The sequence below is a fragment of the Acomys russatus genome, chromosome 17, assembly GCF_903995435.1.
Source record: "Acomys russatus chromosome 17, mAcoRus1.1, whole genome shotgun sequence".
NCBI classification, from domain to species: domain Eukaryota; kingdom Metazoa; phylum Chordata; class Mammalia; order Rodentia; family Muridae; genus Acomys; species Acomys russatus.
In genome coordinates, this window is record NC_067153.1 from 25,856,931 (window position 1) to 26,145,288 (window position 288,358).

At 46.0% G+C, this 288,358-nt stretch overlaps 2 protein-coding genes and 1 long non-coding RNA gene across 3 annotated transcripts; 1 reads left to right on the plus strand and 2 right to left on the minus strand.

Moving 5' to 3' along the window:
• Positions 1-4,849: 4,849 nt before the first annotated feature.
• On the plus strand, positions 4,850-30,840 carry Derl1 (derlin 1). The gene is made up of 8 exons (XM_051159648.1): positions 4,850-5,179; positions 16,097-16,208; positions 20,936-21,000; positions 21,942-21,968; positions 22,459-22,554; positions 23,453-23,505; positions 25,839-25,949; positions 29,479-30,840. Exons 1-8 carry the CDS (start codon positions 5,027-5,029, stop codon positions 29,615-29,617), a joined length of 756 nt encoding a protein of 251 aa, XP_051015605.1. The 5' UTR covers positions 4,850-5,026; the 3' UTR covers positions 29,618-30,840.
• Positions 30,841-58,119: 27,279 nt separating this feature from the next.
• Zhx2 (zinc fingers and homeoboxes 2) lies at positions 58,120-73,952 on the minus strand. Its single transcript, XM_051159646.1, has 2 exons — positions 71,369-73,952; positions 58,120-59,516 (listed from the first exon to the last, which is right to left on the minus strand). Exon 1 carries the CDS (start codon positions 73,895-73,897, stop codon positions 71,372-71,374), a length of 2,526 nt encoding a protein of 841 aa, XP_051015603.1. The 5' UTR covers positions 73,898-73,952; the 3' UTR covers positions 58,120-59,516; positions 71,369-71,371.
• A 21-nt stretch (positions 73,953-73,973) lies between these two features.
• LOC127201238 (uncharacterized) lies at positions 73,974-207,040 on the minus strand. Its single transcript, XR_007832185.1, has 3 exons — positions 206,344-207,040; positions 132,700-132,774; positions 73,974-74,174 (listed from the first exon to the last, which is right to left on the minus strand). It is a non-coding gene; the product is annotated as an uncharacterized LOC127201238 (long non-coding RNA).
• Positions 207,041-288,358: the final 81,318 nt, after the last annotated feature.

Sequence of the window (288,358 nt, forward strand, 5' to 3'; positions counted from 1 at the left end):
CCTCCTCCTCCTCTTCTTTCTTCTTCTTCTTCTTTTTTCTTCTTTTTCCTTTTCTTCTTCTTCTTCTTCTTCTTCTTCTTCTTCTTCTTCTTCTTCTTCTTTTTCTCCTTCTCCTCCCTTCCCCCTTCACTTCCTCCCCCTTCCCCCTCCTCCTCCTCCCCCTTTTTAAGAATTTTGTCTGGATCTTAATTTTAATAGAATCTCCATAGCACAGTTGATGACTCAAACCCAAGGCCAATGGAAAAGAATCCTCTGCATTCAATTCCATCTCCCATTCCAAGTCTCACGGTGACTTAGTCTTTGATTCAGACAGAAGGCACTTCAGATACACACAGAACTTCTCCAAAGAGTATTGGTAACTGTTGTTTGGTTTATCAGTGAGCATTGATAATTATTGCTTGGGTTGGGGTTATTCTGGTTCTTTTGATTTGTAGGAACTGTTTAGAAGAAGTCGAATGTTAAGCAGCCCTAGCTGCTCTGGAACCTGATACATAGACTAGGCTGGCTTCGAACTCACAGAGAGCTCTCTGCCTCTGCCTTTTGAGTGCTGGGATTAAAAGCTCACACCAACATGCCTCTCTACTCTTTTCCTTTTCCTTTCCCCTTTGAAACAGAGTTTCGCTATATAATCTCACGTTTGTGATCCTCCTGCCTCAGCATCCTGAGTACTGGAATCACAGGTGTATACTGCCAAATTCAGTTTAGAAATGCAAGTTTTTAAAAATTGTTTTGCTTTTGTTTTGTTTTGAGACAGGGTTTCTCTGTGTAGCCTTGGCTGTCCTAGACTTGCTTTGTAGCCCAGGCTGGCCTCTAACTCACAGAGATCCACCTACCTCTGCCTCCCTGAGTATGCCACCATGCCTGGCTTCCCAATACTTTCTACATACACTCTTTGTTCAGTCTGGCCCATGTGTCTGATTAGGCCTGAATATCTCCTGTATCCAGGTCATTTGCCTGGCAGAACACAACTAGGACTGGCCAGGGGCTTTGGACTTTCTATTTATCATGCAAGCAATGCACAGCAGTGGAAGAATGGGCTCTTTAGTCAGACATCAGTGGATTTTTAAATTTCAAATTTAAGATTTAAAAAGTGTGTGTGTATGCATGTGTGAGTATGTGTGGGTGTGCATGAGTGTGTGTGTGCACACACATGTGAGTGTGTATCTGTGCATGCCTGAGTGTGTGTGTCTGTCACAATGCACATATGAAGTCAAAGGACAAGTGGTGGGTATTAGTTCTCTCCGGGTGTCCAGGTCAGGATGTCAAGCTTGGCATCAAGTGAATTTTGGAGTTTTGAGGAAAGGTTTCACTCTGTAGCCCAGGCTAGCCTTGAACTCACACAATCCTTCTCCCTCAGTCTCTCAATGGTTGAAATTATAAGGCAGAGTTGCTGTGCCTGACTCTATGGATTTGATGACAACCGAGTTGTAGGTGACTTTGAGACCTTTCACCTGCTCTTCAGTTTGCATAACTATAGCATTCATCTATGGTTATTAATATGTTAAGATGAAATAGGCAAAATGCAAGCACAGAACTTGGTGTACAGTAGGCTCTTAAAGGAAACAACCTCAGTGTGTAGGTGCCAGGTTATACAATTTTTCTATTAAGATGAGTTGTTTTAGTGAGTTGTCCACACCATACAGCCAACAACAGAAGAAAGGATGGAATTCAGGTTACTTCTCCGCCCCCAACAGATTTTTTTGTTTTGTGTGTGTGTGTGTGTGTGTGTGTGTGTGTGTGTGTGTGTGTAGCCTTGGCTGTCCTGTAACTCACTCTGTAGACCAGGCTGGCCTTGAACTCAAAGAGACCCCCTGCCTCTGCCTCCTGAGTGCTGAGATTAAAGGTGTGAGCCACCACTCCCCTTCAGGTTGCTTTTTAACAGACTGACTTTATAGTGCACATATGCATGCAAGCATATGTTAATGTGTGCACACATATACACACACATCAAGAATAATAAATAAATACTTTATATACTGCTCAGCAGCTCCTTTATCTCCCCCAGTCCAGGGTGTCAAAGTTTGGAAACTTTCCAGAGCTGTGACTAAAAGACAGGACTGGTTCGGCTGGGAACGGCAGTGATATGCCATGATTCTTGCCACAGCGTCTTCATTTGCAAGAAGGGGCTAGCCAACCTGTTACTTATCATAAGGATTAGTTATATATTGGCACTATTCTGTGAACTTCTTAAAATATGTCATTATGTGTCAGATGTCCTCCTAAGACAGTGCTCCCAGGACTGCTTTGAGTCACTAGCCCCCTGCCTGCCAGTATCAGGGAGCTGTGCAATATAGAACTTCAGCTCTAGCTAGCCTAGATTTTGACTGTTAGCCTCTCTCCAGTTTTTTCTAATTTCTGTTTTTTTTTTTTTTGAGAGAAACAATAAAAAATGGATATTAAAAAAAATCTTTTAAGCTGGATATGGTGGCACAGGCCTTTAATCCCAGCACTTGGGAGACAGAGGTAGGCAGATCTCTGTGAGTTTGAGGCCAGCCTGATATACAGAGCAAGTTTAAGAACAGCCAAGACTACACAAAGAATCCCTGTCTCAACAAAACAAAAACCAAAACAAAATAGCCAAAAAATCTTTTAAAAATTATTTTTATGTATGTTTTTCCTACACACACACACACACACACACACACACACACACACACACACACACACACGTATGTATGTGCCTAGTGCCTGCAGAAGTGAGAAGGTGGCAGCAGATCCCTTGGAACCAGAATTATGGATGGAGGCACCATATAGGAGCTGGGACTAGAACCCATGTCCTTTCTGGGGACGGCAAACGCTCTTAGTTGCTGAGCCATGTCTTCAGCCTCCTCTTTTTTTTAATCCTTTTGCTTTTTGAGACAGAATCTTGCTCTTTAGATCAGGGTGGCCTGGAACTCTTGCTCTCAAGCTTTGTGAGTGTCGGGATGGCAGGACTGTCCATCACACACCTACCTTAGACTCAGGTGCTTTTATGTGGATGCCACAGTCTAAGGAGAAGGAGCTTTTCCGACTGAGCCATCTCTGCAGCCCAATTACCAGCTCCATCTAAAGGCGAGGAAAGCAGAGTGGGGCTAAGTAGTTTTCACAACATGAGAGTGCTAGGAAGTGGTTTTGTCACAAGATAAACTTCGGTGTTTCTAAAGCCAGCAGTCAAGTCCCGACTACTCACTCGGTGAATCTGGGGACATTACTCAGATTTGTGCTACGTGATACTTTTGTCCTTTTCTCATGTATATGTATTGACAAGCTCATTAGCGGAACTTTCAATAGTCATGTTGGATAACTAGTTTCTCTTTTTCCTTATACTTTGGTTAAAATGACAGTGCCAGGGATAGGAAAAGGCAGGCACGATGACTTTCTTGCAAGGTTGTCCCATTTGAACACTCCTGGCTATGTATAAAGTTTTTTTTTTTAATAGACTTTCTATACTTGATATTCTTTAGGATCCCAAATTTTGTATCCTCTCACTAAACTGTGAAATATCTAGCACCTTTATATTTAGTAAAATGTGCTTTCCTTAACACTCAAAAGGGTAGTGACCAAAATTCTTTGAAATAATGAAACATTGGAAACTATGTGGAAATGCATGTGTACTCTACCTTTCCCTGAAGGATGTGAGCCATGTGGCCTACTTGTTCCTAAGATTTTTCAATTCATTTACAAAGTTAAAGAATAATTTTTTTTAGAGTCTGAATTCACTTTTGTTTTGTTTTAAGTTTGAGGACTTTTTTTCCCCCCTCTGAGAACACTGAATCTACTTTTTTTCTTAGGTCCAGGCCTGATGTCAACCATGTTACACACAGTTCTGCTGAGTCTACAAAGCACTGCCTCTTTTAATCTTGCCAACGCGCCCTCTTACTCTACCATCCAATAATGATGCTTTTGTTTACTGAGATGGGCCCCAGTCTCTTTGGTGAGCAGTCCCTCTTATTGCAGTAAGTTCAAACGGTTCGTTCTCTTCAGGTCATTTTACACCTGTCTTCTTTATGGGAGGTTTTACTGAGCCTAAACCACAGTTCCAAAACAACAGGAACAAAATAGAACAAAGTTCAAGTGAAATCACTATCGCTGCACTATTTTTTTTTTTTTTTTTTTTAAGCAATCATCTTCATCTGTTGCTAATTTAAAGCCGCAATGGACCAGCTTGAAAGTCAAAGCCACACCCCCTTCTGTTCCTTTTTTTTTTACTCCTCTTAGAAGCAGTCTTTTCTCTTATGAAAAATTCTTTCCCTAGAGTTTTGTCCAACCGCTCTGCTCAGCAGGCCACCTCTTGGATATGTCCATTATTGAGGTCTTAAAACGTCTCAAGATTTTCCAATCCTCTGCTGACGCTCTACGCCATCGTCCTATTTTTTCCCCAGTATCCTTCTCTGAAAAATGTCTTCATTACTCATTTGTTTTTCTGTCTACCCTGCGACTGCAAAAGGTACCACGACCATGCTGACAGCTGCAGTTGCATCCCCAGTGTCCAGAAACCTGCCTGAAAGTTGTAAACAAATTGCTGATGTTGAGATTAAATGAGTAACTATCCACTTTACCTCCTCCTTTCCCCTTTAAATAAATACCCTCCAATAGGCACCACTGGGATTACAGCGCCAGGACAGCGAGAACTAGGTGAAGGGCTTTCGGGCTCAGTACAGGCTTGTAGTACCTGCCGTTGCTCTGGGCAACCACTGTTTCCCACTAGACGTGTGTCGTCGCCCCGCCTGTCCTGCTTGGCCCCACCCCAGGACTTTGAGACTCGGTACTGTGCTTAAAAAAAAAAAAAAAAAAAAAAAAAAGGGCACAGTCCCTTTAAGCCGCGGGGAAGTACACTTCTGGTCACGTGGCCCACGGACACCGGAAGGGGAAGTTTCTCTTGTGAGCGCTGTCTCGCTTGTCCGAATTCGGTGGCGCCACGTCCGTCGGTCTCCGCCTCCTGCACAGCGACTGCGCCTCTAATTTCCCTGGCCAAGCCGGCCGCGGAGCGGGGGGTGGGCACGGGAGGACGCGCGGCGCTGCGCAGCCGGCCACCTGACGGACGACCATGTCGGACATCGGGGACTGGTTCAGGAGCATCCCGGCCATCACGCGCTACTGGTTTGCTGCCACCGTCGCGGTCCCCTTGATCGGCAAGCTCGGTATTATCAGCCCGGCCTACTTCTTCCTCTGGCCTGAAGCCTTCCTCTATCGCTTCCAGGTAGTAGCTGGCGTCGGGCAGTGGAGACTACAGCCCCCAGGTGTCCCCGCGGCGGCGGAACGGGCTCGCCGGGCTGCGGGGCGCGCTGGGGCTGGTGGGATCTGTAGTGCGTCCGGCTCCAGGGGTTTAAGGCAGGGTCCTTTGGGTCCTGGGAGGTCCTGCGGTCCCGAGTTTAAGGCTTGGATAATTTAGAATCGAGGATTAGCCTGCTGGGATGTGACACACAATACCCGTCTGGCAAGATTGTGTTTCCCGCCTTCCGCACTTTGAAGGAAATAGTGAGGAGGTAAGTTAGTGATAGTTGCTATTCTGTCGGCAGATTGGGCCCACCTGCCTTAATTGTTCTCTGCTCCCCCCCATCCCCATTGTGGGTGGTGGTTCCATCTTAATCAGTGGTGTCTACCTGACATACTTCTGGATGGGTTGTTTGCCCTAAAGGAGTGGCTTAAGGCCAGGGAAAAATAAGAATGAATTTATTTGTATTTCCTGCCGGTCCTGTCCCTTCACCTGACAGAGAGCAGTTAAATGAATCAGTGAATGAATAATCTACGCAGGAAACGGGTGATGTTAATTTTCTTAAGCATTCAGGAAAACAGTCAAGATTAGTCTAGGCCAAAAAAGGTTAATTTTCTAAAGGTTATTATTATTATTTTTTATCGATTCCGTGATAAAAGAATTTAATCAGGGGAAGCCCAGATTCCAGTCATAGATAGGAATGCCAACACGTTTCTTGGCCTTCTCCTTCTCTTCTTCACGGTGTGTTATTTTATAGCTCCCTTTTTCTGATTTTTCCTTTCCCCAACCTAAATGTTAGGATATGTTCCAGGACCCCATTCTAGGATCCCTCTGAAGTCGCCCCCTGGGTCTCAGATCTCCACCATTCGGGCTTAACTACTCGGATGGGAGACTTGTCAGATACACAAGTATCTTTAGTGGACATCTAATCAAATTTCCTTTTTGTCTTTGCCTTCGAAGTGAATAGCAACTGCATTTGCTAGAGGAGTTTAAGCTAACAGCCATAGAGACATCCCTGAGTTCCTTTTTTGGTTTTGCTTTCTAGTGCTGGGAATCAAACCCAGGTGTTGCATCTGCTAGGCAGGTGCTCTACCACTGAGGTACACACCTTGTATAGCGCCTTGATGTCTTTTTCCCACCCCAGAATTGGTCATCTATACCATTGATTGTCCCTCAGATGTATATCTGGAACATAGGTCTTTACTGCAAGCCGTTACCATGCAAGCTTTGCTTTTTTTTTTGTTCTCACTGGGCGGCCAGAGCGATCCTGTTGAAATGTAAATCATGTCCTGTCAGAAAATGTGATAGGTTAATTCCTTGCCAGGGCTTGCTGTTGCAGCACCTAAGTTGACCCCAGGGCCTTTGCACATGCTATTTCTCTACGGAAGAAGAGAATCATGGCTCACAGACCTCCGTGTATCTTTCAGGTCTCCGTCCAAAGGCCATCTTACTTTTAAGGCTTCTTCTGCTTTCCATCAGAGGATGTACCTCCTTCTCTTTTTCCCTTACCTTTACTTTTCCTGCTACATGTCATCTGCTGGAATTTGTTAGTCCACTTCCCATCAGCGAACAAGGTTTCATACGATCTTACCTCGGGCCTCTGTTACCTAGGCTAGTGCTAGGCACATAGCAAATGATTATATATTGCTTGAGTTCATGGAAATAATTGGGTGCTTGCTATATGCTGGGCACTTGTCTACAGTAGGTGAATAATACAGAGGTTCCTCTGGAGAAAGAGGGAGGCATAGTGTTAAGGATACTGACTTAAGGTACCAGTGTTTCTGAAAAGTCTAAGAGAAGACTTGAAGAATGTGTTTGATAGAATCTGGCTATTGGGCCCAACCTTTCAGAAAGAAGGAATAGTAGACTGGGAAACCTGGGAACAGAAAGAAGACTGGGTGTTATGTGGAGAGCAAATAAAGTGGTGACACCTGGTAGATGAATACAGAAGTTAACCAGGTGTTCGTACTGTAAAGCAAGGTGAGAATGTTGACCATCGCTGGGTCATAGTAGTTCATGGCCTTGTAGTTCATGGTAAGAGGCTTAGGTTTTAAGTTTTTACAGAGTTAAGGATTGGACCCAGGGCGTTGCACATACTAGGGAGGTACTCTACTTTTGAACTTTTATTTGAGAGCACCAGTGAAACCTGGGGGGGTTTGAACAAAATGCTGAAAACTGCCTGCATGCTCTGAGGAGTGGAGTTAGTGTGTTGGGAAGTACTGGTGATGGAATCAGATACAAATTAGGAGGCAAGAAAGAGAATGGTTTGGATCTGGATTGTTGTGGGTAGAGTTGGTGGCTAGTGTGGACAAAATTGCCCTTAATGGATACAGAAGATGAAGAGGGGAAGGAATGAGGACCCAAGGGCAGCACTGTTTTACAGGAGTGATTGGTACAGGCCTTTCCTGGGAGTGGGGATGCTGAGAGGGGCTAGAGTTTGCTTTGACATGTGGATTAATGCTGGGCTTTGGCCAGTGTTAAATCCTGAGGGGCTTCCCAGGCATCCTACTGGAGACAGCCTGCAGCAGGTGGCCGTAAGAACATGTTCTAGAGCACAGCCCACGTGTATACTGTTTTCAGGTATTTGCTTTAATAAATAGGTCTTGGCAGAGTGCTGTTGTGCACCTTGAGCCTAGTGGCATGTTGGGTAATGTGCGTGCATGGGGAGCGTTGGCTGTAAATCGTTTTATAAGAACGTGGTCAAAATGGACTGTTTGAGCCTTGTGAAATCTTGCTCACTTGTGTGGCCAGATTGCTAGAATAATCAACGTCAAAAGCCTAATAAGCTACAGATGCAATAATGTTAAGAACAGGAACCCATTAGGGACATCATTTGTGCCACACCTCATGTATAGCTACATCAGCCTCTCAGATGCAGAGTTGTAACAAACCTTGTAGAAACAATGCAAAAAAGACAGAGAGCACAGAAGGTGTGCTTTCACAGTTTCTGCAGGAGATGTCTCTCCTTAGACGCTCCATCTGTGTCAGCCTAAAGAAAGTGTGGGATAATTGATTTAGAATTGTGCATTCACAATTTGAAGTAACTAAAATATTTTCCTTATTCCTGTGTAATGTGATAGTTTAAAGCTATACAATTTAAAATGCTGTTTCTCTACTTTGGATAAGAAAACACAGGAACTGCGCTAAGCCCCACTACTTGGCTGTCCACAGCCTTTCCCTATCATGTACTTCCCAGTGATAGGGTGTGCAGCTAGCCCCTGATTAAAGAGAGGTGGCAGTTTCCCGATGCCTTAGTGTTTGCCGAGTCCCTTTTATCAGTATTGTGCTTTTCTATGTGTACGTTTCTCAGCTTCAAAGCAGTGTAGAGGTAAGTGCTGGCCTATTTAAGAACAGCCACAGCTGGTTTCTGTCTCAACTAGTTAAGAGCGGTCTAAGTTGTCTTGAATCCCTTGCTAAGTCCTTACTCCCAAAGTGTTTAGCAAAGTGTTTTGAAAAATGATTTCTTCCAAGTTAGAAAATGACGTTTCCTTTTCTCGTAGAGCTGTAAGATCACAGGGCTGCAAGTAGTTACACCATTTAGGGTAGGAAGATTGCCAGCTTTCAAGGATTTCAAGTAGTTGGGTCATAATATCAAGGTCCAGCTTAGACCTTTACAAGTTGTGGGCCATGAACCAAGTTATTTATATGTCTGGGCCTAAACTGTCTTTACCTAAAAGCAGAGATAATATAATGACATGCTAACTCATCAGTTATAGGACCCTTGACCATAGGGCTCATAAAAAAGGTTTAATGCTTTTTTTGGGAGAAGAAGAATAGAAGTTACATTAAATGAATATATTAATTATTCTCTAAGTCCTAATTTCATAAACATAAACAAAAATGCCTTCAAGTCAAGAAAATATATTAGCTACTTCATACCTCTCTCTTAAGTATAGCAGAAAAGTGTATACTAGTCAATAGTCTTAATAAACCATTGAAATAGTTTATCATTTTTAATTAGTAATATAAGATTTTAATATTAATTTTAGATTAAATTAGAAATATAATTCATGAATTATTGTTATTATTTAATCCTTGTCAAAGAACCTCAGCATACTGGGCATGGTGGTATACACTTATAATTTTAGTGTTGTGGAAGCAGAGGCCAGGCTGGATTGGATAGCAAATTTCAGCCTAGCTTTTCTGTGAGACCCTATCCCAAGACAGTAAAAAGTAAGCAACAACCACAACAAAGGCCACTGAGGGCTGGGGTGTGGCTTGGTGTAGTGCTTGCCTAGTATTCACAAAGCCTTGGGTTTGATTCCTAATGCCCCACATAAAACCAGGCACGGTGGCGTATGCCTGTAATCCCAGCACTTGAGCGGCAGAGGCAGGAGGGTCGGTAAGTCAAGGTCATTGTTGACTGTATAACTTCAGTCTCAAGAATAGAAAACAAGTAACAAACAACACAACAAAAAGGCCTCTAACTTAGAATGGGCAGATGTGAACTCTCATCTTCTCCAACTTGTTCTCCAGAATTAGACATTACCATATTTAACCTGATGACTACAACCGTAGCAGGTTGATTTAAGAGCAGTCGGGTTATGCTTTGTGTATAACTGGAAGGAGAGTAAACCTGAACTGTAGGCTGACATGGGAAGCTTCCATCATTTTGCTAGCAGAACCATGTTGTATGTGTGTGCGCGTGCATGTGTGTGCATGCACATGTGTATAAGTGTGAAGGCCAGAGATTAACCTTGGGTGGCTTTTCTCAGGAGCTGTACCCCTCGTTTGTGAGACAGGGTCTCTTAGTGGGACCTGGGGCTCACTGACGAGGTTAGGCTGGTTGGCCTGCGAGGCCCAGGTGCTTCCCGGTGTCCATCTTCCCACTGGAGTTACAGGTGTTTGCCACTGTGTGGCTTTTTACGTGAGTTCTAGGTATTGAGCTCACGCCCTCATCCCCTTTCCATGTCTCCTTCCCACATGTAGACATTCTTAACATCAAAACTAACCCTTTTTGTTTCAGACGAACCTGTTTTTCTCATTCTACTTCAATTTGATTCTGGAATGGCATTTGTAATGATCTCATTATTTGGAAAATTTTAGTTAAATGGTGAATGTAACCTCTAACACCTCTAACAAGTAAAGAATAATAGGTCCTGGGTTTTTTTGTCTGTTTTTTAAAAAACTTTTTATAGATTCTTTGTGAATTTCACATCATGTACCCCAATGCCTGTCCCTTTGTATTTGCCCTGTCCTTGCAACCTGCTCCCCAAAAGAAAATAAAAAATTAAAACAAAACCAAAAAACCTCCATCTCATCGTGGAAGCTATAGTATGCCGCAGTGTGTCCCATAGTATACCCTTTTGCCCACATCTCTTTGCTTGCAAATGCTCTTTGCAATGAGTCATTAGTATGGTTTGAGGCCTCTGGCTTCTGCTACACTATCCATACTAGCTCCTCCCTGGGACTCCTCTTGGATACCCTGTTGTTGTCCTGTGTTGTGGAGGTACTGTGGCTTTGGACCTGCAGGACTAGCCCCTTCATGTGCTCTGGTAGTTCATAGATTGGGTAGATGTTGGGATGGCCAACTCAAAGTCTGGCCCTAGATGGGAGCTGAATCGGGCAGCCTGCTACCTTTCTCACACCCACATGACCAGGGTGAGTTCTCCAGCATGACCCTGGCTCACCCAATGCTTCACCAGCGAGGGGCTGGGCCGACTCTCCTCCTTTTTCTGATCTCCCACTCTGGGGTAGGGGGCTCACCCGTACCTTTGCTACCGGGACAGCTGTACTGTGTTGCCCAGGTGAAGTGTGGGCTGCTCTCTCAAGTACTGGAGCTAGTGAGGGGCGGCATCAGCTCTATACAGCCCTTGGACAGCAAATGGTCCCAGGTGGCAGCCCAGACGAGGGACGTCAGAATGGCCTTTGTGATAATATGAGCCATGGACCTCAACACAGATCCCTGCTGCTGCATGGCCACTGACCCAGACATGGCCCTCAGAGGCAGCACAGGCTGGGACTTTACCATGGCCCTAGGTGACAGGGCAGGCTACTCACATCACCCCTCCACCTTCGTGTCTCTGGGTCTATCACTCTTCATAGTACCGAAACCTCTCCGCTTCTCTTTCTCTCCCATCTCTCTACCACATACTTGCACATTGTAGTGGCTCCCTCCTCAGGTGGGCCATGGGGCACGTGGCCTCTGTGCTGTGTGTCATTGGGCGGGCCTCTGAATACTAGGTTTTTTGAAGGGTTTATATAGCAGTGAACCTGTGGGCTAATGCCGTTCTTATGTGAGGAAGTGGGCAAATTCCCTAAATTCTGATTAGGGCCGGCCTTTTCTCCTGAAGACTTTTCCCTCCCCCTCTCACAAACGTGCATTTGTAGCTGGGCATGGTGGCACAGATCTGTAATTTGAACACCTGGGAGGTTGAGGCAGGAGGATTACCATTGTAGACTGTGATGTTAGTACCAGGCCAGTCAGGGTTACAGAGTGAGGGGGGGGGAGAAGCAACCCCCACAAAAGACCCCCTGCCCCAAAGCCAAGAAATACCCACTGTATATTAAGGTTCTGGCCTGGGGCTGCTGTGTGATGAAAGATTGTCTCCACCACGTCCTCTCAATGGGAGTGAGCCACACAGCTAGCTGTCTGTCAGTCTGGGTCCCCGTCTATGCCTTTCTATCCATGGCCCTGCAAATAAAGCCTGCTCCTGCATGCTCTTCACATGTCAGACAGAGGAAGGAAGGGGGCTGTTGGGAATCTCGGAAATAAGTGTGATATCCTTCTGAAAAACTCAGCGCCTAGTGATTCCAAATTATAATTTTAAAGTAATATAAAAATAATAAGTCTCTTAGATGAATGAAAGCAAGTAGAACTCAAGGGTAAGCTTAATGAACGGGAAGAGAAGTGAGGTATTTTGACAGACACTGATTTCTAAAGAACAGGTGCACACAGTGGCTAAAAATAGTGTTGTGTCATCAGTATTCGGGAAAATGTAGTCAGGGGAAAAGCCTGAGGTTTCTTTTCTAAAATCAGCCGTTGAGTAACTTAAAGAAATACAGAGTAGGTGAAATGTGAGTTTTAGAAACCAGGTCAGTGGGTGTTTCTGAAAGGTTGTAATAGCAGCACACTTCCATATGTGCTTTAAACATTTTAGACAGAGCACATTTTCAGTTCATCGTCGTGAGTCCAACTTTAAGCCCTGTAAGATAAAGGACTAGGGAAGGGGCCCTAGGACACATGTCACTGGGTAAGTGAAAAAAGCCACCTCAAAAGTCTAGACTTACAAAATTCCAAGGCTAGGGAGTTGCTCCTGCCCTGTATTGCAGGGCTTTTTGCAAACAGGGAGTAGGAATTGATAGGTTTATTCTCAGTTTGTTTCTGGGTCATACAATAGATAGCAGTATTGGAATTTTACTAATTGTAGTTGTAATACTGCTATCTCTGTTGACAGGCATTGTAAAGATGACAGTTTAGTCTTACAAGTTCTAGAGTCACGCCAGGACAGAATTCTGTCTCTGCCAGTTACTAGCTATTATCTAATCTTTTATCATGCTGTTTCCTCATCTAGAAAACCCATTTTCTGAATCACTGTGTGTAATAAACCGAGTAGCTTACGGACTCATTTATTATTTATTTTTTCAAAACCATTAATCAAAGTCTGGGGATGTATAAAGCTCAATTGTTAGAACATTTGCCCAGCGTATTCAAGGTTCTGGATTCCATCCCCAGGACTCGTAAACAAAACTAAATACCTAACACATTAACCAATGGGGGCTATGTATGATTCTCTCTTAAACTTTGAAATTGAGGCTGAGAAATGGTAACTTAACAGAAACTTACATCCAGGCTTCTTACGTCATCAGCAGTACCCTGTTCATGAGACAGTGCTGTTCCTGTGGTCAAGTTGTGAGTCAGATGATCTAACCTGTTGCTTTACTGCTTTAACGCAGGGCTCTTGGAAGGTCACATTTACTCTCTCAGAGCTAGCCTCTATCCATGGAGAAAGGATTAGCAGCTCAGGGTCTGGCAGGGTCTGTGACTGTGTTCTTCATTCTCCAAGCCCTGGATCCTTAGCAGCCCTCTTCTGTTTTCTGTGCTCTTGCAGTTCTTGGGGGCTTTGTGCCAAGAGTGTATTTCTCTTCCTTGTGCCAACTCTTGCTCATTTTGACAGTCTTCCCATGATTCATCCAGCTGTACTTTTCCTGCTTGGCACATGATAATATGCCATAGACACAGAGCTTTTAAGGCGAAGGTCAGCATTATGCTGTTTCCCCAAGTCTAGGAGGCCATCACTTTATTATTGTTCATAATGTTTTACAGGTATGAGCCAGTGAGTGGTAAGAGTGAAAGAAGATCCTTTCCTTTCCTTCTTTTTTTTTTTTTTTTTTTTTGGTTTTTCAAGACAGGGCCTCTCTGTGTAGCCCTGGCTGTTCTGGACTCGCTTGTAGACTAGGCTGGCCTTGAACTCACAGAGATCCTCCTGCCTCTGCCTCCTGAGTGCTGGGATTAAAGGTGTGCGCCACCATGCCCAGCCTTTTTTTTTTTTTCTTTCCTCCCCCCCCACCCACCCCCAATAGGCTTATGTGCTTGGAAAGGCCAAGAGGTTCAATTTTCAAATGTTACCTGCTTTGGTGGTTGATTATAAAAGGAAAAAGAGAAAATTCTGTAGAAAACTATGAAAGTTAGGCAAGAGTATATCAATGTCACATTGATAAAAAAATAAAGATGTTGGGCCTGATTTACTTTTGGAAAAAAAGGGGAAGATCATTATATTTCTTTAGATATGAAAAATACTTATTAGGGCTGGAGAAATAGCTCAGTGGTTGAATAGTATTTGCCCTTCCAGAGGTCCTGAGTTCAATTCCCAGCAACCACATGCTGACGCATAGCCATCTATAATGAAGTCTGGTGCCCTCTTCTGGTATGAGGGCATATATGCAAGCCGAACATTGTATGTGTAATAAATCTTTTTTTAAAAGAAAAATACTTACTAAATCATACATTAAAATAACATATAAGCATTCATTCTAAGTGATCTAATCTAAAAATAGGCCTTAAAATGAATTAATCTTTCACATAATTGGAAAAAGTACACTTTCTTTAATGGAGACCAGAAAGCTAAATTGCCATCTAGAAATAAAAGTTGGATTTTTTTTTTCTTTTCTTTATTCTGTATTAATTGGTAAAGGGTTGGCAGTAAAACTGAACAGTTTTCTATCCTTGGGGAAAAAAAATCTTAGAAAAGATTTTGTAAGTATAGTAGTGATGGGTATATTTGCCTATGTGTTAAACGTTTGTGTTGAATATACAGTAAAAATCCTATAGAAATCAGTGTGTATTAGAATAAATATACTATAAAATAGATATGGCTGTGTAAAATACAGAAAAAGTACTATAAAAGCATAAGTCTAATGACAACAGAAAATAATTTGCCACAAGAAAATTTTCATAATACATAAAGAAGTGCAGATCTATATCAGGATAATGGATTGCTAAAGTTTTTAAAATATAGAAAGATGCTTAGCTTTCTCAAAGCAAATAAAAGTTAATTTTTAGGTTAGTGGCTATAAAATATCTTCTGTGGTGAATATGTGTAGAAAGATGGCACTCATCTACATTTTAGGAGGAAGTATAAATTAATTAAACATTTCTGTAGACATTTGGCAATATGTACCAAAATAAGTGCATATGTCTGTTGATCTAACAGATTGATTCACAGCCATTTATTTTCTCTCTCTCTCTCACTGTGTGTGTGTGTGTGTGTGTTTGTAGAGGATATACAAGAATATTCATCATGACATCATAACAGTTTAAATGAAGTTTTGGGTATCCACATAAGAAACACTGTGAAGCCAATAGAAATATTTTGTCAAGGGACTGAAGCTATAAAACTGCACTTTGCAGTGTGGTGGGGAAGGAACAATAATGGTAGAGAATACAAGGAGATGGGCCATGTCTGCAGGAGTCTCGGCACTCAGGCAGGAGGCTGAGACCAGCAGGCGACTGAATGTTCCAGGAAAACCAGGGCTTTGAGACTCTGTTTCAAAAACAAAGCAAAGGCCAGGCATGGTGGCACGTGCCTTTAATCCCAGCATTTGGGAAACAGAGCCAGGCAGATCTCTGAGTTCGGGACTAGCCAGGCCTACATACTGAGTACATAACCCTGAGGACAGCCAGGGCTATGTAGAGAGACCTTGTCTCAAAAAATAAAAACCAAATAAAAAACAACAGCTGGGCCTTGTGGTGCAGGCAACCCCAGCAACTCTTAATGCTGAGGCAGGAGGATTGAAAGTTTAAGAACTATCTGTGCTGCAGAATAAGTTCAAGGCCACCTGGGCAATATAGTAAATTGCTCTCTCAAAATAAAATAAGAAAAGAGGGCTGGATATGTCAGTGGTAGAGTGCCTAACCTACCCTGGTTTAGTTCATAGTATTGCTCCCCCAAAGAAACCGCTTAGTTGTTGGTGAAAATAACACTTGGAGATTGGAGTTAGGACTTCCCCCCTCTTAGTGCTGATCTTGCATGCGGACAGGCGTGCGTCTGTTCCTGTGTGCTTGTGTTGGGGTATTGTTTACTGTTGTGCCCGTATTACCTATTTAGCACATTGATTTGATTCCTGCTAACCTCTAGCATTTGAGTCTAATGCTTTTACTTCAGGATTATCTGTAAGCCTGATCTCAGGCAAGACTAGCCATACATTTCCCTGGTATTGATTTAGTTAACTTGTTTAAAAATACTGATTATTTTTGATGTTCTTTTCCTTCATTGATCGGTGTGTGAGGTGATGTTATGTAAGTTGGTAGGAGCTACTGTTTTCTCACACTGTGTTAATGATTCACTTCAGCTCTCATTGAAAGAATGCTTTGCATAGTTTGATTTTTGTTTGGTTAAAAAGAAAAAAAAATGTTCAACCGAGCTCAGAGAAACTGACAGTTGTTTGTTTCGATCTGTTCAGATATGGAGGCCGTTCACTGCCACCTTTTATTTCCCCGTGGGTCCAGGAACTGGATTTCTTTATTTGGTCAATTTATATTTCTTATATCAGTATTCTACACGGCTTGAAGCAGGTAAGTTCCATCATTGTTTCAAGTACTGTTTCATTTTAACTTACTGGTTCCTTCTAATTTACATTTACTTGGCTTTTCAGGGCCGTTAACATTGTTTAAAGAAATGTACAATGATAGTTCTTGCCCGCTCATGGGCTCTTAGACTTTGCGGTTTTAGTTTTTTTGTTTGTTTTTCTTTTCTTTTCTTTTTTCTTTTTTTTAATACAGGGCCTCATTATCTATTTCTGGCTACACCTGCCTCTGCCTCCTGAGTGCTGGCATTAAAGGTGTGCACCTCCACACCCAGCCTGATTGAGTTTTTAATCACACGATGAGTTGTAATTTCTTATAGAAGGAAATAACAGATCAAAATTCTGCATGTCTTTCCCACCTCCTGAATGCCTGGGCTGTGTTCTCACACTTACTAATCCTGTCCTTGTTCTGCTAGAGTAAAGCTGGGCTAGACTGTATGTGTCTGTTAGAGGTTAAAATACCCAGCTTGAGGCTGAAGAGGATGCAAATGTGAGGTTCCTGTTCAGAGTCCTTCAGTTATGCAAATAACTGGGTGCAGCACTATGCACCTGCAGTCCAGTGCTGGGGGACAAGACCCAAGGATCCTGGGCCTCTCTCCACCTGGAGGAGTCACTTGGTAGGCTCTAGTTTTAGTCAGAGGCCTTTCTCAAAAAATAAGGTGGTGAACAATAGATGAATCTATGGACTGTTGACCTCTGACCTTTATACATGCACCATTGGGCACTTGCACACATGTATATAGTACACATACACATAGAAAACAACTTTAAGTCAGGATTTGGTACCATGCTAGTTTTTCACGTATACCTTCTTGTATTATGTAATGGAGAAGCAACACCATGTTTTAGAAGTGTCTTATTGAATTGTTATTTTCTACAGTTCCTTATATACTATTTTGAGTTGCTCATACAAGGAAGCAGTAAAATGATATTGTCAAAATACAGATATATTAGGGTTAGGGTTAGGGAAAAAGAAAATAAAAATACAGATATACTTTTGCTGAGTGTAAATATTTGCAAAGGTTGACTGACTTCAGATATTTTATAAAACTGCTGGCTCTTACTTAGGACAGGTTTCTGAATCATCTTTAAGTCTGCCCAAGTATTTGAAAACGATGACTCTGTCTTAAAGCTGCGGGAACAGGGTAGGATGGATACTTGCTGTGAAATACAACTTTTCCTTAAGTTGACATTGCTGTTTTGGAAAAAGAAGGAAACCACGTTTTAATACAAAGCATAGGGTAAGGTCCTGGATCATTTTTTGCAAAACCAGAAGATTTGGGGCCAGTAAAACAGGCCATCTGGTAAAGGTGCTTGCTGTCAAGGCTGACAATTTGGATTTAGTTCCCTGATGCCCATATGGTGGAGTGCAGAGCTGCCTCCCAGCAAGTCATCCTCCGACCTGTATTTACATGCATGCGTGCTGGTACACATGCCCCTACACACGCACACACGCGAACACAAATAAACGTGCTAGGCCTCACCACCATACCAGATCCTCCCGCACCACATCGGGTTCCCGCTCCCTTGTCCAGCTCTTGGTAGCAGTGCTGAGTAGAGCAGTGAGGAGCAGTAGTTTAGCATCCCACCCTTCTGCTGCATCTAGGGGACGGTTAAGCCAGTGTAGTAAATTCTAGGGGAGTGTGATGGTCTACAACAAGTTAGTGAAACTTTTACTGTGGAAAACTTTAAACATATACAAAGGTCAGTGAATTTTTTTTCTTACTGAGAAAAAATCATCTCACATCATATTCTTAACCCATTGTAAGCATGTGATTTGGCGTTTTTTAGTATATTTGTAACCACCACAACAGTTTAATTTCACAATGTTTTCATTACTACCCCTTCAGTAGACCCAAAGCAGCTTACCCCCTCACCCCCGCCCCCAGCTCCTGGCTATCAATAATCAATAATCTTTCTGTGTGGGTTTGCCTATGAGGGTCTTTTTCTTTCTTTCTTTTTTTTAAGACAGCATTTCTCTGTGTAGCCTTAGCTGTCTAGGAACTCACTCTGTAGACCAAACTGGCCCTGAACTCACAGAGATCTGCCTGTCTCTGCCTCCCTGAGGCTGGGATTACTTACAGGTGTGCGCCACCTTGCCTGGTTGTGGGCCATTTCTTTTGTCAGTTTGTGACCGGCTTCTTTCATGCCGTGTTAGCTTTGTTAGTACTTACTCAAGTTACAACTCACTCACGTAGTATGTATCAGTGTGAATCTCTCCGACTGTTGTCCACCCATCACAGGTTTCTCCCAGCAGGTCTTGTTTTGTCTGTTTCAGTGCTGTCCCTTAGTTATTTGAATGTCATATATAATTCTGTTTCACCCATCAGTCCCCAGCATCCCTCTGACGTCAGGTCTTAGGACTCATACCTGAACTGTGATAGTTATGTGGCCACCTTCTGCTCTTGCCCACTTTATCTTCTTGAATCCAATTTCCCCACATTTTAACTTGGTCAGATAATGCCAGCTGGTCTGTAATATTTTGAGTATGAGTGACAGGCAGGAGAAACCAGTGTTACCAGACTCCTGGTTGTTTTTGTTTGTTTTTATCCTTAGGAGTTGCTTCCATTTCTTTCCAGTCAGAACATTTTTGAAATGCTCAAGCTGAGAGGAACTTTTGAAACAGTTTCTTTGAGATAAAAAGTTGCTCTCTGGGTCTGTGGATTTTGTCCTGAATCAACTGCCTGAAAAATTGTAAATATCTGGAAAACGAGTTTTCCCCCTTGTCATTATTTCCTAAACAAGGCACTGTAGCAGCTGTTGGCATAAAATTTACATTGTAAACAGGACCATAAGTAATGTGGTCTATTTTACAGGGTGTGTCAGAGTGTGTAGGTTCTATGCAAATATTATACCATTTATTCCAAGGACTGTGAACATTTGTAAGTTTTAGTATGCCGGGAAGCTCTTAGATCCTGTCTTCCATGGGACCAGGAGACGCTGGTAATCCACAGCCCATCCAGCTTCCTCACTTGAGTTTAAACGGCACGATTCAGTGTGTATGTAGGGCTGTACAGCCATTGTCGTAGTCAGTTTATAACATTCCTTTGTCCCTAAAAATCTGTACATGTCAGTGTTGCCCATTTCCCTTAACCCCATCATCTGTGCAAGCCATAGGGAACTACTAGCTTCCTCCTGTTTTCTTTTTCTAAATGTCATGCTTTTAAGCTTCTTCTGTATAACATGTAGTCGTAGTTCATTCCTCACTGTTGTCAAATTATATAGATAGTGTTGCATTCCGTTTATTCATTAGGTTGATGGGCACTTGACTTTAATTCATTTTGTGGCTTCTATGACTAATACTGCTGTGGACATTACTGTGGAGAGGAATCTTTGAGACTATTCTATTTAACCCTCTATTTCACAGATAGGAAAACAGTTGTCCAGAGCAGTGGCCATACGTCCCAAAGGTCACAGCTATTGAGATAACACAGTTGGGAATGGGAGCTAGGTTGACTGGTTTTCATTTTCTCTCTACTCCACAGCCTTAAGTTATATGCCACCTGCATATTTTCCTACCTGGCTAAATTGTTAAGTATGAAGCACTGTTCACTTAAGAGGTTTCTGATCTGCACGGGAAGACCACAATTTAAGACCAGTTAATTGTAAATTCCTAGCTGCTAGCATGCCAAATAATATAGCACTACAGTTTATGTGCTCACAGTATCTTAAGTACATAGGTAAAGGATATCTAAAGAATCCTTAGAAATCACAGAGCCAGACCACACCAAAAAAGCACGGCTCTTCTTCAGATTCCGAAGGTTGTTGGAATCTCAGCTATAATTTGTGATGGTGAGCCTTAAGTGTAACAGCCCTTAACACTGGGGCTGAGGTGTTGGTAGTTGTCTCTAGACTTCTTCATACAAGCTGGCCTTTTTTTTTTTTTTTTTTAAAATCTCTAGTAATAAAACACTCTTATCAACGGCAGAGTGAGGGACAAGAGAACTAAACTAGTCCTCAGCCTCCACTGTGCTTCAGATGAGCATGGACTTTGGTCATGTGACTTTATTTTCTCACTTTTCTGTAATGGGTCATAGATCTGTCTCTTGCACCTCACAGACACCCTATGGAGAAAATCAGGCTGGAGAGCCTGGCCATTCTTTGGTCCATCCCTCTTCACTTTGTTTTCCCTTGTTCCAGGTCTAAGGTCCCGGAGTAGAGACTGAATCTGCTCTGTATGTCATCCCAGGGTTGGACAGGTGGCTGTGCATCCATCTAGTGTAATAGTGACAACAGCAGCAGCTAATAGCCCTGACGTGCTATAATAACAGGCTCTCAGTAGAGTCACACAGCAGGAACCACAGTGGTAGCTCAAATGGAAAAGCTTTATCTAGAAGTGAGAGATAGGAATTAACCAAGTATCAACCATATGCTCATTAGATTACACTAGGAACATGAAGGAAAAGCCAAAGGTCACGAGGGAATTGAAAGGGTATCACTGGCATCTGGAATGAAGCTGTATATTTCTGGAATTGACTGGCCTCCCTTTGGGTCGATTTTAGCACATGGCAGCCACAGTGTGTAGCTTCCTGGAAGTCAGTTAGAGCATAAATTGGCTGCAGGCAGGTGCCTTTGGTGTGGTTTTATTGGCACGGTATAGACTTGAGTAAAAGTTCACTTAAATTTTTTCACTATTACTTTTTGAAGTGCTTCTCTTCGTAGATGCTACTTTGTTCCCCAGTCTGAACCCCGATGTCTCCTTATGTTTGTCTCTAGGAGCTTTTGATGGGAGGCCAGCAGACTACCTATTCATGCTTCTCTTTAACTGGATTTGCATCGTCGTATCCTTCATTGCTGTATTGGACCACAAATGATCTCGTTATTCCCCCTTTTCAGGTTTTGGGAAATAGTATTCTATATCCTATAAAAATACTCAAATCGATTTTCATACCTTTTTAAAAACCATAGTTAATAATGAAAATAACTGAGATTTTAAATCTAGGGGAAATCCTAGGTCTTAGGCATGTCTCCTCTTACTATTTCCTCTGGGGTTTTTCTATATTCCATTGGAATATTATTGCTGTCTCCTTGAGCCCAGTTCTGGGTCCTCTGAGATGACAGTTTGTTGACTGAAGCGCAGAGACTCCATGCCACAAGACAACTTTTGAAATCTGTGGTTCTTACCAGAAAAGTAATTTATAAGCAGCAACTTTTCTGACTTCATTGCTGTTCATCTTTTGGTCCTAAACAATCATCTAGTCCATACGGTGCCCCACTCTGAGCGTAGTTTCTCTCTGTGAGGCACAATTGAGAAGTAAACAGTTGGACCTGACTGCTATTTAAAGTTGGCAAAGAACCAGAAAAATACATGATATGGGACACACACACTCTTTTAAAAGAATGGAATTTAAAAAAAAGAAAAAGGTTTTGTGCTATCCTTGAGTATGAGCAGGATCATCATTTGTTTCAAAGGCACAGACATCTCCATCCTGTACTTGAATGCTAACTGCTAAGACAGTAGCAGGGTACCAGAAGATGCCAGCTGACCAAGTCGTGCTGAGGTTGTTCATATCTATGTCTCCTGCTCTACTGACTGTCTGGGCAGGCTAATGGGGTATTTTTGCAGAGTTATCAGAACTTTTGTGTCTTAAGTAATCTGATTGATAGAAAAGTGTTCTGCTTTGGAGCAGTGTAAGGAAATTCCACTGGAGGGCAATAATCAGATCAGCCGTGGTGTCTATAGAATACTTTCTACATGTGATCTTTAACTTTACAAACCAAGGTTACTGGCTTAGTGATGGATATGCAGGTAAGTCAACTATTTGCTCTTCTGTATGTTTCAGAAGTTGGGATTACATTGAACATATAGAATGATACCTGCTATTTTTTGAATATGCTGTTAGCTAAGCCTTTGAGGCCTTTTTGGCATTATCTAAACCACTGGCTTTCTGTTCATTTCTGGCTTATGCTTGAGCACTCAGAGCAGTGGTTCTGTGGTATTCCCTGGGTATGTGTAAAGTTCTGTATTCTTTGAAAGCAGATCATATGGTTAAGGAAAAACTTTTCCCTCCCCAAATAACAGCTTGAACTGGTGTTTCTGACTTTGTGTAAAAACATAATTGTATTGATTGTAGATTTTTGTGGCATGTATTGTATTATAAATAATGCAGCTAGTTTGTAATTCTGATCATTAGTGTTTTCTTTGCAGAGTTTTAGAGGGTGGGCAGTGTAGACAGTTCTTACTACACTCTTGTTCAGTGCTCCTGGGGCCAAGGCTCATATCTTGTCTTCATTTGCAGTTGCTGATGATTCCTCTGATCATGTCAGTTCTTTACGTCTGGGCCCAGCTCAACAGAGACCTGATTGTGTCATTTTGGTTTGGAACACGATTTAAGGTACTTTTCCTCAGCGGAACAAAACTCGGTATTTTTTTGTTTTTGTTTTTCTTTCTTTGTGGTAGGTAATCTCTCTCCTAAGCGCAAATGTGCACCTTCTGGCACTTCCAGAAGGGGTCACTACAGAGTAGTACAGCGTAGGCAGGTGCCTTCCTCCCCCTCCTCAGTCCTCCTCCTAGCCATCCCAAGATCCCTTGCTGTTGTTATTTCCAGTCCCTCTATAAACCTCAGACTCCTCAAGCGTATGTACCTTAGTGATCGTGTGTGTGTGTGTGTGTGTGTGTGTGTGTGTGTGTGTGTGTGTGTGTGAGAGAGAGAGAGAGAGAGAGAGAGAGAGAGAGAGAGGGGAGAAATTTTGATGGCAAGAGAGACAATATGCAGGAATCCTGCCATTTCTAATTTTTTGTCACTCTGTACGCTCTCTTAGTTGCTGCCTACTTTATCCAGAATAATGCCTTTAAACGCTACCCGACCGTACCATCTTCTGCCTGTAATGACCTACTCATTACAGAACTGAACATTGCTGAGTCTCCTGCCTGGAGTTAGCTTGTCTAGGCTGCGGGCTTTTGTAGTACTTGCCTCAGTTAGACTTATAGCTACTTACGTACAAGCTTCTTTTTACTAGTTTCTGACATTTCCTTGAAGATCATTCAGCCTAAATGTGTTCTATGGTGTCAGATCTGGAAAACTCATGTCTTGTTGGGAGACTGTTAGTTCAAGAATCAGTGCAATATTAGATAAAATTTCAAGTTAATTATTTGTAACAGTTTGCTGGTTGGAGTCTTGGAGTCATTCTGTGGGGTGTTTATAGATACTTTGTTCTTTCTTTGTTAATATTAACTCAGCATTAGAAGGGATCCTTCCTTGTAACTGTTCACATTTGTGCTCTCTTTCCTAGGCCTGTTACTTACCATGGGTTATCCTCGGATTCAACTATATTATTGGAGGCTCGTAAGTAGTTAGATTTATCTTGAGACCAATCCTTGGGAAACTTAATTCGTCTTTATCTTCCTTTCCTAGTCTTTTAAAGACTTTAAAGACTGAGTATTGATAGTTAGAACCTTATAGAGTAAAGATGTTTAGATATAATTGGCTGTACTGCAGCTCCTTTGACCCTGGATGGCTGTCATTTTGTTAGCTTGTCACTAGATACATTGTGTTTCTACACCTATTTGTTTGAATACACATGCCTCTCTGGACTCAGTATCCATATTGAGCAAATACACAACTCATTTGCCTTGATTCCTTTTAGGAGCCCATCCATAAGATTACGGTATAGTGTGTTTCTAAGGCACTTCCAGCATGCCTTGTTAATGCCTTACTGACACAGACGTGGAGAGTCTCAGATGAGACGTACTCTGGTACATGTTTAGATGATATAGAACTTACGTCAGTCAGGGTCAGATTTCTACTCTCTTGGTCTGGAGTTAGTACTGAGATGTAGGAAAAGCTCTCATGTTTCCGGTTGATGTTGAGAGAGCGGCCCTGTGGAAGGAGCAGCCGTCCTCAGCTGCAGAGAGAGCGCAGTTGTTAACAGCATGGATTGCTCTTGCAGAGACCTAAGTTTGGTGCCCAAACCCATGTTGGGCAGCATACAACTACCTGTAACTTAAACTCCAGATGCATCTGATATCTCTGGCCCCTTTGGGGATTTGTGCCCATGTTGTACACACACATAGGTGTGCACACACAATTGCAAATACTTTTTAAAATCTTTTAAGAATGAGAACTTTGCTCTGCCTGGTGTGGTGGCACATACCTTTAATCCCAGCCTTTGAGAAATCACAGGTGGGTCTCTGTGAGTTTAAGGCCAGCCTGGTCTACATAGTGATTTCCAGGACAGCTGGGGTTACATAGTTAGACCCTGTCTTGAAAAAATGAGAACTTTTCTTCTTAAAAACAAAAAACAAACAACCCCCCCTCCCACAAAAACAAAACACAAGCTAGAGATATTATTTATTTATTTTATTTTTCTATTTTTGGTTTTTCGAGATAGTGTTTTTCTTTGGAACAGTCCTGGCTTTCCTGGACTCACTCTGTAGACCAGGCTGGTCTCGAACTCAGAAATCCACCTGCCTCTGCCTCCCGAATGCTGGTATTAAAGTTGTGCGCCACCAACTTTCTTTTCTTTTCTTTCTTTTTTTTTTTTTTTTTTTGGTTTTTCGAGACAGGGTTTCGTTATGTTATCTTAGCTGTCCTGGACTCACTTTGTAGACCAAGCTGGCCTTGAACTCAGCGATCTGCCTGCCTCTGCCTCCCAAGTGCTGGGATTAAAGGCGTGCGCCACCATACCTGGTGGAGCTTTCGTTTTTTACTTTAATATTTTCAAGAGTTAGTATATTTTAAAAGTACTACTCCTTCATATAGCTGATGTGTTTGAACTGTACGGTCCTTACTCCTCCTGTGTATTTACAGAGATAGGTGAGTGGACTGAACAAAAGGACTCTGCAGAGCATAGCTTAGTAAATCCTCTCTCCACTCCCCAGCCCACCAGGCTATATAGTGGGGGGAAGTCTCAAGTGTCGTCTGCTCAGGCAAGAATCACATTGTGGGTAAAGACAAAGAGGGATGCATACTAGCGGCTGTGGATCGTGAGGTGCCTGTGAGCCTTGGGAAACCTGAAGAAGTCAGAACTTGTTTTATTTTTAATTAAATATGTTTTAATTTTTTCATATACATTTATACTATTACACACATATATAATAAACTACCTATAACAAGAAGAAACACTAAACAATCAGGAATTATATAAATGTTCCATTCTTGTCAGAACATATTTTAAGATGCATGGCAAAGCCCAGCTGTCCTAAGTGATCTCTGTGTGTCTCATCTCACTGTCAGGGACGCAAGAGATGTGATTCACAGCTCTAGACATGGAGGAGCAGTCATTTGTTGTCCGGCTTTCCCCCCTCCCATGCCCTTCTTTTGGCAGTCTGCATATTTGTCTGTTTTACAAACATCGTGTGTGAAGGCAAGAGCTCAGCAACTAACTTGCTTTGCACCTTCCCCACCTCCAGAGACACCCTGGAACAAACTTTATGTTTTGAGGGTGGCCTGGGGCCTTGAAGAGTTGTGGGCTCCTTAGTTCTTCAGGCCCGATTGCCCTCTCCCTCAGAATACATTTGTCACTCACAGTGTAAAAGGGCCATTGTAGAGCTGTCGCCGAGTCCCAGGGACTGCAGTGCACTCCAGTGAAGGGCTCTCTTTCCCATGCTCTTGGTTACTGCCTGCTGCAGCTCACTGGGTTGCTGGATGTCGTTGCACTGACTTGACTCTCTCTGCAGGGTGATCAACGAACTCATCGGAAACCTTGTCGGGCATCTTTATTTCTTCCTGATGTTCAGATACCCAATGGACTTGGGAGGAAGGAATTTCTTGTCCACACCTCAGTTTTTGTAAGTTTTTCCTCCTCTCTTACTGAACCTTGTGCTGTCCTGTGTTTTCAAGCATCCTGATAGAAGTTTCATAAGATCTTTCCTGCTCTAAGGGAGAAATGAGAGCCAATAAAGTTCTCAGTGTGACCATGGTCAGAAAGCCAGGGATTGGTGCCACAGCTCAGTGTCTTTCATGACATCCTCTAGCTAAAGATCACTGACTAGATTAGGCCATCACAAAAAGATATCTATCACCTGTGCTGTGGGACATGATGCTGCTTTAGAGTGCCAAGCAGTAGGCTTCGGGACAGATGTCAGAAAGGACGACACTCCATTTTCCCTCAAAGCGTTGGTTTCACTCACAATGTTGGCTGAGTAAGTTAGCTCAGTGTTTGCAATTTTAAAAATGTGTAATTATTTGTTTTTGTTTTAGGGACAAGACCTCTGTTGTATAGCTCAAGCTAGCCTCAAATTATCCATCCTTCTGCCAAGTGCTAGAACCATAGGTGTGCTACCGCCTGCCTGGTTTAAACTTTCATATATTAAATATTATAGGCTAGAATTTTCTAGACTGTAAAGTTGAAATGAGAGCTGTGAGATTTGTGTAGTAGTCCCAGCTCCCTGAAATGGGTGCTTGCTTATTTTCCTCTTTTAGACTTCATTAAGTAGAAGAGGCCAAGGGCAAGGCATTTGGGGATTGGATGGCGTTCCCTTTGTGTACTGCTTTCGATACTGCTGCGGTTACTTACTAAAACCTCCAACCTTTTTTTCATAAGTCTGAATTGAAAGGCCTCACAGGCCTATTGTTGGAGGCATGGTGGTGGGTAGTGGGTTAATGGCGTAGAGCTGGGTTCTGGGCTGATGAAAGCCATGTGCCTAATGTCTTGGGGAGCGGGGTGGTGGCTGAGAAGAGATACTCAAACACTCAAGTGTGTAAGTAGCATAGCTATTCTGTCGTGAAGAAAGGGCTGTTAAAGAGGAGCCAGGTAAATCCCCACCTGGGTGTCACAGGCTGCCAGACGACAGTCACACCTGATAGCATGAGGGATAGAAAATAATTACTTGCATTTAACAGTTTAAGAAACTGAACCCCTTTAAATCAAGGTATTATGTTAATGTTTGCAGTTCTTTTTTTTCCCCAAGGAGTAGGTGAGGGCAATATACTTTAGTAGTCCTCCCCCCAACTCTGTCCAGTTTAGGGTGTTTGTGGAAGACATTTGAGTGTGAACTAGAATCAGAAAAATCTAGTGGCTTGTTTGTTTGTTTTTAAAAGAGAATAAAAAGAAATATATTTCTCCTGTGCCTGGGTTTGCCTTCAGGCTGAAAAAACAAATGACCGATCCGTTTTCTAATTGCCAAAGGGCACAATAGCAGCAAGATTGGATTTCTGATCTAGGTTTATCAAGTAGGTTGGCAGATGCATCAGCTTAAAAAAGCCTGTGCTCTGGGGAGCAGCCAACAGTTATTTTACCTTAAATGGCTATTTTCTGACTTAACAGCTTACAGATATTTTTGAGTTGTGGACAAAAGTGTAGAAAATTCTAATGGCAAAGTCGGCAGCACATTGGAGCTGCCTTCTACTTGAGCTTTCTCTGTTGGTGGACTCCCTTCTGTTAAATTTTGCATAAAGATCAGATGGCAAAATGTAGCTCCCTGCAAAAGCAGTAACTGCTTTAGAATTACCATAAATTTTTGTTGATTATGTATAATTGGGTGTCTTTTTATTCTCATTACTGGCATTTAATTTCACTCTCAGCTTAAGCAATAGAGCTGGCTTCTATATTGTCTTGAGTACACAGTAGAGTGAGACAGCCGTAGTGTCTTTTTTAAGTGCTGTGTTTTACTATATACTTTAGAGGAATATTATTGCATAAGATGTTATAGATATTGACAACTTGGCATCTGGAAATGATACTTTGATTTAATGGTAAAACTATTTTATTTTATTTTATAATTTTTTAGAGACAGTTTTGCTATGCAGCCCCTCATGGGTGGGGACTTTTCATCCAGCCTTAGCCTCCCAAGTGCTGGGATTATAGGCATGCGTTACCATGTCTGGCTGTGTGTTTATTTAAGAGAGAGGAGATGACTTATAGATGTCTAACATGATCCGTATTTCTGCACTCCATTTAAAGAGCTGCTGTATCTTCTGATTATTAATTTTCTGTTTTAAAAGGGGTCATGCTCTTTGGGAAGGAGGGTGAAGGTATTAAACTGTTACAAATTGATGCTGGCTACTAACTGTTGTTACCACAATAGTAGTGACTGTTGTGGCAGAAGCTTCGGCGCATATTAGAAGTGCAGGTACTAGCCAGGGCACCTGGGCTGGAATACTGACTGATTCCTAAAGAACTTCACTCAGTTTTGCTTCTGTTTTTTGTTGACTGAATAAGCTTGATAGCTGGAACAGTGGCTCACATCTCTAGTCTTAGGTGCTTGGGAGGGTGAGGCCCGAGCTTCTGCAGCTAGAGTGCAGCCTGCGTAACTCAGTGGGATCTTGTTACAAGACAGCTTACAGAAACAGGCTGGGAGCATAGCTCAGCACTAGAGTACTTGCCTTATACTGCAGAGGTTTTGGATTTCACCCCCAGAGCAGGAAAAAAAGGTTTTTGTGTGTGTGTGTGTGTGTGTGTAATATCCTTACAAAATGGCTGTAACAATCCAGTGAATTTCTTAGCATGGTATAGCACCATTGCTCCTTGAACAGCAAGTTGCTTTAGTTTTAGGTTGTGCTGTTGACTGTTGATGTGAGAAGTCAATTGTCATGACTCGGTCTGGGTGCACAGTGTTTAAAACCAGGCCTTCATTTTGTACTCCCTGCCTTCCAGCGAAAACTTAAACTTCAGAACCCTATAAATAAAATAGGTCCAAACACATTGTCAATTTACTAATAATGGAAAATGTTACGGAGAACAGAGACATGGGTTGAAGTTTGGTTACCTGTCCTATGATGCCTGTTTTATTAATCTGTACAGTGAGAGATCACATGACCTTTTTGGGCATCAGTGCTTGACTGTGATGGGAAGCAGGAATGAATAAACTAGAAATACACCCCTAGCTTCAAGGTGGAAAGCCTCGTGGCCCAGGCTTCTCAGCCCAGAGCTGTGGAGAGGTGGTATGGGCTCAGACTTGCTGCTTGTGGGTTTGTCCCCTGAAAGTGAGTTCAATTCTTTGATCCAGCCTGACACATATGCTGACACACCAAGAAGCCATTGGTGGTTTTTTCTGCTTATTGGGCTGTGGGTGTAGTCTTTTTGCTTCCATATTGCTCTGCATGAATTACTTTTATAATCGGTGGGGAAATATGTGGAGAGCGTGAATTTAACTGAAAGCTTGATAAAGTTAAGAAACATGAAAAGCAAGTGCCATCTGTGGTCAGGGCATTCATCGCACTAATTGCTGAAAAGGAAAGCTAAATAAGACTGTGTCCCTGGCCTCTTTCAATGTGACAAATGTCCTGGAACACCCAAGAGGGAGATGTTTTGAATGACTGGAGATGGTGTACAGTGACTTGGTTCTCATCTTTGTCTTTTCTTCTTGTCTGTTTCAGGTACCGCTGGCTACCCAGTAGGAGAGGAGGGGTGTCAGGGTTTGGTGTGCCCCCTGCTAGCATGAGGCGAGCTGCTGATCAGAATGGCGGAGGCGGGAGACACAACTGGGGCCAGGGCTTCCGACTAGGAGACCAGTGAGGAGCAGCCCCTGGCCTGCCCACCAGCCATGCTAAGCAGATGACAGTTCTCCCCAGTGCTGGGCACGCTAATGGCCGAGTTCTTGCTGCCGCTCCTGGACCTGACCCACACTGAATGTAGTCTTTCAGTACAAGGCACAGTTTTAAATCCTGAAGGAAAATACAAGTGTTCCTCAAGTTACATGATTCTCATTCAAGTCCTTACTGCTATGAAGAACAAATATCAGCTGTGCAGATTTCAAAACTGACTCATTTTCTGGTGTCTTCTCTTCCTCCCCTTCTGAATAATGGGCTGGGCAAGTGGGTGGTTAATCAAGTCATGTCAGAGGGTCTTTTCCCTTCTCACACCCACGTCCCCAGCGGTGTACCTAGAGTTGTCCATAAAGTGGTTTTGCCTTTCACAAACTTATTTATTGACTCTTGCCAAAGCTTGGTCACAAAGAGCTGTTCACAGGTGGTTCTCAGTTGTCACTGGCAGGACTGTAACAGTAGGGAGAAGACTGGAGCAGCGGGGAAAGAGCTCTCTCAGCTGTGGGCCTTGCAGCAGCCCCTCAGAAGTGCCACCATTTGCCGCCGCCACAGATATTTTTATACAAAAAGCACCACTGAGTCAGTGAGGGCCCAGACTGGGAATAATGGTGTTTAGGAGTTGTTGCAAGACAATTTTCTCTCCTAGGACAAGTGATCAAATCATAGTGGAGTTGCCTCTAACTCAGAGGACGGGTTTAAACACGATCCCTTTGTGTTTCTTCCATGGGGTGAACTGGCTTTGTGTATCCAGAGCAGTTGTTCCGTGCTGTGCTGTGTCAGGAGGTTCTAAATCACACTGAGCAGACAGATGTCCTTGGCAGCAAGCTTCGGGGCGTTGAGTCCCTTTCATCCTCCTGGATGTGTTCATTGAGGAGAGCGCGTCAGACTAAAAATTTTTTTTTTTCTTTTTCTTTTTTCTTTTTTTGTCTCATCTTTTTTAGTCAAGTGGTGAGGGTAGTACAGCTCTTCAGATGACGGGTTGGTCAGTTTTTAAGGCTAATACAGGCACATCTGAATAAGCAAGCCCCTCCAAGTTAGGGCCTCTAATAGCTTTAGAATCATTCGCGTCTAAAGGTCTTCATTATCTTGGGTCATGCATGTATACACTTTGTGGGTCAGGCCTACTCCCTTTTTATAGGTGGGCTTTTGCCAGCAGAGCTCGGCTTATCACTAAATAAAGTTTTCTGAAGGCTACAGTGTTTTATATAGTTACTTCATGTTTTTATTCTGAAGCCAGACTGCTGGGAGCAGTGGGGTGTGGCCGCTACACTCTGAATGCTGTCTGAAGGTCTCTGATACCTTGGTTTTTCCTTTCGGTAAATGTGCCCTAACAGTATGGCTTGTCTTTCTCTGCTCATTAAAACTGTCATGTATGTTATATTAGGAAGTGGGTGTTTGAAAAAGAGCTCCTCCCTTTTCATAATTTTGTGTACCCCTCAATATTTAATTTATGTGATAAACTATTGGGTGGAGAGGCTGAACCTAAACTGCCTGGTTCTACTGACCTGAGGCTGTGATTAAGATGTTTGCCGAGATTCCAGAAGCAGCTCTCCCTGTGGCGTTTCAGGTGCACTCCCTGTGTAAGGTGGAGGCTGCAGTTTGGAGAGGACTCCAGGAGAGAGTAAGAGATTCTTCTATGCTCCTGAGAGCACTGGCTTTTCTAAGGGACTGCAAGTATGGAGAACTCTTGTGTACAAGGCAAATGTTCATCAAACTCTTTCTCCCGAACATGATTAGGAAGCCGATAATTTAATTATCTTGCCTGGATTACTGGCCTTTCCGGGATAGTTTTACCAAAGTGAGCTGTTTGAGTATTGACTTCACAAGGTAAGACATCACAGTGGGTTCTCTTTATGAATGTGAAAAAAACTTATTTTGTACAGACAGCTTTCCTTTTTGTAACTAATCCTTTTTACTGGTGAATATTGTATATTAAAATGTGCAACCTGAAGGCTGTCTGTGTTAAGTTTCCGTACCTCTGCTGTGCTGTGTTATATGATGTAATTTATGTTATTGTCTTCACTGGATCAGTTTTGTGAGATCTCCAATAGTTTTTGATTAGCAGGACACAGCAAAGCCTTTTTGTATATGATTGTTGTTCATTTATTAGAGAATGTCTCAATTCCTGCAAGAATTAGCGCTGAGTTTTCCTTTGTGTGTGTGTGTGTGTGTGTGTGTGTGTGTGTGTGTGAGAGAGAGAGAGAGAGAGAGAGAGAGAGAGAGAGAGAGAGAGAGAGAGAGAGAGAGAGAGAGAGAGAGAAGGAGAGGGAGGGAGGGAGGGAGAGACTCTGTGTGTGTGTTTGTGTATTGGGTTTGGGTAGATAGCCCAGCCTGTCTGCAAACTTGGAACCTTCTGGCCTTAGCCTCCCAAGTTCTAGAATCACGCATAAACCATCACATTTAGCTTGGGTTTTTATTTAAAGAAACAGGGTGCTTGCAAGTTGTACGTTATGAGTCCCAGCTGATGCTGCTGTGCTTTATGGCATTTCTGTAGCTTTCACTGATGGTGTGAGTTTCAGAACTCTGAAAGTAGATAAACCCTTGCTTATCCAAGAGCCCCTGCCTAGAACACACATGCTGAGCGTTCATTTTAAAGGTGAGCAGTTTGAGTATGGCTTCTTGCTTGTAATGCATTTATCCCAAGATAGGTCAACACCAGGAAGCAGGGCTGTGCACCCTCTTTCTCTTAGTAGAGAAATAATGGACCAATAAGAGGGGAAGATCCTTTTTGTCTGGAAAGACAGGACATTGCCAGTCTCCTGATAGTCTGAGCTACCTTTTGACTAGCCCTAATAATAGACAGTGCTGCAGTTGCCAGAATCTTCATTGCCAGCTGTGTGTGAGGCCCCTTGCCACTTTACATGGTGGATAATGAAACTTGTTAACCCTTGGGAAAAGGTCCGTGCCTTTCTGCACTTTTCACGGATAGTGTCTTAGAAGCCTGGCTTGGGCAAGCATGTTTGCTTGCAGTTTATTTGTTTGCTTTCCAGAGTGGCTCTGGATTGGGACTGGGGAGACACCGTGTCCTGGGAGTCCTTGAGTGTGTGCACTTGCCCAGGCACTTTCCTTCTCCCAAGTCAGATGTTCTGTTCTCTCCTACCTGTCCTGACATGCTAATGCCTGTATTCAGCTATATTTCCTTATGAATACTTTAAGACTCTGTGGCTTCCTTTCTGACATGAGAATCATTTGGGATGCTGGGAGGTGGGGTGTTGGGAGTAATTAACTTGTGTCATGCCCTGTCTAAATGTTTTTAAGGTTCCTGGTGATTATTATATTCAGTTGGCTTTGGGAACATATTTGCTAAATATGTTCTTTAGATACTTTCACATATGTGTGTATACATATTACATTCTGATTACTATCACCCTCATCCTCTCTTATCTCCCACTGACATCTATTACCAGCCGCCTACAGGTCCATTTCACACATTCATGGAGTTTGGGTTTGTGGCCCAGAGTGTAACCAGGGCTGCTTGTGTGTTCGTAAGTTTGCTGCTCTTCACTGGAGCATGTTGAACTCAGCTGTGGGAACACAGCTGAAGACAATGTCTGCCCTCCCCCAGAATGTATCCGTAGCTCACTGGGGAAAGAAGGGTCACATGGACCCCTTCTTGATCTGTGCTTGACTCTTGACAAACCCAGCCTAGTGCAGGCCCATTGCTGGCAGCTGTGCCATACCCTGCAACGGCTGTGTCATGCCCACACCATCAATTTCACAGATCTCCCTGTCTTGCAGTTCTTACGTTCTTCTTCTTCCTTCTTATTTTTCCTGGAATTTTAGAGGGAGCTAAGCCCTCAGCTGTAACTTGGTATCTTGAGCAACTCTTTTCATTTGCTGCCCTTCCATTCTAAAGTTTTTAGAAAGCAGCTTGACACTGTGTCAGTTTAGCTAAACAACAGTGGTAAGTTTTCACTAGGGTGTAAGACTTCAGCCATGAATTTCAGTCTGTGTTATAGTTCCAGGCATGGATTGCTTCTTGTGGACTCCGTCTCAAAACCGTTCAGGGTGCTTGGTTGCCCCCATAACTGTTATACCATAATTGCACTAGTGGTCACACTTTACTTGGCAAATTGGTGGTATAGTTTGTAGGTTTTTAGCTGGGTAAGCTCCATGAGTTTACATTGCATTTTCTGATACCATGAAAACTAGCTATCAAGGAGGAAACCTCCAGTTCAGATCCAGTTTGATATCTCTGCATCTTATACCCAATGCATGTGGTGTTTTCAGCCATGGGGTCTTATCCATTAGTTCTGGATGGCAGCCAAGAGGAATGGCAAGAACCTAAATTGTGTTGGGAACTTCTGGAACCTCCCTGACCAACAACTCATGAGGTATCCCATACTTGGCATTAGGGTTTTGCTTTGTTAACTCCTGGCTGTTGGTTTCAGCCTTATTCAGCCATGCAGGCTTATTAACCCCCTAACTCTCATACTTTTTACTCAGCTAACAAAGTAGTAGGTTTCCATATGGCTTTTCCCTTCACCCTTCATTCTGTAAACCAAGTTTTGAAGTGTTCTTCCACATGAGGAAAGACACAAAGATTAAGTTGTACAGCTAAGTGCCAAACACAAGAACTTAACATTATGCTGCTCTTTATGACTGAAACCAAAGCCGATGCCAGCAGGACACAGTCTGCCTTCAGGATGTGTGCTTTCTACGGAGGCAATCCATTTAGCCCACTGTAGGTAATCCTAATGTGAGCAAGCAGAGTTCCAATTCATCAAGCTGCCAGAATGGAAGTTTTACGAAAGAGGAGCTTTGTGTTGAAGACTTAATCTGCAATTGTAGGCCAAGGTAGAGAGAAGCTGTTTCTTCTGCGTAGTGGCACTATCAAGAGTAGCAACAAAGGTAAGGTAATTCAGACGGTAGACTGCTATGTGTAGCCCTGTGAGCCTGGAATCCTGGCATTGGGCGCAGAAGCAGAAAGATAAGTGGGTCCTTGAAGCTCCTTGACCAGCCAACCTAGCCTGAGTGATGTGTTTCATGTTCAATGAGAACTCCTTTCCCCAAAAAATGGTGGAGTATAATGAAGGAAAAAAACAACTGGTGTCCACTTTTGGCCTCCACACTCATGCACACAACTGCATGCACAAGTGCACACACCCATATTAAACAAGTACAGTACAGCAATCCACACAAGAGATTTTATTGCTGAGGGGACATGTCGAAAACAGTCCTGGGGAAAGGCTGAGAGGGGAGATGGGGACCTAATCTCTAACCTTTCGTAGCACAATTTGAGTGGTGAGCTATTGAAAAACCAAACCCAGCAGAGGGACTTAGGAGGGATGGTTAGGGGAGGAAGCGAAGGACAAACTGGCCACATTCTGGCTTGGCTATTGTGCAGTCCTGACCTGACCTGGCTAAGGCTTGCCCTGATCTGAGGCACTGGGGCTGGGTGGGGGGTTCAGAGAGACTGAGTGCACAAGTGCTGGCCCTTAAATGAGGGAGAGGGTTGCTTAGCTAAATGCCTTCCATTGGCTGTCTGAGCTCAGGGTACTTTACAGTAGGAAGAAGCCTGGTAGACTTTGATGCTGCACATTGTAGATAACTAGGTGCTGGATGACCCGCTGCTACACTTGGCCATCATTTGTACACGTCTTCCTCTGTGGAAAAATGCTCTGCAAACTCCAAACCCATTAAATATAAAAACGAGCATTTGTACAACGTGATCTCTCGGTGGGAAGAGGGTGGCTCTGCAGGTCCAGGAGAGGGAGAGGCCGTTCTGAGTCTCTTCCATCCTGCAGGTCCTCGCTTAAGCAGTATTTCATCAAGGAGGCACAGACATCTGGAGGGAAAATTGACTACCATCCCATGTGTTCCTCTGTACTCTGGTCTGTGCTCTGTGACACCCATTTTGCCATTTGCTTATCTCTTCCATGGTTGGCTTGTCATTCCGTGTTCAAGATTATTCAAGAACAGCTAAGGTCCACCAAATAAAACGCAGGTAGTTTGGGAGATTTGGTTTTGTTCTCTATTTAGTTGGTTGGTTTTTAGACAAGAACTCATGCAGCCCATATTGTTCCAACTGTGTAGCTGAGGTAGTATAGTAGCCTTGAGCATCTGATCCTTCTCCATCTCCTAGATGTTGGGTCCCTGATTTACACAGTGCTACGGATCAAACTCAGGCTTTTATGCATACTAGGAAAGCACGTTACCCGCTGACCTGTATCTTCAGCCTTGTTATGCATGTTTTGAGTTGAGTTGAGTAGGGATTTTGGCCTGCTTTGCAAGAGCTCTACTGGTCTCCCAAGAGCATTAGAAGATTTTTGTTGTTCATGTAAAAAGTCATAGTCTTCTGATGTGGGTATTAAAAGAGGCTGGAGGTAATGGGGACAGTGCACTCAAACTGTTTCTTTTAAAAGCAACAAACCAGCCTGCCTAGAGTGTGTGGTTACATGGTAATGAGCGTCATACTTGGGGTGGTTGGGGTAAAAGGAGACGGTTCAAACTGAAGGCAAGCAAAAGCATGTGGGAACTAATTGAAGGTGTAAATTTAATTTGCTCTCCTGAGAAATTCCCCTGAGGCCAGTGCACTAGGGAGCACCCCCTCCCTCCGCCCCACCCACCCCCACCCACCCCGCCATGTCCTGGGACCACACAGACCTCACAGTGTACAGAACTGAATATAGGTCCAGGCCATGAGGATCACTTTGGCAGAGTAACAGGGCTCGTTGGAATCCTTCACCTGACCCAGATGAATCTGATCTCAGTGTGCTGGCCTTTTCCCAAGGGCTGGCATAGACACGGTGGGTGTCCTTGTTAATTAAGGACAGTCACTGCCATAAGGGGACCTTTGGCTTTGGACTGTACTTGTCTTCATAAAAAAGTAGTAAATCCAGCTCTAAAGATGTGCAATGCATCCCAGCCAGGACCTGGTTCTCTCATGGAGGGAGGAGCCTGGACCCACTGCTGGGTATTGAGATTTCATGGACTCCGAGACTTCACATAGACTTAGTCTTGAGACTTTGTATAGGCTCTCTCTTTAATAAGAACCCTGGCTAAGTCAAGCCGGGAGAGAATCTATTGGAGGGATATGGGAGAGCTCATGATTGGAGGACCTGCTGAGAATTCTCACCTTGGCAGCACACTCAGGGTCCCAGAGGCAAGTATTAGGCTCATCTCTTGCTGGGCTGCACTCATGTCGCCATTGATTCTGTTCTTGTGTTCCCTTTAGGATTCAACTCCTGAGTTCTTGTTGGCCCTGCTTAGACACTTTTCTCCTGGCTTTAAATTCAGGTGAAAACATGTGACTGGCAGGCCTATTACAGCCACCCACGGCAGGAGAGGTCATAGTCTAAAGGCACGTCAGAGTGCACTTGCCGGAAGAAAGAGGAAGTGGGTGCTGGCTAGGCTGCAAGCCCTCACTGAGTGTGTACCACACATCTGGCCTCCTGGGAGAAGCCTCTGGCTTTGTTTCAGTCTAGCGTGGAAATGAGATAGCATCCCCCCCACCCCCCCTTTGAGCTGAGCTACCAAGAGGTTAGCAGGAAGTGTACAGTTTGCTGATTAGGGGAGGGTGGAAATGGTGGGAGCTGCTATAAGATCAGGGGCTGAGTGGCTGCCTGCACTTGATGGTAGGTATTGCTTCTTGTTCTCCATTACATCCCTAATAGAGCCTTCCCTGTATAGGCTTTTTGAGAGAGTTATTGAAGGAATAAATATATTTCATAACCTGAATTATTCTTCGCTATCACAGGCTCTCCTTTTCTCTCTATCCTTGCTTCATATGTCGCACCTCTAATGTCCTGGCTAATTTAGCTCTGGTTTCAAGTCTCTACCCAGCAAAACAAAAGCTTTGTAGATCCATACATCTGAAAAACCACATAACAAAGCTGTCCACTGGGTACGAAGGTCAGGTGAGGAAGAAATTATGGTTATTCCCTGCAGATGTGTTCCTCAGGATTATTTTATGCCCCACATAGTAGGTTGAACAGGGTGCCAAAATATATGTACCCATATATATTAGATTTCCAAAAACTCGAGTGTGACCTTATTTGGAAAAGTAGGTCTTTGCAGATGTAATTAAATGCTGTTCAGATGAGGTCATCTTATATTATCAGGGTGGTTCTGAATCCAGTGGCAAGTGTCTTCAGAGACACATGGGGGTGGGGAAGCACAAAGGAGAAATATATGTATAAATATGTGTGTATGTATACATGCACACTGACACACAATGGATGTATATGAGGTAGAGATGGGGTGTTGTGGCCACAAACCAAGGAATGCCCTTTAGAAGCTGAAACTATATTCTTAGAACTAAGGAGGGAAAGTTGGGTCTGACAGCACCTTACTCTTCTGGCTTCGAGAATGGAGAAGAATCATTGTCTTATTATCTATCTTCAAGTCTGTGGTTATTTGTCACAGCAATTCTAGAAAGTTAACACGTTCCAAAGAACTTTAGTGTTTTTTGCCCCCCTTGGATGCAAGGAGCCTCCCTTTTCTTTCTTTTATCTCTGGACTTTCAGAAACATTGGTCATCTGATTTTTTTCCCCCTCTTCAACTGAGCCACATTCTAGCTCCGCCTAGCACACCAAATGGCTGCCACCATTGCCTAAGGTCTGCTTCTCTGTTCTCTCAAGAATTTTTTAACTAGCTTAGAAGCTCAGCACAGACTTCTTTCTGCATCCCAGTGTCAGTCTTGTGTCTCCTAGATCACTGACATGAGTAGAGGGTGCCTGAATCCGATTTGCATACTATTTTTATACATAGAATCTGTGCTCAGGTGAAATCTCAGCCCTTACTGTGTAAAAGACAAATGGAGCTGACCTAAACTGTGGTGCAGGTGGGCCATTAACTAGGATTACAGGAATGTGCCACTGCTCTCCTGGGGGAAGGGCTGGCTCATTCATATAAGTCGTGCTGTGAGTTCCTCTGAGTTCAGATTCCCAGCATCCTTGTTAAAAGGCAGATGTGGCAGTGTACGCTAACCTCAGCTCTAGAGGGGCAGAGATGACAAATCCAGGGCAGATACCTGGCCAGGCTGCCTAGCCATTTGGTAAAGTGCCAAGTTCAGTGAGAGAATTTTAGAGACAGTCAACCTTTAGCCTCCACATGTGCACACACAGGTTAGCACCTGCTAATGTACATGTGTACATGTGTGCGCACACAGATTTTTTTTTTTTTTCTAATTTGGCTTTAACTCTGAGCCACCACTGTAGAGGATATCTTTGTAACCTCAGGTTTTTTCAGGGAGCCAATAAATAGTTCATCTTGTCCTCTGGCAACTGGGGGATAAACACAACTATTCAATGAAAAGCAAATTTTAGCCTCACTGTAGAGAAGCTATCACTTAGGGGTGTGACTAGGTGGAGGCCCTAAAACAACCTCCAGCTTTGAAAGCCTTCATACCCACTGGTGCACTGGGTAAGTAGAGTCGATTGCTGCTGCTTACGTGGGGAAAACAGTGCAGCTTCGAGGGTCCAGTTGCTTCACAGAGCTGAGCTCAGTTCCTTACCGGTTATTGAATCTCTCTCGGGGAAGAAAAATGAGGGATTTCCTATTTACTTTTCCATTTTGGGAAATTGCTTCTCTTTCCTAGAAATTCAGAGGATGAATACTAAATAATTCCTAAGAGGATTCCTTTCTCTTCCCACTCACAAGACAGAGAAGGTGCCCCTTGGGAGACACGGGACCTATGTAAGGGTTATGTGTATTGATAGCTATGACAGCCCCCAAATCTCCATTTCTTATCAGACTAGAGATTTACTTCCTGTCAAAATTACAGTCCAGTATGTGTAGTAAGCAAGTAGGGTGGTGGTATGGGAGTAAAAAGACAGGAAGTGAGGATGGGGCTCCCTGGAGGAATTTGGAGACTAAGAGTCCTTTCATCTACTGTAGACATTTTAAGTATTGTCTTGTGCCATGCTAAGAACTGTAAGGCACTCCCATCTTCCAGGACCTGAGTCCACCATTGGGTCCTTTGAAGGTTGGAGTCAGGACTGAGGAAGAGAAAGCTGGTAGGGAAATGTGCAAGGATATCTCAGTGGCCAGGCTGAAAGTAGCACATACCACTGCCCATCATCTGTTGGCCAGAGCACCTCACATGGTCCCAGCAATTGTGCGGAAACTCAGAAATGTAATCCTTTGTACACAGGAGGGAACTCAAAGGTAGAGAAAACCAAGTGCTGCCTCAGTACAGTGTTACCCTCCCATGACTGTGCCAATACAATGGTGAGGCAGACAGGTATTCACATCCTTACCTGCACCTGCTCCAGAGTGACTTAACACATGCTGTTTATGTTTTAGGAAGTTTAAGTACTGTACATTAGGAAATAGCTTGATGGATCTTAAAAAGCAGGAAGTCTTAGTTGCTTATCTATGCTGTGGCCCAAAGCCTGGCAAGCACAGCCTATGGGAGTCAGGGCTTATTTAGGCTCACAGCTGGAGAGGGGTCCATCATGGCAGGAAGGCAAGGCAGGAGGGGTATGAGGCAGCTGACTGCCTTGTGTCTTCTCGGGAATCTGAGAGGTGGGAGCTGGCACTCAGCCGACTTACTCTGTATTCAGGACCCAAGCCCAGGGACTGGTGCACCTCACATTTCAGGTGGGTCTTTCCACCTCAGTGGGTGTGTGTAATCTAGAAACTCCTTCATAGACATGAACAAGAGCCTGCCTCTTCTCCATCCTGTCAGTCCACCAATCAGCACTCACATTGAGCCATTGTCCTGGCTTTCTACCTCATACCTCATAGATTGGTGTTTGTCCGGTTTTGAGTACTGTATTAATGGGATAAGGCCATGTGTTCTTATGGGTCTGGCTTCATTGATTTAGCAGTGTGTTTGTGAGAATCATCCACATTTCTGGGGCTTTCGGTTTTGTCACTATGTCATATTCCAGGGAATGAGTAATGCATGTTTTGTCCATTCCATTGTGGGTAGCTTCTGGGTAGATCTGTGATAGGACACATAGTGCCTCCATAAACAGTTTTTTATCTTTTGGTGAGCATATGGAAGATATCTCATTGGTTTGTACTATGTCTAGTTCCTAGAAGTGGGATTGCAGCATTTAAAGTATGAACATTTCAGCCATAGTCGCAACTATTGGAAACCAACAGGTTTTCCAGGTCCATGAGAAGTGCTTGTTCAAATCTGACAGCCTGAGTCCCAGATCCCACGGTGAAAAAGAACCAACTTCTGGAAGCTGTCCTCTGACCTCTACATATGCCCCATGACATGTGTCTGCATGTGCATATGTGCATATGAATACCTCCCCGACCCTAGAGAGGTGGCAGCGGGGGAAGAAGGGAGAGAGGGAGAGAGAGGGAGAGAGAGAGAGAGAGAGAGAGAGAGAGAGAGAGAGAGAGAGAGAGAGAGAGAGAGAGAGGGAGAAACAGAGACAGAGACAGAGACAGAGACAGAGAAATTATTTTAGGCCTGGAGAAGGGATTGCCAGTTAGACACTTAATGCTCTTGCAGAGGAACTGGATTCAATTCCCAGCACCCACATGGTGGCTCACAACCATTTGTAACTTCATTTCCAGTGGATCCAACATCCTCTTCTGACATCTGCAGGCACCAGGCATGCATGTGGTACATATACATACATGCATGTAGTGTACATACATACATGCTGGCAAAACATTCATGCACATATAAATCAACCTGAGAAAATAAAGAACCTAACAGGTTCCTAAGTGAAGAGGCTGGCCCTGGTGGTGTGACAATAGTGTGCCAGGTGGCTTTTGCCCTCTGCTGCTCCCTAAAGCCTCTATCCTGCTTTCTCACTTTGCCACCTGAGGCCCTGCTAGAAGCCTTGACTTATTCATCTCCAAAAAAAGTATTCTCAACCCATATTTTGGAACCCAACCCTTCTCCCCCCTTTCTTTGTTTTTCCTGTCTTCTAGACTGGTGACATTCCAGTATGCAGACTCCCTGCTGGAGAACAGGCGTGGTGTGGGGAAGAATACAGAGGCCATGGAGGTCTGAAAAGACAAAGATAAATTTCCTTTAGAGATAGTGGTGGTGAGGGAAGCTGAGATCACTCATGCACTGATAATCTTTGTATCTGCTGCACAGAGAAGGGGAATTACAGAAAAGCCCTTAAAGGCTATTAAGATGGAATACCTGAGGAGGATAGATTCTTATTAATATTCAGACCCTCAGGGCTATGATCAGAGGGAGGCAGGGCTGAAGTGAAGAGGCAGAGGGCTTGCAGTCCTATAAGGAAAGGCATTGAGGAAGAAGCCTGCTGCAGGGGTTGTTAGACCCTGCAGGGAAGCGAGCTGTGGCCCCTGGGCTGGCCCCTGGAGGTTCCTGTGGGTGGGTTCACGGTCAAGGTTCTAACTTCACCATAGCCTGGCCTTGATTAATGTGCACCCTGGGAGGTGCAGAGGCCTGAGCTTTCCCATCTCTCAGAAGAAATACATAATCATTAATCAACATTACTGGGTCCCACTCAGACTAAGTGGCCTCTTGTGGTTAGGAAGGGGCTCTTGAAAAAAAAAAAGCAGTCTTTAGCATTTTGATATATGCTTTTGACAATGGCTTTCTTGATGGGGCTGGTGGTGGGAGGAGCTGTTGTCCAGAGTGGGGGTGGGGGATTGGAGAGGTGGGAGGGTGGGGGTGGGGAAGGGGGTTCTCTCTCTCTCTCTCTCTCTCTCTCTCTCTCTCTCTGTCTGTCTCGTTTATATACACACCTGAAAAACAAAGACACGAGCAGTTGTGGCAGTGTGCTGAGGCAGCAGGCCATGCTCCCTTCTACTGTGCAGGCTGGATTCCTACTGGGTGTCTTTCTCTAGACAGGCACTGGAGCCCACAGGGGAGTGAGGGCCACTGAGGCCGGGGGTAGGGGTGGGGGCCCTTACTTCTTAGCTATGCATGCTCTAACCCCACGGGGCCAGAATTAGGAGACGCTCTAGCCTCCCTTCAGACTGGGAAGGGCATCTCTCCCCTCAGACAGACCTGGAAGGAAGGGCAGCTCTCCCCTCAGAGAGGCCGGGGCGAAGTGAGATTGGACACTGAACACTCCCTTCAACTACCCCGAGAAACTTCACTCCCTTGCTCTTCACCGTGAGTCCACTTCGTCCTTAGTAGTCACCCTGGAAGCGCCTGTTGTTGGCGATAAGCCCAAGCCCCTGCCTTCTGTGACTAGTCAGCATGGCTTGGGGTGCCTGGCAGGCTTGGATAAAGCTGGTGCTCCCCTTGGCCAGCTTGAGAATGTCTCTCTTCTCATCTTTGTAAAGAGAAGGATAAGGACCTCCCCTGCTTCAGGCCTGACATCAGTTTGGTCCTCAGAAGAACCTATCAGGGCCATATTGCTACAGGTAGGAAGACAGAGGGCTGGAGAAGCAGGGAGGCTGCTAATCCTGCCATGACCCTGCTCCAGTGAAATAGCAGTGGCTTCACTTAGCTCCAGACTCATGTTGATGTATCAATTAAAGAGGATGCTGTGTGCCCAGAGGGCCATCATCCACCATCAGAAATGATTCTGCTTGCTTTTGAAGACAGCTTGGTGAGATACAACCCAATGCCTTAACAATACCAGAGAGACTGAGTTCTTGCTTAGCATACAGTGAAATCCTGTACACACAGGAGCTTGGTCAGTGTAATGTCTTGGGAAGTAATACCGACAAGTCCGAGACAAGCGGAACAAGCTTTACAAAAACCAGTACATGTTGCGTGCGCCCATTGATGTGTTAGAAGTTAGGCTAGTGATTTACAGCAGAGCCATAAAACATGGCCGAGGGCCACAGCATTTAGGGAGGGGGCAGTTGCTGGGAGGGGCTGATGGATGGGAGTTCATCTAGGGGTACTGATCTACTTATTGGTATGGGTAGTGATGCACTTTATGGTACTTTACTGAGTTGTATATTCATAGTATGTTTTTCTGTGAGGACATACCGTTTTGTTTGTTAAAAAGACTGTTGGCAGCTAAGAGTCATTGGGAAAGCTGGAGAATCAGGCTGGAGGCTGTACTCCTGGGAATTAAGACCAACTGCACTATGGAACTGAGTGAAGGAGGACGCTGCCGTCACTCAAAACATACATGCTTTTTACTTCCCAGCCTTACCTGCCCAGGGATGGCGCCTGCCCGATGGGATCGGCCCTCCTACATCAATTGATGATCAAGAAAATGTTCCACAGACATGCTCACATGCCAGCCTGAGGGAGGCGATTCTTAAGCTGAGGTTCCTCTTTCCTAGGCGTGTCAAGATGACAGCCAAGATTAGCCATCGTGCCACCCCAGCATCGAGGCCTCCTTCAACAAGAGCTCAGCCAGTTCTGCCACCTTTTTAAAGCATGAATATTGACTGGTGCTTCTATCCCAGCAGTTCCTGCTTTGTGGAGTCAGTATTCATTCTGAGCCTCAAGAAAGATAGACAAGGCTAGCCCGTAGCTTCTGATGGGAGATAGAAGGCAGGCACTCCTCAAATGTAAGAGCGCTGTAAAAAGGTACAGCAGAGCCATAAAACATGGCCGAGGGCCATAGTATTGTATTTATTCTAAAAAGGACCTTTTGGGGGTGACCACCCTATCCTCTCATAGCCCTAATGGTGTGATAGATGTCTTTTGGCATCTAGCACCATACTTGCCTGAATGAGGGGGAAAAAAGGAAGGAAAGGACGTGACTTCCTAAGTATGATGGAGGAGAAAGTTTATTATAGATGAAAGGGCAGAAACAGGGACATCTGGGAGAGTCCAGAGTGGACATGACCAGACTGAGCTGGGCCCTGTGGGGAGAGGGGGAGACGGAGGGAGAGGGAAGAAAGAGCAATAAGGTGCAGGAGCCAGAAGGCCAATGGTACAAAAAGAGCAGATAACTGAAATGTCTGGATTATACAGGGAAGAGCCTCTGGGAGAGGGGCAGCCCAGCCCCTGGGCTGGAGAGTTCGGGGCAGGATATGCCATACCCTGCAACAGATAGGAGCTGAGGAATGCTGGGAGAACCTGGAGGCCATGCCTGCCTCCATATATCAAAATATATGACATAAGCGCTTCAGCCATTTGTTTGAAACTTACTTAGCACTACCCTTTCATACATTTTCCTCTATCGCAAAGACCGAGAAACTTTATTTCTTTGGATCTACTGTCAGCTGGATTTCTATAGTTTTTTTGGGTTGTTTTGTTGATAAACAAAAGGCACCAGTGTGAGATGAGATGCATAGGCAGAAGAAATTAGAAGTCATCTTCCTCTGGCAGTAGTGTCACTAGGGCTTAGATGCATGGGTTCTGGCTCCTAATTCCATGTGCATCTCTGGCTTTCCCGATATGAACGCTCTGTGATCACGCACTTTATTTTGCTGATGGACAGGTTTCGAACACGCGGGCATCTCGGAGAGATGGGGTGGAGCTTTACATAGGTATGTTTAATAGGGCTGGGAGCTTTGAGCTTTCCACTCTGTACAGAGAGGGAGGATCAGGCAGTCCCTAGGATCACTAGTAGCATGACTCAGCTGTCCCTGGAGGACTGTGAACAGTGATGGCTCCCTTAGATTGCAGGGTTGAAGGCTGGCGGACTGACCCCAAGCATGCTAGTGGCCTGGAGTATGTGGTGGAAAAGCAGAGCTGTCAGAAGGGCCGAGCTTAGAGGGAGGTAACTCTGGATTCCATTCTTTGCCATCTTCCAAGGCACATTCTGGAGTACTCACATGTCTTTTTGGGCCTTGCTTTCTTTGCCTCCGTGAGAGCCAGGAGGAAACTGAGCAGTTGGGTGTTTGTGCTCACCCTTTGGTTTTCCATGCTGAGGGTTTAGACCGCCACAGAGAAGCTTTGAAACCATCTCAGTGGCTCCCATGTGGGGGAACGCATGTTCATTTGACTGGCTATACCCCTTTAGGCCTGGTACTGTGCTAGGTACTGGGGAAGCTCTTACAATCCTTTATGACAGAGGCGTTTTGGGAGATGTAGAGGGGCCAATGGCTCCTCCAAGAGGAGAGCTTACTCAGACCTGGAGGTGGAACACTGGAATTTTCTAGGCTGAGATTTGAAAGGGGAGCTAAGAGTTTGCCAGGTTAAAAAAAAAAAAAAAAAGCAGGGGTGGAAGAGTATCTAAGGTAGTGTGTAAAGGTCAAGTAACAAGAATCATGGGGGATTTGTGGGTGGGTGGGCTATAGGTGAGTACAAAACAGAAGCGGGGGAGCTGGGTTGGTGGGTTGTGTTGCTGGGTAGTGGATTTGTCCCTATCAGTGTAGAGGGCACATTCTCTGCCCCAGGAGAGAGGTCTCTGGCCGGGAGCCCAGCTCCAGGCTGATTTACAGGCGCTTAGTGCCAAGAGTGGCCATGCCACCTGCTCTTAAATCCAAGGCACGTAAGGCTCTGTGCCTTTGTTCAATGTGAACAGGAGCTGGGAAGAGAAGCTTCCCCTGGGAGGAGTGCGCTCTGCCCCAGGCCTGCACTCCACAACAGCCGCAGAGAAGTTGCAGGCTGGAAGCTGCTCTTGACAGCACCTCTCCACCCTCTTCCTGCCTTCTGGGCCTGGCGCATGTCACAACCTGATGTGTCAGGCTAGCAGGTGCCTGGTCCAATTCTCCACTTGCTTTCAGATACGTGTCTGGTGTTGTTGTTGTTGTTGTTGTTGTTGTTGTTGTTGTTTTTTTTTTTAAGGAGACAAAAAGACAACCTATGGGATTACCCAGAAGATGTTTAAAACCCTTCCAACTGCCTAGGGAGGGGCAGGTTGAAGTTAAATAGCAGAGAAAGCCCGAAGAGAAAACACCAAGCTTCTGTCAGCTCACTGGCGTCAGGCTCTGTCCCCTCCCAGCTCTCCTTGGTCTTTGGCTCTGCCCTCTGTCTGTCTGGCATCCCCTCTCTAGGAAGGTACTTGTGAGCACCAGTTTCACGGTCAGTTCCCAGGTGCTTTTGCAGCTCTGTCTTGTGTCCGGCTTGTTGTTGAACATGTCTGCCTCCCCGTGTGGCACCGAGTTGAAGTTCAGCAGCAGCGAATGGTACTGATGTGCTGGTCCCTCCCGTGCCAGGTTTTGCATGGGCAGGGAGGGGCTGGCTAAAGTCCTAGGGTGGCCTACAATTCTCTGAGGTACAGACTAATAGGTTTCCCTCCCATTGGTGGTAGGCAAGGGCCCTGCATTTGTGTAGTTTAGTTTACTCAGAAATTACGGTGCTTGTCAAAAGTAGGTCCTGATAAGTAAATATTGACTGAATGGCTTTGCGCTGTGGTTGTATTCCTCTGGTTGCCAAAACAAAGACAACAAAGAGCACTTCAGAAGGAGACTCAGCAGCGAGGCCCTTCTGGGTGCCTTTCCTGGGACACTCCCATTTCCCACAGGCACAGGCACTGCAGAACAGGTCATGGAATTGAGTTGTAGGGAGGAGAAAGTGCCTTATGGGATAGGAGACTGCCTCTAGTCTAGGCGATCAGAGTTGCTGAAGGCAGAGTGCTGGGGTTTGGAGTGGTGAAGCCGGACCTGAGAGAGACAGTATGTTCTGACCTCGTGGACACTGAACAGATGACAACTACTTATGTTATCCTTCACTGTCGGTGACAAAGCACTGTTGTATAAATGGCACCTTATCCCAATGGCTAGCAGTTTGCAGAGCACTGGCTACTGAGCTTCTGTCTCTTAAAAGTACACAGAGTATGACCCACAGCATCTAGGGCTTTGTTCAAGCAATAGCCAACTACTAGGTGAAAAATGGGAGTGGAACATTGGCCTTGGATCCTATGTTGGCCAACTCCCCACACTATGCAGTCAGAATTGTAATCTCTTACCTAATGTGACATTATCGTAAAAGGTAGATAGGGCATGTTTTATATTGACTCTTCAAGAAAGGCAGCTATCTCTTAAATCATTTAGTATTATTTACTGTTCCTGTTATTGGCCAAGTAACCTGACAAGAAACAGCGTAAGAGAGGAAGGACTTATTTTGGCTTATGATTTGCAGGGGGGTGGGTGGGTGGGGTTTCAACCTATCCTGATGAGAAAGACATGGCAGTCGCTCTGCATCTATAGCCAGGAAACAAAGAATGGACCGGAAGTCCTGCCCTCAGTGACGTACTTCTTCCAGCAGGGCTCAAGCTTCTAAACATTCTAGAGCCTTTCCAAACAGCACCCCTGGCTGGGGACCAGGTTTTCACACACATGAGCCACACCTTTATTTTTCAATGACCTGTTGTCTACCTATCCTTCTAACCACCCAACCGTCTATTTATCCATTTACCCAGTAGCCACCTCACCACTCCCTCATACGCACAAATATCTATGCATCTTCTCACTTACCTAGTCATCATTTATTCCCTAATCCACTCATACATTACAATCTATTCATTCCGTCTGTCTGTCCATCATTCACTTAGTTTATGAACATATGTTGAATATCTACTACATGCCACACAGTGTATAAAGGGACAGGGGTCACAAAGCAGTCTGCACTGTCTCTTTCCCCCGAGGAGCTCTGTCTGGTGTAGCCATGGAAATCTGTATACAGGGCAATAGGTTGTCTCCCTTCCATGGCAAGAAAAGGACACACACTTGACTCTACAGGTGATAGCTGTAAAAATAGCTGGTCACATTCTGGGACTGAAGGGTGATTTTTGTCATCAGTTGCAAGATGAATGGACTTACTATGAAGGTGAACAGAGATGTCTTGGGGCGTTGGTTAAAGGCGAATGTAAGACGAATGCTCAAAAACAAGTTTGTATTGTTTTATTTGCCATTCATTCGTAGTGCTGAAGAAATGTTAAGAAATGTGGCTACAGTCTTCAGCAGGAGAAAATTCAATGAATAGATCAGTAATGACTTCAATAAATACCCCTCCTTTCCCACCTAACTCCCACTTGTGCTTAGACTTGTAATTTGGATGTGCTGGGAAATGGGACTCACGGCCTTTTAGTGGCCAGTATAAGTTCTACGACTGAGTTACACCCCCCCCCCAACCTTTCATTATTTTTTGAGTGCTGAAGACTGTTCCCTCTTCTTGCCTGACTTCATAAAATAAACTATCCTGGTTACTGGTAGCTTAGGGTTGGGCAGATTTTTTACAAGGAACAACTAGTTTTTTGTGGCTTAGCAACTTCAAGGGTCTTTGTGCCTACCAAGACAACTTGGATGAATAGCAGCAAAAATATATATATATATATATATATATATATATATTTAAGAATATTGTGGGGCCAGAGAGATGGCTCAGCAGTTAAGAGCACTGACTGCTCTTCCGGAGGTCCTGAGTTCAATTCCCAGCAACCACATGGTGCCTCATAACCATCTATAATTTGATTTGATGCCCTGTTCTGGTCTGTGGATGTATATGCAGGCAGAGCACTGTATACATAATAATAAATAAAGAAACCTTTAAAAAAAAAAGAATATTTTGTGTGGAGTAAGTGGGTGTGTTGGAGCGATGACACTTACTGTTCATGCAGAGAATCCAGTTCAGTTCCCAGCACCCACAGAACTTTAACTCCAGATCCTGGGGATCTGATGCCTTTTGACCACCCTAGGTACTAAGCATGTGCATAGTGCAAATACATGCATGTAGGCAAACAAACACATAAAATAAATCTGCTTTAAAAAAAAAAAAAAAAAAAGCTCTCAGGGCTACAGGAGTATGCTAGTTAGTTTTGGTCAACTTGACATAAACCTAGATATACCTGTCAAGAGGGACTCTCAGTTGAAAACTTGCCTTCATCAGATTGGCCTGTGGGTAGGTCTGTGGGGGCATATTCTTAAGTGCTAATTGATATAGGAGGGACTCGTCCACTATGGGTGGTCCCATCCCTAGACAGTTGAGCCTGGGTTGTACATGAAAGGCAGCTGAGCAAGCCATGGAGAGCAAACCAGCAAGTAGTTTTCCTCCATCCACTTTGGCATGTTTATCAGTGTCTTCCTTATTCAGCTCGTATTTTGGCAGCCACGTGGCTGAGCTTTTATGGGTATAGCTTCTGATATTAGTAGGAGGCACAATCTTACAGCAAGCTCCTGGACCCCCTGTCTCTTACTCTCTTTCCATCCCCTCTTCCACAGTGTTTCCTGAGGCTTTGGTGCAGGAGTGTTTTGTAGACGGATCTATTGGGACAGGGCCCCACAACTCTGCATTTTGATGCATTGTGGTTTTTCTGTAGTGGTCTCCATCTGTTGTGAAGAGACATTTCCTTGCTGAGGGGTGAAGACTCCACGTATCTTTGAGTATAAGGACAAATGCTTATAGAGTTTTGTTAGGGATCGTGCTGGTTTAGTAAATTAGTGGCTGTTGAGTCTCTTCCAATAACCATGACGTCACAAGGCTGAGTGATTAGCTTGGTTTCCAGTACCAGGTATGTTTTCCGTCTTGTTGAGTGGGTGTTAAGTCCAATTAGAGAGCTGATGGTTTGCATTCAAGGCACGTGTGTTAGTACTTCACCCAGAGGGTTATTCAAGGCCTTAAAACAAAAACAAAAACAAAAACCCAATTCATATTTTCAATTAGCTTGTAAAGTAGTAGGTTTTCTTATTGCTTCTTCATATGTGCCTAGTTTTGGTCAACACCCTCATCCTCTCCTATATCCCATCTTCCCCAGTTCTTGTCTGCTTTGTTGCTGGTGGTAGTTACAGCTGTGACCCCAGCTATGTCGCCTGGCCTTTCTCTGCGCTTCTCTCTTACTGGGTTCTGATAACACTGTTCCCTCTGTTTGTTCCTTTAGCTTTGATGGTGATAATGGCTCTCCTGTTGCTAATCTCTGTCTCCTGACACCCTTTGCATATTCTTTCAACTCTCCCTGTATCTGCCTGAGAAGTCCCTTCGATACAGCATAATCTATGATGAGGGTTCTTCTTGCGATTCTTTATTTAAAGATAGCATCTCATGTAGCCAGACTGGCTTTTAACTTGCTATCAAGGCTTGCCTTGAACTCTCTATGTTCCTGCCTCCACCTTCCAGGTGCTGGGACTACAGGCATGTACTACCACAGGTGGCTCTTGAGACTCTCAAAAACTCAGTACTACACCAGTGCCTCATATTGTCATCTATGTCACAAGTTCATGATGTGGACCTTCACTCCCTACTCCACACCTAAGGAAACCAAGGCCTGGAGAGGCTAAGTGTCTTGTCCCAATTACAGGCTGTGAACCAGCTGGCTTCTAGAAGCATACTAAGTAGATTGCTGATGATCCACTCTTCTGATTACTTGCAACACCTTTAGGCCCATGTGCTTCCCTTTCAAAAGGCAGAAGTGGCTTCTAAAGCTTTCCAGTTCTTGGACGGGATAGTAGTCTCCATAAGCTCCCATCTTATGTCTATAAGATGTTCTGTACCCGTGGTCTCAAATCACCTGTCTGGGTAATAATGGATATGTGGTTAGCAGAAGCACAACTTTCACACTTGGCAGGGTCAGCCAATCACGCAGGAAGCAGCTGCCTCAGGGGGCAGAGTGTGTTCTGGGGAAAGGGTGTGAGGAAGGAAGGACAGCAAGCTGAGAGACACAGTCTGTCAGTCTGTCACTCAGGAAGGCCTCAGGTCCTTCTGGTTGGCTCTGATTTCCAAAGCTGAAGCCTTATCCACATTCATGCTAAGGAAATAATCAGATGCACGAGAGATGGAGAACGAACAAAGATTATGGCAGCAAAGAAATGGGAAAAGCCATGTAGGCCTCTTAGTAAGGGATTGGTTGAGTAACTCAAGGCTTGTTGTATAGTGATGTCCCCCTGAAGGGAGGAAGGAGATTTGTTTACCATCCTGTGTTTTTGAAACACTTTAAGCATTTAAATTGTATGCATGTTGCATATGTTCTCATTTCATTCCTTCATTGTGCAGTGGTAAGCAAAGAGTGCATTTTCTTATGCATCTCCACCAGTAAATACTTGAGGAATGGTTAGTAGTAGTTTCCCAATAGCATCTCCATTCGGATTTCTCTATTTGCCTCCAAATGTCTTTCACAGTTAATCTGCTTAAGCCAGCCAAAACCGTGCATCCAGCCTTGTTGCTGCATAATAAACCTAACATTTATGCTCTATTCTTGGGGGGTTAATTTTATATGCATTGCACAGATCTTCACTTTATCTCCTTGTTAATCTCCCAGTCCTTTTCCCTTCCCTCCCTCACTCTCTCTCTTCTTCCTTTTCTTCCTTCTTCAGCATTTGCTAATAACTTTGTGATGTTTTGGGCTGAACATTGGGGGTGTAAAGGTGAGCAAAGTCAGAGCCTTGCCTCAGGGATTGCACAGACTAGTGAATGAAAGCAGTCCCTCAGATGAGTAATTATAAGGCAGTATGTGACTGTACTGCCAGCGAGGAAGGTGGGGCATCCCACAGCTAGGCAGCTTTCTACAAATAACGAGGAAAGAAAGAAAGAAAAGCCAGATTAGTGGTTTCACAGAGCAGAGTTTCGCTGGTGATGATGTAGATTTGAAATTCTTGTACTCTTCACATCTTTATAAATCAGCAGGAATTGATCCTTAAAAATCTTCATACTCTCGTTATTTAGAGTCTGTTTTCAGTCCTCTTCACAATTCTCTGAAAGGCTCTGTCCCAGCCATATCCCCCGACTCCTGTCAGCTTTCCATGTGGACAGATGTGATTGTCAGAGCCCTCTAAGGGAATTCCTGGCCTGGGGGAAACAGTATTCGGGACATACCCACCACGGGTCAGCCCATTTTGAATGTGCATGCGTCCATGTGCTGCCTTCAGTGTGGGAATCAGTTCCCAGCTGTGACAATCACTCCGTGAGAGACTGGACTGTTGTGGTTAAGAGCCTGGCCTTTGGTTTCAGAGAAATCTGGCTTGAGATCTTGGCTCTGACGTTCATTAAATGTGTGGCTTTGGGAAGATTCCTGACTCCAGTCTTGAAGAACTCTGAAGTCCGGGCTTTAGTCCTTGACTGCGGAAAATTACGCAATTTCCCAACGTGGAGGCTCAAAATTGTAATGTTCCATGGACACCGTTCTTTCCCAGAGCCCTAGCCATTCTTACACAATATGCAGCCGCTCTGCCACACCAGGGAGTTGGCGGAAGGAGGGGTAAGGGGGGTGCGCATGCAGAACACCCCTCCCCCCAGCACATGGGGATTAGGGAGAAAGTCATCCTATCCTGCTAAGGCCAGCTCAGCCATTAGCTTGGTTCTGGTGATGGAGTCTGGAACGTTCACCCACCTCTTCAGGGTAGAGATTGCATCCAGACATAGACCAGAAGCAGCTGTCTTTCTAGAGCAGCTGGTTAAATGACCTCAAACAAAGGTCCTCTGTTTTTCTTTTCTTTTTTCTTCTCTTTTTTTTTCTTTCTTTTTTTTTTTTTTTTTTTTTAACAGACACCTCTGTGGCTGTAGCTTATCAGAGGAGAGCTGCTTAATGACATGTTCTGAGTTAAGATAAATATTCCTCAATAGTCCACTCTTCACCCTTCCACACCGCTGTCTGGTCTTCTTTAAGTCTGCCTTGCTACACAGGCTTCTCCAGAGTCCTCCAGGGGCCCTGGCCGACACTCTTTGCTCCGGAGCTTAAGAGATATCTCCCAGAAGTACACTCGGTTCACTGTTGTCCTGTGAAACTTCTGCAAAGGCTTTGGTTGCAGTAGAGGTGGAGTTTGGGAATCCGGAGCCTCCTCTAGACATGATGATGGTGCAGGCCCCTGGAGCCATCAAATCCCACAGTAGGCATGGCAGCCAAAATGTCTAAATCTCTAGTTTTCAAAAGAGGAGACGAGAGGCTGAAGGAGAAAGGAACACTGACTTTTCCTGGGTCACAAACCTCATTCGTGGTGAATCCAGGGCCAGAATTCTGGGACTCCTGACTTCTCAGGGCTGTGTCACAGCTAGCCCTTGTGACGAACTCATCCTATTCCTTGCCTCAGTCATTTTTCTATCTCTTCTAGCCCTCATAAGGGTTCCTAGGAGGCGGAAGGAGTATGAGCAAATGTGGAGACACATAGGGCCCGTGGAAGTGGGTCACCAGGCATATGCCAGGAACAGAGGTATGACACCACTTGGTTTTCAGCTTCATTTCTCATTTGCTGGAACTTGCTCATGGAATTCTACTGAAGATGAAGTCATATGGCCCATCCTGGCACCATAGGCTAAACAAGCAAAACAAGACTAAAGAGGAATTTATTTTTTCTTATCTTCTTACAAGACAGTAAATAGGCTTCCAGGTTTACCCAAGGGCAACACGTCTTAAATACCTTTCGTGTGTGCTGTTTATTGCCCAGTTTCCTCATACCCTGTTCTCTGAAGCTGTTTCCCCTTCAGTGTCTATAAGCCTTAACAATGACTGACCCGGTCTGCATCACGTGTGTGTGTCTCACTGAGGAGAGAGGTGCTGTTATTGTCTAGGCCTGAGGCAAATGACCATCCATTGACAGAAGGGCCATGCTCTGTGTTGGTGCCACTCCAATATTATCTGTGATAGTTAGATCAGGGCTGCAGAAGACTTTCTGAATGGGCAGGGGTGTGTTATTAAGGGGGAAGCAGCGATGCTGGGGAGATATAAACCTGCAGGAGCCTCACGAGAGAAGAAGCAGCCAGCCAGTGGTCACGTGATTAGAAGTGAATGCTGGTGCTGGTGATTGCCCAGGAGTTCAAAATAATGAGGTGTCCTGAGAGCCAGTGTGAGTGTAGGTCATCCTTAAATCCGGTTTCTACATTATTTGGCCTGGTCGAATTTAAGTTGGGTTTCTAGGAATGGGTGAAATTTAGGCAAGAAATGGGGAAGGTGTGAGCATCCCAAGATGAAAAACCATATCCGCCTAGGTACCATTTACCCATCAGCCCCCAGCATTGTGCTCAGAGGAATAGACCATGTAAGGAGCCAGAGCATAGACTTGGAGAGAGTGGTCTAATCTAGGGCTTGTGACACAAATTCAGCTAAGGGAAGCAATTCCAAGGCAAAAGGCTTCACACATACCTCCTCTTCCTGTCCACTTGTTTCCTATTTACTATTTTACTTGCATTGGAAACTCCCAAACCACATTTGTTTCTCAGGTTCTTTTCAAATAATTGCTTGTGACTTTGTTCTCTGGAAACAGGGTCTCATGGAAATGACTCACACCCACATCCTGAGTTCCAGGATGACAAGTGTGCAGCCTGGTTGCCTGTGGTGCTAGGGAGCTAATCCGGGGCTTTGTGCATGCTAGATAAATGCTCTACCAACCCAGCTACTTTCCTAGCCCATAACTGGGCGTGAATTAAGGTGACTTGGTTGTCAAAACTGGTATTTATTTATTCCTCAATACCAGAAGAGGGCATCAGATCACATTATAGATGGTTGTGGTTTCTGAGAATTGAACTCAGGACTTGTGGAAGCGCAGACAGTGCTCTTAACCTCAGAGCCATCTTTCCAGTCTCAATTGTTGGTTTCTTCCTTGGTTATCATTTGCTGCTTGCTAGATTTTCTTTTCTTTCTTTCTTTTTTTACTCCCTAAAATCCTGATTACACACCTTCACTTCTGCTTCCTGGGTCTTCTTCTGTTCATCTGTTTATTTGGCAAATATGGACTAGTTCTTCAAACACAAGATCGAGTTTCCTTGAACAGGAAACAATGTCTAACTCATCTCCCACCTGGCAGGTAGCTCAGGGATGGATGGACAGGCACCCGAATGAAGAGACTTCTGTCGCAGAGGGATAGTGTTCAGGCTTTGTGCTCCTTATGAGTGTATTTTATTGCAAATACCAGAATACTCCAATACAGAGTAAACAAATCAAGGTTTACTTTTCCAACACATAAAGAAGTTTGAAAGCAGGCAACTGTGGCATGGCCTCAACCAGCTGACCAGGGCCCCTGCTCATGATCACCAGCTTGCAGGAGGCAGGAAGAGAGGAAGGAGAATGACAGCTCTACAGTCATCTTCTGCCCATGTCTTAGTAGCCACTTTCACTGCAAGGGAAGTTGGGAAGTGAACAGGCTACAGAGAAATACATTTGTTTGCTTGGCAAGAAGCGGGCCAGGCTAGGAATGCAGAAACAAGCAGCATCTGGGGCCTGCTAGGCAGCCAGCCCTGCTGAAATAGTGAGATCCAGGGGCCATGAGAGACACTGTCTCCAAAAACCCAACCCACAGGTTTGCTTGTTTAGTTCACGTCAAAAGGGGGGAATGAATGTGTTGGCTTGAATGAAAATGGAAGGACAGGGAGATGGTCTTAGGAATTGCAGACTTCAGGGACTCAAATGATGTCACTGCCACCATTTATCAGTACCTCGACCCCTTCCAGATGCAGCTCCCTTCGTGGCTTTTGGGCACATGTAGTTTTTAACTTGTATGTTGGCTTCCTCTCCTGGCAAGACCTCTGGTTTCGGAAGGCTTGCTGTGTGGCTGTCTCCTCTGGATTGGAGCGGTCTCTCCTAGAGAGAAGAGGGAGGAAGGCAGGGAGGATGGAAAGAGAGGAGGGAGGAAAAAGGCTTATGACCCTCCACTCTTGTGAGTCATTACTGTGCTAGAGGATAGATGTGCCTGAGTTACCTACTCCTTTAAGCAATCCCTAATAAACTTTCTGGTTCATCAAGCCAAACTCAGAGGACCATTTATTTGGGTATGTTGTTGGTGCCTGATCTTGAGTGCTTAGATATTTATTCATGTCTCCTAGAAAAAGTCACAGAATCTGGCTCCTGGCAATTGTCATCACACTCATCATCTACACTGGAAGAAAGCGGTCCTTTCTCCCAGAACCTGACTGGTCCAGAGTGGGGTCTGTGTGTGGCCCTGTACCTATCTAGGTACACTAGAGTGTGATGGCTCTCCCCTGGCTGGGTGGAGGTGGGCATTGTCTCCATGATGGGCAGCTCTCACTCTCAACAGAAGACCAAGTACAGAAGAGAAAAATGCCTTGAAGGAAGTGCTAGGAGTGCAAAGGGTGCACTGTAAATGGAAGCAGTAGCTAGCCACTGCTACCTGCTGCTCTCTTCCGCCCCTTCAAGAACCCGGCCTGTCCCACAGAATCTCTTTCCTAGGTCTGCCACTCTTCAATCATTCCCACTGGAGAAGCACAGCCTGATGTAGTTTGCTAGGTGGTTAAAAGGGCGAAACCATCTTCCCTGTGTTTTTCCCCTCCTGCCTATTACCAGGGCTTTTTCTTTGGTTTCTACAGACATTAGGCATTTGATGGTGGCTCCCACTGTCTTGCTTGAAGAATTCCATTTAAATTGCTTTTCCAGTGGCATGCCTAACTGCAAGGGTGGTAAGTAGAAGGAGGGAAGTGCAGCCACCTGTGGAGATGGGCTGGGACATTCATTAAAGGGAAGGGCTGGACAGCACGGGGCAGGGGTGGGGTGGGGCGATGAGGGTTGTGTGTGTGTGTGTGTGTGTGTGTGATGAGGAGCCAGGTGCTGGGAACACAGGGAGAAAGGCAATGCAGGGACCAGAATGAGTCAGCCTTGCCAGCCAGTACTAAAGCTCAATCTCTCTCTGGCCCCTTTCTCTGTCTATCTCATCCTCCCTCCCTCCTCCCTTCTCCTTCCTTCTTCCCTCTCTCCCTCCTCCCTTCTCCTTCCTCCTTCCTTCCCTACCTCCTTCCCTCCCTCTGTTTCTCTTCTCCTTCTCTCCTTGGAACTCAGGAGGAGGACAGATGCATGGAAGCCAGCCTCACTCATGGTTTAAGGAGGAAACTCATCTCTTCTCTTCCCCGTGGCTGGATGTGAGCCTATAGCTCCTGTTCTAGACTGCTTATCATCTTATCTGGCTGAGTGGACACTCAGAGGAATCTCTCCTTAGGTGTGACTCTCAGGGTCCTTTCCGGTTTCCTTTCTCAAGAGCCTTTCCTCTTAACAACCCCCCTAAGCCTCTGGCCTCACCAAGCTTGACTTCTCAGCGCACGCAGGAGCCATTCTGCAGGCATGGCCTGGCAGCCAGCCTACCTGGCACACCACGCTTCTGAACAAGCAGCACAGCACACCGTGCTCCTGAAGCCAAACAGTCAAGTGGCATGAGGAGCTGGTAGCTGCCTGCTGATGTGGCTGTGTTCTCCAAGTCTCCACATAGAGACCCTGGTAGTGTTAGCACTCACTGTTCAATCTGAGAGAATGAGCTAACCAACCGCAGTAGACAGAGCTCCCGGAAATCAAATCCAGAATGATTTGCCTCTGTGTGCCCTTTATCAACCTATGGGCATTGCTGTCTCGTCAGGAGATGCCACAGTAGTGATGGCAACCACAGGGGTGTGTAGGCATTTTACACCGGGTAAGAGTGGGCCCTGACCTTGGAAATAGATTCTAAGTTCAGGATGATGTTGGTCATGATTCTTAGGTTTAAGGTGCAGTGAAACGTAGCTCATGGGGGCTCATCCAACCAGGAAGGGAGGTGGACTTGAGGTCAGCTGTGTCTGGATGTGCTTGTGGCTGGTTCTCTGACCATGGTATCCACCCCCCTTTCCCCCTGGGGACAGGACTCTTGCTGGTTCTTGGCCACTTGGCCAGCTTTCCTCACAGCCAGATGTCACCATGACTTGGATTTTGGTCACAGGGATATGGACGAAAAAGTTTTTTCTTTGTTTTGTTTTGTTTTATTTTGTTTTCATGACTTAAGCACATGCACATGTGCCTGTGTGTCCCCCCCCCCACATTAAAAAAAAAACCTTAAAAAATATGGCCATAACGAATTGGCAGTGGGAGGTGGCCAAGTCAGGACTACAGGCTGAGGCCCCAGGATCCAGGATCCAGATAACAATGAAGAATGAGGAGCAGAGGAAAGGTTATAAAAATGTTTAGTCTTTGCTTTATTGAGATACAGCAAATGAGCAACAGGTTAGAAAAACCGCTTTTATTCAAACTCCCTAGCATTTTTATTTGTGCAGTGTACTCAAATGGGGTCAAGGGTCTGGGGAGTGGGAGAGGGGACAAGGACAGCAAACAGAACCCATGTTGCGACATTTACATGAGATATATCTCTTGGCTTTCCTTCTTTAAAAGTTAGGACTAACTAAAAAAAAAGTGCACTCAGGTATCTAAAATTGGCCCAACACACACACACACACACACACACACACACACACACACACACACACCGAACAACAAAAATCAACTCATAGTGAGGCTTCAAGCTGAAATCCTGTCAAATGCCACACCAAGAAAAGGCAGTGAGGAAGAGAAAAGACCACCAGAGATGTTTACCTTTGTACCATCCAGACAGGAAGACCATTCTCTCTTTTAATTTTCTAAGAGCCACGATGGCATCGTCAATCGTGGTGGGAGCCCTTTCTGCTGGTATTTTAAAAAGATTTGTAAAGAGGGCAGCCACCCATTCCCCAATTATCCAAAGCAGTTGAGAAGCCAGACCCACCTCTTGGCATGGGGCAGAGGCAGGGTCCCCAAAAGGCAGCTGGGGGAACCGTGAATGGGTTTGACGCAGAAGGCCCCGCTACTTGTGAACCCATTCCACTTTGAGCCAGAGGACCAACCTCAGCCCTTCCCACCAAGGCCATCTCTCAAATGGCAAACTACCTTAAAAAAGACATTCTTCCTACCTAAAAATCCAGTAGATACAGTGGCACTAATACTAAGGCTCCCTCCCCCTCATTAATAAAAGGATAAGAGAGAGAGAGAGAGAGAGAGAGAGAGAGAGAGAGAGAGAGAGAGAGAGAGAGAGAGAGAGAGAGAGAAGCAATGTGGTTAGCCCTCCTTCCTGGGAGGAAAAAAAAAAAAACAGAAAAAGAAAAAGAAAAAGCAAACACCTTACCATAGAAGTGCTGGAAAAGTAAGTTGCCCTCAATTAAAAAGGTAACAAAATCCCCACATTGTATAAATCAGTTCCAGTATAGCAAGAGGCGGGGCCAGGGCAAAGGCAGATACTATGTACAGGGACCCATTGAAAACGCAGTAGTAGGACTTTGGCACTATGAACCATTTCTGCCTGGCCTCTGGGAGGGACACAGAGCTCCGGAGTTCCTGTGTCCTCCAGGCACACACAGCTGAAGCACTTCTACTCAGAGTCGCTGGTGAGGTGGCCCACGGTGGGGGCGGGGCTTTCTTCTTTCTTCAAAGACAGAGCCTCCCCTTTGTCAGTGCAGAGGTTCAAGCCAAGTGCCCTAGAGAGATGACACAAACCAAAGGGATGTCAGAGAGAGAGAGGACTGTCATTGCTTGGGGTGGAAGACTTCCTGCTAGTCCTCCTGCAGGCTGGGGACTCCTTCCAAAGGTATGCTGGGGGTTGAAGGAGGGGCAGATGCCCTCCAAGTTGGGGCTTCGTTTGAATCTCAAATGCCCCCCACAGGCACACCTGTGTTTGAACACTTGGTCCCAGCTGGTGGGGTTATTTTGGGGATGCTGTGGATACTTTGGGAGGTGGGGCCCAATGGAAAGAAGTAGGGCACTAGGGGAGGTATATGATATTCAGCTGCTCTGCTGACGGTTCTCTGTGCTCTCTGTCAGTCACGTGTTACCACTGCCAGAATGTTCTGAAACATCCCATACCCAGAAACGCAGCCCCAACTCACCATGGCCTGAATTGCTCTGGACGGATCTAAAATTCCAATTAAGTCATTCTTGTCTTAATATTTTGCTATATTCATGAAAAGTCTGACCTGCATGGACGCAGTAAATACTGCCTTGCTTTTTGGGATTTAGGTGTAAATTTAGAGCAGTAGGTGTAAGCTGACAAAGTTTCGTGTGTGTGTGTGTGTAATGGTGCACATGTGAAGGTCATAGGACAACTTGTGGGAGTTGTTTCTCTTTTTCCATCCTGTGTCTGCTTCAGGGGTCAAATTCAGGCTTGCGATCACCTTTACTTACTGAATCATTTTACCAGCCTTCCTTATATGGTTTTAAAAAAATGGGTATTCACATGTATGGTCCTCCAACTATTTGTAATGATTAATGATGATGATGATGATGTGATGATGGTGACAATGATGACGATGATAAAATGTTGAGTAATTCCTTAGGACTGATTGACAGGCCAAAAGTCAGACCCAGAAAAAGGAAGACAAGGCCTTTTTCATGATTAATAATAAGAAAATAAGATTATAAGATACCAGGCCAACAGATTATTATATGAGGTTTATTAAATGAACATGGGGGGGGGGAGAAGAAAGAGGGAAGGGGTACCCCAGAGAGAAAGAGAGAGAGAGAGAGAGAGAGAGAGAGAGAGAGAGAGAGAGAGAGAGAGAGACGACAGAGGCAGAGACAGAGACAGAGGAAGAGAAAAGAGGTAATGGGAAAAGGAGTAAGAAAGTAAGAGAGGGAGGGGCGAGGTGGGTCTGCCCCATGACAGGTAGGCAATGACATCACAGGTAGGCAGACTGAAGCAGAACCCTAACACCTCTACCCTCCCCTTTCTTTTTTTTTCTTCCTTCTTCTTCTTCTGGTTTTTTTTTCTTTCCAGTTATCCCAATTACAGACCCTGGAAATATTCTTCAGATCACTTGAACTCTAATTCTCCTCCCATGTTTCCAGAGTATGTGGCCGTGGGCAGGCTTCAAGCTGTAGGAACTGACAGAACTATCAAAGTGAGGCTGGAAATGGGGCCCCTGTCCACAGGTGCCAGCCTTTCATAGCCCAAACCTAAAGGCCAGCTGGTCAGCCCTCGCCCCCCACAGGCTAATCTTATTTCCTCTCCAGTGCAAGGGTCCTGCTAGGTGTAGAGTAAGAGGCAGCAGTGCCTGGATAATGGCATCCTACTATGTTCACTTTGAAGAAAACAGGGCAGACAGAAGAAGCTCTGATGACCCTGAGTTCCCCTTTGCGGTCTACAACAGCCATTCGTCCCTCAGCACACTAGTGTCAGGCTGCTGACCAGAGGCTGTGGCACGTCAGGCATGGCCCTGCTCCTCTGTCACTGAGGGACATTTCTGAGTCACTCTGTTTATTCCTTTTACTACCTTCACTAGCTGGGACCAGGCCCAGGCTCCGTCAAGCCTCAGGCCTGCAGGAATGAACTCTGACTTCACTGTGGGGGATATTTTCTCTGCCTGTTCTCTTCCACTGCACCAGAATCACGTGACAGCCTTTCCCCACCCCAACCCCCCTTTTCTATTTCCTCCATAGGATTTCTTCTCAGAGATCCCTGAGGACTTACAAAAGAATAATTCTATACTATGTGAGAGATAGATGGTAAATATCTTCCCATAACATATTCTTATAGTCAGTCAGTCAGTCAGTCAGTCAGTCAGTCAGTCAGTCTCTCCCTCCCCCAAACTACCCCACTGCTCTACTTCAGTAATAACTGGCTGCTGGTGGCACTGTGAGGCTGAAAGCTAAGTTCTTTGTTCTGTGTGGCTGCTGCCTTGCAGATGTCCACTTATGGCTCATCTTTCCTGTCACATTCCAAGAAGGAGCCGAGGAGCTGTTGGAAGGTGGGACGAGAGCCTTCCTGGGTCCTCCTCACAAAAGTCCTCACCATCACTAGGTCCAGCTTCCTCTGAATAATGCTGAGCTCAGCGCAGATGCTCTGGGAGGTCCACGTGGCAGTCGTCATCCAAGCCAGCCACAACCCCCTCTCAATACATTTGCTAAGGCAAGATGCTTTCACTGTGGGGAGAGAGGGGACGTGTAGTCACTGTGCCCTTATCTGAATCTGAGAGTTACATCTCTTAGACTCCAAAGGACAAACATCTTAGGGCCATGCAGATATGCAGGGTGGAACTCGGTTTCACTAATGGGGGAGCAGAAAGGAGCCTGGACTCCAGCACACCAGAGTTCAAAATGTAGGAAGTGTGTTGGGTTTGCAGTGAGGTATGCGCAGATGTCCTGATTCTGGCAGCATGGGGCTCTGGAGCCTGGCTTTTGTGTCCGCCTGGAAATTTTGGGTGTGGATAGGCTGCTTACTCCCTGAGGGCTGGCACTCCCTACCATTTTACCCCATTGTTGTTGGGCCTCTGTTGCTGTTGGGAAGAAACATGCAGTGCCTCATTAGGTTTTGGGTGGGGATGGGTTCAAGAAGATACAGACATAGATTACCCGGGGATGGGGGTGGAAGTAAAGAGTGTTTCAGAAGAGTTTTTAATAGCCACAGGCAGACAACAGAACAGCAATAGGAAGGAGGGGACTCTAAGGATAGCTCAGGCCCCAGCAACAGGGGCAGACAGTATGACATGAGAGGCCATGTGGCAGCTGAGGGAGTCTCTTCTTTATAATTTTAAAGATGGGGATGGGTTTCATCGCAGGAGCCTGCAGCCATGCTCTCTGATTCCCAGGCAGAGTCATGGAAGGGTGCGGAGAGCAGGAGGTGTTGCTTTGATGTAATCTGACATCCTGGGCGAGAGATCCTGGCACTGGATTGTCTATTATTTAGGGGCTCACAGACCATGTCTCAGCAGGGTGCTGGCTGCTAGTCATGAAAGGGATAGAGAAGCCTCAATTCCACCGGTACATTCTTCCAGTGCTCCCCCTCCCCCCTTTACTACTATTCAAAATCTCACCCAATCTCATCCAACCCAATAGTAATAAACATATTTGGCTCCTTCCAAAAATGTTCTCTCCCTGCTTATTTTTCCCCCCTTGGTGACAAGAACATTTAATATGAAAACCTACCCTTTACAAACCTATGTATTTGTAGTGCATAATACTGGATTGTTCACTATAGGCCTATAGGCACTTGCACAGAACAGAAGATCAATAGAATATTCTGCATATTTCTATTCTCAGGGTGACCAACCGCCTCTCCCCAGGCTCCCCACCTCCACCCTTGCTCAACCCTCCTCCCCTCCTCCCCAGGCTCCCCACCTCCACTTCTGCTCAACCCCCCCCTTCCCAGGCTCCCCACCTCCACTCCTGCTCAACACCCCCTCCCCAGGTTCCCCACCTCCACCCCTGCTCAACCCTCCTCCCCAGGCTCCCCACCTCCACTCCTGCTCAACCCCTCCGTCTCCAGGCTCCCTACCTCCACTCCTGCTCAACCCCCCCTCCCCAGGCTCCTCACCTCCACCCCTGCTCAACCCCATTCTGTTGTCTATGTCTAAACCTCACCATAACATTTCTGAGTCATTTGCTTTATTGGGGGCAGAGGTCATGGTCCGACTCTAATTAGAATTAAGAAAGAGAATTTAAGCTGACATGGAGGGGGCATAAGCAACTGCCAAGGGGATTGGGAAACTATCACTGAAAATTGACCTCAGACTTGGGTCCAGTTGGCCTCAGCTGGCCAAAGCTCTCCATTTTCAGGAAGGCTTGAGAGGCTTCAGGGTAGGAGATCTTGCTGAGACCTCTAGGCCGGGTTAATCCCACTGTACTCCGATGGGGGTGGGTCAAGTGCAGTTGGCATCTGAGGGGCCTGGGGCCTCTGCTCCCATTGGCAGGCAGTATCTTGCGGGGGTCAAGAGAACCTAATTACAGCGGAATCATATCTCAGCCCTATGAGTGAGACTCTTTCAAGTTCTGGTTTCGTTCCTGTTGCTGTGCTAAAACCCCCTGACAGAAAGCAACTTAGGGGAGGAAGGGTTCTAAATCACAATCCATCATTGTGGGACGTCAAGGCAGGAGCTCAAGGCAGGAACTTGAAACAGCCTGCTTGCCAGTCCACACCACATTGCCTTTACCAAGGGACTCACTGTGTTCATAGCCAAGGAAGTACAAGCAGGGACCATGGAGGATGCTGGTTGCCGGTCCCTAGGCTGGCTTATAGTCACAGCTTTCTTACGGAGTTTGGATGCACAGCTCACAGTGGGCTGGGACCTCCTTCATCAGCTAACAACTAAGACACGCTCCTAGGCCAATTTGATGTACGTAGTTATTCAGTTCTGGTTCTCTTCTCGATGACTGACAGTAGGCTGTGCCAAGTCTTTAGTTACAGCTAGGACAAGGGTTACATATCTAAGGTTTGGGCTTGAATTCCAAACCGCTTTCTACCTGGATGACCCTGGGTCAGCCATCTTTCTTTGCTTCTTCTCTATGGGCCATACAGGAAGAAGCGCATGCTGACTGCAGAGTTACTGTGAGGATGAGTGAGCGCATGTAAGTACATGGTAAATACCAGCCCATGTTGGTGTTGCAGGCCTCTCATGCACACCCGGCTCCACACACATTGAACGAATGGCATGAGCTTGCACGGGTAGGGACCAACAGGAAATGTCAATTTGGAAAAGCAGGAAGTAATCAGCCATTCTTCCTGTTCACCATATGGAGAGGCTGAAAAAGGTTAGCAGGTGTCTCTACTGAACAGGTGCCAATCTTAATGCTAGCTCCGAGGGGCTCTCATTTATTATCTCATTTAAATAACAACAACAACAACAACAACAACAACAACAACAACAACAACAACAGACAGTTCTTTAAGTGTTCCAGACTGATTTGTATGTATATATCATAGCCCTGCAGTTGTAGATAAGACCTTTCAGTAGGTAATTAAGTGTAGAACAGTTAAGTCCTAATCTAACAGGACTGGAGAAGCAGAGAAAAGGATACTTGGGGTGTGAGTACACACAGCGGAGAGTCCGTGTGAGGACGCAGTGAGAAGGTAGCCAAAGAAGTGCAGCCTCACGGGATGTCAGTAGCTCTGACATCTTAACCTTGAACTTGCAGTCTTCAGAACTGTGAAGAAAAATCTTTTCCTGAAGCATGCTGGGATTCTGTTGTAAGAGCCTCACTGAGCCATACAGCAACTCAACAGTTAAAGCATGAACTACCATTCATGGGCATGTGGACACTCTAGCATTTCCCCGCATCTTCCTCCCTCTTGTGTAGCGCTCTTTCTTTTAAACTCTTCTTTATATGGGGTGTTTAGGCCTCAACCTTCCTTCCAACCTCCCCATCCTTTGTAGGAGAGAGGTTAGTGGGGAGAGGGGGCCCCCTTTTACTTCTCTTGGCAGTCTAGGGTCAATTGGGTTCTTTTGGGCTATATCCATCTCTGCCCACAGCAGACACAGCCAGCAGTCTCCTCCAAGCCGCTGCTCCTGGAAGCGTTTCTCTCCTCCTGTCTGCCCCAAACCTCAATACTGTCATCTCTGGTCTCTTCAAACTGCTATTCCCTAACTCCTTACAGGCCAACAGGGCATGCCACCCACCATGCTCCCTCTGGGCTCTTATTTATAGCCTCAGAGCCCTGGACCACACCCTTCTTTGTGCTGCATGAAGAAGGCTATTACAGGCTGACAAAAGCCACAACTCTCATGAGACAATTAACAGGTATGAACAAGCTAAGGCTCAAACTAAACTCCTACACTTGGGATTAGAACAAAAACATATTTACATAACATAACTGAGTTTACAAAGAACCCAAACCTTCCATGACACTCTTGGGCACAAATTCTGACCACGGGTTTTGGCAGTGGCTTTCCCTCTGCTCCCTGACTGCCTAGGAAGGAGACTCTGGCTTTCTCAGCAGGGTTACATATATTGAACATGGTGTCCTTTTCTGGGGAGCAAGAGGTGTTTCCTGAAAAATCGACCGTACAGCATCCCTTGACAAATCCCTTGGATTTGGTTTTAGACTACCTGGACAGAGCAAGTATACCAATAAAGCAAGCCGCATGAGAGCTTCTCTTTCTTGGGGCATTGAAAAGTTACACTTTTACCTACTGTTTTGTGCTAAATATGTGTTGTAGCTTGAATGTCAAAAGTCCTCTATAGGCTCATGTGCTTACCACTTGGTTCCCAGCTAGCAATGCTGTTTTGGAAGGCTGTGGAAGCTTTGCTATGTAGAGCTTTGTTTGAGGAAGTGAGTTGCTGGGGCTGGCCCTTAATGTTTTGTGTCAGGGTCTCATCCGTTCTCTCTGGGCTTCCTGACTGCTCATGCAATGTGCCCAGCTGGCCTCTTGCCACCGTGCCTTTCCCACCACGATAAGATGTAGCCCTTCCAACGAGCCCTTTCTCCAGTAAAATTGCTTCTAACCGAACTGTACGTGGTTACAACAAGAAAGGTATGTATCATAGTATGCTACAGTAGTATGTCTAAAGGATAGAAGTTCCTCACAAACAGACAAGAAACAAACAAGTAACAACAACAAAAAAATCCACCCCTCAACCAAAACATCAAACAAAACAAAATGCTAATAATAGAACTACCGTCTGATCTAGCTGTATAGCCAGAGGACCCAAAGGGAGCACATACTAGAGATGATGTCTGCATAGCCATGTTTACTGCAGCATGGTCCACAAGAGCCAAGATATGCAATAAGTCTAGATGCCTGCCAAAAGACAAACAGACAGAATATTGTGTGTACAACACAATAGAATATTTTATGATAAAGGAGAGTGAAATCTTGTCACAGATGGGCCTCATTGCGTTAAAAGAAATAAACCCGACACAGGAAGACACACATCACGTATGTTCTCTGTGTGTAGAAACAAAAGAAAACAGAACAAAGCAACACAACACTAGCTTTGGAAGCAGAAGATTAACTATTAGGGAGTCAGAGGGAGGCCTGGGAGAGAGTGAGGGTGGACATAGCACATCCAGAGGTGTCATAAAGAAACCATAAATTTGTACAAATAACATTTTTTTTTTTTTTTTGGTTTTGCGAGACAGGGTCTCTCTGTGTTAGGCTTGGCTGTCCTGGACCCGCTTTGTAGACCAGGCTGGCCTAGAACTCACAACGATCTGTCTGCCTCTGCCTCCCGAGTACTGGGATTAAAGGTGTGAGCCACCATGCCCGGCCAAATAACATGTTTTATTAATTATAATTAAATATAACATAGATATCATGAAACACACACATGCACACATTCCATGCTCCCTGTCTCTCTCTCAAACACAGATATATGTGCGTGTGCACACACACACACATACTCTCTCTCTGCTCCTTCTCTCTCATTCACACACCTGTCTTTGGAATTCTACCCACAAAAGGTCATACCCAGATGGCCACTCAACCATGCACCTCCAGAAGTATAGCCAAAACCCAACCTTTTTTCTTTCAAAGCCATCCAGCCTGTGTTACTAGCAATAGTAAATGAACTGAGACAACCATGACTGACCGTCTCCACCAACTGTGCACAAGGAACTAAAGACTGAGGTGGGGTCCCTGACTTCAAAGGTCTAGTGGGAAAGAAAGGCAGGAGAACTAATGATTAGAGTAATTCATTCATTCACTCATTTATCCTCATCCATCCATCCATCATCCATCATCCATTCACTCATTCATCCATTCACTCACTTATTTATACTCATTCATTCATTCACTCACTTATTTATACTCATTCATTCATTCATTCATTCATTCATTCATCTATATACAGACAGCTAACCTGATCAGTGTGTGAGGGTATACATACTCTGGACCTTAAGTTGTGGCCAGCATGCAACAATTAAGCAGTCTTAATTATTTTAAGCAAGCTGAGCCATGGCATTTTTTTTTTTTTTTTTGACATTTCACAGATTTCACACCTTCCCTGAGCCATCACTAGTCATCAAGAGTTGGAAACTGTCAGAAATCTGGAATCCGTGAAGAGAGTGGCTGGAGATCTTGAGCCAAATTTAGACACTGGCTGAGTGAATTCTGGCGACTTACTTCCGGTTTCTGTTTCCTTTGTTTGAATGGGAAGAAGGCTTGCACATGTGGGTTGGTAAGTGATTTTTTTTTTTTTTTAATTTTTTACCAGAAAAGCTACCTTTCTTCCTTAGAGCTCCTCCAATTTCTGTGTTCATAGCTCTTGTAAAACAGTACAGATGGTGGGGGCTGGAGACATGGCTGCTTGATTAAGAATACATAATGTTCTTACAAAGGACCCAAGTTTGGTTCCTAGAGTCCAAGATAGTGCCTCACAATTGCCTTTAACTCCAGCTCCAATGGATCTGACACCCTCTTCTGGCCACCGCACTTGTGTGCACAACCCTCCCTCCTCCATACACATAATTTAAGACAAATAATTTTTGAAAAGCCTTTAAAAAGAAAAATCCAGATGGACTTCTTAGGCTGTGTGTGTATTTCTTCTCTTCTTAGGCTGAGATCCAGGTAGGGGCTGTGCCTTTGCCCTGTTGGCAAAGTCATTCGTGCACCCTTTCATGGTTAGGACTTGGCCAGTTTTCAGATGCTCTGCCTGTGTGACCTGCATGCCCATCCTCTATACCATGGCTCCCTGAACCATCAGGAGGCCGTCATGAATATGTGATACCTCCAGGTGGTGAACAGCTCCAATATCTAGTTTAGGAATACCCTGCAGCTCACAACAGTGACACTTAGCATAAACAGAAAATGGGGATACAGGTGCTTCCTATATCTCTGAGGTAAGAACACGGGCATCCCGGAGCTAGGCTGATGCTCCGTGGGAGATCTTCATCTTCTCCTTCCCTAAAGCTTCTTCCTGAGAGCTTTGCATCCCCTCCCTCATGTCTGTTTCCTTCAGACCGCAGGGAATTAGGCGGTCAGAGCCTACCCAGGTGGTATGTACCTTTGGGAAAGGGATGCTAACAGGTGGCCTCATCTCTCTAGGGGACAACTGCCCCTAGGCTACCTCTCACACAGCTGTGGGGGATGAATAAGCACCACCTGAGATCACGCTGGGGGAACTTGTACCTGCGCTTCTGATTCAGCCAACACACCTGGTTCAGAGTAGTCGCAGCCTCTTAGAGAAGACAGTCAGCTTTGCTTCTGGTTTGCATCTTTTAGTCATCAGCAGAACCCACACCACTTACCGGCTGAGCCAATCCTCTTCTGGTCCTCACACGTCCTGTTGCTTTGCCCATCTCTGGACCTTGGCTGTTTCTTTATCTAATTTCTTGGCTTTCCTAGAAGGTACCCCAGAGGCAATACCCTTTCTTCCCTTAACTCCTTATGGTGCCCAGTCTGGGAATGCCTCCAATGAGTACCCATGCTACTGCACATGCCCCCATCATATCACATGCCATATTAGCTGGTAACAGAAAGTACTGCCTCTGCCCTCAGCCCAGGTGAGCCCTGTTGGGAATAGGAACCACGTCGTCTGTCTTCCTCCATTGTCTTTTGGCATCTGCCATGGCAGGCATGGGATGCTCAGAATACATTGTTGAGTGGAACTGAACCTATGCTCACTCTAGGGTGGGAAGAAAGAGCAAGCATGTCAATTCATATGATGGATCAAGATCAAGACGAGAAGCTCAGGGCAAGCTAAAGCATTCACATGGACGGAAAAACAGCAAAACAAGACAAGACAAAACAGAACAGAAACCACTCTGATTCAACAGAGAAGACAACTAGACTGGCAGGACTTCCTAAGAAGGTGGAGAAATGGCCACCTAGCACCAGAAACTCCTCTTTGGGCTGTATCCTTACTGAGACCTACCGGCAGTGCCTCAAGAAGATGTGATGGTACCCAGGGGTTGACAAGTCATTATTAAACGGTTGCTGGAATTGGCTAGAGAAGGCTTCCATAGGGTTTTCCTGATTTATATCATGCAGTAATTGAGTTAATAACGAGCAACATGGCTGTCTCAAGTTGTTTAAGTTCATCAACACTGGGTGTGTAATTCCTAGGGTTTTCCTTCAGGACCATACAGAGCATCCCAGAGACCCTTACCTTTGTCTAGAAGGATAGCTTGGGAGGCCCCTTCCGTCGCTTTTTACGTGCTCTCTAGAGCAGCTTACCTGGTCAAATCATGGCAGGCATGTCAGGCTGCTCCTGTGATCTCTCAGGAAAGCAGCCCTCCCTCCCCTTTCTCCACAGACAGCCAAGCAGGCGCTATGTGGGGTTCTGACTTGTAGTGACCTCTTGGGAAGCACACACACACACACACACACACACACACACACACACACACACCAAGGGCTTCAAGGCCTGTGCCATTATGTGGATGACACGGCCATTAGTAACCATGGTAACCTCCCTTCCTTGGCTTTTGTGGCTTCACAGGTCTAAATCTGCACAGTCTTGTCCAGATTTGAAGGAGTTACTGGGACGTAAGCAGAAAGGCACCTTTCCTGAGCCACATGAAGCAAATAGGGAGTCTTTTCAAAGCCTTTTGGGTGCAAAGACATAACCTTGAATCTCCAATTTAGTAAACTTAAAGATACACTCCCTTCTTTTGTGTGTGTGTGTGTGTGTGTGTGTGTGTGTGTGTGTTTTCCAGCTGTGAACATAATACACACAGAGAGTGTGTTGGTCTAATAGTTTGAGAGGGCTCAGGTATGACCAGGCCTGAAGGCTGTCCAAGCAGGCCCAGGCAGCATGACATGCCTGCTGAGACCAGCCTCACAAACAAGGGAACAGGACTAGCAGGGCCTTATTTCACCCATTTGTCAAAGAACCTTGAGAAAGGACTTATATTCCACAACTTCCCCAACAAACACCCCCCCAAAACCAAAACCAAACCAAACCAAACCAAATCAAAACAATCCCCCCACCACCAAAAAACCCAATCCAACCAACCAACCAATGAAGAAACCAACCCTGATAAGTGTATGTGAGGTAGTACCTATGCAAATGAGCTCCACAAAGCCATTCCATTATGTGCATGCATTTGAAAACATACTGTATGTGAGAAATTTAAGTAATAAACACAGGTTGAACATCTTGAATATGAAATCCTAGACTTCTAAATGCTTCAAAGTTGGGAACTTTCTAGTGCTTGCGTGACATGAAGTGGGACTACCACACCATGACGCGCACATAACTATTAAAAATATTGCTACAGAGTTTACCTTTGGGCTGTGTGTATAATGTAAATATGAAACATAAATGTTCTTAGATTCAGACTATAGTCCCAGCCCCAAGATACCCCTTTATATGTGCAAATATTCCAAATTCTGAAAAACAAAAAACAAAACAAAACAAAAAAACAACTGAAAAAATCCCAAACCTGACATCTGAAATGCTTTGTTCCCTGGTGGTTTTGATAAGGAATACTTGAATGTACCATGCCAAAAACCTAACTGATCGATATTGATGATTTGTGTCACTATATAGAGACAATTAATACATCAATTAAAAAAAAGGTGTATCATCTTTGCCAACATCTCAGAATCCACCATCTGTATTAACCCTGCCAATAAAATGGGAAATCTGTACGCGCCCAGGTCTGGAGTAGAATTACCTGTTAGGCTTGGCCGGCCTCCGCAGGGGTGCTGTCGGAGTCTGAGTCTGCGCGCTCCCGCTCAGCTGCTGTGGCTTCTGCTACTCTCTGACTCCAGCTACCCCACTTCTCCGAGATGGCATCCTCCTCTCCCACTGTCACCTCTACAAAGTCCACGATGCCCGACTCCTCGTTTTCCTCGATGCCCTGGCCATCTCGGCTGCTGCCCTCTGATCTGTCCGAGGTGGCCTCTGAGGGCTTGCCTGCCAAACAGTCCTTGGCTTGCTCACCAGCCACTTTCACCCTGGGGAGCAGCTTCTCGGAGTCCTCCCCGCAGAGTGCTTTGGGGTCCTTGGCATACTGTTGAGCCACCTCGCTTCCATTCTTTGGGCTCTCAGTAACTAGTTTTGCTGCTTTTCTCGAAACAGGGTCGTGGCCATGATCATCCGGCAGGTGATGCCGTTGGTACTGCTCCAGCCAACTCAGGGTTCCCGTTTTTAGTAAGCATCTGCTCTCCTTGAACCAGCGCACAATCTCAGTTCGGACCAGGCCAGTCTTGGCAGCTAACTGGTCGTACTCTTGAGGAGTGGGCCACTGGGTTCTCGCAAAAGTGCTCCTGAGCAGGTGGACCTGTTCTTGATTTTGTATAATTGCTGATGAAGGGCTGGGCAGAGAGCCGGCTAACTGGGCACCGGCGAGCTGGTCAAGTCGAGACAGAGCACCATTGGGGCCTACTACATCCGAGCCTTTTTTGCCAGGCCCCATGGAATCCAAGACAGCCTGCTCCATGCTGTCTCGAAGTTTGCGCCTCTCTGAGAACCAGGAGTCGATTTCCCTCCTGCTCAGCTTGGTCTCTACCCTCAGCCGCTCCACTTCCACCTGGGAGGGAAAAGAGCTTTTCAGAAAGCTGTCTTCGAGGGTTTTCAACTGTCCCTGGCTTTTCTCTTTGAACTTCTGGGGGGCAAAATCTGGATATATGTGATAGGTGCGGCCGTGTCGGGTGCCGGCGATGGCCATCTGGTCTTTGGCAAGGGATTCGCTGGTGATGTGGACAATGCCCCTCTGACACCGGTACCGATGGTCACTGAACCACTTCTTGATTTCGCTCCTGGCAAGGCCTGTCACCTCGATGAGCCGGTAGACCTCAGCATCGTCAGGGAACTGGCTCTGTAAGAAGCTTGCCTTGAGGTGCGCAATCTGCAACTTGGTCTTTTTGCGGTCGCTAGCTGGGGTGAGCGGGGTGTTGACCACCTTGGGTGGAGGTTCTTGCACCTGGGTGATGTGTGGACGCTTCGGCTCAGGGGCAGCTTGAGGAGTCACCAAAGGTCTCTTCTGGCCATGGTTGGTCACTCCGGCCACAGCAAGTGTGATGGGAGAGCAAGAGACAGTTGTTGACCCACTTGTCACTTGAGTCAGCACCAGGCTGGGCTGGCCAAGGATCTGACATGGTAGGGCTGTTTGGAGGATGGGCTGTGACATTTTTGTGGAGGCCAGCTGAGCAGGAACCACAGTGATAGTTGGGGGCACTGACTGAATGGTGCCATTAAACATCTTCTTTCGGGCCTCTTCCACCTCCTCTGGGGACCAGCTGATGCCGTGCTTTAAGCGCTGGGTGGCAAACCAGATTCTGATGTGCTCCTCGGGGTGTTTAGAGGCAGCTGTCAGCCAGGAGAGCTCAGCCTGGGTCGGGTAAGGGAACTTGTTGAAGGAGTTGATCATGGTGGCATTTGTGTCCAAGGCAGAGTTATATTTGGTAGTATTTAACGGGACGGGGACCTTAGGGACAAGGTTGATATTTGGTGGCAGCTGTACAGAAGGCATGACGTGTCCCAGTGAATCTTGAAGGAGCTCCACACCTCCAAGTCTGGACAGGATCTCAGCTGTGTCTGTCACTAGGCAGGCAGTCCCTTCCATGTGGTTTTCCGGAGCAACCTCATCAGGCTTCTTGGGCCCTTTCTTGGCATCTGCCTTTGCCTTTCCTGTTTTCATCATGGGGGTTTTACTCACTGAGGCCCCAGGGTCATTGTCACCACTTCCAGGAGCACTGGCTGCGATGGACACAACATGGTTGGTGGCTTCGATGGACTGTTCCAGAACGGTTTGATTGTTGCGCTTGATCAATTTTAGCTTGAAGCTGGTCTCCCCGGGATGGAACTTGGAGTTGTGGTCAGACAGCGAGTCATATTTTTTGGTTGTGAAGTTACATTCGGCACACACGTAGAGGGGGTTGAGGATCACATTGGGATGCTGCGTGTCCACGTGTTCCGTGAACTCATTCAGATTCTGTGTGGAATAAGGGCAGTATTTGCACTCGTAACCACCCTGGAGCTTTTTGGACTGGCTTTCCCCTGTTGGCTTCAGCTCTACCACCTCAGTTTCTTTGGACGAGTTCTCAGGTTCTGCTGCCCAGCTGTCCTTGGTCACATCGGACTGTGGCATGCCCATTGCTCCTTTGTCTTTGGCCCTGTCTGCTTCCTCCAGCACGCCTTGTTCGGGTACTTGTGATGTCCGAACCATGCACGGGGTCGTGGATTTCCGTTTGCTTGCCATGCTGCCTGCCTGTGAGCAATGGCTTCTTCTTCTTCTTCTTCTTCTTCTTCTTCTTCTTCTTCTTCTTCTTCTTCTTCTTCTTCTTCTTCTTCTTCTTCTTCTTTTTTTAGTGGGTAGGGACAGGGACAGTGAGATTCTTAGCTTTTGGCTTTATTCCCTCTCCAATGCCTTTGGCTTCCCTTGAATGCTGAGATCTTCTTCTGTGAGTGTGCAGAAGGATTTCAGCCCAGGAAATCGTAACTGTAGCAATCTCTGAGCACACCAGGCAGCTTCATATCTGTGGGGACAAGAACAAAGCCAGACTCAGTGACTCTTCACAATGCAAAAGAAACCAGCCTTTTTTTTTTTTTTTAAGACTCGTTCCCATGACCCGCTCCAACTGGCACCAAATCAAACACACGTGTAAGCACTGATGGTGGGAGGGTGGAGGGTTAGGAACATGAAAGGTGATGCTCTCTTCTTTTCTCAGGGAAGAAAGTGGAACCACAGCAAGCAAACAAGGCTGGGGTCTCCACGTTCAGAGACACAAAGTTGCAGAAAGAGAACAAAGATACTGGGATCTTCAGAAGTGCAGAACGGGGTGCACAGGACAGGCAAGGTGTTGCAAGTTGCTTTTTATTTATGGGACATCAGAAGCAAGACACCTACCTGGGGCCTGCAAATGGGTTTCCATGGCATTAGAAAGTAGGTGAGAGAGCCTGGTGTGTTGACACATGCCTGTAATCCATGCACTCAGATGGCTGAGGCATTAAGATCATGGGTTTGAGTTTAAGGCTAACCTGCATTATATAGTGAGATTGTGTTAAAAAAAATAAACACCACCACCACCACTACCACCAACAGTCAAAACCCAAACAGAAAACCAACAACAAAAATAGATCTGGACATGTCGCTTCTTGTCATAAAAACACAAATATGGAAAATGTGGGGAGTGTAAAGGAGAGTGACGTAAATAAACCACCAATGCAAAGCTGCTGTACTTTCCTTGTCTCCCCCAAACTGTGCTCCATTTCCTTTTCAAGGGGCAGCATAGTATCCCAGTACAGTGAAGTGACTGGTTTGTATGTCTGTGACAGGGTCCCTCATATAGTCGAGGCTGGCCTTGCTCTCTCTATGTAGCCTAGGATGGCCATGACGGCTTGATTCTCTTGCCTCCGCCTCCTGAATGCTGGGATTGCGGACATGTGCCATCACAGTTGGCTCATTTCGGGCGGTAATAAACTGCCTTTGGACACAGGCTTGGAAAAAGTTTTTTTTTTTTTAAACTCACGTGACCACATTTTCACCTCAGCTGGCCTTTCCTCTGGCAGTGCCTGAGAGGCTCCAACTCCCAACTCAGCTTACATGAAGCTCTAGTACCAAAGGGCCTTGCCAATTAGATAAGGATTGTGTGTATGTATGTGTGTGTGTATAGGTGTGCAATTGCCAGTGTATGTGTGCAGCGGAGGACAAACTCAGGAAGTCAGCCTTCTTTGCCTTCTGCTTGCTTGACACAAGGTCTTTAGTTGTTCACAGGCTAGCTGGCTGAGAGTTTCTGAGGATTCTCCTGTCTCTGCCTCCCACTGCCACCACAAGAGTGCTGAGATCATAGATGTGGGCTGTTGCATGTGGCCTTACGTGGGGTCTGGGGGAAATCTGAGCACAGCAGGTGGTTTACCCACCAAGCCACCCGTCTCCCTGACTTAGGTTCCTGGGTTGGACCGCTACCGAAGCTGGATTATCTCCAAGGGCTTCCTGGCCGCTCACATTCTCTCTTCTGTGAATTCTCTTTTTCTGTCACTTTCATATTGTGGTGCACAATGGTTGGTTTTATTACCAATCTGTAAAAGTGCTTTATGGGGCTGGAGAGATGGCTCAGTGGTTGAGAGCACGAGCTGCTCTTCCAGAGGTCCTGAGGTCAATTCCCAGCAACCACATGGTGGCTCACAACCATCTATAATGGGATCTGGTGCCTTCCTCTGGTGTGCAGGCACACATGAAGGCAGAATAATGTATATGTAATAAATACATAAAAAAATTTAAAAAATGCTTTATTACACCTGCTGCAAACTGTAAAGGTCTACCTTTTAGCTGTTTTCAAAGTATTTTTATATGTCTAACATGTAGAAACCTTAAATTTTAGATAGGAAATTTATCATTTTTTCTTCTTGTGGCTTTTTTTCATTATGATTTCATATTTGGAAATTCTATTGTCTTTTTTTTAAAAGCTGAGATATATTAATCCATGTTTTCTCTTTTTACATGTAGATCATTTACTTAAATCATATTGACTCCTAATAATGGCTCTATGTTTCCTTAGAGCCGTTTTGGCTTAATTTTGTTTGTTTGTTTGCTTTTCAGTCGCTCCTCAGGCCTGCCTCATGCTCCCAGTAGTCTCCCTGCCCTAGCTTCCTAAGTGCTGGCATCAGAGGTGTTGCACTACCATGTCCTGCTAACTTAATGACTTTTTGCTTTACATTTAAGTCACTGGTACTGAATTTATATTGAGTTACATATAACACTCTCAAGTTGAGTACATCCGTTTTTCCTTGAGCAGTCCCGTTAACTCAGCAGTGTGTGTTATATAACCCTTTCTCACTAGGGTGTAAGAAACCACCTTCACCATACACGACATTACGTTTACTACAGTTTGCTCCCAGTTGCCCTGTATGTACATCTGGTCTAGCTACTGGGTTTATTGTTAATTTATTTTTAAATATCTGGTGTACATGCTAATGTCTAGAAGAGCAAGTGGTTCTGCCTTGTTCCTCTTTTTCTTTCTTTTTTGTGCAGAACCCTTTCTTGGTTATTTTAATTATTCTCATAAATCAGAATTAACTGCAAAAATACAATCCTATTAGTTATTTTTAAAAGTGGAACTGCATTAAACATATTAATTTGGGCCACAGGCACAATTTGCTTATTGGAAGGTCTGGTCACTGGAACTCTAGCGAACTAACTGCTGGGCCTTGAATTTTTGACCTTCTCCACACAGCCATGTCACTAGCTGTCCTGTCAATGCTAGTGTTTAAAGGCACTGTTTAGCTGAGCCACCATTATCTCTAGCCTGGACTCCTACCATAGCCACCCATAATGCCCTGCTGCTTCTCCAGAGCAACAGAGGGATGCCTGAAGATCAGAGTTGCTCTTGGGTGCTCTTTGTAGCTTCTCTGGTTTCACATTAACAGTGGACACTGCTCTTTTGTAACAGCCTGCAAGCTTGGGCATGTTGTGACCCATGCCCTTTCTGCTTTGCAGGCACATTCCAGCTGTTCTACCGGGAGTGTCCCTTCCATCACAGGGCCTCTGTCAGAATAGTCCACGCCCAGAGAGGCATTCCTGACTGTCATTTCTTTGTAAGTTTTCATCTCCCCAAAGACTGTCTCTTCACTCTTCTTTGTTTTCTTCAATGCACTTTCCAATAACTCGCATTGTATCGGTCTTTTCTGTGGTTAAGGGCATAGCTACCCACTTGTTTATTGACTGTCTATTGCTCTGGGTCTGTGCTGTTCAACATGGGGGCCACCAGCCACATATGTCTCTTTTAACTTAATGGGAACGAGGGGGCTCAGGAGCCGCATGCGGAGTAGTTATCATGTTCAGCACAATGGCGCACTTCCACTACTGGAGACAGTCCAACAGGCAGCGCGAGAACCAGCTGTCCTGGAAGGGGCCAAGATGTTCTTAAGCGCTACCCTTAAGCGCTGTGTCTCTCTGCAGCAGGAGAGTGGGCATTGACACTGACATGAAAGAAACCAGTTGGCAGAAGACTGCAAACCTCTCCCTGTCAGCGCTACATGTAAAGGATACTGAAATTTGGGCAAAGGCAGGTGCTATGTGAACAGCTCACAGAGGCTCACCCCACTCTTGGGGTGGGGATTGAGCACCACTTTGAACTTGTAACCATCATCTCCAGCTCTCTGGCCCTGCTTCTAGGCCCAGGTGTGCTTTCTGTTCCTTAATAAACTGTCGCTGTTTCTATTATCCATGCGTCTCTGTTCTTATTCTTTGCTCGGACACATAAGACCCAACTCCAGTCACCTCTTTGGCTACCAGACTGTTGAGACAATGGATCTTAAGGAATTGGATTTTTCTTTTTCCCTTTTATTTCATTTTTTGTTTTTGTTTTGATTTAGGGTTTCTCTATGTAGCCCTAGCTGCCCTGGAACTCACTCTGTAGACCAGCGTGGCCTCGAACTCATAGAGATCCACTTGCCTCTGCCTCTTGAGTGCTAAGAGTTAAAGGCTTGGAACTTTCTTCTAGTACAATGTGAGGAAAGGGAAAGGCTGAGGCCTTGGCATCAGTACAAGGCGGGGCATGTCTTCTACGAAGAGCTCCCACAAAGTGTGACAACTTGAGGGATAGCCGGGAAGGCAGAAGCCAAATGGGACAATGGCAGGCAGGTGTGCAGGACCCATATCTTGACCAGGACTGATTAGCCGTGCATACCGTGGACCTTAGGGAATGGAGAAATGGCTCAGTGGTTAAGAGCATGGACTGTTCTTCCAAAGGACCAGGGTTCAATTCCCTAGCACCTCCAAGGCAGCTCACAACTGTCTGTAGCTCTAGTTCCAGGGTCTCTGACATCCTCTCACAGACATGCATGCACGCAAAATACTAGTGCACATAAAAGAAAAGAAACAAATTACTTAAAAAATACCCAGACCTCACGTTGATGCTCTCTGCAGGTAAATGGGCACAGTAGGGTGTTGTCACTTAGCCTTTCTATTTGTTTTTCTTTCCAGTGTGTTCACATGTAATAAATCCCCTTTCTCTGATTTTCACTATTGTCTCCTGAGTGGGCCTACTGAGGACAGATGGCTGGTCCAGGCTTGTTAGGGCTGGCAGGGTCAGGCTTTGACCTCAGTGACTCTGATAACCCAACGGGAAGAATGGCAAAAACCTTTTGTGGAGACTGTGGCTCATATAGAGTGGTGAGGTATGGTAAAAGCTTCCAGGAATGTTTCACAGTGTGTGTATGGATGTGCATGTGTCTGCCTGCATGCATGTAGTGTGTGGGTGTTGGGCTGTGTAAGTGGGAGAACATTGGAAGGAGAAGCCAACATTCTTCATGGGCACTGTTGACCAGTAGCATGTGGCTCACCAAGGGGCGTGGAGCGTCGGAATGCTAATTTTCCAAAGAGAGGGAGCAAAAGGAGAATTCATTTATGGACAACAGAGACATCAGTCAGAAGTGGGTGCGGCAGAGAAAGGACTTTTTCTACGGAAAGTGCCAGAGTGATTCCAGTCTGCTCAGTGGGCCTGAGAGATAAGGCAGATTGTAATGAAATAGGCATTAAGCTTCTTTGGGTTCCAAGACTGGCTCAGAACATGCACCAGCTTTCAGAACTTAGTCAGCAAGCAAGCATGGAAGCCAGAGTGGATCAGAAGGGAGGAAAAGAACGAGACCAGAGATGGGTCCTGATATGTGGAGCCTCCGGGGCATTCATCTCTGGGGTCTCACTGAAAGAGCTGGGAGAAACACTGCCTTTGGAAGCATCATTCTGGCACATTGGGTCTGAAGGTTTGTACAGTCAAGCGCTTGGGGGGTATCTGTCTGACCGTGTGAGCCGTGGCCCAGGTTGGGATTGGCATCATGACGCAGCCTGGCTAATCACGTCACAGGAGCTAAAGTGTTTGGAGCAGAGCCCAAGATGCACTGGTCAAAGCTGGCAAGAACTGAATAGAAGCCGGAGAATAGACAGAACAGGAAGCCGGAGGGGTGGCCCAGAAATTAAGAGTGCTGACTGCTGTTTCCAAGGACCCAGGTCCAGTTTCCAGCACCCTCATGGTGACTTGCAAACACCTATAAACTCCAGTTCCAGGGAATCCAACATCCTTTATGCCCTGTGGGCTCCAGGCATGCATGTGGTGCACATAGACTCACACAGGCTCACATGCATGTACAAAAATAAAAACATCGTATAAAAATAGAAATGAATGGGATAAAATACACGTTGAGACATAGAGTCCCATCTGGAATGGGTGGCAGGTATCCTGCTAGATCAGCTATGAGTTGTGGGTCTTGCTTCCCTGAGGGCCTGAACTGGGCACAGACATACCCCCAGCATAGTGATGAAACTTCATTTCCAAAGAGCAGTGATCTGTCCTTGCCTTGTGTGTGTGTGTGTGTGTGTGTGTGTGTGTGTGTGTGTGTGAGAGAGAGAGAGAGAGAGAGAGAGAGAGAGAGAGAGAGAGAGAGAGAGAGAGGGGCATGGGGTGGAGTAGGGGAAGGGAAGAGAGGTTTAGAGAGGAGAGGAGAGGAGAGACGTGTGTTGTTGACAGGGTAAACTACCCTTCATAGAAGGGTACCACCACACTGGGTTTTAGGGCACACCACCCTAATTACCTAACTTAACAGTAATCGCCTTTATTTTATCAGAAGTTTCTCCACACTCTCAGAAGCAGACTATTAGAACCTAGGGGTTCGATCACAGTTTATCCCATAACATTGGAGCCAGGCCCTGCCATCTGGTAGCCTTTCGATTGGCACAGAACTGACTTGTGAATGCTGGTGACAGACTGACCAAGCACCTGTCAGTGGCAGGCATGGTTTCAGGTACTGAGGTTCTCAGTGAGCAGAGCTGAGCATACGGAAGAAGAAGGGAGCAGGAAGGGGCGGGTACTGGATGGCTTGACGCAGACAGGGACTCCCTCCATGAGAAGATGACAAGCGAAGAAAGAATTTTGGGATCATGAAGCTTGTTCCTACTTCATTTTGTGAGGCAGGGTGGGATAAGTACAGACAAAGGCTTCACCAGAGCGACCTTATCCTTTTTAAGACATACAATGTTAACAATACTGCTAAACACAGTCTCCATACCTTCTGGATGATTCTTTATAAGGACGCTGCAAAGTAGCTACGATTAACTCCAACTGCCGATGAAAGACCAACTCCCAAGACCAGGGAATCTTGACTAGGAAAACATAGATGCTTCTTGGCAGAGCCATCCCTAGGGCTCTTGGCAGGGCACCACACAGCCTTCCCTAGTGAGCAGGGCCTCAAAGGTGGGAGGGTGCAGGAAAGGGAAGGGACAGCTCTTCCAAACTGAGAAGCACAATTCCCCCTGGCTGATAAGCAGAAGTAGAAAGGTAAAGGTGCATTTGGGGCATAGTAGGGACAAGCTGTGAGGGCGGAAGCAAGCTTGAGGGCTAGATAGCGACACTAAGGAGGGTGGATTCTGTAGGCAATGGAGGGTTCCAGCCTGTCAGGTAGGGCCCAGGAGGCAGAAGGTTCTCAGAGACAACCTTGCAGGCAGGAGTGGCAGGAAGAGAGGCATAATCAGTGACCTCTGAGATCGATCTGTCACCTTAACAAAGTCACATTAAACAGTCAGGGTCCAGGTGGCCGCGAGGCACTTTTCTCCACAGCTTCTATGCTTCTTTCAATAGTGCCTGAGAAGGCTTCATTTTTTCATCTAGAACTTTCTCTCGTTCAGTCTTGCTTTCCGACGCAGGCATGGCTGGGTTCTTCCATACTCATTTCCCCAGCAAGGTCAGTAGACATTTGTTACAGGACTAGTATATGCCAAAGACCGAGTTTCATTTCTCCAAAAACGTTACATGGGCTGGAAGGCTCAGAGAGATTGAAGAGCACAGCCGATGCTGCAGAGTGGGAAGCGAGGATACAGGCTTTATTTACAAACCATGTGGGCATCTTCCAACGGGCAGATTATGGTCAGTAAACCTGGAGCAGACCCACAATACTAGATTTATTATCGGTTTGCTGGTTCTGCTGCTGCTGCTGAGGTGAGCTTCACCATGCATCAAGGTGATGACATTTCCTGGTTTTTCTCTATTTGTGGTCTGAGGTTCCTAAAGAAGGAAAAAAAAAAATGTGGCCAAAGCCCCAGATCATCCCTGGAGACTGTGCTCTATGTGGCTGACATGAAGTCTGGATGTCAACTTGAGGGTCATGTCCAGGAAGATCCGCAAGGGAGTGAGAAATCCGTGCTGGAGGCTCCTCTTGGCAGTATGGGAGACTCAGCCAGGTTCTGTGCAAAAGCCAAGTGTGTCGGGTGTGGGTGCTGAGGACAGGGAAAGCTGAAGGAAATCATACCTGAGGGCCTTCATAGGAGCTTGCTTCAGGGCTTTGCATTGAGGCTGTCAAAGGAAGTAGCAGGGCTGTCTGGAAGTTTTGACAAGGGGCGTCTCCCTAAGACATCAGCCCCGAGAAGGATGCTTTTAGCTTTGCTGGGTTTTCAGACAGAGCTGTTAGCAGCTTGGGCTACAGACAGCTCATCAAGGCTACGTCATTCCCGAAGGAGCAGATGTTGCTCTTTTGTGTTTTAAGGTCACAACGTTACCATCTATCACAAGGGTTTCTGGCCAGTAGGTGTCTTGGGGGACACAGTGCTGGTGTGGGGTGGGTGGAATTTGGAGCAGACATCCGTGGCTCTAAGGTCCAGTTTCCAACTCATTCATCTGTCTGTTTGCTACCAGTTCTCTTTATTACTATGTCTCTCGTCTGCATGACAGGAATTGCTTTCAATAGGCCAAAGGTGACCCTGAGTTCATGCCTAAATTTTCTGACTTTCTTCCAGTCTTTCTTAAGTTTAAACTTGATTTTTATGGCTTGGTCAGTAAAAATGGCTGTTACACCATCACTTAGCACCTGGGGCTTTTTTGTTCTTGTTTTTGAAAAACCACCAGTTCTTGAGACCTAGCCCAAACGTCACAATCCTAAGCATTTGGGAGCATGGCCTAGGAACCTGCATTCCTAAGCAGCTGTCATGTTGAAGGCTATGGCAACAGGTCATCCCTCGGCATCTTCTGGTTGGACAAAGGCCAACTCTGTCCTGTGAAAGTGGGATGTACCTTAAGGCAGTGGAGCCTAGAAGCAGCCTGTCCTCCCTGAGATGACACTAGGGTGGAATGCAGTAGTCTTGAGGGGAATTATGGGCACCTGGGAGGACACAGGAAGAGGGAAACAATGCTATAACGACTTCACAAAAGAATAGAAGGCAGAATGCTGGGTGTTGGGTGACAGGGTGAAACGTCATGGCCGCAGCAAGGCCCATGGGAAGCGAGTTGGTTTGGTTGAGCTGGGCTCCTAAAACTCATCTTAAAGCAGTAACCTGGGACTACAGAGATGGCTTGGCCAGTAAAGTGCTTGCTATAAAACATGAAGGACCTGAGCTGGGATCCCCTGCACCCACATGGCAGGATATGCCTGTAATCCCAGCTCTGGGGAGGCAGGGACAACAGGTCTTTGGGGTTCACTGGTTATCCAACCTAGCCAATTAATGAGTCCCAGATTCTCAAAAAATAAGGTAGAGATAGACCAAGAGAGATACCAGGCATTGACCCTTGGTCTCTACAAGTGCATGTGTGTGGGACACACACACACACACACACACACACACACACACACACACACACACACACACACACTTTGGAAAAGAGCTCACAGCTCATTCACTCCTCTCAGTCTCATGTTCATTGTCACGTGCACCATGTCACAGTCTGTTTCAGACACTCAAGAATGAGACCCAACATTCCTGCCCTAAGGCGGGGGGTCGGCTACTACACGGAAGACGGAGACTCACAGTCCTGCATGTAAGCATCCGCATCAGAATGTTAGGTACTCAAGATGCTCTGCAGTTGGCAGTGATACCGGATGAAGCAAATGCAGTCTGTTATGTCTGATGGAAGGAATGACGAAGGCGACGTTAACCCGAACACCTAGGGAGAGGTCAAGGTGGCTTTTGATTCTGCACTCAAAGGAAACCATCTTGTTGTGTGTCTGCCACTGTTCTACAGTGGACAACTTTACTCTTCCTTTTTTTTTTTCTGAGCAATAATCTTATTTGGAAAATAAAACCCCGACAAAGATGAAGTCATATTTTGAAGCAGCTAATTCCTGATCGTTTCCCCCCCCAAGGCAAAGCGTTCTGTGCAGGAAGCATATCCTAACAGTCACCACTGTGTTCAAGACACCTCTACCCGCAGGGCCAGGAGAGGAGTGATGTGTTTCTAAAGCAGGAGAAAAAAAATCTCTCTGCGACTGAAAGAAGCGGGAATCAATTCTACTTTTATGTGTCACGTACATAAATAAATAAGGCACTATCAAATGTTTAAGATGGGCCTGCTCTGATTTACAGCTCATCAAATTCCGCTATCAAAACATTTAGAGAGGCCGAGATGCTCCTGGGATTTTGCTATATTGACAATCCTGGTGTAACCTTTTCATTTCCCTCCTTGTGGGGGATCTGCACACACTTCATCTTCCTGGAGCCGGAGAGCAGTGTGCGTTCTCTGCTCCCCAGGCACGTGTCAGGGTGAGACAGGGCTTTCAGCAGCTGTTAGACTCTGTCTGTCAGATCCCGCCCTCCCTCCCACCATTCCGCACCCCCTCCCCCAGCTCATCCTCAGCATTCCTAAGCCCACAGCTTTCTCCTGAACCCTTTCATCTCCTCCTTCATCTCAAAGACTCAGGATCAAGGCTGAGAGTTTACACTCATTCTTGAATCGAATGTCCTCCACAAAGCCATTCATTCAATAGCAACACATGTGCGTGCGCGCGCGCGCGCGCGCGCACACACACACACACACACAGACACACACACACACAGACACACACACGCACACACGCATACAAAACCGACGCAGATTTTAACTGTATCTACAAGCTGAGTTTTCATATTTCTTTACCAAGGACTCAGAGAAGTGAAAGGCTGAAAAATGCCCCCCAAAGATATCTAGGTTCTAAACCGTGGAACCTGGGAATCTTAACTTGTATGGAAAACGGGCTTTGACAATGTGACTAAGGCTCTTATGTTGGATGGGCCATTCTGGACTAACTAGGTGGGCTCCCATATGGGGTCACTAGAGACCTTCTGAGAAGGTCAGAGGGAGGTATAATAACAGTGAGTGAAGCAGAGTGAGGGATAAGGAAGGGTGAAAGTAAGGAGGAGTGACCATGGGAGCAAACTGACCCATGGTTTGAGATTGGTGTCACAAGCTAAGGAATGCAAGGTGGTCACTAATAGACAGAAGAGGCAGGAAGGATTTCCTCCTGGTCCTCAGAAGCCTCACCCTGATGTGAGTCTGGGGCTTGTAATCTTCCACTTCCAACCCCCAGAAGTGTTTTGAGCCACTTATGGGGATATTCTTCTGTGTCCACAGAAATGAACCTAACGGAATGCTGAACCCAAGGCCTGGCCAATACTGCCTGTGATGTTCCTGCAGCCCTGTGTGTGCACACCCGAGAAAGCACCTTCTCCAGTCTCTGGGCAGAGAAGAGCAGAGGCCAGGCTCCCATCAGCCGTGATGACACAGCCATCGCTTCAGAGAATTGAGCAAAGAGCTAGCATCCCCAACCTTGCTTGACCAGAGCCACAGGGCCAAGGCCTGTCGCTTTCAGCCTACACACACCACCTCAGTAAGGATAGTGGGTGCCTCTGCTCCTTACTTAGGAAGACCGTTTTCACGGAGATGTGCTCCAGTTTTGTCCTGTTCCCTCAGTGTCTACGCCAGCTTCATGATCCGTTCCCATCTCCTTCCCCATGCCTGCTGGTCTCCATGCTGCCATCACCTCTCCTCTGGATCTTCTGCCTTATCTATCGTGGGCTCTGACTTAGACCCAATCCTTCCCCATCCATTGTTTCTCCAGAAAGATCTTTGAGCGTTGGAAATGCCACCTGAGACACATTGGTGCTCAGAACACACCTCCAGACCAGTAACATCAGAATCTTGGAATTCAGGACTGGACTTCTGTCTTACTGAGGTTCCTCAGGAGCTGGGACAGGAACCCTGGGGCCTCCCAGGCTTTAACAAGAAATGGATGACTGGGTATATAGCTGGACCTCCCCTCCCCCAGGGCTGTAACCCTGTTTTAGATGGCTGCCCTGGGAAGTGAAGGGACTTGCCTGGAGGCTGTGAGAAACTGAACTGCATCTAAGCTCATCTGAAAAGTTTCTCTTATTTTTCAGGATGTTGGAGAGGAACAAATGAAATCCTGGGTACAAAGGTGCTGCCTCCTCCTGCCCACTCCTTCCCTCCCTTTATTCTGTCTTCAACTGCCATTTTTAAATGTAAAAACTTTTCTTTTTGTATGTGTGTGGAGGTCAGAGGTCAGCCTTACATGTCGTTCCTCAGGAGCCATTTACTTTTTTTTAAGCTGAAAAAATTTATTATTATTATTATTATTATTTTATTATTATTATTCAGGGTCTCTCTGTGTAACAGTCCTGGCTGTCCTGGAACTTACTCTGTAGACCAGGCTAGCCTCAAACTCACAAAGATCCACCTGCCTCTGCCTCCCAAGTCCTGGGATTAAAGGTGTACACCACCACATCCGTTTCCCACTTATTATTATTTTTTTTTATGAGTCAGGGTCTCTTACTTGATTCAGAGCTCATTTTGAATGAGGAGAACAGAGATTCTCAAGTGTTCCAGGCCACACAAAGGTACACAGGCCAAGAAGCTTTGGGTAGGTGGCCTCTGGCAGCTTACTGAAAGATTGACCTGGGCCAACCCAACCAAACCCAGCTACCGAGCTGGCAAGCAGGCGGGTGTCTGTGATTGCACCTGGGATGGAGAGCATGTGCTTGCTCTCCCATCTGAGCGTTCTGCATCCTCTCTATTCCCAAACTTACGAGAGCTTTCAGCAATGCTTGGGTTCAACAGAAAGTAGAAGGGGAAAGCCCTTTGTTCGGTCACCTTCATCAGAATTCTTCCCCTGCCTGGCCTGTGTGGAAGTGCTTGAGAAAGGCACGTTTTGCATTTAAGTTTGGAATTGTACACCCAGCAGCCCACTCTTGCATAGTTCTTTTTGTATCTCTGAGCAGTTTTTTTTTTGAGAGCCACTGCTCCCCTGTGGAAAATCTCTTGTTCCTTTGGACCTACGGCCCTCATCCCTCTGCACCACCAATAGTAATGATGCTGACAGAGAGTGTCCCTCAGGCCTCTCCAGCTTTATAGGTCACAGAGCATATTCACACATCTCCATTTGCATAAGGCCCAGGACCCTGTTGTGCATAGCAGAAAATCCTAGAACCTCTTCCCCCCTCCCCCACACAAGGCCCCAGAGGGAGTCTGAAGTGGACTTCTGCCATGATCCATCTCAGAGATTCTTCACACCCGTTCTCTGCTGGTAGCTTTTGGTTTGCACAAGCAGCAAGCAATCAGGAAGGCTGGTGCCTTCCACTTGCGCAGGAGACACAGTGCTGAGCCCGCCCCACAAGCCCGTCTGTTGAACTGGAGCAGGGATTGAAGCCAGGTCCTGCCTGAGAGAGAAGACAAGAACGACCAAGGGCACGGGGCTGAGGAGAGCACACACACACACAGGGGACAGACAGATCTTCTGTCACTGTGTCAGAGTCACCAGAGAGACGTCAGGAAAGCGTGACAGCGAGCTTGTAGAGCAAAAGAACAGTTCAGAGACAAAAGGGTAACCGGGTTTACTCATCTGCTTTGCTAGGGGGAACAAGAAATAAACACTCAGGAGATTGCTTTGGGAGGCAAATAATGTGCTTGGTTGAGACGACGCTTGGGACATAACCTGGCACATAGGAAACATGCCATCAACTTATTAGTGAGACAACCAGGAAGTGTGCTAGCCTTACGACAGCTCTATGCTTACCCTCAGTAAAACCATTGTCCCACTTCCTTGTTTTTCAGGGACCCCAAGATCTCTGTCACTAGGATGACAACACAAAGTCCCTTGGAATATTCCTTCCTGTGCTCTGTTATTTGTTCATAACCTTCCAGATGGTTCCATGCGAGGTCAAGCCATCTTCACATCTTGCTGGATTACAGGGAGAGAATATGCCATTGTTTCCTTTCATGATTTAAAAATTTTTTTTTTCAAAATTACTATTTCTAAAGAAAAGAGATTTTTGATGGCAGGCCAGTGGTGCAGAGAATTTGGGTCACAGTTCTCGGGATCCAAGGTGAAGAAGCCACATTTAACGATAGTATTTTTTCTCTATCCCTCCCTCTGTCCCTCCCTCCCTCCCTCTTTTCTTTCCCTTCTCTCTCTGTACTTTGAGACAGGGTCTCATATAGCTCAAGCGGCCTTTGAATTTATGTCACTATGTAGCTCACATCGGCCTTGAACTCCCGATCTTCTGGCCTCCACCTTCCACGTGCTAAGATTACAAGTATGCACCACAATGCCCAGCCACAGTGATGACCTTCCTGCTGGCCGCGCTCTGAAGTGACACAGAGTATCACATGACAAGAGACAGGGAGTGCATATATAGCTGTGTGCTTCTTCTCGTCTCTCACCCTTTTATAAACCCTCCAGGATCTAATCACGCACGAGGGCCTTACTCTAATGACCTTTCAAATTTAATCACTCCCCAAAGCCCACCTCTAAAGGCCACGGTCAGATTAAATTTCTACTCCCCCTAATAACACACAACGGGGATGTAATTCCAACTCATGACCTTGTATATAAATCATATAACATGCTTTCCCACTCTGGCTGTCTTGTGCACATCTTCTCCTGTCTCTTTTTTCAGTAGTATCTAACGGAGGCTCCTTATTATCCCCTGAATCCCACTCTAGTCCTTCTCTTGGACTCTTGAGCTCCCAAGACACAACCCCAGGGCTGTTACCTAACTACACACTATCTTCTCTTGTGCTCCCTCCTCACTGCCCGATGCATATGATGATGTAACAGCCAGGCCTATGGTCTAGATACCGCAGCCAAGGCAGAGAACAAAGCCAAATGCTTTTCTCTGGCAAGTCCAGATTCTCAGACACAGGACGGTCTGACTCCTAGCCACCATCGCTGAGGAGTCCTTAACATACACAGGAAAGGCCACTTAGTGTCAGCTTTCTCTGGGTGGATAGGGAGAAAGGAGGGGGCGACAGCCAGGCTTAGAGCTAGCTTGGCTCTTGGAGAAGTGAAGAAAAAGAAGCATTTTGGAGATGCTGACCATCCAAGGGCAGAGGTTACCTGAGAGCTGAGAGAGGACGGAGCTTCACTGGGCTTCATTTTGAGCACAAGAAAAGCCATTGGATAATGAGGGACAGAGGAGCGTATGTGCGTGTTGTGAGCGTTAAGTCTGAGTTTTTTAGAGTATGAGGCCGATGTGGCTGTGACACCTGTTATCTTATTAATTGCCAGGGTTTATTGGGCTGATCTGGTTGGCTTGGTGGGAGTTTCCGTCCCTCCTCATCACTCCACGCATGTTCTCCAGAGGCTGAGTGCCAAGGCATTAACCTTTCCTGATAAGGGAGAACCGATCTCCAGCCAAGAGTGTACAAGTAGCTGCCCTTCCTTGCTTGAACCCTCTAACAAGCTCTCAACATTGATTTCTGAGCCTGCTGTGCCCCACCCCCACCTTCAAGATTTCCTCTAGCTGCTGCCTGCCCAGAGTGGTCTGCCTTCAGAATCTTTCTAGCGACAGGCCAGTCTACCGGGCACTGCCTCGCTCACATCTTTCCTCCCACAACAACCTGCCTTCATTCTCTCTGCCAGACGCTTCCTTCCCTCCCTGACTCTAGAGGAATCGGACTCATCTTTTCAGAGACATATCACAGGCACCTGTAAGGGTGTTTCTTCCCCAGGGGGTACAGTCATTGCTTTTTCATCCCCTATCTTCCCCAGCCCTGAACATGGTAGCCTGCTTGGTAACACTCAACTAATCTTTACCCACACATCATCTGTACAGCCTCTGCCTAGCGTGTATCTCCTGGGTGTCTAACACAGTTTACAGAAGACAGGGCTGGTAAGAAGTTTGTTTGGCAATTCTCATATTTCATTGGGAATAAAAAGCAAGCACTTCATTCCGCAAGCACACACTAAGCTCCAGCCAGCTTAGTCCAACTTCCTCTAAAGTTTCCTTGCAGTAAATGCCTAAACATCCAGTGCTGAGAAGCCAGACAAACACAGACAGGCCTTTGCATGGCTACGGAGAAGGTTTCTGCTGGGGTCCCCTCTTCTTTCCCTAGCAGTTCTTGTTATGGATGGCAGCACAGTATATCACAGGGCCTCTTTCTCTATACTGTTCTCAGTAGCAGGAAGTTGTGGACTCCCTTTCAAAGGAGGAGGGGCAAAGGCCTGCTGATCTTCCTGTCCTGCCAACAACAGAATAAACACAGCGGTAACTGAAGAGACCACAACCCAGAGAGATGCCACTATATGGCTGTTCATGCCTGGCCAACTAGGCATGTGGTGGTGGTCTGAATGAAAGTGGCCCCCACAGACTCATAAGGAGTGGCCTTGTTGGAGTAGGTGTGGCCTTGTTGGAGTAGGTGTGGCCTTGTTGGAGTAGGTGTGGCCTTGCTGGAGTAGGTGTGGCCTTGTTGGAGTAGGTGTGGCCTTGTTGGAGTAGGTGTGGCCTTGTTGGAGTAGGTATGGCCTTGTTGGATGAAGCATGTCACTGAGGGGGTGGACTTTGAGGTTTCAGAAGCTCAAGGCAGGCCTACTGGATCACTGTCTCTTCCTACTGCCTGCGATCCAGATGTAAAACTTTTGATTACCTGTCTAGCTCTCTAGGTAAGCAGGCTGCCATGCTTACCACTGTGATGATAATGAGCTAAACCTCTGAACTATAAGCTAGCCCCAGTTAAATGCTTTCCTTTATAAGAGTTGCCATGGCCATAGAGTGTCTCTTCACAGCAATATAAACCCTAAGACCGGCTATGTTGGAGCACCATCTCTCTCTGGTCACTGGCTGTTCACTGATGGGTAACTGGTAGATTGATACAGTCAAGAAAATATGTACTAATATCTAGGGCCTAATCTATGTCTACACTGTCTTAGGCACTGAGGTATCCCCTGGGGCTTTGCTCTCACCTTGGCTTGGCAGGTGACACTAGATATGATGGCAGGAGATCAGCATTTGTTCATCACAGTTTATGGGTTGAACTGTGTCTTCTCAAAAAAAAATTTTTTTTAAAGCTGACAGATGGCCATAGTTAAACTAAATGGGTTTCAAAACAAAGTGAAAAGTCACGGATCTGGAAAACTGACTGGTACCGATGAGGGACAGGTTTGATAGTGATGAAGGGAAGAGAAGAGAGGGTGTGGGGACAGAATAGTCAGGATCCATTACACATATTCATGAAATAGTCAAAGCACAATATTGACAATAAAGGAATAAATAGTAAAGTTCTAACCCCTAGTCCTTCAGAATTTGGGTAAATTTGAAAAGAAGGTTTTCAGAATTGTTAAATATAGTTCATTAGGGTGTTCTCCATTCTTGTGACTGGCTTCCTTTTACAAAGAAGAATTTGAATAAAAAAAAAAAAAAAAAAAGACACACAGAGAACAAGGCTGTGAGGTGACCTGAGAAAGATGGCCATTGACAAGTCAAGGTGAACCAGGGCCACCAGAAGCTGGGATTTTTGTCATGGGACTGTCAGAGAGAGTTGAACCTGCAGACACTTCACGTACGGATTTCTTGCCTTCAGAACTGGAAAGCAATACATTTCTCCTGAGCCATCGATTTCGCAGCACTTTGTTTTGAAAACAGCCCTGGGGAAGTCACCTGCCTCACCGGCACCTCCTTGGGGGAAGTCAGAAGCCTGACCATCCAGTGTCCACTATGCTGCGAGGAAGACCAAGCAAGTTGTGAGGAGCAAGTGTTCTCCTAGCCCCTAGGGCATCCTCACCCCATTTCGGTGAAAGACTGTGGCCTTCTGGAGTGTACATGAGCCACGTCACCTTGAAGTTTCTCACAGAAGGACCTCGAGGCACAACAATATATTTCAATTTGCAACAGCCAACTTCTACTACTAGTTCTACTACTAAATGTATGTATCTGAATCTATGTGTGGGCATGTGTACACAAGCACAGGTGCCCATGGAATCCTGAAGAAGGCTTAGATAGTTTAGAACCGGAGGTGGAAGTGGCTGTGAGCATTCTGACATGGCTGCTGAGAGTGGAACTCAGGTCCTCTGCAAGAGCAGCATGTGTTTCTTAACTACTGAGCTGCCTCTCCAGCCCCGCAACGTTGGGTAATGTGAGCAGAGGCAGAGGCAGGAGATGGCCAGGGGCGTGGATGATGCCCTATATCTGGACATGGAGACTGTTGAGGTCTGAAGGATGCTGCATTAGCCATTGTTCTCACCACCACTGTGACAAAAAAAACTCGACAGAAACAACTAATGGAGAGAGGTTTATTTGGCTCTACAGTTTAAAGGGTATGGTCCGACATGGCGTGGGAGACATGGTGGCTAGGGCAGCTGTTTGTGGCTGTGGGAGCTTGTAGCATTGGTTTCATATAACCAGAAGGCAGAGATGGTAACTGAAAGGATGCACTAGACCTACCTTTAGTGTTCAACCTCTGTTAGACATGTCTCCCATCCTAAAGGATCCCCAAACACCAGGGACCAATTGTGTAAGCAAATGCCTCAGTGGAGGTATTTCTCACTCAACCCCTAACATGCTGATGGAAGGCTGAGACAGTCCAAATACGATGGGGCTACCGGGCTGGCTTTGTCTGTGTGATGAAAGACAGAGTGACCCTCACAGTTACTACGCACAGATCTGCCTAGTAGCAGGTGGTAAACAGGTCACATGTCACCCGTGAACTTCACAGTCGTTGAAAGTAGGTAATGCAAACTGAAGCTTAGAGATACCTACTAATTTGCACAGAAGACCAGAGCTGGGCAAGGCAAGGCTGAGCTAGGATTTGAACCCAGGCTCTAACCTGTATTTTCTGCAGCAACCCGTGGGTGTTGAAGTTGGGGAAACCAATGTAAGAAATGGGAGTGAGCAAGAGAGGAAGATGAATCTGGTTATTTAAAGAGATGTCCCCCTCCCCCAAGAGCTGGAGAAGGAGTTTTGTTGTGCAGAGTGCCCCCAGCATGCAGGAGTCATGGGGTTTGATCCCCAGCACTGCATAAGCCATGTGTGGAGGCATGTGATTGAAAACCCATTGCTCAGGAAGTGCAGAGGGATTATAAGTTCAAAGCCGTCCTAGGCTACATAGTAAGTTTGAGGGCAGCCTGGGCTACATGAGCCCTGTCTTAAACCTAACCTAACCAAACCAAATCAAACCAAACCAACCAACCAACCAACCAACCAACCAACCAACCAACAAAAGGACAAAGGGAACAGGAATCTATTTCTGAAAATGGCCACAGCATGATCCATTTAGCAAGCACAACCTGGAAATCTAACATCATCTTGGAATTGCTTGGGAACACTGGGTGCCAAACTGCTCCCTGAAGACTTTCCTGTGGGACAGAGACACCCCCTAACACCAGCTGACTTTAGATGTAGGTATATGTACCTACATATGTATATGTACGATGGGATAGTTTTCCATTTTTCTCCTACTTTGGTATCACTTAAAAGAAATCCTGCCTGTCTTTTCTTCCCCCTTCTTCTCCTTTTCCTTCGTCCTACCATGCCCCTCCTTGTTTTCACCAACTCCCAAGTGATGCTGTCATTCTTTCCATAGCAACACACTAGGATACCAGCTCTGATCTGCTAGAAGGATTCTGAGACCAGGGAGGACAGGGAAGACAATGCCCGGTGGCCATTAGGGGAAAGTTTCTACAACTTCAGTGCCTTCAATGAACGCAAAAGAGGCCTCAGACAATTTCAGGGGAAATAGCTGTTGTTACCCCAGCTCCCTGCTTCTATTATGCACTGAGCATATGGTTTTTTTTTATACCCATGGGGGAAAGTTCTAGATGCCCAACCTTATCATGGAGTTCTTTTTGTTGTTTTTTTTCTGAGCTTCTCCCTTCGTCCCACCCACTGTCTTCAAACCCTCTTGAGAGTTCAGGGAGACAGCTCAACTCATCTTTCTGCCCCACACCCCAGCTTTCTTGGGATGTAATTGACAAATAAATATCATATGTATTTGCATTGCTCACTGTGGTATTTTGACATAGACATGGAGCCAATCAGCATATCCAGCCCCTCCTATGGTTATTTTTTTTTCTCTTGTGGTGAAGGTAATTATAATCTGTAGCTCTAGATATCAGGAGAAGGTGGTGGCTTGGGGGTAGAGGGATAGGAGAAAAGAAACCAAATTTTGTGTGCTTGGTCCAGTGGTCAGCTTTCTCAGGCAGTTATCTTCTGTCATCCGCACAGGAGCCCGAAGGGAGGAAAAGCAATCCTCCTCTAACTCACTAACAAGAAACTGAACCCAACCCATGAGTCTGGAAGGTGCCATGTGTCAGCCAGGGCTCTAATAACATGATGCCTGGGCAGGTCAGTGTCACGCTGGGCTTGTTATTGTCCACTTGGCCTCCGTGTTGCTCATCTACCTTGGCTGAAGGTGGAGGAGGCAGCACCTTCCATCAAAGGTGATGAGCAGCGATCAGATCAAGCCTGCCCTTGTTCTTGCCAACATGACCTCCTGCCTCTCTCTCATTTCTATTCTCTGAGAGAGACTGCCGTGGGGAGCTGGAGGGCATGCAGTGTGGAGAGAGGCAGGCAGTCATTAAAAAGTAATACCTTTGAAGAATATGTAATGACACGGGGACATATGCACACAATGTCAGTCCAAACTGAAGCGACAGCACTCTGTGATCCCAGTTATGTGACTGAGAGAAGGGAACTGTGCAGAGACAGAAGTCAGTGGTTTCTGGAGGCCGAGGGTCAGAGCTGACTGCAAGACTGGACAGGGTATGTTACGGGTGGAGTGAGTGTCAGAGTGAAAGTAGCTTTACATCTTGATTTTGGTAGTCAGTCTTCAATAAGATGGATTTGTTAAATTTCACAGAATTGTGAATTAAAGCATACATTTTATTGCCTGCAACTTACATCTTAAAGAAAATGGCAAAAAAAAAAAAAAAAAAAAAAAACTGTAGCTATGTGCCATAGGTATATACATATATGTGCGTATATGTGTACACACACACACATATGATTTCATGTTTTATTGGAAGAGTTACTGAAAGATAATTGATAAAATTGGTGCAATTTGTGGGGCAATTGCCTCTGGCATCCGTGATGGATACCAGAAAGTGTCAATGCTTCTGTTCCTTATACGAAACTGTATAATGTTTGCATAGGAACCTACATGAACCCGCCTATCACTTTAAAATCATCTCTATGGTACTTATTAAACCCCACACTCTACATAGAAAGACGATGTAAATTGCTTTTGTAATGTGTGTTTGGGGAATGACAGAAAAATAGATCTGCATAATCTGCGTATAGTCAGTACGAAGGATGTTTTCTTTTGTGTAGTCTTGATCTGTGCTTAGTTGAACCCAGAGACATAGGACCCAAGGCTGTGAAGGGCTATGTGAGTAAACACAAGATACACAACCTGACATCTATGCCAGCAGGGTCCAATATTCCCTGAGAGACTGGGAGAGGCTGCCTTGGCAGGCACAGTGAGACTCAGGAAAACCTGGTGGCGAGGGCCCTTCCCGCCAGAACCTCTATGGTGGGGCGTGGGGTGCCCACAGCACAGGAGGCTTTTGACTCTCTCAACAGATTCTGATTCTGTTAGCTGAGCACAGGAGTGCTGGGGAGGGAGGAGGAAGGTCCCAGCAACATAGCCAGGGCCAGGAGTAAGAGACTACTTCCACCTCTGCTCCTCTGCTTTCACCCTTCCCTCCCTCCTCACCCTCCTCCCCCCCATGCCCCATCTCCGGTGTAACACCTCATTGTTCAGCTGGGCTCTGTTCTTTTATCTCTCCCTGAAAATAGCCCCCCTCAAAATAAATTCTCTTATGTTGGCCACCTCAAACACAGTGCTAGAATCTACTTTTGTCTCAGGGTCCACTGTAGCCATCAACAAACAGTTGGGGACAGGGCAGTTAATAAAAATGGTCCTCACATGACTGAAACAACAAAGGTAGGTAGGATATACTCTCTCACTCGAGAACAATGATTCCTATGAATTATTTTCCTCGTTTGTCACAGGAGGCCAATGATGGTATTGCTTTTACATGGCTGCGAGGATTAAACGGGTTTAAGAAGAGACACAGAGAACAGTTCCTGGGTCAAGTGAGGGCAAGAGCTTACATCTTGGTTATCAGATGAGCTGGATGAACTCAGACAGGAATAGCTGAGTTCCGAGGGCCATGGAATGAGGAAAGCCCAAAACACTAGAGTCATTTTTAATGAGGGCATATAAAAGGTCTCAGAGAGGAGTTAAAGTCTATGGTGTGTGGATTCCTTGGCTTTACTAGGCAGAACCTGTGCTGGGATTGATTATTGATGCCTAGGACAGTGGTGTGTGCACCTTCTCGGTCTGGGGACGCTTGTTTCAGGATTCGGACACGCCAGGAAGCATCGGGATTGTGGTAGGATGGCACAACTGCAATTTTGTGATGTCTCTGGCCCACAGGGTCATCTGGGGGAAGTGACATATCCTTAGGGGAGACAGTAACTGACCAGGAGAACACTGGGGTTTTAGTCATCGGATGGAAGTACAGGTCTGACAACGGCCTGTTGCCTGATCTTTATCAGATTAACTTTTGGCCCAGGTCCCAAGGATCCATATCTGACTGAGTTTGTAAGGAGGAGAGAAAGTAAAATAGACAAAGCCAGCTCAACAGAAACCTGCAGAACACAGCGTGGGGTCGAGATGGGATAAGACAAAGCGCCTCCATGGACAGCAGGACCTCCTGGCTGAAGTATGCTAAGTGCTGTGGGTTGTGTCAGAACATGGCGTCAATGTTGTGCGGCTTGTGAGGCAGGGACAGGAATCCAAGTGCCCTTATGCTGGGTGGATTAGGAGGTGGTTATTTGGTGGCTCCTTAGAATGAGGGACATCTGCAGAGTCCCCTGCGGACGAAAGCCCGGGGGCCTTTTACAGTGGATGAGGACAAGCTCCATGTACAGTGACCCAACTTGGAGCCTGAGGCTGGACATTCCTAGAAGCAGAGTTCCTAACTGTATGTGGCCAGAAGGTGCAGAGGCAGAGGCTGCAGAGCTAGAGGGTGAGCCACGGGATGTGGCAGATCTTAAAAAAGTAAGGCTGCTCCTGTTGAGGAAATGCTGTTGCTGTGGCCAAAGCACAGAGATGTGAAAGCAATTGCTGGACTGGAGTGCACAGGCTGGGAAGGGTGAGGCTTGGGGGGGAGGGCGGGGAGCCGGGGTGGAGACGGAGCTCAAGTGCGTGTATGTCCGAAAAGCGAAAAGCGTCAGGAAAAGGTACAGATGTCCAGGGATTCTGTTTTGTCGCGGTCCTGTTCTGTTCCTGGTTGTTGGTACTGCAAGCCAGCAGAGGGACGCTGCGCGGTAAAACCGCTAAAGGACAGGCCAGGCCGGTGGAAGGAGTGAATTGGGATGTCAGAGAAGGCAGGCGTCCCAGTGTTTCATTGAGGGGAGCATGGGAAGGAACCCCGTTTGTGCTTTTGAAGGCAAGCTAACTTGCAAAGCAAGATGATGAACAAACACGGCAAAGAACTAAGGAGGTGCGTGTTCATGTGCTCAGAAAGCAGGGACACAAGAGGCGTCTTGTGTTCTCAGCGTCAGCCTTCAAAGAGCCCTTCTAGGGAAAGAAGAAAAGGAGAAAGAAAAGGCCCCAAAGCCGCAACCCACTGGATTGAAGTGGAAGACACAAAGCAAAGGCATGATCAGAGCACTCCCAGGATGCAATGCAACTTCCTCCTGGTGCCTGGGGAAAGGCCCTTCTTAACCTTGTCCTCTGTGTGCCTTCCCAGCTTGCTCTGCTAAAAAGCACGTGTCTGGAAGATTCATAGGCCAGGTCACCATGCCCAGCGGGGACTCTGCCATGAATGAGCATCCTTTCCTTGTTCTTGTCTTTGGAGCCTCGCTAGGAAGGAGGAAAAACCGGGCCAAAGCCAAGATGAAAGGGCCTGTAATCTCATAAAAGAGTCAGGCAGTGCTCTGAAAGGCTGGGAGCTGGCACCTGCCTTTACACTTCAAGGCAGGCAGTGTGAAACTCATTGAGGCCAGAGGCCTGTCTGCCCTTCCCCAGGCGCCTGGGCCTGGTCAGTGATGCTCTGGGAGCCAGTACAAGTATAACTCACAGGCCAGAGGATGCTAGCAAGGAGAAGACCAACCATGAAATTCTCAGGATCTGGAACTTGCTTCAGGGAAGAGTCAGAGACTTCAGGCTCCATCACCCCCTTTCCTGGTCTGACATGGTAGTGTTTATCAACTTCTTTGGTCTTGAGATGACTGTGGTGGGGGAGACATAGTCAGTAGTGCATGCTAGCCTGTCCCACTGCCCTCAGAAAATGACACTCCATAAGAATCAACACGGATCCATTTCCAATAGAATGAATAAAGCCTGTTCAGCTTTCATTTGCCCACCTGAGGCATCGTAATATGCCACAGGACCGCAAGACTGGTCTGAGATGCTTAAGGCCATTTAGAGCAGTGGTTCTCAACCTTCCTAATGCTGTGACCTTTTAACATAGTTTCTCATGTTGTGGTGACTGCTGCCCCCCCCCCACCATAAAATCATTTCATGACTCCTTCATAACTGTAATTTTGCTACTGTTATGAATTGTAGTGTAAATATCAAAAATGCAGGCTATCAGATATGCAACCACTGTGAAAAGGTCATTTGACCCCCAGGAAGTTGTGACCCACGGGTTGAGGAGCACTGACTTAGAGAAAGGTGCACATGACTCAGAACCTCTCAGAGCCACCGAGAAGAGCAGAGGGTTCCAGGATGCCTCAACACGCCTGTAGAGAACCAGACCAGAAAGATCCAGTCAAAGTTCAGATTTGGAAAAAGCAAAGAAGGAAGGCAGGAGTCTCTCATTTGAGAGAACACGGAGCTACTTAATGTAGCTGTGAGTCTTACAGGGGGATGCACCGCCCCAGAGCAGTTTCTCCGGGAATGACTTAATCACAGAGATGAAAAGATCTAGGATGACAAAGCAACGGGAGGAAGCCTCTTTTGGTAGAAGTGTCTGAATTAGCTGTTATGTCTATTGCTGAGTAGAAACCCATGGTTTTGGGGGAAAGGAAAAGGCTGTGAGCTTTAATTAGCTGGAGTTTGGTTAAGTGTGAATCTTGGAGGTGACAAATGTGGGGTGAAGAGCTGGGGAGGGAGGAACCCAGTAGCCCAGGACACTCCTGTTTTGTTCCTGTCAATGGCAGCAGCTTGCCACCAGGCTGAAATGAGGCAGCAGCGAAGGCGAAGGCCTAGCAGGGCTGAAGGCGTGGCTGCGAAGTAAGTGGCAAGCCCCTGTGCTTTGTGCAGTTGAGGACAAATGCCATCTGCTCCAGCTGTCGCTGACTGTCAAGTTCTCTCCCCGATTCACCATTTGTCACAGTAACCTCGGCTGAGGGGGGGGGGGCACTCAAGTGCTTTTCTGTCCCCTCTGGCTTAGTGCACGCTGCCATCTCCACCCTGCCAGCCTGGCAGGGAATCCACTGCCAGCACCAGGCATCCAGGTGAAAACTGCTGCTCTCCTGTGCTGCTGGCTGCCTGCCTGCTTCTGGATGCCTCCTTCTCTGAACACCTTGGGGGTGTCAAGGACTTTGCTTGGAATGCACCAACAGGCAATCTTTTCTCCCAAATTCAAGCAGGAGGGTGATAAGAACATAGATGGGGGGTGGGGGGGGTGGGCGGGTGGGGAGAGAGGCATCAGTCTGAATTCTGTTAAAGAAGGCAGGGAAAAGTATTCTGCAACCAGGGGATGAGCACCCAGTGGGGCTTGTGGTCAGTCAGCTGATGTATTAAGGCTGTAGTTAAACGTGGAACCCTCAGTGGAACTGACAGGTCACTGGGCTGCCGGGCTTAGTGTCTGTGTCTATCTCTCTGCCAACAACTGGTGGTGTCATAACACATTTTTGGTTCTGAAAGACTAGGAAAGGAAGCAACTAGCTCAGGAAAGAGCCACAGTGACTTGCTGGACAAGCCCTGTGGTCAAGTCTAAGACTGAAGAATGGTATACTTAACCTCCCATTGAGAATACTGCCCAGACTTTTATATGCATCTCAGAATCTGCTGGGTTTGGTCTGCTGAAGTCTGAAGGCCTGGGCCTTCTCTCTCCTCATGCTCCTGTGTGGAGAACAGTACTGTGTGGAGATCAGCCTCTGTTTACCCAGGCCTCAGAGACAGCTAGAATTGCCAGAAGCCTGTGGAGCAGGATACACACAAGCTCAGGAGCTGTTTCCCTCTACGTCTGCCAGGCAGGCAGGCAGGCAGGCAGGCAGGCAAGCTGCCACAGGACCATTCTTTGTGTCATGGGAACTGCTAAGAAGTGCCTGAAGTCAGCTTTGGGAGAAATGGGTTCAAATCCAAGTTCCTGCTACACAAAGCTGTATATATTGTCCCTGGCTGATCGTTCTTAGTCAAAAAGTGTCTGTCAGTGTGTGGCCAAGTATGGTCTATGCATGTAGTGATGCCCTCTTTGGCAAAAGGAACAAAGCATCTACGCGTGTAACAATGCGTGCGGACCTTGAAAATGCTGTGGCAAGTGAAAGAAGCCATTCTTGCAAGATTCCGTATGGTCCGATTCCATTTCTGTGGCATTCAGAATGGGCAAGTCTAGAAAGGCAGAGAGATCATCAGCCTCAGGGAGCTGGTGGAGGCACTGGATTGAGGAACCAGGTAGCGATGATACCGAGGACAGAGTTTCCTTCTGCAATGTTAAAAATCTTCTAAAATTGGGACAATGGTCAGGCAAATCTGCACATATGAACAATTTGCTCACTAGTACATCTGCAGTGGATGGATTATACGGCCCGGCTGCTCCTCCAGGGGTCCTTGGTTTTGCTCACCACTGTGTTCTGAGGGTCTTGATAGGTAGCAGGTACCATCACATTTGCGAATAACTGAAAATTTCCACCTCTCACACATCCCAACAGCTCATGTATTCCAGGATGCCTTTACACTTGCTGTGTATCCAAGGATGGTGGCCTTCGGATCCTTGCCTTCACCTCCAGCATGCTACAGCTGCAGCCTCTCCCACCCTATTTGGTTTAGGCAGTGGTGGGAGTGGACTAGACTTTGTGAATTCTAGGCAAGCACTCCACCAAGTGAGTTACCCCCCCAAGACCCCACAATATGGCCACTTAAGGCCTCAGTTTCTGCTTCTCTAAAATGAGACCCTGTGCTGAGGGCTTATGTGGTCACCTGGCTCTTTTAAACTTTGGGGACCTTGGGGCTCTCTTTCCTTCTGGGAAAAGCTTGTCTCTGCTTTTTCCACACACCTAAAGCATCGGCTGAATTATTGGCTGAAGATCCTTTTATCCGCTCAAGTTGAGATGAAGGCCCCGCTGTATGGGCGCACAGCCACCTCTCTCCATAGTAATGGTATATTTATGACTTCTTGACAAATCACCATTTCTTCTTCCTGTTTACAGTTGTGTCCAGGGCTCAGCATGTCATCTGGCATTTGATTGACCTTTTTCATTTTGGTTTTGTTTTGTTTTTAGTTTTAGCTTTGTGTTTAGTTTGTTTTTTATTGTCCCACAAGAAGTGGGGTAATTCTCTCTTTTACTTTAAAAGATTTATTTAACTTTATTCTTTTTAATTATGTATAGTTGTATGCACGTGACTGCAGGTGCCCATAGAGGCCAGAGAGGTTGGATCTCCTAAGGGCTGGAGCTACAGACAGTTGTGAGCCGCCAGATGTGCTTGCTGAGAACTGAACTGAGGTCCTTTGGAAGGCTCTTAACCACTGATCTGTCTCTCCAGCCCCTAATCCAGGGTCCTGGGTCTGCTCTCAGAAAAGGTACCATGTGGGTTAGAAGCTCTGCGGTGACTGTGGGAGAAAGGAAGACATATCTTTGCTGCCTCTCATTCTGCTGTGGGTCCACACATCATGGATATGGCTTTATCTACTGGCAGATGCTATAGATCACTCATGGTTCTAATTGGCTTTAGAAAACACAGCATGAGGGGCCGAGGTGATGCTCAGTAAAACTGCTTCCTGAGCAACTGAAAACCTGAGTTCAGTCCCTGGAACCTATGTGGAAAGAAGGGCATGGTGGCACTGGCCAGTAATCCCAGTGCTGGGGACATAGAGACAGGAGCATGTCAGGCTTGTTGGCCAGGCAGTCTCGCTGACCTAGCGAGTTCCAGGCCAGAGAGAGAGACTGTCTTAAAATACAAGATGGTTGACTCCTGAGGGCTGACACCTGGGTTAACCTGTGGCCTCCACAGACATGATGTCCACACATGAAAGGCACCCATGGCACCAGTCAGCAGAATGCTGAGCCGACAAACACACAAACCATCCAGGAGGTTGAGGTGTCTACCTCAGTCCTACAATACATCCTATGTGCTTTGAGGCAACTCACTGAACTCCCAACCCCTGGGTCTTCATCTAGAAAAAACAGGATAAGACTAGGGCACCCTTTGGGAGTAGTGCTGGGGACTGGAGATCACATGGAATGCCCAGGACATAGCTCTGAATGGTGAGCTGGAACATTGTGGCTTTCTTTGGGAACCTGCTTCTCCCTTCTCCCCTCCTGTGTATGAGCGAGAACTGGGTTTTGAGGAGCCCAGAAGAGACAGACAAGGACAGAAGGTGTCATATAACTAAGGACAAGCTTTGGGTGGAGGGAGGGCACATGATTTTAGGGTGTGTAATTGTGTTACGAGGCGAGTTGCTCTCAGCGTATAAGAAGGATTTAGGCAAGACAGCGCCCATATCTTTAAAGATCTCCCTGGTCCCAGGAGGAAGATAGATATATGGGAGGAAGAAATGAAAACCTCCTAGCAGAGGCAAGAGATACATAATGGTTTATATTACAGAGTGATAGTGGAGGGGTGTGAGAGGAGAGAGTACATCCCATCTGGGTACCTCCCAGCCTTCTGCCTTGAGTAAGAGAGGAAAATCAGGTTGGGATGGGTGGAGCAAGAGGAAGAAGGGGACAGGCACAAAAGGAAACTCCTGGTGACTGAGTACGGTGAACATTAGAATTATTTTAGAAACCCCCAAGTATACAAATCTATAAACTGTAACGAGTATCCAGAAAGTTGCCCCTCCCGCCCGCCATGTTATTTGTTTTCAACTAAATTTGGTCTCTTTGGTTACTGAGCTCAAATCGGATAAGCTTTATTGAGGCTACCACGGAGGTAAATCCTAAGCCTGCCCCCGCCCCCCATCATTCAGAGCTCAGTGTCACAGATTTCTGGAACCCAAGGGAAGACGTTTTTAAATGACAGAACAAGTTAGAGCTAAGTGGGCTGTGGAAGGGAGGAGGCCGTACAGGAAACATGAGACTTCGTAATTCATCTTCCAGCCCGGCCAGGCAAGTTCCCAGCTGCCCACGGAGTTCAGGGAGGCCTTGGGAGGACACTTGGAGGAGAGCCAACGACACTTGGGAACAACACCAGGAACCACCTTCAGTTTTGGCAGGTGTGAGCCAGTTTTTCAGAGTTCTGGAGCCCCGGTCTCTGGTTCCTGGGTGCAGTGAGGGCATGGGAAATGTTCCTTACAGCTTCAGGCCAAACTCAAAGGAAGTCCGTGACAGCTAGGGTTTCCCCCGGTCTGGACCGTCTTCAGGACCACACGGAAGTGCTTCCCCAGGCTTACATGAGACTCTCCCAACCCCCGTGTGTGTGTTCGTAGCTGCTTACTCAGAAGTCATTTGTGCCATTGTGGCTGGGAAACGTCTCCCAAAGGCTGAGTGTAAAATTAGGCTTAGTGGCCAGTCTGTGGCGTTGTTGGGAGGTGGTACAGTCTTTAGGAGGTGAGTGCCTTGCTGGAGGAAGTTAAGTCATTGACCCACTTCTTCCTGTTCCCTCTGAGAGGTGCCCAGCTCTCCTCCACCACACTCCCCCAGCAGGGTGCTCAGCATCACCGTGGGCCACCAGTGACAGTGGCCTGAAACTTCAGAAGTCACAAGCCAATTATCTTTTCTCCTTTAAAATTGATTTTCTCTGGTATTTTGTCATAGCAACAGAAAGCTGACTAGCACACATACAGAACTTCTGGACCTATGAAGTGATTTACAATCACAGACCAGACAAGGATACAGGCATCTCTTGCATCTCTTGTCATCTGTCCTTCAGTCCTATTATGACATCCGAGGCAAACCCCTTAAACCATCCAGGGGCCATACAGGAATGCAGCACGGGGCATTACTATCAGTTTGGTTGAGATAAACAAGTAGAAATCATCTGCCCATGTTTGCAATGCTGACCCAGGCCTGGCGTGGGGCTCTACACTGCCCAGGTGGCCACCCCGAGCCCTTCTGATGCGGTGCTTATGACCCAGATTGTGGTAGCTCTTCAGGGTACACTACGGGGCACGCACTGATTTCCAGGTGAGAAGGCCTTACTCTGAGCTGAGCTCAGGGCATCTGAAAACAGCCGTGGGACACAGTGGGACATCCCTGATCTCATTCCTGGTTGGGCACCGTCCTTGGAGACTTGCTTGCCTAACTTTTTAAAGGGGTGCCTCACCATATCTGCTACCTGCTCTTGGTCATCATCTGAGATTTCAGACTGATGTCATGGTGTCGCGCTGATGGCATACACGGTTCAGAATTATCTATGATTTCAAGCTCACAGGCAATCTGGGAACTCATGCTGGAGGTGAAAGGGGACTACAGTAGTTCTCTGAGTCGATTTTCAGCTCTGTCATCTCTCATCTGGCTGGAATTATGGTGACAGGACTATCAAATCCTCTGTGCTAGCCCCACAGGTCCCCAAGGTTCTGCTTATCTTAGTCTCTCCAGTCATTTTCTCAAGTCCTCTCCTTCCTATGGCTCCACCTTTAAGCACAGGCTTGTCTCTGTCTCCTCTGCTTGGGTGATGACTTTATCTGGTGAAGTTCTCTTTCTCTCTCTTTTTAAAACTTACTTATTCAGGTCTAAAATGTCCACGGAGTTTTTTTCTATTATGCATTTGATGAGATTTCGCAGTTGTTCATTTGTGGGATGTGTGTGTTCACCGTTTTTCACCCAAGGGTTTTCATAACGGCCACTTCATACCCTTTGCCAGTTCTTCCTCCTCTGTTGTTCTAGTGCTGTCTCTAGTCGACTGTCTCTAACTCATTGTGGGATATTCCTTCCTCGTGAGTTGTGTTGAAATTAAAACCTTGTTCTGAAATATGGGATGTTACTTAAACCTTCAGTTCAGTTCACTTTCTTTGACACTCTTGTATCAGGAGAAGGTGGGATGGCCAACTCAGTACTCCCAAGTGAAGCTTGGAAGTCCTCTGTGGTTTTCATGGACTTCCAATGGGCAGCCTCCTTGTTACTTGGAAGGGCTGGGTGGTCCAGTGGTTTCCACCGATACACCCCTGTCTGGAGTGGTTGCACATGTCACACTTGTGTTCCCCTTCAGTCCTTATTCATATACCCACTGGATACAGCCTTCTGGGAGGCAGTGGAAGTTTCTGCTCTCTATCTGGCTTTGCTTTCCCTTACTCTCTGATACTACACTGGTAGAAGAAAGAAGGGGAAAGGGTAGGTTTTTTTTTTTTTTTTTTTTACAGTCCAGTGAAGGTGGAAGATTGGCCTCCTCCTTCATTCAGCTTTTGCTGGTGGAGGGGAAGTCTAGGTCGTTGTTTTCTCTGGGCATCTGGAACAAAATGGTAGTGTCTAAAAGTCTTCTGTGCTGGGCTCTTCAGTTGAACACACTGATGTTTCCCACATCTATTGCTTAAAAAGTTGTGAGTGTGTGTGTGTGTGTGTGTGTGTGTGTGTGAGAGAGAGAGAGAGAGAGAGAGAGAGAGAGAGAGAGAGAGAGAGAGAGAGAGAGAGAGAGAAGGGAGGTTAGGTGTGAACATGCATAGTGAGCATGTGACAACCCAAGGACAGCTCCAGGTTTATAGTTTGCCAGCCTTTGCCTTTCACCTTGTTTGAGACAGCCCCTTCTTGTTCTCTGCTATGTAGGCCAAGTGAGCTGGCCTGAGAGCCATGAATAATTTCTTGTGTAGCACACATTTTACCTCTGGCCTAAGTTTCCGGTCAGTTAGCATCAGCAGCGGTACAGGAACAAATCCCTTTTCATCACCAAGCATGACGGGAAAGCCTTATCAAAGGGGGGATAAGTCATCAGCCCAGAGGTTCTCAGCAGGGGGGTAGTTTTGTCCCTTTGGGGGACATGCCACAGCGTCTGGAGACATGCTTGGTTGTCACAAGGCAGGGATGAGTGTGTGCTTTTAGTATCTAGTCAGAAAAGGTCCGAGATGTTGCTGTGATTTTCACAATCAACGTAGTGATAATCTATGCAATGAAGTATCTGCTAGCCCTGAAAGTCAGCATCAGCAGTGCTGAAGGCAGAAGACCTCAGGTAGCCAGGTTGCCCCCACTGGGCATGGACCAGCGGTTTGAAACAGGAAGCACTGCTCAACAATTAAACTGGGTTGCATGAGATCTCATTCTCAGAGAGCAGCACAGGTCATAGGGGAGAGAAGAAAAGGAAGATTCATTGCCAGGCTAAGGCCTGCTAGTTTAGAAGCACGTTCAGCAACAGTGATTTGAGAAGGTCTAAGCCCCCTTTCCACACAGCCAGCTGGGAAGCTTGTTAAAATGACGATTCCCCAGACCTCTCCTCAAACCACAGAAGCAGACTTTCTCGGGCAGAGTAAGTGGGAATCTCCAGGTGATTGCCACAACACTGATGTTTTCCTCACCCAGAAGTAGGAAAGTAAAAGCTAGGAGATACAATGAGGCACCCAGGCCACTGGGCAGTGGTTTTTAAAATGCAAACTAAAGCTCTCCACATGGTTTATCCAACTTTGTTACAGATACCACCCTGGTCTACTCTTTTAAAATTTCTCTGCCTCCTTGTCTCTGACTCTATCTCTGTCTTTCTGTCTTTCTGTCTGTCTGTCTGTCTGTCTGTGTGTGTCATGTATATCTGTGTATGAGTGTGTACATGTGAGTATGTGTAAGTATGGGTGCACATGGGCCACAGTGAGCCCATGGAGGTCAGTGGACAACTTTGAGTTTTGCCCTTCACCCTCCATCTTGTTTGAGACAGGATTTCTCTTGTTTAGCTGCGTATGATAGACCACCTGGCCTGCGAGCTTTTGAGGACTCTGTTGTCTTAGCTCCTCATCCTACCACAGGAGTGCTGGGCTTGCAGGCTCACACTTTATGTGGGTCTGCGGATGCAAACTCAGGTCCTCACTGTTGCAAGGCAAGTGCTGTCCCCATTGAGCTATCTCTTAATCAGCAAAAGAAACCCACCAGATCTAAATGGATGGAACTAGAAAATAAATCATTCTGAGTATAGTATCCCAGACCCTGAAAGAAAAAAAAAACTGTATATATTCACTTATATGTGGAGAATTAGCTGTTAAGTCAACGATGACCAAGCTACAATTCATAGAACCACAGAGGCTAGGTATAGAGTAAGGGACTAGAGGATAGAAGTAGATCTCACTAGGAAAGAGAAATAGAACAGAGGATAATGGATGGGTGGTGGGGATAATGTGGGGATGGGGAGGGAAAAGGAATGAGGGAAGGAATAAGGAGAGAGACAGCTAAAATTAAGGGCCATTTGAGGGGTAGGTATGGAACCCTAATAAAGTAGAGGTTTCCTAAAATATATCCATCTATGAAGGCAATCTAACTGAAATTGCCAAATAATGGGGAGACAGAGCCCCAACTGGCCATCTCTTGTCACCAAATGAATTTTCCAGTTCCAGGTTTGGGTTACATCTAATTGAGTTATTGGCCAGAGGGGGTCCCATGGGAACCTCCAAACAACCCAAGCTGCTGCCAAGACTGTGGGTTGCTCTCTTTAAATTGACAGCAAGGCCCGATTGCTGAGGACAACAACACCTACACAGTGCACTGAACAGGGAGATCCCAAGCTGATACCCACAAAGAGGCTTTGCCCCTATGTTCTAATGTCTTTGGTACAGGAAGGTACTCTGCACCTTACTGACAGAAATGTAAACGTCAACCAGCCACAAACTCACAAATCGATGATGCTGTCTTGCCTGCAGGGTACTGTAGTGCAATGGTGGCACAAAGCTTGTGGGAGTAACCAACCAGTATCTGATCTGACTCAAGGCCTGTACTGTGGGATGGAACCCACACCCAACACTATTTGGGTGGCCAAGGACCTGAGACTAGATAGATAGCCTGGGGACCTAAGGTGAAAGCAAATGCTATTGCTACTTAAAAAAAAAACAAACAAACATAGTAATGAAATGACTCCTAATGACATTCTGTTATGCTTACAGATCAGTGCCTTACACATCCACCATCAGAGAGGCCTCCTCCTGCGGCAGATGGGAACAAATACAGAGACCCACACCCAGGCATTAAGTAGAGAGCGCGACACCTTAGAACAGTTAGCTCAAATAGGACATCTCCATCAAATCCCTCCCCTCAGAACTCAGAGAACCCTGTGGAAGAAGAAGTGGAGAGTTTAAGAGTCAGAGGGGATGGAGGGCACCAAGGAAACCAAGGCTTCTCAATCAATATGATCAAAGCTCATCTGAAGTCCCCAAGACTGAGACAGCATGCACAGGGCCTGCATGGATCTGCACTACGTCCTTTTTGTAGACACTTGAGCTTCCCTGATGGGCTGCTTGGTCCTCAAGCGGGTCCCCTGCCAACTGGAGCAGGGGCTGTGTCTGGCTTGGACTCTGTTGCCTCCCTCCAGATCCCATTTCCCTAGCAAGGCTGCCTTGTCTTGCCTCAGTGAAAGAGGAGGCACTTCTTCCTGATGCGACTTGATGTGCCAGGGTGGGTTGGTACCCGTGGGTGGGCATGGGGGAAGTGGGTGGGAGGCGGAACCAGGAGGAGAGAAGAGAGTGGGGTTGTGATTGGGACATAAAATGAACAAATAAATAAATTAATGGAAAAAAAAAAAAAAAGGTAACAGAGCTTCCAGTTTAGTGTTTTCATGGGTCACCTGAGTGTGTAAGTGAGTGGGTCTCAACTTCTTGTGCCTTCTCTTGAGTTCTTTTCCCCTTCTGTTTCTTTTGTCTATTCCAATGTGTTAGCTTTCGTTCTATCTTATTATATTTTATTTATTATTATCCCTTAGAAGCTTGTTTTTTTTTTTTTAAATGAGAGACAAAAAGGGAGTAGCTCCGGACTGATAGGGAGGACCTGGGAGGAGTAGAGGGAGGGGAAACTATAATCAGGATATATTACGCGAGGGGAAAAAAACCTATTTTCAGTAAAGGGGAAAAAGTAAACACCAAGTCACTTTGGAAATTCCAATGTCTTTCTAAGCAATACCCGGGAAGTCACAGGTTTGAGCGGCTAGCTATTATTCTTAATGGTTCTAAGGAATACACAGCTATGAAAATAAACAGCATGTGCCCATGCCTTCACGTCCATGTGCCGCTCCCACAGGGAAGCTGGATCATCCTGGTAAGAACAACTACTGTCTGCTGGAGAATGCCGGAGACACTCACTGCTCAGGCTACTGGGCGGTCGGTCAGTCCTGGCTCTTGCTTTGGAACCTCAGAGCCTCCCATTTAAGGATGGAGGATGAACTCCTGCTTCCTGGAAGAGGAAGAAGAAGAGCCAAGAAACTCACAAGTCTTTGTCACCACATCCAAAGGAAACTCCATTCTCCCCAAATCTGGGGCCTGTCCTCCTTACCAAAGGAGCCATTCCCCATCACTGCCGGAAGGGACAGAGGGCTAACAGTGGTGCCTATTAGCACACCAAAGCTCATGCTGTCCTCCAGGCTCCCCCAGTACCTGTAGCTCTTCTCAACCCGCCCCCTACCTTCAACTTCTCCAGCTCACGGGATTCCCTCCCGCAGTTTCCCATTGCCATATAAGCCTGCCATCTTGGCCATGTGCTCTCTTGGTTTTCTCTTTTGCATTTCTCTCTGGGTCCCCTCTCTCTGGCGCCTCTTTTTTGATCTCCTTTGCCAGATCTCTCTTTCTCTGCCTCTCTTGTTCTCCCTCTCCTTCTCCTCTCACTGCCAAGCCCAGTCTGCTGGCCTTCTTCAATCTGCTCCTTTCTCGCTCTTCCTGGGACTCTTCAGGTCCCTTTGGCTACACTCTCCCTCATATCTACAATGAACACCTTTCCCCTCAACCACTCCTTGGAGTGGTCATGTCTTCACTTTATAGGTCTTGAGATGACAATCCAAGATGTCTGTGGAGTCAGGATGTAGCTGGGATGGATTGGGTGGCTAGTGTGCCCCTCCGGGGAAATTTGTCTAAACATCTACAACGGCCTTCTTGTCTGGTGGAGAGGAAGAAGTGATTAGAATTGAGTCTTTTCTGTCTGGGGACTTAACATCTATTAGGAGGACTATAGGGAGTGCCTCAAAGAGACAACACGGCACGGTCAGCCTCAGGAGCTTAGTGTTAGCTTCCAGCTCCCAGCCTTCGAAAAGAACCTTCTAAAACCTGGCATTAGCTGAGTCCAGTGGCCCACTCCTGTAATCCTAGCACTTGGGAGGTTAAGGCAGGAGGACTGCTGTGACTAGGACCAATCTAAGGACCAATGCATTTTTGGATGTCACTGAAGATCAGAATTCAGAAACCAAGTTTGAGGAATGGATGTGACCTTACTTAGAAATTGGTTCCCTTCTCTTCCAGCTGCTCTTAGAGTCTTAGGTGAGGAAGGGGGAGGTGTGCACAGTGGAGCCCACAACTCACCCATTGTCTCTGTGTAGTTTGCTTTGTATTCCATCCTTTCTCATCAAAGTTAAATCTGACATTATATCAGGTTCACTGGGCCTACCTTGCTACAAACCCAGAAGCCTGGAGCCCGCTCAACACCCACTGCTCTATTGTCATCTTTTCTCTCTTGATTATGCTGCCTGCATAATTCCCACCTCAGGTGAAACCTGAGGTATTAGTTACTTCTATTTGACATTCATCGATTTGCCACACAAGTCAGGAGACTAGGAAGTGGGGTAGAAGGTGTGACTGTGGGGTCAGGTTAGGAGGAACTAAGACACTGGGTAGGACAAATGCAGAAAAACAAAAGCAACATCCCCCACCCCCACCCCTGCCCCCAACACACACACACACACACACACAAAACTCCAAAACCCTGGGACAGCATTTTTCTTTGGGACAGATTTGGAATTTAAGGAGAAACAAATGTTTCAGGCAGGACACTGTAAATGGACATACCTTTACCACGGTCTCAAAGACCTGGCTATTTCAGAAGTTTTTCTATGTGCAATTATTAACTAATCTTGTTTGGCTGGAACTGAAAAGACAATATGGGCCAGGCCATATGGTGGTGGCACACACCTTTAATCCCAGCACTTTGGGAGGTAGAGACAGATCTCTGAGTTCCATGCCAGCCTGGTCTACACAGTGAGTTCCAAGACAGCCATGTCTACACAGAAAAAACCCTGGCTCAGGGGGAAAAAAGACGATATGGAACATGAACTTTAACCAAGTATATATACACTGAACACATCAGAGCCAAGCAGGTCTGTGTGTTGGGGTCAGATGTGCTGGAGTCTCAGTGAGGAGGGATGGAGAAAGATTTTTCATTGGCTAGTTTTTAAGTCAGCTTGACACAAGCTGGGGTCATCTGAGAAGAAGCAATCTTAATTGAGAAAAGGTTTCCATAGGATTGCACTGTGGGGCATTTTTTTTTTTTTGACTGATGATTGATGTGAGCAGGCTCATCTCACAAGGGAATGGTACTACCCCTGGGCTGGTGGTCCTGGGTGCTGTAAGAATGCAGGCTGAGCAAGCCAGGAGCAGCAAGCCAGTAAGCAGCATCCCTCTAAGGCCTTGGCATGGAACCCTGTCTCCAGGTTCTTGCCTTGAGTTCCTGCCCATTTCCCTGGGTGATGGACTCCAAAGTGAGGGAATGAACCCTTTCCTCCCCAGCTTGATTTTGGTCATGGTGTTTCATCACAGCAATAGACACCCTAACTAAGACAGGCTGTTAAATGTATACCTGGGGGGAGAAAATGCTCAGGTACCCGTAAGAAAATAGAAGAGGGAAGGTCTAGGCAGGACTTCTGGGGGCCAGGGGAGGTGGGGGGTGGGAGGGAGGAAGCTCTGGGGAGAGGGATTTCAAAACAAATGCAGTGTTTAAGGCAAGATGCACTTGGGCAGCCTGGGAACTTGGAATTCTATGAATATTCAAATGAGGAGCCGGATCCAGGAAGGATCTAACAACCCTGAGCTCCATCCACAAGTGCAGCCGAGCTTGCAAGAACCTGAAGTGAGCAGGTGCTGGACAAGTCTGTGCAAAAAAAACGACAGCTGCCACCGGAAGAGCAAGGCTCAGATTAGGGGCTAGCTTGTTTGGGCTCTCTAGCTGAGTGACCCGGCCTCGTTGAGCCGCAGTGTCCTTACCTGTAAAATGGCATGGTAATGGTAGCTACCTCACAGGATCATTGTGAGGCATTAAGGATTGAATACAGGCAGGCGCTTAGAACACTGCCAGGCACAGTGCTCAATATGTGTTGGCTGCTGTCACCTTCCTGTGAATGGGACACATCAGGACCCTATGTATCGCTTGCTCTTATTTGACCTAAAGCTACGTAATAATTCTACAATGTGGAGCATGCGGTGGATGAGGATAGAAAAGAAAAACAAACAAGACAAACCACCAGGAGTATATATACTGAGCTTTGTTCTAGCCCCAGTGTTGGGAATTCATGGCTGCAAGCTTCATGCCTTTCCCCCATGTTTTAAAACAGAGAGATGTATTCATCTATGAAGTGGTTGCTGGAGGTCATCTGCTGCTCAGCAGTTGGTAGCATCACCATCCTCAGGATGAGCAATAACTTTTCTCTGATGGGTACCATCGGCTCCACCTCCATTCTACTACCACCACCACTTTCTCCAAGGTGTTTTTAAAATGTCTTATTCCTATTCTCCTAGTAGATGACTCCAATGACAAGGCCTCTGGAATAAAGAGGACTTCTTCATTAATGTCATACGTCACAGCTGTGTGGCTGTGAGCAAGTCCCTTCATTTCTATGAGATTAGGGTTCCTTATCTCAAAGATCAGCTTCTGGCCAAAACATGAAGGGAGCACTCAGGGAAGTGTGCCTTATGAATGGAGATCTCAGTGAGTGGCGGCTGGTCTACAGTGGGCTCTCTAGGCAACGCTCTATTATTTAAAGGTGAATGCCCACCATGCTTTCTTTCATAAATTTAAGTTTTCAGGTTGAGTGACTCTGTTCCAAAGGTTGAAGACAAAATAAGGCCATCCAGTGATGTGGGCTACCACATCTAGCAAGGGTAAAGCTCTCTGGACATAAAGTAGGGAATCTGTCCCTGTGTCTAGATAGGTCATCTTCTTGGCCCACTGCCAACCATTTGGTGACAATGAGTTGATCTGGTATGAGACTAGGGCTTTGCCACAGACCATCTTATGGAAAAACAAACTCCCTGTTCTTTGTGTGGGAAACAAAATCACATCATGTGTGAGGCAACATCCTGAGACCCAAACTTTGTCTTGCCTGCTCCTGGTCCTTTGACAATCCACTTCAGCAAATGGAAATTCAATTGCCCCATTAAATTTCCAAATGCCACATTTGCAAAACAAAAGAGACAGTCAAAACCAAAACTTCCTAGGATGAAAGGGATGAATCCAAAACCAAGGGGGTAGATTATGATGTTTTCCAGAAACAATTAGACTTGAGTTTACAGAACAAGAAATGCTATCATCGCAGATGTCTCAGAACAAAAAGACTTGCAGTTAAACTCCTCGGAAAAGAACAAAGCCACAGAGCTTGAGCCGTGGACACATGGTGGCTATCATTACCTCACAAGACTGCTTATGACAGAGGTGGGATGATTATTCTTTCTGCTTAACAGGTAAGGAAATGAAGACACAGCAAGATTGGTAATGTTACTGGTAAGAGGGGAGACATAGCTCTAACCACGTTTCTTAACTATCATCTACTCTGTCTCTAAGGATCTAGTTTCATCTCTGTTGCTGTCATAAAACAATGAACAAAGGCAGCTCAGGGGAAGGACTATAAACTCAGCTTATAGTCCATCACGGAAACAGGAACTCAATCAAGAACTTGAATCAGAAACCATGGAGGAATTCTGCTTGCTGGCTTGGCAACATTTGGCCAGGGAATATGCTGCCTACACTGGCTGGGTCCTCCTACATCAATTAACAACTAAGACAGCCCACCACAGACATGCCCACAGGTCAATCTGATCTGGGCAGTCCCTCGCTTGAGACTCCTTTTTCAGGTGACTATAGACTACGTCAAGTTGATAGTTAAGGAAAACTAGGATAAAGGCGTTCCACTGCCCAGGACTGGAAATAGTTCAGGGTGCTCTTCAAACAAGCTCCTGTGACATCCTAGCAGTTGGGAGCACTGACCTACATGCTCAAGCACACTCCCTTTAGCCTGGTCCTCTTGAAGTAGATCATAACGTTTTACTGTTTCATTCATACTCCATTTCATAACTATGGAAACTAAGACTCAGAGGGGTAAAACCTCCTCTTGGGTCACACACAACTAATGAGCCATAGAAATAGAGCCTGTATCCAAGAGTGCCTAATTCTTAAATGCAGTGTCTCTTGGAGGGCACATAACCATGTCTAAGTACTACCAAGATGGGGTCTTGTAGGCTCTAGACTTTAGCAAAACTCCCACCATATCTCTTTGGTGTTATGAACCAAAGAATCAGTGAGAACATCTGAGTAGAGACTAGTTTCAGAGTCAAAAGGGTGACCATGTGAGCCGTGACCAAGTGATGTACCATCTCTGAATTCTGACTGTAAAGCGGTATAACAACAGTTTCCAGGACATGAGTACCATGTCAGTGCACGACTTATTTGTTTTGTCCATGGGTAGAGCCTTAACATATTGTACAATATGTGGTACATAGTAGATGCTCAATAAATACTTTTGGTTTACTTATTTGTCTATTTCTTATTCTTGTGTTGATGTAAATGATGTGTGGGATGAGAGTATGGATGCCTATGCACCACAGTGTGGAGAAGTCAGAGGACAGGTTTCAGGAATGGGGTTTTTCCTTCTACCATGTAAGTTTCAGGGGCTTAACTCAAGTTGTCAAGATTGTATGGCAAGAGTTTTTACCCACTAAGCCATCTTATTGGCCTAATCAGTACATTATAGAGAAAATAGATGAACAATGATGGAAAAAGAATCACTTCTGGGGTGACTAAATTAGCTACTGTATACACAAGGTATAGCATAGATTCATGCCCCAAATGCCAATTATAGATAGCCTTCAGTGTCTGTAGGTCCTATAACCACAGAGCCAACTATTTATGGACCAAAAATAATTCAAAGAAATACTGTGCTTGGGGCTTGAGGAGACGGCTCAGCCAGTAAAGTGCTACTGAAAGTTTGAGGGCCTGAATCCAACCTCCAGAACTCATGTAGAAAACATGGTTCTGGTGGAAAATGTTGCGATCCCAACACAGAAGAAGTGGAGGTAGCTCATCTCTGCAGCTCACTGGCTGCCAGCTTAGCCTACTTGGTGAGCTCCACATGAGTGAGAGACCCTGATTCAAAAAAAACAAGGTTCTATGTGGCTGGAGGCATTTCACTTGAGGTTGCCTTCTGACCCCTGCATGCACGCTTACACACATGTACACTTATTTGCAAATACATGTGTGTTCATACACACTTGTACCCATAAAAGTATGCATGTGTAACTGCATACACACACATACAAAGAAGACACACTACACATGCTCTGAGTAGGCACAGGGATTTCTCATCATTTTTCTCCAGCCAGTATGCTGCAACTATTTACCTAGTATTTATTGCATGAGGTACTCTGAGTGATGTGAAGATGATGGAAAATGGGGAGTGTCAGCATCCAAGGGTTTGTTACCTGCTGGATCCTTGGAATCAATCCCTTGCAGATTCTGAGACAACTGGACCCTCATTATTGTGCTGTATATATGCATATATATATATATATATGTGTGTGTGTGTGTGTGTGTGTGTGTGTGTGTGTGTGTGTGTGTGTGTGTGCTGTATATCATTACACTAATTGTTCTGTTTACCTTTCCAGGAAACTCATGAAAAAGGTCTTATAATATCCATTTTTTTTTCTCCAAGAGGAAATAAAAAAGGAATAAAGTAATTCTGAGGAGAGTACGCCTTTTCATGAGTCAGGATCTTAAAAAAAAAAAAAGGGGGTCAAGAGGCTCATACTGCTCATCAGTTCTTGAAGAGAGCCCAAAACAAAACAGGCTAGTAACATTACTCTTGGTTACTTACTTAAACTTGATGGCAAGACCTTATTGCTAAAGATACGACACACTTTGCTCATAGAACATGGAAAATCACGTTGGTAATGACCAAGCATCTTTGCTGCTACCTTTTATACTGCTGGAAGATGTTATAGAAGCTGCTGGAGAAAAGAGCCATCAACATTCTTACTCAGCTGTGAACTTCATGACCTACAAGTCTATTGGTTCAATACTGGCACAAATGTTATAGGGGTAACCAAATGCTTTCTGATTGGACTTAAAACTCACTCCACAAGGGGGAACACATGACTAGTACTATAAATGTGGCCAAGAGCCCATGGTTGGGGAGCTGACAGAACCCAGCAGTGAATCTACTACCATTATTTTACTAAATGGAAAAACCAAACTGCCTTCCAAATTTGTATCTCTATGCCTATAGATTAGTGTAGACTTCTCAGAGATGTCTTTGTGCAGTGGATGGTTGTTAGTGCAGAAACTCACAAGTGGTCAAAGTGCAGAGGCTAAGCATCAGTGAAGTGCCCAGCCACAAATAAGATGTCTTTATCATCTCCCCAAACCCTGTCAGGCTCAGGGACCATCATAGAAGAAGGGACGGAAAGGTTGTAAGAGTCAGAGGCCGGGGAAGACCAGACCAAACAGGGTCTTCTGGCCATTACAGGACCACTGCGCCCATGAACTCACAGCAGTTGTGGTGCCTTGCACAAGATCTGCCTGAGACCAAGCCGGTCACCATTCTAGTATGAGCTGGGGAGGAGTTCAAGACTCCTCACTCAAAACTGAAAAGCCATTGATAGTTTATGGCTTCTTTGGGGAGGAAGAGTCCGTTTTCCTCAAAGGTGTGGCCCCTTGTAGGGCTAACAAGTTCCATTGGATGGTCCCATACCTGTGAGTATCTTGGCAGCAGAAAACTGCGATCTGTGGGCTACATCTATAAAAGAGAGAGTACACAAAGTTGTGGGCAGGTAGGGAGGGAGGGAGGGGATGGATCTGGGAGAAGTTGCGGGCGGGTAGATATCATCGAAATGCATTGGATAACATTTTCAAAAAATTAGTAGAAATATTCTGTTAAAATATTAAAGCAGAAAAATTATTATACCTTTTCTCTAATGAAAAATAAACAAATCATTTTTTAAAAGCCATAGGAAGGAGCCATGGAAACTTCTGGGGAAACCTGTAGGACTTAAGTTTCCCTCTGAGTTCCCCACCTCTGAGGAGCATCCCAGCACCAGCAAGGGAAATTCCCCACCTCTGACCCCACTATGGACCCTTGTCAGTGCAGAGGGTCTCTAGGAGACAGAGTGCCCAGCTGTGCTATTACCGACAATAACAGTAATCCTAATGAATTGCAGGCCGATGAATCACTGATTGCAGGGGAGGAAAAAAAAAAAAAAAAACCCCACGAGTAAGCTGATTGAAAGTTCACTCTCAGGGAAGGGTCTGGCTTGACTGGGGATGTCAGAATCCAAGGGGAGATTTTAAAGATGGTTCTTACAGTCAAATTACAGAACATCCCTCTTTTCTATTCTTATCTCAGCCAGGGCCTAATCACACAGTATCAGAACTGCTTGGTTCCTCCATTGCAGGTACCTTAAGGGCAGGGACAGCATCTCTCTGTCTCCTTGCTGTTGTGTCTTAAGGCAGCATCTGAACTGTCAGGTCTGCACATGCGACACGGGAGTCTAGGCATTAGTGAAAAGAACAAGAGGACAGAAAGCGAACAGGATGCTGCAGGGAAAGCGCACACAGATTTGTTTATGAATTCCAACTGTAAAAGAGCTTATAGAAATCGATCGCTCAAACTTGAGCTATATGGGAGCCAATTACATTGGAAGCGATCCCAGCAGTCAATGCTCTTCCTGTGCTCTGCTGGTCCCAGCTCCCACAGCCTTTCTGGACAGAAGCCAGCTCCCTGCAAGCGGGCATCACCCCGCTGGGGTCCCCCCTCCTCAGAGAGCCTTTCATCCCTGGTAAAAGTGTCACCTAATTTAATTGCAAATGCTCTTGATGAGCCCCCACTTCCTCTGAGACAGGATTAGGCCCTTCAGTTTGCTGCCACCTGTGTGTCTCCTTCAAAGAAAGGGAGCGAGTTGGAGGGAAAACCCACAGCAACATTAATTGCAATTTAATATAATTTACTGCAGGGGACCCTGGGGACAAGGGTGAGGGGAATCGATTCTGGTGGTGATTGAAAAACAATATGAGAATCGAAAGATGCCATTGCTGAAAAATTTTGAAATGGGCAGAAAAAAAAATATGTCTGTGTCAATTTCCTGTCCCCAGGTCAAGACTGTTTCTGATTCTATGCAGTGAGACTCAAGCTCTCTGAATTACATGCTCTGTGTCAGGAACTGTACCAGACACAGGGTAATAGAAGCTATTGTAGCAAGAGGCAGGACCTGGCCTGGGTATCTTTGTGGGTGGGTGGGTGGAGGGTGATGACCGAAAAGGTAAGTCAGGATTGGGAAAGTTGCTAGAGATGGGGGGTGGGGTGGGGTGAGGGTGGATGGCTGCCTCCTCTCTGCATGCAATCACTTTATTGACATTGTGAAAAGTAGGTGGGACCAGTGGGAGGCGAGTGTTTGGGCTTGGAGGTGGTTCGCAGTGATCTGTGAAAACACTGGTTCAGGGCAGTTTATTTTAGCATCTAAGGTACAAAAGATCTTTCTGGACCCACCATACATCAGGTTCTGTCTGCAAAACCAGAGGCTATTCTTCTCTCCTCACTTAAGGAGGGATGGTTCTGTCTGGTCATCAGAGCAAAGGATACTCTGGGGGAGGGAGTGGAGAGTGACTCCCCCATTGAGCGGCTCCCCATAGGGCTTAGAATCCTAGAATGATTTGGAGAAGGCAAGTTATGCAGGAGCACGTAAGGGAACAATATGCTTCAGATACAGAGCAGAGATCAAAGGCACACCGCTCACCTCAGGCCACCACTGAATACTGTCCCCTGATGAGCCCTGATGGCCATGCAAGGCAAGATGGCAACATCCACACGAAAAGGCTCAGACACCGCAGGATGGCAGGCCAGTTGGGAAGGGTCCCTCAGCCCAAGGCCCATCTAGTGCCTGTCTCCTACTTGTTAAACCTCCTTTTCTCTGTCTCTTTCATTCATCGGTCAACACACACACACACACACACACACACACACACACACTGTACTAGTATATAGCTCATTTGCATATTATTGGAAGACCTCTGCTGTTTTGAGGCTGCAGTCCTCCTCCCTGTCCATTCTGAGCTCAGGTGTTAGATGCAGGACGCCCTCTCCCCAGCAGGGCCCTCAGTCTCTGCCTGACTTCATCTGGATAGCGTCTTTAGACATTGATGCTCCTAACCACATTTGGCAAATGGCCTTTGACACAGCCTCCCTGCTAGCTCTCCCCTCCCTGTACTGATAGTATAATTAGCCAAATGCAAAGCAAGCATCCCGAAGGTGTCTGGTTTCAACCAATTATGTACACCCACTCTGCAAGGGCCTTTGTTCTCCCTGAGTAAAGTTGAACTAGCTTCCTAAAGTGGGTCCCAGAGTGTTCAATCTCCATCGTGCTTGAGGCCTTCCAAGCTCTACACCTTGCCTTCTGCTCCTCCTGCCTTTATGGGCTGGTGGCCAACAGTCCCCAAGGAAAGAAGAGAATCACAGCATATTTTTTTTTTTCAATTCTGCTTCATCTTTCTTTCTGCCCACCCACACCCACCAATCACCACTCTCTGTCATACAATCACTCATTCACACACTGACTTACATATTCTCTCTCTCTCTCTCTCTCACACACAAACACACACACACACACACACACACACACACACACACACACACACACACACACAGTGGCAGAGTATAGTGGTCAGTACCATGGCCCAACAATTGATGTGGCTTAAAATCCTTCCTGTGATGCTTTCTGATTCTGGTCATGTGACTTAATGTCTCTGACTCTCTCTTTCCTTATCTTATAATGGAGACTCTCTCCCAGAGCAGCAGTGGAGACTCGATGCATAAGTCTCTGAAATTTCTCTGGTTGGACCTGAGTACATGCTATATAGATGGGGCAGCTCCCTCCTCCTCTTTGGTATATTCTGCCCACTAACGAGGACAGAATCAACAGTGCACTATGTGTTTGTTCCTTCGGGAATTAGGTGACAACCTTCAATCTTATGAAGATCGTAGCAATGATCTCAACCCTATCATATCACTGAAACTTGTACTTTATTTCTAAGCAGGATCTCAGGCAGCCTCGGCTAGCCTCGAACTCCCTATGTAGCCGAGGCTGGCCTTGACCATGCTGCTTCCGGCTCTCAGACGCTGGGCTTGTCACGTGCGCCAGCATGCCAGGCCCTGAGCGGTTCCAGTAGGTGAATGTTAGAGTGGCTTCGGGTTTACAGTGAAGATGGACAGAAACCACAGAAGGAGCTCAGTGGCGCTTCCTGTTCCCCTCCCAGCGCGTCGCGTTAATTACAGCCGAGGAACTGGCAGTGCCACACTGCTACTAACCGACACCAGTAGATTATGCCAGAACTCCTCTTCTGCTGATTATTTTCTTGGGTTTGGGCAAATGGGCAGCCACTGTGCCCATTCTTGTGTCATACAGAGTAGTCTTTACTGCTCTAAAGCCCTGTTCTCTACCTGTTCATCTCTTCTCTAGGTTTCTGACTCTTTATCTCCAAGTTTTTGCTTGGGCCAGAATATTATGCTGCAGGAATTAACTAGCGTGAAGCTTCTTTTAGTTATTTTATTAAGTGCTTTACATTATTGTTTCTTTTGTTTTTGAGATTATAACGTCATTACACCATCACCCCCCCCAGGCTCCCCCCCCCCCCACATAGCCTAAGATTGGCTCCTCCTCCATTAAAGCTCTAGGCACCCAAGGCTACTCCACGCTGTCACGTGTGAGAGCCGTAGAGACTAATCTTTACTGTGGATGATGGAGCTTGTAGTCGCTAGGAAGCTGCACTGCTTGTGTATCTATGGGGGTTGACCCTATCCTGAGTGTGGACAGGACCATCACATAAGCTGGAGTGCCCAGGTTATGTGGTATACTTACTATGCTTCTAACCTTTCAACATACACGCATGCATGCATGCACGCACGCACGCACGCACACACACACTCTTCACTGAGGAAGGGCTGTGTGTGTCAGACAGGCTTTGTCCAGCTTGCTAATAGCACCTTGTGACAATCCAAAATGTCTCCCGCCGTTGACAGCTGGTTTCTGGGGAGGGGGCTGCTCCCTCGTCTCCTAGAGCCTGAGACTCGTGTTTCAATTTTATTTTTATTGTATGTGTCATGAGGGACTTCAGTGCTGCCCAAGTCCTCTTGTCTCTGTGGGACAGTCAGGAGGGTCTGGCAGTTCTCCACACCCCCTATGTTTAGTCCTTGCTGGGTGTGTTTGCTTTGATTCCAACCAAATGCTGTCACTATGCAGTCCGACCTCTGGCTGCTTCTAGAGATGACGAGTTTGACATGCTGTTGAGTTTTGGTTTTCAGTAGTTCGCCAAACGTCAATCTGAAAATAGGGTCAAGCCAATCTCCTGGCCATAGGCCAGGGACTTTCCCTGGAGCAAGAAAGGTCTCAGCAGTAGAGTCATGACAGGTTACTACCTGCTCTTACCCTCTCCCTCACATACCCATCAGTAGCGACTGGTGCCTCTAACTCTATAATGACTTTCTCTTCAATGTGTCTGACAAGCCCCACACTTTCGATCCTGGCCCAGTTACCACCACCTCTTCCCTGGGCTCCTGCTTTGACACAAGCTCACCAACAGCCCTGTTTTAGATTGTTCTGGGGGTGATATTAAAAAAGAAAGCCAGGCACTGGGATGATAGCTCAGTGCGTAAAGCATCTGCTGTGCACATATGTGAACCTAAGTTAAAATTCCCAGAACCTGTGTAAAGCCAGGCAAGGTAGCATGCATCTGTAACCTGAGTGTTATATAGAGGGAGGGGAGGCAAGCTAGAAGAGTCCTCAGAAGCTCTTGGACCATCTTGCCTGATGTATACAGACCCTGTCTCAAACACTGTGAAAAGTAAGATCATCCTCTGAAATCCATGTGTGGGCATGGCCTGTGTGCCCGTGCACTTACATGTATGCACATGAGTGCATCACACATACACAACAAAAATAAAATAAAATAAAAATATGCTATCAGATCACATCTCATTGGTGCCAATGGTTTCCCACGCATGTTGTATGCAGGTGAATTTTGCATGCCACTTCCGTTTTGTTCAGGGCACTTGGTTCTGCCTTGGGGTATCTCTAAGTGGGACCCTAAAGAACCAGAAGATGGACGTGCAAGGCTCAGGAAGGGTGGGTCAGGAACCAGTGAAGATGTCACCTGGATCCCCACGACCCTCTTCTACTCTTCAGACTCAATGTCACTAGTTTTCTGCATCCCTTTCACTCCCGTGAGGACCAGGCTACCATGAACAATACAACTCCTGCGATAAAAGATTTTCTTCTGCTTCTTTGCTTGGGTCCCACTGACCAGAGCCTGGGTGCCCGGCTTCTCTAGGGCTGCCATTGCAAAGGAGAGGTGCTGTTAGTAGGAGAACCCACAACCCATGCAAGAAAAGGAAGAGCTGATGGATTTCTCTCCACTCTTGAAGACAGTTTCTGAGATACTGCAAGTCAGTTCTGCTGTCATGCTTGAAGACAAAATGTGGTTTCAGTGTGAATGATAGTGGGCCATTATGCACCGTGTGAGTTTAGCTCTTGTTTGTGCCCAGTTTCAGCAGCAAGAAGCTGTAAGTGAACTGTCCAATTGAATGGAATCAGTTGCAGAGGAAATACACAAAATTGACCCCGAGTCCTTAAATGCTTCCTTCTCTTTTTAGTTCATAGGATACTATGATGTCACAACTTCATGAGATTAGTCACATGGGGGGAAGGTGCCTATCTCAGAGGCACATTAAGACAATAACAAAATACATGCACAGCTGTATTTTGCAAGCTCAGAAACATGAGAGCTGCCTCAGTTTACCTGATGGGTTAACAGCTACATAATTCACGCCGGACCAATTTCACTGTCTTTCTGCTGTGGCATAGTCATTTATAAGGTGGCACTTTGGCCACTGGTTGAAGCAAGTGGGCCTTTCTGCAAAGCAAAGTACCACGCTCCTTGCCCTACTTGTTTATTTCTAAACCACTGGGTACCTGTAAAACCATTCCACAGCTACAATTGCCTAGGCTTCCTGTCCATAGCACCATGTCCCTAACCACATTTTCCCTACAGCCCTGTGACTTTTCATGTGCAGTTTTGTGGAATGGTACCTTGCAGGGGACATATACCCTGCATTATTGTGTGACCAACTATGCTCCACGTAACCACTCTAGGGACTCTATGTGTTACGGTAACTCGGGGAGCTCCTCAGGGAGCGATGGGGCGCCTGAACACTGCATTCACGGAGCTACATTCTCTCTCTCACTTCCCTTTCTTTTCCCTTACTCTTGTTCATGCCTGGGACTATACAGTTTTCCTTCCAATCCGTGTCTCATCCATCATGCAAAGTTATAAGCTTTGTCTCAGCCTCTGTTTTTGAAGGGATCTAGGCTGGGACAGTGGGTCCACATGGAGACAGTGGTAAGTACATAATTCTGTCAAGGACCCAGGCTTGGAGCAGCTGAGCAAGAAGAAGAGGCAGGCTTGGTGTCTACACTGTGAGAAGGGATGTAGATGAATTAGGTTGGGTGAGAAAGGGGGTGGCAGGAGACTTTTCCGGGCTCAAGAAGAAGTCTAGAAGCCAAACTACGAGCCGTGCAAAGGTATAGGAGGCTACAGATTCTAGGAAGGATGTGACTTGACTATATTTGTTATTTGTGTACTGGTGTTTTGAGATAGAATTTTACTCTGTGGTTCAACTGGTCTAGAACTTTCCCAGGCTGCCTTCAAACTCATGGCAGTTCCCTTGCCTCACTCTTTTGAATACTGAGATGGCAGGTACAAGCCATCATATCTGGCTTTGGTTTATATTTTAAGAATTATCTGTTTGGTTGGGCCTTGAGTGGAGGGCAGGGGTGGCTTTCTAGTGGTCTGACAGAGAATGTCCTCTGTAGGTTCCTATGTTTGAACACCTGATCTCTAGTTAGTGGCACTGTTCAGAAGGGCCTAGAAGGTGTGGGTTTGGTATGTCACCGGAGATGGGCTTTGAGAGTTCAAGACACCATGCCACTTCTAGCTCGCTTTCTCTACTTCATGCTTGCAGTTGAGGGTGTGAGCTCTTGGCTTTATGCCTCAGCCACCATGTCTACGGCTTTCCGCCATGCTTTCCTGCCGTCATGGACTCTAACCCTCTGGAATCGTAAGTCCCAGTAAATTCTTTCTCCTAGAAATCGCCTTGGTAATGGTGTTTAATAACAGCAACAGAGGTCACAGATGCATCCCCAACTCATGTCCAGATAGGAGACGGAAGGCTCTGTACCTCGGACAGAACTAGTGATTAGAAAATGATAGCTGGGCACGGTGGTGCATGCCTTTAATCCCAGTATGCGGGAGGCAGAGGCAGGCAGATCTCTGTGAGTTCGAGGACAGCCTGGTCTATGAAGTGAATCTGGGACAGCCAGAACTACAAGAGAAACCCTGTCTTGAAAAAACAAAACAAAACAAAACAAAGGCATTCTAGGGACCTACTGGCAAATTCTGTGTGTTTAGTTAATGTTAATTTCTGCACAGGTCATTACTAATTCTAGAAGCAAAGAGAAAAAGTGTTAAAAAGGAATGGAAGATTCCTGTGAGGCAAAATACCATGGACATAATGGTCACAATTTTTGCAAAAGCATACAGCCTTTGCTCTGTGTGCGCATGTGTGCACCATACACCTGTAGAAAGATGTGAGGAAAGGCAATAGCCCACAACTTGAAAGAACACAGTGCAAAGCTTGTGTCTGAAACATGGCCAGAGAAAGATGAAATTAATCACATGGGAGAGGAGGCTACCTCACAGGCAGATTAAGACAGTGAGCTATTAGTGTAGAATCTGATTTGAGACCAGTAAAATCAGAACTTGTGGCTAAGAGTTAGGGACTATGCTTAAAACAGCTCTCTATTTTTGAGTGGGACATGGGAGCAGTGGAGGAGATTAATTTAAGTTAATTAAATCTAGGGCTTAATGAAGTGTTTGCTCTTGGATGCACACTGCATCCTTCTTGCATGGCTAATATAGGTCTGTACATAGCATAATTTCACTTAGGAGCTTAAAGTGGTAAGGAGGTGTGGGTGTCCACTGGACAAATGAACACAAAGACATTTTAATCAGGGAGAAGCATAGAGTGGCCTATGCTGGGACAGAGCCCCTTCTCAGGAGAGTCAGGGTTGGGAGAGCTGGTTTCTAGTCTCCTTACTGCCTCTTACTGACCTTAGACAAGTGACCGATCCCACAGGACTCCCCCCCTTCCTGTCACATGATACACCTTGAATGGATGGTTCTGCCCCATGCCACAGATGACGTCTATCGAACTGTTCCATTCCCATTTGTGCCTCAGCGTGCAACAGCAACGCCAGGCCGGTGCTGTGCCCCAGGTTCATCTAGGTGCTGTTGCCAGTGCTTGCTGTCGATTAATGCGTCAAAGTCTCACTGAGCTCTCAGATGTAAGTGGGGTCACCCACTCTACAGAGGAGCAAGTGGACACAGAGAAGTGACAGAGTTGCTTAGGCCTTATGGGTAGAAACTAGTGGGACACAGAAGGATGCCTGATTCTGATTAGTTGGGTGTCAGCCTTCACATTTGTCTCCTCTAGGGGTGGGCTACCAAAACCTAACTCCCCTGGCCTCGGTTTTCTTTCTGTACAACTGGAAATGCATCTCTGCCATGTTCTCCCTCCTCAAGAGAAGAGGTTGCAATGTCAAGGTGCTTAAAAGGCTCTGTGGACAGGGTCTGTGGACAGGCTCGCTGTGCTGAGAGTGGAGGCTGATCACTCCAGCCGGGCTCCTTTCACTCCTCCCCTCCTTTTTTTTTAACCCAGGCAAAAATGTTCTGTCAGCAACGTCATACCTGCATGGGAGGACCTCGGTCAAGTTGGTCACTAGGTGTCAATTCAAGTGTGATGACTTAGAGGATGCCACAGCTCTCTGACATCTCTCAGTGACGTAGCTCTGCTCAGAGTTTGAGGGGACAATGTCCATCATGGTGTGGGGCCTGCAGTGAGAATGTGCTACCCTCACGAGCAGTCTGCTTTCCAGCTAAAGGTGGGGAGGCATGGAGGCTGGTGCTTGGCTTGCTTTCTGCTTTCTCTCCAGTCTGGGACCCTAGCCCATGGAAGAATGGTGCTGTCTACACTCAGGATTGGCCTTTCCTTTGTGGATGAATCTTTCCAGGAAGATCCTCACAGTCACGCATGCACTGTATCTCTTAGGTGATGTTGACAATGAAGATGAACAATCACTCGGAGTCACTCAAGTTCATGGTACGGAAATTGTGCACGGGGCTGCCTCCCCTCTTGTCAGTTTCTTGGAGGTACAGGGGACTTCCTAGCTTGAATTTCCACAGCCTGAAGACCAGATGGCAGACAGCATTGGGTTTGCATGTGCCCAGGGCTATGGCATGGTTCCTTTTTTTTTTTTGAGACAGGGTTTCTCTTGTCCTGGACTTACTTTATAGACTAGACTGGCCTCAAACTCACAGAGATCCACCTGCCTCTGCCTTCTGAGTGCTGGGATCGTCTCGCGAGTGCTGGGATTAAAGGTGAGTGTCACCATACCCGGCTGTAGCATGGTTCCTATGGCCAGCCTTCTAAGAGTCATGCTCTTCCTTAGGGGCAGCTGGATCTCTAGTTTCAATGGGACAACCGCAATTATATTCTAGTTCCTTTTCTGGGAGTGTTCCTACTGAGCAGAAGTTGGAAAATGTACTAGCTTTGGACCAGCCAGCCAGCTTGCGTCCACATCCCAGCCCTACCACAGTGGGACCTCTGGGAGCCACACACTGACCTGAGCCTTGGGCTCTTCCTTCTGAAAGTAGAGTGACCACCCTAGAGCTGGGGTGATAGCTCAGCCATTACCCTTTCCTGTACTTATGCTCTGTGACATAGCTCAGTGGAGCTCTGTCACTGTGACTCTGCTTTGTGACTGGCTTTGGGAGGGTGGATGTTGGTTAGTGACATCAACCAAGGCTTCTACAAGCCCTGTCACCTTCTCTTTGTACCCCTACTCCACTGTCACTGCCATGAGGTCATGCCGTGGTAAGCCTGTGCAGGGTGAATGACTTATACAACTTTGTCATCTGTCATCCCAGTTGAGGTTACCTTAGGTCAAGTAGCACACAGTCAATGGAATGCCAAGTCTGCAAACCCCTAAGCTGACCTCAAATGTGGAAGCCATCTTGAGTGAAATACCACCAAGAATGTCTGTATGGGCAATGTGTGTGTGTGTGTATGTGTGTGTGTCCAGAGAGGCCATTGATTGTACCCTTCAGATCTGGGAAGTGACTAAACATGTCCTACTGTCCTCCAATGAGGTTTTGGGGTCTTGTTACAAAGCAGTACCATAGTAATAAATAATCGAAATAGCCAGAGGAGGGATATTGAAAATTGGAGCATGCTATACCTTTATGACTTTGCCTGTAATTTTGTTACACAATTTCACTGCTTTTGTCTTTGCTCAGGGATACAACTGGCAAGAGCTGTTCTCTACCCCCCCCCTCTCTCTCACACACACACACACACACACACACACACACACACACACACTGCTCATATAGAAATTCTTACGGTGTTTCACTTAATGAAATTCTGAGAGGAGGAAATAGAAAACTACAAGTTTATGCCTTCCCTTCTGTCTCCCGTTCCCTCTCCCAATCCATTTATTTTAATAAAAACCCAATGTATACTCCAAATAAACAGGTCATATTTGTTTAAGACAAGCTTCCTCCTAGTGCCAAGAATCTGCCTCTTCAACAGTTGAACCAGACCGTGCTTTCTCCTTCAGATGCAGCTCATGTCTGCCGCAGCCTCCTTCCTCCTTATGATCGCTCATCCGACGCTCCAGTCCCACCCTGTCCGTGGACAAGCATGGCTTCCGTGGCATCTATGGCCACTTACCTCGGCAGTTCTCAAGACCTCATCTAGAGGCCCTGTGTCTCTATGTCACCTCAGTTTCCTCATTTGCCGAGTGAGGACAATGATGATGATCTGGTCTTACAGGCTTGCCTGTGAACTTTCAATAAGATCGTCAGCCTTGGGGTTGGAGGAGAGTAAGTATTTGGTACATGTTAGTTCCTGTAATGGTACACTCGGTAATATGGAAAAATAAGTTCTCAGTGGGGGGGGGGGGTTGAAAAAAAAAAAGAAGTTCTAGCTACTGTAGATTTCATGCGTGGCATGTCCCACTGTTTTAAATACTCCCCTCCCCAACCTGGGTCTTCTCATGTATTTGTTGCATTTTGAACCTCATGGCAACTCTTAGTGAAGATAGTGCTATATTCCCAATTTATGGATGAGAAAACTGAGGTACAGAGACTTTAAACAAGTCACCCAAGAACATATAGCTATGAGACCACCATAATGTTCTCTCTACTTTACTTACTCATCCGTTTTTCTCATAGCTGATCATTAGAGGCTAATGAATTTTTGCCTGGCACTTAGATTAATGCAGTGACGGGGGTGTCCAGAGGGTGGTCTTTTTCTCTCTTGCCACGCCCCTTTGAGGCAGGGCCCGGATTGCTTAATTCCAGCACCTGCTGCTACTGAATCAACTGGGTTGGACAGATGGCGCTTTGACGAGGAGGCACAGGCTGCTTTCTCAGCCTGGCGTGCACACTCTGGGCTCGGCACATGCTTTCTTACAATTCAGCTTGACTCAAGACACAGGAAGCAGACAAGGCTCTCAGCAGCCTCAGATGAGCTGGGGCGAGGGGGGGGGTGGCACTGGGCATTGAGCAGCTTGGTGGAGAAAGCAGTATTTAATAATACTATCATGCTACCCTGTTCTCATAAAGATGTTGTGACATTCTGCATTTTAAAAGGAGACAACCTTCAATTGCCATGCACAACCCATGCCTGGCATCACAGTGACTCCTGGCCCCAGAGCACCCGCGTTTTCTGGTGACAAACAGCATTCAGGGATGAGGGGACTGATGGCTTTGTGCAAAGTTGTCCTCAAGGATCCCTCTAAGCCCTCTGTAGTGCAGTTGTTCTACTCGCCTGTCAGAGTGTAATTTTCATTAAATATTAAAGAGATGTTTGTTAAAATAATGTCGTCATGGTAACAGAATTGGTTGGGTGGGGGGAGTGTGCTGGAACAGCCTAGCACTGCCCAAATTGCAGCATATTAATCAAGTGCTTTACACTATGTAGTGAACAGCCCTTTGAGCTACCCCGTGACAATGACTCTGGAGGACCCAGGGACTTAGAGTTTGCAGCTGTCAGTGCCAAAGATGGAGACTCTCGTGAGGTCCTTGTGCCTGCTGGATGGACAGACGAACAAATGAATGAATGCAGGAATATAAATTCTCGCTGTTTATGGCAGAGCTGTTTCTGACAGATCTTCTGTTTTTCATTTGCCCTTTTCCAGTGGGAAAGAGTTTTGCCAGAAAGTCGGAAGGGGGAGGGGAAGAGGGGTGCGGAAGAGCCAGGAAAGTCAACCAGAGGGTGGGGTGCATGACTTCTTTTCCACACAGGGAGAGCTAGTGGCAGCAACAGAGGGAGCAAAGTAAAGAAGCTTAGAACTGGGCTGCCTGGGTCAGCTCCTGGCCCTGAGCACTGTGAGGAGTGACCTGCTCCCTCAAACCTGTACTTCCATTTACATCCGAGGACAGCTGTGCTGGACGTAGATGTAGGGACAAGTGAGAGATTACAGAAAATGTCCTTCAAATCCCAACCCTCCCAATTTCCTGCTGCTGGCCTGCTACTGCTATCGGCAGCACAGCCCTGGCTGCAAAGGTCATCGAAGACACCACAGAAGGATGATTTCAAGGTGTGCTCATAGTTGGAGGTGGCCAATTGGTCCTGACCACTGCTCAGCTTTTTTTCCCTGAGGATAGTATGTTCTTCTTGGAAGGGGCCACGTGGTGCTCATATACCATTCTCTGGTATGTGAGGGTGTCCATCAAATAGCCATGTGTTAGAAGGTTGCTCCCCAGGGTTGTGATGATGACAAGGCAGGACTTTTAAGAGGCGTGGCTTAGTGGAAGGTGATTAGGTCATTGGGAGTGCCACCCTCAGAAGAGATTAATGCAGTTCTTGTAGGGCCTCTAAAATCCTAGCAAGATAAGGTGACATAATAAGGCGACTCTCTCATCTCTGCCTTCCTGTCTTGCCATATGTCTTTTCCACATATGCTTTTGCCCTCAAGAGGCCAAATGAGTTAGGCGATCGATCTTGGACTTCTAGTCTCTCTAAAACTGTGTGCTCAATTAACCTCTTATCTTTATATGTTATTCAGACTCTGATTTTTTCCTCATAGCAACTGAAAATGTACTAATATATAAGTCCCATAGAATAACAATATTTCGGTTTTTGTTTTGCAATACTTTTTTATAAACACACACATACATTTTTAGCTCACATTCCACACATGAAGAGACATTATTGGCCCCTGCCATACCACCATAGGAGGAAATACAGGAAAAAAGAAAGCAAAATAAAAGGAGATATATTCACAAGGCTTTTCTTCTTCTACTCAGAAAAAGTGGGTTGAAGGTATCCAGAGACAGAGAAAGAGACGTAGAGAGACAGAGGAGGGAAGAAAAGAGGAGAGAGAGAGAGAGAGAGAGAGAGAGAGAGAGAGAGAGAGAGAGAGAGAAGAAGAAGAAGAAGGAGGAGGAGGAGGAGGAGGAGGAGGAGGAGGGGGGAGAAAAATCCTCCCCCCAAAGACTGTTAAAATGCCCAGCTCTTAAAGAGAGACTAATTTCTGGCTTCCGAGTCTAGTCTTTTCTCTGTGTGCTCCCCTCCCCCCCCCACCTCCCCGCTGTTAAACCTTCACTGGATGATTCTGCCTGTTGTCCTGTTGTGCCTGAGATTTCCTTTGCTGCTACCTGATGTGTTTAAGATTTCCCTCCCCGTCTCCCCCTGACTTTTAATTCTTTAACTGGCAGAGAACATGAACCCAATCAAGATGGTAAGAGGGAGGAGGGGGAATTGGGCAGCGAGCCTCACCATGCTTCCCTGGGGACTGCAGCTGGGAACTGACTTTGGAGCAGGATCAGAGAGACGGGAAGGACCACAGGAAGGAACCAGAAGGAAAGATGCACACCCAGTAGACCACTCCCAGCATCTCCATTTTGGAGAATGAGCATGAAGCCAGTAACTCTATCCTTGTTCCATAGTGCAGCTACGGCAGAGCTGCTGACCACAGACCCTGCTTTACCTCTGGCCCACAGGATACTCTGAATGAGGGTGACAGTGATGTCACAGCCCTGCTGTGGCCTGGCACAGGGACAGGCAGCTTTATACTGATCACTGACTCCTTGTGACCACACGGTAAGGTTTGTCCCTGCCCCCATTTATCAGACCGGGAGACTGAAGCTCAGAGAGACCAGCCACTTGCCCAAGGCCACAAAGCTAGTGGAGAGCCAGGGCTTGGCGCTAGCAGTCTAGGGTAGGGCCCCCACCCTTCAGCACAGACACTCTCTCCCTGAATTCCCTCTTTGCTACTTTACTTGGCCGCCATTTGCTGAGCACCTACTATGTGTCAGGGCCTATGCATGCAAGGACACAGTTACCCTCACAGCTCAGCTTCAGCTTTAAGACTCTTAAGGATGCTATAACGTCATGGCTCGCCTTTTTCCTTTGCCTTCCATTTTTGTCCTCTCCTGTTTCTGTCCAGGACTCAGCTGAACACACACTCTGTGTAAACCACTGTCAAGCTTGCTCTTCATCAAGGCCAGCAGTTTCCAAGGCAGGAAAAGAGCCATCCTTGGGCCTTGCCGCCGTTTGTGCCATAGGGCCTGGGAAATGCTACCCACGACTATCCTGAGGGCACAGCATCTGGTCACTCATGCTCTGCTCTGCACCCTGCCTAATGTCCTCATTTGGGTCCAGAGCCCAGTTTTTCTCCTGTCCAGCAGGTAGGGGTTTCGTCACTTGAGTACGCGGGGCCCCTGCCACAGGACCCAAGATTCTGGGTAAAACCTACTTCATATTCTATGCCATCTAACTACTTGGTCCTTACCCACTTATGCCTCCTGCTGAGATATCCCCTAGAAAACCTCCCGCCATGCTTTGTATACTCATCAGCTATCACATACACCAGGGGTTTGGGATTACAGATAGGCCTGTGGGCTACACGACATCAGCTGGTGACACTGGGGCACAGGAGAGGCCCAAGGTCTCGGCCGTGGCCACCCTAAGTTGGTGCATTGCTGCTGATGCCCTCCTCCAGTCTTCTCCTCAGCCCTCCCTGTCTTCTTACATCCTGCCCTTTAATGGTTCTAGGTTATCACAGAAGAGCGTGGAGAACACCGCTTTATCAACGTGTCTCACTTCAGTGTTTCCTATGGACATTTGTCTAGCCTCGCCTTGAATTCTGCCACGGACAGGGAACTCATTATTGACCCAGTGTTTTCCACTGCATTTGTGCATATCTATTGCCAGGGAGTTTTGCTTAGCTCAAAGCCATCAACAGCGTGCCTCCTCCGCCTCCCATCACCCCCTCATCCCTCTGACATGCTGGCTGTGCAAGAGCTTACTGGCTAAGCTAGGTGGTACACACTCTGAACAGAACTCTAGAAACATGATCTGGCAGCCCGAGTTGCTGTCCTCTGTGCAGAGAGGGGAGAGGCAGCCACCTGCAGGCTCATGGCTTCCAGGGAAGCTCTGGCAGGAAGCCAGCAGCTTCTGTGAGGCCTACACCTGGAAGCTTGGCTCTGCGCCTGTGTCCAGGTGCCCTTGGATGGAAATGCAGTCGCAGGGTTGCCTTGCCCAAGCAGCTCCTACCCTTTCTTGACATCAACCTGGGTCATGTGCGACCACAGTCAAACATGGTATCACTCACCAGTGTCTGCTGTACGTCCCTTACATCCTGGGAATCTTGCAGCAGGATTCCTAGAGCAGCCAAGTGCATGGAGACCTGAAAAGAAGAGAAACTCTGCATGAGAAGCAGGGTAGAGCAGCCGAGTATCACGCTCGCATTCCCAGCAGCTCTGAACTCCTAGGAAACTGGGATGGAGGGTAAAAATGAAGCCCTATCAGGACCCAGGTGCTCGTCAAAGCAGCGTCACAATCTCTAGGCTTTGTGACAATTCTGAGCCAGAGAAAGATAAGGGGGGAAAAAAGACCCTAACCCTGGATGAGTCAGCAGCTTATAGCAATGAAAAATTTTTCAGGAGGGTGAAACCAAAGGCAGATGGCTTGAATATGAAAGGGGGTTTGGTCTTCTCTTACTTCACCCAGTATCCCATCAAATCACCCCTGCCTGTCACCAGCTGTGGGCTGTGCAGGCCCCCCTTATGGTACCAGCAAAGGCGAAGCTCAGTGCTCAGGCCTCAAGCAGAAAAGATAAGGCAGTCCTTAAAGCAAAAGGCCCCAAAGTGAACAGAGAGACTCCTGCCAAACACACCCTTTGTGCTTTGAGAATCCCTCTGGAGAGCTGTAGCTGGCAGAAGATGGAATGTGCCCCGATCTGCCTGCCGGTGTGGTCCCAGCATGGTGAGCTGAGGCCTGGGCCCTAGGGTTCTGTAGCCAGCCACTGCGGCACCTTGTGAACACAGGAGGGGCTGCTTATGATGATGGAATTTTCTTCCTTTGCATCCCTATTGTCTACGACCCTCAAAACAAAACTTGCCTTTTATTTTCATTTATTTTATTTTATTATTTTTCCTTAGGTGAACTGAAGTTTCTCTGTTCTCACAGGGATAGCTTTTGATCCACGTAAAGACAATCATCAGCTTTGCAGTTAGTGTTATCTTCACCACATTCCCCACACTTGCTCTTGACACACCTGAACAGGATTCTCGCTGCTCAGAAGCATTCCTTTGAAGAGCAAAGAGCAAAAGCACACCATGTGAGCCTTGTTGGGAAGACAGGCTCAGAGCAGTGGATTCAGAACCTGCATTTTAACCAGAGTCACAGGTAACTCCTGGGCACAGGCTGTGAGCCGTGCTTTATTCGTCTCTCAGTCATGGGAAGAAGTCTGACCATATGTCCAGGTGAGGAAATGGGCTCGTGAAAGCGACAGTTGGCTGCCATGGCAATCGAGCCGCTAAGTGGTAGAGTGGATTCAAGCTATTTCCTTTTGCTTCTGGAAACGTGTTCCTTTCTACCACACGGTCTGGGGGTGGGGTGGAGGTGGGGAGTGAAATAAGACTGTGAGGGCCAGGTAGGCCATACTTAGCAAGAGTGGCCTAGGGAAGAGCAGTCTGCTGAAATGGGGGTGATCTCAGGCCAGGGATGGTATTGCAGAACTCCCTGAGACTGGGGGGGGAGGGCCTATCCCTTTCTCAGTTATGTTAAAATTCCCAGGTCCTCGACCAAACTTCTGCATGGAATGGCAGTGCCTAATTAATTCTGATTCCAACGAGATCAGACCTCTCACCCTAGGGTCACAGCATGACTTATCTGGGCAAAGAGGCCTTCCTCTCCCCCAAGGAGACCAGACAGTGACACTTGGGGGAAGGTGCTATGTCAGACAGGTGAGGGTTGCTATTCTCTGATTCCAAGTGTAGGTGTATGAGCAGAGGCTCGGGGAAGGGATGTCACATGTAGTTCATTTATTCTCTTTTCATACAGTAAGTCTATTTTGACTGAAAACTCTACTCCTTCCACTCCTCTCAGTTCTCTCCCCCACACCTGCCCTCTCCCCAAGATTCACAGCTCCTGCATTTCCCTTCAGAAAAGAGCAGGCCTCCTAGGGACAACAACCAAATAAGACACAACATGATACAATAAGACTAGATACAAACCCTCATATCAAGGGTGGACAAGGCAACCCAGTAGGAGGAAAAGGGTCCCAAGAGCAGGCAAAAGAGTCAGAGACAGTCGCACCCTGACTGTTAGGAGTCCCAAGAACACTGAGCTAACCAAGCACAACATATATGCAGAGGACCTGGCGCAGACCCATGTGGGCTCCATGATTGTCCCTTCATTCTCTGTGAGCCCTGCTTAGTCAATTCTGTCAGTTGTGTCCTTGTGGTGTCCTCAACCCCTCTAGTCCCTACAATCCTTCTTCTCCCTCTTCCTTGGGGTTCTGTGAGTGTAGGAATGGGGGAAGGAATGTCTCACATAGTTTTTTTTTTTTTGTGTGTGTGTGTGTGCTCTTGGTTAGTGATATCATACTCCATGTTTTTATTCCAAGCTCTCATTAAAGGTGGGTCCCCATGGGATCCATGGATGAAGGCAAAGATAGCCACAGTCCACATAGGCCTCACAGCTGTTACCTTTCTCAATCTCAAGTAGCCAGTTTGCATCCTTGATTTTTTAAATTTAAATTTTTATCATTTATTCAGATTACATCCAGAATGTTATATATATAGTATATATATATATATATATATATATATATATATATATATATCCTTGCTTGTATCTTCCCGTTTCTATCCTCCCTCCCTCTTCCACCCTATTCTCCTCCCCTAGACCTCTGACAGAAGGGGACCTCCTCTCTCACCATATGACGACAGCCTATCAGGTCTCATCTTGATAGCCTGTTTCCCCTTCCTCTGCGTGCTGCCGGGCATCCCTATCAAGGGGAAGTAATCAAACTGGGGGCACCAGAGTTCATGTAAGCCAGGCACAGCACCTGTGAGTGATTGGGTTCAGGACCCTCTCTGGGTATTAACATGCTCCTCCAGGGCACACAGGCAGCCATGCTGCACTGGCTGGTTTTGTGAGTCGCTTTGATACAAGCTGGATGCACATAGACTAGAACTAGGAGAGGGAGTTGAAGAAGATTAAAAGGTACGCGCTGCTTCTGTGGAGCATCAGCTTGGTTATATCACACCCCGAACTGCAAGCGTGGACTCAATTGCCTGTCCCAGGTTGATACCCCACCTCGGTCACTAACACCAGCCTTCAATTCCAGAGCTCCCCACTAGCGAGAGTGCCACCTGCCACGCCGGTGGCTACATACACCACATACATACACTATAGGAAAAAAGGGACATGGGAAGCCATGCATAACAGTGTGCATGTGTGCTTATGCTTTCTCTCTTCTCTACCACCCTAATGAAGAGTTATGCATGTACTCACCTTATGGATGGCAGGTTGAGTCTGAGAGAGATTAGCTAAACTACTTAGGTCTGACTGAATAATCCTCCCCTCTTCCCCTGTAACTGTCACTTCAACCTTGACTCTGCCTGAAGTTTCTGGAATACTACTGTGCTATTTCTCCCATCAAACCTAGGTGTCTTCCTCAACTAAGATCCCCTAGAGGAGGGCTGTGGCTAGGTGAAGACCCACCCTGGGATTCATGAGAGTGGCTTGGCATTCTGAACATTTATGAGAACCGTTCTACTCTAGAGCTGATTTGCATTTATTTGAAGCTATTTGCCTTGGAGCTGGGAGTGGGGTGGGGGGACAGATCTCTTGGTAAGATGCCTGCCATGCAAGCATGAGGCCATGAGTTCCAGCCCTTGCCCTTACGCAAAAAGCCACCAGCTGGGGAGATGATCACATTGATAAAGTGTTTCTCTAGGAAGCGAGAGGACCAGAGTTGAGATCCCTAGAATGCAAGCAGATGCTGGCTGCTCATGGAGGCTTGTCTGTGATTCCTGCCTTAGAAGGTGGAGACAGGGTCCCTAGGGTAAGTGGTATTGCAGCTCTGGATATGACCTGCCTCAGTGAGTAAGGTGGAAAGATTACTGATAATTAACCTGAGGCCTCCACATACAGACACACACCCGTATGCATGTGTACATGTGCACCTACAAACGTGGGACCCGACTACACACACCACATATGTATGCTATAGGAAAAAAAAGGGACGTGGGTAGCCATCATAACGGTGTGCATGCTTGTAATTCTAGCATTGGGGTGATGGCTACAGGAGGATTCTTGGGGCTCACCAGCCAGCTATCTTAGCTTACCCAGTGAGCACCCGTAAGAGACCTACCTGTCTTAGAAATAAAACAAAAACGAGACAGACACTGCTATTTGGCCTATACCAGAGGTTGACTTTTGGCCTCCATGGACATATGCATACACACATGCATATGTACACTTGCAGAAACATGAACACACACACACATCCTCAGTGAAAGAGAGAGGAAGTACTTCCCTTCAAAGTTGTCAAGCACAGTCCAGCACGTGCTGTTCTGAGCACCAGGGAGGGGCATAAACTGTTTTGTTCCAGGCTGTTTCTTTGTCCTTTTCACCACCTCTTTCCAGGGGCACAGATTACAGGCCAAGCTGTGGGTAAGGTGAACCCTGGCTTTACCAGAATGGGGACAAAGCCATCAAAGGCATCATTGTGCTAATCCTAGCATAGGACAGTGGTGCCAAGATTGCAAGGAGGGCACATGAGGCCACCACAGACTGAGGTGAGTCCCAAGAGGCGTGCAGCAGATGGGGGTGGCGGGGGATGGGGATGGAGAGGGAACATGCTGATTAAAGGAAGGAGTAGGTGCCTAGGGTGGGAGAGCCATGTCTGGAAGGTAACCAGAGTGGCTTGCGGTGGAGAGAGATGCAAAGGAGGGCAGGAGCTCTCTGGGACTTGAACGCCTTTCAGTAAGCCGAGTTTTCACCAGGGAGAGAAAAGAAGCCGCCAATGACTTGGATTCTGTATCTGGGTCCAGGCTCAGGGTCAGCCAGATGTGTCTGTTGGATGGAAAGCCACCTCTTCTATATCTAGGTGGTCCATCATTTGAGAAACTCTACCCAGAATTCGGAAATCTTCAGACAGGGAGCAACCCTAGAGCCCTTTGTTTCATTGCAGAGAAGAATTCTGCTTGCTGGAGCCTCCTTTTGTGTGGCCTGAGGGATCCTGGCTCCACTATGGCCATTGGCAGGTGTTCAGGGCATGTGGGCTGGGGGTGGGGGTGGGGGTGGGGTGGGGAGCAGTGGGTGAAAACACCTCTGATTACAGCTCCCGACACTGTGAGACTGGAAAGCCATAAGAACCTTGACAAAGGAGAGTTGGAAACCCAAGCTCCCAGGGCGGGTAGTGGTTTCTTTCTTTAAATAAACAACTCTGACAGAGAGAGCATCAACTGGGAACTTTTCCATAATCTCCAAGAAACAAACCCATCAAACATGGTTGCTGGAGGTGGCTGGAGTGCAGGTCTCCCAGGAAGCCATGGCAGGTTAGAACTTGCTGGCACCACCTCTGAGTGGGTGAACCGTCTCCCTCCTGGCTGTGGACCCTAATTTCTTTGGCCCACTGAGATGGTATGTTCCCAGCTAGAGACTGACAGATGGTGTCTTTATTTCAAGAGCTTTGTGGCTGGAGACAAGGTAGTTTATTTTTGTTATCTATTAAACTGACTAAGACAGAGATTAAGTAATATTGTAATTAGGTTTGTGATTATAATTGTTTGACCCCTCACCTCATCCTAGCTACCACTTGAACTTGGGGCACAACTATCTGGTATGTGACAACACCTAATAAATGCTGATTCTGCGTTTCTTCTCCTGTACACATCTTATTTTTTTTAACCATATTTATAAAAAAAAAATCTGGGTTTCCAGGAGGTGTAAGATAAACCCAAAGAAATTCTATTATCTAATGACATAGAGGGTAGGAATACAGGGAAAGCAACACTCTGAGTCTCTCCCTCCCCCCAACTGTACTTTGTTTCCAACCCTTAAGTATTACTTGCCTTTGGGGGCCAAAATAAAATTGCCAGACGTTTCACTTTGTACTCATAGATGGTTCTCACTAAACTCATTTTTAAAGAAAACGTGTGTGAGGGGAGCACAAACATGCTGACTCACAGCTGAAGAAGCGCTCTCTCCTTAACACAGTCCAAATTTGTCCGGGCACATGAATTGAGAGAAAAGTACCTAGTGTGGTAGCTAGCCCCAAACTGATGAGCAGTTAAATGGGAGATTTAAGACTTAACACCCTCACCCTCATTTCCCTGGCCTTGAACTGTCTGGACTGTCACTGGGGCCACACTCTACACTGGCGAGTACACACACGCGCGCACGCACACACACACACACACACACACACACACACACACACACACACACACACGCGCGCGCGCACATACACACATGCACAGTAACTGTAGGGAACTGAATGCAGGGACTGGGAAAGATTTGGCAGCAAACCAATGCCAAACTTGGACTTCAAGGCGATATAGTATATTTTTAAAAACTGAAATAAAATTCTGTATCAGGGACCACCCAAACTGAGCAACTTCACAGATGTTGTCAAGCATATGTTGGCCACGGAAGAAAGCACTCTGCCTACATGACTCATGAAGTTGCCACAGCCACTCAGGCAGGTGCTATGATTATCTCTAATTTACAAATGAGGACACTGAGGCAGCTAAGTGTTAATAACTGGCTCAGGTCCCACAGTGTACAAGGGGTGAAGCCAAGACCCACAGTCGCTTTTACACACCCCATTATTTCTTCTGAATGGACAGAATTCTTCTGCACAGAGGAAAAATTTACCCCATAAACACCTCACTAACACTTCAAATAGAAACTCTGCATCAGGTGTAGAAGAGGAGGCTGGTGGTGGATGTGTGTGGGGGGGATGGGGTGGGGATGGGGTGAAGATGGGGGAGGAGGAGGGGGCAGCTGGGTTATTGCTTTTATTATTTTTATTTTTTTATTTTTTGGTTATTGCTTTTAATGAGCTTTAAAGTACATAGAGAAACTAGAATCTATGCACAAATAAAGGAGGTGACAGTCTGCAAAGTGGGACCATGAATGGCACAGGAGGGAGGACCTGCCAAGGTGACAGTTCTGGCTAGGATGACCACAAGGGTTTGGTGGTAAGGGGTGCCATTTATTCTGGGGTAAGGGACTCACAGGACACAAACAGGAGGTGGCTAGAGGAGGCCTTGCTTCCTAATGGCACTGTCCATGGGGGTTTCCATCTTGGCTCTGGGTCAGGCTCCATTCTCCCTAGGTGGAAATACCATTCTGTGGTAACTCAACATCCATGTCTGGGGAGAAGTGCGGGCAGAGAGGAATGGGGAAGAGAGCATCTCAGGAGTAGAGGTGGGGAGAGGAGGGAAGAGATGCACAACTGGGTGTGGGTGTATGTCTGGGGGAGAGAGAGAGAGAGAGAGGGGAGAGGAGAGAGAATGCACTCCAGTCTTGTGTTTGATTGGCTCTGAGGAAGTCTCTGCACCTAGGAAGGCCATCGAAGTCCCAGGTGGGTGGAACTTTGGAGAGCATCCAAGTTGTCTCCTCTGTAGATGAAGGAATCAAGGACCACAGAGGAGTCATTCTGGGAAGTCCTTGAAATTAAATACAGTTGTGGTTTGAAGGCCCAGGTAGTCTCTCCCTTCTTTCTTCCCTCCCTCCCGCCCTGCCTCCTTCCCTCTCTCCCTCCCTCCTTCCTTCCCTCCCTCTTTCTTTATGTGCTCTGTGGACTTCTGAGAAGCTCAGGAGGCTATGGCCATGACATTAAGAGAGGAGGCAGACGTGCCTCAGCTGCTCCAATGATAGCAGCTCTCTCTCTGTTCCTTGGGGTCTTAGCAAGTGATGGATCTTGACAGTAGCAGATCAGATCATCAGCCTAGGATCCACCTCTTTCTGCACATCTTCCCCACAGGGACCCCTTGCCCCATACTCAGGGACTTTCTGGGAACCCATGGCTAGTTTCTCTGTGGCTACAGCTTTCCCTGACAAGAGGTACATCTGGTAGTGACTCACACACTGGATTGCTGCCCGAGGCCGTGCATCTTGAGGAGAGAGAACATTCTCTTGAACTGACAACCTGCCCACCCTGCAGTGACAATGGAGGCTGCCGTTGTCAGCCAACACTGATGTCATCCAAATGGTGCTTGGGCCTCCTTGCCTGGCTTTGTCCTAGGACTTCAGTGTCCCTCTGATACCAGATTCTTCTTTCTTCCCTTGCCTGGAGGGCTAGCCCCTCTCTTATCTTCTCCTGCCTCCCTTCATTATCACTCCTGTGACAACTGCCTCCCTAGTCCTCTCCAGCCCTTGTTCATCTGCTTTCTGCTTGCTTTTGAAATCTCATTCAGCCATGGCTTGCCTCTCAGTCCTGTTGTAGGCAGGAGAACTGTGCAGCAGTCCTTTCCACTGAAAGTGGCAGACTCAGAGGAGGAGGCCGTTTGTACTAACCATAGCAAATACAAGTCCCAGTGCCTCATACCAAGTGTGCCCACCACCAGGGCCTCACACTCCTTCCTTTCTTTGCCTGGAATTCTCTGCCCAAGGCTTGCGTCACCATTAACTTTTGGTCAAAGTCATCTCCCCAGCAAGGTTTTTCTGATCTCTTCTAACTTCCTCCCCGGGACCCTTGTCTTATAGCCATTTAATTTTCCTATATCATATAACATATTCTCAAATTTGTTCATTGCTCAGATAGCGGCTTGCTGCTTGTCTGTCACTCCAGTAGCAGTAGGTGTCTGAGAACATCAGCCCAGGAAAGGAAGAAATCAGAAGATTGGAGGGATAAGCTACATGGAGAATGGGGCATTAATATCTAGGATCTGTCTAGGGCATTATTATATCCAAAGATTAAACATCCAGAACAATCCAAATTATCCAGTCAGTAAGTGGGCTATTGAATTGAATAGGCAGTTTGTGAAAGAAAAAATACAAATGGCCAATAAATACTTAGGAAAACAAAAACCAAATACACACAACCTCCTTAACCATCAGAGAAATGTAAACTGCTTAGAAATTCTATCTCGCCCCAGTCATGTCTCACAAAACCCTTACATTCTGCTGATGAGAATGTAAACTAATGAGGCCACTATAAAAACCAGTATGGTGTCGCCTCAAAAAGCTAAAAACAGAACTAAATATGATCCAGCTATTCCACTCCTGCATATATCCCCCACCCAAAAAAATATAAAGCATATTTACACATTGGCTTTTAAGACTACATTATTCACACTTCAAAATTTGGAACCAGTCTAGATGCCCACAACAGCAGACTAGATATGTATACACAATGGAATTTTACCCAGTTACAAAGAATGTGGTTATGTCATTTGCAGGGAAACGAATTGTGCTGAAGGTCATCATGCTAAGTGAGATAAGGCAGGCTAAGAAAAGTTAATATTATATATGGGTTGTCTCATTTTGGGAATCCAGATTTAACTCCCTCCCTCCCTCCCCCCCTTTCTGTGTGTGTGATAAAAGTAGAGATTATGAGGGGCATATGAGGTCTTAAGGGAGAGAGGAGCAAGTGAAGAATACTAGAATACATGTGAAATGAAATCAGAGGGGAAGGTTATTAGGGGGAAGAACTGGATTAACTAAAAGAGAGCAAGAGCTGGGAGAGTGTACTGTGGTGTGAGAACAGGAACAAAGGACAATGACATATGTATGAAAATGCCTCAGTGAAATTCATAGCTTTGTATGCTGACTAAAAAGAGGGAAGAGGAGGAGGAAGAGGAAGGAAAAATGCTATAAACGATCACTACTGGATTTCCAGAATCTTCCAGAGGTCCAATTGGTGCATCTGGTGAAGGCTCCTTGGTGACACTAAATGGTGTTGCTTGGCATTGTGGGTGTGCACTAAACTGGCAAAGCACACAGACCTTGTATGGATGGTATCACTGTCCCCAGTTCAATGGGAAGCTCTGAAAACCCAGAACTCTGATCTTTTGGTAAGTAAGTGGGTGAGACCTATCAAACTTGAGTTTATCTGACAGGATAGCTCATGATTTGAAATTTTAAGGTTTTCTTCATAGACCCAATGACACAGAAGGCTACTTTCTTTTTTTTTTTTTAATTTTTATTTAAGTAATTTATTCAGATTACATCTCAATTGTTATCCCCTCACTTATATCTTCCTGTTTTCCTCTCCCTCCCTCTTTCATCCTATTCCCCTCCCCTAGGTCTGTGACAGAAGGGAACCTCATCCCTCACTATAAGATTATAGCCTATCAGGTCTCTTCCTAGTAGCCGGCTTACCCTTCCTCTGAGTGCCACTAGGCCTCCCCACCAAGGGGAAGTGGTCAAATAAGGGACACCAGAGGTCATGTCCGAGGCAGTCGCCTTTCTCCACACAACTGTGGAGAGTGTGCTGTAGAAGGCTACTTTCTATAAAGCTGAATCGCCAGTAAAGAGTTCTCTCTTTCCTCCATCTAAGCATTGACAAGGCAGAGGACCCTGTGAGGTTCCAGCGAACCCCCAGGAGTCCCAGACTAGCTACTCATGGTTCAAACTTCAGTGACAAACATGCTTTGTTGGTCTGACGCCATGTGTTAAAAAGCAAAAAGGACAGAGTGGTGGTGGTGCAAACCTTTAATCCCAGCACTCAGTGAGGCAGAGGCAGGCAGATTGCTGTGAGTTCGATCCCAGGCTGGTCTACAGAGTGAATTCCATGACAGCCAGGGTTACATAGAGAAACCCTATCTCAAAAAACCAAACACCAAAACCCCAACCAAGAATTAACAAACCAAACCAAACAAACAACACCCCCCCATAAAAAAAAACTGCCCTTGAGAAGGGCCATGTTCTGTCATTTTGCTTTTATCTGCCCTCCCCCCATACTGTCCTACAGTTCTCAGATGCATGGATGTCTTGAGGTGCTTGTGGCACTATTTGACAGCCACAGAGGACGCTCTTGGAAGAGTGAGAGGCCAAAATGAAGGTTACAGGAGAAGTTGGGTAGAGGAGGCTGTGTGGAGAGAGCAGGGTTTGCCTGGTACATGGAAGATGAGTAGAGCCAAGTGTCAGCGAAGCAAAGCTGGCCAGTAGTCCTAGAGAGCAGGGCCAGAGGGGGGATGTGGCTGGGCAGGCACAGGAAGGTTGATGGAGGGTGGGTAAGGAGGCGAGCAGGGCATCAAGTGGGAGCACACAGAAGCAGTGGGCACACAGAAGCAGTGGGCACACAGGGTATGAATGCCACACTGTGGAATCTGGACATCCTTCTATAGGACCAGGAATCCCAGAAGGCACCCATCAGGGGCTGGTCTGCCTACTTCTGAGCTGTGTGATTTTTGTATAAATGAGGCTTTGGGGCCTTAAGTATCTGCTGGATAAAATGAGTATCCCTGAATGCTGTGCATCCCAAAGGACAATAGGGAGGATAAGAAGGAAACCAAGAGGGACAATCCCCAGCAGAAGTCCTGGCACAAACGAGGGCTCTGTGACGTTTAGCTGTCATCATGGTGTCTTCATGCCCGTGGAGGTGTGGCAAGAGTGGGAGGTGGTGAGGAGAGTGGAAGGCTGGGATTATTACAGTGACACAAAGGAATGGATCCAGGAAGTGATCCTAACCCGTAGGAAGAGGTGTGACCTGCACACCACCTTTTCCAAGCCAGGTCTCTGGATGAATGAGAGGAAGATGGGAGGCTGCAGTCAAGAAAGGTCGGAACAGCGGGTTGCCTTTTCCTATACCAAGCAGTGTTCAGAGGGAAGCAGGCACTGAGGCTCTTATATTTACAAAGCAATAGAGAGATGGAGAGTAGCAAACTGTAGCACAGCAAGACCCAAGCAAGAACTTGATCAAAGGTCTGCAGCACCGACCTTTCTGCCTAGGATCCTCAGCGGTGCCTGGCTCATCCCGGGTCTATGTTCCTTCTCATTCATGCCAATGACTCAACTCTCCTACCACATTCTCAGTCTCAAAAAGCATAGGCGTTTCAGGCTAGGAGGTAAGATCAAGTACCCCCCCCCCCCCCCCCCCCCCCGCCACAAATGTAAAAAGCTGAGAGTCACAATATGAGCCAGTATGACTTGTCTTCAGGAGGAAGCCTGACTTCTTGCTCTGGCGCAATCTGATTGAGGCAGTGTGGCTTGGCAAAGTTATTCAGTGTCTCTGTGCCTACTATTAATTGGGGGTTAGTAACTGTACTTTTTCCCAGGGGTAGCTTGGGGAATCCTGTTTTAAGTAGAGAGCACTGGGAACATGCCCAGATGCCTGATAAGGCTAAGGAAATAAGAGTTACTGTTATTACACGTGCACCATTGCTGAGATGGCTGCCACAAAGCATTTTAGTGATCGAGTGGAAACAAAGTGACTCAGTCCAGTCCAGTGCTCTTTGCGTCACCTGATATCGAAATATTTGATTTCGACCAATCTGCCACAGCAGACACAAAGATGGACTGCTCTGTTCTGGGAAGAAAAGACACATTCTTGTAGCTCCCTGCTCCAATTTGGGTTAGCCTGGACCACCATAGTCTGTTGGTGACTGATCTATGAAGTGCTGCCTCACAGACAACTTTCTCACCACCTCAAGTTCCTTCCTCCAGGAAGCCAATGAAAATCCTTATTCTTAAGGTTTTTAACATCTAAGCAGGAAGGAGACAGAAATGAGCAACAGAGATTTGCTTAGAGCCCTGGGCACAGTTGCCTGGGACTTGCAAGCGGAATGTTTCCCTCTTCAAATCTCTGTCTCTGTCTCTGTCTCTGTCTGTCTCTCTCTCTCCCTTTGGTTTTGCCTCCTGTCAGTGGGTTAGAGCTGATCCTGGAAGAATACCACTAGTTGGTTCAGAACCTGCTGCTAACACTTACTAGTTGGTAGTCAGAGGAGATTTATTTGCTCTCTGAGCTCTTGACAGATGAGGACCTCATGGCACCAACATCATCGGAGTATTGGGAAATATGAGGTAATTCCTGCAAAGCCAGAGCCTGGCCCTTAATAATTCCTACAGCTATGAAATATTTACTGTGATCTCAATATGTGCCAGGGGCTCCAAAGCTATCATCACAAACTCCGTCGCCTGGTGGAGTCTTAGAGACATGGGGAAAAAACAGATAATTCAGCAAGCAAATAAGCATCACACGTCAGTTACGATGGGTGCTTGGAAGAGACGTGTGGGTGCTTCAGTAGCTCTGCCCCCCTAGTTGCCAGGAAGGGTGGCTTTGAGGATGTCCTTTCCATGACATAGTTTATTTTTATTAGCCCTATATTAACTACATATAATAATATATACTTTTAACATTTTAATACATGTATATAACGTACTTTGATTCTATTTGTCTTCTATTTTCTTTTTATTTCCCTCCTATCCCTAATGACCTCCTACTTCTTTCCAAATAGTCCCCTTTCTACTTTCATGCTTTTGTTTCTGTGACTCAGTGACATTCTTTAGAGTTGCTTGCAGAAGCACGGGTGAGGGGTTACCTAAGGGGACACAAGCACCTTGCCAGTGACTATACCACCGAAGAAAATGTCTCTCCATCCACAGCACCCCAGAGAATAATGAGGCCCTGTGAGGCCTTCTCCCTTAGCAACCAATGACTGCCTGTAAATCATGAAAGGCATCTTTTAAGCAGAACCTGAATTCACAGGGCAGAAGCCCATAGAGATAGCTGGGAGAAGAATGATTCAGGCTGGTAAGCAGCTACTGCAAAGGCAAAGGCAGGTCTCTGCACCACAGGACTAGCTACAGGCCAGGGCACTACAGCAGAGTGATGGTGGTGGTTGACTGTGGTATGGTAGCCTTGCATGGAGGAATAACAGAAGAACTTCAGCTTTTACCCTGAGTGACAGAAACAGACGGTTTAGGGCAAGGGGTGACTGAATTTGACTGATTCCCCTCCCCCCATAGACATATACACTATTTATTAAGACTCATTTTTTTCTTGGACACCCTCATGGTATGGCCAGGTGTCTTGGTGTGCTGACCGTGGGTGTGAGGTCCCAGAAGAGGCACAAGATTTTTGTGGGCTCTAATTTGCTTCACTCCTGGTCTTTAATTTACTCCATTTTAGTTTTGTTTTGAGACAGGGTCTCACTATGTAGCCTTGGTTAGTCTGGAACTTGTTATGTAGAACAAACTGACCTCAAATTTGCAAGAGATCCTCCTGCCTCTGCTTCCTTAGTGCTGGGATTAGAGGTGTGTGCCACCATGTCCAGCTCTCCCGACCCCTAGTCTTCACAGAGCTTGCTGTCTGGATTGCTGATCAGAAACTGGCTGCCTTTTCTACCCTTACATCTTTCTGTCTCTTCTAGAATCATTTTGGGATCTTGTCCTGGTGTGGGTGCTAAGTCATCTTCAGTGAGTTCTCCAGCTCTCCTGGTGAGGTCAGTGCTTGCACCTCAGCATCACACGAGCATATCTTCATCCCACACTTTCTACCGTCCATCCACACTGGCTTGGGCTACTTGCAAAAACCTCCTGTAACTTCTTAGCAACTACTAGAGGCATGATAGTGGCTGCACTAGTGGTGGCCTGTAGACTTCTGTAGAAGAGCTAATCTGTGTGTGTGCTGGAGCTGGAGAGGGAGAGTGAGGGAACAAGTGGTGAAGGTGAGAGGGCAGGATGGCTAATGGCTGCTACTGTGATCTATGTGACTATGGAAGAGGGTGGGGTTTGAGTAGGAGGTGCAACCGGAAATACTACCCTGCTGGCTGCTCAAGTTCATGCTATTTAATTCTAGAGGCACCACCCACACCTATCAGAACATGAAGGGGACCCCCACTAATGAGGCAATGGAGCATCCCCTGGAGGCTGTGGTCAGGGTAAAGCTGGTGGCAAACTGATGGTGGAACAGCCGGAGCCAAAGCTTATACATGCAATGGAGTATGCAAGATAATAAAAATATACAAATTATTGGCTGAACACATGTTAGCAGAGTTGCCATTTTTTTTAAAAGACATTGCATCATGGGAAAAAGACATTTTAGATATGTTAAGTTTGGGAAGTCTCAGTAAAAGATAGCAATAATGATGATAATAATGAACGAATGGTGGCCCGATGAGGATTATGGAACGAGCATATGGCTGCTTGCTGAACACAAGTCCTTACTCACTCATTTCATTTCTTAAGACATGCAGTTCATGACAGTTTGTTACAACAACTCTAGGAAAAATACAAGGAGAAAACCCAGGCATAGAAGTAAAGCAACTCACTAAATATCACACAAGAAGGGAACAGCATTGCTGAGAACATGCGGTATTCATTTGTGGCAGCTCCAGCCACAGACACATATGGTCAGCCCCATGCCTCCAGTGAGAAAGCAGATACCTGAGAGTGGCTGTCAGGCTCCCTAAAATCCTTCCGACTCTCCCTCCCCATCTCTCCACCTTGAAAATCCTAGAAAGGCCCTGCCTATATTGCCATTCTGCCTGTCTTGCCATCAAGTGTTCTCCAACTGCTACCACCTTGTGTAGGGTTTTTCTGAGTTTAGGTGGCTGCTGTTGTGACCAACACAGCCTGAGTAGACCCCAGTGTTCAGAGCACTTCTGGTAAACAGATTTTAGTGTTGCCGCAGGCCTCCTGACAACCGTTAAGGGACCGTGTGGGGTATGGATTTCAAAACCATCCCTTCTTCACGTGATACCTATCCATTGTGAACATCTCTTGGCCTCCTGTTTTCCCTGGACCTGAGGCTAAGAACAGAGCGCAGGAAGGGTGGGCTAGCCATAGTGGGCCAACTGTCAGACAGAGTGGTGGTCTCTGATTTCTTTCCCTCAGATGCTCACTAAAATATTTCACTGGCCTGAAACTCCAACATCAGGAATTCTTGGGAAAACAGGCCTTGCTTACCCTGCCTTGTCAAATCTCCATTATTTTGTTAGAGATGGGCAGTGGGACTGAAAACAAACCGTGCCTGAGAATGAGACCTAAGTGTCTTCCCACACACAGCCATGTCCTTAGAGCACTTAATGAGGACTGCTTAGTTAGCCTGGGGTTGAGGGTAGAAATATGGGATGGGGGCCGTGTTCCATTTATAAAGAATAAAACAATTAGATTCGGTTCAGTGGAAGGAGCTACTGAGCTGGAAGAAATCTGTAGACCCACGGGGAAGGCCAGAAGCTCAGTGAGAACTGAGGGGTATGGCTTTCTGCTGGAGGCCTTTTCTTAAGTGGGGATTATCTCTGCAAGGTAGGGCTAACTCAACAGACTGCTTCTATCTCACAGGGACGTACAAGCATGTACACACACACACACACACACACACACACACACACACACACACACACACACACACACACACAGTTCTCAAGCCCACACTGTAGCCACCGGATCCTGAGGTCTTACTGAGTTATTCACTCCTCAAAACATGCAGAGGACACATTTTAAGCGTGCTTACAGAGAAGCCTTGTCTCACAAGGCTGCCTGTGGCAGAGTGTTCACAGCTTCCCCAGTGGAGGTGACCATAGGAAGCTGGCCTTTAAAGCTGTCTTCAGGAGACAGCGTTGGAGTTAGGAGGCAAAGAGAAAAATCCAAGTTGAGTAATTTGTTCCCTGTTTTGACACCCACCCCACCCCCTCCATACATAACTACTTCTAGTGGGGACATCCCACTTCTTGTCCTTAGATGTGATGCGTGGGATCACCTTCACAGGGCAGAGACTGGCCAGTACCAGAGTGAATACAGTGTCAGGAACTGAGGGTCTTAGTATGCAAACGGTCTTAGTATGCAAACGTTCTGACGATGGTTCGACCTTTAAATGGAAGGCAGCTCCTCCAAGGACAAACATGGAGGGGGGGGGGGTCGTTGCTGAGGTGGGTACTAGTTCCTTTTATTCTTTTAGAAATCAGAGGCGTAGCATGCCCTGAGCCAGGCACATAGCCATGGGGAGTGAAGAACTAGAAGACAAGGCCTCTGACCCTATCAACCAACAGGGGAGCCAAGACCCCCATATGAGAGTAACCTGGGATCCATGACATTATGCGCCTGACTCCATGGCCTGGCTCTGAACTGCAGATACGCCCTGGAGGAAGGTAACAAAGGGTGGACTCAGAGAGGAAAGGATGGAATGGCGCCTGAACCCCACCTCAGAGGACAAAGAGGAGTGGAAGATGGTGGGTGGAGGGGATGGCTGGAGCAGGCTCAGAGATATCACAGGTGCTCTGAGTCCATCTTGGGGGCAGGCAGATACGTGAGGGAAAAGGACCTAGTCTTGTCTAATTGAGCATTATTTTGAACCATAGATTCCGTCGACAGGTGGCAGCCGAGGGTGCTGTGAAGTGTGCATGGCTGGGAAGAGACCCCCACTACTGCGTGTGCACAGCGTGTGCCTCAGCTCTTACACAGAAACGACTCACACTGTTGTAGCATCTGAGTTCACACTCTAGGCCCTGCTCCTGTGCCTATGTAGTGCAACTCTTCTCATTTACTATGCTTTTTAAAAATAAAAATAATAAACATACACATTCTTGGCTTCCACAGCCTTTGCCTTTCAAATGCCACTTACTGTCCCACAACTCTAAGGTTTTCTTAATGTGTTTGAGGAGGGCCTTTGAGTGGGGTGCTGCTCTGAACCCTTATGTTTGGAGTTGACATTTTGTTATTTTACTAGACTCCACGCAGTCAGAAGCCATCACAAGGCAAAGGTTATTTGAGGTCTAAATACAATATCAAAAAAAAAAAAAAAAAAAAAAAAAATCACTTTCAGGCATCAGCAGTGGAAAGATCTCTTGAGACTGGCACAAGAAAAAAGTTACCCAAAAGCCGCAACATTAGAAGGTAAGAGGACATCGGGGCTTTTGTTTGATTTTGGTTCTAGGCCCAGCGTTCTGAGAAGGGTTATTAATTACTCCCTGGCGACAGAAGGAACACAGGGCTTCTCAAAGCCAATGGAAGGAATCCTCACGGGCAGGGTGAAGGGGGCTGGGCTTGAGCTTCTCACAGAAGGCATTGATTCCTTGCCCGCCAGCAGGCCAGTGACCTGCATGCTCCAGAGAAGCCAGAGGGATGGAGAGCTCTTCCCTGAGGAAGCAAGTGCCCATGTGCACATAGCTTCATCCTACATAATCCCCAGCAATGCCTGACTCTCCTCTAAGGCTGTCAAGACTCCCATCACCTCCCCTCTTGGCACCCGGAAGTCACTGGGGCTTTTCTCTTGTCCAACCGCCAGAAGAGCTGCTTCTTGCCTTCTGCCCAGATCCACTCAGAGCCCAAATCCTTCAGCGTTTCTGTCATCTGTGACATGCGTGTGTGTCCACATCAGCCCCTTACAGTGTCCCTCCTGGTTCTACTTCTGCTGTCCTCTCAGACCAGACAATATTCTCCTGTTAAAACCCGCGAACCTCAGAACCATTCCACAGTCCTCTGTCCAGTCTCACAAGGTCCAGTACTGGCTCTTGTGTAGCTTTCTCTCTTAGAATCCGCCTCTTTTGAAAGTCAGACCCCACTCTCTACCGAACTGTGAAGAATGTCCTGTCAATTGGCTAGATCTGGGTAGGGGTTCAAAGTTTACTGCATGTATTGTCCTTGGCTGGTGCCATAGTTTGAGCAGAACCCCTGGGCCCAGATCTGCCCGCCATAATGTTCTTCTTGTAGGTTTCTAGGACCCCCTGGATCCTTCTATTTCCCCATTCTCCCATGCATCTCTCACCTAGAGTCCCTGTAGGATGTCCTCCTCTCTGTCCCACTTTCCTGACCACATCCCCTGGATGGGGAGGCCTGGTGGCACTTAGAGGAAGGCTAGCAGGCAACCAAGAAGAGACATGATACCGTGTGAGCATATACAGGGGGAGGAGGTCCCTCTCAGTCACAGTCATAGGGGAGGGGAGTAAGGGGAAAATGGGAGGGAGGGAGGAATGGGAGGATACAAGGGATGGGATAACAATTGAGCTGTAAATGAATAAATTAATAAAATATATTAAAAAAAAGAATCTTCCTCTTTCCTGGATGCACAGAATAACACCTCCCCTAGGCTGGCAGAAGAAGGCAGGAGTGAGTGAAATGTATAATCGGGCTTTGTTGTTGTTGCTGTTTGGTTGTTGAGTTCTGGGGACTGGGACCTGGGATAGTCAGACAAGTGCCCTACCATTTAATCTTTCTGCTCCCGCTGAAAATTGTGCTTTCGTATTTTACTCCTTTCAGCCCCTCCAGAGTTACAGCACTGTATTGCAATTTTCTCTGCCTCTCTACTAGCGGGATACTATTGATGATCTCTATGACGGCATCAACATTGTTGCAAACGGTCTGGCTTGAGTTGCTTGGGCCCCAGGCAGTGTTTGTTGAGCCCTAGAGCACCGTCCACTTAGATTAGTGGAGGCCTGATGAGATTTCTGTTAAATTCTTGGCCTGCTCATTTCCTTTGGGAAATTACAAAAGTATGCTCTTCGGTGTGCTCTTGAGCACTTTCAACAGCACCTGACATATTGCTGTCAATATTTTTACCAATCCCTGTATTTTACACTCTTTATGCTTTACCTTTCTTAGTTCTCACAGCACAGTACTGAGGTGTTATCGTGTGCACGAGAAAGCCAGGCTTGAAGTGACTCACTCAAGGTCACACTGCTAGTGAGAAACTGTATTCTAATTGCCTACTGCTTGTCTTGTATTTGTTTGTTGTTGTTGAGACAGGATCCTACTGTATAGCCCAGGCTAGCCTCAAACTCATTACGGGACACAGTTCTAGATGGTCTTACCTCAGCCTTCTGAGTGCTGAGATTACCAACATGTACCACCATGGCCGGCTACAGGAATGGCTTTTTTATGCTACCCTTTGCACCCAGAGCTTCTTACAGAAGGCGATACAGCCAAGACGCAGATCCTTGGTTAGAGTCCATGACTTTAAATGCCAATTTCAAGGCCAGCAATTCTAGGCCAGCCAAATTCAAGGCCATGGACGCAACACGTCTAGGACCTATGCATGCCTACGTTTAAAACTATGAAAGATAAGGAACACTTCGAAGCCACCGTGCAGAGGGCTCCAGCTGTCTCAGAAGCTCAGTTCTGGGGGCCCTGTTGTCTTTCTTTCCTGCCTGTTCCTTGCAGACAACAGAGCATGTGTAGACAGGGGGTGCTGTGGAAGGCATAGACACTTTGGGTCACTGCCTGAGGGTCTAATCAGATGTGAATTTAACTGAAGAAAACTGTAAGCTCTCTCTCTCTCTCTCTCTCTCTCTCTCTCTCTCTCTCTGTGTGTGTGTGTGTGTAAAGAGGATGTAGCAAAACCTCTCACAGCACCCCTATTTTTTCCTCTTGTTACTCTGAATCTTTTTTTTTTAAGTTTTTTTTAATTTAAATTTTTTATTATTAATTTATTCTTGTTACATCTCAATGGTTATCCCATCCCTTGTGTCCTCCCATTCTTCCCTTCCTTCCCTTTTCCCCTTATTTCCCTCCCCTATGACTGTTCCTGAGGGGGATTACCTCCCCCTGTATATGCTCATAGGGTGTCAAGTCTCTTCTCAGCAACCTGCTGTCCTTCCTCTGAGTGCCACCAGGTCTCCCCCTCCAGGGGACATGGTCAAATGTGAGGACAGAGGGGAGGACATCCTATTGAGACTCTAGATGAGAGAAGCATGGGAGAATGGCAAAGTAGAAGGATCCAGAGGGTCCTAGAAACCTACAAGTAGAACATTATGATAGGCAGATTTGGGCCCACGGGTCCTGCTCAAACTAAGGCACCAGCCAAGGACAATACAAGCGGTAAACTTTAAACCCCTACCCAGATCTAGCCAATGGTCAGAACATTCTCCACAGTTGAGTGGAGAGTGGGATATGACGTTACTCTGAATCTTATACTTTACACATCAGTGAGTTTCCTGTTAATGACATGAATCCTCACAGATCGGGGAGTGAGAAACTCCCCCGTAAGATGCATGGCACTAAATCATGACCCAAACTCTTCTACATCAATCGAGCAAGTGTTTCCAGGTGCCAAGAATCCTTTCCCAAGACCCTTATAGGGGAAACAGACCACCAGTCAGGCTGGACAGAACCTCACTAGGCCAGGGGTTTCCCTTGATCTGGCCATCATTGGCGTTTTTACCCAAGGAAGCATGCTGTGGCTGCATATCCGTCCTCCCAACCTTCCCTTGGACCATGGAACCAATAACAGTGTGTTACATAGTTACATATTGGTGCTCTCCTCCCATGTGGTCAAAGGCCACTGCCAGAGCATTCTGATTTGTAGAGCGCTAATGAAAGGCTCTTCCAATCAGAAGAATCACCCCACCCTGGACTCCTTTTTGAATCCACTTACAGTTTTCATGACACAATATTTCTAGCTGAGGCAGAGAGAGGTCTGGTAGAGTATGGAAAACAGCCCAGATTTTGTTCTAGTAGACTTTGTTCTAGGAGATTCTTATTGCACTTGTGATGTGTGTAATCTTGCATGACTACTTATTCTCATTGACCTTTGACCTGTGAATCTTCAAGTCCGAAGTAACAGTGGGAACTACTGATGATACACCTAGCAGGGTCTTGTAGATAAGGTCAAAGGTAAACAACAGTCATGTTTGTAATTATCTTAGGACTTTTGTTTTGTTTTTTTGTGTATATGTTTGTGTGTGTTGTACTATGTGTTCACATGTATGTGTGCACATGTGCTCATTCCATGTGTGTGCATATGGAGGATAGCATTCAACATTTAGTCTCTTCTACTGCTCTCTACCTTAGTGTGTATAGGTGTGTGTGTATTTCCACAGTGTCAGAATTTATTAAATAACAGCAAATTCATGATATTTAAAGGCATCAATGAAGGTAGTTATCATTAAATATGCCTATCTTGGTACCCTGACTAAGATAATGGAAATTCTTTATTTTAACATTAATTAAGAATATTAACTCTCTGGGCTGGAAAGATGGCTCAGTGATTAAGAGCACTGGATGCTCTTCCAAAGGACCCTGGTTCAATCCCCAGCACCCACATGGCACCTCAGATCTATCTGTAACAGTTCCAGAGGATCTGACATCCTCACGCAGACATACATGCAGGCAAAGCACCATTGCTCATAAAATTAAGATAAATTATTAAAATAATAGTAACTCTTATAATGCTTCACACAGTGCACAGTAAACATGCCTATATCTGTATCCATATCTATATTTATATTGGGTTATAGAAGTTAATGACTCTTATAATGCTTCACACAGTGCACAGTAAACATGCCTATATCTGTATCCATATCTATATTTATATTGGGTTATAGAAGTTAATGAGGCTACAGCAGAATTGAAGAGGACTGAGGAGTCTGTATTGATAAGAACCAGGCCCAGGAGGTGGCTGCTGCTGGAGATGCTGGAGTCAGTTTGAGAGTGAAGATGCAGAATTCAACTGTGAGGTGAAAGCTCAAGCAACTCCAGAGCAGGAAACCAGGACAGAACCCAGACAGGCTTTACCTATGAGACAGCCAGCCCCTCACTTTGTCTAATTTAATTTTGTTTTAAAATGATGGCAGATATTAATAAGATCCCGAGGTCAAAAATGTCCAAGAATCCACATGTGGAAAAGACCACTTTCCATCCCTTCCACTTTGTCTTAGCCCTCCATAGATATTGTATTTTAATTAAAAAGAAAAATAAGAAAACTAGGGAAAGATATAACCCGGTTGGTGGAATGCTCACGTGTATGCACAAAGATCCGGGTCTCATTCCTGGGGATGTATAATTTGACTTTCTACCGTAATTTTGGAGATAGGGTCTCAGCTAGACTGGCTGGCCCAGGGGGGTGGAGGGTGTCCCTGGGATCTGTGCCTAGGCCCCTCCTCCACTGTGGTTATGGGCATACGCCCTATGCCCAGACTTTATGTGAGTGCTGTGCATCTGAAGTCATGTTCTCATGTATGCACAGCAAATACTTTACCGGCTGAGCCATCTCCCCGGCCTTATCTCAATAGCTCAGGAGGGCCTCTGTTTAAACGTTCACGCATTAAGCTGGACAGTGGTGGCGCATGCCTTTAATCCCAGCACTTGGGAAGCAGAGGCAGGCAGATCTCTGTGAGTTCGAGGCCAGCCTGGTATACAGAGCCAGTTCCAGGACAGCCAGAGCTACACAAAGAAATCCTGTTTCGAAAAACTAACCAAACCAAACCAAATCAAACCAACCAACCAAGCAAGCGAACAAAAAATAATCCATGCGTTGACACTTGCCCGTGAGTCAACATTTAATTGCTGCCTTGCCACTTGGGTTTGCAGGGAATAAGTTGAGACTATGACTCTCAGAGTGACCCCTACTTTATGTGGGAACTTGGTAGAAATGTTAAGATCGGTAGACTCACCCTTGACCTACTGAAGCAGAAATTCTGAGGGGTCAGCTCTGCCTGGTGACAAGGCCCAGGGGGAGAGAGCTTCCCTCCAGGATCTGGGAACCATTTGGCTCTGATATCCATGTCCTCTGGTCATCAAGATTCCCTTGGTGGATGTGAAACAGAAGGCGAGGGACTGGCTTCCATTTTCCTGGTCAGCAGGTTCTGAGGGAGAGCCCAGGACTGAAGGTATTAACGTCCTCCCCAAGTGACTCTACTGAGCACACATTGAGCTTAAAGCGGAAGAGACGGGTGGGGCTGCAGGACAGGGCTGGAGACATAAGACACAAGTACTAAAGACAGATGTCCCAAGCCCAGTTCTATTTATTTGTGACATGGAATCTCCACCAGTGTTTTCATTTGCCAGCTAGGGGAACAGAGTCCTCAAGAAAAAAAAAAAAGTGGCTTTTCTAAGTCTATGTGGCATACACCTGGCAGAGCTAGGACCAGAGTCAGGAATGTTTGCCTTCTGCTTGGTGCCTCCAGGGTCTGTCTGGCTCTGCAGCCCAGCACTGTGTGAATGGGCATTTCCCCCAGACAGCTGGGTGGGCTGGGTACCAGCCCACACATCACAGTACAAGACTGGCTCACCCCTCAGGGCTTCAGCAAGTGTAAAATGGGTATAATGCCTGCCCTTACAAAGCCGTGTATACAACTATACACAAGAAGGTGCTTCCTGTGCGGTCTGTCAGCCCCCAGGAACGCAGAGAAGAGGAAGTAATAGGAGGCTGTGTGATGACACCTGCCAGAACCATTTGCAGTATAGCTGAGTGAAGAAGCACACTGAGAGCTGCTGGAACTTGGCCACACATCCATTGTGAGCTCTGACCTCTGAGACTCTGTTCCAGGATCCCTGGGCCTGAAGGGCTACTCTTATCCTAATAACCCAGGCTATGCAAGCATTCCTTTTACGTTTGCTTTATAGTCTGTGCTAGACTGTGAGCAGTTTATAGGCAGAAAGTGTGGTGGTTGCTTTTATATCTTCAGGAGGTCTAGTACTTGCAGGGAGTGCTCAGGAAATGGTGGTTTCAGACATGAAAGATCTGTGAGTGGCTCTCAGGGGGAGCAAATGCTTCAGGAAATCCTAAGGCAGCCCCCCTACCCCTGAGAAGCTGTCAAGTCTTCTGAAAAGTAGAAGCCTCCTCGCCATTCAGCATGGACCTAGTGTCATCCAGCCCACCTGGCTCATGGTTTCCTGCAGAGAACAGTCAGTGGAGACTGAAGGAGGAGCCATAGGAAGGCAGTGGGAGCCAGCAGCACTCTGTACAACCAGAACCCTACGCTGCTAAGTCAGACACTAACCAAGTACAGAGCGTACAGCACATACTTATGATTGAGGTAAGGGTCTCCTGGCGTTCTTCCTGTCTCTCCCTGTATCCTGGTGTGGAGGGTCAGAGGAGGCATCCAGAGGTACCAGGGCCTGAGAGAGTGAAGACTCCTGGGCAGGTAGACAGGAAATTGAGGCTTTTTTTTCACTCTGTCTTCATTCTAGTCTGCCCCTCTCACCAAAGTTCAGTATGCATCCACTGTACCACATGTCACAGGTCTTATCCTGGGGTTGTAAAGAGGTGCTGAGAACAGTTTAGAAGGAAGAGCTTATAGGGAGGATCTTATATCACTGATGTACCCTGGAAGAGGATTGGGTAGCCCCAAGTTCTTTCTCTTAACCTTCGCTTCCTGACCAGGAGGCATGTAGTTTGCCCTGACAGATTCTTCCCATCGTTGCCTCCTGGCATGCCAAAAAGCCACAGGGCCATTCAGTTCTTAGACTGGAAGCCCCCAAACTGTGAGCCACTTTTCACTTTGTAAGTTAATCATCTCCAGTGTTTTACTATTGTGACAGGGCCACCAGGGTGGCCCTGGTGGGCCCTGGTGTAGCTTTGGTTCTCAGTGCTTTACTTTTCTCCCTTTGAATGGTACTGAGAGAATGGGGGCGGCCAACTTTCTCTTCTTCACTACAGATCAAGCCAACAGCATAGGCAGGAGGAAGCCACCACTGGCCTAGCAAAACAAAATACATTCCGAGCTGATACTGTATCTTGGTCATTGACTTTCCATGAAAACTGTTAGCAGCATCAACGATGGTGAGGACCATCACTGTTGATGTTTATTATGCCCTTGACAAACACTTTCCACTCATGAAATTGGTTAATCATCACAAAGACCTGTTAAGGCAAATGCTGTCTGTCACTGTTGCTATTTGAGACTGGGAAAACTGATGGTCAGAGAGGTTAATCCTGGGATTGTGGACTGTTGGTTGGTTGGTGAGTGGGTCTGGATTTGAACCCAGGCCATCAGGTTCGAAGCCTACCTATTCACAATGCTATTTTATGAGCGTTACAGTTCTGTTTCCAGTTAGAGAAGATGGGAGGATGGAGGAAAGACAACTGAAGCCAGCTACCATTTGCCAGGCTGAAGACAGTTGGGAAAGAGAGACCACAGCTGTAGCAAGAAAGGATGCAATCATTAATAGATTATCCCAGTACAGGAAACATCCCAGTAAGCAAAGTCCAATAGACATTAGCCATCGGCACTGCACAACCTAGCTCTAGTCCAATGACCGCATGCAGCAGCCTCTTAAGAAGAAGCAGGCAGCTCATTGTTATCATCTATGTAGGCAGGTCTAGAACATTCTTGCCTTCTTCCCAACACAAGCACGACCAGACAAGCACAATCCCATCAACGTCCACCTTCTGTGCGATCTGCATTTTAAAAAGATCATGTCTCTCATAAGTTAATTAACTTCCCCATTGACAAAATAGCCAAACTCACGTATAGCAGGGGCAGGAGTTCAAGGACTGAACAAGCTAACTACTGTTATCTGATTCTAGCCCACGGCAAAACCAAAGCAGCCCTTCTGCCTGCCATGACCTCGTGACATTTTAAGTAGGCAGAGCCACATGAGTCTTGTGCAGTTGCCACTGGTTTCTGGAAAGTCTGCACACCATCATGTGGGCTTTTAGGAAAACACCAGTGTAAAGTCTCTTAGGTCTCTGACACCAAGTCCTACAATCCTACAAAAATCCGAGAGTGTGCATTGCTAATGGGCACAGGTCATTGCCAGACTTATTTTTGTCCCTCTGTGCAGTAAGCAGGGAGGACCCCTTGGAGGCCAAAGGAGGCCACATGAGGACATGAGCTAGGCTGGCCTCTGCCACTTTACACCGAGTGTGGAAAACACATGGAACTCATTGGGCCTGAGAGGCTAAAAATATAAACAGGCCCAAGAAAGTTTAAAAGGACTCATGGATGAGTGAGCAGCGGATGGAGGAATTACTGATATCCAGGCCACTGTAGCTTGCTCAGGTCCCCATTGGCAAGGCAACTCCTGAATGAGTGAGGCACCTATGCCGGCCCTGGATGTGCATGTGGCCAAACCAAAGCAAAGAAAAAGACAGAGAGAAAGCAGAAGTTATATGATGGTTTATTTTTTTTGTTTCAACATATATTTTTTTTTTATTTCAACACATACACACACATGCACACACACACATACACACCTTTCATAATAAATTTAGAATGAAAAGAATCATTTCGGATGTTATGTGCAAGGGCTTAAAGTATTTCCACGTTCTGCTGTGATTTTGTGCACACCTGTTTTTATAAGGTGGTACTCAGTATGTATTCTGCGTATTTTTTAAGCATGTAACTATTTTTTTTTCCTTCCTACTGAACAAGTTTTCTGGGTAACTTAAAGGTTTCTGCCATGTTCTTAATCATTAGCTTGTCATTGTCGCGTTATCTTACGAGTCCCCTCTTATTTGACATTGCTTTTCTTTTCCCGTTTTTTTTCTGCTGCATCAACGTCGCAGCTGGGCTAGGCTCCCTGGGTGCTGCTTCTGTGTTTTGAAGCAGAACCCCATGGGATCCAGGTCAGCCTTGAACTTGATAGGTAGCCGAAGAGGACCTTGAACTTCTGATCCTCCTGCCTCCACCTCTCTGATGCAGGCAGAAAGTTACTTCTTTTTGGAGAAATGATAATAAACTCCAGAATCACACAGTGGAGCATTAGGAAGTTTTCTCCTACATGAGAGGAGGCTACACTAGGCTGCCCTAACTTGCTGCATCTCTCTCTTAAAAGTTCCCTGGGCATCCGTCCCTGACATCTTCACCTTCTCTTCCCCCCAGCTATTTGTTTATGCAGCAGAGCACTTTCCTGGCTCCTTCAGTCTGGAGAGCTACAGCAGTGTGGTGCACTGCCAGGCAGCGGCTGAAGCTCACCCAGACCTGGTCCTTGGTAGGAACGCAAATCTGCCCACTCTCCCATTGTGCCCTAACTTTGATGGCCTATCTTCTGTTACCTGAATCAGCTGAACAGGGCTTGGTAGGGCTGTGGTTTAGAAATGTGAGAAGGACAGAACTCTCTCTTCTGTTTCTGTTTTGCCAGAGAGGAGTAAATCAGCTCCCTCCCAGGGCTCACTCTACTAAAAGCCATTTTGCACCACAGAGATGCAGAGGTTTATCTACAGGCAAGTGTGAGAACTGCACTCTTTACCTCCAGTATGGATGGAAATTAAGCTGTTTACTCAGTAGCCACCCCCAAGGGACTGAAATGAAGCTCTAACGCGCTAGCACTTCTGAGACGCATTGCTTGAACCCCCAGGTCTCACTTTCTACACCTCTGAAACCTGCCAGGAACCTGCAAAATTAACATGGTTGAATTCTACCCAGATGGGCACTGATAACCAAATGCAATTGGAGTAGTCAGGAAGGGACCACAGCAAATTGGCCCCTGCTTTGGAAATGAGGACTACTGTTTGAAAGGTCCTGGGATTTCACAGGCTAGCTTGCTACACAACCTTGCCATCACCAGGAATTTCTGGGGCTGGAGTGAAACATCAGAGGGGGCTTGCTGCAGGTGCTTAGATGTGGTCTCCTATGGATGCTCCATGAGGCAGAACCACTGAAGGCCTCACACGGCATGGTCAGTCAGACTCTCCCGTTATCACCAGGTAGATTCTTCTTTCTTGTCCCTGCTGTTCCTTCTGCCAATGTAGGGGCCATCACACTCCAGTGCTACAGTGAAGCATCAAACTTTCATGTCACCATGTCCACCAAGAAGAATTCCGCCTGGGGCCATCTGGCTCACATTCACATCTTGTTCACACTGGCATTCCGAAGAAGCTGTGCTCACTGTTTAACTCCGGCATGCACACTTAGGAGAGATGGCTGGAGCAGGAGCATTAGAGTTTGAGGTCACCCTAGCCCACACTGCCTGGCCCTTTCTCAAACAAACAGAATCCTGGTGTCCTCAGAGACCAGCCTCCTGCTTGGCAGCTTTGTCCCGGGGACCTGCGAGTGTACCTGGTCTCCACACCATAACATCACGAGCCCTCGATTGGGCAGCCAGGTCTTTACGCAGCCTGTGAACTTTCTTCCCCAGCTCCGCCCATGATGGTGGGGATGGTTTTTGTACTTCTCTTTTCCTCGCTGCTAATTAATACATATGTATACATGTATCTATTCCTAAAAAAGGAACATTAAGTGTGAAAAGCATAGGAAAAAATATGATCTGCCCCTCCCCCCTGCCCCTGCTTTAACCACTGTTGGAATTTCTTACATGTCTTGAAAGGTAAAAGGTGACAGGTTTTGGTTAAGTGAACACTGGTAGATATGAACACATTATTTTAGATTTGGGGGGCGATGCAGAGGGAAACTTACAGGGTACAGACAAGATAGACAAGCAAATTCCTGTGACACTATAGGAACTCCTGACTCGAGGAAACTCACTCTGTAGATTAGAATAGCCATCCTGAAAGGACCCCTCTGTGAGATGAAGCCTGGCTCTCAGCCTCTCAGCCTCTCGCTAGTGTCTGCTTTACTCCTCTGACTTTGGACATATTTAGATGATGGCTTAAAACAATGTTATGACATATACTTAGGTTATATTTCTCCCCTGTTTTGGGACTGGGTCTTGCACTATCCTTGAATCTAGGATCCTCACGCCTCAGTCTACATGCTGGGGTTATAGATCCCCCTGCCTCAGTCTACATGCTGGGGTTATAGATGCCCCTGCCTCAGTCTACATGCTAGGGTTATAGATGCCCCTGCCTCAGTCTACATGCTAGGGTTATAGATGCCCCTGCCTCAGTCTACATGCTGGGGTTATAGATGCCCCTGCCTCAGTCTACATGCTAGGGTTATAGATGCCCCTGCCTCAGTCTACATGCTGGGGTTATAGATGCCCCTGCCTCAGTCTACATGCTGGGGTTATAGATGCCCCTGCCTCAGTCTACATGCTAGGGTTATAGATGCCCCTGCCTCAGTCTACATGCTAGGGTTATAGATGCCCCTGCCTCAGTCTACATGCTAGGGTTATAGATGCCCCTGCCTCAGTCTACATGCACCACCCCACCCCACTAGGCTGTGTATACCTTGTTTTGCCTAAAACCCATGAGAGTGCCTATTCTTATATGCATTACTAATGGTTATATAAAATTGTATTCAACCTATATCTCAGAGTCAAGTAGGTGATTTCTTCAAATAATATTTTTGGTGAAATATGGTGTTTTAATGACTTTTTCAAAAAAAAAAAAAAAGATTCACACCCTCCATTTGAATCGTAGGTGATGAATTATAATCTGCCAGATCCTGGGCACTTTGCACAAAGTGATCACCAGCTCACAAGGCCCACCAGGTACAGCCCAGGCAGTGAATCATGGCTATTCTCTCAATAAGCTCAACCCTCACAGGCTCCATGCTCGGAGCAAAGCCCCTCGGGAGATTATGCATACAGCCACCCAGTATCAGTGTGTCGCCCAAAGCTTACATGTCCCGAAGCAAGCATCCTGAGACTCTCCAGGCAAAGAAGGCACACTAAACCTGCCATTCCTTTAGCTGTGGATGGAACCAGCTACCACGGATCACACATGGCTTCTGGTCTTGTCCCGATAGATTCCCTTTCTTTTCATCACGCCCCTTCCAGGGGGATGTGACACCTATTGCATGTGACACTGCCAAGATGAGAAGCTGTCACCTCCTTACCCTGACAGTGTTTCAGCAAACCCTTCTAGCAACTTACTTTTCTCACACACAAAGCCCCTTTGGCCAGAACAGAGCCACATTCTGTGAACAAGCATACAGCCCAGCACCTCTTCCTCACACACCACCTCAGTCAGCCATGCCAGTAGTCCAATCCTATCTACACTGCCTGGCACCTCAGCAGAATCTAGAAAGGGAGGTCAGTCTCTCTCCTAAGAAGGGGCTTTCACATTTTTCCATTCATTGTACAAAATAATGGGTTTCATGCATGAATATCAAGTACTTTGATCATACTCACTGCCTCTACTACCCTCTCTGGTCCCCTCTCCTACTTCTGCCAGTCCCCCACTGCTTCTCAAATAGTCCCTCAAGCAGAGGCTTTGATTGACATAAATCTCAGCTGTGTAAGGAAGAAGTACAAACTGCAAGCTTTGCTAAAAAAAAAAAAAAAAAAAAAAAAAAAAAAAAAAAAAAAAGCGGGCAAAGTTCTCTTTAGTGAGTCTCCAGGTACTGTGTAGGCAATTGCTGGGTATCAATGGGCCTGGAACTATGCCCCTGCCTGGTGCAGTGTCTCTTGATTAGGTTGGCTGGCCAGACATAGGGCATTTCAGTCAGGAGTGGTGAATTTGAAAGCCACACAATTACTAGTAGTTTGGAAAGTCCTTTTGAAATGCCACGCCAATCATGGGATTCATTTTTCAAGCCTCTTTTTAAATGCAAAAAATGCTAATATGCTGTTAGAGTGTCCAGCAGGGAAGCCTGCTAGAAACTGGGGCCTCTCTCCACTGGAGGTTAAATGCGAGGCTGCTGGGAATAGGCTACTGCAAGAATAATGGTCCATTTTCCCTCCAGGGAAGAAAACAGGGCTGATGCCACCAGGCTCAAGTGTTCCTTTGTACTCTTGTCAGCTGCAGAAGGTGCGAACCGCCCTCAGAAAGTTGCAGATTCAGATATACTGGGATTCCTGGCTACCCTGGCCCAAGTCGCCGCCTGGTAAGTGAGATACATCCTGGAGTCAGTGTTAACTCCTCCCTCCCAGCAAGGAAGACATGACGCAAGAGGGAACAGAGAGAATGGGCAGAAAAAAACTTATAGCGTGGAAGAGTAAATTAATTTAGGCTGAGGGGGCTGGTTTGGCACAGCTTTTGACAAACGGCACAGTCTTGTTCTTTGCAGAGTTCCATTTCTCTTACCTGTATTAAGATGAGGATAAATTACAGCGCCCCCGGCGGGGGGGGGGGGGGGGGGGGAGAGCTCTCGGAGATTTTGGGACATCAGTCCATTATCAAATATTACACGTATTTGCCCCCATACCCGGGTCTCTTATACTCACTTAATAATCAATTCCAAAATGTCATTAGAAGTTGCATCTCTGGGTTACATAATAAATACACAAAGCTGGGAACTTACGTTGTGTGTCCAGGACCAGCAGGACTAGGCCTGGGAGGGTGCAGTGAGGGTAACACAGAGGAGTGACGTTTAGATATGTGGGCGTAATCGTTTATAATCAAGTAACTACCATCTTTCAAAGACTCCTAAGAACTTAGCATTAAAACATGCCTAAGCAGCAGTGGGAGAGGCATGCAGTCTGGGCCTCCCAGTGGAGGAAGGCCCTAGGCATTCCATGCAGTCTTAGGCCCAGTGCCTGTAAACTGTTTGAGTTTGCGTTTGGCCTTCAGATGCATTTTCTTTCACCTGTCCTATGTTGTAAATATGCTGGCTATGTTTCTGAGAAATCAAGAACTTCTTGATTTCTTTTCCTTGAAAGACTAAGATGTTAGTTAGCATCTCCAAGCTCATATTTCTGCATGGAATGACCAGGATCGGCTAGGACCTGGTGTCAAGTGGACATTTAGAGGGGGATTCTCACTGCCACCTCCCTCTTTCTTTCTTAATCTCTGTCTCCTTTATTCCAGGCACCAGCCTAACCCTGGTCTGCAAGCCTGGCCTGGTGCCTCTTTCTTAGTAAATTAAAGGTGTGAGGCTGAGAGTTAGACTTTGATTGAGTTCATGCTTGAACTGGAGCTCTGACGGACACAGAGCCTGTGCTCCTGGTTACATCACACTGTGTGCTACCAAGGCAACACAGGGATACAGGGTACCAATGTAAGTCAATAGATGCACCAATGGTCCAGCCCTGGCTTCAGGTGTTGGAAGGTAAAGGTGAGCAAGAGATCTTAAAGGAAACAAGGGACAGACCAAGAGCAGCCTGGAAGAACCTAGGAACAGATGCTGGGCTCTTAGTGTAGGATGTGGTACTTTGCTTACTCAGTTTTGTTTGTGACTTTTAAAATTTATTTTTGTTTTTGTTTTTTCATTTTTTCGAGACAGGGTCTCTCAGTGTTAGCCTCGGTTGTCCTGGAGTAGCTTTGTAGACCAGGCTGACCTTGAACTCACAGCGATCCTCCTGCCTCTGCCTCCCAACTGCTGGGATTAAAGGCGTGTGCCACCACACCCGACTTAAAATTTATTTTTATTATAAAATAGAATGCATAATTACACATGACACTTCCTAGAGACTGTCTACAACTATTTATGTGTCTGGGTTTTGTTGTTGTGTTTGTTTGTTTGTTTCTATTTTCCTTCTCAAATCACCAGAGTTTTTTTGTATTTTTTTTTAAAGTAGGCACTCACTGTAGAGGAAGAAACCAAATTCCTGTGTGGTGCAGAATAATGGATATACTAGGGGCAGTTGGAAAACCTGTGGCCCAAGCTCCAATTTGACATGCAGGAAAGGCAGCTCGCCTTCTGTGGACCTCAGAGGAAGCAGTGGCTTTTGGGTTCTGTGAAGGATGGGGAGGAGGTGGGAGAAACCTGCCAGAGTGGCTGTCACCAGAGAGAGACACTGATGTAAGCAGGAGCTCAGGGTGGAAGTATAATGGTTGCCCTGGCTACAGAAGAGTGGTGCCTACCAGAAACCAGATGGCAGAACTGTCACAGATCTGTTTTGGGCCGATGCTTGTTCAAACTGTGAGGCTACCACTCCCTATGGAGAAGAAGGGAGGGTACTTTGGGACACTACTAGGTTTATACAAGGTCATGGGGGTGTAGCCGTCTTAATGGGATGCGAGCCCTGAGGAGAAAAAAGGGAGAGCAGACTCTGTCCCCCACCAATTGAAGACTCATGATGGTAGCCATCTGCAAGCCAAGAAGGGGGCCCTCTCCAGGACACGAATCTGCCAGCATCTTGAACTAGGACTTAATCCAGTTGTCAGGAGGGTGAGAGGGAAATGTCTACAGTATGTTTGGCAGCATCAGATAAGTCAAGCTGCTGGTGAAAGGTGAACTTAGGGGTTGAGGAGTCTAAGCCGGGCAGGTGAGTACATGGCTCAAGGTTGGAGTGTGAGAGCCCTCCCTCTCTTTCTCTCTGAGACAGGGCCTTGTTTCTTAGGGAAGCCTCCCAGTTCATTTACCATAAAGCCAAGGATGACTTTGACCTTCCGAATTCTCCCACCTCCACCTCCCAGGTGCCAGGATTACTGGCAAGTGCCATCATGTCGGGGTGTCTTCTGTAAATTTCTTCTTCAGCCTTTATTCCAAGCAGGGTCTCTCACAGGGACCAGGCCTGGGGCAGAGTGGAAGTAGTGGTTAGGGCAGATTCTTTTGCCAAACTTCCTATTCCTGAAAAAAAAAAATCTAAATTTAAACTCTTGATGTAGTCTGTGTATAGTTATATGTGACAGTTTAAAGATGGGACTCTACCGCCTATGCAGTACCCTGAATAGCAGATTTGAAATATCAACCTGTGATAGGCTAGCACATAGCACCAAGCTATTGCATAGCATTTAAAACATAGCACTATCAATTTGTTAGGTCCTGGGGTCCTGGCTCAGTTGGTACCATGCCTGTTTAGTTTGACTCCCAGCACTGTATAAACTGAACATGGTGGTGTTTGCCTGTTAATCCCAGGACTCAGGAAGTAGAAGCAGGGGCATCAGGAGTTCAAAGACACCCTCACTTATATAGTAAGTTTGAGGCCAACCTGGGGGGCGGGCGTACATGAGAGACTGTCTCAGAAAATAAAACTCAATAGTTCTATCACACAGATGGGCTTGGTTAAGCTAAATGGGATGGATAGACAGACAGACAGACAGACAGACAGGCAGGCAGGCAGACAGACAGACAGACAGACACACACCTGTCACGAATGTGGGAGTGGGAGGGTTGGTAGAGGTGGGAAGGAGATGAGTGAAGATGTGTCGGGGTGGGGAGTGAGTAATCAGAATACACTGTATACTTGTATGAAATTGCCAAATAAGAAAACTAATGAATAAAATGAAAACATTTGACTTATTGGCTTAAATATTTTATAGATCCACAGTTTTTATATTCCAGTTGTAAAATATTTAATCATAACCTGATATGCTAGCAGATGGAAATATGGTAGTGGTTGGGGTTTTTTCTTCCTTAAGGCCCAAGTAGTAAAGAGAACATTTCTGTCCCAGCATGCACAATGACCTGCAACTCACTAAATGTCTGCAATGTGCTGATGGGTGGACCAAAGATGGTCCATCTTGTTCAGGAGGAAATCGATGCTTACCTGGGCTAGATGCCAAATGGGCTGTTAAGTTATGCAATAAATACCACGGCACTAAGGTTAAATAGATGTTGAGTTACAGAGGATCTGCATGTTTGTCTGAAGATGTACCCCATGGCAGATGGTATGATGGGATGCGTGCCCTCTATCCCTCAAATATTCTATGCCTGACCCCTAGGATAAGTGGATATGATCTCTTATGGAGTAGAGAAAACTGTAGATGTGATAACTAAGAGATGTTGAGATGGGGAGTTGATGCTGACCTGTCTGGAAGGCTCCATGTAATCCCAAAGGCGCTACTTTGTGTGAGAAAGAAGTAAGAAAGTGGATTGGAACACCAATCAGGGTTTAAAAACAGGAAGAAGCTGTAGTCAAGGAAAATGACTGTAGAGAGACTATCTTATGCAGTGTGTGGATGCAACATCTGTCAACAAAAGCCTATAGGAAAGGGTAGAATAGAAGGTGAGACATCCAGTAGGCAGAAAGGAATCTGGGATAGAGCAGGCACAGAGATTCAGCCAGGAAGATATGAGGAGGACGGATGCATGGTACCTGACCAGAGGTGACCAGCCATGTGGCAGAATGGAGACTAGGATAAATGGGCTATTTTAAGTTATGAGCTAGTCAGAGAAGAGCATAGCTATATGGCCTAGGCATTTATAAGTATATTTTGAGTCTCATGAGTCATTATTCAGGGAGTTTGGGGTCATAAGGAAAAGCACTCACCCTATTACAGATGACTGGACTCTAGAAGTGGGAAATCACAAAGCAACCAACCTCTCCTTCAAGCTTCCAGAAGGAGCATTCCTGCCCACACTCTGGTTTGAGTTTATATTTCTAAACACACCAGGCTATGAGTTAAAGGAGCTGCGTTGGGTCACATCACCAGGTGTGTGGTGTTTTATTGCTGGAACCCTATGTAACTCATACAAGATAGTGAGGCAGACAGGAATGGGGAGAAGCAGTCCTGCTCTGGTGCCAATCACCTCCTCAGCCTCCCTGAAAAAAAACAAGAGCCTTGGGCTAGGTGGTCCCCACAGTCCCTTCTGGTTTGGATGGACAAAGACATGTCTGGTGGCATTGACATCCTCTGGGCTGTGATGACGGTTAGCTGAAAGAGCAGTCTGTGTGGCATGCTGTGAGAGCTCACACTTGAATGAGCAGGCCAGGCCACTGAGCTCATGGAGTTCAGATCTGGGAATCAAGCCTGACTACATGGGAATTAGTGTGATGGTGCCCTTCTGAAGTTGTGTGGTAGAAGTTACTATGTTAATAGTAACGGGGTCTTGGGAGGCAGTTACCATTAGATAAAACCAAATAATGGGACTTCATGGCAGTGTTAGTGGCCTAAAAGGAGCGCTAGAGCAGTGGTTCTCAACCTTCCTAACACTGTGACACAGTTCCTTGTGTTGTGGTGACCCCCAGAAAACTATTTTATTGCTACTTTATAATTGTAATTTTGCTACTGTTATGAATTGTAACATAAATATCAGATATGCAAATATCTGATACGCATTCCCTAAAAGGGTCATAACCCACAGGTTGAGAACCACTGAGGTAGACAGATACAAGCTTGTGGCAACACCATGTAATACCCTCTGCCAAGTTATGACTCACAAGAAGCCCTCACCAGATCTTTATCCTGCTCGTGAGCATCCTAGCCTCCAGAACCTCTACTCTTTGTGAATTACTCACTCTGAGGTATTCAGTCATAGTGTTGGAGAGTGGATTAAGACAGTAAACTGTCTAACTCTTCTGCACAGTAGTGTTAGAATGAACCCTGGTGATGAGAGAGAGAGAGAGAGAGACAGAGAGACAGAGACAAGAGAGAGAGAGAGAGAGAGAGAGAGAGAGAGAGAGAGAGACAGACAGACAGACAGACAGACAGAGAGACAGAGACAGACAGACAGACAGACAGACAGACAGACAGACAGACAGAACCAGAGAGACAGAGGGAGAGACAGACAGAGATTCAGAAAGATTTTTTAGGGTGTTTATGACAGTTTGAATAGGTATGGCCCCCCGATAGATTCATGTCTTTCAATGCTTGGCCCATGGGGAGTGGCACTATTAGTTGTGGCCTTAACAGAAGGGAAGAAGTATGTCACTGTGGAGGCGGGCTTTGAGGTCTCACATATATGCTCAAGCTGTGCCCAGTGTGGCACACAGTCTCCTTCTGCTGCCTGTGGATCAAGATGTAGATGCCTCAGCTCCTTCTCCAGCACCATGGCGGCCTGCATGCTGCCATGCTTTCTGCAAACCTCTGAAACTGTAAGCCAGCCCCAATGAAATGTTTTCCTTTTTAAAAGTGGCCTTGGTCATGGTGTCTCTTCACAGCAATGGAACCCCAATTAAGACAGTGGTCAAGGCTGGCATCCCTGTGTGAGCATGGGCCTAGGACCAGATAATAAGATGGATATGCAGGAAAAGAAAAAGAAACTGAAAAATAAATGCAGCTAAACAAAGTTAAAACAGCACGATAGATGGAGGAGTCCTGAGGGATCGTATCTACGAATTGATTCATGTGTTCATTGGACACAATGTTTTATTAAAGTGGACAGTTCTAGGCAGTAGAGCCATGGTACTGAACAAAAGAGACAAGGCCCCTGTGGTGGTGTAAAACATTGGTATTATGGGGTGGGAGGCAACACAAAAGGAAAGAACTAGACAGTATTATGATATAAAAACACTGAAGAGCTGGCTAAGGGGAGAGGGAGAGAGAGAGAGAGAGAGAGAGAGAGAGAGAGAGAGAGAGAGAGAGAGAGAGAGGAGAGAGATGATCCACCTCCCACAGCTGTTGACATTTGCACCCCAACATGTTTCATTTCTAAAACCAAAGGAATCATGAAACTCTCTTGTTATAGAGCTGTCAGGAGGGACCCCCCCCCCCGCCTTGTCACATCACAGAGCTCACAGGACTCTGCTCCTCGCTTCACTTAGAAAAGCGAGAGTGGAGAGGGTTGAAGGAAGTTGGTGTCTTTGTGACTGCCCCATGACCTGTGCTCTTGGGCTGGAATGGAAACTGTGACAGACCAATGCAAAGATCTTTCAAGCAAGGCCACTTCTCCAGGTACACATTAGAAAAGGGGGTGTTGGGGATGTCTTGGATCAACTCCAGGGTTGGTAAAGCACTGTGCATTCTCTCCTTGATAGTCCTGGATTGACTTAGGTTCTGTGGGGTTTGAGAAGCTGGAAAGGATGCCTTCTGGTTACATCAGGCAAGCCTCAGTAGACATTAGCTTTCATGTGTCTGACAGTGAAACCTAAGGCTAAGGATCTGGCCAGTATGATACACTGAAAAAAAATGCATACTTATTTCCCAAGTGTGTCTGAGACACGGAGATCAAAGCCTACATCTGTGGGAATCTTTATCCATCCATATCTTCCTCCAGTCTTGTGTAAGGAATACACACACTACATCCAAGGGCCAGGAAACAAAATGGGGGATCACAGCTGAGCACACCTGTATGCGTGGGAAGTATGTTTTAGAAGGTTGTTAATGTTCTTCCTAAGGAATACATGGAGGAGAAGGGGGAGTCCCCGCCATGTCCTTTCTTGTGTAGAGGAGGCTGCCTGGACTTCCTCACCACAGGCTCAGATTGGATGAGGTACATTATGCATTCAGGTCCTGCAGCAGGAACCTTCGGCAGCAGTCCTCCTGAGGGCTCTGCCCAGACACAAAGGAAACCCTTATGCAGAGCAGCCTCAAAGATGCAGGACTGTGCCTTGCAGGAAGACCACTCGAGAAGCCTGGGGCCTGGCTTCAGCTGGCGAGGCGGTGACACGCACTTGTATCACACATCCCTCCAGTGAGGAGCTATTGTGGAGCTAGGTAGCTTGGGCTGCCCCATGAGAGAGCCGCTGTCTTCCTCAGCTTCTCCTCTCAGGAGCGAGAGAGGAGTGTAGGTTTCCTCTGCTCCAAAAACTCTCCCTGCTCTTTGCAGCATCTCATCACCAGCTATTTTCTTAGCTCAGTTCATGCTCTCCCTCTGCCCCACAGCTCCATGGGATAAATCCTGCCATTTAGAGTCCTTATGGCACCTCACGGCTCTGGCTGAACACCTGCTGTGGCTTCCGGGGGGGGGGGGGTGTGTGGGGGGGGGGAGAGAGGACACAGTCTGGCAATGTCTAGTACTTGAGCAAGTCCCGTTGCTCCTCTGACCTCACTCACTGAAGGATGGGGATGGATAGGCTATCCCTAGGATTCTCCATGCCCCCTACCTTCCAGGACCATATTTTACCAAACAAAACACCCAGGCTTAGAGGTCTTGGCCTGGTAGAGGCTCCTCCTTCCCTGGGCTTTCACTGATAATAGCATGAACAGGTGAGCATTGACTACAATATTGGTTTTTTTATCCCCTTTTAAGGCATCCACTTTTAAATCCACTTTTCAACAAGTGTCATTTAATACTTAAGATAGATAAGAGCAAAGTTGCCTCTTTGGACATGGGGGCAAAGGTCTAGAAGGTCTCTTTCTGCTGTGGCCTCTCAGCCGCCCTCTTGTAGCACAGATCCTTGAGGCACATGGTTGTTGCCATAGATGGGTCCTTCTGAAAATGACCTTGAGTCTAGCTACACTGGCTACCTGTTCAAACCCCACCACTCCCCTCTGTACACGTCCATACTCTTCAAAAGGTGTCTACAAAAGATATGACGATCTACCTGCACTTCCCTGATGTTGTGGTATTTGTTTGCTTGACCAGTTTTCGCTATGTAGTCCTGGCTGGTCAGATCCTAGCTGTGGGGATCAGCTGGGCCTCAAATTCACAGAGATTTGCTTGCCTCTGCTTCACCAGAGACCCGAGATAAGAGCGGGGTACTACCATGTCTGCCTCTGGCCCCGCACCCCCAGTTTTTAAACATTTGCTCTCAAGGATGCAAGCAAACAGCACTGTGAAGACAAAGACGGAGGAATGAACACATTAACCCAGTCAAGAGCATGGCTACAAAGCTGAGCCTCATTGTTGAGACATGATCCACACTGGCCTGCACCCAGGGCAGGGACAGGTGACACACATAGCCTGGCCCTCAGCATCTCCAGACCAACATCTCCTTTCTCCTTCTCCTGGCCCCTTGTCCTGCTTAGTCCCCTTAAATGTAACCAGCAAGCCTCTAGTGTTAGACGCAGCAAGTTGGAAAGGGAGGGAGGCAGGTGCTATTTATAATTCGGCTGTGTTCACCCTCAGAACACGACCATTTATTCCAGGCCACCTGCCAGAGGCCCACATTGCCCTGGCTCTATATATGGGTCTTTCCATGGGCCTCTGTGCCACATCCTCGCCTCCGAGGGGCCCTAGGAAGCCTGGCAAACCAGGAGGCAAAGCTTCCAGACAGTCCCACTGGGATTTCTCAGCAGAGGACTCTGAGGCAGCAGGCTAGAGGACCCTGGGGGCATTGGCTTGGTGGGGCTCTGAGGGCAGTTGTTTTGTCGCTAGGGTTTGAATCAAAGTGGTGAGGGGGAAAATGCATTCTGCTCTAAAACATTAGGTCACCCCCTTCTTTTTGCCAAGTGGATCTCAATTGAGCTCTGTGGCAGCCTTGCCAACCCCCGAGGGCTGTGAAAGTGGGATTTACAGATGCCCTGGACAGGAGGGAGGGCGGGCCAGCCAATGCAGGGGTGTGTAGGGCCATGGAGAAGTAGCTGCTTTCTGCTGCCTCCCAGCTTGGATTAGCATGAATTAAGGACACTAGAAGAAAAGCTGGCTGGCCCGTTTGGAGGGTGGGATGCAGAGACCTCACTGACATCTGGAAGCCAAACCTGAAAGCCGACAAGGTTCTATCTAGTACAGTGTTCCCTCTACCAGCTGCTGTCTACACGCAGGTGTGTCCTAACCTGAAGGCTTGGGCGTTAACACTCTTTCGCAGGCCTCTGGTGATCTTTCTTCCTATTTCAACTCAAATCTGAGTCTGTTTTATTTTATTGACAGTCTTTAGTCCAGGCTGGTTGAACTCCCTATGTAGCCGCACCTAGCATTGTGAATACTAAGAACAAGCTTGGACCAATGTTGTGCTTACTCTGTGTCGACCACCTAACAGCATCTCATGCACTCCCTTCCCCCTTCTGCTGCAATATGGGTGTTAGCTTGTCAGGAAAAGAAAGGAAGCAAGGAGCAGGTCCCACCTGCGTCCAGCTCAGCCCAACCTTCCTGTGGAGCACAGGTCTGAGTCTTGCCATTCACACATGTTGTCTTGTCACTTGTATGTAGGTCATTGTGTCTTGGCAGGCCCTGCTACTTCGCCTGTCGCAAGGGCTCATAAGGTCCTTGCATGTAGACACCATGTTGTCAGTGTCCTGTCTAGTCCTCTTCCACATCCCCTCCTCCAGCACCTGGAACCAGTCAGACCAACAGAAGAAATCTTCTGTCATGCGCTGGCACTCTGGCTGGGCATACCTTCTATCTTTGAGCTCTCTTCACTTGTACACAGATGCCTACCTCTCTAGACTAGATGGCCCCCCAGAGACCCTTGAGTGGTGGCCATGTACATCAGCACCAGAGCGCTTTTGATGCCTGCAACAAATTTGAGAATGGTGTTTTAGATGCACAAAGCAGCAGCCAGCAGCAGCAGCAGCAGCAGCAGCGGCAGCAGCAGCAGCAGCAGCAACAGCAGCACCAACACGACCACCAAACCAGTAGTTGTCTGATTCCTAAGCAATGAGGATCCTGTCTTCATGCAAACGTCCTCATCATTAAAACAACCACCACCACAACAACAAAACCCTTAAAAGTCCACATAGGGCTAGTCCTAGATGCCAACGCTCTTCATGAGACACATTTTTAAAGCACAGTTTTGGACTTTCTTGAAGGACAAGCAGTGCCTGGAGGGGAGTTCCGCTTACCAAGTGAGTGCTCCTTACGTTGGAACCTTGTAGCCACTAGCCACCTTCACCTCCCTAGTTGACAGACAAGGTAACAGGCAGAGAGGAAAGGGGACCTGTCCAGCATCTATCACCAAGTCAATGACAATGCCATCGTGTGACAAGGCCCGATGGAAGTCAGGCTAATTTGGACTAGTATAGGGACTCTACAGAATACTTGGAGCTGGCTGTGGTGGCATGCGCCTTTAATTCCAGCACTTGGGAGGCAGGGGCAGGCAGATCTCTATGAGTTTGAGGCCAGCCAGGTCTACAAAGTGAGTCCAGGACAGCCAGGTCTACACAGAGAAAGCCTGTCTCGAAAAACAAAACGGGAATGCTTGAGAAAGCCACTGGCTTGTGTAGCTAAGCATGATCCTGGATTCATACCTCTAAGCCAAACAGCAAGTAAAAAGAGGACGATGAAATAGTACAAGATGAAGCAGGCTCTTTAGATGGGATGGCGACAAGTACTCTGAGCTCTGGAGAGGTGGGGAGCACTGAGGGCTGAGGACTCTGTGAAGGCTTCTTTGGGGAGGAGGGATACTCCTATTCATTTGAGGGTCTCTGATCTGGAGGAGTTAAGGGCCCTCAATACAAGGCTGTTGCTGAGGTCCCTGGGTCTGCCCAGTGGTTACAGGGAGGGTGCCTCCCTGTATCTAGCCTCCAGCTGGATGCAGCAGCTTTATCTTTCTGGATGGCAGGAGCTCAGTTGAAGCACTCGCTGCAGAGCAAGGAGTGAGTCACACAGTTCACTTCTGACAAATGGCTGGAATCCTATGGCTAGAGCGCTTTTGTGGTGAAGGACCGTCAGTCTCTCCTGCTTCCTGCTATGCCTATTGGTCCTCTAGGTCCAGCCAAGAGAACACCTCTAGGCCGAGTCTCTCAGTTCTCTGAAACCCTCTGCACAGTCAGTCATGTTTTCCATACTGAAGAGGCCACCACCATTTTCTGCATCCTTCCAGCAGTGCCATTGTGGACCTGGGATCCAAGGTCACAGAAAACACGACACGGGCCTAAGCCGCCTTGAGCTTTCAGAGAAACTCCCCAAATGCAGTTATCTTCCTATTGTCTTACATGGAAAAAACTATGCCACATGGGAGAAGTCTCGTGCTGAGAACAGTGAGTGAGGGCGCAAGACTGCGGGCAGATGGGAGCTAAGAGTAAGAACACCAGCTAAGGAGAGTGGAAAGAGCATGGATGCCTAGTCTGATGTCTAGCTGATATCACGGATTTGCTTATGGTATCTCTCAACTTCCTGACTACATTTCCCAGTCTTCCTTTCCGTTAGATGCCACTTTGTGACTGCTTTCTGGCCAGTGGTGCCCAAATTGAGTGATGTGGATCAATTCTAGGCTTGACTAATAGAAAAATCTCCCCCTTGTAGTTTGTATAGTTTTCCCATAGTTCTTAGAACCAGAGGGAGACAGAGCTACAAGAAGGATGACGCCTGGGTCCCTGAATGACTGTGCCAGGCACAGAATGGTGGTGTGGACAATAACCAAAGTCTTAAGGTGTTGAGTCACTTTGATTTTTGGGTTGTAATGCTTAGTAGCCCCAGTGCAATATAATCTCTAAGTCTCTGAGTAGCTTTGGATAAGTTTCAGAGCTCCCAGCTTTGGTTTTTCTCATGTGGAAAGTGAGAATCAGTAGACCTTCCTAAGAATGACTGCATCACAGCCAAGGCCTCATGGTGACTTTAGTGAGCCCTGGTCAGTTTTGCCTTTCATGGTCCTTCCACACATAAATAATATTAAATAAATTTTCATTGGTAAATAAAATAAGTAATGAACATAAATTAGGTTTTATGACAGCATGGTATATAGATAGATAGTCCACGTCGACTTAATTATGATGTCCACTCCTGTTTATTTCTTTTTTATATTCTATGTTTTCTTCCTGATTTTATAAGAAATAAAATTAAAAGTATCATGGACCAGAGGCCTGGTGTTACTGTACTGATCAGAGAAGCTGGTCGTCTTCTAGAATGCCCAGCCCAGAATGCATATAATATGTGCAACTAAAATGGGCATTTATAAATATAATAATAGGAGCTATGAGGCACGAAACAGCACTGGATGGCTGTGAAGCCTCTTTTGCATTCTACATTCCCTCCAACCTTCACCCATGACTGGAGATGGGTGTGCCTGCATTTTACTGTGAGAATGTGGAGGATGAAGGAAGTGACTGAGTCGTATGCAAAAAAAGGCCAGGAGGTCTGGACACTCTCCTTACCTACATACCTTAATTTCTCGGGCCTATGATGAGCTAGGGACTCCTTTCTTAAACATTTGTTTTAATGACTGAAAAAGGAAACTGTTGCTGAAGACAAGTGGCCAAGCCAAGAAGCAAAGCCACTTCTCCTGGTGCCCTAGATGCTTGCTTTGCCACCTGGCTTTTCCATCTATCAGGAGGCTGGGACACAAAATTTGTAGATGGCAGTCTCTAAGAGAGTGCCACACACACTAAACACCTCCTGTAACAGAGTAAAGAAGAACCTGCTTAAGGCTGAAGTAAAACACTTCACGCCAGGTTAAGCGCGAGTCTCAGTCTCTACCCAAATGTACTCTTCGGAAGGTCCTATTATAACAACCACATTTGTCATCGCTGATTTAACTGATCCAAGACTCCAAGCAGGCAATCTTGGCGGCCTGAGCCAATGTGTCAATTATGCCAGTGAGGCTGTGAGCAAAAGTTGCATGAAATGGAAGAGAAAGGGGGAAAAAATCAGTTACAGTCATATAGACGGTGGGGACCAATATGTGCGTTTTCACAGCCATAATATCAACACAAACTCCTAAACCTGGCCAACGCATGTCAATTCCTTGACAATCTGACTTAGTGCAACAGATGCAGCCAGCCAGTTCCCAGAAAATAAAAACAATCTTTTTAGTAGAGAGCCAGTCCTAAAGATTGGCTTTTTCGGTAGCTTTTTCTTCTAAGTAAACACTGCAAAGAACATGCTATGGCTCTTCATGACTCTTTTTAAGGAAGATGAGAGAGTTGAAGGGCTTTTGTGATTCACCATCTCTAGGGTCTTTGGGACAGTATTCAGTCAGAAGAGACTGGTGGCTATATGTGGACCGGCATCCACGATTTCTCTGGACCCAGCTCATCAGTATGCTGTTGTGGCTAAGCAAATCAGTTATCCTTCCTGAATCCACCTCAGCTTCTCATTTCTAGATGATGGTGAGAAGCCTACCTGCCAGAGTCTTTGGGGCTAAGGGATGCAAAGCCTAGACCTGACAGCCCGGTGGAGTCAGTAAGCCCTATAAACGCTATAGTTGTCATTAATGGGTTATCAAATGCTGAGTCTGTTGTCAGTCCCTGAGGATGGTTTCTTTGGACAGTCAGGTCCCTCAAAGGTATACATCAGAGAAGGGGAAGGACACGTACCCAGAGAACTCTCCTGGGGGGGGGCACCCAAAGTTGTATTGTTAGCCGACATTTAAAGGTCCTTAAATTGGATGGACAGCAGTAAGAGAAGCATCTTCCGGGAAAAAATACAAGAAAATAAAAGTGGCTGGTCCCCAGTGCAGGCCCCACAGAAAGTGGACACATGTTCCGGGTTACCTAAGCCTGGCTTTGGTACTAAGGAGGCACAGGCTTCCTTGGGTCTGGCCACTCTCCATGATCGGAAATGTCAGAAAGGCTGACCCTTTAAGCCAGCTTCCCAGGTTTTCAGTCTGGCTCAGCTACTTATTTGTGGTGTACTTTTGGACACGTTAAATCACCTTTCTCAGCCTGGTTCCCTCCTCTCTAAAATGAGGGAAATACCAGTTCTCACTTCTAAAAGGAGGTGGTCAGAATTACGTGATCGTCAGAAACCAGCATCTTACAACAGGGTCAGGTTCACAGGAAAGCAGTCAATACACAACAGGATGTGCTTGTACTGCTGTGGTCGGCAGACTGTAAGGCAGTAACCTTCCTCACCCTGTATTTGCTGCTTGCATATCCTTTAACATATTAACAGTGATTTTTTTGCAGCAAACCCCTCACTAGAACCAAGCTCCATTATTGCTAATGTAGAAGTCTGATAGGCCATAGAAGCAGGGTGCTAAGAGGCCCATGGTCTACCTCTGAAGCCTCCAGAGAGGCTCAGTCCCCTTCCTCAGAGGAAGGTCACATCCAGAGCAGAGGCATGGAAGATGAACAGGGGACCTATGCCCCAGCTCAGCACTATGATCCTAGTTTGTGGCCACTGACAGTTGCTTTTCTCTCTCTGGTATTAATAGTCTCGGTTGTAAAACAAAGTTGGTTTTTTTTTTTTTTTTTTTTTTTTTTTTTTTTTGCCACAAATCTCGGTTCCATTCATGTCTAAAAAGGTCAAATAGCCACAGTTACCTGGGCTGCTAGAGATGAGGTCTTTGGTTCCTGTGGCAACGCGGCACCCAGCTTTAGTGTCCTCAAAGCCATACTGCTGTGTCCACTGCTGTGCATGCTTTTCTTGTCTTCCCCCACCTTCTACTGTAGTATCTCATTCAGCACTTAGCATGATTATGGCTTTTCCTCTTGTCTCTCCCCAGGTCAAAAATGTAAGCTCCAAGAGAAGAAATCTCCATTTTCTTCCCCTTGGAAACCCAAGTACAGCACCTGGCACAGAGTAGGTAATGAACGAATATTTGAAGACTCACTGAATGAATCAACAATGAGTATCATGTACACAAAACACGTGGTTGCTAAATTCTCAGCCGCTGTCCTAAAGGGGAGAGGGGATTCTCTCTACACAGAAGCATCTTTATCTAACACCTAGCACCTGTCCTATTGCCGTGCAGGCTATATTTCCTCTAGGGGATGTGGCTGAGAGTGAGTGAGCTGATAACAACCCTCACTTAGGTCTATTGTCTCTGTGAGGTTGGTCTCCTGTAGACATTTCTTGGTCTGTCTTATGTCACCAGAGAGCAACAACGGCTTGCTCTGCCTTGAAGATGGAAAGTTCCTTTGCTGGGCTCTTGCACGGAGGTCACGAAGGCAGGGTGCATCAGAGTAGCCAGTTGGGTAGTGGACTTGGGCCATGTTCTCAAGTCTGCCTTGATCAGCAACACCATGTATATTTTGATTGCCAGCTGTCGGGCTCTCCTCTCAGTCAGCCTGGCTCTGAACTGTCTCAGAGTTGGACCATTTGCTGACCTCCCCCACACTCTGACACCAAACATTCCCTGATTTTTGTTTGTTTGTTTGTTTGTTTTACCAAGACAGGGTTTCTCTGTGTAGCCTTGGCTTTCCTGGAACTCACTCTGAAAACCAGGCTGGCCTCAAACTCAGAGATCCTCCTGTCTCTGCCTCCCGAGTGCTGGGATTAAAGGCATGCGCCACCATGCCTGGCCTGCTCCCAGCTCTAAAAAGTAAAACTTATGCTCCCTTGTATTCCAGACTGTCTGCAATCCTGGCCACCATCCTTTGACACAGTATTTCTGTGGGTGGTCCCCTTTACCCACAACAATCAAAACTGAGCCAAAGCCTGCACTGGGGTCTGTAATCCCAGGGGAGGGGAGTGGCCCCTGCTTCGCTCTGCTGTGCTTGGCTCATTTTCATGCTCAACTGGCCTGAGTTTCAATGCCCCAAGGAGACAGACCTCTGGGCACATCTGTGAGGGAAACTTCTATATTGTCTTAATTGAAGTCGGTTACTTTAATACCCTACACTACATGTGGAGGGCACGTTTCTCTGGATGGGGCTCCAGGCTGAGTAAAAAGGAGGAAGTGAGCTGAACACCGAGATTCATGTCTTTCTGCTTCCTGGCTGTGAACACAACGACCAGCTGCCGCCTCACTCTGCCATAACTTCTCTGCCCCCAAATAACCTCCATCCATGACCTTGCTTCCTCTGGGTGTTTTAGTAGGGCAACTAGTAAAGTAACTAATAGGATGTTATAACTAAAAGATTTCTTTTACGCCCCTCGCCCACCGGGACCCTTCCTGCACCTGTGTCCTCAGAGCCCGTACCACCATGTCTGCGCCTAGGAGATTTGACGCTATTCTCTGAGTAGCTAGATTTGGTCCACCCCTCCCATCTGCTGAGACCTTTAGACTCGTCTCCACCACCATCACTTCCAACTTCAGGTCATCTCTGGCCACAGGGAAATGACAGTGACCTCTTCCTGGATGCTTATAAGGATTTGGGCAATGGGCCAAGTATTTTCCGTGTTGTCACATTTAATCATCCAAAAAAGCCAGTGAGGCAGGGCTACCATTTCCTACGGTTTTTACAGCGAGGCCGTTAAGGGATTGCAAAGCGCCTCTGCTTGTCAGCATAGGTCATAAGTAGCGGTGAAAGTTCTGAGGCCTGCAAGCTGGACAGCTTCAGCAGATAGCACTTAGGGGGCCAGGATGGCAGTAAATCCATAGAAACCGGGTTCCCAAACAGGTAAGTCAGTTCAGCTGCTATCACTGGGATCTATCTGTAATCTCTCGTGTGACCATTTTGCCTGAGGGGCCGATGACTAGCCTCCTCACGTCCATCCCTTGATAAAAAGCAGGGATGCACCATTTGTTGCTACCCACCTCATTCAGCAGCTCGGAAAACATTTTAAAAAATGAAGTAAATCCGGCTCTGCCTGATTTTGGCAAGCCTGTGCTGGATTCTCACAACCTCTTCTCTGCTCCTTTATCTCCCCGATGACTAGGCCTTAGAATCAGTCTAGAGAGCCAGAGGACTGAGGTTCCAGAGGCCCGCAGCGGCAAAGGTTCCAACTAGGTCAGACCTATGGTACTCGCCCCCACCTACCTACTCTCTTTAGCAAGTGGGCTTGGGGTTGGGGAGGAGATGATCCTGGAGCAGGCTGGGAAGGAATCAGAGGGCCCTACTGGCAGGAGGGGCTTTGCTGAGGCCTGCGTGTTCCTCTCCCCATGCCCTGGTGCTTTAGAGTGAGCAGTTGAAATGGAGAATCCTAGTTCCTTTCTGAACCATTCAGAAAACAGTGAGTCACCCTGCCGCATGGAAATGAGTGGCCTCTGTTTAATGAGAGCTTTTCCACTTGCTAGGCGCTGGGCGTAGTATTGGACTTGCATAATCTCTCAAAATGCCTAAAAATACCTTTTAGCAAAGAAATACAAGCACAGGATCAAAAGATTTATAACAAAACCCACCAGTTTATAACCTACCCATCTCCATCATAGTCCTCACAAAGGTCACCTTTTCTAACCCCCTTTTAAAGTGTATGATCTCTTTAAGAACAGAATGGTGGTGCCATACTGCCCTGTCTAAACATTGGGTGGAGCGCAGGGAGTCTTGTGGAAGAATGGGGGGTGCGGTGGGGGAAATAGAGGACTCAGAGGGGACAGGAGCTCCACAAGAAGACCAACAGAGCCAACCAATCGGGGCCCGAGGGGTTTGCAGAGACTGAAGCACCAACCAAGGACCATGTGTGGACTGGACCTAGGCCCTCTATACAGATGTAGCATAAGGGTAGCCTGGTCTTCATGTGGGTCCCCTAGTAAGGGGAGAGAGGGCTATCTCTGACATGGACTCTTTCACCTTCTTTTCGACCACTTCCCCCTGGTGGGGCTGCCTCACCAGGCCACAGGGGAAGAGGATGTGCTAAGTCTGGATGTTCCTTGATGTGCTGGGGTGGGTTGGTGGGGGGCTCCCCTATTCTGAGGAATACGGGAGGGGGGATAGGGAGAAGAGGGAAGGAGGAGGGATTGGAAGGAGAGGAGGGAGGGAGCCTACGATCAGGATGTAAAGTGAATAAATAAGTAAGTGAGAAAAGGGGGAAAAAGAGAGCAGAATTGCTCTAATCTTCAAAAGCTGTAGGTAACAACCTTATGACCACAGCCCTCGCTTACAAATGATAAAGTGACCACACAGAGTGGCCAAGGCCACCCAGCTGGCGAGGGAGCAGGGGCAGGAATCAGACTTACATCTGCCTCTCTTCATAACTTGTTGGTCATATGCCTGCCAGAGGTACAGGGCTTGTGGATCATCTATTGTCTGAAATCAGTCAGGGTGGACATAACTAAATACGTTGAAGTGTATGCATTGCAAAGCGTTCGTTAGAAAAGTCAACCCAGGGAAGCCAGGTGCAGGTCTTTCTGAGGGCACTCACTCACTGGCTTGGTGACTGGCACACTATTTCCTTCTCTTTGACTCCTCAGCTCTCATCCTGAGTCATACAGTAGGAATTACATGAGTTAGCAGATATTTTGTGAACATTCCTGAATGGAGGCAGCACTCTCTAGAACCTCTCTGTTGGAGTAGTGACATAACTGATCAAAAAAAAAAAAAAAAAAAAAAGAATTGTCAACAGTAAAAGGTTTCTAAACATGTATGATGACCATAAATGAATTCAAAATCAGATGTGTACTAAATATGAAGTGTTTGTGGATATACTCCCCCATGTTGCTGTTATGCTGGTGTACAGGCAATCCAACTGGCCTACCCTTAGGGGCCTTTAGGGTCCTGACAACGTCCTATGTCATCACATGTACCAGAACCTGCCTGCCATGCCAGAGCTCTCTCTTCTGGTTCTCTCCCTCAGCCTGCCTGCCTGCCTGTCTGTCTGCCTGCCTGTCTGCCTGTCTTTCTCTGTTTCTCTCTGTCATGAATGCTCTCCCCTTTTCTCCTTTTCCCACAATAAACCTTTCATACCAGATATGTTGCTTGGCATCTTTATACATTATAACAGTCGTATCTTATGATGTCACTGAAACCTTGGTTCTGAACACACGACATCGCATACTGCACACTGCTTCAAACACCCAGACTTATTAGTGATTATTGTAAAATTACTCTGTGTTATGAATTCCAGTGTCTTTGATTGTCCGTGCAAATTTTCCGCTCTCACAAAAAACAAAACAGTTTAATTACAGAAAACAAAAGGTTTTTTTTTTTTTTTAAACATTTGCCTACCAACATTGCTCGGCATAGAAGTATAAAATTACTACATCTTTGAATCATGCTATGTTAGGATGCTTGACTTTAAAAATTGCTATTTGAGTGGGTGACTTGGGTTTCATAAAAAATTAACTGAATTTTCACTTGGGATTAAGACAGGATTCCCAACAGTGTTTGAAATGGCTCTGAACATCTGCCTGCCACTTAGCCTTGTGTATTTATGGTATCTGAAAAATGTCGATGATGTTGCATTGTCTTCCAAAACCAACCTTGTGGCCAAGGTTTCAATCGTTATGATTATGAAAGGATAAACCAGCATACTTGTCTCATTAGTATATGATTTGTTTTCATAAGATATATGAAATGTAAATAAATAAATATACTTATTAAAGAATTGTGGTAAGAGACATTTCTTCATGATTTATTCAGCAACTTCCATTTGGATATCTATTTTATGTACACCTATATCGGGCATTATATTAAAGAACTTGTGGTGAAAGGGGTTGTGGGTAGAAAAGTTTAAGAAGCCCAGGACAGAGTATTGTTATTGCTGTCAGTGCTGCTGTCTCTCACCTTGATGTTTCTTGACATCTTCAGACATAGCTGTGTGGCCCCCGCATGGGAGAGGAGCCAGGCAGAGAAGATCGCTAGTTTCTTGCAAGTATTTAGAAGTGGAATTATAAGCTCCATTATATGATGAGGAAATAAATGAAAAAAGGTAAGTGACTTCCCCAAAGGTCAGGATGGCTTGCATGGGAAACAGGTGGATGCTCCCATTTACCCTGGGCCCTAGGCATCATTAAAGCTGTGATCTTGCCCTTGACTGTGGTCATCACATGCAGTTTCCATGGATCCCTGTCTGTGTGGCCTTAAGCAAGAGCCTTAAGCTCTTCCACTTTAAGGGCAAGCTCACCACCAAATGCCTCCTCACACATCAGTCTGAATGCAAAACACTATTTTGCTATTTCTATCTATAACCCCTGATTGTAATGTTTTTCCTTTTCTTTGCATGCAGCCCGGAATTCTGAATGGATGTTTAAAAAAAAAAAAAAAAGATTCCCTGAATCAACAGATATATAACATTATGGAAGCTCTTAGGAACAAACCGTTTATTTTCTCCATTAGCAGAAGCTTAACGGGATAATACTTTCAATTATATTATTCAGTAACAACGCCGTTTAGGGCCTGAGTGATGGTCTGATTTGTAGTTAATAGGTCAGTGGCTCGCTCATTGGAAAATATCTGCTGCCTTCGAGGAGTCAGGCATTGTCCCAGCCTCGATGACCTAACAATGACAGCATCAGCCGCTCCCTTGCTGGCTGCTCTGGGTCAGCTGCACCCCTTCCCCTCAAGCCTGCCTGGTTTACCCTCTGTGCCATTGGTCAGAGCAGCCTCTCTCCACCTCCTGGCTGAGCTCTGCCAGAGGGAAGAAGTAAAGTGACGTGAGAGGGTCGAAGGTCCAAGACATCTGGGTACAGATCCCTGCTCTCTGCTCCCACTGTGAGACCACATAGAATGACTGTCCTTCCGAGCCTCAGGCTTCCGACCTGACAAATGGGACAAGTGTAACCCTCACCCTGAGTGTAGCCTGCCTGTCTCAACTTATCTAGCACAGTGCCTGGCCTCAGTAGGCATGGGTTGATATTGGCCCGTATTCCCACTCTCAAATGGGATGGCTACTCTCCTGAGTCCCAGGCCCATCGTCCTCTGGCCCCTTTAGGTAGAAACTTCCAGCCTCGTAGCCTAGTTCTTCTTTGCTGCCTATAGATCCTGCTCACCCTTGTCTGTTAAGCAGCTTATATAACTCTCTTCACATTTTGTTTGTGTACAGTTTTTCTTTCTTGCTGGGTACCTAACTCAGCTGCCTTGATACTCCATGGTTCAGGTGGCGAGAGGACAGGACACTGCTAAAAGGCTCATGGCTAGAGCTACTGTGAGCGTCCACAGCCACTGGCCAATCTCAGTTAACGTCCCATAGCCACAAACAGGATTCCCCTAGAAGCGTTTGAAAGAGCCCGCGGGGTCCTCCTCCTTGGGGTCACTGACATTTTGTATGGGTGATTGACTCCTGCATACAGTCTGTTTCTGCAGAATAAACAAACACTCTTTTTACACACTGTCTGAGTCTGGGGGTCTTCCTTCAGGGATTTTCAGACCCTTACAGTAGTGTTTATGAGTTTTCTGTAATGCATGCTGGTTTTGAAGCCTGATTGTGCCCATTTCCACAGACGGGAAGACTGAGGCACAGAGGCCAGTGGAAGCTACATGATTGAGTATCACAACTGTCCTAATAGTTCATAAGACAGTGCTGAGGACTGTGGTCATCCGTGGGGCTCAGTGCTACAGTAGGATTTAGCTCTAGCTGCTCAGCATAGTGAGCTGCTTGCTTATAGTGCCCCACATTTGGGCTACCTTCACTTATCTGACTCCCTCCGTGCTCCCTACCAGTGTTCCCTCCATTCCCAAAGAACTGTTTTAGAGTGTGCTGCTAAGAAGCCCAAATTTAGGTAGAAGAGCTTGGGGGATAGCCTCCTCTAATGAAGGGCAGGGCTTATTTCTTTGAGCATCCTCCCTCCACATGGAAGGACCCACGAGCCTCCAGTCCAGCCTCACCCTTGTGCATGGCACTGAGGGCTGCAAAGAGTGAATGTTTTTCCTAGAGCCGGATCTGGTTTTGCATGGGGGCAGGCTGCAGATGTTCAGGTGACTCTGTGGGCATTAGGTAACTCCCTAGGGCCCTGTTTCCTCCCCTGGGAAATGGCAGCCACACCTACCGTGAAGAGCTGTGTGGATTTGTAAGTGTGAAAATGCGAGTAGAACACCTCACACAGGGGTGTGGGGCATCTAGTGCCTGTTGGGGACCAGCTTGTTCTGCATTCTCGCTGCCAGCTGCATCTGGCACCTAGACACTGGAGGCTCCTAGAAGGGGGTCACACTTTCCAAGTCTTTGCACTCCAGCATTTGTTACCACTCCTGGAGCAGCAGAAAATACTTAATGTCTGTTGGATGGGTAACAAAAATGAAAGAATCCCTAAGGAGAACCCACCCACGAGGGATGACGGAGTTTCTGGAGCATTCCTTCATTCTCTTGGTTTTTAGTCTAGGGTCCATTCAAGACACTAAGCATGATTCTACCACAGTGGTGACCAAAGTCCACCATGTGTCCTTCTCTGGGGGTGACTTAGCATCCAGGGGAGATCGGGGAGCCTACAAGGGCCTCCAGACTGATTTGGGACACTTCTGAAAGAGTTCCCACATCCAAGAGAGTCAGGTTTAATTATTAGGGTGGGGCCAGGCACGTATGGGGTTTCTAGAAACTTCCCAGGTGAGTGTAATGTGTTGCCAAGTGGAGCACTACTGGGCTCACCGGAGGGGGAAGAGGGCAGGGAAGAAAGAGGAGTTTTAGTGGGGCATTTTCAGTTACAGGGGACTTTTGGCATAATCTTGAGGGTTTTTTTTTTTTGGTTGTCATAATTGGGGGAAAGGTGGTTCTGGCACCCAGAGTGCAGACACTAGGGCACCACCCCTAAGCACTGGGTGCTGCTTAGGACAACTTCAGAACAAAGACCCATCTGAACCAGGCAGTCCTGGGCTTGGATGCGGGTTATGAGATAGACGCGCGCACATGGGATAGGGACCCTTTAGAGAACACCCTGTTTTGCAGGAGAGCTGAGACCTAAATGTCATGTAAAGAAAGCTTCAGCAAAAGCCTCTGAAGGAAGAAGGAACATCCCTGACTCTCAAGTGGGAACCTTCAGCAAAAAGATGCCGGCCGAATACAGGGCCGAGGGTGGCCCCTGACCTGCCAGCCTAGGAGAGGGTCGGCACTTCTGCTGAAGGTGGTCCTCTGGGACTGTCTGGGGGGGGCAGGGAAGAGAGAGGGTAGCAGTTACTGAGCTGCTTTCAGTTTGCTATCCTCACTTCCTTGAGAGTCTCACAGCAGGAGAGGAGGCGAGGGTGAGGTCCGTCCACGGGGGGGGGAGCGGGGGGCGGGCGAGGCAGGGGGGTAGGAGGAATAACTTATATATCCTCCATAAGGTCTTCTGGCTCAGCCTCCCTGCTTTTTCAGAGGCCTCTTTAGCCACTTCCCCTTGATCCTCTAGCCCTGGAAAAAAAAGAAGGCTTCCTGAGAGAAACCGGGATCCACGGGGCAGTAAATACACTTTGCATTCCAGAAGAAGAGGGAGGGAGGGCCGACCGAGTGGCCAGCTCCCCAGCACGCATGCACCGTCGCCTTACCATGACCTATTCACTTTTCCATCCAGGCCCTGAGACTGAGAACCTGCCAACCCTTTCCTGCCCCACCCCCCAGCCATCCTTCTTTTTCCCTCTCCAGCACCTTCTCCTTAAATCACTTGCAGACACAGCTTTGGACCGGACCTGCAGAAGCTATGCAAGACAGCTGGCTTGCTCGGCACTATGCAGGCTGTTTCCAAAGAAACATCAGGGCAGTTTCAGCTCCATGGGGGCAATTTAGGTGGAAAGTCAAGTCCTACAAGAATTCCAAAAAGGCTTAAGTCAAACGGCTGCTCCCCCAGGAACGGGAGCCAACGGGGCTTCTGATAGGCTAGTCCCACCTCTCCGGGGCTTCTGATAGGCTAGTCCCACCTCTCTGGGGCGTCTGATAGGCTAGTCCCACTACTCTGGGGCTTCTGATAGGTTAGTCCCACCTGCGGATAGATGCCTCCCAGCCCAGAAGAAGCAGAGCCAGCTCAGTGGGTAGCCGGCTGAGGAACTCGCAACCCAGCGCCTAGAAGGCAGGTGGGGAAACTGAGGCCACAGAAAGGTGAGCGACGAGCTCAAAGTGAGCAGCAGGATGGCTTAGTTAGGTAACTTCAGCTCTCCCAATGTCTGCCAGTGCACGAACTTCTCTCAGGCTTTCCGGCTAAGAGTAAAGTAAGAAGTTCCAAGCCAGCACATCCAAACAGAGAAAGGCTGGGGCCTAAACTACGGCCCACTTCAAAGATGCATTTTGGGGGTGGTGAGGGGGATACAGCGAGTATTTGTGTGTCCTCAGTTTCTGATTTTGCTTTCAGAAATAAAAACACCCATCGTGTCCCCTGACTCCCCAAAATATTATGAACCCCCTATCAAAATCTTGCTCAATAGGAAAGCTATCAATACCCGTGTATAGAACTCGTTTCATCTCACAGGAGGAGTCATCCTGGGAGAGGAGCAGTAATACCTTTACTTAAGTCATTATTCTATTAAAAATGCTAATTTGCCCAACATGTCCTGAGACTTAAACTACAGATATCCAGAATGACATAAATAATCAGCAATAAAGGACCCCTGGCCGAAACCCTAGCATTAGGGATGTTTCTCCCGTCGCTATTAAGCAAAGCCTCCAAATGTCACACAAACGTATGGCTACACAAACGGCATGACCGGCGGAGTGGGGTGTCTGCAAAAGGTAACTCAGACAGACAGACCATCATCAGCCTCCATGTGTCTGCCGATGTCAAAAATTGTGCGGAGATTCCCCCAAGCAGTGCCCTAGCACTGTGTGCACCTGTCTGCACATGGGGCAGTAACTCCAGATTTCACCTGGGTTTTGTCTGCCCAACTTTCAGGCAGGCCCTCAGCATGCATGGGAAATGAGGAGAACACACTCCGCACGCCTACCTCCTCTCCTCGTCCCCTTTCCTCCACTCCCCCTCCCGGCTCTGTCTTCCCTTGTGAAAAGGCTTGGCTTCTAAATGACTGTGATTAACTCCAGCATTGCCTTTGGGGGCTACTAACAGCACGTGGTACAGGGTCGTCTCATCTGTTGCCAGGACAAATCACCAGTGTGCCAAGTCTCCAACCGCCTGTATTCCGAATAAGGGTCAGTGTGGGTCCATCAGCACTGAGAAATTCCACAAATATGCCTTGAGCACCCTCCCTGCAAACAGGGTGGCTGCTGCAGCCTGGGAGCTTCACTGTGCTGCCTGGGACTTAAGACTCTCCTTCTAGTCTTTGAAAAGGTCAAGGATCACCAGCTGCCTTAGGGATGACTAACAGAGCAGAAAAGCTACGTGCTATCAGGATTCTACGGCTGCAGTGTAGACCCAGGACAGGGGAAGAAAGCAGGATGGGACAGGGCCTGAGAGAGAGAAGGGATATAATGGTGACCAGTTTCTTTGGTTCTCAAGGACATAAGTGGCAGGACAGACTGTTTCCAGCTCTACCACTTGGGCTAGGAGGAAGCAAAAGCATTCTCTGTTCTCCAAAGTTGCTTCAGGCACTTGTTTCTCCTTCAGAGTAAAGGTATTGGGAGACAGGTGAACAGGACTCTCACAGAATCCCAGGAATAAGAGCTTCCCACACCTGAGAATGTAACCAAACCGTGTAAGCTTGCCAGCTAGAGAGCCTCAGACCAGAGGTCTCTTTCCTTGTCACCCATGGGACCAGTGACCAATCACCCAAGTCCTGTGTTTTGCTGGGTAATTAAACCAGTCCCACTAGTTGGGAAGCAACTTATAAAACTGAAACCACATGATTTAAAAAGATGGGTTTTCAGCTAGGGAGATGGCTCTGTTGGCAGAGTGTGTGCTGGGCAAGTGCAAGGGCCTGAGTTTGGAAAGCCAACGTTGGTAGAAAATTCCTATAACCCAGCAATGGGTGTGGCAGAGCACTGGCTAGCCAGCTTAGGCAAATTGAGGAGCTCTAGGATACACTGAGAATTTCTTGTCTCCCATCCTCCTGAAAGAAAGGGGGTGATCAAGAAAAGACTCCTGATTTTGACCTCAGGTCTCCATAGTGTGTGTGCGTGTGGGCGCGCGCGCACCTCCCCCCCCCCCACACACACACATTCTGTAGCCTATGTCAGCCTAGAACTCATTATGTAGCCCAGGCTAACCCAAATAGTATTCAATAGCACATTTCTTTTAGATTTTTTTCTTCCCTAGACTCATTCCCATCCATCGTTTTAAATGACTGTCTGTTTTTTTCCTTTTTTTCTGAGAGTGTTTCTCTGTGTAGCCCTGGCTATCCTGGAACTTGCTCTGTGTACCAGGATGGGCTCAAACTCACAAAATTCTGCCTTCTGAGTCTGGGATTAAAGGCGTGTGCCACCACCACCACCAGGCTGAATGTCTGGCTTTAGCAGAGAACTGAGCCTGAAATTCTCATGCTAAAAAACAAACAAGAAAACAAATCACAAGGTTCTAGCCCAGGTTTCATGGGTGAACATTTAAGGCTGTGCATAGTCTGCTCCTCTGGGACAGATGTTACAGCTGTGTTCCTTAACTTGGTCCCTTGAGTCTTACCACCCGATGGCGAGACAGTCCTGGGTCACTCTCAGACTTGGATATGATAGGTAGTTATGTGAAGGAAAAGAAAAGTGCCTAAAGTGTCATAGAGGGTTAAGAGTGATTTAGTAGGCATAAAAAAAGCAAACATCATTGTGTCATCTACACAATCTACTTTGAAGCCAGCCTGAGCCCGGAAACACTTCACACTAGCAGTGAAACCCTGGGCAATTCAGAGGCTAGGGAGAGTCTACATTTCTGCTCTGGTTAAACTGGATGGACTTGAAGGAGGTCAGCTGACACTTGAAGGGAGTCAGCTGACTGGTCACCACAGAAACAAGCGCAAAGTCGGTCACAAACAAACGCCTGCTGGGCAGTCCCAAGATTGGCTGGCCGAAGAAGGCTTGCCGCCCACGTGGAGCCCATCTGCCAGGCAACGTTTCAGAGCCAAAATTTGAACAGACAGCCATTCCTGACTGGGGTGCTCAAGTAATCCTCTGAAGAAACTCCAAACTCGGATGGAAAGAAGCAACTCCTTTGCTAGTGCAATAGGCCTGGCGTTTCGGGTGGCACCTGTCACAGAGCAAACGTGTTCTCGTTTCCTGTAGGAATACACAGAAATAAGCCAGGCACCCAGAATCCCAACCACCTCCGAATAGCTGGGCGGCATGGAATGTGCCACAAGCTTGTGAGTACTGAGGGTTTAGCCCTGGCCTTTTCTGTAATGCCTAACAGACTCGGGGTGTTGGGTACTGGTTCAGCCAGTCCTCCCCACAGCAAGATCCAGCTGGGCCCCTTCCTAGCTATACTTAAAAAAAATACTGTTCTCAGTCTCAGTTTTCTCAATTGTTCCATGTAGATTCTCCAGGCCTCTTTCAGGAGGAGAGAAACAGAAATGACCTCACACGGGTGGAGTGTACAAGTTAGAGCAGCAATGCTGTGTGTGTGTGTGTGTGTGTGTGTGTGTGTGTGTGTGAGTGAGTGCTGCGCACTGAGGGCTGGGGTGAGCCAAGGCCATTAGCGTTACTATTGTGATGCTCAGCATCCTTGGTACTTGCAGTACCACACTGACTGTAAACCTAAACTGTAACGCTATGCTCCAAAGTATACGTGAAAGACAAATAGGTAACACATTAAAACAAAAACAAAACAAAACAAAATGCTTGGTAGCTTTTCACTTTGCTAGGGTGGCTCCTCTACATGTCACTGGGAGGGAAACCGGGTACTGTCCTTAGAGCTAAGGATGGCCCTGGACTAAATGTCTGGAAGCTTCTGCTGCTAATGGTCGCTGTGGTCCCAACTCCCAATGCAAGGACCATGTCTTAATTCTAGAAGAGCAGGACATACCAGAGAACAAAGCAAAGGAAACGAAGGTGATACCCACTGGAGCAATACAGCCAGCCCAGGGCTCTGATGCACAGAGACCCCCTTCCTACACAGCAAGTAGTCCGGTGCACCAAACATTGCCCAGGCTCCCTGTGTGAGCAATTCTGAGAGCAGCTATATGTCCCTTCTTTTCTTTTCCTCTGCCACAGCAGCCAGAATGCCACTACTGGCTTCAAATGTCACAACCATAAAACCTAGGCAGCCTGGACACCCCCAGTTGCAGCTTGAAATCAAGCTATCTGGAAAGCTGTGGTTGCTCAGGGACTAACTTCCTGAGAGGAAGACCCTGGTTTGTTAAGCCCTTGGGATAGTGTGGCTCCTCTGTCCCTGCACCACATGTTTTAGGCATCGACTAGTCTAGGGGTCTGCTTGAGTTTTATTTCTGTTGGTGCGATAAGTACCCTGACAGAAAGCAACTCAGGAAACAAGACGGTTTGATTTGGCTTACAATTCCAGGTCAAAGTCTGTGAGAGTGGGGATGTCAAGGTAGGAGGAACTGGAGACAGCTGGCCGCACCACATTCAGTCAAGAACAGAGAGAAACCAAGGTGTGCATACTAACTGCTTAGCTCGCTTTATCCTGCTCTTATACAATTCAGGGCTCAGCTCAGATGCTGGGTTAACCCTCACGGTGGAGGACCCCAGGCTAATACGATGTAGATAATCCCTCCTTGAGACTCTTCTCCCAGGTGGATCCATAGTGTGCTAAGTTAAGGAAAATAATCATCATTGGGTTTCATGTACTGTCCTTGAAGAGTGGTCTGGTAGTCATTATTACACACACACACACACACACACACACACACACACACACACACACACACGGCAAATATCAGGTTGAAATCCTCACAAGTGATGTTCTTACTGCTCAGGCTGGTCCAGTAAGATTATTAGTCCTCTGGGAGACCTGGTGGCACTCAGAGGAAGGATAGCAGGCTACCAAGAAGAGACTTGATACCCTATGAGCATATACAGGGGGAGGAGGTCCCCCTCAGTCACAGTTATAGGGGAGGGGAGTAATGGGAAAATGGGAGGGAGGGAGGAATGGGAGGATACAAGGGAGGGGATAACCATTGAAATGTAATATGAATAAATTAATAAAAAAAGAAACAGCAAAAAAAAAAAAAAAAAAGATTATTAGTCCTCTAGGTTTTTTTTTGTTGTTGTTTTGTTTTTTTGTTTTGACAGGTGATAAAACCACAAGAGTATCCTTTGCCAGGAAAGAAAAGATGCTCCTGTGGACTCCAGTCTTGTTGCTCATGAACAAAGTCTGCCACACGAGAGGGAGGCAGGGCCGGTCTCCATATCCTATTGCTAAGGGTGTGACACTGAATCTTAACAGTCTTTATAGAGTGACAGGAAAGAACTTTGGCTCTGTAGTCACTCAGATCTGGCTTTAAACTACAGCTCTGCCATTTCCAGTGTAATTCATCAGGTTCGTGCCCTGTAGCCTCAGTTTTTCCCTATGCAAAGTGGGTATAAATTTTTCTTCCAAGTTGTGTAGTATTAAGTTACATTAAATAAAGTATAACACACACCATGGTTGGTTCAGTGGCTGGTATTCGGCAAGCTCAATCCCCCTTTTTAACACTTGTAGAATTTATTTTGTCTTGGGTTGTTTGTGGACAGGGTGGCCTCCGTTGGACTCACGATCCTCCTGCCTCGGTCTCGTGTCTGCTGGGATTACCTCCTTTCTGTACCACTGCCTACTGGTCTATACTCTATCCCGTTTATCCACTGCCTAATTTAAAGTTAGCTTTCAAGTCCAGTCTGTATAAGCTTAATATTGGAAGCAGCAGAAAGACCTCGCAGGAACAGTGCTAATTCCCTCTGTTTGCTACTCAGGAGGGTGTTTTTGAGGAAAGAACAGATAACACCCAGCCAAAAGCAGGAAGCTAGGTGTTCAGATGAGGCAGCATGCTGGGGCCAGGCAGGCAGGCAGGCAGGCAGGCAGGCAGGCAGGCAGAGGTTGCCAAAAGCCTCTGAATTTAGGACAAAGCTCTTCTGGGGCAAAGCTGCCTTGACTGCCTCCTGTTAGAAAACTGTCCAGTTAGTCCTTGAAGCCTTTGGCAAAGGCCTGCCACCAGGGGCAGCAGGGAACAGTAACTCATGAACCACTTGTGTCAAGCTGGCCGAATAACCTATCTTGTGGAAGTGTCTCTCTCTCTGGAAACAGAGACTTTTGCTTACTCATACAGCCATCCGGGCACTTCATGGACACTCATTCTCAACCCCTAGAGAGGGCCAGCCCTGAGCTGGAGCTGGGAACAGGAACATGCAGACAAACAGGAAACTCTCCCTCCCCCTACCCTCATCCCTTCAACCCCCCCTAATCACCCCCCCCTCCAGGAGACAGTTACACGAACAGATCAAAATCTATAAAGTGACAATTCTGTTCAGGGTACACTGGCCTCTCAGGGGGAGGAGCAAGAATCAGTACAGAAGGAAAAGTCGGTATTGCTGAATTTAGCGGATCAGGGCAGGAGTCCTACGTGCAGAAAGGGAGAGGGGTGGTGCACTTGGGGCTCGGGGGTTAATCTGGTGCAACTGAAATGGAGCATGCACAACCAGAGGTAAAGCAATTAGAGAAAACTATGCCTGCTAGGAAGAAATTGGCTCCAAGACAGCCAGTGTACCAGGGTCAGGAATTTGGACTTGACCCCGTGGGTCAGAAGTTACTTTCGTTTGCAGAAGGACTGCAGAGTTCAGTTGAAGAACTATGTTTATGCTAAGGGCTGAGGCATATGTTTTTTCCCCTCCAGCTCTCTGCACCATATTTTACCACTCTATACTTTACCCCGCCATGCTTTCACACTACTTGCAAAGCCCACAGGAGCATTTGGGTTTTGACTTCTGGGTAACCAGCGACCAGAGGAGGTTTAAGAATATTAGTGAAAGACAATGGGTTTGGGGTTTTCAAATCACACCTCAGGGGAGCAAAGGAAGGGAGAGATTGGTGACAGATGGTACATTGATAATCCTTCCATCAGGACTTGCTTTTTTCTTCTTATTTAAATGCAAGAAGAAAGAAGAAGAAAGAAGAAGAAGAAGAAGAAGAAGAAGAAGAAGAAGAAGAAGAAGAAGAAGAAGAAGACAATACTGAAAGTTTCTATTCATTTTTTGCACAGTTAGAACCAGAGTTATGTTACTCCTCTGTTTCAACACACATGGCACACACAGAGAGCCCTCTTGTATTCAATTCCACGTATCAGTTTAATAACTGTTTATTGAGCAATCATCTAGTCAAGATTATGTTTGCTGGTGGCAGGGGGAGGGGAGAGAACCAGAGGAGAATGACCTAGACTTCTTCTAGCTTGTAGGGGCGACTCTCCATATAGATGGTCCCTGGTCACCAGTGGCTAGGGGCTAGGTTTGCTATGTGCTCAAGGCTAGGAGGGCTGAGCAGGACCCCTGAGCTTCTGTTATTAAGAATGAGTCTAAGCCACACACAGGACCTATGTGGCATTGGGCTAAACTGAGCAATAAGACTTCCATCATTCTAAGTGTTTGCATACCTGGTACATCTCTTCTTTATCTAGACATCTTAAAGTAGATGCCCCAAGTCTTTCCTATAGATTACATACCTGGTCCATACTCCAACTATGAAAAACCAGGAACCTGAGAAGGTGACAAAGAAGGTCACCAACAGGACCCATTCCATAAGAAGAATTTATAGCATCCCATGTCTGGCTTACCTTGACCCCATGGGTACTGCCTGACAGTGTTTTCTTCGTTTGGGAGACACAAGAGCCTTGTTCCAGTTTTGGAGATAGCAGAGCCAGTCACAGAATGTACACAGCCCAGTAAGGAAAGGTGTGAGATAAAGCAGAGCCAGAGCTGGTACTGTAGCTAGCGCATACACCTTCTGGGGTAGTCCTAACATATCAGAAGAGAATCTGGATTTGCCCATCCAGAAAACTGCTTGATCACTGGGAGGTGGCTCATCCTTTCATGCAGTGGGTGTAGCTTCAGGTCACAGAAGAAAGATATCAGGATGTCCCTTAAGCTTCAGTGACTCTTAGGCAGCTTCACAGTACACGAGGTCAGGGATATGTCAGCTACCACCACAGGGCCAGCTAGTATCTCCAGGGCACTGCCTAGGAGCCAGGTACTGAGCTGTGCTTTCAAGGTAAAAGTGTTTTAATTCTCACAGCCACTTGGGAGCAGTGATAAGGCCTCTGCAAGTTCAGTGTGGCAGGAACAATAAGGATGTGGCCATTTTTGTTGTTGTTGTTGTTGTTTCCCCAGCTTCCCCAGCACCAAGAACATTACTCTGTAAAAAGAGGTAGAACTAGGCCTGGAGAGGTGGCTCAGAGGTTAAGAGCACCATCTGCTTTTCCAAAGGTCCTGAGTTCAATTCCCGGCAACCACATGGTGGCTCATAACCATCTATAATAAGATCTGGTGTCCTCTTCTGGAGTGCAGGTGTACATGCAGGCAGGACATTGTGTAAATAATAAATAAATAAATCTTAAAAAAAAAAAAAGAGGCAGAACTAGAACCAAGATAAGGCAAATGGCAAAGTAGGAACCTAGGAGGCACAATTTAGACTTTCTAGTGCTAATCCTATGCTTCTTGGGGCCAAGAGTGGGTGTGTCCTTAACCGTTTCACACAGGATGCCTTATTGACTCTGCTATAGTCCTGGCCCTGGGTAGTCACTGGGCAGAGTGAAGGTTGAATCTTGCTCCTCTACATTTCAGCAATGTGACCCTCCCTTCCCTAAGCCTTTATTTCCTCACTTGTAAAGTGGGCCAAATGACAATATCACCGGTTGGCAAATACGTAGTGATCTCTCCTCTAAGTATCCCTGTACTTAAGCAACCAAAAGAAATAAAAACATTGACAGGCAAGAGGCATAGTGGAGCATGTCTATAATCCCAGCACTAGGCAGGCAGAGGCAGGAGGATCAAGGGTTTAAGTCCAGCAAGCCTGAGCTACAACTGCAAGTTCAATGCCAGCCTGGGCTACCTCATTTCAAAATAAAACAAATACAAGTGAAAAGGCATGTACATATGAAAATACTTGTGCACAAATATTTACAGCCTTCTCAAATTTCCTGCAAGAAAAACTAACACAAGTGCTCATCTACCCACAAATGGATGACGAAACATGGTATGTCTACCCAGTGTGGTACTGTTCGGTGATACAAAAGGATGAACCACTGATACAACTGCATGGTGGATGCCTCTCAAGCTCTTTAAGCCACATGAAAGAAGCTAGACATGAAAGATTGCAGATTATATGATTGCAAGGGCAGAGGTCAGAAGTCCAGGGTGGTGGCTCAGAGTTGGGGTAAAGGGCTGGAGGTGAGATGGAGAGCAACTGCTAATGGGTGTGTGAGGTCCCTTTTTTGGGGGGTGGAGGAGTGGGGGAGGTAATGGGACTGTCTTAAAGTTACATACTGGTGCTGGCTACATAAATGATGTAAATATACAGAAAAGTAGTATCATATATTTTAAACAAGTGAATTTAATACGTTATCCTCAACATTTAGGAGACTGCATGTTCTATAAACCCAGCAGAAGGATTGTGGATTCAAAGGACAGCCTGGGTTACACAGTGAGACTCTGTTTCAGAAAAAGAAATGAAGGAAGGGATGGTGTGAAGGAAAGAGGAAGGAAGGAAGAAAAAGAAGAAAGAAAGGCCATACTTATGGCTCCAAGCTGCACAATAGTTTTTAATCCATGACACTTCATGGGTTTTGTGACAATGCATACCCGTTACCCAATTACCTCACTCAGCTTACTAAATGTTCCTTCAGTTTTGGGAGACTCTGAGGGACTAACCTGGAAGTTCCCTGTGACTCTGGACCTCTGAGGGATGTGCTCATCCTAGTTTCTTAGCAAGAACCCCTGAATGCATCGTGTCTGAGGTGGAGAAAACTCTTCAGGTCCTGTGTCCTCAAGGGCTGCACTCAGGTCCTGGCTCTACCATTTGGGTTAACCACTTAGTAAGACCACAGGTGCTGTCACAGACCAGCTCAGTTGGGGATGGGTCCCTGGGTATACGGTTTTTGAAGCAACCAGTGGACAGAAGATAAGGCGGTGACAACTCACGAGAAAGTTTTGTATCTGAGTGTCACTGCCCTATCTTCTGTCCACCGTCACTTCGAAAACCCCATATCCAGGGACGTATCTCTGACTGAGCTGGCCCGTGACAAGGTGCAAAGGGTAGGAGAGGCAGTGAGTGCCTGGATCCTTGTAACTCCCAGGAACAGTTGGTGTTGGACTGCCTGCACGGCTTCTGAAGCCCTGGGACAAATATCTTCCCATTCGGTGTTCCCTGCTTGTCAAATGCAGAAAACAGAATCCTAATTTCTCTTAGGGATGCAAGGCATTTACAACTGTACTCATGGTGTCGGCAGGGTTAGCTATGTGGCCTGGAGCAGTGGCTGTGGTTCAGCACCACGAAGTGTGGACTCCCTGAGAGGAGGGACATGGATGTGTCCCTCTTGCAGGTGCTCAGCAAGTTCCAGGGCAGAGGACCGGAAGTGGGGAGGAAAGGGACTGAGATGAGCTGGCTGGTTAAGAAAGTAAAAGGGCCTGAAGTGACTTCGCCAGAGAACAAAGCACACTGCCAAAGGACTGTGGGATCCCAGGCTAATTTTCACAACCTCCTACGCCTCAGTTTCCCCAAGCTGGGCCCTCCATAGTTTCCTTCCTTCCTCCCTCCCAGCCCCGCCCCCCAACCCCTGTCTCCTTTCCAGAGACAGGGCCTTATTATGTCACTATTTTGTCCTGGCTGGCTTGGAACTCCCTTTTCAACTAAGGCTGGCCTCGAACATGCATACAGTCTCCTGTGTCTGTCTCCCAGTATTGGATTGCAGGCATGTACCACTGCATTAGGTTTGGCTTCTAAAGTTTCTCTTAGCTAGAACGTTCCTGGGTCCTACTAATAAACTCATTTCCTTAAACGACCTTTTGATTGACTGTAGAGTATGCACACGAGACCCAGTGCTCCCCTTCCTAAAAGGGCCAAGGCTAGACGCTGTCCAACTGCACACTGACCTTGGGGCGTCCACCGTTCCCCCTCGAAGTGATAGGGTCCATTCTACTTTGCAGCACCCTCGCTCCTGTTTAAAGCAGCAGCACCCTGCCTGCCCAGAATCAATTTTGTGATACAAACTTCCCCCAGAAGGCAGTAGATGGCAGTTCCAGGAGAAGCAGAGGTCTCAGCTGAAGAGATTAGAGCAGAACCCATTGTTGTCTGGAACTCACCCCTTCTCTGAAATGTCTTGGCCAGAGGATAGCTTCCTTTCCCAGCTTTCAGTGCTCCGTCTCTGTTTCCCCAGGGTCTACTCGAATATCACCACCACAAGGATTAATTAAAAAAAAAAAAGTCAAGGCGCACCCCATCCTAACAAGTGGTGCCAGTGTGTGTTGTTTCTCCCAACAGGCCATCATCCTCTGTCATCCATAACTTGACCATCACATCATGCTCTGGCCAGGCAGTGTGAAGATATTTTGAATCTGTTTCTAGGAAGACAGAGGAGAAACTTAAATGAAAATAATTTCAACATGTCATCCTCCACAGGGCACGGAGATCCCTCAGGGATTCTGGGTAGGCCCAGGGGCTCGTGTGTGTGTGTGTGTGTGTGTGTGTGTGTGTGTGTGTGTGTGTGTGTGTGTGTCTGAGATGGCTTTGCCGTTGGAGCAATTCAGCCTTGTCTTGTATTTTAAGGACAGCGGGAATGTAATATCAGCTGAAAGGAGTTTTCTGTGTGCTATTTAACTAAATGGCTCTGCAGCTGGAGAGAGCCATGGGCAGACGTGTTATGATTCAAAGGGTCCCAATTACAATGATCCTCTTTTATTGTATAAAAACAGCAACACAGCTATTCTCCACCCCCATCCCCACCCCATGCTTGCTCCCTCCACCCCTTGCTCCTCATTGGCCAGCAAGGCTGTGACGTTTATCCTGGAGGCCCCAGTTCCTCTTCAGGTCCCAACTCTGCAGCTTTTGGCTCACTGGGATTCATTCTGTCTAGGTCAAGGAGAGAGTAGAGTGCCCCTGGAGAGTATCTGTCACAAACACTAGCAGAGGTAGAGAGGCAGGGCTCTAGAGATAAGAGGTGAAAATTTAGAATCCCAGTTCTGCCCATATTCTTATGTGTATCCACATAGGTACACATGCTGGCCCATTCCCTAAACCCCTATAGTGGCAAAACAACCAGACGGACAGTCGCAAAGTGTGTCTAGACCAACCCTTTGCTCCATGCTTCCTTACGGGCTGCCTTGCAATGTTTCTGTCCACATGTTCCAAAGCCCTGGGAACAAACTGACCCGAGTAAGCCACCTGACTCTCCTACCTTCCCTCTGTGTCCCCGAGCCAGGGCTGCAGCTCTTTGAGTTTCGTTTCCCTATCTTTGTGGTAGGACTATCCGTAGCTCTCCATTCACCCCTCCTACTTGGATTGAGTGGCAGGGTAAAAGGTAAGTGCCCAGCCCAGTGTCTGGCACACAGTAGCCACTGCCACTCTTCAGATGAATTGATTTGTGGGCTAGTGGTGGGTGAGCAAGAACCTCTGCATTTGTTCAGTTTCGCTAGCCAGAGCTGGGAAGGCCATGGGGGTACAGCTGGCCCACTGAGGAGTGTTTTTGTTTTTTAAAAAATCATTCTGCAGGGGCTGGAGAGATGGCTCAGTGGTTAAGAGCACCACCTGCTCTTCCAGAGGTCCTGAGTTCAATTCCCAGCAACCACATGGTGGCTCACAACCATCTATAATGTGACCTGATACCCTCTTCTGCAGATAAAGCATTCATATGCAGTAAATAAAATAAATAAATATTTTAAAAAATCATTCTGCAATACCGTCTTGAAATTATCACCTGTATGCGGCTCATGCATGCATGCATGCATGCATGCTGCCTGCTCTTTAACTTAGATGTTTTAATCCCTCCTCCACTTTCTGCAGAGGTTTTAGAGCACAGAAGCCACAGTTGCAGGCATCCAAGCAGACCAAAGAGAACCGGTGCTCAGGGTCTTCTGCTCATAACTCAGCAGCCAGGCCAGGCCATGCTGTCCACAGCCTCTCTCCTTCACAAGTAGGCCCTGAGGCCCCAACAGGAGGGATCCCGATCCAAAGAGGAGCTAACTCTATTTGGCCACACTGATGTCCCAGGGATACAAAGGTCAATTCTCCATGTCGAATGGCAAATGGTTTCCCCAGAAGTTTTACTGGTTCCCTCTATAAGTGTAACATAGTGCAACGTAAGATAAGTGTAACTCTTCCTTGCCACACTAAGCCTGTGCGCCCCAAAGGCGGCCGACACACCTCTTGCTTTGAAGCCAACACTCGGGCCACACTCCTTACAATCGAACTTACAGTCAATACTACCCAGGTTTCATTCACTGCAGATTGCATTCTGTGTAAAGGCCATTGCTATGAAACACTGTGTGACTAGACTTAATCTCCAGGAACATTCTTATATTAGGAAGTGGAGTGCGGGGTGTGGGGGTGTGGCGGGGGGAGGAGAAAGAAGAGTTATAAGTTGAGGGTTTTAGTAGGTAAACTATCCACCCAGGGGCACAGAAAGCCTGACTCTGGCCCTGTCCTCTATTTCTTGGGGGGAAATTTGGGATAATACCAATGCAGTAGATGTAGTATTGTTAAGATTGCTTTGCTCCTTGGGGGGGGGGTGCGTCTTTCTCTCTCTCTCTCTCTCTCTCTCACACACACACACACACACACACACACATCATTGCCAATAAACCGCTCTTAAATCCATGACTACAAGCACAGAACAGGAAACAGCTTGTAGGAGGATGTTCTTAATATCACAACCTGTTCAACGTAGGGTGAGGGCTTTTTTTACAGAAAGGCTGGGGAGGGGAAAACAGGACCACATTTCCTTATCTTACTTTTTTTTTTTTTCTCTTTTGGCTCAGAAGAAAACGACTTTTCCAGTTACACACAATGCCCACTGAGGTGTCTACCAAAGGGGTGTGTTAATAGCAATGTGGCCCTCATCGCTGCTCTGCTGGGGTGTGGCAGCAGGCTCTCATCAGGACTTCCATTGCTGTGGCCACTCAGATTTGCCACAGAATGAATGCCCCATGCTCTGGGACAAGGAGAGCCCAATGTGAACTGGGGACAAGCAGGGTTCCTGGCAGACGATTAACAATGAGTGTGTTAATTATAAGAACGCAAGCCATTCCCTGGAGGTGGCTGTAGTGACCATGACGGTGGTGGGGCTGGATTGCTGAGTCCAATAATGTGTCAGGTGCAATGTATAAACTTCTTAAGCTTTGCAGGAAAATCCATACGGTGGCTACAACTGGTTCTGATTTAAACAAAACCAAGTGAAACAAACCCCTGGGTTCAGAGAAGCAGGTGACTGCTCAAGCCATAGAGTTAGAGCAAAAGGAGTGAAGAGAGCACAGTTCTTGCTGGAGGAGTCCTGGGTGCTGAAGGTGGTACATCTTTGAGGCCCACCCCGCCATCTTCTTGATTTAAAGCAGTTCTGGCGAGGGCCAAGGCCAAGGCGATTCTACTGGTGAGAGGCAGAGCTGAGGCTAGGACTCAGGAATCCCAGAGGCCAGGAAGAAGACAATGTATGACGTGCTTAACTGTTAAAGTCTCCTGTCCCATGAACTGAAACACTGTGCAAAGAGAGCGACTTACCTCTGGGGACAGCTGAAGTGCCTCAACATAATTTTGGATTCCTGGTTTTGGGGAGTGATGTGTGTGTGTGTGTGTGTGTGTGTGTGTGTGTGTGTGTGTGTGTGTCAGCCAAAGAGCAATGTCAGGCATTGACCTCAGTCACTATCCTTTTTGTTTTTTTGAGGCACAGTCTCTCACTGAACCCGGGGCTCACTGACTCAGGTAGACTGCCTGGCCAGGGAGTTCTACTCACTCTCCTATCTGTGTCTTCAGTCCGGGGTTTAATTATAGGTTCTTATTGGCAGGATCTAAAGACTATCTAAATCTCTCCTTCCTCCTTACTGCTTTGTTATACTCTGTCATCTTTGTTCCCTGCGACAACACTCGCGCCCATCTGAAAAGTTCCTTGGTCTCATTTTCTCTCAAGTGAGAAGCAAGGGGATTTGTAGGTACCCGGTGCATTGCTGCAGTCTTTGTCTTACGTTCCTTAAATACACCACAGACCCCACTGAGAAGCCTGCCACAGCTCCTGGCACCTACATAGTACAGGCTACCCACATCTCCAGTGAGTGAAGTCTGACTTCATCTCCAGTACAACTTTCCCTGGACTTCTTTCTCCACTTCTTAGGATGCAGATGGCTTCCAGGACACCTGCCCCCCAATACCTTTCGACCGCTTCCCATCTGAGAATCCAGGCACTGCACACGCTATAATTCAGCGGCTATTTACCCCTTCTGCCTTGTAAGCAGAACCCCATCACGTTCACGGCAGTAATGTGTCTGAGTCAAAACACTTGATCCCCTCACCACACAGCATTGCTCTGGTTGAGGCTTGGAGACACCACACTCCCCTTCTTAAACCTCACACCTAAGACCCACAGGCTAAGGGTGGCAGAACGAAAAGGCACAGTTTGGGTTCCTAATGATACAGTTGAGGCAGCATCCCATCCCCACAAAAATTGTCCCAGCTGTATAAGTCACGTGGCCTTCAGAATGTCTGTTTCTCGCAGCTGAATCAATGCCATCCTATGCAATCTCACATTGTTCTTTAGCTTAGATGCCATCCCCTCCAGGAGATTCCCCATGAGCCCCTCAGAGCAGCACAATCCCACCCTCCCTGTGCGTTAACAATGGTTGCTCTCCTTATAGCACTTACTTAATTCTGCTTGGTTGGGCCTAATGAGCACTCCTACTGTCTGTTCAAACTCCTAGAGGGTAGGGGGTCTTTATCCCACCAGCATCTCCATTAGCGTGGAATAAAGCTTTGTTCTGAGCGGAGGGGGATCTGGCCCCCCAGCATCCCCACAATGGCTGCTGCAGTGCAGTGCAGCAGTGGGAGTAAGCATGCTGTGGGCACTGCCACCTGCCTCATGAGCTGTTTGGTTTAGGACAAGTGCATTGACCTCTCTGGGCCAGAGTGTCTTCATCTTTAGAGAATGAGAGCCTCGATATCTCCTGGTTCTCACAAAGACAAAATAGTCTAATCATAAGTTCTTAGGGTAGTGCCTGGCTTATAAAGGTGTATAATGATGGTGGGCTCTTGGTAGTATCTGGAATGTTATCGTTGTTGAATGATTAAATACATCAAGACCGAGTTGCCAAACAAAGGAATAAACCAATGAAATCCAGATGAATCCCAGGGCAGTAGCTATAGCTCTCAGTCCTGCCCACACTTGACTCTTTGGTTTGTTGCTGTAATGACCTCCTTGCATCAGAGATGAATGCTATAAACTGGCCTCCGACACAGACTCTCTAACATATTGCATCCTGTGGGTTGGCCAAGCTTTCTTCACCTCTTGGGGCCTCAGTTTCCTCAACCAGAATCTGAAGACAGTGATAATAGTTGGCTTGTGGGGTAGTGGTAAGGTTCGCAGGATAAAGCATGCTTACCATTCAGCAGGCCTAGATACTGTAACAGCAAGTGCCAGCAACACTTAACCAAACACCAACATGACTCCCCACCACCACCCCCAACCCCCAGTCTTGTTAAAGGCACAGTGTCCTCATAACCACCAAGGCCTGATGCCTTGGGATGTGGTCATGATTGGGCAAGTCAAGATCCTCAGTTTTCAACTTGGGAATCCAATGTTGTCAGTGTTTCCCTCCGCCCCCTCTCCCGCCCCTCTGATGAGTCACTGATTTATCCTAAACCTTTGACCTCCTGAATTTTCCTCATAAGTACATTATCTGCTAAGGTAGATCCGTAGCTGACATCAAACCCTGCTAGAAAGTAAAGTGCAAGCTCATAGACCAATGATAGTGCCGAGTATTTTAACAGTAACAATTATTTCCACAGTATTTAAACCGTAACAATATTTCCACACCACAACAGGCCTGACTATGGTCAGGGACACATTTTAATCTTATTCTTAGATTTTTTTTCCCCCCTGGTCTTAAAAGAACATGTGTAAACAGCTTTGTGTAACTTTCACTTTAAACTTAAACCTTTATGTTGGTCCCACTGAACCACTTGACGGCCCCATTAGTCTACTTTTACTATCAAACAGGCCATTTAACAAGATATTTATTCCACTTGGCCGTCATCCAAATGCTTTTTGACATTACTGCCCTGGGCCTGAACTGCTGAAACGGGAGGGCCTCAGAAACAGAAAATCACCTTTTGACTTAAGATTCCATGAGTGTTCAGACTCTCACCCTCTTCACTTCCATGGCATTAATTTCTGACTCTACAGCAGCCAGCACGAGAGAGCAGAGCGAGTGTGTGTTTTAAGAGGCTTGTTGAGGGAAGCCCAAGCCGCTTAGGGGTCACGGGGCGCGGGGGGGGGGCGGGGAATTTCTGTCTCCCAAGTGCTGGTTCAATACAGGGCTGGCCTCAGATCTGAGGAGCTGCTCACTTCCAGAAAGGGATTTTCAGAGAGCAGCAAACGGAGAACTCTGGGCTCTAAAGGACAGAGATGCCTTGGGGCCCCAGCTGAGCGGTGACTCTGAAGAGGGGAGGGGTGCTCCCTCCTCCTCCCCGCCCCCAACAAAAGGCCGTCACTGAACAGTGGAGCGCAGAGACCCCACTGGCTTTGAAGCCAATCAATCAGGTGGAAGCCGGGGCAAATCACGACTTGGCTACCGCGACCGGTCTCCCCCCACCCATCCTGTTTGATAAGCCCTCCTCATCCTCCACCGCCACCACTGGAGCTCAACACAGCTAGCAGGCCAAAAGGAACGTTCCTGTGATGCTCCTGCTTTCCAACTTTCCGAGCTTCTCGGTCTTCGCAGCCTCCTGCAAAGCTGGTAGGGAAAGGGCAAGTTTGCAAAGCCCAGGATCCCAAGTCCTGGGAGAAGCCACAAAGACGCTCCAACGCCAGCAATGATTAACCTCTTGTGGAGCAGACTGGAAAAAACGCCAAGGCCACTCAGGCGGGAGACCCGGGCTCGGGCTAGTGTCCGGGCGGGCCAGGGACTGCAGGGTCCCCCGGGGCCGCGCGCCCCCCGCATCCCCCTCCCCGCGCACCTGAGCGGGGCGTGGGCACAGCGCCGCGCTCAGGCCCTGCCCGCAGGTCGCTCCTCCGCCGCCGGCAGCGCTCGCCGGCCGCCTGCAGCCACCGGGAGCGACGCGAGGAGAGGCAGCCTCAACACGGCGTCATGCTTCCTGCCACCACATTACGGCGAATCGTCACCGGGAGAGGAGAGCCGAGGGGAGAGCGGGGGAGGGAGGGGAGCAGCCACACGCAGCCCCCCAGGCTGCCAAAAAGCGCGGAGACGGGGCCACGTCCCGGTGGAGTCCCCGCGGGACCTGCCCCGCTCGCACAAAGCGCCGCAGTTTGGCCAAGAAGGCAGGGAGCCGGCCACAAAATAAATAAATAAAAAACAGAGTCGGGTCTACGTAACGCCCTGTCGAAAGCGGACGCCATATTTTTTTGTGGCTTATGTCGACATAGGGAAACGTAGACATGTTTTTCCTCCTCCTCCTCGGTCTGGCTTCCAGTTATCCAAACTTGTAATCAAAACTATTTCATAAAAAAAAAAAATCTCCGTCTCCTCCCGTTCCCGTAACTGCTGATTTCCTCCCACTCGCAAAAAATAAAAAATAAAAAGCCTGCACACCCCCTCCTGCGCACCCCCATCCCTAACCCGACCAAGTCCCATTAACAACACATTTTCGGGAGCCGCGGCGGCGGTGGGAAAGTTGGGCTGGAGTGGCGGGTGCCCAACGTGTCGGGCTCCGGGCTGGCTGTGCCCGCTCGGGTGCTCCGCGCCAGGGCGAAGTTTCTTACCTGCGCCGGGGCTGGGAACGCGGGGACCCGGGCTGGGAACGCGGAGACGAGGCACGGGCGTTCCAAAATGGAACTCTGCTGGCTCCCCCCCACCCACTCCCCACTCCCCACCCGGCGCCCGATTCGGGCTCCGTGGGAAAGAGGTGGTGGTGGGGAAAGCCAGCCTGGCAGACAGACAGACAGGCAGAAAAAGCCCCCGTACGGAGAACGGCTGGCTGAAAATTTTAAAAGAAAAAAAGAAAAGAAAAAAAAAAAAAAAAAAAAAAAAAAAAAAAAAAAGGAAAAAGAAAAAAAAAAGGGGGAAAATGCCTCGATCAGTGGGGAATCTACGCCAAAACCCACATGATCTGTAACGTCAGCATGCGTATTTGCATACGATACCACCACCGGAGCTGCCACCCGGCTCGGGTTCCGCAGAAAGTTACAAAGTGAAATTCAGGCCCCTCCACAGACCCAGGCAAAATGTCATTTTAGGAGGGAGCTGCTGGTGGGGGGAGGCCGCCCCTAAAGGCTCAGATGAGTGGACAAACGGGGGGTGGGGGCAGAAAATGAACTTAAAAGTCTGTGTCCAGTAACGGACTCGATGGAATTTTTGCGGGAAGAGGTGGGGGAGGCGCAAGCGAGATCATTGAATATTGAGTAGGACCCGGCGCGCGGCCGCGGCCAAACCCTCACCGTGCAATACCCATTTTCTTTATGAAAAGTTCAAGGTGTCACTGGTGAGCTCAACAAACTGTTGATCCTCACCACGTGGAGTGGCGGGCCGTGGGACCGCAGGGCGCTAGGACTTGTCGGGCTCAAACAACACCCGGGACTTGGCGTCCTCTTGCAATGTGTGGGTCAGAACGCGGGTGGGGTCGTTACACGTCCTGGGCTCTTGCCTGCATTTTCTCTCCCCTGCCGACTCAAGAAAATAATAACATATTTTAAAACTTTTTTTCCCTCTTTTGTTTTTAAAGCAAGATGCATTTTACTCCCGGAATAGCAATGAGAGGGCTTCGGTGTAGGGCGGGGAAGAAGACGCCCCCACTTACATAACCACTTGAAGCCAGATCACTTTTGTTGGGGATTTCCGCTAGCGCCTGGACTCAGTCTGGTTAAAGATCTTCAAACTTTTTCTCTCCAAGCGCATAAACAGACACCCAGGGAGCTGAGTTAAACTTGTCTGGCCCGAGTTCGCAGCAATTCTCAGATTCAAAGAAATGCACACGCCTGCAGCGCGCACGCTGGAATCCCTCGGAAGTGACACGGGTCACTTTCCGAGCTGGGACAGCCTCGTTCCCGGCGGGAGGGGTCTCCAAACGCGGCCTCGTCCTACGCTTCAGAGCACCCGCGAGTGGTGTGTGTGTGTGTGTGTGTGTGTGTGTGTGTGTGTGTGTGTGTGTGTGTGTGTGTGTGTGTGTGGTATTTGCCCTTCCTCTGCAGCCTTGGGAACCGTGAACTAGCGACCCAGCTTCGGTGCCTTGGCGACCGCGCAAGGTTAATAAAATGCTCTAAGGAAGCATCCTAGGGACGTTGAAGGACCTAGCAACTTGCCTGAGCGGCACATTCCTACCCCCAAGGACCCTGTGTTCTTTTACACAGGGCTGGCGCTTCGGAATTTGTTGGATGTGAGCGCGCTGGAGCCCACTGTAGGCAAGGTGACCGAACTCTGGAACGAAGACTTGACACTAGGAGTTACTCAAGAAAACAGAGGGCTTGGGGCTTTGAGACAGCGGAGTTGCCTCCCATCCTGAGGATTAGCAGGCGCGTCGAGACCAAGCTTTCCTGCCAGCTCTGCTCCGGGGAATTAGAACGAACTCTAGCGGCCGCTTGCAACTCCGCTCCGGGAGTCAAGGCAGCAACAGGTGGCGAAGTGCGGCGGATGGCGATGACCCAGTCTAGAGTGGAAGACTGGCTTTGGGGGCTGACGGGTGGCGGTGGCACTGGGGAATCTCTATTGGCATGCTTCTTTCGTAAAGTGGAAAGAAGGAAGTAGTTTAAAAAAAAAAAGTCTCACATTTCTCTGGTAGCTTTTGTTTCTTCGTTAATTTTTTTTTTTTTTTCTATTTGAGATTAAGTCAACGCACATATAAAACTTTCTTAGTGGCCTGTCAGCTTTGGTTGGGTTGTTGCTGACTGGGGATGGCGGAGTTGCCCCACTGCTGGATAAAAAGCTCATGAACCGGGATTCTGGTTGCCTACTGGCTTTATTCCTGCCTTCTCTCTAGGGAGACAAAAATCTTCTGGTTCTTAACAGGATTCCACTCAGAGCTTTGTTGGTGGTTTTAGTCCGGATCATGTCCTGTCTTTTTCAGACCTATCTGACACCTATGATCCAAGAGCCTTGTCAACTTTCATCCAAGACCAGAATTTGGGGATGTTGTATAAGCTGGGTGGTTTTGATCAACTTGACACAAATTAGGGTCACCTAGGAAGAGGGAGCCTCAATTGGAGAATTACCCACACCAGATTGGCCTGTGGGCATACCTGGGGTGGGTGGGCATTTTCTGGATTAATGTGGGAGGTCCCAGCCCACTGTGTAAGTGCCACTCCAGCTCAGGTGGTCCTGCATTGTATAAGGAAGCAAGCTGAGCAAGCCAGCAAGCAGTTTCCTTTACGGCCTGTGCTCCAGTGTCAGCTTCCTGTGTCACACTGCCGCCTTGCCTTCCATTGATGATCAACTATAGCCTATAAGCCAAGTAGATCCTTTCATCCCTCAATTTGCTTTTGGCCATGGCCTTTACCACCTCAACAAGAACAGCAACTAGGACAACCTAAATAAAGGTGTGCCCAAATAGTGAAAGGACAAATAAACAAGCAATAAAATCACCACCAGCCCCACACTTTTACACCACTTATCTCCTTATGCCCTTCCAGGTCATTCTACCAACACCCCCATCCCTTTAAAATTAGGTATACTTTGCAGGCTGTTTCCATGGTAATTGCCCAAACCTTAAGGAAGCGATTCCTATTTTGAGGCTCCACTTCCTCTTGATGAGCAGTTACTTCGGAAGTGTCTCTATGAGCGAGGCTTCCACTGCCACCTGCTTCCGGCTGGGTAACAGGTTGTATGCAGCGTGGCAAAGGCCAGGGTGAAGGAAGCCGGTAATGCCAGAGGATCTATATCTTCTGGGTGCCAATCTCACAAGCATGGGAGGGGTGAGGGCTTCTGTACTGTAAAGTCTTTAAGTGGTTAAAGATGTAACAGGCATTGGAGTCTCACTGTGAAAAACAAAGCAAAACAGCAAACCGAGGTTGGAGGGGTGGCTTAGCAGTGAAGAATTTCATTCTTAGCACGCACATGGAGCAGTTCACAACTGTCTGGGACGATGCCTGTAACTACTCTAGGAGATCTGTTCCCCTCGCTTAGTCTGCGCGCGCGCGCACACACACACACACACAAACACACATACGTACACATGCACACACACACACACTATATATATATACATTATATATTATATTTTGATCATAGTCTTCCCTTGTCATAACCTCCATTACCTGCTGGCTCCCTTCCCAGACCCTAACAGCCTACATTTGCACTCTCCTCTCTCTTACATTTTATTTATTTATTTACTAATTATGCATTTAATGTTTATGTGCTCCAGTGCATTTGCCATGGATCTTGTGTAGTCAGGTGGCAAGTGTCCTTATCTACTGAGGCATCTTGCCAACCTCACCTTCTACTTTCATACCCTTAAAAAAAAAAAAAATCTAGGGCTGGGCGTGTTGGCACACACCTTTAATCTCAGCACTTGGGAACCAGAGGCAGGCGGGTCTCTGTGAGTTTGAGGACAGCTTGGTCAACAAAGCGAGTCCAGGGCAGCCAGGGCTATTACATAGAGAAACACTGTCTTGAAAAACAACAACAACAAAATATAGATTCTGTATATGAGAAAACATGCACTGTTTGTCTTTCTACGCTACCTCATTTCTCTTATTATGTTGTTTCCCACGTCTGCTTATTTTCCCTGCAAAATTAAAACTAAACCCCAAAAAACTAAGAACAATATTTGTCAGACATGCTTTCTGTCAGGCACCACAAAGTGATGTCACAACAAGTCATGGAATCTGCTGTGTACCTGTGAGAGAAAAAGAGTCAAAAGGGCAAGCAAAATTCCAGTCTCTTACTAAAATAACTTTGACTTTGAGGATCTCAAGAAAGGGCTTCCAGGGTCTCTGGCCCACATTTCAGAAGCTCTGCTCATGCTGTGGTATATGCCCACCACAAAGACGAACAGGCTCAGAGATCTGTAGTAACTTTCACAGGCAAGTGGAAGAAACTGGGCTCCCTGAGTTCCTTAGAGTCCAGAGCCAGAATTCTTAATCCTACCCAAGGCCATGTCAGCAGGAACAGACTCCGTGCTCCTCAGGACTACTTACCTTAACAGCAAACAGGACACAGTAGGTGCTAGGTGTTGCGCCAAGCTTTCATGAACATCCGCTTACCAAATCCTTAAGAGTCCGTGGAGGGCAAGCACAATATCCCGACGATATTGATGACAAAAGGTTAAGGATCACAGAGGCTAAGAAATGTTTACAAGTGCCTGGAGAGATGGCCCAGTGGTTAAGAACACTGGCTGTTCTTCCAGAGGATCCAGGTTAAATTTCTACAACCTACATGGCAGTTCACAACCTTCTGTCACTCTAGATCAGGGACACGATGCCTTCTTCTGGTCTCTGCAGGCACCAGGCACACACACTGTGCACAGACACACAGGTAGGTGGGAAAAGGTATATATACACATAAAATAAAAATAAATTAATCTTTAGAAGGAAAGAAATTCCTCTCAAGGTCACACAGCAATTCCAGCCAGTATTAGACCCTGAATTCCAACCTTTGTCTTATGGCTTCAGAGCCAAGAATGAGAGACCTAAGTGAGGAAAGAATGATGCCTGCCTCTAAAGTGAACGAGGCTGGCCTCGACCTCACAGCGATCCACCTGCCTCCACCTCCCGAATGCTGGGATTAAGGGTGTGTGCCACCATGCTGGGCTCACTCTATAGTTTGCTGAGAGGAGTCCCATGATGCTCGTGGGCGAGAGCTAACTTGCTTCCAACTTGATAACACAAGTCTGATTTAGTAGCAACTTGAAGTTGCCTAGAACATTTAGGAAGTGGAGAAAATCAGAGATTATTCTGTGTTTGACTTTCCTGGTTGGCTTGGGCCTTGAATCAACCTTAGAAGGCAGGCTGAGTTACCATGCTCATCTTCACAGGGAAGGATGCTGAAGACGTGGGAAGATAACGGTGGTAATTAGTTCAAACTCACAGATTAAGTTCAGAACTATGACTCAAATACAAACTTTTATTTAAAAATTGTTATTATTTTTATTATACATGTGTGTGTGTGTGTGTGTGTGTGTGTGTGTGTGTGCGTGTGCGCGTGCGCATGCGTGCAGGCACACATCTCCTACACTGCTTTTGGGGAAGGTCCTCTCTTGTTTCTGCTGTCACACAATACTCCAAACTAGCTGACCTGTGAGTTTCTGGCTTTGCCTCCCATTTTAAACACCCATGCCACCATACCCAGCAGTTTATATGGGTTATGAATGAATGAATGAATTAAGTGAATAGGTGCTATTCAAGAGTATACAGCTTCTGTGGCTGCTGATGTAGCTCAGTCGTAGGGTGCTTGCCACACATGGTGAGGCTGTGGGTTTGACCCCCAGAGCAATACCCACATCAACTATGCATCTCCTACTGACCTGAAATGAACCCACAGAGAGTCTCGCTTCCCAGGGAAAGGCTGCTGCTCCTCAGCTATGGGGGCTGCACGAGTCTGGTGAGGGGATGTACAGGGAGACGGTGCTCACCAGGATGCCTTGCAGGAGAACAACAGCTCCGGATTAGTCCTGGGGCACCTGCCTCGGTCTTGCTGACATGCTCACTTTATAGGTGCAGGCACTGAGGTTCCTGGTGAGGATGCCAAGTCTAGACCCCAAGCCTCCCAACTTCTGTCTAGTGTTCACACCCCTACAGATTTGCTTGCACACAGAACCTGCAGAAACAGAAACAGAACTACAGTTCTGTGTTCAGCGGATATGCAAAGGAGCTGAGACAGATCAGCATGGCTGAGTGCTGTGGGGAGAAGGCTTGTGGGAGCAAACGCACCTGCTCCAAGCCATGATGGAGGCAGATGGGCCTGCAACTCTGCCTTGGAAGTGGGGAAGTGATGCCTGCTGGCTCCTTTAAGAGTTTCCTGAGCCTTCCACCTCTTTCCTCTTACAAGGACTTAAGTACAAGCCATGACATGCTGATGTAGCATTGATTAGTCATAGTGAGTGGAGTTTTGAATTGTAGCTCCATTGCTTACCTGTCTGACCTTTAGCCTCCTTAGCTATGAATAGTAAGCGGGGACAATGGGAAACACTCAACTCCCAGGAATGTTGAGATAATTGATGTGAATTATTGAGCCTTCCTGCTCCACCTACTGTGAGGGATCAGAAAATAGAGCCTACTACTCTCACTTCTCATATAAAAGTTAATATGTATTCATTGGTGAAATTTAGAAAAATCTCATTCAGCTTTTTTGTCAAAGGAATAATACATTACATAAATATACAGAATAAAGGCAACGAATAAGCAAAATCTATTTATGGCATTTAAATTATTAAGAGCATAATTTGCTTTCACATAGTATGTCATACATATAATATATAAAAAGTAAAAAAATTAGATAAATAATAGAGAGAAATCAACCAATTGTGCCACCCAGTAGAAGGCAGTGTAAACATGTCCCAAATATGCCTCTTTAGGTTTTAAAAAATGATTTGTTTTATCTTCATTATTTTTGTTCTGTGCATAGGTGTTTTGCCCGCATATATTCTGTGTGAGGGTGTCAGATCACCTTGTGTCTGTCTGACCACCTGAAACTGGAATTAAAGATAGTTGTAAGCTGTCATGTGGGTGCTGGGATTTGAACTTGGGTCCTGTGGGAGAGATTAAGTGCTCTTAACCACTGAGCCATATCTCCAGACCCTATTATTAAGTTTTTTTTAAAAAAATAAAATGTCTACTTTGTTTCTCACAGTGTTTTCCATTTTGCAGATTCAGAGTTCAAACTTTTTGATCGAGAGATAATATATTAATATATAATGTAGTAGCCCTCCCTTGTCTTCATGGGTTGTAAATTCCAAGATCGATCCCCTCTGAATACCTGGAACAAATTCAATACACACTACACTGTGTTTTTCCACACCCACTTACCACCACCCCTCTGCTCTCACACACAAGGTTGGTAAAAGGACAGGAAGAAATGCTGTCTGAGCTGATAATTGAATGTGTGATGAAGGGAATATGTAGGCGCTTCAAGAATATTTCAAGTAGCTGCCAGGTTAAAAATTTATCCACGATGAATATATTTCTTATATAGTAACTGGGTTTGTCACTAAAAATTCATATGCTGACTTTTTGGTGAAGGAGTTTTGCTCTGTTGGGGTAGAGGGTGGCTTCAAATTCACTATGAAACCCAGGGCTGGTCTTGAACTCACCATCTTCCTGCTGAAACTGTCCCACTTCCATTTTGCAGATATGTGCCATGCTGATTTTAGCGGTGTCATAAGAATGTTTATTGCAAGGTTAAATGACAGCATTGCACTAGTCACAACAGGCTACTCTATGTTGCAGTAACAAATAGCCCTTAGGGAAGCAGGGGCTGCCCCTGTCAGGGACTCTCTTGCCTGCACATTGATCACTTCCCCCTGTTGTGGTGTCTTACCAGGCCACAGAGGAAGATGCAGGCTGTCCTGATTAGACTTGATAGACTGGGGTCAGTTGGTGGGGGAGAAGGGCTCCCTCTCTTGGAGGACTAGGGGAGGGGACAATGTAAAGTGAACAAATTAAAAAAAAAATATTTGTTTCCCATCCTAATTGTAGCCCCATCCCTTGTCGCCTCCTGGTCCCACTCTCCCTCCCCCACCCTCCCCTCCTTCATATCCCCCCCTCTAGTCCTCAAAAAGGGGGAGCCCTCCTCCTCTATCATCTGACCTCAGCCGATCAAGTCTCATCTTGACTGCCTTTATCCTCATCCTCTGTGGCCTGGCAAGACTGCCCAGCCAGGAGGAAGTGATCAACAGCGGGCACCAGAGTCCATGTTAGAAGTAGCCCTTACTCCCCATATTGTGGGACTCACGAGGTTACTGTGCTGCCTATCCACTACGTTTGAGCAGGTGGTATAGGTCCTCACCGTGCGTGGATCTTGGTTCCTGCGCCAGTCTCTACAGCAACCCTCCCCCTCCAGATTGGTTGGCTCCATTGTTCTCCACGTTTTATGTCCCAACTCTTTCATAAGACTCTCTGGTTGGCTGTGAGTCTCAGCATCTGCTGAGACCTGCTGGGTGGGGTCTTTCAGAGGGCCTCTATGGTAGACTTCCATCCTGTTCCTTCTCTTCAATGGCTTCCAGTGTCTATTCTATTTACCCTTCTGAGTGACAGTTAAGCATCCTCCCCAGGCTCCTTGTTATTTACCTTCCTTAGGTCTGTGTATTGTAGTGTGGTTATCCTGTATTATGCGCCTAATATGCGCTTTTCAGTGAGTATACACCATGTACGTCATTCCGGGTCTGGGTTATCTCACTCAGCATCTTTTCTAGTTCCATCCATTTGTCTGAAAGTTTCAAGATTTCCTTGTTTTTAATAGCTGAATTGTATTCCATTGTGCAAATGTACCACAGTTTCTTTATCCATTCTTTGGTTGAGGGACATCTAGGTTGTTTCCAGATTCTGGCTATTACAAATAAAGCTGCTATGAACATAGTTGAGCAAATGTCCTTGTTGTATGGTGGAGCGTTTTGGGGGTATATGGCCAGGAGTAGAATAGCTGGGTATTGAGGTAGCACTATTCTCAATTTTCTGAGAAAGCACCAGATTGATTTCCAAAGTGGTTGTACAAGTTTGCACTTCCACCAGCAATGGAAGAGGGTTGCCTTTCTCCACATCCTCACCAACATGTACTGCCATTTGAGTTCTTTGTGTGTGTGTGTGTGTGTGTGTGTGTGTGCCATTTGAGTTCTTGATCTTAGCTATTCTGATAAGTGTAAGATGGAATCTCAGCATCATTTTGATTTGCATTTCCCTGATGACTAGGGATGTTGAGCATTTCTTTAAGTGTTTCTTGGCCGTCTGAAATTCCTTGGTTGAAACTCTCTTCTTAGTTCTGTACCCCATTTTTAATTGGATGTGAATAAATTTAAAATAAATAATAAATAAATAAACAAAACCCTAACCCCCCCCCCCAAACCAAACAGCCCTTAGATCTCAGTGCCCTCACAACACCATGTGCGTGAGGCATCATCAAGAAGACATACCATCCTAGACACTCAAGGACTCGGGCCGACAAAGCAATTACAGAATTCATAAAACTTTTCCAATTACTGTGCAGTAGGGAAAATATCTTTTACAGACAATTAAATGTTTGGCCAGGAAGTAATATATGTAATTTTCACTTACATCTCACTAGTCAGAACTGATACAAAAGTTAGCCACATGAGTTCATAAAAGTGTTGTTTGCGTGTCACAACCCTAAATCCTATGTTTAAGATCATCTAGCTATTGAGTAATGTAGATAAATTTAAACAATTCTACATTGCTCTTGGGTAAAAGATCCTAAGACCCTGATGTCCTCCACATGGGATTAACTGGTTTTCCACTATTGGGCATTAGGTAACTACAGCTGTTTCCAATGGAAAATCTTGTGCTATTTTTTTTTAAAGTCATTCCAATTATTTTCTTAGGATAAATTCCTAGACAAATACTTGTTTTGTTGAAATATGTACATCAAGAGTAAAAATTCATTACTACCAAAAAGTGAAAGCTGGCTGGTAAGATGGTCTCACAAGTCAAGACATCTGCTGCCTTGCCTGATGACCTGTGGTCCCCAGGACACACATGGTGGAATGAGAGAACCTACTGTTACAGCTTGTCTCCTGACCTTTACCTGCACACTGTAGCGTGCTTGTATGGTGTACATGCACTCATGAGCATGCACACATGATCAAGCAGGCAAGCAAACAAACAAAACGTCATTAGCTACTAACCTGCACTCCCGGCATAATCAGATAATCAAGTTTCCTCCTTCTCAAGTCTCTGAGGGAGTTGAAGACCAGGTAGCTTAGTTTTACAATGAAGCTCAATTTTTTAGGGGTTAAGATGTTTTTAGGTCTAGATAAGTGTTCTAAATTGATAATGCCAATATATCATGGAGATTGATTTACATTCAGAAATTTAGATGCACCGAGATAGGAAAGATGTCTTCTTCAAGGCTGTCAAATACAAATAGCCAAAACACTAAGAATGCAACATTTATATAATTCCTGATTGTGTCACAGTTCTTCTTGCCATAGGTAATCTATTGTATATATGTGTAATAATATAAAGGTATATGTACAAAAATAAAATAATTAAGAAAAATAAAACATTACTCTAAAGTGGAAGTGATAGTCTCTCAAGAAGCCTTCTGTCAATGTTTCCTTCCCTTGCACGACCTGCCAGCTCAACTCAGTCCACCTGCAGGATCAGGAGACGGTAGCCTGGTAGTTATTTAATAGTACTAAGTCTTTGGGTGGCTCATTTTTGCAGCAGCAGATCTGTGAAGAGGGAGGTATTTTTTTCCACTTCGTCATCTACACACATGCATCTGGATACTGTGACTCTTCTTGCCCAACTCAACAGAGTGTGCTGTTCAGAGATCACAGCCCAGCCCAGCCCAGATCAATCCAGCACAAGAGACAAAGGGACTCTTGCTCTATGCTGCTTGGGCCAGCTCATCTTCTGAGTCAAACCTTTTCTTGGTGTCAATCGTTTCTTCACAAACCAATAAACTTAGGTTGAGGAGTGACACACAGGTCTGGATCTTAAGCAGATGAATGCTTTTAGATAATGTTGATCACGTACAGATAAACAGCAGGTGCTGGAGTTAAGCTTTTCAGAGCTGCCTGCAAGTGGGGCAGTGAATTCCAGAGACACAACTTCCATGGGTCGTCGTCCACCCTGGCCTGGGCTTTTCAATAATGCAACTGTTTTGGGCGTCAGTTATGTATACACACACATATACACACACACATACATACACGTGCATATATATTTATATTTGAAATTAAAATGTAAATACATCATTTTCTTTTCTTTCTTCTCCGTCCAACCCTTCTTGTGCCCCCCACTTTGTTTCCTCTCAAATTCATAGTCTCTATTCCTTTAACTGTAGTTTCAAATTTGTTTATACAATACCAGTGGTCAGCCTTAAAATTGTACACATACAAGTAATATACAGGCTGAGCAGATTGTGTTTACAGATTTAAGAGTGTGTGCATGTCAAAACTGGTGCCTCATATTTGACCATGTCCCCTGGATGGGGAGATCTGGTGGCACTCAGAGGAAGGATAGCAGGCTACAAAGAAGAGACTTGATACCCTATGAGCATATAAAGGGGGAGGAAGTCCCCCTCAGTCACAGTCATAGGGGAGGGGAGTAAGGGGAAAATGGGAGGGAGGGAGGAATGGGAGGATACAAGGGATGGGATAACAGTTGAGATGTAATATGAATAAATTAATAAAATAAAATAAAAAAAGTGTGTGTGTGTATCAATAGTTAATTTTGCTTTTTTCTTTCTTTATTATGTATACAGTGTTTTGCCTGCATGTACGCATGCATACCAGAAGAGGCTACCAGATCTCATTATAGATTGTTGTGAGCTACATGTGGTTGCTGGGAATTGAACTCAGGACCTTTGGAAAAGCAGCCAGTGCTCTTAACCGCTGAGCCATCTCTCCAGCCCTTAATTTTGCTTTTTAACTAACTTCTCACTTACGCTCCTCCAATAAATTCATAGGTTCATCCATCTAGACTTGGCGGAATGGCTTCTTTGGTTTTTCACTGGTCCCTTATCAAGGACAAGTAGAAGTCTGTTCACAATTCCCCAGGGAAAGCCACACAATACTCATGTTCCTGTTGCCTGGATGGCCATGAAGATGTTCGATCAGAGATCAGGGTGCCATACTTAAGTAGAGTTCTGAGGATGGCTAGTAAAGCTCCAGGGAAGAGTGGCTGCTTAGAGTGCAGAAAGTTAGAGCTCTAGTCCATTGCCTGCTTTGTAAAATGACTGCCCCCCCCTCATTTCCCTGTTCTGAACCTCGGTGTGTTTACGTGCATTTTGACGCTTAGTGTGTGGCAGAAATAATTCTATGTGAATTTCAAGACTAAGAAAAGAAGGACTACCTTGTCTATTGAGACAACTGGGTCTAGAGTCTGCAACCACCATGTAAGGAGTCTGGCCCCCTGGAGGATGCTATGCTGTGAGGTCACCTCTGCAGGCACAGGGAGATTCCAAACAGGTGCAAGAGTCAACAACCCCAAATGTGGTCCCATCCTGTAACTGCTGTCAATGATGGGACTTGGAAGTGATAATGATTCTAGCTGATTCCACAATTCTCCAGTTACTGACTTGCTTCTGGGTGCTGGGTCTTAATAATGAATGGACAAGACTTTTTGAGCAGAGCCAAGTCATCCCCTCCGTGTCCTGCCCAAGTCTGAGCCAACGCTTAGTCATGATTGTCGAACTGACTGGATAAATAGATGTCCGGGAAAGGCGAAAGGCTCTAGTGTGTTTCTGGGGGCATTTTCAGAGAACTGACATGTCACACAGTGACTGAGTAGAGGAACCTCCCTTGAATGTGGCCAGCACCTTCCAACAGGCAGCCTGGATGAAAACAAAGCTGGCATCTCAGTGCATGCAAAGCCGTTTTCTTTGTTTTTCCATGTGGATTCAATGCACTCAGTTCTCCGGAGAACTCCCAGCCTTAAGCACTGATCCAGCTTCTTGGATCCAGCTTCTTGGATTGGGCAGCTACTTGGATTATCCATTCCCTGTCCTGTAAGCAAATCCAATGGATGCCCTTGTATCACACCTGCACACTGTCACGTCTGCTTCTCTAGAGAAGCTCATGCCATAGGCATGATAACATGGTGGTTTATGTTCAAATAGTAGTCTGTGATGGAGGGGGAGTGTGGCTTGATCCCAAGTAGCATTTGTGGTGTGAGAACAGAATAACGCCCCCAGCACAGGGTGGTCTACATCCCAATGCCTGGCGCTTGTGAGTGTTACCACACATGACAAAGGGATTTTTAAGCATCTTGAGATGGAAGATTATCCCATAACACCAGGGTGAGTTAATGCCTGTAATAATTTCTTTATGAGGAGATAAAAAGATTAGAGCTAATAGAAGTAAGATCTCAGTGATGCCCACAGCGTCTAGGAATAAGAAAAGGCAAGAAAGCCAACATTTTCTATTGGTGCTTCCATCAAAGGGTAGCCCTGTCAAAATCTTGGTTTAAGCCTTTGAGACCCATGCCAGGCTTTCAGATTCTTAAAAATGGTAAAGCTTCTGTGCTGTTTTGAGCCACTTGCTGGTGGTAATCAGTTACAACATCCACAGGAAATGAGTACAGATGGTGTCAGTGCGGTGATGCAAGTGTAAGGGAGCCTTGCTGGGGGAGGGCGGAGAGGAGCCCAGGCTTAACTTGGTAGAGCTCTTCAGGAACAAGTGGCTGAGAAATGAAGGATGGTGGCTCCTTAGAAGACTGTAGTGTGGGCAGACGATAGCTAATGAAAGAGGGCATTGTTTCTTCTTTCTAACAAATTGATCCAGGCTCACCATATGTTTCCCAGAACTTGTCCTGTCTCCACAGGGAAAGGAGTGAAGGGTGGAGGCTGAACTGCCCAAGATGGTTTCCCCCACAAGGGCTGAATGTGAGCACAGAATACAAATGAATTACAGAAACTGATGAAATCATAAATCTTGAACGCCCGAGTTACACACTCTGAGTCTTAGCTGGCACGCACTTAGCAGAATATGTTCTTACAAGGGCAGTGCATGTAGCTTAGTGGTGATTATGCTGAAGGCCAGGTACCAGGATCAACATTTTTCTATGAGCTTTTAGGAATTGATTGACGGTAACCAGACATGGTGATAGCTTCTGTGATCTTAGCACTCAGAGGACGGAGGCAGTTGGAGGCCTCTGAGCTACATGAGACCCTGTTTAAAGAGGTGGGAGGGGGGATGAGGGTCAGAATTGATTAATAGTAAGAAAATAAATGTATTAAATGTTTTTTTGAAAATTAAAACTTTCAGAAGGTGGAAGATGGCTTATTAGGTAAGAGCACTTGTAACATAAGCAAGAGGACTTGGGTTCAAATCCCCATGAAATCCACATGAAATCTGGCCATCTCTAATTGCTGTGTTGGAAGCAGAGAGAGAGAGAGATGGATCTTGGGATCAGCCAGCCTAGCTGAAAAAGCAATCTTCAAGTTCAGCGAGAGACCCTGCCTCAAAAAATCGGTGGAAAATGACAGAGAAAGACACTTGGTGTTCTGCACTGGCCTCCCCATGCACAACAAGGGCACTCACATTCAAATACACGTGTGAGTATCCATATTCATACACGTACAGACACACAATTACAAGCTTTTGATCCAGGAATAATTTGGTTCACAAGAAGTCTCAAAAATAGTAGTACCCAGAGATTTCATCCACCGCCCTTGATGATAACAACCTTGCAGAAGTTGCAAATGACTGTTGCTATAATACGGACACAGCTCTATTTGGATTTTTATCAGTTTTTTGCATGCACTTTTTATGTCTTTGAAATTTAATGATTACTTTTGTAGTTTCTCAAAGTTGTTCCTTGATAATTGTGGAGTCAAAGCAGAGGTTCCCTTGGGTAGCCCCTTGTAGTCTCGCTCCCATCTCTTTCATCAATGTCCTCTTCCAACCCCTTGGAAACTATAGGTCTGTTCATTACTTCAAGAATCATCTGTAAGTGACATCATGCAATCCGTGACCTTCTGGGGCTGACATTTTCTTTCTTTCTTTCTTTCTTTCTTTCTTTCTTTCTTTCTTTCTTTTTTAATATTTATTTGTATTCAGTGTTCTGCCTGCATGCCAGAAGAGGGCACCAGATCTCATTATAGATGATTGTGAGCCATCATGTGGTTGCTGGGAATTGAACTCAGGACCTTTGGAAGAGCAGCCAGTGCTCTTAACCTCTGAGCCATCTCTCCAGCCTTGACATTTTCTATTTAGAATCACTCTCAGTGGTTTTTATTCCAGTTGTCCCATGTGTTAATGGTTTATTTCTTTTTATTCTTGGGTAGTGTTATTTGATATGGGCTTACTATGTTGGAGGAGATCTGGGTTGTTTTCCTATTTTGGACATTATGAATAAAAAGGTGATAAATGTTTGTGTTCAGACTTTCACATGATAAGGTGTAAGCGTCTGTTCCTGCAGTGGCTTGTTCACAGAGTAACTTCATGTTTGGTTTTGTAAGAAAGTGCTCAACTATTTTTTCAAACTAGACAGCAACGTTTAAGTATTCCATCTTGTCTACATCCTAATTAGTTTTTGGTGATTGTCCTAGATAGCTTTAAATGTCAACTTGACACAGCCCTGTTGTCCGAGAGGAAATCCTGCTTTGAAGATTTATCTAGATCAGATAGCCTTTGGGTGTGGCTGTAGAGGACTGTCTTGGTTGTTAATTGATGTAGAAGGGTCAGTCCACCATGGGCAGCACCAGTCCCTGGGCAGGTGGTTCTGGGCTATTTAAGAAATCTAGCAAAGCTTGAGGCAATGGACAATCCATTATGAAGTGTTCCTCTCTGGTATTTGCTTCAAACTCCTGCTTTGATGTCCCTCAGTGACAGACTTTGAAGTATAAGCTGAAATTAACCCCTTCCTCCCCTCTGTTGATTTTGGTCAGAGTGCTGTGTCTCAGCAAGAGAAAGGAACAGAGAAGGGTGATGAACATAGGTTTTGTTTCAGCACTTCTGCTAGGTATGCTGTGATAGCTCGTTGTGGTTTTAATTTACATTGTAATTGCTAGATATTGTATACTCTTTCTGGGCTTATTAGCCATACATGACAATTTTTATTTCCTTACTGGGTTGTTTATTTTTATGCTTTTGAGTCTTAGGAATACTTTATATGTTCTGGATACTATTTCTCTTCAATATGGTTTCTGCAAACACCTGTTCCATGCTGTAGTTGGGTTTTCCATATTCTTGATAAGGTGTTTCACAAGAGTAAAGTTCTTATTTTTGATGAAATATAATTATTTATTTATTTGTTTTTCTTTGTGGATCACATTTGGTGTTGAGTCTATGAATTCACTGTTTATTCCTCTGTCTCAAAAGTTTTCTCTCATGCCTTATTCTGACACTGCTATTATTTGTGTTTTCATGTGGCCTAATTTTATTTCAGGAATGAGATTAATTCTCCATCCTGGGCCGAAATTTGCTCAAACTGCCATACGCCATCTTTTTCTTCACTGAGTAATGCTCTCTTACAATTTTTATTGCTGCAACACACCATGACCAAAAAACAAGTTGGGGAGGAAAGGGTTTACTCACTTCCACTTCCACAGGATTGCCCGTCACTGAAGGAACTCAGGAGAGGATCTCAAACAGGGTAGGGACTTAGAGGCAGGGGCTGATGCAGAGGCCATGGAGGAGTGCTCCTTATTAGCTTGCTTCACATGGCTTGATCAGACTGCTTTCTTGTAGAACCCAGGACCACCAGCCCAGGGATGGCACCAACCACCATGCACTGGGCCCTCCCACATTGATCACTAATGAGAAAATGCCTTACAGCTGGATCTCATGGAGGCATTTCCTCTACTGAGGACTGTAGCTTGTGTCAAGTTGACACACAAAACCAGCCAGTATAGCTACTTTAAACTTGCTGTTGTTGTAGTGCATATACTGGTAATGTGGCAGGTGGAGTGGACATGCCACAGTGCAAGTGTGTAGGCAAGAGGACCAATTTCAGGGCTTGGCTCCTTCCTTCTACTGTTGGATTTAGGGATGGAACTTAGGTTATTGAACTTATGTGGCAAGAAGTAATTCTACTGACTGAGCCATATCTAATGCCCTAGGTGCTTTATTTTCAATAGGGTCTCTGCTTGAGGTTGGTATGACATAATATGAGTTTCATCAAGTGAATCGGGAAGCGTCCTTTTCTTTTTCAGAGAGACATTGTACATAATTATTCTAGTTTTGCTTTAAGCATTTGGAAAATTGCCCAGTGAGGACCTGTACACCTGGAAATTAAATTTCTTCTGTTTAAAATGTTTTAAAATTGTTAATTTAACTTTCTTGAAAGCTACACAGGTATTCAAGCTATTTTACAACAAAAGAACAGTGGTGGCTTATGTGTTTAAAGGAACTCAGTCACTGAGTCTGAGTTGCTACTTTGATGTGTGTAGCACCTGAAAGAAACATCAGAAGTTGGCTCAAGACACCCCAAGATCATGTACTCAGCAAAAGGAGATTTATTTACCCCTAGGGGACAGAGGGCTGGGATAAGGGACAAAGACAGAAGATACAGGAAAAGGGAGAAGAGGAAGGGAACAAAAGGGAGGGGAGAAATGGGGCAAGGGAGAGGAGTATGGGGTACTTGTTCTAGGGGCACAAAGGACTGCCTCTGGACGGAGAGGGGACAAAAGTACCCATGGGAAAATGGAGGTTTATAAAGGTAAAACGGGGAGACCCTGTGTTAGGATGTATTTAATTTTAATTGGGTATGCTATTTAGGTGAGCCAAAGGGGGCTTTTGATCTCTGGACGTTGGATACTTGTTATCCAAAATAGCAATGTTACAATGGACCTTGGCAGTCAGCCTCAGGAGGAGAGTATGGTCATATACATATAAGGGAATGGACCTTGGGGGCCAGCTTTAGGAATGTAGTCTAATGGTTCTTTATCAAGGCGGAGGGAACTGGGGAGAAGAGCAAGGGCTGCCCAGCCACACACCAGAGTAGCCTAGTGTTCTTTTGGAGCTCATGTTAGTAAATGTTTGTTTTCTGACTCCATAGTGGTACTTTCTTTTGTTCCTGAAATGCTGGTAATTTGTATCTTCTCTTACCTTCTTTGTTAGTCTTATTATTAGTTTGTTAATTTCATGATTTTAGAGTTTTTGTTTCATTTTTCTCCATGATGACCTTCTGGTTGGAATTTTATTAATTTCTGGTTCTGCATTAAAATAAAATTCCTTCTTGCTTTTTTTTTAATCTTACTTTTTCCTAGGTTCTTAAAATGGGAGGAGCTTAAAATTTTAACTTGACACTTTCTTCTTTTCTTTTTCTAAATGATGTATCCAACATCATAAACTTGCCTTCAGCACTATTTTAGACGTGTCTCACAATTTGATACTTTTGAAAGTGTTAGTCTGCATTTCCCTTTAAGCTTCCTCTTTGATCCATGGGACATGCAGAAAAACGTTTAGTTTTCAAGTGTTCAGCAGTTATTCAGTTATTTTACTGTATTTCTAGTTTGACTCCACTGTGGTTAGGGGAATGCATTATGTGTGTTTTTTATTATTTTAACTTTGGTAATGTCTGCTTTGTAGCCCATCATATGGCTCACCTTACTATTTGGTTCACAACACTAAAAATGTGAATCTGGTGTTTCTGAGAGAGACAGTCTACAAGTGTCTCCTCGGTCCTGTTTGCTCACTGATCATGTTATCAGGTTGTTTTTCTCTATTTTGAAAACACGATTGTTGAAATGATATTGTTGAAGTCTTCAGATATCATTATGAACTTTTCCAGTTACTTTTCTGTTCTGTTGGCTTGTGCTTTGTGGCTTTTGCCACTCTGCTTGTTGGTGCACACACAATAATCCCATCTGGATTCACTCAGCATTTCTTACATTATTGGATAGAATTTCATGTCTCTATCATACACAACATATCTAGAAGTACATATAAATAGTGGAAAGGTCAAATGTAGCTAATTACAAATGTAATAATGCATGGAATTATCTTGTGTGTGTGTATGCATACAATTATAATTCTTTGGGGCTCCCTGTGCCCCCCATCACCTTTAATCAGAGTCTTACTTTTCAGGTCAGGTTAGTCTTGAATTTAGAATCCCCCTACTTCAGCTTTGAGAAGTCTGGTATTATAGATATGCGATGCCTCATCTGGTTTTGTCTTTGCATTTTTAAAGAATGAACTATAATCACCGTGCTCTGTAGTACATCTCCTGAACACTTCCCTCTTAACTGTGATTATAAGTCCTTTGGACAGTTGTAGTGGATATAAACATGTTTTTGTCTTGGTCCCAAGTGTGGGATGTGAAACTGCCTCATGCGAGGGTGTGTTATGTCTGTCCACTGGAAACTGACTTATGAGAGGGTAAGTGATCTTTGTCAGCTGGGAACTACCTTGTTCAGGTATGTGGTCTTTGCCAGTTAGAAAACATCCTGGTACGGACTCTGAGAGGAAATAAATAGGAGCCCAAAAAAAACAGAGAGACATAGCATCAAATACTTTGCATCACTTTGAGTCCCTTGGCTGTTCATCGCTTTTCTTCGAGACTCTCCTAGAGAGAAACACTCTGGAGAAAACTTCAAGGAGGCTGCTTTTGGTCCCTGCTGTTGCTCCCTCTGCTGCTTGTTCCTACTGATGTGTTTGCTGTTGAAATCCTGACAGTGAAGATCATCCTAAGGAACTGACTCTAAAAAAGCTCTACCTTCTTTCTCTCCCATCTAAGGTAGGTGAGTTGGAAGACAGATAGAGGCACCAAAGATCCCCAAGTAAAGCAGGTTGAAAAAACATGCTTCTTCTTCTTAAACACTGTAACTTCCACATTTGATCTTAGTCAAAAGGCTGAGAGGCGATTATTGCTGTAACTTCTGATAACCAGCATTTGACTCTCTACCTCTGTGAAATAAATTTTCAAGAGTCCACATATGGGGAAAATCATGTGATAATTTTGTTTCTGGTTTATCTCACTTAACATAATGTTCTCCTGTTTATCCATATTTTTGCAAATAATAGAATTTCATTCTTTTTAAATGGATGAATCATATTTTATTGTGTATACATGCACTTTCTCCATCTGTTTGCTGAGAGCCAACTCAGGTTGATCTATGTTTTAGTTGTTATAAGTATTGTTATAATGAACAGAAACTATAGACACAAATATTAAAAAAAGCAATCTCAACATTAGTCATACTTGGAATTTCTGCCATAACAAGTTGAACATTCCTGTATTTATGCATCTTTACAAAGTTTTATAGTTATTATTTTAATAGTAGTATTATCTTTTAACTTCCATATATTATTAAAATGTTTTGAATTTGACTGTGTACTTGAGGTTTTTTTGTTTGTTTTGCTTTTTTGAGACAGAGCCTCACTATGTACTCTGGATGTCCTAGAACTCACTATGTAGACCAGGCTGGCTTTGAACCCACAGGGATTTATCTCTGTCTCCTAAATGCTGGCACTCAAGGCTTGTGCCAACATGCTTTGTCCACCAATAGTTTTATACTTTCAGATGTTTTGGTATACTCATTAACATCACTTTCTTATGACTTAAAGGAGTCTCTTCAACAATGGTGATAAACTATACCATTATTTCTTTGTCTAGAAGTCATTATTGATACTTCATCTCTGAAGGGAAGATTTTCTAGGCATATTATTCTTGGTTGGCAGATTTTATTTTTTCTTCCTTACCTTGAATGTATCATTCCATTGTTTTCTAGTTTGTAATTTTTCTGCTGAGGATTTCACATTTCTTTTTCTTGTTATCTTTGTATGTGAATGTGTGTGTGTGTTTTTTCAGACAGGATCTTAGTAACTGGCTGCAACTCTCTCTGTAGACCTTGTGGACTGGGCTGGCCTCAGACCCCCAATGATCCATCTGGCTCTGTCTGCTGAGAGCTGAGATCAAAGGACTGCTCCACCATGCCCTACACCTTGAAGCTTTTAAGACTTCCTCTTTATCTTGATCTCTGAGTGTTTTATTGTAACACACGAAGAGATAGCACGATGCCAGTTGACTCTAATTAGATACCTTTGACAGTCCATTACCTAGATGGCTATACATTTCACCACATTTGGGGAATTCTGCTATCATTTTCTTAAACAATATGCTTTCTATTCCTGTATCTTCCCCAGTTGCCCTTTGGATGTCCATGGCTTATAGTTTTTGCTCTGTTTGGCTATACCTTCTGAACAGGGCTGGACATACATGGTTCCCATGCTGTGCCTGCTGATACCATGATGCTTAGAGTGGAGTTATGAATGGTCTGTGCTAAAACTCTTGATTTTTTAAAAACCGGGTCTTCTTTGATATCACTCTGGTGGGGAGAAGACTGCTGGGAAAAAACAAAAGACCACCTTCCCCCATTGACTACACTGAGATGGTGGTGATGAACGTTTTGGCTCCTTCTATGCCTTTTATGACCTTTTAGTGGTGGAAATCTCCATCATTCATTAGTTGTGGTATGGATGGGGCTGAACTATAATTTTCTTTGTGGTGCTTAGTTGGAATAGGACAGTCATAATCTAAAAGCCCTTGTCCTGTGGCTAGCAAGAGCAATGTTTGATAAATTTCACTGGTATTACTTTTTCTGTTCCCATTCATATTTGCAGGTGTACAAGGCTTATAAAAACTCTGAGTGGGCTGGGCATGGTGGCCTATGTCTTTAATCCCAGCACTTGGAAGGCAGAGGCAGGTGGATCTCTGTGAGTTCAAGGCCAACCTGGTTTACAAAGAGAGTTCCAGGACAGCCAGGGCTATTACACAGAGAAACTCTGTCTTAAAAACCAAACCAAAACAAACCAAACAAAACAAGAACAATAACAACAACAGCAGCAATAAAACAAAAAACCCAAACAAACAAACAAAACAAAACCACCTCCCACCAAAAAACTTAGGGGTGGGGGTGCCTGTGCCTTACTGTTTTTTAGGTCCTAAGGTCCTTCACTTGTCTTCTTTCTTTTCTTCATCTCTGAAGTCTCTCAGAGTTTATTTCACAGATAACATTCAGGATTTTTAGTTGTGTCTAGCAGGCAGGATCCTTAAATGATGACATCGTGAATGTACCGAGCCTTTGTGATAGTCCCTATGCTTTGGCTGCCTTATGAAGGCTGCTCAGCTGCTCTTCCACAGGGTCGCCGTGGGGACATTCTCACAGAGAGGACTGTCTTTGATGTACCTTGGGTCCCTAAAGGGTTACAAGTCATCTCTTTTTTATAGAGATATAAAAATGTTCCCATGAGTACTGACACAGAATTTCTAAACTTCACTTCCAACCTCTAATCCCATCGATTTCCTGGACGTTTGAAACTCTTAAAGTCTGAAGCAGGTGAAAGATCTTTGAATAAGGTAGTCAGAGGGTGTGCCTGCCGTGTTTCTAGGCACCTGTTTCTCTGCCTCAAACTTGGAAAAGACGCGGACAGACCAAATCTGGGTTTCTGAACGTTAGCCATGAATACAGCCCCAGCTTTGTGTTTCCCATGGTGGTGTTGCCTACTTTTGTATTTACTGGATGTTTTCTCCAATATGACTCATTTTCAAGAGGGAACTTTGTGTGGCTGTGGGATGTGTGCCCCCTGGCAGCTATAACAGCTTGGGGGCACACAAGGCCAGCTAGTAAATGTTGGGTCCTCTGAGGTCTAAACCACAGCCTGAGAGAAGTGGGCACCATCTTGTGAGTAAATTTACCATCTATACCCACATTGTGAGGAGGATATCCTGGCAGCAGTCCATTTATGAGGCATCTCTAAACACAGATGCCACGTGATCCACAAGGTCTGGGGGAAGGTCACCCGTCCTGGGCAGGAGACAGGAAACCTGTTGTTGGTTCATTTGAAAATTTCCAGCCACACTCTTCCTCCTCTCAGTTCTGAGGTACTTAATTAAAAAAAAAAAGTACCTCCCTATTCCCAAATATTTGGAGCAGACATTTAAAGCATCTTTATGGTGCCTTTAAGTCCCTTCCCATCCCTTTCCCCTCTGACAAAATTGAAACTGGAGTGAACTGAAATTCATCTCCTTGGGTGAAGTTATGAGGAGAATGTCATGACCTCCCTTTGTGATCAGGGCAGAAGCTCTTGGTTTGGCTACACACCACCATATGCCGGTCTTCTGGAGGGCAGCATCTCCTGGGAGGTGTGCTGAAGAAAAATCTGACTCTGTGGTTCCCTGCTGATGCTAGGTGGAGGACCAGAGGACAATTAGCACAGCCTGGTTGGAAATGAGGGCATGATCCCTTTCAACTGACTACCTTCTGTCTAGAACAACCAACTCTATTGTATTTGAGTGCTCTGATGTCAAGGGGGTAAGACTTCTGTCTTTTCTAGTCACCAAGCACTTAGACTTCTTGTAGACTCAATTTTCTCAACCAAAATATTTTATTAACAACTTATTGACTGAGCCTACGTCAATTATAACCTGATTAATCAAAACAGTAGGAAACGAGGATTAATTGACACAACAACAAAACCTTAAGGGTATCAGTCCCGAGGAACGATTCTCCGGTCGGGAGCCACAGGATTTCTTCCACTGGAACCGGGGGTAACCAGACCCCAGAGCCTCAGCAGGAGCTGGAGCTCTGAAGCCTTCCCTCAAGTGGTTTTCTCTAGGAGCATCTTGAAGGGCAGCAATGAACAGCCAAATCTATCCCAAGTCTTCAATCCACCCCCCCCCCCTGCCGCCAGTTCTGGGCTCATTTCTATATCTCCTCCCAGAGTCTGTTCACAGGATCTTTTTCATCTGGTAGCAATTAAGCTCCTGCACGAGGTAGTTGCTCTTCTAGTGAATTAACATCACCTGTTCTCTCACTAGACCATTCCGATCCCACACTTGGGATCCTAAAGAACAGGTTTTTCTCCTTCAACTTTTCTTATTTCCCTTCCTTCCTTCCTTCCTTCCTTCCTTCCTTCCTTCCTTCCTTCCTTCCTTCCTTCCTTTCCATTTACTCACTTGTTTCAGTGTGTGTGTGTGTGTGTGTGTGTGTGTGTGTGTGTGTGTGTGTTTGTAGGTCAGAGGACAACCTGCAGGAATCCACCCTTGTGGATCTTGGGGATTGAAATCAGGTTGTCAGGCATTCCAGCAAGTACTTTTATCCAGGGGGCCATCTCACCAGCCTCAAACACTCAGACTTACATCTGTCGTTGAGACATAGAAGATGCTCAGTAATTGTTGAGTGAACATACTCTGTAGTTTTTCTCATTGAACTCTGCATTCCATTGGGCAAAGACTATTTCAATCATTGGATTGCCAAGTCTTAATACAATGTTGTGTACACACATATAATCAATAACTATCAATTGATCTCAATTGGTCTTGGGATATCGCTCATGATTCCCAGGGCAGTCTTTGTGATATCATGGCTAGGAACAGGGGTTTAGAGGGAGACATTTATACTGATTTAACCATTTCTTCCTGGGAGCCTGTGGTATGTACTTCAACTCTTCCATGATAAAGCCCAATGATTTACTTTTAACAAAACCATTGAGAGAATTAAGTTGAAGATCTATAAGGTTTAATAAGGGCTAAGCATTATTATTGTTGACATCATGTCTGCTTTCTGTTTCTCATGCAGATAATTATGCTCATGCCACTTGGTTAGTTTTTTTTTTAAACCCATAACTGGATACTGGAGATTGATTTTGGAGCACTCAGTTTAAATAAGTTATCTTCATCAAACCCCTCCCTCAGCATTCAGGGATCTATGCAGAATAGAAGGTGGAAAGACCGTAAAAGCCAGAGGTGATGGATGACTTCAAGGTAACAGTGTCTTCCAGATACAACAGGCACATGCAGAGAGTATGGCAGCATGTACAGAGCCTACACAGGTTCAGTCCAGACAGGGTCCCTGTACTGAGATAGGGAAGTGGACATAGTCTCCCATCCCTAATCAAGAAGCTCTGTGCAATTGATAACTGTCCACAAAGGAGAAATCAGTCTCATTGGGTATATTTAACTATAGGCCTCCATGCCCTGGAGTGGCCGGCCAACACAAAATCAATGGTACTTTTGTAAACCTTCCATCTCATCTTGCTGTTTGTGTATTTTTAATCTTACTGATCTTTTTCTTGTTTATTTTCATTTCCATTTTTTGTGGGATTGTTTTGGTGTGTTTTTAATTTTTGTAGTTGTTTATTTTAAAGAGAGACAAAGAACTTAAAGTTGGGTTGGTAGAGAGGTGGGGAGAGTCTAGGAGTTGGGGGAGGGGAAAAGGTGATGAAAATGTATAGCCTGAGGAAGGTTTTTGTTTTTGTTTTTGTTACTGAGTCTCACAGTGTATCTCACACTGTTCTCAACTTCCCGGTCCTTCCGTCTTAGTCTCCTGAGTGCTGGAATCAGCAGCAGGGGCCGTCACGCCTGGCTTGCCTGGGTTTTATGTGGAAAAGATGAGGTGATGCAGTATTACTTACCAGGAGCTGGAGAGGACTTGGGCTTTCCGGGCTGGGGGTTCCATTTAGAGCTCATAGAAATGTGCTCAGTGTGTCCTGCGAGAGCACACCATTTTGTAGGTTTTGGTGTTGGTGGGACACTCATGGTCCCTGCAGATTGGCCAGGTATGATGGGCTACGCATGACTGTACAAAAACAACAAATGGATCACTGCATAGTAAGTGATGTCAAGGACACAAACCTTTCTGTGCCTAAAGGGGGCGTGTCTCAGTTTTTACATCTTGCCTGGGTCAGTGCACATACACAGGAAAACACTGATGCTGCCAATCTCATCCCAGATTTGGAGTGAGATCACTAGTTGTACTGCCCTGGGCAAGGTGCTCAGCCTTTCTGCTCCTCCTTCTACTCTGTTGAACAGAGATAATAGTAGCTACCAGTGCACTATGTTGACCCTAAGCGATTCATATAAGAGCCCAAAGCAGCTGGTGGTGCCCAGTTGCAGCCAAGTCCGTGGTACCTACTGTCGTGATTTCTTTCGCACCACTGTGACCCAAACAACTTGGGGGGGGGCGGGAGAGTGATGTTGGCTCCTGGTTTCAGTGGCTCATCGTGGTGGGGAAAGTGAGGCAGAGTTTATGGCAGTGAGAACATTTGGCGAAGGCTGCTCATACAATAGTGGGTCAGGAAACAGAGAGGAAAGTCAGATCCAGGGGTGAGAATCACCTTCAAAGGCCTGCTCCAAGTGACCTCTTCCTGCCAGCTAGACTCCAAACCCTGAAAGCTCCACCATCCCCCCATAACAAAGAGCACCGGCTGGGCATCAGGAATTGAAAGCGTGGTTGTGTGGGAGATGGTTCAGATCTAAGCCACCATATCCAGTACGTTTGGACAAACCAGGTTGGTCTAAGTTTTTTTTTTTTTTCCCAGATGTTCTGCACCTCATGTTCTGCTTTCCTTCTCAAGTCCTACCCCATGTTCCCCTGTCCCAGCTCTTGCCTGGGCCTGGGCCGGCCGTGACAGTGCCAGGGCAGATGAGCTCAGCTTGGGAGTGCTTCCTGATGACGGCAGCCAGGTTCTATTTATATTCTCAGCACAGGGCTTGCATGGAGGGCGCCAGCATCACAGACCTGCCATGTCATCAGCTGGACAGTCAGCGGTTTCTGAAGTCATTCTCGGCTGTTTCCATAAAGGGTCCCAGAATGCTAGAACAGTGGAGCTGACATCGAAACCGAGAAACTCTTTCAAATATAGCAGAAAAAACAGTTGTCATGTCTGAGGTAGGAAACACATAAAGGCCTGGTATTTATTATCCTTCAGTGTGTTCAAAACAGGCCCATAAAGTTTTTTTCCCTGGCTCCTTTCCCCTCATTTTTATTTACAAAGAAATTCATAAGTCATGAAATACAGTTTTTCATTTGGCCTACCGCTCCCCTGCACCGCCCCTGCACTCAGGGCCAGTGAGATGGTTCAGCATTGAGGGCGCTTTCTGTGGAGGCTTGATCCCTGGACCTCACATGATGGAAAATAAAAACTGATTCCTGCGAGTCATTCTCTGACCTCTACACACATGTTATATATAGTACACTCTCTTGCATGTGTGTGCGTGTACGTGTGCATGCACATATATACACAAAATAGACAAACATATATGATTTAAAAGTGATTAAAAACTGGGCATGGTAGTCCGGACATGGTGGCACATGCCTTTAATCCCAGCACTAGGGAGGCAGAGGCAGGTGGATCACTGTGAGTTTGAGGCCAGCCTGGCCTACAAAGTGAGACCAGGACAGCCAAGGCTACACAGAGAAACCCTGTCTCGAAAAATCAAAAACCAACCAACCAAACCAACCAACCAACCAACCAAACAAACAAACCAAAAAACCAGGCATGGTGGCACATGCCTTTAATCCTAGCAGCCAGGAAGCAGAGGTAGGCGGATCTCTGAGTTCCAGGCCAGCTTTGTCTACAGAGTAAGTTCCATGAAAGCCAGGGCTACACAGAGAACCCCTGTCTCACCAAAAAACAAACAAACAAACAAACAAACAAAAAAACCAACCACCCAAACAAAACAACAACAACAAAAACCCAAAAAAAAACCCAAAAAAACCAAAAACAAACAAAACAAAACTAAATAAAATCCCCCGTGATTTAAAGATATTAAACAGGGCTGGAGAGATGGCTCAGAGGTTAAGAGCACTGGCTGCTCTTCCAAAGGCCCTGAGTTCAATTCTCCGGAATCACATGGAGCCTCACAACCATCTATACTGAGATCTAGTGCCCTATTCTGGTATTCAGGCATACGTACAGGCAGAATCCTGTATAAGTAATAAATAAATAAATAAATCTTTTAAAGAAGGAATGGGAGGTTACAGGGATGGGATAACAATTGAGATGTAATATGAATAAATTAATAAAATATATTATAAAAATAAGCAATATTACAATATTAAAACTGTTCTTAACTTGTGAGTAACATAAAGCAGGGAGGGGGCCATATTTGGTCATTCTTGATCTAGCACTTCAGAAACAGAGTCTGCCATTGGTGCCTATGGATTTAACCAACTGCAGATCAGAAACTTTCAAGAGGGAATTGTGTCTGTGCTGAGAGCATCGGCAATGTTCTTTTTGTCACCACCAGTCCAACAACCAGTACACCACGTGATGTTCTGCGAGGCACCATGCGTGCCATAAGGGGATTTAAACCATGCAAGGTATTTTGGAAGCACATGCAGATACTATGCTGTTTTCTTTTAAACTTTTATTTTATTTTATCTTTGTGGATGCTGCATCGTGTATGTGCTGTGTGTGTTATGTGTTCACATGTGTGGTTCAGTGATCGGTGATTGGTGGTTCTGTCTTTGTGAGTCCCCAAGTTAATTTACCCTGTAGGTCTTTTTGTGGTGTCCTTGACCCCTCTGGCTCCCTCAATCCTTCCTTGACTCTTCCACAAGAATCTCCAAGCTCTGCCTATTGTTTGGCATCATTATTAGTGTCAGGGGTTGGCTCACTCCCATGGAGTGGGTCTCAAGTGGGCCAGTCATTGGTTGGTCATTCCCTCAATCTCTGTTCCATCTTTATCCCTACGCTTATTGTACACAGGAAAAAAAAAATTTGTGTCAAAGGTTTTATGGGTGGGTTAGTGTCCCCCTTCCTGTCCTGGGAGTCCCACCTGGTTACAGAAGGTGGTCTCCTCAGGCGCCATATCTCTTGATGTTAGGAGTCTCAGCTAAGGTCAGCCCCATAGACTGCCTAAAGCCTCTCGCTTGGGACGATGATTATATTCCTCTGTATGGTGTATGGAGAGTTTCATGAGATGATTCTATATATTATATTATACAGGCTTTTAATATATATCTGAATAAAGATGTAGCATCTAGTTTTTAAGCATAGGGGATGGATGTTCTTTGTTGATGCCTTCAGTAACATGCCTAAGAAGTGAGGTTGAAGGCCCTTCTGGCCCATTTAACTTTACCTGTGCCCCTACTGATCTAACCCCAAAAATCTTCCTCCCCCTATAAGAGTCACAAGGACAGGAGGGCCATCTATTGGCTGAGCCTCATGGTGGGGGGACATCAGCTGTATGTCTGAGGCTGTCTCTGCTCTTGGCTTCAGAATATTCAATTTAATAACTTGGCCTGGTGACCTCAAATTGTGTTGTGAGAGTGCATTTTGCAGGCTTTCCCCAGCGGGGTTCTCTCTGACATTGTCCTCAGGCCAGGAAAATTTACTCTTTTCTTCTCCTCATGCCCCTGCCACATACTTAAAGAAGGTGGAGAAAGAGACATCACCGTTGAGTTCCTTAATTCTGGATTCAGGTATTGCTATAGGCCTTGCCCAGCCTATGGGGGGGGGGGTCACTTAAATGTGCAAGCTGGATGCTCCTGCAGCTAGCAGGTGGGACTGGAGGACAGGTTTGCACTGGGTCCCTGCTATTCTCAGGAGCTTTCTGAGAAAGGTTTAGCACATGAGCCCTGATGTGGCAGCCTGCTCTCCCTCCTCCACAAGGAAGATAGGAGATCCTAGAAGATATGAGAGATCTCTTGCTCCCTGACACTGTTCTCTGAAGGGTAAATTTCCTGGACCCACCCACTGGCAGCAGCAACAAGACTGTGACTGAGCCTGTCTATGGGACCCACCTAGCTCTGGAGACCCTTGCCTCCTTGCTGGCCTCATCCCACGAGAACCAGTGTAGCCTGTTAGTGAGATGTCCTGGCTTTGGAGTCTGAGTGAATGAGGCTTGAATCTTGGCCTTACCTAGTGTTACCTGTGGAACTTAGGCAAGGTGACTTGCTCATATGCAAGGGTAAAGTAGTAAGATCCACTTTGTATGTTTGTGTGATGGTTAATGTGAGATAATAAGAAGATGGGTGTAAAAAGATGACTGTCCCTGACTGGCACTGGTTATTAACGCTGTCTCGTGTGATGCTTTTTAACTTACTCAGACACTGAAGAGAAAATAAACTAGGTGTCTGAGAATGACAAAAGTCACAACATGGAGGGATCTAAAAGCAGGCTACCAAACCCTGTATTTACAGCCCTGCCTGGAGGTGGGTCTGGAGTTAACGCTTTGTTATCCAGAATGCTCTGAAGCAGATGCTGTGGTCTTGCTCTATTGATTCCATGTGCTGCTTTGGGCTCATGGGACCTGTTCCATGTGTTCCATACATCCCTGCTCATGGAGGCCAAAGCTGTTACTTTCTTGCATCAACTGAAATAAAAAATGTTACAGACAAGTCTTAGCCTATCTGTCATATAATTCCAAACATCAGAGAACAAAGTCTCCCTTTGCACCAGGTCTGTCCGTAGCAACAGCAGTCTCTGCGCCTACTAGCTCCTGTCAGATCTGGTGAATGCTGGCTGCACAAATCCCAGCTCTGCAGAGTCCCCGCACCAGAGTGCCATGGATTTAGCTGGAGCTCCTTTGTCCGTTTTAATTGTTTTCAAAGAACATTTAAGTATTGCAATAATTACAGATGCACAGGGAGCTGCAAAGGTCATTCAGAGAGGGCCATGTGACTTTTATCTGCCTCCTCAGTGATTATATTCTGCATAACCACTGCACAGCCATGAAAAATCAGGAAATGGACATGGCTCTAGCCTTGGCATTACAGTCAAGATTTAAACCTATGCCACCATCCAGTGATCTACCGCTTACCCTTTATTGTTACATTTAATCTTCTGTTCCTGCCCTTACCAGTTAGCAGTCTGCTTCCTAACCTGGGACACTCGTTAGGGTGAAAGGATGTCATCAACCACTAGTTATTATTCAGGGACAACAAGTATCCGTGGAGACATTTGGGTGATGGGGTGGCAGAGGGTGTGGCTGAGAGTAGGGCTGGGAGTGAGGCTCCCAGTCAAGACCTTCAGCTGTCTGAGGATGAAAGGCCTGCCAAGAGCTGCCTGGGAGATGATGTTTCCTTTAGTCTGTGGGGGCTCCTGATCACTGTCTGCTCACTTCCACTTTCAGGGAGCAGCATCTTCTGCCCTGTGCCCTCCACTGGATTGCATCATAGCCTGGCATAACTGGAGCTCCCTCTGAGACATCATTTGTAGGCAGTTCTTCTAGGCTGTATACGTATTTCTGTTTGAGCTTTTCTCCTTAGCTGGTCTGATGGTCTCAGCATGGATCTAGTCTGTATTTAGCTTGCGTAATGAGCTCAGTGTCCCAGTGATGACCTTTTAGGTAACTCTGTTGACCTGTCTTGACTTCCTAGCAGGGTCTGGAAATGCTTGCTTGCTCCTTAATTTACTTCTCGCATGCTTAATAGACGCTATATCCAGACAGGTGTGCGTTCTCTGACACTCTGAATTCACTGTGGTCTGTTTGTTCTTTCCCTTTCTATGTCTCCTCTCAGTTCCCCTGGTGCCTCACTCATTTTTTTTTTTTTAATTGCCTAGTGCTTCACTGTGGTTTTCCCAGAGGAGAGCCTGAGACAGCAGGTGGCCAGGATGAACGTGTCTGTGTAGGCTCTGGGTGGCTAGGATCCCTGAAGTTTCTAGTGACAGTCTTGGGAACCACTTTCTTTGTGGAAATATTTCTAGTTTCCAAACCAGAAATTGTTGTCAGTTCTTCCAGCATTCTAAGTTCTTCTTCTTCCTCTTCTTCTTCTTCTTCCTTCTTTTCTTCCATCTTTTTCTTTTTTGGTTTTTGGTTTTTCAAGACAGGGTTTCTCTGTATAATAGAGCCCTGGCTGTCCTGGACTCTCTTTGTAGATTAGGCTGGCCTTGAACTCACAGAGATCCTCCTGCCTCTGCCTCCGTAAATGCTGGTATTACAGGCGTGCATCATCATTCCCGGCCTCTATGTTGTTCTTTTTGCTCTGGTTTTACTCTACTTACATGGACAATGGCATGCTATTATTCTGAAATGCCTTTCCTATGGCAGAGACTGAAGGAAAGACTTGTAAGAATAATACTGCTGTGATCTCAGATGAGTCACTGTCCCTCTTTGGTCATCCTCAGTTTCCACATTTTTTAAATTGAACACTATATATATATATATATATATATATATATATATATATATATATATATATATATATATCTCACTTTTGTCCACCCCCGCTAGGGAATGATGGCTCCTTGTGAGCCCTTCCATGTGGGGATCTCAGTGGGACCAATCGCATACAAGTCTTTGAAGGTGACACTCGTGGCTCCTATGAGTTCATGGACAGGCTAATCTTTATGATTCCTTTCGACTCAAGGTTTCTTCAAAGCACATAGGAAACTCCCTTGCTAGCTCTCCCACTTCCAGAACTGCTTTTTTGGAAGGAGGCCAGGTCCTCCCTAGCTTTCAGCTTGCCCTGAGAGAGAGAGAGCTGTGAAGCAAGCTTCTGTAATGCTGGTGGTCCTGGAGTCTGAAATGCCACAGGCATGCACGACCTTCCAAAAATCCAGTTATATAGAGCTTCTGGAAAACTGACCAAGTCATGGGTGCACACGCACTTTACATGTAGTACAAACACGCAGCCTTTGTTTGTTCCAAAAGAAAGGTTGTTTTACACAGGGAGAAATGATAAGCGAGGAAACAAGAGAAGCATCTAGCCTGCCAGTGAGAGTGAGTGTGAGTACATGTGTGTGATATGTGGGGATGGGTGTTATCATCTTGTGTTAGGGTGTTGAGTATATCTGCTTGTGTTCCCTGCTTCCTAGCCTCAAGTCTTCCCAAATGCCAATTTTAACTACATGCTGTTACTGTTCCTTGCTCACTCTTTTTAACTCTTTCCCTTTGGTTGTTATCTGTCACTATAAACATAAGTAACTGGATTGCTTAGGTGCAAGAAATTTTTGACTAAAATTTGGTACAGAAGAACCCCAGAAAGATAAATTCATTTGCATCTTATTTCCTGAAAAAAAGGAAAAAGAAAGAAAGAAAGAAAGAAAGAAAGAAAAGACATACTGTCCCTCCAACAACATCCCACAGCTTTTCTAAAATAAAGCTTTTTTTTTTTGGTCTTAATTATCCCTGAGTGGACATCTCGATCTGTTTCATATGCATGTAAAAGTGTTGATACTAATTAAGGAAAAAGAAAAACACAAGTAATTAGGAAGAATATTAAAAGTATTTTATGTTTGTATAAAGCTTCGGTTAAAAAAATGCTTCACCATAAATGATTTTATTTAGAGATTGAAACAACCTATTGAAGGGTTAGGGCATTATATCATGGCCCACATCGTACAGAGGAGACAACCGTGGCTCAGAGAGATTAAGTCATGCTGAGCTCCCTTAGAGCTTATCATTACTAATATTAAGGTTTTGGTTGGTGCTAAGGCTAAAACCCAGGGCCTGGGACACCCAGTTCAATTGTTTTACTACACCCCCAGCCCCAGATTATTTTTTAAACTTCAAATGTAATGTTCCATGCTGCAGGATTCTTTCTGGTTTTATTTATTTATTATTTTAAATGGAAAAAAAGTCATATAATATATTCTGATCATTTTCCCTCATCCCTCATCTTCTCCCAGATCCTCCTACCTCCCCACATATCCAACTCCACACCTTCTTTCTTGCTCTCCTTAGAAAGTAAGCAGGCAAAACAAACAAGCAAACAAGAAAGCACAAGACACACACACACACACACACACACACACACACATACACACACACACCACAATGTACAACTCATAAAACCACAAAATCAGAAACCATAATCCACAAGCAAAAGACCAGTAAAAAAAAAAAAAAAATGCCTAAACAAAGCAACATTAGACCAGAAAACAAATCTTCAAAAATACCTTTGAGTTTTTTTTTTGTACTGGCTGTTTAATGCTGAGCATGGGGCCTACACTTAAGTGAAGTTTATACACTCCATGAGACTCCATTGGAAAAAACTTAGGGTTCTTTTGTAAGCGCTTGCCTGGTTGGATCTAGCTTAGGGCTAGGGATGGGAGCTGCTGCTCATTTTCTCCTCCTAGTGCCAGTGCTGGGCCTCCATATGTCTTGGACCTATGCAGGCCCTGTGCAGACTGCCACAGTCTCTGTGAGTTCAAAGTGCCGTTAGTCCTGTTGTGTCTGAGAGACCCTGTTTGCTTGGTGTCACCCATCCCCTTTGGCTCTTAACAGTTCTTAGTATATATATCAGGGACATTCTGTGTGTTCAAATCTGTAGCTCTCTGATAGACAAAGTAAATTTCCTCTCCCACATAGATGATCCCTGTTAAATTCACGGGTCTCAAAAAGAAGACAGCGATGTGGGAGAGAGACTTCTGTGTGAGGGAGGAGGTGTCAGAGTGGAAGGGAGAGTAGAGAGAAAGGGGGTTTACAGTACCCAGAATGCACTTCATGCTTGTATTTAATAATCAAAGAACAAATTCAATAAAAGTTCAAAAAAATCATTAAGCTTCATTTCATCTGATGAAGAGGCATTGTTCCCATCTGTAGGCTGGGATTTCGTAAGCCTGTGGACAGGAATTACAGTCTTCCTATGCCCTTGGCCAGGATGTGTGGCTGTGATGGCAGCCATGCCGTGCTTTGGTGCGCATGTGCATGGCCGAGGGCAAGCTCGGGTGCCAGTCCTCACCTTCCACTGTGTTTGCGGCGGGTTGTTCGCCACTGCCTGATACGGCAACTTACTCTGGTCTAGCTGTCTTGTGAGCTCTTGTCTCTGCCTCGTACATCTCTGTAGGCTCATTGGGGTTATATAGCAGGGGGATTTACACGGGTTCGACGGAGATTCTCCCGCTTCCATAGCAAGGGCTTTACTCACTAAGCCAGCTCCTCAGCGCCGTGTATCCATTTCAGTGGCTGTTGTGATCGTTTACCTGCACAGCTCAGTCCCGATAGAGCCCAATGCTCCCCGTCCAAAACCACCAGAGAACGGTGCTTGGAGGAATAATAATGTCTTCTTGCACGTGGTCCCTTGAGCCAGCCTGACAGGTAAAGGTCACTGTTGCAGTGAGGGAGTTCCCATCTGTTGATACTCACAGACTTCAGCCAACCACTCCAAAATTGAAATGCATATTTAATAAGCTGACTCTCTGCAACAAAGCAATTTAATTCACAGATAATTATGCAGATCCACCTCGCTCTCAGGATGCCAGCTTCAATCACAGTGTCCTCAATTTGGCATATTGAAAACCCCTACAGCTGTCTCCGGCACTGACATTCCTAGAGATATGATCATTATTTTGGAAAATGTCAGGGATCCGGAGTCACGTGGGCGCATCAGCTTTTCACTGGGTTGGCAGTTAAGACGCACAATGCCCAGTTAAGTTGGAATACCATAGAAACAATGAAAACCGTTTTCATGGCTGTCCCAAGTATCTCGTAGAACCGGCTTTTGCCGGTCATTTCACAAATGCTGAAACTTAATTGGTTGTTTTGTAGTTTTTATTTAACAAATGTGACAATGGTGCTTTCCCTAGAGAACTATGATTTCTAATTGGTCATGGATTTCAGCTGAATCTTTTGCTGTGGGAGAAGGAGCCTTCATGACCTGTTCCCACGCTTGTATGTATTGCAAGGGCCACACATTTCATCAGTGAAGTCTTGTGTATACTGACCTCCATTTTTGGTAATTACGCAAGGCAACTGTGCTTATTCTGTAGGGCACGGGCTCTCCACAAGATTGATCGATTGAGGTTGAACACGTGAATGGAGTTGGGCCAATCAGGCAGGTTCCTGAGGGCTGAGCTTCAACAACAAAAAGCCTGTTAGTTTTTGGAAGTGTTTGAAATGAAGATTATTTGGTAAGATGTCCTTATCATCTCTCCCACAAAAGTAAGCGTGGCACATGCCTGTAATTCCAGCACTCAGAGAGGAAGAGGCAGACAGATCTCTGTGCATTTGAGGCCAGCCTGATCTACAAAGTGAGTCCAGGACAGCCAAATATACAAAGAAAAACCCTGTCTCAAAACAAAACAAAACAAACAAACAAACAAAAAACAAAACACCAAAACAAACAAAAAACCCACAAAAAACAAAAACAAAAACAAACAACAACAAAAAAAACCCCAAACCAAACCAAAGCAAAAACAGTGAAAATAAGAGGAAGAGGTGGAGGAAGAAGAGGAAAACAAAGAAAGGAGGAGGGTGCTTTTTTTTTTCTTCTTATAATTCTGGCTTACGGTTGAAAGATTACATCTGTTAATTCTGGTAATAGCCTTCCTGCAGGCGGAGTATAAGGCTGGGAGGAACTTTACCTAGCATGCGAGTGCATGGAGACTTAACTAATTAACTTTACAGCAGACCCAGCCTTGAGATAACTTCCAGGCCTATAAATCTGTGACTTCTGCAGTCACGTGAATGGGCCAATCCATTCACAAAGGCAGAGCATCATAAGGGTACCACAGTGTCTCATAATGGGGGCTGATTGCCATGGAGTCTTGCAGGAGACTGCACTCAGAGAAGGGGACACCCTCCTCCGGGCTTGTCTGAGTGGGCTTTGGTACTTGAAACTAAAACAAATCTATGCAAGAAAGGGTGCTAAGCAGAGACAACACTTACAGAAACATAAAGGAATTGTTTCCTAGAATAATCCCCTTCTCTCCACACCCACCCACATCCTACCTTTACTCAAGACCAGATTAACTCCTATTGTCTCTGTCTCTAGGAAATTCTGCTTAGTGATTCAGGACAATAAAAAACAAACAAACAAACAAACAAAAAGCCCCAAATATTGGGAATAGGGTGAAAGAGGGAGGGAGGGTGGGAATGGGAAGATACAAGTGAGGGGATGACAATCAGAATGTAATCTGAATAAATTGTAATAAAAATATTCTGATTTTCATTACAAAGGGGTTTCTTTTCAACTGAAATTAGGATCCATAAAATTCCACCAGGAGATCAGAGCTTCCTCAGAAATTGTGCAGGAGAGCTCTCTTCACGTCCTTCTTTCCTCATAGCTGACCTTGGCAGCCCATTCTTTTAGCTTGGAGCATCCTTCCAGGCTGCTTCCCATAGACAGCAGGGCAAAGAGCATGGCCTCCGATGCAGTAATTAGCTGTCTGGCTGACTTCCTCTCCATTCTGTGCACAAGTCACTCGTGATGCAGTTTTGTTACTGTTACTTGCTTTGGTCTGACTTGCACCTGAGCAGACAGACAGCCCCATAACACATTTTTCTTAGGGCTCAGATGTTACCTGTAGACTCTGTGTTTTGAATAAGTGGTAGCCAGCTGGTGGCACAGTTTGGGTAGTTTGTGGCACCCTTGGGAGGTGGGGGCCTCACAAAAGGAAGTAGGTCTGCTGCTGGTGTGTCTTGTGGTTATAGCCTGGCCCACTTCCGATCTATTTTCTGCCTTCCATCGACTGGGATGTAGAGTCTCGTTGCAAGTTCCTGCCACCAGGGACTGAGAGACTTTAGCTAAAGTAATCGTGGTGATGTCATTTAGAACATAGAAGCATTATCATCATTTATTGAGCACTTACTATCTACCAGATATTAGATAGGCTCTTCATGATGACTGAACATAATTACAATGCCAGGCAGACATGTAGTATTTATTATTCATCAAGGATGATGTAATCAAATCATAGACTGGGCAATGAGCTTGTTTCAGACATGTAACAGGAAGCAGTACAGCATGAATCTACACCTTGGAAGGGCATATTTGGGCTGCAGCTTTCATGAGGAGAGTGTGGGGCTTCAGTCAGGTGATGACGTAGGAGCAGGGGCAAAGGCATGCTGGGAAACAGTGAGGCTTGCAGACTAAGGGGGATGGGATGTGCTGCGGAGGGTCTAGGTAGCAGCAGGAGATGGGAAGCTTGAGAATTTGGCTGGGACCAGGCTGGGGCAGAGTTCATTTGCCTGCTCAGAACTCTGGCCTTACAGTGACTGGAAGTTGTACTGTTAAGCACAGACAGAGCATGCTCAAGACCCACAGGATAGACCGGAGCAGGCGAGTGCTTGTGGTGATGTTATGCTTGACCTCCAACCCTGCAGTGTTGCTCACTGCCTCACTGGGGCTGGAGCTGAGCTGACTGGCAAGTGAGCAAAGCTGCTCTCAAGGGATTATGTTTCTCAGCGACTGGCTGCTCTTCCTATAGACAAGCCAAGTTTGCCAGGCAGCCCACAGACTGTCCTGATCTATAAATACGCCGTCTGTCTTCAGTTACCCCACCTCCTCTCTGCTCCAGGTGCAGCCTTTTCTAGAACTTAGCCAGGAAGATGGGCATAAGCCTCTGTGCGTGTGTGGGGCTTCAGGGAGACTCAGCGTTGTAGACGTTTCTGGAGGATGCAGGTGGTGGATTTTAGTGTTCAAGTTGGCCAGGATCTAAGGAGAAGAAACTCAGATGATGTGGGTAAACTGAGGCCTGGAGATAAGGTCCTGAGAATACTGGCTCATTATTCCAAGGTCCCACTTTGGGCGCCTTACTTAGCTCTTCCTTTTGCTTAAACATATCTATCCAGTGACTCACTTGGACCCTTGAAACCTTCCCTTCTGCACGAGTTCTACTGAGATCTAATTTCTCAGTGCAAAGTGCGCCTGTCTCCATCTCCCTCCATCTTCTGCCTGCATCTCCCTCCCTGCCCTACTTGGTTTCTCTCTGCCACAGGCTCTATCAGTTTCTTGTGTGGAACGCCGTCAGCTTGCTGCTTCTGCCTCTGCCCCTTTACCCAGAATGTTAGCTCCTCAAAGACAGGTTCTGACTCTGCCGTGTGTCCTGACTGTTCCATGTTTCTAGAAAGTGTGCCCCATAAATATTTGTGGGATTCTTAAATGTGTGTGTTCAGGTGTGTGCCCACATATATATGCATATGCATGTAGCACACCTGTGTGTGTGTGTGTGTGTGTGTGTGTGTATGTGTGTATGGGAGAATAGGGGTGTGGGTAAGATGCAGTTTCTCACTGAACCTAGGAACTTACTGATTCAGGTAGGCTGGGTGGCACGTGAGCTCCTGATCTCCTCCTTTCTGCTTCCCCAGTGCTAGGATTACACTTATGTTCTGCCATACCTCGTCTTTCTGCCTCCCCTGTGCTAGGATTACACTTATGTTCTGCCATACCTTGTCTTTTACACTGGTGCTGGGGATCTGAGCTCAGGGTCCCATGCTTGTACAGCAAGCACTTTACTGACTGAGCCGTCTCCCCAACCTTTTAATAAACATTTAATGCTGTCTTTCTGTCACCATAGCTGACTTTAAGTGAAAAAAATTTGATTAGTTTCAGAGATAACAAACTATTAAAAGGAATGTATATATGAAAAAAACTGCTACTGATGATAATTTTTATTGTTCATGTTTGTTAACTTTTTATTAATTTATTAATATATTTATGTGTGTGTGTGTGTGTGTGTGTGTGTGTGTGTGTGTGAGAGAGAGAGAGAGAGAGAGAGAGAGAGAGAGAGAGAGAGAGAGAGAGAGAGAGAGAGCGCAAGCATTGTGCCACAATGTATGTGTGTAGGTCAGAGGACAACTTGCAAAAACTGGTTCTTTCCTTCTACCGCACAGTTTCTAAGAATGAGCTCAGATCACCAGGCTAGGTGGCAAGCACCTTTACTGGCTGATCCATCTCACTGGCCCTTTTGTGGTTTTGAGACAAGGTTTCACTTGTCTGTAGCTTGGACTCTCGGAGATCATTCTGCCTCAGTCTTGTAAACTCTGAAATTGTATGTGAGCCAGGACACTGAGATGTTGTTGTAGCTGCTATTTTCTTTTCTTCTCTTTCTTTTGCAAACAAAGGGCCATGTGGGCATAAAGTTATTGTGTCATTCAAATGCTGGTTTCTGTAGCCTCATATCTGGTTGAATTCCTTGTTCTGAGAATCTCCTGTCTCAATGTTGTGTAAACACTGCTCTCCAATTGTCCCCTGGTATGGCGATAAAGCCGCCTATAGGCCAGTAAAGCAGCTTATAGGCAATGCTTAGCAGAGGAGAGACTAGGGCTGGACTTCCTGCCAGCCAGGGGAAGAAGCAGGGGATTCAGCCATGGGAGAGGTCCAGGAGAGATGAGGAGAGAGAGCTCAAGCAGAGAAAGCTACAAAGTACAAGTGTCTCTTGGATGTATGCTGGGAGGAAGCCAAATTAACTTAGAGGATTAAGAATAGATTGACAACTGCTCAGTTCTTGTGCTGTGAAGCTTGTTAAAATAATGTAATAAAAACTGAGAAAGAACCACAGGTTTTATAAAAACAACTTTAACAGTAACACAGTCAGATTATTAAGGAAGAAGTCAAGAGCCTGGATGTTTATTCTTCAGCACTAGGTGCATTTTCTCTCTGAAGACATTGGTGTCTACACCAGGCATCTCTGTTTACCAGAGTGACCATTTTCAGTTCCTAGTAGCAAAAACAAAGACGGAAGCCTATTTTATTTTATTATATTCTGTTATAAGGAACTTTAAATCATAATATCCAGACATGGTTTTAGCAGGTAACCATGACTAGAAAGTATTTTATGTATTTTTCTATCCAATTCCTAGAAATCTATGTGCATCATACACTTGATTTGGTATCGCCCCATTAAAAATATTAACTCTTATTTTTACTTCACCTGTGAGAGCATCTGCTTGCTTGTGTGTCTGCTTACCATATGTGTGTTCAGTGCCCCTGGAGGCCAGAAGAGGCTATTGGATCTCTTGGAACTGGCGTTAAGGACAGTAGTGAGACCCCATGTGGGTGGTAGGCATCAAATCTGGGTCCTCTGGAATAGCAGCCAGTGCTCTTATAGCCTTTATCTCTCCAGCCCTGGGTCTAGCCTCATTCAAAGTGCTCAGTAGTCCCAGACACTACCAGAAACAATATCAGCCAAGGCAGTTATAGAAGGGAAGACTCAGGGTAATTCATGTTCTTTTTCTTTAGGAGCTTTTTTTTTTTTTTTTTTTTTAATGAATCAGTGACCAGAACAATATAGTAAATCTAGGAAGAGAAATAAGAAGGAGAAGACCAACGTGTGTGTGACTAGCTGGCTTAAAGGGAGAGAAACTAGCAAAGGCGTGGAAAAAAATCCGGTCATAGATATATGATTGGCAGACAAATATAGGCACACATGTAACTTTCTCTACTGTCAAAGAAATGAGTAAAGTTAATGGTAAAGTTTTATTTTATACATTACATTACTAAAAATGAAAATGAGGTCAGTTCACTCTTGAATGGCTGGTGGCAATGATAGACCTTTAACATTTTTGCAAAGTCTTTGGGGGGAGATCTCTTAAGCATTGTAGCAGCCTTAATAGCCCGTTTTCTGTAGCTATATTTATGGATATTTATATTTTAAAAATAAACTAAAAGGAAGGGAAAAGGATAATAATACCATCATTACTCTTATAAGGCAAAAGCTGCCTTTGATCTAAATGAAAAATGAAAGAATGGCATCCATTTAGAAGAATTTTCCAGAGAAAATGTATCAACATGAGAGACGCTGTTTTTACAAAGATAAGGGAGAAGGCGTTGGATACATCATATCCATTTTTCTGCTTGCAACTCCATAAATATCCTCAGAAAAACAGTGCCAACCCAGGATGGTGTTTCTCAATGTGGTGACATTCTGGTCTTAAAAAGTTTCCCATGCAGTGTTTGCTTTTTGTGCAGTGCCCACCTTCAAAGAATCCGAATATTAATTCTGTATAAACAGAAGAACTCTAATGTGTAAGATGAAGGTCATCATGTGGTGTGGGGTTGTTCATTTAGTTGTGATTAAGTACCTGACAGGATTTCTTCTGGCTCGTGGCTTAGAGAGAGTACAGCCCATTGCAATGGGGAAGGCTAGGTGACAGGACCCACCGCCGTCTGTGGTGGTGGTGGACAGCTGTCTGGTATCTTAGCAGGTCAGAAGCAAGGGGCTGGACCTGAAGCTGGCTGCCTGTAGCCACAAAGCTCCCTCAGCTCCTGGAACTCTTTGGTGGCTAGGTCCAACCTCCAAAAGGGTCCACAGCTTCCCAGAACAGTGCCACCATCAGCAGGTGTTCAAACATAAGAGCCAGAGAAGGTATCTCATGTACAACCGGGATCATGAGGACTAAATCACCTGTCATATATATGTGTTTCAGCAAGAGGCCCGGCACAAGAAGGCCTGATAGATCAGAGTTATTAATATTAAACGGCCTGATGCATAATGTTCAAGGGATATTAGCTGTCATCCAATCTCTAACTTTTTTCAATTGTGTTTTATTCTATCATCCCTCAATATTTGGTAATAAACTCCTCATCTTACAGATGTGAAAAAAATAACTTGGGATGGTTACAGTTTGACCTCTTCATGTGACACAAAAGGATGCTGCTGAGACAGTAAGAAGGGACTTTCTAGCTCAAGGTCAGACTGCGAATCAAATTTTCTCTCTGAAAATCGGGACAAAAGCCCTTGTTTTAGGAGCCAGTGAGACAGCTCCCTGGGAAAAGGAGCTTGCCATGACAGCAAGCTTTGTGGTGTTTGGCCTCATGGTGGATGCAGAAAACCTATGATGGCCAAGTTTTTTTTTTTTAAACCTCTACATGTCATGTGCACCCATCCATTAAAACTCCCATTCCATTCTCCTTGCACCTAGCTGCCTTGTCAGGACCAAGTGGGATGACATGTCTTGCCAAGCAAAAAGGCCCGTGGCAACATGACTCAGCATAACCTATACAAATGTCATTTCTGGATGGACTCTTCTTGAGAGGTGTGGCTCTTAGGCTCTACTCAGCAAACTTACCAGGGCTCCCACCACCTTGCTTGAATCTGAGTGTGGCCAGTGACTGTGCAGTGAGCTCATGTTACCCTCATGTCCCTAACTCTGTAGAACACCTGTGCCCACAGTGTCCTGAGTGGGAACAAGTGTCTTTGGGTGCAGGCAGCTCATGGGTTGCATGAGGACGTGGCATTGCTTGCCTGGCTGACAGTGGGCCAACTCAGTTTTCTCTTCTGTAAAATGGAATCATCATAAGGCCTTGGGCTATTACCGTGGAATGTCAGAGAGGCAGCTCATGGGAGATACTGCGCAACACTTCTCACGCCAAGATGCTTCCAGTATTTGACGGAACTTTTTTTTTCCGTTGGCACCCTACAGTATGCCTGGCTCTGGGCCCAGTTCTTGGTCACATTAACTCTTGAAATCACCTCAGTCAAGTGATAGAGAATTGTCAAAGAAAAACATGGGGCGTTGGCCAGAGCTATGCGAAACCCTGTGTGTCCCAGATGGGCTCAGGTGTGGCTGCCCACATTTCTGTCCCCTTACTCACTTCCTTCTGTGGGTAACAGATTGGGCAGGCACAGGCTTGCAGATCCCATTTCTTCCACTTTTTTCCCCATTCTAATCTCCTCTTGCAACCTGTCCAGGAATTGCCCCCAAGGTAAAATGGGAGCCCAGCTGCTTTCTTTGGAATGGAAGGAATCCATAGATCTCACAGGCATCCTAGCTGACCACTTCATTTCTATTTATGAGAGAAGTGTACAAGTCTAAATCAACCAGAGTAAAGTAAAGGCCAGCTACCCCTCCTAGATCATCAAGAATTGTATTGTTATGTTTCTACATGTATGGAAAAGCGAAAAAAAAAATGCTACTGCATTGTATATTCTCACACATCATGATTTATTTCTATATAAGGTATGGCTAACAGCTTTCTTGGGTCAAATATTCATTTTCCCAAATCACTTAACACCCGAGACACATTCTTCTGTGTGATAATGGCCCTACCGCTGGCCAAGGAGACTAATGCTGAGTCTTTATTGCTGCGAGGCTTCCGTGAACACCTTGTTAGCTCAGCCCTCGTGCAGGCACTCAAAAGCTATCTCTTCATCTTAATGCACTATTTTAAACCGATGAGAAAAGGGCTGTGCAATAAAAAAGTTTAAATAGGTAACACAATAAGAAAAGAAAGTGGCTATACAGAGATCCCAGCGTCAGGGTTCTGTTGTATGTTCTGTGTGGGCACACGTGTGTGTCGGTGCAGGTCCGTGGAGTAGGCGAGGCTGGCTGACCAGTCAGAGCTGGGATGACAAGGATGTACCACATTTTTCTCTTATCTTCTGGGCATGGAACTCAGGTCCTCATGCTTGGAAGACAAGTACTTTACTGACTGAGCTATCTCTTAGGCTCATAGGTTCTTGATGTCTTTTTGCCTTTCCATGTTACTGTAACCCACAGGGGACATCACTGGAAATGTTATGAGATGATCCTACAAAACTGAGCATTCCATTATATAAATCCCACCCTCCTGTCCCTTCTCTTTCAAACTTCTGACTGGTAGTGTCCATTTACCTACCACGATGTGCCTGTCTTTCCCTCTGCTCCTGACCTGGTCCTGGTGCACGGGTGCTAATGATAAACTGTGTGCCATCTGCTGTGGGATTTCTGCTCACCTGAGCTTTTAAGCACTGCCTGATGTCAAGCAGAGCGCTGGTCTGAGATTTCTCTGCATTGTGGTGTGCCTTGAGAGCAAAGCTGATTACCAATCCTCTTTAATTGGCTTTGGAGCCAGCCCAACATCACCCCTTCCCCCACCCTAAGACAGATAGGTATAGAGAGATTTAGGGACACTTGTGGCTTCTTGAAGAATGTGACAAACCATCTCTGGTCTTCGCACAGCTTTGCAGTTCTTTGTTGTAAAGTCACTTTTGGAAGAAAAGAGAAGCAGAAAGAAACAAGCTTGCTTTCTACAGCCTGATGCAGTGAAGGTGGGGGCCAGAGGGGGAGGAAAGGGGGGAGGCAGGGCCTCAGTGGTCAACAGATTGATGCAGTGAAGGTGGGGGAGGGAGGGGAAGCAGGCCCTCAGTGGTCAACAAGTTAATGCAGTGAAGGCGGGGCCCGGGGGCGGGGCGGGTGGTGGTGGTGGTGGAAGGCAGGGTCTCAGTGGCCAACAGCCTAATGTAGTGAAGGCTGGCCCAGGGTTGGGGCGGGGGGAGGGCAGGCAGGGCCTCAGTGGTCAGGAGTGTTCAGATGTGTTTGTGCCATTTACTGTCTGATGGGGCACTGAGAACAGGGAGGGAGGAACAACTAAATTTACACATTCACAAACCACACCCCTGGGCAGTTTCCTAAGGAGGATCTGGTGTTAACTGACAGGCAATAGATAGGCCAGTGCCTTCCGACTGGGGAGCAGAGCCGGCTTCCTAGACGCTGGAAGAGGAAATGAATTATCCTCGGCTGGATAATTTCTCCTCGGGGGGCAAAGCTTGGTCCATAACTTGGCTTCAAACTTCTGGCCACAGACTGTGAGAGAATACACTTCTGCCGTTAGCCAACAGTTTATGGCTAATTTCTTGTGGTAACCTAACCTTAGGACATGGGCATAGTGGGCCAAGGACAACTAGTACTAGTTAGTTACTTAACCCTCAGGACAAAGCAGATCCCTGGGACTAGCATGAAATTAGCTCTACAGATGATACTGCTGTTGCCACCTACAGATTACAGGTCAGCATGCTGCACTTGAGGAGGTGCAACGACTTGTCCATGGCTCTGTGGTAGGTCAGTGATGGGAGTCAGGACACACATCCAGTCTTTATCCATGGGAAAAGAGCACAAACTCTCCTCCCTCTCATGGACGCAGGACACATGACCGTAGACCCAGCAGGACAAAGAGGCTGGCCTTTGCTGTGCTGCACCGTTTCTTAAAGCCCCATTTTCGGTGCTCAGTTTCAAGTATTTCTGGATATCACACCATGATCTCCTGAGCTTACAAGAGTGGATGGGGCTGTAGGGGAGGAGGCCTTGAGGGTGTGAGTGTGAGATTGTCAGCGAGAGGGTTGGGGCATGGAGGAGAGGTAACAAACGGAGATCCACAAAGACCTGGCACCTTCTGTTTCAGGTGGAGATCCTGTGGAAAGGCCCCTGTTATAACAATCCAAAAGATGTGGGGATTTCAGGCCATTGCTATCTCCAGCCTACTGTGTCTGTGGGGGAAATGTTCTACTTCTCCGTGTCTCAGTGTCTCCATCCATAGAACAGGATCCAATTCTGTTCTGCCTGCGTCACGCCACTATTGTGAGGGTCAAGTGGAAGTCTACTCATGAGAAACTGTTGTGTGGGAAGACTTGACAAGAATAAAAATATATTCAGGACAGCCTATTCTGTTCCAGCAAAAATAAAAACAAAAACAAATAGCCCCATGAAAGGACAAAACAGCAAATATAAACCAGAGTCATCCAACAAACCTGGAAATGATTATGTGTCATCGGCTGGATGGAAAATTGTGTCACCATTAATAAGAATAGTTCTGAAATGTGCAAATGTTCCTCCATGGGGAAGTGCTTGAACGCACTGTTGTATGAGAAGAGAGGAATCAAAAAATCTGCTCTAAAACGTGTAAACACAAGACTATCCCCAAAAGAAGACAGAAACACAAAGAGCCAAAGGGCTGTAGTGAGGAAGTTTTGCATAGATAAAGATGTTTTAGTGATATTCAATGTTTGGCAACGTAACTTAGAGAAAATTTGGGTAAAATGAATGTGAGTGTGCACATTGTAATCTAAAATGCTGGAGATCAGTTTCACAGCTCCTGCGGATGGGGAAGCTATAATTTATAAGCAGATCTGAGGAGTTTGGAAAGGAGAGCAGTAATGACTACTGGCCAGATGATGGCAGCTTGGAGGGTGAGTGCTTTAGGGGTAGAGTCTGTGCTGGTCTACACTGGCTGGCCTATAGGAGGGCTTCAGTGGGTCATGTATACCCAGTGGAGTCTATATGGGCCAGCAGCAGGGGGCATTTCTACTTCATGGACTGTGGAGCTGGTGAAAAGTGTCTAATGCCTAGGGTTCTTTGCAGGGCAGTATCAATGGTGGCAGGTTCCAAACTCTCACCTCCCAGACTAGTGTTTTCCAGACCCCACAGGGCTGCTCAGCAGTCATCACTGATGGGGAGGGGCCAATCCACCTCCATCAGTCTGGTCTCTCTGTCTCTGGCCACCAGAAGTTCCCTAGTCCCCAGAATTTATGGATATGTTAGGTCACATGGTGAAGGAGAATTACATTTACCTATGGGGTTAAGCTTGCCAATCCACTGACATGAACTAGGGTTATTATTCTGGATTATCCCCACAGCCCTAATATAATTTAAAAATTCCTGTGAGATGAGGGAGGCTGGATAAAAGAACAAGAGCAAGGTCAACATGGGAAAAATAGACATTCACAGCAATGCAGAGTAGCAGCACCAGGATCCAGCACACGGGATGTCTCCCGCTTCCTGGACAACTTACTCTTAACCCTGGACGTCATGGCCTCCCTCAGGAAGGAGAGATGCACGGGCAAACCCCACCTCTGCTTGCCATACCTGCTCAGCGTGGCTGCTTGCTAATCCTATGAGTAATGTCTCCATAGGCTGTGACTAACTCATTGTAAGGGGGAAAGTCTTCAGACGTTCCAGGTGAAGTCAAAATAGAGCATTAAAGATTTATACTGGTGAGAGACAGATACCTGTGCGGATTCTCTCATGTGGGAGCTATCATCCTTATTTCATGGCTAAAAAAATGGGCGCTCAAGAGGGATTGAAGATGAAGCCCCACCCTGAACATCAGGGTGAGGTTAGCATCCTGGGTACCTAGCTCTTCTCTGTTTCTCTGTAGCTCTGACTCGGTTTCCTCTTGAAGGTGTTGGAGGGATGCTTGCGTCCCTTGGTAGAGACTTGGTTTCTAGGGCCCACCACAGCTCCCATGTTAAAAGACTGCTGCTACTCTGCTAGCCACTATATTTCTCATGATACACTGAGACGGAATCCCTCTGCTAAGTTCTTCTTTCAGTGAGCCTGCTTTGGGGGCTCAGAAGACTGTCAAGGACCCCTCCCTTTATTTTGAATCCCCGGAGATGTACTCTCTTTCCCCAGAAATACAAAACATCCATCCACTTTAAAAATTGGCCAGTACTGGAAGTTTTTGAAGGTTTGTGTGTTAGTCTAAATGTTCTTTGAAGTTAAAAAACAAAAAGCAAGGGGCAGGGGGACTGCACAAACTGTTGCACAACCAAGGACAGTGCATGCAGTAAACCTAGACCCCTGTTCAGATCTAGCCAATGGACAGCTCATTCTCCATGGTTGTGGGGAGGGCAGGGACTGCCTCTCACATGATCTCTGGTGCCCCTGATTTGATTACCTCACCTAGGTAGTGAGGCTCAAGGGCACACAGAGGAAGGGAAGCAAGCTATCCAGATGAGACCTGATAAGCTGTCAGATGGTGGGGGAGGAGATCTAGGGGAGGGGAATAGGGAAGAAGAGGGAGAGATGATGGGAAAGGGGAAGATACAAGAGAGGGGACAGCATTTGGGATGTAATCTGAATAAATTATAATAAATTAAAAAAATAAAAAAAACAGAACACTTCAATTGCAAAGGTGAGAAACTCATGGCTATCTTTGATGTACATAGAAAAAAAATCAGCTAGAATTTTGGTAAATGTCTCACACACACACACACACACACACACACACACACACACACACACACACAACACACGCAGAACACACACCATGAAGCTCCCCTCTGCTTTCTCTTCCTTACTGTTGGCCGGTTTCATTTCCTGGGAACCTCTCTCTTGCTGTTCTAAATGGGCCTAGAATGTTTCTTTTTGTTTTTTTGGTCAATGAAGTTCTCCAAGTACGAGTTCTAACCCCCCTTTATTGTAAACAAAACAAAAACAAAAACAAAACAAAAAACACAAGAACAGTCTTCAGTGTTTAAGCAGCCACGTGATACATTAAAAAAAAAAAGGGCTCAGTCTTGAAGCCAGAAGAGAACGACTTCCCCAAGGCCACACACCCAATGTCTACCCTTGTGTTGGTAAGTCACATACACAGGTGCTCAAAACCCACTTAATGGACACATTGATGGGCGTCCTGGTTGTACAACCAACTGCATGCTGATCTGAGAGCATCGAGGGCGTCAGAAGGGCGAGTGTCTGGGATATTTTAATATTTAGTACTTCCAGACTCAGCAGGCAGTGGGCTAAATCTGTCCACTGATGGGTAGGCTTGAATTATGAAACCCCTCACGTAGGTGGAGAGGTTGCCCTGAGGCAGGGTGGGGGTGGGGGTGGGGGGGAGGGGAGGGAATTGTTGCTAAGGCTGCGTGTTCAAGGTGGCTGGGGGTGGGGTTGCTCTGCTGGGGGCGGGGCAGGTGGCATGCGAGCAGGTGAATCCATCTTTAGAGTGAGGATAGATGGGCCTGGGCCAATGGAGCTGGAAGTCTTCCAAATTCTCTGCTCTCTGAGAAGGTGGGAGCAGTAACATCAAGGGAGAGAGAGGCCCCACAAGACAGGACAAGGCCGGCTTTCTGCAAGGCTAGGAGGTGAGGCTGCCCCCTAGTGGCTATGCAGCTGAAGGGAGAGTTGCTTCAGGACCTGATACCTCCGGCCAGATGATCAGCAGCCTCTTTTCACCACAGCTACCCAAGATGGGGGTGCTCCCCTGAGGCTGAACGTTTGGAGCTAAGTGTGATCCTCAAGGCAAAAAACTCTGAAGGCTTCATGTAGGACTGCCAATGGAATGGATTTCTGCTAAAGCCATGAAAGAGAAGGAGGCAGCTAACCCTCCATAGGAAGATTTGACAGAGCACATGAATAATAAGTATTTGCTGATGTTCTGCCTGTGTCTCACATAGCAGCACATCACACATATTTTCTCAGTTCCTTACAACAACCCTGCTTGTTCTATGTCATTCTTCTCAAGTTTACAAGCAAAGAATTTAAAATAACATATCGGCATTGTAATGTTTGTGGTAGTTTAGGACTGCTCACTGCTCAATGCCACATGGGCACTTGACACTCCTCTCTCTCTCTCTCAGAGATTTATTTATTTTTATGTGCACCAGTGTTTTGCCTGTGTGTATGTCTCTGTGAACGTGCCAGATCCCTTAGAACTGAAGTAACTGACAGCTATAAGCTGCCATGCAGGTGCTGGGAATTGAACTTGGGTCCTCTGGAAGAACAACGGGTGTTCTTAACTGCTGAGCCATCTCTCCAGCCCCATTTGTTTGTTTGTTTGTTTGTTTGTTTGTTTTTAGTTTCTATCTTAATCATTTCCATTGAGAAATAGGAGACTTACAGAATGGGGGGGGGGAAACCACCCCCCAAGAATAGTAGCTTAAAACAACCATCGTTTGCTTTTTAATGCATGAGTCAGAGATGTGGCTTGGTTCAGATGTAGGGTCCTCTGGTTTCAACTGATCTAAGGAGTCTGTTGTGCCTTGGTGGTCATGTTTGGTCAGCTATGTGGTTCTATTTCAAAGGGTTTGGGAGTTATGGGGTGCATGTTATTGGTGACTGATGCACGTGTCTCTCATCCATCCACCCAACTGGGGTCTGGCCAGGGGAGCAGGAGCAGGTTCACATCCAAGGCACGGGGGACTCAGTAGGAAGCCATTCTCCCACCCAGTGGCGAGATCAGCACTACCCACATTTATCTGGACAGTTCCAAGGAGTAACTCTTTCCAGGCAAAGGGATGAACTCCCTCTTCTATTGACCTTAACATGACAAGGATGGACCAAATTCACACCTGGCAGCATGACTGTAGATAAAAATACTCAACCAGAAGTAAATTATGTTTATTTATCACATGCATTATTTGGAACCAGAAAATAGTTTTCATTGGTCTTTCAAAGGAGAATAGAGTTAAACTCGAAGAGTTTGGTCATGAAAAACTTGTAAGACGGTGCTATTTTGTCCTGACTTCCCAAATGCTCAAGCTATTAAAATATTTACTAGTGGGAAAAAGGCATCTTCTTTTGCATTCAAGACCTTCTCTAAGTTAGGCATCCAGGCAACAGCTCTGCTTGTGATCCTGCGGCACAATGTCTTCTGGATGCCACAGATGTGCTAATGTTCCTGAAAGGGTAGGGATGTAAGTGAACAGGCCCCTCCCTGGAGCTTCCCGTGGGCTTTGTCCCTGGACTTAAAAGGCTCCTTCATAGATAAAATGGAATTCATTATTTTCAAGAATAAAACTGGTCACTTGAATTTCTAGAAGGAGGCGAATTCATGTAGTCTGTGAGGAGAGCATTCAGGTTAGATGTTTACTACTGAAGTATTCAGGAGGCCTGTGGCTGCCACCAATCATGGTATGATCTTGAAGAAGTGGCCCAGCAGTTCTAGACTTTTGTTTTGTTTTCTTTTTGAGACAGGGTTTCTCTGTGTAGCCTTGGCTGTCCTGGACTCGCTTTATAGACCAGGCTGGCCTCGAACTCACAGAGATCCACCTGCCTCTTGAGTGCTGGGATTACAGGTGTGAGCCACTGCGCCTGGCCGGTTCTAAGCTTTTATTTCAACACGATGAATGGTGATTAGCAACTGTCAGGAGTGTGTTGAACTGCAAATAGTGGGAAACCCAACAGAAGCTTATTTCTGTTGGGAGCTGGGAAATGTAGTTAGTGCTGGCAACTGGAGAATGACACTTGAGATCCAGAGCTGGCCTCTATTTCTGTTTCCTGGTCCTTACGGTGATAAGATAGTGGCTATACCTTCAGACATGAAAAACATGGATGGGTAGAGGGCAGGGGGTGGGCTGGTGGTGGTGTCAAAGGAAAATGCTGAGAGAGTTCTCCATGATTTTAGGGAAGCAACACATTTCTTGGACACCCCCACCATAGTCTTTTTTTCTTATATTTATTTTCCAGATCCAAACTATGGCTGCCAAGATGCAAAGGAGCTTGGGAAGGTGACTTTTTTCTTTTTCTTTTTTAATAATTTGTTTATTTATTCACTTCACATTCTGGTCATAGCCTCATCTCTCCTCACGTCCCAGTCCTACCCTCCCTCCTCCTCATCTCCCTCCGCCATTTCTCAGAAAAGGGGAGCCTCACTTTCAGTCCACCCCAGCTCATCCAGTTGCATCAGGACTGAGCTTGTTCTCCCCCTCTGTGGCCTGGCGAGGCCTCCTCCTCCTCCTTCTCCTCCTCCTTCTTCTTGATGGCCTCCAAGAAAGTGGTTAAAGGCCTTCTCTTTCTTCTTCTTACTCTTCAGTCCTGAGGAAGGAGGGGTGAATTCCCACAGAGATGTTTGGGGTCTTTAGATTTCTGTTCCCCCAGCAAGGCTCTTAATATTTCCTGATTGCACACTACTAGGCTTTCCACCCATCCCTGCAACTAGTTCCTATCTGCACTGTTAGCCTATTGCTAACCTCATGTTTGCCAGCTGCATACATCTGAAGGAAATCGAGCTTAGCTCAACTCCCCCTGATTTCCAGGAGCAAACCCCACCCAATATTGGCCCATGAACAAGGGATGATGTCAATAGCCAAGAAATGAAGCACCGGGAGGCTGGTGGCTTGATGACTCGTACCTTGCCACTTACTGGCTGTGCGCCTGGCTTGTTCCTTCATTAGCTCTTAGTTTGTTAGGTGCAACAGGAAAGAAAACAGTCGTAGTCATGTCACTGAGTTGTGAGGATTGAAACATAGAGACATTTAGAACAAGGCCTGCCACACAGCTGACATTATTGAGACCTTGGTCAGTGTGGTGGCTTGATTGAAAATGACTCCCATAGGCCTGTAAGGAGTGGCGCTATTAGGGTGCATGGCTTTGTTGGAGTCGATGTGGCTTAGTTGGAGGAAGGGTGTCAAGGGAGCAGGCTTTAGGGTCTCATATGCGCAGGCCAGGCCTACAGGCTCAGTTCTCTTTGTGCGATCTGCAGATCAAGATGTAGAACTCTCAGATACCTCTCCAGCACCATGTCTGCGTGGGCTCTGCCATGCTTCCCGCCATCATGATAATGGATTAAACCTCTAAACACTGCAAGCCAATCCCAGTTAAATGCTTTCTTTGTAGGGGTTGCCATGGTCATGGTGTCTCTTCACAGCAACAGAAAATTAAGTAAGACAGAATTTGTGGAACATCTTTTTTCAGACTCCTTTCCAAGCAATGTGCTTCTCCAGATTCAGTCTTCTGAATTCTGAAGCTAGGGCTGTTCTTGTCAGTGAGTATTACAGTTCTCAATGCATACCTTGGCTTTTGCTGTTCAAGTGGAACCAGAAGAAGAATATTTGTTAAGCTCTCAGTTTTGCGCCTTCCTGAAAACAGTGTGAGCTGAGCCTGTGGAGCTGTGTGATGTGTCAGCCATTCCTTCAGTCAACTAAGACAGGCAGGCTGCTAAAACCACTTTCCTTCAGAGTCAGGGTTGAGCCTGTAGCTTTCACAGCCACCATTTTCCTCAACACCGACTCTATGCCAGGCACAAGAGGGCCCACCTTCAGATGCAGGCGAGCATAGGGAACAGTTCAGTGTTGTTGGATTATGCACACTCTCCTAATTATGCACTTTGCAGCTTGGCTCCTTTAGCAGCACGCAGTATGCACATACCTCTTCTCAAGCAATGCATCTAACAGCCCCTTACTTGCATCTGCATGGGGCTACAGGTGCATGCTCTCAATACAACAGGATAAATTTCTCCTCTCCTAACAAAATCAAACTTAGTTTTTGGTTCAAATATTTTCTCCATGTACTCACTTTTACATGTGAAAGTTATGAGAGGCCAATCAGTTTTCAATGCATGAGTAGTAAGGCAGAACTGTGACCTCAAGTAAACTTTTAGGGAGACACACCTTTTTACCATCGCACGCCCAATCATGATTGTGTGTGCATATGGTTAAAATCAAATGCATTCGGGTAAAGGACATTTTGAAAAAAACCCTAATCTTTCAATTAGAACAGAGAACCACCTTACTATGCTCCTTACTAGCCAACTCCCTCCTCCTGAGCCTCAGAAAAGGAAGCCAAGAACAAGAGTTGGCACCCCACTGTAAATTTCGACAGTGCGTTTCTCTCTAATGGGCACATGGCTTGCCACTGGATAAAGTTTCCTTGCTACTTTTGCAAACTAGGGTGAGACCTTACTTTCAGTTCTTTGGCTAAGAGTCCAAGAACCTAGAAATCCCACCTTAGACTCCAAGTTCTAATCATGCTTTGATGTGACCTAAGGAGGTGAGGTCAAAGCCTCTGTGGCATGATATTGGCCAAGCATCTCCCCTGATTCTGGCTTCAGTTTCCCTTTCCCCTCTAAGAAGAGTCTCTGGGGCCCCTTCCAATTCTACAGTGTTCTAACACTCACCAGAAGATATGTTTGGGCTTGGGAAGCTGTGTGTCTTGGAGATTTAGGTCTCGAATTATTCTGTTTGAAGGCTGCTTTAATTTATTGGTCATGGAGATGATGCTGAAAACATAAGCAGTGAAACAGAGACCAAAATTCCATTGCCCCCTTCGGGTATGGTGTTTAAATAAAAATCATTCTCCTGGAGCAAAGACAGAGGAGTGGAAATGGACAGGGTTTCTCCTGTCTTTGTGTCTCAGAGGAGGCTGTGAACAGCAGTGTCTCCCTTCAGCCAGATGGGTCGCGGGCTTAGAGAGCCAGATAGGCTCAGAATAGTGACAAGTTGCCTAAACCAGGGACGCCTGTTTGCTGTGATGTCAGCTCATCCTCCCAGCTGACTATATCTGGGAGAGCAGGCAAAGCTGGGGAAGATTAACTGCACGGAGAGGCTCTCAAACATGAGCGGATTGGCATGACACTTCAAGTCACAGATCAGGGGCTGTTGGAATTACAGCGTTGGCTGACTGTGCATGTCAGGCATCCCCCAGAGTAGGGACAGTGCTGGCACAGGTGTAGATGACACGCCATCTCCCTTCAGGGGTCTGTCAGTTTTTTTTTTCTAGGTGCTATAAACATCCCCTCTGCCACCATTCCTTCTTGATATGAGTGAGCCTTGGCTTCTCTGGTGACATCCTGGCTTTGGGTTATTTTCATGCCCTGTCACCCAGCACCAGTCTTATGGAAGGTCAGTGCCGTGGGGTGAAGGAGCCATGGCCTTTGGACTCAACCTGGGTTCTATTGCTCAAGACAGGAGGAACTGTTATGCATTTCTTGAGATCCCAAGCTTCTGTTTTTCAGTCATGCCTAACACAGCATTACCGAGAGAATCAGATGAGGTACAAAGGTTTTATTTAATGAATCAAAACACCAGCAGCAAAACATGTATTTACAAAATGATGTCATTCCTTCCTTCCTGACCTAGTGGTCTTGGTCATGTTTTATATTTCTTGTGCCTTAGAATTTAGAGAGTCTCTCTCTCTCTCTCTCTCTCTCTCTCTCTGTTTTCCGAGACAAGGTTTCTCTCGCTGTCCTGGACTCCCACTTCGTAGACCAGGCTGGCCTGGGACTCACAGAGATCCATCCACCTGTCTCTGCCTCCCTCAAGTGCTGGGATTACAGGCATGTGCCATGGTGCCTGGCCATTTTTTTGACAGTTGACAGAGAACGTTGGCTAAGAAAGGCATATTTTTGGACACACCAGCTGGGAACCAGAAGGACCAGGCCAGACTGGAGAGACTGTTTGCTGGTTTTCTCATCTCCCTTTAGCAATACTGAGGCAGAAAGACAGGTAGCCTGGCTGAGAAGCACTTTGTAACTAAAATTCAAAACATTGGTTATTCTAGATGGCACCCATCAAAGGGTGCCCATCTGTGGGGTGAGGCAGGGTAGGTATTTGTGGCTGAGAATGGCTGTTAGGAGTCCTCTGCTTCTCCTTCCTAGTCATGTTTTACAAAGACCATCAAACTGTGTCTTCTTGGGTTACCCCAGAGGGCATTTGTGGACAGGTCACTTATAGCACGAGGATTCCAGTGTGTCTTTGTCTCAAGGTTGTTTTTGGCCCATAGAGGCTTATCCTCACACAGGGCAGGCGGTGTCAGGAAATCGATGACATTGTTTCCGTTCCTCAGCATGGAAGGGCAGCAGTCAGTAGCTCTGGTGGCCACTGATGGGTAAGTTCTGAGGCAGTCCTGCTCTGTTCTCTGAGTGTCTCGTGTGCGAGGAGAACCAGCATCCACCGTGACCGTGCATCAGCAGGCCCTTTAACTAGTTTACCCCACCAATCCCCTATGCTTGCTGGAATCACCCTAAAAATAAATCAACTGTACACAAACCATGTGTGACAGTCCAGTTCTGTGGAGAAGTATATGTGTCTCTCCAGGCTCATGTGGCTCAAGGGAGTCTTACATCATTATATGTACATGTGTTATGTGAGGCATAGCAGCTAGGATTCTCTGGGGATACATTATGGAGTTTTCTACTTTATAATTTCATATTGTGTGTGGGACATCTCTCTCCTTGTGGAATATGTGTGTGTGTGTGTGTGTGTGTGTGTGTTTGTGTGTGTGTGTGTGTGCGTGTGTATTATAAATTATAGTTGAGGGCAGTACTTCCCATAATGGACTTTTTAGTGAAAAGGGTTAAACTCCATTAAAAAATTAATTTATTGAATTTTAACATGCATTGGTGTGAGGGTGTCAGATACCCTGGAACTGGAGTCACAGACAGTTGTGAGATAACGTGTAGATGCTGGGAATTGAACCTGGGTCCTCTGGAAGAGCAGCCAGTGCTCCTAACCACTGGGCCATCTCTCCGGCCCGAAAACCCATGTTTTTTGTTTGTTTGCTTTAAAGGAAAGGGATGACAGGCGAGTATATAATATGTTTTAAGGATCTGTACTGTCACATGAAACATTCACTTTAGGCGTGTGTGTGTGTGTGTGTGTGTGTGTGTGTGTGTGTGTGTGTGTATGTGTGTGTGTGTATGTATGTGTGTGTGTGTTCACACGGTGGTGAAATGCAGTTCTCAACATGTTTGTATTGGGTGGCATTTTTTTTATTAATTTATTCTTGTTACATCTCAATGTTTATCCCATCCCTTGTATCCTCCCATTCCTCCCCCCCCCCATTTTCCCATTATTCCCCTCCCCTATGACTGTTCCTGAGGGGGATTACGTCCCCCTATATATTCTCATAGGGTATCAAGTCTCTTCTTGGCTACTTGCTGTCCTTCCTCTGAGTGCCACCAGGTCTCCCCCTCCAGGGGACATGGTCAAATGTGAGGCACCAGAGTACGTGAGAAAGTCGTATCACACTCTCCACTCAACTGTGGCATTTTAAGCCACTAATTCCAGTAGACCTTTGTGCTCTGTGCTGATTGCAGGGTCTGTTCTGTTCTTTCCGTCTGGTAACAGGTGTCAACATTCCATCCACACATGGAACGGGGCAGATGTTCCTCACTGTGTATGGTTCTGCCTGTCGTTCTTGATCACCGTGATTCGTGGGTTAGTCAAGTGCTTTCTCCAGGGAACTTCAGTTTTGGGTAGAGAAGCAAGAAGCTGGAAAATGGCTAAAAATGTTTCACTCCAAAGGGCAGCTGGGAAGATGCTGTGTCTGGGGAATATGTGCTCCAACATTCTCGAACTCCTTGGTTTTCTTCCATTCTACGTCCTGGTTGTTTAGCTGTTGCGTTAGTTCTGTGAAACACCCGTGACGGTTCCATCCTCACTTCCTCCTCCTCTCCTCCCTTCCATTTTCTGTTGCCAGGGATGAAAAACTCCATTTTGAACATTTCTGGATTACCTAAAACTATGGCTGTGGAACATCACATAACTCCTAAGCTCCAGGCTCCTGTCTTACAAGATGAAGCTTGTAATATCGGAATGAAAATCCTACATAATATTTATATGGCTACTGTTGCCCTTTTGTTGGTCTAGGCAGGGCTACTATGTGTCAGATCTTACTTATCTCTGTTTTAACTAGTGATGACTTTCCAGTCTATTAAATATTTATGGTGTAAATGATGAACAATGCACATTCTCACCCCTAAAATCTATAGCTGAATTTCTCTAGATAGCTGCGACATGGCTTTGGGTTGTTGCTATGCAATGTGACTTACTGTCCAGAAACTTAATATGAAAGGTTTCTATGCCCAGGTATTAGGAAAAGAAGGATATGTAATAATGAAATCATAGCACATAAAAATCAATCAATTGGATATCAGCAAAATTAAAATCATGGTCTGTGAAAGACAAGATTAAGGAGAAAGATCAAGTTACAGATTAGGAGATAATAGTCTGAATCACATATTCAACAAAAGATTTATATCTACAATATATAATTTTTCTTTTTTTTCTCTCTTTTTTTTTTTTTCCAAGACAGGATTTCTTTGTGTATCTCAGGCTGTTCTGGAACTTGCTCTGTAGACTAGCTGGCCTCAAACTCAGAGATCCACCTGCCTCTGCCTCCCAAGTGCTGGGATTAAAAGCATGTGCCACCACAACCCATCTGAAATATATAAAAGTTTCAAAGCTCAGGAAATATACCCTCTAGTTTAAAGATGGATGAAAGACTTAGACCTATTTTACAAGAGGGCATCTGGAGGACAAAGCAACATATAAGAAGACACTCAATACGATTAAATGTTAGGAAAAAGCACATTTGGTTCACAGTGGAGTAAAAGTACTTGTCTGTAAGGATGGCTAAAATAAAAAGTGCAAAAATATCAAGTGCTGAGAAGGATGCAGGATAGGTAGAATTCTTCTATGTTCCCAATCGGAATGAAAAAATGCTCCAAGGACATTGGGAGAGTTTTTAATATAATTTCTTAGTACGTTAAGCAACTTCTTACTCCATAATCCAGCAGTTCCACCACTTGATATTTTCCCTGGAAAAGTAACTTGTGTTCACACAAAACCTGCACCTGAAGCTATATTCTTAACAGCTCCAGTTACAACCATCCCATACTGGAAGCAACTAAAGTGTCTTCAGCAGGTGATGGGTTGATGACCTAGGGCACATCCACCCTGTGGAACGCTTCTTACTCAGAAAAAGAGCATGGTTTTATGGTGCACAGTGAACTTGGATAAACCTCAAAGGCCTTATGACTAGGTCAAGAAGCCTGTCTGGCTTGGGGGAAATCCCTTAGTCTACCTTCATAGGTAAGCTCAAGGTTCAGTGAGAGACAGTGTCTTAAAAAATAAGATGGAGTGTGACTTGATGAGTACAGCTAACATTAACCTCTGACCTTCACATGCACACGCCTACATGTGACATCAGATAGACATACACACATGTGCAGTCACACATGCACACACATGCAATCATACAGACAAACACACTCTTGTGCATGTACATAGACACACATGTGCAATCACCACATACACACCACCCACACATGAAATCTGTGGCAAATATTTGCATACTACATGGTTCTAGTTATACAGAAAAAAAATTAAAGATTAGGAAATAAGGCACAGTGGAGGGTTTGACTCTAAAGAGACAGAGTACTTTGTGGGTGACAAGACAGCTCTGAATTCTGATTATGATGGTGGCTGTACCAATCTATACATGTGTCAACATTCATAGAACATTACATCAAATCATCAATTTCCCTCGTGATAATTTAACAGCTGCTTCTCATTATGTAGAGGGAGGTTGTAGTTGCTTGTATTTTGACATCTTGTAGACCTTCCCTGTCTAATACAGTAGACACATGCACTTAGGTCTCTGCCAGATGAGACACCGCTTAAGTGCAGTGTTAACACCAGATTTTAAACGTGAAGGCTTAGTGTGAAGATGCAAATGTAAAATATATTAGCAATATTTGTGTGTTGGTTACCTGTAGAAACAATACTATTTTGAATATAATGTGCTAGATAAGTAAAGTTAATAAAAAAGTAAAGTTAAATTTATTTATTTTTCTCCTTCTTAGCATGTGGATACAAGAAAATGTCATTGCAGTATACAGTGTGTCTTAGGTTTTTAATGGATGTTGCTTAAGTTGCCACATCAGGGAGGAATGGGGAGTTCTAGAATATTCTTTCTGCAGGCACCATCAGATGTATCATGGACACCCTTCAGGACTTGACAACGGCCATCCAGACCTGTGTCTGGAAGAGGCTGCTAGCTTCTTCTCAATCTGTCCAGGGAGACGAATGCCACTCTGCATCTGCCATATAAACTTCAGGGCAGACATGGATAGTGGGTACCGCAGTGGGTTGCTGTGAGATGGGCTAGGATGGAAGCTAGGTGTGTAAGAGCATCCCGCTTCACTTAGATTCACATCAGAGTTTCATTCACTGAGGTTTGAATTTGAGTGCTACTTCATGCAGCCCTGGGTCTATCTCAACCCCAGGTTTTGTTTGTTTGTTTGTTTTTCAAGACAGGGCTTCACTGTGTAGCCTTGGCTTTCCTGGACTCACTTTGTAGACCAGGCTGGCCTCGAACTCACAGCAATTCACTTGCCTCTGCCTCCTGAGTGCTGGCATTAAAGGTGTGTGCCACCATACCTAACTCTGAGTGCTGGATTAAAGGTGTGTACCACCTTGCCAAGCCTTCAACCCTTGGTTTTTACTTGCAAAGCTAAGTGGGTCTCTCTCTCTCTCTCTCTCTCCCGCCCTCCCTCCCTCTCCCTTATTGAGTGTTTTGTCCCTAGAAAAAACAGGAAAGAAGTATTAGAAGCATCCCAGTAAGCCTTTAGGAAATACTTGTGCGATTTCTATTGCTGAGGTTGCTCTCCCACCTGGGGCTCCGGCTCTCCCCTCCCCTCCTCCTTTCTTTACCTCTCCTCTCTATTCTCCTGTTTCCCTCTCCTTTTCTCTCCCTTCTCCTCTCCCTTACCCCACAGGCATCCTGCCCATCTTTTCTCCCTGACTCAGCAAGGAGAAATGCCAAGACAAGCATTCACACACAAAGCATGAAGCTGCCTGTCAGTAAACACCCACTCCTATGACAGTCTCACTCCATCTATCAGAGACCTGCCTGGACTCCCCATGTGTCTGAGATGGGCTTGGACTCCCTGTAAGGCCCTGAACCCTGTTAAGCACCCCAGCCTGACTTATACATTGCAGCAGGCAAACTTCAGAGCTGTGCTCCCTGCTGGCAGCGTTCCGGGATTGGAAGCTCCCCTAAAAGGCAACCGACAGCCCTCTAACCATCCACAGGGGTTGTGGCAATTTTCCTGGATTCAGCTTCAAAGTCACAGAAGCCTGGGCATCCAACATTGAGTCCATGCAAAGGCTGCCCTTTCTACTTGCTCTCTGGTGCCTTTAGTTCCGATGTGCTTTTATTAAATTATTCTTATTGCTTGTTTCCTGCAGCTCAGAGTCTGCATCAAATGTTAGGTAGGTGCAGAGAAAATGAATGCTTTTCCAGACTAAACAGCTCCATATGTTTTCATCAAAGGAACCTATTAAGTGCTTGTCTGGGCATGGTGCTCTGTGAGGCTCTGTACAGGGAAGTTAAACAGACATGAGTGGCCTTTCAGGGCTTGTTCATAACGATGGCCGCAGTGGCTCCCTCGTAGGGTTATCTTGATCACCAGTTAGACTTTGAAAGGAGCAAGTTTCTGTGATATGCCAAGTTCAGAGGGCCATGGTTTAAGGAAGCAGGCTGAGGGCGTGATCTCCAGCCACCAGAAGTGGCTTCTTCAGAGGAGTGGCAGTGTGGCCTGGTGGTCAAGCACGGACCTTTCGGAACTGAGCAGTCTAGGTCTATACCTGGGCTCTTCTGTGTAGGCTCCTCTTAGGTGCATAGCTTTTGGAGGCCGTAGTTTCTCACATGATAATTCAGATCACAATGTCTACTTCACACACAGTACGGTACCCACCACTTATTGGTCTGTTCGTGTGAGCCAGAGGATAGGAATTCTGACTTGCATTAGTTAACAATACCACAAAGCACTGGGACTTAGAGAGGAGGCCACACGTGCTCATGTCCATACAGCATATGTAGAGGAAGATGTCCAATTCCAGAAACATGTCCCCTACACCCAGGCTTTCCTCAAGTCTGTTCTCAGAGACAGGGAAAGGGGGATGGAGTCCTGGAGGTGGGGTGTAGGCAGTAGGAATTCCTCCTCTGGAAAGTTCAGACATGACTGTAGGCGAGACTGTGTGAGCCCAAACCTGAAATCTAGGGTGCTTTGTCCCACCATCCTCCAAGTCTACCAACTCCAGACGCAAGCAAAGTTGTTCTTCTTTTGTGGAGATGCGATCAGAGTCTCCCTCTCCCTCCCCCTCTCTTTCCTGTCTGCCTTGCTTTCATATTTAAAAAATATTTTACAGCAAAGCATGTGAGGGTACACCCAGAACCTGGGGAGGCAAAGGCAGGGATCTCTATGAGTTTGAGGACAGCCTGGTCTATAAAGTTAGTCCAGGACAGCCAGGGTTAAACAGGGAAACCCTGTCTTGAAAAACCAACCAACCAACCAACCAACCAACCAACCAACCAACCAACCAACCAATGCTCCCAAATACTTTTACTTTATTTTATGTATATATGTGAGTGAGTGCATGTGTGTGTGTGTGTGTGTGTGTGTGTGTGTGTGTGTGTGTGTGTGATGTGCGTGGTATGTGCATGTGAATACAGATCCCTGCAGAAGTCAGAAGAGGCACCAAAATCCCCTGGTCTGATTTATTGGCAGTTATTAGCAGCCTGGTAGGAGGTGCTGTTAATTTAATTCTGGCCCTCTGCAAGAGCCTTAGTGCTTTTAACCACTGAGTCATCGCTCTAGGCCTTATTTTGTTCTCTTGAGACAAAGTCTTACTATTTAGGCCAGGTTGACCTAGACATCTCACTCCACCTTCCCCACCTCCCATTGTCAGAATAACAGGTATGTGCCACTAGGCCAAGCGTTTCTTGACTGAGAAGTAGTTGCTCACTTTCATGTGTGTGTTTTCATGTATGCAGCCGTATTATGTAACCATAGAGGGAAGTCACAAGAATTCCCTTGCTAAGCAGCGTTGTTGTGTGAGCAGGCTCACAAAACATTGATGGTAAAACATATGTCGTGTGTAAACGTGGAGAAGAACATTGACAATACAGGGGGCCTTGCGTGAGGAATGGCATCTGCATGTGGTTGCGCTTTGGAAACCAGGATCAACTTAGCCCTAGCGATTCAGGGAAATGATTGTCCGGATGGACAGCTATATCGGCTATGTTTTCTCTTCCATGGCTGCGCTAAGGTCACCTTAGCTTACAGAGCTATGCCAAGGCCAATGCAAAGAGCATCACCTGTCCTCAGGAGGCCAGGCAGTGCTGGGACTAGGGGATTCTATCAACAATTCTAAGCACTTAGGTTTATTGACTAAAACTCCATTTGACACTGGGAAAATGGCTTAATGCCTTTAAACTAGTTTGCGTTTCTTTAAAACACATTCTTAATACACAGAGTTTATGACTAAAGATTTTTAAGTAATAATAGAAAACCATCCAGCCTAGAGTCTGGTATGTACCATCCCTTACTAAATACCAACCATTTTTATGTTTTATCTGATTATAAGAAAGAATAGCCAATGTTGATGCTTTCCATGTACTTTTTTTAAATTATTGCATTTGAATGCACACTTTATGTAAAACATATTATTAAAACAAAGTAAACAGAAAACATAGTATGACACACACATGATGACCTTACAGACTCATTTACAAGTAAATTTATGAATAAGTAACATATACATAACATGGAAACTCAACCAAAACAAAACAATGAACAGTAATAAATATCATGATGGTTTAATAACAAATAGTTTATTTATAATGGTAGCATATCAGTAACAAAAATAAATGTATTTCAAAGCAATAAATTCTTGCTATATAAAAATGTAAAGATATTATCTCAATCCATGAAAGATACATTTACAAGTATTTATAAATTAAATGCAATAAAAATACCAGAAAACTCCATAAACTTTAGTATATACTATGTGTTAAAATTAAGAATTTTAAAAGTGAAAATAAAGTACCACACAATACTATTCTAACGTAGCACATTGAGAATCTCTAAAATCCCACCAGTCAATTAAAAAGTTCTTTATAAATTTATAATGAGTGATAGCTTTAAATCAGCTTTGAAATTATCATGAAATGCACTTCATACTTTCATTGAGATGAAGCCTTTGTCAATTCTACCATACAATTTTTATCCATGCAGCAATGTCTCCAGTTCTTGAGTTAGTCCAACAGCAACAATCAAAAAGTCTTTATATATATGAAATAGTTGGCTTCAAAGATACCGTCCAGTCTCTATCGATTTAGCTGAGGTCAGTTTTAATGATTGGCAAGACTATTCATACAACACTTCTGAAATATCGAGGTTGTCGAAACTACTGCTATCCAATTTGGTAATCAGCTAATATTTTCAGGAAAAACTTGAGGTAAGTAGATTCTCTTACAATCCGTCAGTGTTTCTCAGGTTAGAGGTTAATAAGTCTGCCAACATGAGTGTATGTAATTTCATCTTTTCTATTGGTTAAATACAATACTCTGCTGATGAAAGAAAATCACAACCAAACAGCTAACCCATTGACTGCTTCTCCCAACCTTCAGAATATTTTCCAATTTAAAGCCATATCATAGCTGCGGCATCACACACTTCTGTTCAGTTAGTTTTCTCTCTGGAGATGAGTGGTGAGTATATATCCTAACTGCAGTTCCTCTGGCAGACATGCATTTGATTGCTAAATAATAAAAATATTAATTGTAGCAAATGTTCAATATATCGCACCCATGTTGCGGTCATCAGCTGGTGGTGCAGCAAGAAGTTGGGGGTAGGGGCAGGGGATGGCACAGCCATGTGGTAAGAAGACGATTGTAGAGTTCAATTACTGTACAAGGAAGAGCACGTCAGCTGACTTGGGGAAGTCGGCCACTGGAGGACTCGCTGTAGCATGCACCGTTGGTGGAACTTCCTGCAGGGCAGTGCTGAAAGTGTTGCCTCTGCACAGCAAGTTCTTAGAACTTGTTTTTGCTTTCCCACTGCCTGCCTCCCTTTATGACTTTTTGTCTTCTGCATCCTCTTCTACCCATCTTCATTCTCTCTCAGATTTTGCTGCCAATTATTCTAATTTTTTTTCTATACATGGGAGTAGAAATGACAACTAGGGTCTTAGAATCTAGATGATAAATCAGTTTCCTGATACGGGTTAGCTGTGACCAATGGCTTGGAGCTACTAAAACACTGAGAAGAGAAAGATTGTGGTGAATTTAGCTTGAATGTGTTGGGATTGATTAGTGATGCCTGCTCTCAAAAAAAAAAAAAAAAAAAAAAAAAAACACACACACACACACAAAAACAAACCCAAAACAAAACGAACTCCAAAAAAACCAAACAAATAACAACAACAACAACAACAAACACCCCCCAAAGAAAACAAAACAAAAAACCTATTGCAGGCATTATGGCTATTTATTCAATGACTCATCCTACAAATACTTGTTGGGTTCTGTATATGTGTCGTTATACTGGGAGCTGCTTGGGGCACAGTGGGGAACAATACAGATGTGGTCCATCCCCTCAGAGTCTAGGGTCTGGTGGGAGGTATGCGTTCATCCTTTGTCGTCGCCTAACAAGTGGTGCCAAAATTTAGAGGCTTTAAAGACCTGCTTTCTGTCCTTTTCTGCTTGGCTTAGTTGACGTATTACCTGGTGTTCTCTTTGCTGCATCCAGATACTTGACAGGAATTAACTTAAGGGAGGGTGCTTACTCCAGCTAGCAGCTCAGAAGGCATGGCGGTAGCAATGTGAGGCAATCTGTCACATTGTGGCCATGCCTAAGAAACAGAGCGAGGCGAATGCTGCTGCTCACCTCCCCCTCCCCTCTTCTCCTCGCTCTTCAGCCAGCTTCTGGGATGCTGTTGTTTACATTTAGGTGGCTCTTCCCTCCTTAGGTAAGTCTTTCTGGAAATATCCCTGGCGACAAACCCAGGGGTGTGTTTCTATGGTGATTTCAAATCCAATCAAGTTGACAATGACAATTAACCACAACTGGCTTCCTACTAAGAGTCTGAGAAGGTTGTCGGCGAGATGCCTACTGATCTGTGTTCTCATTTGAAAGCTTGCCTGGAGGGAAGTCGGCTTTGAACCTCATTTAGCTTACAGACAGAATTCGCTTCTTTTACAATGGTGTAGCTGTTACCCTGCGACCACTCTTGGGTTCCGGATATCACATGAAGGTAGCTAGAACCCCCGCCCCCCAGCTCTAAGCCACATGGACTTCTCCAGTGCACCCATTTGTTTTGCCCGGCATCAGGGGTATACTTCCCTTGTCTGTCAAAATAGTAATATGTGACAGCATTAGTGTTGAGGGTGACCTTCCCTCACCTTGTTGATTAGCAGCATGTCACTAGTCTTGCTCATTCTCAAGTGGAAGGGACTGGGCAACACCTGAACAATCATCGAGGTCACTTTATGGTCTCCCCCACAACACGAATTGACAAGTAAACAGAACACTGCCATGATAGGAAAAGCTCAGAGGCAAGCGAACGTGTGTTGGTGTGCACGAACAGTCCTGAGCATGCCAGGGAGGGTGCCCTAGAGAAAATAACTTTTTAGGGGAAACCCTAAGGATGGGCATAATTAGAGGCTATCCAGATGTTAGTTTTTGTTCTTTTTATTACCATATGGCACTCGGAGTATGAGAAAAATATGATTCTTTAGATAAGGACTTTCCATTCCTGAACTCAGCCGGCAGTCCTATACCTGCTATGGAGACTTCCCTTTAAAGTCAGATTCTGGCCTCATGTTTGGAAGCAGGGACAAATCTCAAGCCCTGGCCAGGGGTGTGTGTGTGTGTGGTGGGGTGATGATGGATTTGGAATGGGGTTTTAGGGATGTTTCTGTCAAGTCAGTGTTGCTTTATATTATGTCCTTGTTTTGGGGAAGAGAAGCTAGTGATGGCTATTGGACAGAGTGGGAAATCCTCCATCTGCTCCAGATGGTGCCTAGGGCTGAATATTTAGATCTCCTTCCCTGCGTAGCAATAGAGCAATAATAGTTATCACTCAAGGCTGTGGTACAATTTGTTGAGCTTTTAATGGGAGCCATTTGCCGGGACTAGGAATACCGTGTCATGTTTTGAACATCTGCCATGTGACGGACATTTGTTCACCCCCAAGTTCTTGCCATTTCACAGCATAAGATGAGAAGGCAAAGAAAGGTTATTTTCCTCTTTCCTCACTGCTCAGTCAGTTCTCTTTGGCTCACATGCTCCGCTGTATGCCGCACAAGAGCACCTTCTCAACCTGTGGGTCGCGACCCACCTCGGTATTTACATCATGACTCATAACTGTGGTAAAACTAAACTTACAAAGCAACAACGAAATAATATTAGGGTTGGGCGTCAGCACATCACGAGGAACAGTATTACAGGGTCAAAGCATTAGGAAGGTTGGGAACCGCTGCCTTAATAAGAAAGAAACCTGCCGTAACTGTGGCAGTATCTGCTATCAGTACTGCTTTCATGGCTAACATAAATCGACACGAGACGTGGACTCACCCAGGAGACAAATCTCTCGGCATATCTGTGAGGGGTTTTCTGATTGGCTTCCTCGAGGTGGGAAGAGTCACACCCTTAGTGTGGACAGCGCTATTCCATGGCTGGGATCCAGAACTAACTGGAGAAAGCTGGATGAGATGAACACGTTTTTTTTTTTTTTTTTCCTTGACCGCAAATGAAATGTGATTGGCTGCCTCATGCTTCTACATTCTCATTGTCGTACTGGGTTGTAGCTGCGAGCTGCGAGGCAAAACAAACCCTCCCTTCCCCGAGTTGATTTTGTCAAGTATGTTGTCATTGCTATGAGAAAAGTGACCAGCACAGCAACTCATTTTATCACTGAATTTTCCGCTATCTTATCTTACTAGCTCCCGAGAATCACGGCGTTTTGGTGGCGCTCCCATCTGGTCTCCCCTGCGCTTTATCATATGATCTTTCCTCCAGCCAACTTGACATCTTTGAGCCCCGCCTCTTCCTGAAGTCCCTTCCCTCTTACTCTCTGCCTTTTACTAGTGCCCACCACATTGGATGGCCCAGCCCAGCCTGCGTAGTAGACTCTTTTCTTTATAACCCCTGTCTTACGTGTCTTCTCTGTCTCTCATAATTAAAAAAATTAAACTTTATTATAAAAAGTTGCAAAAATAAAAAAATAAAACACACACACACACACACACACCAAAATTGATCGAACCCAAAGACCACGCAACTCAATAGACTTCTATGTAATTTTTTTTCACTGTCATCTTTTACATTTCCAGCTTAATTTTTCCAGTGTCCTGACCTGGATACTCACTGACTGCAGTGACCAATAACCCAATAACTTCATTGCTTTTCACAGAGCCTCATACCCTGCTTGCCGACGTAATGTCACGTTCCTTCAGTACAACCGATCTCTTGCATGCAACCTCAGCAGATTTCCCCTTCTCACTTCCTGGCAGGTGGTGGCAAAAACCTCAGCCACTGTTACACCCAGACCTCAGCCGTCTCTTCATTTCCGGCTTGCATGTGGCTGGGCAAAGCAAAGGGATGCTGCCTTGTGACACGTGTGGGCCCACCCCTGCTTCGCAGGCACACCAGGCACACACACGTGTCTAGTCGGTTCCTTCTTCCACACGGTCATTTCTAGCCCTGCCTTACCTTCCCATCCTGCTAATGGTCTCCAGCAATCGACAAACGTGACTTCTATTTAGGAGGCAGAGAGGAGTCTGAGGAGCTCTTGTGACTTCTAGCTGCCCCACCTTTGGACACACGCTCTGCTGCGTCTCTCCTAGCAGTTACATCACTTTGCTTATCCTGTAAGTAAACAGGTATTAGTGGCTCCTTCTCATCAGTAGATAGACATGGTTTCATGTGTCCTCCTGTGTCTTTGTGTTTCTGGCTCTCTACCTGCCAGAATGTTCCAGCAACTATCCACATAGCTTACTCCTTAAAGGAATTTTATTCTTGCACAAATGTGGCTTGACTATCATATTGAAAATTGCAAAAATTTCCTCCTTCCTAGCTTCATTTTATTTTTATTTTCAGATTTAGTTGGCGTTCTTTGTTTTATATGTATGAGCATATGCCTGCATGTATACATGTGGACCATGTACGCATGGTGCTGGAGGATGCCAAATTATCCCCTATAATGGAAGTTACAGAAAGGTGTGGGATGCCATGTGGGTTCTGGGAACCAAACCGAAATCCTCCAAAAGAGCAATAAACGTTATTAATCTCTGGGTATCTCTCGAGCCCCAAGTTCCATTTTATTTTCCTTCATAGTACTGACCACCACTTGACAAACTACAAACCTATTTTGCTTTTCAGTTGATGCTTTGGTGTTATGATATTTCATTTTTTTCCAGCTGCTATATTCTCGGCATGTAGAATAGTGCCAGACATGTAATAAGTCTGCAATGGATGTTTGTTGAAAAAAAAAATACTCCATGACTTCTCTTTCTCAACATTCTTCCTGGTTTACTGCAATGGTGTGTGTGTGTGTGTGTGTGTGTGTGTGTGTGTGTGTGTGTGTGTTTTCTTTCTGAAAGGGACAGCCATTCAGAACATCACCACCTGCTCCTCCTTCTGGGAATCTTTAGAGCAATGCCTCTTCAAATTTAATGGGCTCGGAGAGCATCAGAGGATCCTGTTAAAGCACAGGTCTCTAGTGGTCCTGCATGTCTAAGAAGCAAGAAGCCCTGCAGTGGATGTAGCCCACACCTGGAGAAGGCAGTCTGGTTTGCTCATATTAGACCTCACTCTTCTTTTAAATGGAACATAAATAGTTACACAGCACATTTACATATTTACAGTAGAGTTCAAGCAATCCTGAGGCAAGCGCCTCTTTAGCCACAGGTTACAACATTTGCACAGACGGTTCCACTCATCTCGATGCACACATGATCCAAGGGGGGATGTTGCTATTATGCTATCCCACGGCCAGTGTCTGTGTTTGGGTAGGTTTAACTTACTTTGAGTGCATGTGCAGAAATATTGTTACTTCTGATAGTATCCCAGCAGTTTGCCATATTATGGTATGAATCAAGGAAAGGACAAGTCTTGCCTTTTGCTCCAATTACTGTACTGTCTGGTTCGTGTCTAGAGAACAGTATGTTTGCTGTGATAGTCACACCAGGAATTAGTTTAAAAAAAAAAATCACAGCAGGGTCCTTCCTACAAAGCTTGTTTAGACTCTGCATGTTAAAAGGGGGGGGGAGGGGTCTGTCCAGCTTATTTTTTCCAAAGGCTCTAGGTTGCACTGGCGCTTTCTCCTAGAGAGGGTGACTTTTTAGGAACTGAGTTAAAATACTCAATATTTGATAGCCTTGATCACAAACCTAGAAAGAACTTGCAGAGGCAAAAAGAGAGCTCAAGCATATTGTTTTCACCTAAGGAATGGAGAAAGGCCAGAGCCAGGGGACTCGACCCAGTGTGTATCTGCATCATCAACTGATTGGCATGGAACATTTATTGAGGGATTAAGAGGCACGGGGCCCAGGGCTAACTTTTATATACACTGTCTCATTTGTTCTCTACAAAAGTAGCCTCTAAAGTTCCTGTTGTTACTATTTTCACCCTTGTTTCCAGATGTGTAAGTGGAAACCGGGGAGATGAAGCAACATGCTGAACGTCACAGAACCATGCATGAGTGTAATTTTCTTCTTCTTCTTCTTTTTTTTTTTTGTGAGTGTAATTTTTCAAAGGTGGGGATCAATACTTTTCTGAATGTAGAAAGGGCTCCATGTCACAGATTTTATTTAACTCATTCATTAATGACACAACTAGCAAGAAGCTAAAATTGATCCAATGATTATTTATTTATTTATGACCTTTAAAATTAATTATCCCACCTCACCATTTTAAAACATATGTTAGTGTGTAATGTGTGTGTGTGCTTGGTATCTTATGGCATGTATGGAATGTATAATCACTATCACAGAACTAAGGCATCATCATCCCTTAGGTATTTTGCTGTAGAAATGGAAAATGGATTTGTACAAGGTAGAGTCATGTCTAAAAGGCATGCAGCTCTTTGTAACATTGTTTACTTAGTCTTAATGACTTTAAGATTCACCCCAATAATTACACACTTGAGTAGTTACTAGTCTTCAGTTTAGCAATTTGCATTGACTATATGTACCAGAGTATGTTCTTCTGTTTACTCACCAGTTAATAGTTAATACCTTCCAGATATTTTGTTATTATGAGCAAAATAGTTAATGAGTATCTGTATGCATGGTTTTATTTGAACATATGTTTATATTTCTCTGGGATAAATATGCAACAACTGGGCTATATAGTAAGTGATTATTTAGTCTCATAAGAAATAAAGTATTTATGATGGAGGCTGTATCATTTTATATTATCACCAGCAGTACATGTAAGACCCAGTTTTGCTGTATTTTCACTAGTGTTTACTATTACCTCGTCTTAAAAATTTTAAATTTTCTAAGAGACATGTAGGTGTGTGCTTTTGTGGCTTTTATTTGTGTTTTCCTGTTAGTCAATAATAGGACTTTCCCTGTGTTTGCTAGCCATCTGTCTCTTTGATGAAGGATCTGTTCACATCTTCTGGTCATTTTAAATTTGGATTGTTTGTTTTCCTGTTGAGCTCTGAGACTTCTTTGTATGTTTTTGATATATGGCATTTGTCAGATATGTGGCTTCCAAAAACTTCTCTACCTGCAGGCTCTCTTTGCACTTTCTAAACAGTAATTCATGGCTCATCATAAAGTTCTCACTTTGGAAAAGCTCAACCTTGCTTTTTGTGCACTCAGCATAACCACTCCCTAGGCTGCTGTTGCCGAGGACAGGGTGGGTGGGGTCCCACTTGGGTGAGCCCACTTAGGTTTGTTGTGCTTGCTCACCAAGGCCATGACTCCACAGGGACCACTGGTGGACACATCTCAGCACACCACAAAAATGATCCCCAAAGAGGAAAAAAAAGTGTCCACTACCGACAGAATAATGCCAGGGCAAGACATTCCTGAGCCAGGAAATGAGTCTAGGGCACCCCACCCTTCTTAGAGCATCCCCCAAACACCCCTCATTCAGTGTAGAGCCAGATCCACCACTCAAAATGTCAGGAAGCTCTCAGGCCATTTCACCCCAACACAGAGGAACTGGCACACTTACATTTCCAATCAGGACAGCCATACCACACGAATGAGATGTGAACTCTGAGCTGCCACAATTGTGACTTGCCCAGTGTTGCCAGATGAAAGGTGAATCCTTTCAGGAACTGGATAGTACTGCCATGGTGATCATAAACATGGGGACTTCCTGACACAGTGCAGGAAAGGGGCGGATTGCAATTTCCCACCTTATGTAAACTTCCAGCACAGGGAACAAGATTAAAAACAATTATGTATTAGTCATTTTTATTCAGGGCAACAAGAGCCTTTGATTCACTTTGGGGGAAAAAAGGCAATACTGCCCTGCCATCTGAAACACTCGCTTGCACATTTCGCAGGCACCCAGGCTTTGTCCTAACATACACAGTGAGTTGTGTTGTCAAGAGAATGAATTTCCTTGCACATACAAAATAAGCTAACTGGTCGGGCACGAGTGGTTAAGTAGATTGTGCAAATCTCAGTTTCTGGAACAGAGAGGGACTCTCATCCTTGCTGCTTTTCCATATTCAGATGGTACTCTGTGTGCTGAGCTCTTCTGCCTGTGGGTCCGGAGAGAGTTAGAAGCCAGCATATAGATCAAGTGCATAGATCAAAGAAAGGTGAGAGAGAGCCAAGAGAGAGCTGCCAGCTGAAGGAGCGGGGCTGTTGCCAGTCAAATTGACTGCTGCCGCTCACCCCTGGACTGGTGCCTGGCCAGGTAATGGCTTAAAAAGTGTGTCCAGTGAGTACATGAATGAGTGGCTGCAGCAGCACCTCCTAGTTCTCGAGTTGTTGTGGAGCTGAAGGACATAAAAACAAACAAACAAACAAACACAAAAAACAGATTTAGACACTCTTCAGAACTTTTGGCTGACTTCCCTGACCTGGATGTTTCTAGTAGTAATATTTACTTATAATTCGATATTCTTTTTTTTTTTTAAAGGTAGTTCTCTTTTCTTATTTTCAGAATGCTTACCCAGTCCTTCATTGTTGGCCTAGCTTGCCTCAATCCCATTCCTTCCTCTGTATTGTCTTTACTTCTGTTCCCCGCCTCCCCCAACTCATTCTCTCAGGTCACGCACAGCTTTGTTTCGCTGTCCTTTTTCTATGTAGGCTTCACCCACTGCCCACTACAGGACCAGCCTCTCTAGTCCTCACCACTCACCCAAAGGGACACCATCAGTGCCCAATGTGTTACAAAGCAAAGGGACACCATCAGGGCCCAATGTGTTACAAAGCAAAGGGACACCATCAGGGCCCAATGTGTTACTAAGCAAAGGGACACCATCAGTGCCCAATGTGTTACAAAGCAAAGGGACACCATCAGGGCCCAATGTGTTACAAAGCAAAGGGACACCATCAGGGCCCAATGTGTTACAAAGCAAAGGGACACCATCAGGGCCCAATGTGTTACAAAGCAAAGGGACACCATCAGGGCCCAATGTGTTACAAAGCAAAGGGACACCATCAGTGCCCAACGTGTTACAAAGCAAAGGGACACCATCAGGGCCCAATGTGTTACAAAGCAAAGGGACACCATCAGGGCCCAATGTGTTACAAAGCAAAGGGACACCATCAGGGCCCAATGTGTTACAAAGCAAAGGAACACCATCAGTACCCAATGTGTTACAAAGCAAAGGGACACCATCAGTGCCCAATGTGTTACAAAGCAAAGGGACACCATCAGTGCCCAATGTGTTACAAAGCAAAGGGACACCATCAGGGCCCAATGTGTTACAAAGCAAAGGGACACCATCAGTGCCCAATGTGTTACAAAGCAAAGGGACACCATCAGGGCCCAATGTGTTACAAAGCAAAGGGACACCATCAGTGCCCAATGTGTTACAAAGCAAAGGGACACCATCAGTGCCCAATGTGTTACAAAGCAAAGGGACACCATCAATGTGTTACACAGTCAGTATGCAGCAGCCTTCCGTCTTAGCGAAGGGCACTTCAGCTGCATCATTTGGAAGAGTCACCCACGCTTTGCTACAAGTGTCTTTGCTTTCTGTCTGAGATACCATTTGACACTTGCTTTGCCCCTGACTCTGATCACTCTTTTCCCCACCCCCGTCCCATGGTCCTTGGAACTCTATCCTCCAATCACTGTGTGCCCTTTCCACAGTGCTTCACTTTAGAACGTGAACCACTGTAGGATCCATCCAGGCCATCAACTGTTCCCTCTGACTTCTGTTATTGATAACAATAATCATCATCATTAATATATTAATTTCCCATTGCTATATTTATTATATATAATTGTATATAATACTTGAATAATAATATTAATTTTACAACATGATGATGATGATGATGATGGGTGTTCTGTGTGGATGCAACCATGTGTGTGTCTTGTTACTATGGAGGCCAGAAGAGGACTTTGGGTTCCTTGGAACTGGACCTGCAGATAGTTGTGACCCTCATGAAGCTGGTAGGAATTGAACCCAGGTCCTCTGAAAGAGCAGCTCAGTAAGAATGCTCTTAAGCCATCTCTCCAGCCCAGACAATTGACTTAAAGCTAAGGATGTCAGAGAGCATGTTCTCTGAGCAGGAAGCCTGTTTGTGAATGAAATCAAGATGGGGACACAGAATAGCAAGATGGCTATGGTTTGAATATGGAGTGTCCCCAACAGGCTCATGTGTTAGGGCTTGGCTTCCAGTTCATGGGTCTTGGCTCAGTGTTCAGCCAGATAGAAAGCGCTCCTTCCCTAGCCAGTTGCAGTCAGACCACAAGCACTGTGTGTCAGCCAAGCGGAGCAGATCTGCATTTGGAGTTAGCCTCTTGCCTCCTTTGTTGTCTCTGGCGTAAGCTGCAGGTGCAGGCTTCTGGACACAGCCTCAAGCAGCTTTTTTTTTTTTTTAGGTAAAAAATGTAATTTATTTATTTATTTATTTAATTATTTTTTTTTATTAATTTATTCTTGTTACATCTCAATGGTTATCCCATTCCTTGTATCCTCCCATTCTTCCCTCCCTCCCATTTTCCCCTTATTCCCCTCCCCTATGACTGTTCCTGAGGGGGATTTCCTCCCCCTGTATATGCTCATAGGGTATCAAGTCTCTTCTTGGTAACCTGCTGTCCTTCCTCTGAGTGCCACCAGGTCTCCCCCTCCAGGGGACATGGTCAGATGTGAGGCACCAGAGTACGTGAGAAAGTCATATCCCACTCTCCACTCAACTGTGGAGAATGTTCTGCCCATTGGCTAGATCTGGGTAGGGGTTTAAAGTTTACCACCTGTATTGTCCTTGGCTGGTGCCTTAGTTTGAGCAGGACCCCTGGGCCCAAATCTGCCTATCATAATGTTCTACTTGTAGGTTTCTAGGACCCTCTGGATCCTTCTACTTTGCTATTCTCCTATACTTCTCTCATCTAGAGTCCCAATAGGATGTCCTCCCCTCTGTCCCAGTTTCCTGGTAAGTGAAGGCTTTCATGGGACATGTCCTTTGGGCTAGTATGCATATAAGTGAGTATATACCATTTGAGTCTTTCTGCTTCTTGGTTAACTCACTCATTTTGATCATTTCTAGCTCAATCCATTTATCCACAAATTTCGGGAATTCCTTGTTTTTAATAGCTGAGTAATATTCCATAGTATATATATACCACAGTTTCTTTATCCATTCTTCTACTGAGGGACACTTAGGCTGTTTCCATGTTCTGGCTATTATGAATAAGGCTGCTATGAACATGGTTGAGCAAATTTTCTTGTTGTGTGCTGGAGCATCTTCTGGGTATATTCCAAGGAGTGGAATAGCTGGGTCTTGAGGAAGCCCTATTCCCATTTTTTCTGAGATAGCACCAGATAGATTTCCAAAGTGGCTGTACTAGTTTGCATTCCCACCAGCAATGAAGGAGTGTTCCTCTCTCCCCACATCATTGCCAGCATGTGGTGTCGCTTGAAATTTTGATCTTAGCCATTCTGATGGGAGTAAGATGGAATCTCAGAGTTGTTTTGATTTGCATTTCTCTGATGACTAAGGAGGTTGAGCATTTCTTTAAGTGTTTCACAGCCATTTGATATTCCTCTGTTGAGAATTCTCTGTTTAGTTCCAAGCCCCTTTTCTCAACTGGGTTATTTGGTTTGGTGGTGTTTAATTTCTTGAGTTCTTTATATATTTTGGATATTAGACCTTTGTCAGATGTAGGGTTGGTGAAGATCTTTTCCCAGTCTGTAGGCTGTCGCTTTGTTCTCTTGACAGTGTCTCCTGCCTTACAGAAGCTTCTCAGCCTCATGAGGTCCCATTTATTAATTGTTGACATTAAGGCCTGGGCTGTTGGTGTTCTGTTCAGGAAGTTGTCTCCTGTGCCAATATGTTCCAGGCTCCTCTCCACTTTTTCTTCTAAGTGACATAGTGTCTCTGGTTTTATGTTGAGGTCTTTAATCCACTTGGATTTGAGTTTTGTGCAAGGTGATGAATATGGGTCAACCAGCTTTTGTAACCAGGTGACTGATACATCCGAAGACTCATTTCCTGTAGGAGGGTGCTCTGAGCAGCCTGAATTGGTGCTCAGGTCTCCTTCCTGCACTCCCAGGCTTTTGTTTACATTGCTCCTTGACAGTTTACCCCTTTGGCATCATCATCATCAGCTCACTAAGTCCTTGTGTTCTTCAGTTTTTACGTAAGGTGTGTCTTCCTCAGCTTTCTGTGAACTGCCATGTCCTTTCATCCAGCATACATGCCAGATCTTGTGACTGCTCACTTATAGCCATGACTCCTTCAATCAAGTCTGAAAATAAGTGTCTTCCATTTACAGCTTGCTTTATGGCTAAGGTCTAGGGACATGATCTAATTCTGCCCCAAGGAATAATTTGGCAAACATGAAGATAGATTCTTAAGAAAGTTTTTTCTCCATGACAACGAAGAGGTGGCCCCTTTTCTTTCTGCCATGGAATGTAGTTCCTTGAGGACATGATATTTGGGTCCACATCAGTGTGCACCTCCAGTGGGGAAAGTCAAGAGGAAAAGAGAGAGAGAGCAAGAGAGTGAGAGCAAGAGTAAGAGAGAGGGAGAGAGAGGGAGAGAGAGAGAGAGAGAGAGAGAGAGAGAGAGAGAGAGAGAGAGAGAGAGAGAGAGAGAGAGAGAGATGCTGATGTTGTTCCCAAGCACAGAGACAACCTGAGAACCTTTCCTCCAGATTTCTGGGTGTGTGAGATGAAGTAAAACCCCTTCGATGCCTATATCATATGTGGACAAGGTATTCTGTCTTGTGCAGGTGAAATACTGTAAACAATTCAGCATATTATGTTCACATCGCTTATATACTTTTCTCTTTTATTATTTAGTTATTTTGGGGGGTGAGATGACTTTTTTTTAACTTCTATTATTCTCTCATACATTATGTCCCAACTGCAGTTTCCCCTCCCTCCACTCCGCCCAGTCTTTCTCTCCACATTCCCTCTTCCCCAAATCAATTCCTCCCTAGTTTACCCTCAAGAAGGAAGGAGAAGAAGAAGAAGAGGAGGAGGAGGAGGAGGAAGTAGAGGAGGAGGAAGAGAAGAGGGAGGAGGAAGAGGAGGAGGAAGAGGAGAAGGAGGAAGATGAAGAGGAGAAGGAAGAGGAGGAGGAGGAAGAAGAGGAAGACCTCACAGGTATATCCACCAAACATGGCCTAACAAGATACAATAAGACTGGGAACAAACTCTCAGATCACAGCTGAATATGGCAATCCAGTAGGAGGAAAAGGGTCCTAAGCACAGGCAAAGGAACCAGAGACACTTCCTCCTCCCACTGCTGGGAGTCTCACAAGAACATCAACCTACACAACTATAACATCTGTGCAGAGGACCTAGCTCAGACCCATATAGGATCTGTGTTTGTCCCTTCAGTCTCTGTGAGCCCCTATAAGCCTTAAGTAGTTGACTTTGTGGGCCTTGTTCTTGACCTTGGTGTTCTCAGTCCCTCTGGCTCCTGCAATCCTTCCTCCCCTTCTTCTGTGGGGCTCTCTTGGCTCTGCCTAGTGTTTGGCTGTGGTTCCCCACATCTCCCATCAGTTGCTGGATGACGCCCTTCTGACGATAATTGGGCTCTGCATTGACCTATGGGCATAGGCAGAATATCACCATCAGGAATCATTTCATTGACCTTTTTTTTTTTTTTTTGGGCCAGGCCTATTTGGTTCTATGCTGTGGCTCTGGTTCCTGGCAATCCAGGCAGTGTCAGATGTGGCTTCCTTTCCCTGGTGTGTGCAGTAGGGTCAGAATTCAGTAACCTTTCATATAATTTTCCCTTTAAGAGATACCTACAGTCAAGGATATGCCTCTAACATCTGTCCCATTTTGGAGATAGACTTCAAATGTTATGGAGTGGGGAGCCTGTCAACGGATCTTTGATAAGAAGCCTCCTGGGCTGGGGACGGAGTGGCAAATGTTCTATCACATTTAGCACAATTAATCAGGGATTTAGAAACTGTTAATTCAGCCTTTATATGAAAGCTCACTCCAAAGCTCAGTGTGCATGTCAGACGAAAGTATGGTACATTGGTCAAGGAAGGGAAAGGGTGACGGGGTGATTGTAGACCCCCCCATTCATGCAGCGAGTCTTTTCTGTCCTGCTGGAGCTTTGAGGTACCTTTCCAAGAGCCCTCAGCTGAATTAATGGGTGCTGACCGTAATAGCTGCTTCCATTACTTCAGACCCACTGAGCACCTTGGCTTCCTTTGGTCCTTTCCTCTGCTGAGGACCATTAGCATCTTTTAAGGTTCCATATTTATTCAAGTGCTTAGAGCCCTGCAGCAGTACCTGCTGAAATAGACGCCATAGGCTGAAGAGGCCAGGCTACTCTGGGGAATCCACTGGGCAGTCTGGGTGATGTAATCACTTGTACTTAATTTGATGGTTTGTTGCACAAGTCACACCAACGAGAGCCCATGAAACCCGGAAAGCCCCTCTAAACCAGGACTAGACATTTTAGACCGACTTTGGACTCTTTTCTTCTTATTAATCGGGAGGAAAATCACTTTAGATTCCTACAGAGACTTACAGAGAAGCCAGCTTTTTCCTGGGTTTCTGCCCATGAGTTACTGAATGTCCTCATTGTCTTTTCACATCAGCATTTAGGTAGTGGGGACAGGTCTTAATGTGTTACAGCGTCAAGCCAGGAGTGAGTCATACAATACTATTCTGCTTATGGAGCATTCTTGTACTGGCTGGTTTTGTGTCAGCTTGACACAAACCATAGTCATCCGAGAGGAAGGAGCCTCAATTGAGGAAATGACTCCATGAGATCCAGATGTAAGACATTTTCTCAATTAGTGATCAATGGAGGAGAGCCCAGCCCATGGTGAGTGGTGTCATCCCTGGACTGGTGGTCCTGGGTTCTATAAGAAAGCAGTCTGAGCAAGCCATGGGGAACATGCCAGTAAGCAGCACCCCTCCATGACCTCTGCATCAGCTTCTGCCTCCAGGGTCTTGCCCTATTTAAATTCCTATCCTGACTTCCTTTGGTGCTGAACAGCAGTGTCTAAGTATAAACTGACTAAATTCTTTCCTCCCCAACTTGCTTTTTGGCCATAGTGTTTTGTCACAGCAATAGAAAGCCTAAGGCAGTCTGTATGGGGTGGGCTGGAGGATGCTGTTAGGGTGTCAAATCATATCGAGATTGCTAATGATTGTCATTCTGTATCTCCCACTGCTGTTGCTGAGCACCACACCGGAAGTATGAGCGTCTCTCCTGGGCTGGTCCGAGCATTGTCAGCTTCCAGGAGGAAGAGATGGAACTTCAGAGTCCCAGGTTCTGCTTTTCTTAGGAATGGCTAAGACTCCAGACCTCACTGGTGGTGTAGAAAACAGTTTTCCACCGTGTCACAACTATAGCCTGTTAATGAGATTGCCAGTACCAGAGAGCTGTGGAAACTTGGGAGTTCCAAAGCCAGTGGTGATACCACAGTGTTACAGCCCTTTGGTCAAGCCTCGAGCTAAAGGCACAGGATGTGGGCCAATGCCCACACCTGGTTGGTTCATGGCCAGAATGCAGGTCCAGCAGCTGTTTCACCAACTGTCAGTGGCTCGCCTCTGCAGATGAGCATCGAGCTTGCAGTGGTAGCGCAGGCTTCAGCAGCAACCTGGGCAGCTATTGTCCGCCTGGTTGGCAGCCAAACCTGAGTTCCAGTGACAAATTCTTCAAGGAGGAGAGGAGCCCTTCCTTCCCCATAGTAAATGATGAGTCTTGGACGATCTTGGTGGAGGACTGGACTGAGAGAGAATTTATTTAGTGAATCAAGGACATGATAAACCTTGGGCCATGGTAAAGGTTTTGAGGGTGAATGTGTTTCATTTAATGGGGCTCGCTAGAAGTGCCAGGGATACTTCATTTACATGCGGCAGTGCAGTCCCATCATAAGAAGGGCAAAGCAGTACTTAATTATCCTATGGGCAGCAGGGATGGGGTAGGGTCAGGTGGGGGAAGAACTCCAAGTACGGTTAGAGGTGTGGAAAAAGGACATTGGCTGAAAGCCAAGACACCAAGACATTAGCATAGGGAGGGCATTTTCAGGAATCCCCAGGTGCACATTGAATGTGTTTCTTATTGAGAAAAGGTTGGGGCTGTAATCTCCGGGAGGGTTATATGACACTCCTTAAAGGATCTGGGGTTTCCCCAGATCAGGGGGAGAAGAGGGAACCCAGCTGAGGAAGGGAGTCCGTCATTTATCACTGAACTTGGGGGGTAGAGGTGGGGTGGGGGCTTTCTGGTAAGGCCAGACCTTGACCTAAACATCAGGGTCCAACAAATGCTCACACACAAACAGCATGGGAGTATTCTAAAGAGGAGGTATGCTGATTAACTTCCTTTGTCAACTTGACTAGATTTAAGATCATCTAGGAGACAGCCCTCTGGGCACGTCTGAGGGATTTTCTGGAGTGCTTTAAATGTGGTGGGAAGATCTATGCTGGATGTGAGTGACAGCACAGCAAGGGTTAGGGTCCTTGACTGAACACAAAGGAAGAAGCAGGTGGAGAGCCAGACTGTCTTTGTGCTCTGTGACTGCAGTGTGGTCACATGCAGTGGTCAGCTGCCTCTTGCTCCTGCGTCAGTGCCTTTCCAACCACAACCAACTGCCAGGAACCAGAACAAACCCTTCCTTCCTCAAGCTGTTTTACTCAGGTATTTTTTTTTTTGATACAGGTATTTTTTTTTTGATATGATAGATGAGAGAATCTTTCACTTTGTGTAAACATCTGCAGTTCATTTGAGTTTTAGAGAAGTGAGTGTAAGTCTCTCAGACTGGATGGATTACAACTTTAGACCAAGAAACCTTCGTGGATTCTTTGAATCCCTTCTTTCCCCCAAGGTAACCATCATCCTTGAAGCATTCTCAACTGTAGTCTTTTCTTTTTTTCCATATAACTAGGCTGGAGAGCTGTGGTTGGCCCGCCCTTTAACTACCAACATGATTTCAAGACCTTCCAATGCTCCATCGCTGATATGGAGTGACTGGAGACCTAGCCGCTCTGCAGCATCACTGTTTACTCTTAGGGCAGGGCTTCTCAGGCATGCTCCCTGCCAAAGGTAGAGGGAGGCAGGGATACTAGAACTGCCTGGTGGTCATTTGGGAAATGTTGGCTTGGGTACCTGTTGAAGGTCATACTGTAGTAGTCTCTCTCTCTCTCCATCTGTCCTGCTCGTTCTCTCTTCCCTATCTCCCTATTTCACCCGCTTACTTTCTTTCTTTTTGACAGTACTGGGGATTGAACCCGGGACCTCACACATGCTGGGAAAGCACTCTGCCCCTGAATTACATGCCTAATTTTTTTCCTTTTTCTTTTGAGATATGGTCTCACTATGGTGCTCAAGCTAGCCTTGAAATTTCCTTTGTAGCTCAGGCATGCTTTGAACTTGTTTTATTTTCCTGCCTTGCTTTCTTGAGGACTGTCACTACAGACCTGTGCCACCAGGCCTGGTTTTATCTCATCATCCTTTCTTCCCCATTTTTTCCCTCCCTCAACCTTTCATTTTCTCCCCCATATCTTCATTATTGAGGAGTGTTCTCCATTGCAGTCTGAGAGCTCTCTCGCCTCATCTTAACACCCTCTCTCCCTCCCTCCACCCTCTCCTTTCCTCTTTATGTGGTTTTCCCTAATAAACTTTTTTTTTAATGTTTGTTTTTCAGGTGGTATTTCACTATGTAACCAGGCTGGCCTTGAACTCCAGATCCATCTATCTCAGCCTCTTGAGGGCTGGTATTACAGACATGTGCCATCACACCGAGGACATTTCACATTTCTTATTCCACCTTTGTGTCTGATTCTCAGAAAACCTGGACTCGTGCAAACTAATGCATCGCAGGGAAAGAAAAGAGGAGTAACAATAGAGGCTGCTTTAGGTGAGTGGCCAGGAGAGACCTGGGCATGATAACATTTGTTTACTGGCTTAATTGAAGTGAAGGGGATACATACACAAAGACTAGGAGGAACACTGAAGGCAAAAGAAGGGAGAAAACATGCAGGGACCACAGCAGTCACATCTCTGGTTTTCCTCCCACCTAGCTCACATGAGCTCCCTCTCATAAGGAGTGATGACTGTTACCTGATTTGCACATACAGCTTCATGTTAGTTCATGTGAACAAAGAGTACCAGGTTTAAAATAAAAAATGTTAACAGGTACTCTTCTTTGGGCAGAAACAGACTCTGCCTGGCCTCACCCTGAATTCGTGTGGGACAGGTGTAGGTAGGGGGCCTGGAGCTGGTGTGTAAAGGATTTGATGTATTGAGTCTAGAAGTGAAGGGGACAGCTTGCTGATCTGGGGACTTTGGTTTGTAAGCTTAGTTGGATACCAGCCATGCGAAGAGAAATATATGCTACGCTGGTGGGAAGGGAACCAAGGCCAACATGGACACTAAG

Excerpts from the sequence above, each read along its gene's own strand:
- Derl1 (XM_051159648.1), top strand. The coding sequence starts at position 5,027 with ATGTCGGACATCGGGGACTGGTTCAGGAGCATCCCGGCCATCACGCGC. Across the intron at positions 5,180-16,096 it reads CCTTCCTCTATCGCTTCCAG|ATATGGAGGCCGTTCACTGC; the intron begins GTAGTAGCTGGC and ends CGATCTGTTCAG. Across the intron at positions 23,506-25,838 it reads AACTATATTATTGGAGGCTC|GGTGATCAACGAACTCATCG; the intron begins GTAAGTAGTTAG and ends CTCTCTCTGCAG.
- Zhx2 (XM_051159646.1), bottom strand. The coding sequence starts at position 73,897 with ATGGCAAGCAAACGGAAATCCACGACCCCGTGCATGGTTCGGACATCA.